At 36.2% G+C, this 225,020-nt stretch overlaps 7 protein-coding genes across 21 annotated transcripts in view; 3 read left to right on the top strand and 4 right to left on the bottom strand.

Annotated features, from left to right (window-relative positions):
* Positions 1-2,280: 2,280 nt before the first annotated feature.
* On the bottom strand, positions 2,281-94,081 carry map4k2 (mitogen-activated protein kinase kinase kinase kinase 2). The gene is given in 33 exon segments (XM_030162712.1): positions 2,281-3,934; positions 5,213-5,268; positions 5,357-5,427; positions 5,525-5,611; positions 7,952-8,020; positions 8,109-8,286; positions 9,652-9,755; positions 12,863-12,921; positions 13,009-13,138; positions 13,234-13,294; positions 15,251-15,330; positions 15,418-15,502; positions 19,520-19,561; positions 19,756-19,817; positions 19,820-19,930; positions 20,479-20,635; positions 24,067-24,100; positions 24,486-24,524; positions 28,240-28,292; positions 28,387-28,445; positions 42,466-42,544; positions 42,636-42,752; positions 45,975-46,056; positions 46,192-46,254; positions 46,447-46,578; positions 48,845-48,917; positions 49,019-49,061; positions 49,144-49,191; positions 53,968-54,023; positions 59,283-59,347; positions 59,607-59,697; positions 62,250-62,307; positions 93,753-94,081. Coding segments are annotated over 33 exon segments (2,625 nt in total). The 5' UTR covers positions 93,846-94,081; the 3' UTR covers positions 2,281-3,846.
* Positions 94,082-96,836: 2,755 nt separating this feature from the next.
* On the bottom strand, positions 96,837-106,974 carry men1 (multiple endocrine neoplasia I). Of its 5 annotated transcripts, none has more exons than XM_030162303.1 (10): positions 106,710-106,974; positions 104,192-104,687; positions 103,805-104,013; positions 103,419-103,547; positions 103,280-103,320; positions 102,919-103,006; positions 102,684-102,820; positions 100,982-101,120; positions 100,562-100,735; positions 96,837-98,908 (listed from the first exon to the last, which is right to left on the bottom strand). In XM_030162303.1, exons 2-10 carry the CDS (start codon positions 104,640-104,642, stop codon positions 98,378-98,380), a joined length of 1,899 nt encoding a protein of 632 aa, XP_030018163.1. In that variant the 5' UTR covers positions 104,643-104,687; positions 106,710-106,974; the 3' UTR covers positions 96,837-98,377. The 5 variants fall into 5 exon arrangements, with proteins under 5 accessions (XP_030018163.1, XP_030018165.1, XP_030018162.1 ...); XM_030162305.1 differs by having other exon boundaries at positions 104,192-104,683; XM_030162302.1 differs by having other exon boundaries at positions 106,835-106,974.
* Positions 106,975-108,889: 1,915 nt separating this feature from the next.
* rtn3 (reticulon 3) lies at positions 108,890-144,946 on the top strand. 4 transcript variants are annotated; one of them, XM_030161692.1, is made up of 10 exons: positions 108,890-109,180; positions 118,259-118,306; positions 122,697-122,954; positions 123,059-125,293; positions 131,659-131,866; positions 134,392-134,530; positions 138,189-138,258; positions 139,396-139,442; positions 140,833-140,891; positions 141,464-142,853. In XM_030161692.1, exons 1-10 carry the CDS (start codon positions 109,090-109,092, stop codon positions 141,510-141,512), a joined length of 3,204 nt encoding a protein of 1,067 aa, XP_030017552.1. In that variant the 5' UTR covers positions 108,890-109,089; the 3' UTR covers positions 141,513-142,853. The 4 variants fall into 4 exon arrangements, 3 of the variants coding, with proteins under 3 accessions (XP_030017552.1, XP_030017553.1, XP_030017551.1); XM_030161693.1 differs by having other exon boundaries at positions 122,697-123,012; positions 123,102-125,293; XR_003938055.1 differs by lacking the exons at positions 122,697-122,954; positions 123,059-125,293 and adding an exon at positions 143,843-144,946 and having other exon boundaries at positions 108,909-109,180; positions 141,464-143,211.
* A 15,443-nt stretch (positions 144,947-160,389) lies between these two features.
* Positions 160,390-173,347, bottom strand: zfta (zinc finger translocation associated). 2 transcript variants are annotated; one of them, XM_030162030.1, is made up of 6 exons: positions 172,849-173,347; positions 172,484-172,669; positions 168,529-169,044; positions 165,592-165,975; positions 162,184-162,639; positions 160,390-161,019 (listed from the first exon to the last, which is right to left on the bottom strand). In XM_030162030.1, the coding sequence occupies exons 2-6, from the start codon at positions 172,605-172,607 to the stop codon at positions 160,541-160,543; spliced, it is 1,959 nt and encodes a 652-aa protein (XP_030017890.1). In that variant the 5' UTR covers positions 172,608-172,669; positions 172,849-173,347; the 3' UTR covers positions 160,390-160,540. The 2 variants fall into 2 exon arrangements, with proteins under 2 accessions (XP_030017890.1, XP_030017891.1); XM_030162031.1 differs by having other exon boundaries at positions 165,592-165,972; positions 172,484-173,347.
* On the top strand, positions 171,634-195,946 carry LOC115438416 (uncharacterized). 4 transcript variants are annotated; one of them, XM_030162029.1, is made up of 8 exons: positions 176,855-176,993; positions 178,983-179,772; positions 179,881-182,159; positions 184,055-184,747; positions 187,543-187,592; positions 189,278-189,348; positions 189,434-189,748; positions 194,989-195,946. In XM_030162029.1, exons 2-8 carry the CDS (start codon positions 179,223-179,225, stop codon positions 195,003-195,005), a joined length of 3,975 nt encoding a protein of 1,324 aa, XP_030017889.1. In that variant the 5' UTR covers positions 176,855-176,993; positions 178,983-179,222; the 3' UTR covers positions 195,006-195,946. The 4 variants fall into 4 exon arrangements, with proteins under 4 accessions (XP_030017887.1, XP_030017889.1, XP_030017888.1 ...); XM_030162027.1 differs by lacking the exon at positions 176,855-176,993 and adding an exon at positions 171,634-171,645 and having other exon boundaries at positions 178,983-182,159; XM_030162028.1 differs by having other exon boundaries at positions 178,983-182,159; positions 189,281-189,348.
* A 10,039-nt stretch (positions 195,947-205,985) lies between these two features.
* ecsit (ECSIT signaling integrator) lies at positions 205,986-216,474 on the bottom strand. 2 transcript variants are annotated; one of them, XM_030162781.1, is made up of 8 exons: positions 216,351-216,460; positions 214,937-215,094; positions 212,911-213,316; positions 211,750-211,973; positions 210,755-210,812; positions 210,009-210,154; positions 208,553-208,658; positions 205,986-206,528 (listed from the first exon to the last, which is right to left on the bottom strand). In XM_030162781.1, the coding sequence occupies exons 2-8, from the start codon at positions 215,072-215,074 to the stop codon at positions 206,251-206,253; spliced, it is 1,356 nt and encodes a 451-aa protein (XP_030018641.1). In that variant the 5' UTR covers positions 215,075-215,094; positions 216,351-216,460; the 3' UTR covers positions 205,986-206,250. The 2 variants fall into 2 exon arrangements, with proteins under 2 accessions (XP_030018641.1, XP_030018640.1); XM_030162780.1 differs by having other exon boundaries at positions 205,987-206,528; positions 216,362-216,474.
* Positions 216,475-219,050: 2,576 nt separating this feature from the next.
* The window catches only part of eml3 (EMAP like 3), a 132,443-nt gene continuing 126,473 nt past the window's right edge, over positions 219,051-225,020 (top strand). The window contains exon 1 of one of the 3 annotated variants that reach the window (XM_030161680.1): positions 219,051-219,205. In XM_030161680.1, coding sequence (XP_030017540.1) covers positions 219,181-219,205 — 25 coding nt within the window. In that variant the 5' untranslated portion in view covers positions 219,051-219,180. Of the gene's footprint in view, positions 219,206-221,576; positions 221,597-225,020 lie in introns of those variants that run through there. The other 2 variants (XM_030161682.1, XM_030161681.1) reach the window with 2 other exon arrangements.

Here is a 225,020-nt window from a genome sequence, read left to right as displayed (position 1 = left end):
CAAGAACCTAAAATCATCATCATCATACGCTGATGTTTTTCAGTTCAGAAATGGAAACTTAAGTTTATTATTTGAAACCACATGTAGAATACTGGACCGTCAGCATCAGTCAGCGAACACAACCATAAACAGGTCTGAGCGTTACAACTTGACTGACATTTCACTAAGCCTCTGTTAAGGCAAGAACAAAACCTGTACAGTCATGATCATGAGACATACCTGTATCTGCTTTAAAGAATATTACAAACTCTGGTTTGTTTCAGATACACACTGAATTGTTATACACACCAAAAGTACAAACAGTAACAAAAACAGCTTAAAAACAAAGATGTCGTATGTATATTATATCTTTCAAGTGTCCGTCAGGGAAAGGAGAGTGTTCATTCATATAGTTCCCTTTCCATAAATTACATAAATAGTAATACATACAAATCTCTAATGTAGTGGAATTTACATTTTAGTCCAAGTATTTGTTTGCATTCAGTTTCTAGGATATAATGCATGTTGCTAATGTTTAGGTTGAATTATTAACAAAAGAACTGTACATAATGTATACAGACCAATATTTTCATATTGACAGGAAGTGACAGCTGGGATTAAGTTACAGTGGAATGACCCTTTAACTTCTGTCAAAAGATGGCACACAATGGAAATGCTTTACGCTAGGACAGTCACAATCATTAGAAACACATTTAAATGTTATGTTTAAATGTTACGGCATGATTTGAGAGTTAAATTTAAATATTACAAACATTTTAGCTACTGTGAAGCCTATGCATCTTTTAGAGCAAGCGTCGACCAGATAACGTTTTCCCCCCAGATAGTTTGTTCTGTCCATACAAAGCTCTAACCTGATAATAGATAAAAAGAAAAAGAGTATGGGCTTCTGTAACAGACGGTAAGAACAGGTCTGTAAGAAGGAGTTTGGAAAATATACACAGAAGGTTGTGCTTATCTTCATACCACAGGATGTTAGCATTGCATTTAGTACATAAATACACCAACATACTCTAGATTTAAGGGTTTTCATACAGCATTTAGAGCAGGGGTGTCAAACTCATTTTCTTCCGGGGGCCACATTCAGCCCAATTTAATCTGAAGTGGGCCGGACCAGTAAAAAAATAGCATGATAGCCGATAAATAATGACAACTCCAAATTGTTTTAGTGCAAAAAATAACAGTCAATCATGCCAATATTTACATTTACAAACTATCCAAACAAAGAGGATGTGAATAACCTGAAAAAAAAAACTGAATTTGTTAAGAAATATAAGTACAATTTTATCAATATTATGCCTCAATTTATCATTTATACATATGCACAAAACATGGCTTAGAGTCTGGTTTCGACCAACTCGATATGTAAAGCATCATGCGAAAACTTTTATGATTTGGCGCTATATAAATAAAATTTGATTTGATTTGATTTAGTAGCAGGCAGAAAATTGTTAAAATTGCACTTTATTTATTATATTATTATTATTAAGTTATTCACATTTTATTGTTACAAGACAGTTTGTTAATGTAAATATTTTCATAATTTAATGTTTTTTTGCACTAAATCAAAGAGAAAAAAAATGGTGTTGTCATTATTTATAGGTTATTATGATATTATTTTTGACTTTGATGCCCTAACTTGCGCTTTGCAAATTCATCCCGCGGGCCGGATTGGAACCTTTGACGGGCTGGTTTTGGCCCCCGGGCCGCATGTTTGACACCCCTGATTTAGAGGGTATTATGTAGGTTTTAATGGAAATGAAGACATCTGAATCCAATACTCTTCATTAACGGTGGAAAGAAATGTAGGTGGGGGTGCGATCCATACATGTCACTTACATGAAAACAAAACTGAAACTTTCCATTCTTTCACCGTTGGCCTTCCGACTTCTATACCTCTTTTATACCGCTGATCTGAGACGAAATTTTAACATGTTCTATCCTATATCAACACTGACAAAGATGAAAACGAAGGGAATTTTATCCATAATTTTTATCCGTTTTAGTTAGTTTTGTAAACACACAATACAGTTTCAGTTGGTTATCGTTTTTTTCTTTTAATTATAGTTTTTATTTATTTCAGTTAACGAAAATGTTTTTACAATTCTAGTTTTTATCATTTCGTTAGTTTTCGTTAACGATAATAACCTTGGTCAGGGGGAGGGCTAAGGGGTGAATTGGGATTGGGCCTATGTATGTCAGGTTTCCTACAAAGAAATTAGTTCTAATTTTCTAATCTCCTCACAATTCACTATTTCTAATTTCTCTTAACTATGTTTTTTGGATTATAGTACATGTCATTTCCTAATAAAGAGCAACACAGTTTATAAAGTGTGCAACAGAGCCCAAAAGGGAGTAACTTTCTTAATATTTTGGTCAACTTGCCAAGCATATTTTCCTTCATTCGTCCTTATCAATTGACCTGTTCACCAGAGTCGAGGACCTCAGACTCTGCAGAACAATGTTTCTGTGAGTCAAAATTATAAAGGGCTCATTTTAGTTACAGTCTAATTAAAGGTGATGACATGGTCGAATGAGAATCTTTACCTGTTAAATACTGTGTTGCTCTTCATCAGAATATGACCAACATTCCCATAAATGTCAATATTTAAGTAAAACTAGAAATAGAAACTGGCGTATCACTGAAGTGAGTGACAGGTCTGAATTTTAACAGGAGATACTTAAAATATAACTTCTAAATAATGCATGTGACTTAAATGGTACTTTTTTTTGTTATCTGAAAAATCGACTGCAATTTCTTAAAAGATTTCCAACAGGAACAAAACCAGTACTTTGGCTGAAATACTTTTGTTGGATTTTTCATGTAGCACTTTGACTCATAGTGCAGTGTTTATTACATTGCCCCTCTGGTGCTTTTCTGAAGTATAGGACGTCAATATTTCTTCACTGCGTGGTCAAATCTGTCCGTTTTGCACAGAATTCAAGAGAATCCTATGAAGCAATGCATGCATCTGAGTTTTAACGGTTAACCCCTACAACTATGAGCGCTTTAATTTTGTGTAAAATTAAAAGGGTTTAACTGGTTTATGACGAAATGGGAGAAATGAACACAGTATGACAGTGAACGATGCTTAAGGATCGATAGACTCGAATGTATGAACCTTATTTTGATGATAGATATTGGTAACTATGACTGTTATTTCTTTTGTTCTTGTTTCTTTACTTAACACATCTGTTTTATTTCTCTAACTCTACAATGGAAATCATAATTTGAAAATGCATCTCTTTGTTAAAATGTGAAAAACCTCAATAAAAATGTGAGCATAAAAAAAAGGGTTTAACTGGCAAAAACAGGTGAATTATTTGACTAACTGTTTCTTTTTTTGTATATGTGACAGATAATAATCAAGCTAACAAAGTAGATGCTAGCTCCAAAAGGTACAGGCTCCACCAAAATTATATAAAAAACACATTTATCGTGTCCTCACTTGTGTTTCTTGTTGGTAAGTATGACAATCCTTTTTCGTTTTTGGGGATAATATGGTTTATTCATGCTGTTAAATCCCAGCAGCCTGTCGAACTCGTCCCTCATCAGACCTGGATCCACTTTCTGACAAAGAGGGTTTCAATGCATCCCTTTAAAACCTGTTGGAAATCTCATCTGGAGTTCGTCTAAAGTATCTTAAGCAGCAGGAACGCAAACTTCCATCTTGGGTGCTTTAGGAAAACGTTAAACATTATTAGATGGTTGTCTTAGCCCATGCAGTTTTAATGGTACTCGGTCTCATTCCACTGGTTCGACGAAACACAGTTTGAGTTTTTCACAGCTGACAGTTGGTGGGGTTTGTTGGCGCTGGTGTCTGAGAAAGGATGGTTTCTTAGAGCGTCTCAGTAGCTGCTTTCATGTCCAGTCAGGATGTAAAGGTTGCTCAGTGCCGACGGTTCGTCTGTCGGTGTGCTTTGAAGGATGATGTCCCTGTATGAAGTTGAAGAAATGATATCTAGTGAATGAAACCCAACCAAAGACATGCACAAGAAATACAGATCTTATGCGTCATTTTTAAATCTTTATCTATGCACTTTACCCTCATAAAAAGACTATAAAGTCAGAGAGAGACTGAAACGAACAAGAGCAGTGTGTGGATGTGAGAAAGGAGTACTTCAGGGAACCCCGAATGACACGACGCTTAAGCAGAACCATGATATTTAGTGTTTTTATACTGGGTTTACCAACAAATAAAGGCACGCCTGAAATCCATTTCCATTTAATAGAGTATTTTTGCCTCTTTGTTTTGCCGTCTGATTTGAAGCCCTCTACACGATCAGTGTGATATTTTTTTTCTTGAAAAACCTGATGTATACAATTAGATACATGCAATACACTGATAATCCACCACGAGGAGGAATTCATTCACCAGAGGCCTTTCCAGTGACACTACAAGACTGTCATTAATGAGGAAGGAGGCAGAACTTTGCCAATTTTGAAAAGGAATTACCAATTTGTTAGACATGTTTGTGTTATATTATGATTTTGTTTGGTCAAAAATAATAATATTTGAGCATTGAGACCTGATATATCAAATATGATACAAAATTGAAACTCTTACATGGAAATTCATATTTGAAAAAATTATTTTGGGTTGTTCAGAAGGACCGATAAATGCTCCAGTTTCAAAGAACTGGAATTTTCCGTCAGTGATTTAATGGTTCAGACTTCACAGGGTTAAACTTATTTCCAAACAAATCCATCGATTTTGAAGCTGGTGTTACTGTGTAACTGTTGTGTTTTCATGTTATTTTGGATTATAATGGACAAAAATATTAACTAATTTAGGAAGTGGTTTTTCAAGCCAAAAGTAAAAACCATCTGTCAGACATTTTGTAAACAAAAATAGTAATTTAAACAACACTAAACAATGCAATGTAATGATATTATTCACAATATAAAACTATATTAAGACATTTGTCATTATTATTTTGTATCCCAGACCCCTGTTAGAAAAAAACCCCACCTGAATTCAATGTATCCCAATACCTTTGTCCATAAAGTGTACATTTTAACCACTGGCGAGGTGAGAAACTCCATTTTAACCAATGTTTTAAAGAATATGGGCAAGGATAATGGTTCAAAAATTATGTAACATTTTTGACAAAAACTCATTTTCACCTCAGATTATCTTCTCTGTGTTGGAAGGTTAAAACAGGTAAATAAAAACACTGGAGAGATTTTGGTCCTACTTCAGAGTTAACGTACCTGTTTGTTCCCAGAACTCTGAATACTCGACTCTCGTCTGTGATCTCTTGTGTTACCTGCACATAAACATTTAACTCAGCTTTTTCTTTTTTTAGGTTTAGAGCAATGATGCAAACACATGACAACAGAGCATGAGTTAGTCACCTCGTCTGAATGAAAACTCTTCCCTTTAAGGCCGTGTTTCCAGAAAGCCAGAACGCTGTCCTGTAAACAAACTGGAAGAAGAGGTGATGTCAGACGGCTGCAGCTGGAACATCCAGTCTTAACTTTCTAAATCTGCTTTGACATGTTTCTGCACATGAATATTCATACCTAATGTTTCGACGGGGAAGTCAAATAACATCTCAGCTGTCAGCTCTTTGGACGGACGCCCCTGCAGGTTCACAATCTTAACGGTTTCTGTTCAATGAGCAACAGAATTGAAATACCGTAAATAAAAAGTTAAACCACTAGCAGCAAAAAGTGCTTGGAAAAAAAAATAAAAAGACACACTTTCAGGCACACAAAATCTAAATAAAACAGAAACAGCAACAGCAAACAGCAAAAAGTACTAAAGTTAAATAGAATTACAGGTCAAATCAGTTTTATTCTGTTTTCCCAAACTCTGAAAAATTGTTTTTGATTGATATGGTACCTTTTTACACAGTTTGTTTATAAATCATGTTTGATGCCAGTTATTTCTGTCCTCTGACCTTTTTCACCTTCTGTAAATCAAGAGGTTTCTCACAATTTCTGAAAAACTAAACAAAACCAAATCTACACTGTACAACAAGATATTCAGCAAAATAAAAACACCTTTTTATTCTAGGATGGAAAATTATGTTCTGGAACTTTTTTTTTTTTTTTAAATTAGAATCCATAAATCTAACTTTATCTTACTAACATATGCCAGCTAATATTAAAATAGATTGAACAAGTAATATGTTGAAACAATAATCTGCATAACAGTACACAAATCATTGATTAATAATTAATGATTAACAAATAATAATAAGCCAAATTTAAGTGTGAGTCAATGTTCACATGTTAAAAACTAGAAAGGCACTCGGAGAGCGCAGACCTCCGCCAAGGCTGATCAGTGGCCCCCCCCGTGGGCCCCCCCACCCCCGATCACCACCAACATTTAATCATTTCTTCCTTATCCCATTTCCAACAAACCCTGAAAATTTCATCCAAATCTGTCCATAACTTTTTGAGTTATGTTGCACACTAACGGACAGACAAACAAACAAACAAACAAACCCTGGCAAAAACATAACCTCCTTGGCGGAGGTAAATATGACCCAAAATTATCATGAGTTTTTAGAATAAAGAGCTCTGAAGCTCTGCAAGGAAAAGCCAGTGTATTGGATGGTAGAGATAAGAACTGAATATAATTGCACAGATTTATGTGACCACTAGAGGGAGTAGTGAGTCACTCTGTCAGTATCTAATGGTGAGGAAAACTAACACCATGGAGCCTTCGACCAAAGCATCAGAAACTGACGAGATAGGATGAGGACCAATAAGAAAAAACTTTTAGAGTCAAAGAAACCCAGATAGCAAATATTTTGGCAGTATTATGGCATACATTTGGCATTTTTGGCTTTCTTTTAGCATTATGAAAACCTTTAGGCTCAACTATGGTATGATTAAGATTATCCATAATAGATATGGAGGCACCAGCAATATATGGCTGAGTTATGGCATATGTCTGGTTAACCAAAAGACTGGGCAAAGAGCAGGATCGAGTATAGGGATGGTATGGCATGTTTATGGCAAACCAGAAGATTGACTAAAGAGCAACAACATCTTATTCCATATTTGGATGTGTTTTGGTTGTGTTTTGGCATATTTCTGTAAAACCAAAACACTTCGCAAAGAGCGTGAATTTCTACCCAGATGAAAAACCCCACTTCATGTTAAAAGTGTGATCACCACAAATTTTGGGTGAATTTTGGCCTCTCTTTGGGTCAGTTTTGGCTACTTTTTGGCTAGATTATAGGGATTTGGGGCTTTTCTGGGACAACTATGGCTATATTTTAGAAGTCCGCAATTACTTTTGGGTGAATTTTGGCTTCCTTCTGGTTTGATTTTGGCTTGCCAATTTTGGGCCATTTAGGGCCCATATATCTGCCCAGAACTTTGCCAAAATGGCATGCCAGTTTTGGGCCAGATTTAAGCCATAATGATTTTGCTATCTGGGAAGTGACAAAGTGAAAAAAGCTACGAACACCGTTGTTGTTTTCACCACTGGACACAGGTCTAAATGAAAAGAATAGAATTTGATGCGTTTCTTTTACACGGGTGAGTTTGATTCTGAGGCTTATGAAGGTATAAAGGTATTATGGGATGGTATTATCTTTGCTAAGTTGTTGTTAATCGATCCCCAGTTCAGACTAAACCGTGACAGTTCTGACCTTGTTTGTGCAATTCCAAACAGATTTTTAGTGTAGACACTGACAACACAAACTGTATAGAAAACTGAGGTGATTTGTGGTTTTACTGCGACTGTTTTCTGCCTAAAAACAGAGGTAAGCTAACAGAGCTATAATGTAAACTATCAGCTGATGCAACACCTGAAGATTACAAAACACAGTGTTATTTTGACCAGCTGTCAAAAATAACAGCGTGTGAGTTTTTGTTTGTACAAAACTTGAAAATGTGTGTAAATACTGAGATTTATACTTGAATCTGAGTCATACAGATAGTTAATCTGTATAAACATCTGCAACGTTTGTTGTGATAGCGTCGACTTACTTTCTAATGCGATGAGAACTGTGTCTCTGTCCAGTTGTGTCACCTGACCCGCGTTGAGTCCTCCACTGTCTGCAGAAAAAAATCAGATGGTGTTGGACTTGAATTTCAAATGTACAGTAGTCTAAATAAACAAGAGAACAGTGCATCCAATTCTTACCTGGTACTGAGACCGGCGTCCCGTTCAGCTCTATAATATCGAACTTGAGTTGTTGCTCAGTCTTGGGTTTCCCGTTACTACAGTGTCTCACTCCCACACACAGCTGAGGAAACTCGTCTGACACCAACACCAGCAGCTCAAATATTGGCAGAGCGTCCGGCAGCTTCACTGCTATGTGCTGCAGGAAAAACGCAAAGCAACAGAAGGAGGAAACACAAGAGTAACAGGTTATTGAAAAGAAAAAAGCAGGAGAGTACTCAGTGATAATATCAGTACATACAAAAAAAAAAGAACATCTGATGTGTCAAAACTGTTCCAAAACAAAAGTGATTTTTTTTCCCAGTAAGATATGTTTTGTCTTCTTCGATAGACTTTTTAGACATCTCGCACCTTAGAACAACTCTTACAACAATTTCTGCATCTATTATGAGTTACTCAAAAGTACCTGTATTTACTAGTATTTACAATAAAACTAGTACATATATATAAAAAATTACAAATCAAACAGGAGAAGGATTACAATTTGATTTCTATAATTCAGGATGCATATTAAAAAAAAAAGACAATAAAAAGTTGGTTTCAAGGATATATGGAAGTATACAATCTTCTAAAAATCATTCTACGATGAAATGGGAGAGGGAGTCAGAAACACAAATATAAGACGAGACCTGGATGGAAATATGTGAGACACAAACGACCACCGCAAACTCTAGATCCTTAAGAAAGTTTGGCAGGAAGAATGTAGTGAGATTTTTTATAACTCCTAAAATAACAGCACTCCAAACAGGCACACAGAGCCGAGGCTTTTGTTGGCGAACATGTGGAAACACTATGGCCAATCACTTCCATGTTTTTTGGGCCTGTCCGAAAATCCAGTCATATCGGAGGGAGGTGGCAACCGAGATAAATAAAATAACAGGGATGGATTTAGATTATTCTTTTGTTACTTTATATCTTGGTAAAATACCAGAAACAATCCTTCAGAAGGATGAATACTTATTGAAGATACTTTTGGCAAGTAGTAGGAAAGTTATAACCCGAAATTGGTTGCAACCCGACCCTCCAACTTCAGACCTCTGGCGTGGGATTATTAAAGAAATTTACTGTATGGAGAGACTTACTTTTGCTTTAAGACTCGAGTTGGAGAAATGTACTGAACGCTGGGGAAAATGGATTGTGTACGCACCTTGATTAATACAACCATAATTGTACAATGATGTATGTGTGCATAATGTAAAAGAACATTTTAAGTTTAATTGTAACACCCATGATGATCTCATGTTCATTGTTTGTTCTTTTGAAAATTAAAAAATAAAAGTAAAAAAAAAAACTAGTACATATATAAATATTGCATGATATACGGTCTTTACGAGGACTAAAAACTTTATTTTCTGCAAGTGGTAAACTGAAGCAAATTGGAGATGATCAGCAGGGTGGATTGACATAGAAGTAAAAAAGTGATGATTTTAATAACATTACCAGTCTTACTGCTTTACATGTAGTGATTTGTGGACAGCTTTTAAAGTGGAATATATGTACAAACCTTTAGATGCATGAATTTCTGCAGAGGTTCATACCACAGCAGTAACACCAGACCTGAAGGAACCGCTGCACACAGAAAAGTACTGTCTGTGTATGGGTTTCTTGCTGAGAGAAAAAAAAACAAACAAACCTCAAGTTAGGAGTTAGTGAGCTCGTTTTGCATGCACACTAAATCTCTGATCATTATCAGTTTATTCAAGTGATCATGTAAATAGCATAATCTGATATGTTTGATCAGATAATCAGTAATCTGATTATGAGAAATCAGATTAACCCACCTGGATTTTTCCTCAATACTCTGATGTCTTCCTGCATGTATACAGGTTAATCTGGTTTATTTTATTCTTTTACGTCCGCACATGTGTAAAAACTATTAAAATCATAGAAAATTTAAATGCTCTGAAGCCCATATGATCACTAATTCTAGTTCATGGAGAGAGTTCAAATGGAAAATTGTCACAAGAATTTTCAGGAAACTGGAGTTAATTTCAAAAATGAACCCTAATACCTGTTGGTGAAACTGTGGGGCTCACTTGGGGAACCATATAAGGCTCTGTGTTATCTGTGTCATGATCATGGATGCTGTCTGTCCATATGTGATGTCTGTTTACGGGTCAAAACACAGTAATGTCCCGTCAGAGAGCGAACTTTAATTGATTGCCATTCCAACATTTATTTCAATATAAAGTAGCTCCTTGTTTTGGATAACCCCTTATGGTCCAACTAAAGCAAAAATTAATTTAAAAGTAAAAATGTGGGTTACTTAGCAACCCTAATCTGTCAAATTGTCTCTAAAATGTCCCATCAGAGAGATTTTGAATCCCATGTTTTGATCCTTACATCCCTGTCTGCGTTTCTGTGCTGATGTATTGTGTGTGATATTGTATGTGCTGCTTTTGTATGTTTGGATTATATGTGCTGTCTCTGTATGATTGTACTGATGCTTCACTGTTCTCTTTTATCTTTTTATTTTTATTCATTTATCTTGTCTCTTAGCTGTCTTAACTCTCTCTTTTTATTAATGTGCTGTAATACATTGTTTTTTTAGGGTGCCTATTGTTATCAGGCCGGGGACTACAGCAGGATACTAGCCATGTTGGCTAAAGCTGCCCCTTTTTACTGTTATTGATACAGTTAATTAATTGGGATTGTCCATGATATAATAAACTAATAAATAAAAAAAATAAAATAAAAAGAACAGACCCACATATTCTGGATGTATCCTAAAATCAAACCTTACTGGGATGATATACCGTAAATTCCGGACTATAAGCCGCTACTTTTTTCCCACACTTTAAACACTGCGGCTTATACTCCGACGCGGCTTATATGATGATTTCACCTTATTGCCTGCCACACCCCAGGGAAGAATCTGTCTATTGTTACCAGGTATGCAGGAATGGATAACATTAACAACTTAACCTTTATAAAGTTAATATTAACACACACAAAAGGGGAACTTTTAAAGAAAAATAGTAAACCTTCAAATGTTAATATTGTTTCACAAATATACAAAACAAAACTCTGAATGAAAACACCCAATAACGCTCTCCAGACACCGTCATAAATTTAAAGCATCTCAGAATTAATGCGCACGTCGTGCGTAATGTTAAATGAAAATGATATTACAACAGACGTAATTACTTGTTTTTAATCTTTATTTTTTAAAAATAAATTAAAAGTCCTACTCTAACGAAAAACAAAAATTTGTTCACTTTCAAGTGTCTTTCAAGTCATTTTAAGTCCGTGAATCCACAGCCGGCACAAAAGCAAGTCAATCCCATATCGGTACGAATCCAAAGGAAACCCCGGTAAGTCCACCGACAAAAAAAAAAGAAAGAGAAAATGTGCTTTTATTACTATCCTTTCATTGCCTTGTTTTTTGTCTTCTGTTTTTTAACCATCATATTAACAACGAATCAACCTATAGATATGACAGCAAGCTCACACATATCAGACCCATTTACATACAGGGAAGAATTTCATTTGAACTCAAAGAAAACTTTTATCCAATTACCATCCAGTTTTGATGCAATGAAAAAAAGGTTCCACTCGGCCCCATTGACTCCCATAGAAGCCAGGCTTCAACAGGGAAATGCACTGACCATAGATCGTATGAGGAAACAGCGCAACGGGAATGTATGAGAAGTGAACAACATCGAGTCTGATGATTTGTGATAAAGCTGATTCTGAATGAACTCGTCTGTGAGATGAACGTGTTTTAACACATGTGTAGTCAATGAAATGTCAACACAACCAAACATATTTAACCATTTAATTTTCGTAATGATAGGGGAAGCCGGGCTTCTCTTGCAGTCTATGAGAAATCGCCACTGGTGGACACCCGCGGTTTATAAACCAGCGCGGCTTATACGTGTACAAAATTGATTTTCTTTCTAAAATTAGGGTCTGTGGCTTATATTCAGGTGCGGCCTATAGTCCGGAATTTACGGTATTCGCCGCTGTAAACACAGTTTTCAACCAAACATTTTTTAAAGAATTAAAGTTTGCTATTTTAGGTGTACTCCCAGAAAGTTTAGAGGGAAATAACTGAAAACTTTACTCATGGCAGCCATTAAATGCAACACTATTAAGTAGATGAAACCTGAACCTCCCACATATAACATTTGGATTGAGAAAGTGACAGAAATCTATCAGATGGAGCAAATTACTTATATACGCAGAATTCAGGGAGTGCTATTTACCAAGAAATGGAGTCCAGTGATTAACCTTTTAATGCAATAAGCCTTCAGAAGTGGTCATCCACATGTATGTTTGTTTTATTTTGTTTTGTTTTTTTCCTGTTTCTTTATACTGTCATTCATGTTTCATTTGTGACTAACTGTAATCAATAACTACTGCAGATATCCATATTTTTTTTCCATGTATGCCATATAGGGATGTTTGATTAGATATGTTAATGTATAAATGACTTGTATATTTTATATGAGCAAAACAGAATAAAAAGTTACGTAACAAAAAAAAAAATCGTAGGAAACTGAAGTTATGTAATCAAACGTGAGCAAAAGACAATAACAGGAAGTTTGATTCTACCTAAGTGTCTAAACCAGGGTTTTCGATTATCGCATTTCTGAAGTGCATGTAAACGCCTCATATCTGATTATTACAATTATCAGATTTTTGTGGTCATGTGAACAGGCTCAGTGACAACATGTGCAGTACGTTTATTAGGTTAATTCAGTATCTCTTACCTACACTACACCTCCTGCAGCCTTTAGTGTCAGGGATCTTCACAGATATGGCAAACTTTCTGTGGATGCAGAGAGAACACACAGTTGAAGCTAACAGGCTAACTTGCAGGAAGGTAGACGGTATCAGCTTCTCGTCCAGCGTGTACCTGGTGCTGATCCTCTCGGTGAAGCGGTTAGTGCTGAGCGACAGAGTACTCGGCTTCTTCTGCAGAGGCTCGTGTCCTTTCTGTTCAAACAGGGCCGTCAGACTGTGGGAATAAAGCTGTGACGACTTCCCTGCAGGATGGATGTGGTTTGAGACAGCGCTTTTAAGGCAGTGGTTAACAGACGACACATTTATACTGAACTTCAACAGTGGCAGCAGCTGTTACCTGATACAGACATGAGCACGTTGTTCATAACATACAGCCACGTACACCGCTGAGGGAGCAGCTGTGGGAGGAAAACAAATCAAACATCAAATATGTTATCAGGGTCCTTTATATGAGAAGATGCCATTATTTCAGGTGGATTCACACTTGTAGATCTACTTTAACACACCATAGAGAGAGTGCAAGAACAGGCTGTTCCACTTGGTCTGCATTATGTAACTTCTAGGGATGTAACGATATGAGAATTTCATATCACGGTTATTGTGACAGAAATTATCATGGTTATCATTATTATCGCGGTATTGTTGAAATATACTCAAAATGTTCAAAAAGTACTTATATGCACAATAAAATAATGTAACCAAGCTGTATTTTGAAAAAACTAATAAAATAACATGCACAATGTACGTTCTGTGGCAGAAACATTCAAATATTAACATGTAAACATCAAACAAACAAATGTGCATTAAAGATGGCACCTTATGGACAGATATATCTGCACTAGGGGTGGGAATTGGTAGGATTTTGTCAATATTAATGCCATTGTCGATTCTGTTTACCAATCCAATTCCTTTTCAATTCTCCTATCGATTCCCGAGTGTTTTTTGAGTGGAAAATAAAGGGAGTTGGACAGGTCATAGTGGAGTTTATTTGACCATTTACATATCAAGTTTTCTAGTTTTCCAAGTGTGGTAATTGAACACGGTTATTATGATAATTAGAATTTAAACGGCAATACTAACCATCGGAAATTTTACTGTGGTTTATCGTTATACCAGTAATCATTACATCCCTAGTAACTTCTAAAGAATTCCTGTGCCAAGATTATTAAAGTAAAAACACTAGGGGCCAATTATATTAACATATTATGTTATCATTACCCCGTCCCCCAAAGGGGAGGCAAGGGGTATTGTTTTTGGTTCGGTTTGTTTGTTAACACTCTAGCAGCAAAACTATTGGTTGAATTCATACCAAATTTGGTTTATAGATTGCCAGTGACTTAGAATAGATCTCATTACATTTTGGGAAAAGTAGGTCAAAGTTCCAGTTTTTATGAATTTTTCAAATCTTTTTTTCCCCATTTACTTATAATGGCTGAAATTTCAAATGTCTATAAAACATCAGTTTTGTTTCAATTTACTTCAAACCTGGCACATATATAGAGACAATTGATATGCTGACATCAGCACATGCATAGAAATGATGACATCAGTCAGATCGATGCCAAAATAAGATGCAATATGCGCGAGGGGCGGGGTTTGTTGTGACTGGAACCACTTGTATTTCATTATATTGTGACCAAAACTGTAGAGCAGCATACACACACAAATGTTGGAGATCTTTAAAAGACAAGGGTAAAAATCTTGAAAAGAGGCCAATGACATAAAATAGTGATCTCAAAAGAGTGGAATCAATCAATCAATCAATCAATCAATTAATCAGTCCATCAGTTGTGAATCTCTATTAACAAAGGGTTTGGGCAGGGTCTAGGAAAAAAATCCATTCATTAAAAAAATGTAAAAAAAAAAAAAAATACAGAAAAGCAAAGCAATTATAAAACACTTAGTTGCATTTAGAAAAAAAGGGGGAAAAAATAAAAATATACTTAACATTTCAGGCGCATCACTTTATGTTTAAATAAGATGTTCATTTTTTCCAGTAAATTTTGCATTTCTTAGTATCGTGTTGTTCCACAATGTAAATTTCTTAGACTATTTCTATGCATTCAGTGTCTTTTGGAGGCTCCTTTTTCCAGTACAAATTCACATCATTTATTAATTGGTAGCAATATTTAAAGTGTCTATAGATTGATTTCTTTACTCTTTAAACACAATGTACAATAATGCAGTAATGCAATTAACAGAATGGAACTTATACATTTATATATAAACTGGAATATGTGATTATTACTGTTTGTCCTTAGTGTTTACACTTGTTTAGCACTACACACTTCCTATAAAAGCTGTGAATTTGGATTGAGTCAGAACAGTGAGGACTTGTTAAAATATGCACTTACTTTTTCTAGTGTATCTTCATGAAGTTCATTAAGGTTAAGTGTGTAGATGCCCTCCTCCGCCCCAAGAATAAGGTACTGATCTACAGAAGAAAAAAGGGTTTGAACACAAACCACTACCATATGTACAGATCCACTGCAGTTTGAGGAGGTTACAGAGCATTCTTTACCTCTGGTCTTGGGGAAAATCCAGGTGACAGCGCAGTGGATAGTAAGAGGACAACCATTGAAGACTTTGGAGAAGCAGGCTCCCATCTACAGAGGCCATCACAGAAACACAATCACAACTGGACGCCTTCACATTAAAACCACACCTTGAATTAACAAAACTGTAAAAACACAGCATTATGTAAGAAGTCAACAAAACATGGTGAATTTTTCATGTCATAGTAATATTTTTTTTTGTTGTTGTAGACAGCCTCAACATAATAAGTAGTATAGTTCCTCATATTATTTTATTTTATTTTAATTATTTCATAGTGCCACTCCAACTGCAGGATTTTTAATGAGGCGGACAGGATTCCCACTCTTTCGCTGAACTTATTTTCCAGGACATTTTCAGCCACTACAGGGACAAGTTATCACGTCATACTCTAATCCACTACCCCTCATTCTTTGGAAGTATTCTTTTCTAAAATTGGAACTTGCATGTACCCCGATTGCTTCTATGTTTATTACTCGGACATTTGATGTGCAGTCTATGACTATAATTTATCTATTTGATTTGATTTATTTATTTATTTAGAACATGCAAAGAAACAAAATAAAACAAAACAAAATAAAACATTTAGATGGACAGAATCTATCTTCAAGCACATACAAGTCAGAATTTTGCATGGTCGAAAAGGAGTAGGAAGAAGTATGAACTTATTTAATCCTGCCCCTCAGTGCTTTTACACCTTTATCACTAACTTAATACAAAAATCAAACAATACTATTTTCCTAATTTTAGCATCAAACCACAACAAATACATAATGCAGTAACTGAATTACACACAACAATACGATCATGGCAGTACAGTCATACAAACAGACTCAACAATTCAACCATTTTCTTCACTAATTACAGCATATTTATCCGTACATCATGAAAAATAATTATAAAATGTAAATAATTAAAAATTTAAAAAATAATTATGACAAATGTATCATAGAATAATGCAAACACATGCACAGATTACACCGTAGCACTTCATAAACCTGACAAACCGGAGTTATAATATTCAAATGGGCAATTCCCAACTCAACTTACACCTCTCTCTTACTTTCTCTTCTGCACTTCCTCTAAAAATATTTGCATATTTTCAATAAATCACTGAAAAACAATTTCCTTTGTTTCATATCAGTTTAGACACACAAGGTCACAATGCAGGGGGAGGATAATTCATTTTCCAGGATAACTTAACCGTTTCCAGGACATTAGATGTTTTTTTTCTCATTTTCCATGTCCTGGAAAATTGGTCAATCATTTTCCAGGTTTTCCAGGATGTATGGGAACCCTGGGTGGGGCTTATTGATGGTGTTTTTGGGAAGACATATTCCACACTGACTAAAAATAACCGAATAAAAGGTTGACTTTTGACATTAAAGGTTCAATTTGCAAAATTTAGGGACATCTAGTGGTGAAGTCAGGTTATAATTAACGGAATCACCATCACCTATGATAACCACACAAACGGTTATCTTTTGTTAGAGCAAAACTTAGATATAGTCGATGACAGTAATGTACCTTAACACTGGATCAAACTTGCTATGAAACAAAAAAAGATTTTTTTCTAATTCTGAGGTTCTGTAGAAACATGAAACTGTAAGAAAAACACAACAATTCTCATTTACTTGTGATATACACTGACAGCTACTTAACTGTCCATTCATTCATTAATTTCATCAATTAAATCCTCATAAGTCCTCCCATATTTTACATACTGGACCTTTAAACTTGTCTGTATTCGTTAAAATGTAATAAATAAAAGCTGCTCTTTGTGCTGTTTTAATGTGGAGACTGATTTAATATTTACAAAGTTTAATTAGGCATGAAATTTTAATGCTTGATGATTTTTTTTTAACAACACTGCAAAAAAAGCATATTGTATTTCAAGTGATCTGAGATGAGACTCCTGCATTTACCCTTTGCCTGTTTCAGGAAGTAGAAAAATCAATAATGTGATGCAGATCTTTTGAGTTACAGGCATTTTCTGATAGATAGGAGGGTTAAATATGTAATTCACATGTATTTATCAATCGCTGATTGTCAGATGCGACTTGTACTTGACAGTTGTGTTCCATGTCTCGATGCAGAATAACACAAAACAACACTTAGTTAATCTATCTAGGTTTATACACTGTTGCTCAAGAAGTTGGAATAAAATATTTTTATCTCTTCTCATGAAATGATTGTGACAATGTGATTTATTCTTAATAGATAAAGTATAAGTGTGACTCAGTATGGAATCATTGCACCAGGTTAGAGGTGATTACTGATGTGTACAAACAGGAATAAAAAGACGAATGTGTCTGAAAACAGAATTATACTGATTTTACAACCAACAGTGTATTTAGTGTTTTGATATGGACTGAGAGGAGGAAGCTGCAGAGGGAAGGTGTGTATTTGCAAACTCTTGAAGACATAAATTTTGGCTATTTCATGATGCATCGTGTTATTACATTTTTAATGTTATAAAAGTGTAACTCATGTTTTCTAATCACTACCACAAATACCTAAGACAATTAATTTCATATTATGTTGAAGCTGTTACATAATGAGGAGAGACTTCATGACATTTTGTTGAGTTTTCACATAATGCAGTGTTACAGACTCATTCTGGCAAAAAACACAGCGTGCCCATTAACTCCAGTAATTGGATTGTGTTGTATAACAGTGCATTAAACTACTCTGCAGATTGGTGACTCGAGACACCATCAAAACAATGAGCCTGTTTACATTCACACCAATACTAAGAATCGTGATCCGATTTCTGGAGTTATCAGATTACTTAACTGACCGTGTAAACAGAATAATCTGATAGGCTTTATCAGATAACAGCAGTAATCTGATTATGGGAAATCAGATTAACACACCTGGATTTTTCCCAATACTCGATGTCTTCCTGCATGTATACAGACTAATCTGATTTTTTTACTTTCTTTTACTTCTATGCATGTGGAAACACAATTAAAATGGTAGAAAATGGAAGTTACGTTGATAAATGTGAGCAAAACAGGAAGTTTGATTCTATCATCACTATGTACATACATACTCCGAAAGAAATCTGATAATGGACTGGAACATCTAAAACAGTGGTTCCCAGCCTTTTTTTGGCTTGTGACCCCATTTTAACATCACAAATTTCTGGCGACCCCAGACATTCAAAACGGAGACATTTTTTTGCTAAAATTAATTTGTTTTTGATCATGTAATAGTTTGCTATAGTATGTTGCGAATAAATGTTAATTTTAGACGACATTTAGGCTATATAATGTATAGAATGCACTGTTTTGGTGTCTGCTTTTCAGTTTCTCTTGGAGATGACTTAGCGGGGGCCAGGTGGGTGAAGAACTCTTTCCATTCTCTGTTTGGTCTGGTTTTCTGACTGCGACAGTGTCTGGGCAGGTTGAAGCGTAGAAACGCACACGGTCACATGATCGGGTCAATCAAGATATGCCCTCTCAGATCAATCAAGGCAATCACCTAGACTGCAAAACAAATCTACCTACGGGTATAAATAAAGTAACCTTGAACCTTGAGATGTTATATCCTGCATTTTATTTGAACTGGATTTTTATTAGGAAAAGTATGTGGTGTTTTAATTATAATGAAATATATATTGAATCATTAAAATATATTTTTTATTAGTAATTTTTTTACATTTTTTTTTATTAGTAATTTTTTTGTAATAAATTACTAGAAATTTAAGGAGACTCCAATTAAATCCTGGACCCAAAGCTGAAAAACACTGATCTAAAGTCTAAATCATGGTTTTTCGATTATTGCATTTCTTAAGTGCATGTAAATGCGTTGGATTTGATTATTACAGTTATCTGACTTTTATGGTCACGTAAACAGGCTCACTGTTATTATCAGACTGCTGTCAGTTAAATGAATTCTGCATATTCTTGATGTGGTATACACGCTCTGTGGCTAATAAGTAATAAATTAATTAATTAATCAATAAGTAATCATGACATGAGACGAGGCTTAACTGGTTAGTCGTCATAGTGTCGCTGTAGGTTAGCATTAAGTGTGGGTCTCATGCTGTTAGATGTCACACTTACATGGACTTGAGGGGTAGGAGGAAGTCCATGACAATCAGCCCTCTAGAAATGTGAAAGGTTACAAATAACAAAACAAGGGGGATGATAAAAACCGTACATCAGTTACTTCACAGATTCCTTTGGCTGTGTGATCTGTCTGTATCTCACACACAGACAGACCCATAAAAACAAACTCATTAGAAAGTTATTCGGTTAGAAGAATCACACTGGTTTGTGGATGTTGGGAGTCAACTCACAGAGTCCTCTGTCTTTTTCCTCAGCGTGCTCCATTCAGGTGAAAGAGGCGTCTCCCTTTTGGAGAGGAAACAGTGGGGGGTTTTCTTTTGTCTGTGGTAACAGCGTCCCCCCGAGGTAAACACGGGTCACTGCAGCGCTGTGTGATGTCCTGTGTGGCCGAACACCGGGCCAAGGCTAAGGAAGCAACAGTAAGAACAGAATAGAAATGTTCATTAGTTTTCATTTTTATTTAGTCCATCATGACTGTGCTTTTATTTACATTTACAAGTGAAGAAGAAGTTCTTTTGTTGAGAATTGAATGGTTTTCATTTAGTTTCAATATGGATGTTTCTATGAAACTGAGTTTATTTTGGTATCTGTCACTTTGCCAACTTTTTAGACGCAATAATAAAAAAGAAATTTAGACATATTTCCTCCCAGGATGTACCTAATAATAACCTCAGACGAATACAAAAAAATTATACTCTTGCTCTGAGCCATCCCAAAATTAATGAATTTTTAATAAAATATGGGGCCAAAATTGGGATAGGAAAAGCTACCTAGGTGTCAGTGCATTTTATCTTGAAAACATCTCTTGAAATGATCTTATATACCGCTATAAATAAAGACATTGTGTTAAATTTGATGTTCTTAGTAGTTTTTCTAATCCAGACATGCAGGTTTTTCATGAATCGGCAGTCTCATTCCAGGTTTGCTACAGCAGTGGGTGTGATGTGTTGTACCTGTAGTGGACGTGGAGTCGGCACCGATAGCGGCATCGGGGCCCAGAGTGCAGCTCGGTCTGAGTGTCAGGTCTTTGTCCTCGGAGTTGGGCGTTAAAGAGCTGAAGGCCGGCAGCGACGCGGTGGACGGGCTGAACAGGCCGCTCTTCCTCCCTCCCTGATGAAACATTTAGTGGATGTATAGGAACGTGTTATTTGATGTGAATGTGTAACAGAATAAAAAACTTCAAATCATAAAAACTGAAAGAAGTGATTTGTAAATATTAGAATCTTCATCATCAACCTTTATTTACACTTTAGAAATCAGTGAGGGGTAAATTTGGATTTGCAGAAACAAGCAAAGAAGCATCACAATGAAAGGTAATAATACAAATTAACAAAAACATTAAATACAACTATATAGTACAATTTCCAGAAGAGGAAGAGGTGTTTAGTATCAAATTCTATAAGGTGATTATTAATTTTAGGAAAGCTGTGTTTTGTTCCATGATCAGGTGCAGAAAATTTAAAAGCAGATTTTTCAAGTTCAGTCCAAATGTGATTTCAAGTAAAAGCAAGTTGTTTGGTTCTGTGCCTTGGACATTTGGAAGAATCAGTGCATAAAGAAGATAGATATCTTGTCAAGATCCTCCTGGTGGCCGGGAAGAAGGCCATAACAAAGAACTGGCTAAAGACTGATGCTCCGTCTTATAAACAGTGGATTTCAATCATAGATGATATACTTGTCATGGAACATCTGACATATAAACTGAAGTTAAAAGAAAATCTCTTTATGAAAAACTGGGGAAAATGGCTGACATTCAGAGACAAATGTATCTATTAAGGGTCCTTAATATTCTGACAGCAACACAGGCTGTTCTTTTCATCTGTTTGTTTTTCTGTTCTTTTGCTCTTTTCCTGCTCCTCAACCTGAGGAGATTGTATTGTACTGTTAAAAACTGAGAAATAAAAATTGTTTAAAAAAATAAATAAAAAAAAAGCAAGTTGTTTGAGTGGGTTTGAGGAAATTCATCATCGCGGTGAATCAGATCTGAATGGTTTAGAGGTAATGTTCATATACAGTCACAGAAAAGATTATTAGACAACCCTTGTTTTCTTCATTTTCTTGTTCATTTTAATGCCTGTTACAACTAAAGGTACATTTGTTTGGACAAATATAATGATAACAACAAAAATAGCTCATAGGAGTTTAATTTCAGAGCTATTATCTATCTATTTAACATGTTTTCTTGATAATAACCAAAATCACTTCAGTTCTTCCATCAATATCTATGACATTGTACTGACAAAAACAGTGCTTTTAGGCATTCCATGTTTTCTTTTGTGTCTGTTTTAGTCACATGACACACACAGGCGTTAGTACTTGATTGCATAACCATTGTTTTTGATGACTTTTGATGGTCTCATATTTTTTTCCGCGACTGTATAGTGAATATATAAAGATGCCTCCTGAGGAGAGAGCCACCTTAATGTTTGTTTTGTCTTTTGACCATTTAATTATAGACTGTATGAAGAAACCGTGTTTCAGCTTTTCTTGCTCAAAAGAGGGCAATTTAGGAAATAATATGGGATGTGAAATTAATTATTAATCATGAGCATGCACTCTAGTTTTTAGTTTAATGACACACATAAGGAGACAGCAAAATGGCCAAAAACGTCATCTACACAGCTACTCAGATAGGCTGACAATGCAAAGAGGAGTGCATTATTTACAGTGTTTACATTTAATACACTAAATTGTCATATGTTGTGGTGTGGGTGGGTATGTATTAGTGTATTAACCCATAAAGACCCAAACATCCACCATCAACCAAAACTATCTCCTGATCTAAACTGTTTAATACCTGTTGATCCACTAATCCTATCAATCCATGTAAATAATTGGTGTAAAATACAGTTTGTCATCTTTTCATGGTCATCAGATATGACCCATTTGGACGTTCAGAGGCTCCGTAGTGAACGTAGAAACACCGACATCTTCCACAATATTGATTCACCATAGAGTTTGATAAATGACAGTGGATGTAGACTTTTGTTTTTATGTTTAGTTAATGATATTCTTGCAGAAAAAGTCACTCTTTGCGCATTTTTTTCTGATTTGATCTAATATCCTTTGAATTTACTCTGAGTGAACATTTACATGATCAGTGAAATAAATATAGGAAAATACATAATTTACACTGAAAAAACTTGAAATAAAGAGAACATTACAATAAATGGTGATAAATCACTTAAAAAAGGTTAAATACATATACAAGCACAATATAATAACAGAATAACCTATAAATAATGACAACTCCAAATTTTTATCTTTGTCTTTGTTTAAGTGTAAAAAAAGAACCCATTAAATTATGAAAATACTTACTTTTATAAACTATCCAAAAAAAAAAAAAAACCCTGAAAAAACTGAAATTTAAATTAAAAAAATGTAAGAAAATTTGGTGCAATTTTAACAATTTTATGCCTCAACTTATCATTTCTACATGTGCATTATGGATCAGATCTACAAAGACATTAAACACTGAGGAACAGGCAGAAAATTGTTAAAATTGTGCTGAATTTTGTTTAGACATTTCAGGTTGTTCGTATTTGTTCAGGTTATTCAGATTTAATTGTTTCAGGATAGTTTGTAAATGTAAATATTTTCATAATTTAAAGTTATTTTTTGCACTAAAACAAAGACAAGAAATTTTAAGTTGTTAATTCTAGATATTTTTTTTGGCTTAATTCAAGCTATTTTTAATTAACTGAAGATTTTTTTTTTTTTTGCTTAATTCAAGTTGTTGTTTTTTTTACTTAATTGAAGATTTTTTTGGCTTAATATTCAAGGTTTTTTTTATTTAATTGAAGATTTTTTTTTGGCTTAATTCAAGATTTTTTACCAAATTTGAGATTTTTTTTTTTGGCTTAGTTGAGGATTTTTTTTTTACCTAATTGAAGATGTTTTTTTTGGCTTAATTGAAGATTTTTTTTGCTTAATTGAAGATTTTTTTTTGGGCTAAATTCAAGATTTTTTCCTTAATTTCCCTAATTTTTTTTTTTTTGCTTAATTTAATTCAAGACTGTGGAATTTTTGCGCTTGGCAAAAACATCCCAGGGGCCCGACTGGAACCTTTGGCCCCCAGGCCACATGTCTGACACCCCTGATATAGACTAAATGTTATCTAAAATTAACATTTATTTGTAACATAGTATAGTAAACTATTACATGATCAAAAACAAATTAATTTTAGTAAAAAAAAAAAGTCTCCATTTTGAATGTCTGGGGGTGCCAGAAATGTGTGATGTTAAAATGGGGTCACGAGCCAAATCTACTGAATTAATACTCATTTTAAAGGTTGACTTCCATAATTCCACACAGTGGTCGTTGTCGTATCTGTCACAGTATCACAGTTTTTTAAGTGTTATTGTTGGTTTTCTTCCAGTGAACTGCTTATGGAAAATGTGTGTTTCATCTCTTCTGTCTAATCCACCTCTTGAAATTTTTTGATATATTTTTCTGATTATTCATATTATACGCACTCAAATCTCAACTCTAACATTTAACTGAAGCACAGTTGCAGTACATGGTCACATATTTCCACTCACGTCAGTAGATGGCACCCTCTTAATGGTTAAACTCCTGAAAGACAAGGAAGCAACGATCAGGCTCAGAGTCAAAGCTTTCATCTAATCTTAATAAACAATGAAGAAAAGATGGACAACATAGGCAGATGCTGCAGATGCCGAGAGGAGGGTAGGAGCAACAAAATCCAAAACGAAACACCACACAATAAAAGCAGACACAAAAAAAGCACAAAAAGCTGAGAACCAGTGGGTTTGTGCTGAACCAGAGGAATCCAGCAGGGCTTTGGTTGGGGATGAGATTAGCAGAGAGATGAACACAAACCCACTGATTGTGTCAAAGATGTTTGGCATAAGCTAATTATATCAATGCGTTTATTTCAGGTGGAACATGTGGGATGGGGCACACTGCTGTTAGGAGAGGCTGGAGTTGATGGACGTACCTCAGCTGCAGAGCTTGTTCCACACATTCCAACAGGCTCCTGCAACAGGAAGACCTGGTGTTTATCTGACTATGGGCCCGGCTGCCCCGCAACAATGGGAGGGAAGGAACCGGGGGCCGTGAGTAAAAGTTTCTTAATTCTTCTGATATTCGGACTAAGGATATCGACTGCAAGGGCTGCTGAGTCCACCCAAATGACAAATACAGTTTCTCACTTCCTGCTATTTTTTTTTTTTTTTTTGCATCTGTTGTTAGGAGCAAAAAGGCTGTTGATACTCTGGATGTTAGGACGGTCACAATAATTTAATAATCGGCTCATTGCAGTTATAATTGGCGGCTGCATCATCTAAATTCTCCTGTGTAAAAATATATGTACCTTCTTTAAATATTGTTAACCTTCTGAAACAAAGATATGAGGTTTGAAATTTTACAGCTTTATAAAAAAAACAAAAAAACAAAACTGAACACAAAAAAGTATCTGAAAAAATTGTCGCAAACTTTAAAGGAATTAAATGTACTGTTGTGATAAAAGCTTGTTGCTGCTTTATATAATGTCTGTAAAGGGGTCTGAGATATGGATATCACAGTATGGTCTATTTGCTTCTTTCTTACTTTTTTCACCTCTCTTTTGTTCCTTTTTTAAAAAATGTTTTACGACTTGCAATTTTTATTTCTTTTTTCAAACATATCACATCATCACACAACAAATACTAACATTACAGCATTGGTAAATTACCCACCCATAACCAGAAGGGGTCTTCATATCGATATGGTGGCTTTTTAACCCGCACACATCAACTTTGAGTATCCATGTATTTAATATATATCAGCTAAAATGTACTTAGGGGGTCAAATGAGTGGCCATTTTTGTCAAAAAAAAAAAAAAAAAAGTTGTAAGAAATGCATAGAACTGTGTTGAAATAATGCTAATACATTTGTGCACAGACTACTGATATTATTTGACAGTGGAAGCTATATTTTCAGAAATATTGGATTTTGAATAGCACGTGTATGTGAAAACTTTTGCTGGTGGACGGACGTGACATTACCCATGATGATCTGGTCAGTACCAGTACTTTATTAGTAATAAACTTATAGACTTATCCTTGCTAATTATCCTCTTATTCATAAATGTTAGTATTGTGGATCTAAAACAATAACAGCTGACACAAAAACACAAAATGTGGCAGTGGACGGATGTGACATGGTTGTTACAGATCCCATCATACTGATGCTCGGCAGCCATGTCACTGTTTACACTAATGATCCCTGTGCAAAAACTAGGATCAGAATTATTTATTGTATAGTTTATCATCATACTAAAGAGTAAATAACAATATAGAATTGTTATTTCTTTATAAAAAGGCTTATTATTAGAAAACTGTTGATTTAAAAAGTGACGTGTGATATTCTTAATGTATGTATTGGCATAATATAAGCAGGACGGATCGGCACAATACTCCATATTGCAAGCTGTAAAAACAGAACATGTGAAATGTAGGATATAATTTTGTAAGAAAAATTGGGGAATCTAAAAGAATAGAATATTTGTTTTTCAGGTAAATTCAGTTCAAATATAACTTGGCCATTTGTGACATGAAAATATAGCATTAATTGTGATGAAATTGGACATTTTTGACCTGAAAACATAGTTCATATGACCATCAACATGTTGCAACAGAACTGAAATCCTGTAAATTTGCATAATTTGCATTTACCAACACAAAGTTCCTTTGGGGATTCACTTATATTGATTTCTTATGCACAAAGACATAAATAAAACCTCTAAGCAAATTTTAGCCGATATGCACATACACCATAAATATCTACACAGAGGTGTCTAATCATTATATACACACATACATACATAAGGTACAGTATGCGATCATTGTCTTTTCAGTGTGAATCCTCTTAGACTTTAGTCTTTATTTAGGTATTTGTTCCATTTCAAAAGATATTTTTCTGTCTTGTCCTGCATCCTATATGACATTCTTTCATATGCCGCTACTTTTTCCACTTTCATCATCCACTCCTGGAACAGAAGCTCACCTTTATTATTCTTTTTTGACAGTTAAGTTCACTTTTATTGTCCCTGTAGAGAAATTCAACCTCTGCATTTAACCTTAACCCCACTCAGGGACCAACTCCAGATCCAAGCTTGTACCTCGGTCAAGGGCATTGACAGGAGAATTAACCTAGCATACATGTTTTTGATAGTGAGGGGAGTCAGAGGATCCAGAAGAAACCTGCATGAGGGAAAACTCCACACAGAAAAGCCACCGAACGTTCATGCTATGATGCAACAGTGCTAACTACAATGATACCATGCTTTGATGTATTTGTGTTTTCTCTGTGTTCTCTAACTGTTATCTTATATCTCAATTTTCCAGAACAAATAAAGGATAAGTAAATAAATTAATTAATTAATAAAAACAGTTGGATGGAAGTAACAAAGATGTCATCTCACGTCCTGTTTCTATCTTTTAGTTCCACAATATTTTTCATCATCTTAACACGTTTCACATTTATTGGTACCCGTGATTATGATCAGTAATTTATTATCAAAGCTATTCACAGCAGATAGAGAAGTTGGATGTTGCCCATATTGATGTTGTGTCGAACTGACCCTCTATTATAGAGAACTTAGGATTCATAGGGTCTACTTTTGCTCTACTTGCATTAATAATTTAAAAAATTCTTCCCTTTTTTTTTGTTTATTTATTGATTTTTCTTCTTTCTTTTTTCCAAATCCACCATACAACACAATTTTAATGGATCTGCTTTATTTTTAAGTGTATTTTGTGTATAATTTCAACAGGCAAACAATGTATGCAATATACAGTATGTGGTTTTATGCAGAATCAAAGCCAATCTGCTAAATGATACAGTGATATTTTTTATAGGGGTAGGGCTCTGTTGGAGCATGGGTGGGGAGTGGGGGGGTGAGGTGACTCATGTCTGTAACATATTTAGCTTGTACAGTTTCTGCACAAATACCAATAAAAAGACTTTGAGCAAAAAAAAAAAGCTATTTACAGCAAAGTTTACAGTGTTTACAAAGTTTGAAAAGCAAACTTTAACTGGTATTTTTATTAGCCATAATCTTCATGAAGTGTACTGTGTATATGTATATTGTTAGGCTTATTTTATATTACCAACATAAGTCAAATATAAACACATTTAAATTGTAATTATTTGTACGACAATTCACTGGAAAATTTCAGCCCTTCATCCTCGTCTTTGTGTGGTTCTTTTTCATACATCTTTCTTAAAAAGTCTTCTTAAGAAGTGCAATGGTGCTTGAAACACAGTGGCTGAAATAAGCTATACTGGTGTTTTACTCCTGTTTCCTCCTTATTCATTGTCTAAGCAAGATTATTCACTACAGGATGTGCATATCGATCCTGACAAGAGTACAGGGCGGAATCAATAATTGTGATAGACAGCGTTTCAATAATAGCATCTCTGGTATAATCAAAAGTGTCGCATTAATGGAGATCTTTCAAAGTTCAGACAAGTAAAACAATAAATTTGTGCAAATAGAAGTACGTAAGAAACATTTGTTGTTTGGGTGAACTGAATATGTACTTGTAATTATAATGTTGTCACTACAGCTAATTAACTGTTATGTTAAGGTTTGGGGTTTCCATTATTGTCCTCAGGTAAACATAATAAGGCCCCCCTCTACAGTCATAACCATCATATTGACAACAGAGAGGGGAAAGAAGATGAAGAAGAGAGAATGAAAGTCTTACGGTGAATTGTCTTCATCCCCAGACAGACTCCAGTCGTCATCGTACGAGCCCTGCTGGAAACAAAACCAACATGTGGTTATATTCATGTATAATGATGAAACGATGCAGCAGTGTATCACAGCATCCAAATGACTTAAAGATCATTACCATATCAGGATAAGGCTCTGTCACTTTCCTCAACGGAGGCCCAAACTTCACCTGATCAACTGTAAAGACACCACAGAGATTCAGTAAACTGTGGTATTTATACAGGACACAGTGTTAGAACAAAGCAGACTGAAACGTTCACAGACAATATCGATCCACATCCACTTAAAAAGGCATCAGTTAGCATTAGCTGTAGCCACAGGATGCAATCTGCAGCCGCACGTCACCAATCGCATCAATGACAAGCTGCACTGTGGCAGAGAGGCTTCACACAGCAGAGGAGAAACAACAAAACATGTCAAAGTTTGAAAGGTTTTGATCAGACATTTAGGTGTGATGACAAAAAATGTGAAAAATCTGAGGTTTTTATATCCTGTGCTAACTAGCTAACCTGGAGTTCCTTTCACGCATACTCTCATACATACACATAATGTATGTATGATGTATAATGTACAATAAAAATGTGTCATTTGGCAACTGAAGGATGCTACAATAAACAAAAGCACATTTTACCAAATAGCATTTGATGTGTTTCCATTATAAAGCTGATTATGTTTCATGATATGTTAGGGCACAGGTGTCAACCATGCGGCCCGGGGGCCAAAACCGGCCCACCAGAGGGTCAAATCTGGCCCGTGGGATGAATTTGTGAAATGCAAAAATTACACTGAAAATATTAACAAACAATGGTGTTAAAATCATTTTAGGTCAATTCAATCTAAAGTGGGTCAGACCAGTAAAACACTATCATAATAACCAATAAATAATGAAAACTGCAAATTTCTCTCTTTGTTTTGGTGTAAAAAAGGTAAAATTACACAAAAATGTTTACATTTACAGACTAGCCTTTTACAAAAAATGTAAATAACCTGAAATGTCTTAAGAGAAGTATATAGAATTGTACCAATATTCTGCCTGTTACTACAGGTTTTGTGTATTTGTAGATCCACTGTGATCTGTAAGCTGTGATGCACATGTATAAATGATAAAGGTGTGATATTGTTAAAATTGCAATTATTTTTCTAAAGAATTTTCGGGTTGTTCATATTTGTTCATGTTATGTTCAAGTACAGTTCGTAGATGTAAACATTTTCATTACAGAATATGACTTTTTTCACTCAAAAACATAAGAGAAAACTTTTGAGTTGACATTATTTATAAGTTCTTATCCTATTATTTATATTATTTTACTGGTCCGGCCCACTTTATAACATATTAGTCTGTATGTGTGAACTATGTTCTGAACCAAAATGAGTTTGACACCCCTGTGTTAGGGTATCCCTTTGGGCAACTTGCCATCAGTGTAATTACATCCCAGTTTTAACACAATCAGATCAAGTTGCCATGGCGACTCTGCCTCGGTCATCGTCTTAACCCTTGTCACATTTGTCCGTCACACAACACACAATATCTGTGTGTTTTTGCACAATAACTTGGATGGTGTCCATAAAAATTCTTCAAATCACAAAAAAAAAATCTGCCTAAATGTGTGAGAGATGATGTTTGGGCTAAATCCTACTGCTATTTGAAGAATGTCAATATGTACTAAATATAGATCACAACACCATAAAACACTCTCTACAATATTTAGATTTCACCGTATATTTATATTAGGCATAGAAAAAAAAAAATTACCCAAACCAAATATTTAAAACCTCTATTTCCTGTGATAATATAATATACTTCAGACATCCTGAGGGCAGTACAGGTAAACATTAATAAAGCAACAGGTGGCAGCAAATCCACTGTTGGAACTACTTATAACTTTTGGCCAATATGGAGAAGGCACTTTTAATGATGACAAGAAAAAAAAACACTATGATAAAGCAAGATGGAATAGGGATAGGATCCTTAAGAATATCAATGGAAGGTCTAAGGATTTTCAGGAGAGACAGAAGAAACCATTGGAAACTCAAGTAGACAGTAACTGTGAGCACTGGGAGAACTGGGACAATTAATCCATGCATCCATGCACAGAATTATTATTATTCCTGCTATTATTTTCATCATTTCATCTTTTAGTTTTTGTTTTTTTAGTGTTGAGCTTCACTCTAGGGCTACATTCAGAATGCAGGCAAATGTGGCCCAAATCCGATTTTTTTTGCCCATATGTGACTTGTATCCGATCTGTTAAAGACAGTTTGAACAGCACAAATCCCAGTTTTTCAAATCCGACCCAGGCCACTGTCATATGTGGTCCTAAATCCGATTCGCATCTGATATTTTGCAATGCAACTTCAGTATGAACAGCCAGGTCGCATTTATCCAACCTTTACATCATTGAAATGCGACAAACGTCACAATTCTGCGTCCCTCCATATTTACTTCCGTAAATTTAGTGTGTACCTGCGTGGTCCCGTATTACATCAGGACCTCTTTTGCGCATGCGGGTCACTTCAGGGTCGCATTCAGTTCATACTCAAAACTGATAGAAGTCGCATTTAATGAATAATATGAACGTGCACACAAAAAAATTGGATTTCACCAAAAAATCCGAATTGTGCATTAAGACCTGCTGTCTGAACATAGCCTAAGTCTATTACATATCATTCTTGTGTAACATAAAACTTTAATTTTCAATAAAGTTAATAAACATCCTGATTTTACGACACTACAGTATGTTCATTTGTAAAGTTTTAATGTCTCCTACTTCTATTCTAAGTCTATTCTCAGTGTATGAACACCAGAGACTTGACATTTGAATATCACACTATGTAAATTGCATATGTAAATCATGCTGCTGCGTACTTTAAACTGAGTTGTAATGTGACCAAAAGGGAAAAATGAATGTAAAACAAGTCAATCTGTGCACAGTGAGAACAGAACAGAGAGGGAATATGAAGAACAGTAATTATGAAATACAGACTAAACCTTCAGAATCAGCTTTAAGACATGTATTCGGTAATAAGTGGAGCATCTGAAACTGCACCTCTGTTCCTATTATTGAGTCCTCTCACTGACAGACAGACAGTTGTCTCAAGTATTTTAGCAGAATAAAGGATAGCTTGAACAAATTTTCCATGTTGACTCCTTCATGCATTGTAGAAAATTAACCCATAAAGACCCAAACATCCACCGACGACCAAAAACCATCTACTGATCTAAACTGTTTAACACCTGTTGATCCACTAATCCTTTCAATACATGAAAATAACTGGTGGAAAATGCAGTTTGTCATCTTTTCATGGTCATCAGATATGACCCATTTGGATGTTCATAGGCTTCGTAGTTACCATGGAAACACTGTCATCTTCAAAACACATGGAGTTGGATCAATGACACTGGATGGACACACTTGTTTTATGTTCAGTTATTGAAATCTTTGCTGAAAAAGTCCGTTTTTCTTCAGTTTTCTCTATTTTTTGGCAATAATTAACCTTCAACTTTAATCTGAGCTTTTAAGAACATCTACATCAGGGGTGTCAAACTTATTTTAGTTCAGGGGCCACATGCAGCTTAATCTGATCTGAAGTGGGCCGGACCAGTAAAATAATATAAAGAATAGGATAAGAAGTGATAAGTAATGTCAACTCCAATGTTTTCTCAATGTTTTTGAGTGAAAAAAGTAAAATTCTGTACTGAAAATGTTTACATCTATGAACTGTACTTAAACATAACATGAACAAATACGAACAACCTGAAAATTCTTACGAAAAATAAGTGCAATGTTGACAATATTACACCTTAATGCATCATTTATTCATGTGCATCACAACTTACAGATCACAGTGGATCTACAAATATACAAAATATTTAAAAACAGGCAGAATATTGGTACAATTCCACAGACTTCAGACATTTTTTGTACAAGGCCAGTCTGTGAATGTAACCATTTTTGTGTAATTTTACTTTTTTTTTTTTTTTTTTTTTTTGTTATACACTAAAACAAAGAGGAATATTTGCAGTTTTCATTATTCATAGGTTATTATGATAGTATTTTACTGGTCTGACCCACTTTAGATTGAATTAACCTAAAATGATTTTAACACCATTGATTGTTAATATTGTCAGTGTATTTTTGCATTTCACAAATTCATCCTGCGGGCCAGATTGGACCCTTTGGTGGGCCAGATTTGGCCCCCGGGCCGCATGTTTGACACCTGTATTTTCATGATTAGTAAATTAGATTAAAAAAAAAACTTGATTTTCACTGAAAATGTGCAAAATACAGAGGATAATCTTACAATAAATGCTGATAAATCACTTAAGAAAGGTGAACTGCCACAAAAGTCACACTGGGTCTTTATGGGTTAAAAGCTACTTTATATTTTTTACAGTGGAAGAGCTGAGAGAAACTTTACTGTGAAGCTTCTCTCACTGCAAAAGTGCATTTGTGTTCTGCTTTAGTTTCTCTGATGACTTGCTTCAGATGCAGGAGGAAGCAGATCCTCATCTAAAAAAACCACAGAGAACCTGAGCTATGGGCTGACAGTCTGACTTTGAAGCAGAACTAGTGAACCAGAAAGCGGAAGCTGCTGCCTCACCTCTGCTCTGTTTGCTCTCACGGTGTTGCAGAATGCACAATTAGTTTAGAAATCTACACTTAAATAAGAGAAGTCGCTACAGTTTGTTTTAATAGGCACGAGGGAGCCTGAGGGCTTTAGAAAATAAAGATTTGTTTTGTCACTGTGATGCATTATTTTACTGTCATGTTAGGTAATAAAAATACCACAGAAAAAAGACACTGCAGATCCTGAGGGCTTTGGAAAACAAATATCTCAAAACCACGTACTGTATGAAAGTCAGCCTGCAGGGACTTGAAACCTGCATGTGATAAATTCCATCACCATGCATCATATCATAGTTTATGACCCACTGCTGTTTAGTGTTAAATTATATGGTGGTGAAGCCAAATGTGAAAGCTCTGCTCTATTAAAGTGTAGTAGAGCAACATCTTTATTTAAGCCCCATTATTTAGAAGTCAAGGTCAAGGTCAAGGTCAAGTTTATTTATATACCACTTTTTTTCTTCTTGTGGGGTTTTTCGTGTGTATTCCTGGTGTTGTGCTGCTTTTGGAACCTCAATTTCCTTAGCGCTTTGCCCAAGGGAGCAATAAAATTCAGTCTAATCTAATATAATATAATATAATATAATATAATCTGACATTTACAACAATGCAAAGTGCCCAAAGTGCTGTACAAAGACATTGGTAAAAATACAAGATATGACAAAACTAGTAAAAAATATATAGATATATAAGATAAGATATACTAAACGTAATAAAAACAGATACACACTAATAGGATAAATACTATACCTAAAATCACAAACAGAAGATAAAACAAATACAAGTCACACACTTGTATTAAGAGTCAGTGCAAATGGAGACAGAGACGCTGAAACTACATGATAAATGAAAGACTACAGGAGTGATGACAAATAGTCCAAATACTTCAGCCCCTAAAATCAACAATTATTTGTGTGAGATTAAATTAATAAATAAATTGTCTTATTATAAATGTCTAAGGCTTGGTCATATGGTTTAAAAAAAAAAAAAGCTTTAATAGCTCCTGATTTTATGCAATTTTTTTTTCTTTTTCCGTGATGACATGTAATGTATGAAGACACAAGAAGACAACATGATTTTCTTGAGGAAAGCAAACCCCTTACAGGTTGAATTTTGCCTTTTTCTGGAGCAATAAATGACTCCTGAGGGAAAAAAAAAAAATCAAGATTTTTGTGATTTGGGCATTTTTCATAATTTTCAGAGCATAAACTCGATTAACTAGATAAATTTGATTATATTGCTCTGCCCTAGGTGTCTTTAAATCTAAACAGTAGTAAAAGACATCAGCGGCTGTGTACGACACACTTCTGTTATTATGTTTCATAATAAAAGCTCTAAACATACAGTATACTCTGTAACTGACCTTCAATCAGCGTTTCACAAGTAGGTTTCAGTTTCACTCACAGTATACTTCAAATATTCTCACTATGTCATTTCACTCTAGTGAAAACCCTGCTGATGTTAACCCTATGATGCCAAACGTATCATATTTGATACATGAGTTTTGAAGCCCTCTACATGATCAGTGTTATATTTTTTGTCTTGAAAAACCTGATGTATACAATTAGATACATGCAATACACAGATAATCCACCAGGAGGGAGGAATTCATTCACCAGAGGCCTTTCCAGTGACACTACAACACAGGTGTCAAACATGTGGCCCGGGGGCCAAATCTGGCCTGCTAAAGGGTCCAATCTGGCCCACGGAATGAATTTGCAAAGTGCAAAAATTACACTGAAGATATTACCAATCAATAGTGTAAAAATCATGTTATTTCAGATTCCATATATACACATATAAACCAATTAGATCTCAATGGGGTCAGACCAGAAAAATACTGTCATAATAACCTATAAATAATGACAGCTGCAGATTTGATCTTTTAGTGTTAAAAAAAAAAAAAAAAGTTAAATTACATGAAATTTTTTATATTAACAAACTATCCTTTTGCAAAAAAATGTGAATAACCTGAAGAAATATGAACGTGAAACGTCTTCAAAAACAGTAAATGCAATTTTATCAATATTATGTGTATTTTTTAAATTGTAATGTAATTTGTAATGCACATGTGTAAATGATAAACTGATAAACTGAGGCAGAATATTGTTAAAACTGCACTTGTTTTTCTTAAGACATTTCAAGTTGTTCACATTATTCAGATTTTTAAGGAAACGATGTAGATGTGTACATTATCATAACGCAATTTGACTTTTTTCACTGGTATTAGTTTACTGGTCCAGCCCACTTGAGATCATATTGGGGTGAATGTGGCCTCTGAACTAAAATGAGTTTGACACCCCCGCACTACAAGATTGTCATTAATGAGGAAGGAGGCAGAATTTTGCCAATTTTGAAAAGGAGTTACCAACTTATTAGACATGTTTGTGTTATATTATGTTTTTGCTTGTTCAAAAAATAATTTTTGAGCAATAAGACCTGATGTATCAAACGTGATACAAAACTCATACATGGAAATTGATATTCGAAAAACATGTATTTGGTTGTTTGGTTGCTCCAACAACATGGAGTTACCATGGAGGACGCAGAGCAGCTGGCACAAGACCGCCAGCGATGGAAAACACTGGTTCACCTGGTCAGCTCAACGCACCGGGACGGGACACCCGCCCCATCGCAGGAGTCCTAGTAGTAGTAGTAGTAGTAGTAGTAGTAGTAGTAGTGGTTGTTCAGAGGGACCAATAAACGCTCCACTTTCAAAGAACTGGGATTTTCTGTCAATGATTTAATGGTTCAGGCTTTACAGGGTTACACACTAATCTTGAGGAAATGGGATATTATATAACTGACAGACCATTAAATGAAAATCTGAACAATATTGGAAATGTTTGTTACAAGTCATTAACCATATAACATAGACACAGTCATTTTTGGACATTTGAATGAAGAAATGCTAAACAGAACGTTTTTCTTACTTCTTCCCCCTCTCCCCACTCCCTCCAAAGTCTCCCCTTTATCACTCATATGCTGAAAAGGCAGTTATTTCAGCAGAGGACATAACTACTGGGAATATTAGATTTGTTTGCTCCATTCTCTTTAAGCAAATGCAGCAGTTTAGAACATTATAGCAAGACACCATTCAATCCAACTGCACCAGCCAGTAAAAGAAGGAAAAGAAGAGTAGTTCTAGCATTCAAGAATGGATGTGAGAGGGATGCGGCAGGCGTCAAAGAGGCTCAGAAGCGTCTCATCGAAGGACAGGAATCTTACCAGTACTTAATGATGAACAGCGTCGGTCAATGTCATGCTTTTTGTAAACTATGCCACACAGATTGTAGTCTAGCAGGAGGAGGGAAAAGTGACATGAGGCAGCATTCACATTTAGTATCAACAGTAGATGGTGTTAAATCAAAGATAAACATGCAATTTTAGTGCAAATGTAAAACTTGAATACAGTGAAGTGTCTTGTTGATGAAATATTGAAGACATGCAGATATTAAATGAAGATCTCTAGCATGTGGTCTGCAGGCAGGTGCATGTTAAAGATACATGTGAGGATTTTTAAAGATTATACCCTCATAAATATTCCATAAATAAAATATAAAGTCCTACAGGTTACGGTAAAGTTTGCTTAGCCTGTCAGCGCTTGCAGTTTTGTGTTATTTTATGTACTGAACTGAAATGCTGTTTGAGTTTGACAAGGAGGATGTGAAAAAAACATCAGCAGCATTTCACTTTCATCCTGGTACAGTACCTGATGACTAACATTCTGTAGTAAGTCACTTAATATAGGAGTTATTTCAACCCAATTCACCTTGTACTGATGTTTTAAAGCGAATGGTTTATTGGTCATTTTAGGATTCATTTGATTGTGCGTCATATATATCAGTTAAATGGACAGTCGCAGAGATGGAGGATGGACAAATGAGCTCCTCTGAGATGTTGAGTCTCTAAAATATTGACAATATGCTATTTTTGTCAGGCATTAACATTTTTTTTCTGTATTCTCATCATCATCAATCATCTAAAATTAGGTTATTATTAATGTATGACTGAGAATGAGTCATCACTAATTCAATTTACTAGAGATATGGGCTTGTATTATATTCATTCCTTTACCATTAACCCTTAAAGGCCCAGAATGATTGTTTGAATGATTTTTTTTCCTCCAGATTTAACCTTTGCAAAGTGATTCATCACCAGTTATTATTTTATTCTTTGCATTTTCAGTGAAAATCAGGTATTTTCTTATATTTAATTTAAGTTGATAAAAGCTCACAGTAATGCTAAAGGTTATTATAAAACAAAGAAAACTGACGCAATGGCGATCTTTTCACCAAAACATACCACTAACTGAATATAATTACAACCAATTCAACCACCGTCATATATAAAACTAATGGGTTTTACTGGTGAATGAATGTCACAGACGATGACAGTGTTTCCATGTTCACTACAGAGCCTCTGAATGTCCAAATGGGTCATATCTGATGACCATGAACTGCATTTTAACTGAATTATTTACATGTATTAATGGGATTAGTGGTTAAAAAAAAAGACTAAATGTTTGAGGGCTCAGAAAAAAACCACAAACTAAAAACTATCTTTTGTTTTACTGCTTATCGTGCTTCACACCTTTGTAAAACATACACCCAAATAGATATTCTGTAAGTAATGAAGTTGACCTCTATTAGCACTGAAATAAACAGTATCCATCTCCATACCTTTTTGATGCTAAATGATACAAAGCATGCAGCAATGACTCCTTTTCTTCAGGTTTAGTATTGTTATTATTCATATAAACTTAATAAATGCTCTACCAGTTGTTTCTGACAACAAAAAGTGACAGTAGTGAGCTTCCCTAAAGCCTTGGTATAGTTTGGTCACTACTTCACATTAAAACACAAGGACTGATTTTTTTTTTTTTTTTAGAAACATCAGGTTTGGAAAGAAAACCCCAAAAAATTGAACTATTCCTTTAATTCACTCAAAGCCACTTGACATGCTCTCATTATAGTCCCCTTTAACAATAATTCAGTTTATTTCTGACATGTGAAACTAAAAGTGCTCTCTGGCCATCCTCTGACTGTACACTCACATGTCTTAATATGAGTGGCCTCATTGTCTACATGATCTCCCACCTCCCCCTGTATTCAGTACTTCATCTCCATAATATGAGCGAGGACAAAAGCCCCTCAGTGAGCCTGCTCTTGTTGTGAAGCTCATCCATACATGTAGGGCGGAGGCTGCGTCACAGGATGGCACTGAACATGCCAGTGGTGTGTAATAGACAGTGGTACTTCTATGCGCTGGCCTGAGTGACTTCACATCACTGAGCTGCCAAAAGGCTTTTTGTGGTGCAACACTCGTGTCTGTAGTGTTTCTGGTGCTATCATCTGGATTCACACTCTACCCAGCAGCACATCACAGATTAATTTGGTGTTGACCTCAGTTTCCTTTAAGTACTGTATGCTATTCACAGACGCACAAGCCACAAACACGTTTAACACCTGCACCTCAGTCTGACCACCAGTACGGCTTTTACTTCTACTAAGGAAACCACTGCTAAAACTAAAACTAATACTGCAACTGGACATGGGTTTGTTATTCAGAGATCTAAAAATGTCTCTATTAAAGACCAAAAACTATCTGTAAAAACTTTAGCATAACATGTGGTGCCTCTGTCGTTATATAACCACACAATTACTGTTTGTGTGATTACATAAAGTTTGTGTTGGAGTCTGTGTTGTAGCTGGCCTTTTTGCTGATGTCAGCCTTTGAGCTACAGTGGTTTGCACAAAAAAAAAAAAAGTCTGCATAGAAATCATGAACACGTTGTTATTACCCCACCCCCAAAGGGGAGGCAACGGTTATTGTTTTTGGTTTGGTTTGTTTGTTTGTTAACACTAGCAGCAAAACTATTGGCTGAATTCATACCAAATTGGGTTTATACAGGGGTTGGACAAAATAATGGAAACACCTTAAAAAAATCAACAAAATATAATTTAATATGGTGTAGGTCCGCCTTTTGCGGCAATTACAGCCTCAATTCTCCGAGGTATTGATTCATACAACTTGTGAATTGTTTCCAAAGGAATTTTAAGCCATTCTTCAGTTAGAATACCCTCCAACTCTTTTAGAGACGTTGGCGGTGGAAATCGACGTCTTACTTGAATCTCTAAAACTGACCATAAATGCTCAATAATGTTGAGGTCTGGGGACTGTGCCGGCCATACGAGATGCTCAACTTCATTAGAATGTTCCTCATGCCATTCTTTAACAATTCTAGCTGTATGGATTGGGGCATTATCATCTTGAGGTGAAGGTGTTTCCATTATTTTGTCCAACCCCTGTAGATTGCCAGTGACCCAGAATAGATCTGATTACATTTTGGGGAAAGTAGGTCAAAGTTCAATTTTTTTTTTTTTACGAATTTTTAAAATCTTTTTTTTCCCATTTACTTATAATGGGTGACATTTCAAATGTCTATAAAAACATCAATTTTGTTTCAATTTACTTTAAACCTGGCACATATATAGAAGCAGTTGATACGCTGACATCAGCACACGCATAGACATGATGACATCAGCTGGATCGATGCCAAAATAAGCTACAATACGTGCGAGGGGTGGGGTTTGTTGTGCCTGGCACTATTTGTTATAGTTGTAAGCAAATGAGAAAGTCATCAGCTCAGAAATGGAGTTAGCTAATGTCAAAAAAACCAGCTCACAGTAGAAACAAGAAAAGTACACGGAGACCGCAGACCTCCACCAAGGCAGACCACCCCCCCGATCACCACCAAAATTGAATCATTTGTTCTTTGTGCCAGTATCAACAACTCCTGAAATTTTCACCCAAATCTGTCCATAACTTTTTGAGTTATCTTGCTAACAAACAAACAAACACACTAAGCAAAGTGATCACAATACCTCCTGGTGGAGGTAATCAGATTTTAACATAAACTGTAGATGAGCACAAAAGCAGGTACCACTTTGGAGACTTATTTTGATAAGTGGAAAATATGCAAATACAGAATTTATCAAACTTAAGGTACTGATAATATGCTCTGTTTCTACTATAATAAATGCCCTGTGGCTAGGAGAAAATATAAAAAACAATTTCAGGAAAAAAAAAAAAACTTGCATTCCAGTCAGCGGCACCTAAATGTTCTATCATGTATTAATTATACATCATTTATCCATATGTTAGTTAATTTAAAAGACTGTAACTGTGTCTCTTCATGGTCAGTTCTAGTCTCTAAAGACGCCTCTGCTGCTTCAACATGACTAGACTTGTAGTAATCGTCACCTCTTCATATTCCTTCACCTCCCTCTCAAAGGTTGGGGTGAAATTTGTCAATTTAATAGTTTTGCATCTGTGACATACACCACATGTGGCGAGAGATGATTTGAACCATTTCACACTCGACTCGATGTTAGTTTACCATCTTTACCACAAACGGCCACTTTCTTGGCTTGTAAAATTATATTTTAAATAGAGCACAACTCAAACAGGATTTAAAAAACATACTTGTCTTTTCCATTGACCACCATTTATTTTAAGATAAATATCCCACTTAACTAATACTGCGCTCTTAACTGAATGTGTAAGAACCTGCTCTACCTCCCAGTACTTTTAATTCAAATGTGCAATAACTTGTTTTTACCTTTCAGTGCTCTTATTATTATTATTACTACTTTTTTCTGATCAGTACTCTATTTTACAAATTTGTATTTGTGTTTGTCTGTGCAATAACTGTTTTTATATGTTTTAGCTGTGTTTATGTTTTGTTTCTGTTTTTATTCATGTCTTTTTTCTAACTCTGTGACCCAGGGAAATGCACAAGAATTCCAATGTACCTATTCTGCGATGTATCTGTACAAATGGCAAATAAAGTCTATTCTATTCTATTCTATTCTATTCTATTCCATGAGGTACAGTGGAAGGGGTGAGACCTTGCCTCTAGATTTAAGGAAAGCTATGATATGTCCAAATAAATGTAAATAGCTGCAGATCCTTTTTTATTAGAGGTTATGGTGCACAGTCTGCTTTCAGTCTGACATCACCCAACATTCTCCAAATGTTTATGACTGGTTTTGTTGTTGTACAGCAGAGCAGGGTTTCTTTAGCCAAGAAGAACAAGGCAGAGGAGATTCCTGACATGTTTACGGAGTTCTGTACTTGTAAGTATAATGTCAGTATTTATGTTTACTGCTCTGCTGACTTGGTTACCTGTGTCAACACATTTAACTGTCATTTAACTCACAAAACAGTCATTGTTTTGGTTTAGGTCTTGTGTCATAATATTTTATTATATATAATAAATATATTTTATTTTGAAATCCTCCTATTTAAGGGCTATTCTGACAGGAAATACTGCATTAATTTAATCTCAGACCTGTTAGAGCTTCTGCTACGTAGAACAAAAAATGGTAAGCATCAATATGGATATATGAATGCATGATTTTACACTTTTTAACTATTATTGGCAAATATCTAAGAGTGGACATGTGTAATGACAATCTAATCTAATCTAATCTAATCCAATCCAATCCTACTCTACACTATTGTACTATAATCTAATCTAATGTAATCTAATGTAATCTAATCTAATAATGAAGAATGTCAGAATTTCAGGATCAGCGCATCCTTAGTAAATTTTAAAGGGGTCATATTTTGCTAAATCCACTTTTATTAGTCTTTGGTTCATTTATTTGTGTATTTGGACCCTAATAGTTCAAAAAGTTTGAATTTGAACCCTCCAGGTGCTGCAAAGCTATCTTTATATTCATTTTTGCAAAAATCCTGTGGATTTCTACAATCTGTTTTAATTCTTGCTTAATTTGTTGCGTCTATAACTAGTTACATCACAACATTTGCACATATAAAGTAAAGATTTCCAACGAACATTTCTGCGAGTACGACATAATTGTTTGTCAGCAGCAGTGGTTGTAGTCCATACTGAAAATATGTCCAAACTTCGAGCCAGTTACCTAAAATGTTCAGTGGTTGGTTATATTAATGAACACAAGCGGCTGAACGGGACAGAGCAGCACAGTCAACAACCTGGAGGGGGTGGGGCCTGAAGTGGCTCATTTACATTTAAAGGGCCAGCGCTCAAAACGACTTTTCTGGTGTTATTACTCAGAAATAAAGTTGAAAATGGATCTGTGGAGTTGAATTAATGAAGAATTCAGACCCAAGTGTAGCATTTACAGTTTATGTAGACCACAGGGAAATGTTTTAAAATGCATAATTCCATGTAAAAAAAAGCAAAATATCACTCCTTTAAAAAAGGTACTTTTTGTTTTTACTGTTATTGCATTTTTTTATTGTAGTATTTTAACAAACATTTTTACTTTCACTTCTTCTTCATAACTGTATTTTTATTAGAGTCACATAAATCTGCTCTCTTTCCACCTCTGGGAGTTTGATGCTATGACTGTGCCTGTAAAAACTTCATTTCCAGTCTTTACTGCACTAAACTTAACCCACCCTGACCTATTTCTCCAGCGGTGCAGACAGATATCGATGTTCTAGTCTGACTCTGGACAACATTTCCTAAAACCTTCAACTGTGTCTGTGTGTGTCTGCAAATGAGGGTGTGTTCTCACATTGTTCTTCAGATAACGTCCTTTCCACAGGCAGGTGTTTCCCCACTGACTGAATCTTGTCAGGAGCCATTTCCCCGACCTGTCGAGAGCACACAGTTAAATGACTCACCGGAGAAAACACACTCAGGCTTTTTCTGTGCGGTACTTTGGTCTCTGCTCCTGATTCTGACCTCCAGTTCGTTGTCGTCCATGCTGTGTGAGTGGCTGTTGTGCAGGTCGGGGTTACTGGCCATGTCCAGCAGCTCAATGACCAGGTTACGGGTCAGCAGCTGCGTCACAAATGGATGCTGAAAAAAGAAATGAACACCAATGACATGAAAATAATAGAAAAAGTGGTGAAGCAATAATGTTCTTTGCTCAAGTATTTAGTTTTCTGACATTTTTCTACATTTCAATCCTTACATTTCCAAAGCAGGCCCGTTACTTCCTATATTTGACTGGATTTATCACTACATCGCTTATTATTATTATGTGTCATTTCGTACTTTCTCAACATCAAGACTCATTGAAAATAATAAAGTGTATCATATCAAGTTAAAACTATGAATCAGATGTACAAAAAACAAAACCAACAGTAAAAGGAGACTGGATTGGAAAGAATAAAGTTATGTCATAATGATTTAACTTCTGTTGCTGACATTGAAAACTGATTTGTACATTGATATAAAGTTAATATGAACATTAACTTCAGTCTATTGGTTTCCAAATTAAAATGTCATGAGGTTCATTTAGCTTTCAATAGAAACACACAGTAGAAACGTCCTTCAAAAGCTGACTTTGTACCTTCTAGGGATGTAACAATTACTGGTATAACGATAAACCGCGGTAAAATTGCAGACGGATAGTGTTACCGTTTAAATCCTAATTATCATGATAATCGTGTTTGATTACCGCACTTTTCCAGAGAAAACGCCTATGTAAATATCTGCTTTTATGTCAAATATTTGAGCATAGTTTTAATTTTTTTATACATTTTATTTTACATTTTATATACATTTTTCAAATCGGATTTTACATATTTTTTTGTATTTTTTGGCCTTTTATGTTTTTATAGTAGGTTAAAGTGAAAAAAATAATAGACAGATGATATAAATGAAGTTTTTCTGAAAAAAAAAAAGATACCAAACATGGGTATAGTAAACATTTGTTTATATAGTATAAAAGGCAAAATCAAAAGTACTGAAAAACGGACGAAATAGGCTCAGACCACTAAGGGTTAATATTTGAATGTTTCTGCCAACAGAAGGTACATTGTGCCTATTATTTATTAGTTTTTGGGTTTTTTTTCAAAATACAACTTGGTTAAATTATTTCAGTGTGTGTATTAGTACTTTTTGAACATTTTGAGCACAATTTCAACAATACTGCGATAATAATGATAATCGTGTTAATTTTGGTCACAATAACCGTGATATGAAATTTTCATATCGTTCCAACCCTACTACCTTCATACTTGGAGTACACTCCAGAGACCACACTTATTTGCTTTAAATGAAGTAAAGAATTTCAATCAGTATTTCACTGAATAAATTGCATGTCCTTCCAGTGTTTTACAGAGTGCTCCATCATGGTTTGTTTTAACCAAAGTGAAAGGGTCACAGCTACAAAATGAAGCCAATATCTCAAAGTTGGAATAGTAGTGATGAACACTTGGCGTGACTCCAAAAAACCCTGACTCCCATTGACTTACACTGGATTTAACCCTCAAAATACTAAGTCAGTGTTATTCCCCATGATTCATTCAGGTCTCATGTGTTTTATTTGGCAGTCCGTCTCTAAATGTTTCCACTGTTAAACAGGTTACTGGCCTGCTGAGTCAGACTTGGGAGTTTCTGTTCATTTCCTGACAGACAGCTTGACTGTAGTTGTGGCTCTACTGTAATATGATATTGTTATGAATTGCTTGATGAAATTTATCATTTTACGGAGTCAGTCAATTATCTCAAATCTGACCCCTTATGTTCCCCTAGTTCCGCCCTTTATTGTCTAAATGTAGTCACTATTTTCCCTGCCACAGTCAGACTGATGGCAAAAGCAAAATGTGAACAGCATGTTTTCTTAAGTGATTTATCACCATTTATTGTAACACTATCTTCTGTATTTCGTGTATTTTTTCAGGGACAATCACTATTTTCCTACATTTAATTTACAGATCATGTTGGTGTTCATATAAGCTAAGAGTAAAGTTGAAAGTTATTACATCAAAAACAGAAAAAAACTGAAGAAAAAGTGACTTTTCGGCAAATTTATCATTAATGAACATAAACCCAGTGTGTTCATCCACTGTCATTGATCCAACTCCATGGGTTTTACTGGTGAATCAATGTTGTAGAAGATGACGGTGTTTCCATGGTAACTACGGAGTCTGTGAACGTCCTAATGGGTCATATCTGATGACCATGAAAAGATGAAAAACTGCATTTTACACCAATTATTTGCATGGATTGATAGGATTAGTGGATCAACAGGTATTAAACAGTTTATATAAGTAGATGGTTTTGGTCGACAGTGGATGTTTGTGTCTTTATGGGTTAATAATAATAATAATACATCGGTTTTATATAGTGCTTTTCTAGGTTCTCAAAGACACTAATAACCCCTCACTACCTCACTCCACCTCTCATGCAATATTATGTGCAATGTTTGGTATATATTTGGTAAGTCCAATATCCCATATAATTGTTCATAATTGTAACTGCATATTTTTTTATTAATGAAATCGTTTTGTTTTTTGGTAATAGCATGTTACTAGTTGCTTGTTATAGTTTTCACACCTCAGTTACAGCCTTCATAAAATATTAGTTATATTTTCCTATTTTATCAATTTTATTATTGTACAGTATTTTTAACTAATTTAAATATTTAAGACAAGGTGTTTTTTCTTTGGTTTTGAACTTTTTTTTTTAACCTTGACTCCAAGAGAGCCCTGCACAACAATACCTATGCACTTGGACTATTTGTGCACAGATGTCGAATAAAAATCTTACATCTCAATCTTGACTTTTGGCTCCAAAAAGTCCACATGGGTACAGCTAAATTACAAATGACTGGCTTTGGAAAAGCAATTTGGAAATTAAAAAGTGTGACATCACAGCCCCTTCATCCACTAAATATATACAGTCTATAATTCTATGTCAATTAACTTGTCAACTGATTCAGACCAACTCTGTAAAAATGTGTGGACACATTAATCTGGCCACCCTTTATCAGTTCCCAGCTCCATTCCATCTAAAGTTTTTGCAGCTCTCACTTATCCACTCTGAGATTACAGCTGTGAGAAAAGGGAGACTACAGCTCAGTCTGAATGAAGTCTGCTATAAGAATGTAAGGCTTCGATTTCCATGCCCTTTAGAAAAAGGGCCTGGCTTTCAACCAACTTTCTAAAAATGGGCTCTTATTGTATTCATGAATGGTGCATGTTGTCTCGTCACTGCTGAAGATGAATGATTACAGATCGATGTCTTGATAACTGGATTCCATTAATAAAAAAATGTAGAGATAAAGCAAACCTGCAGCAGTGTCTCAGCTGAGGGCCTTTTACGAGGATTTTTTATAAGTGCCATCTTCACAAAACTTTGAAAACCTGTCGACCTGCAGAAAAAAAAAGGCAACAGGAAATGTGAGTAAGACATTCATACTGCTAAAGCGAAAGTTGAAATGGAGAAGAAACGGAATCGTAAAAACCAACAGTATCATTTAAAAGAAACAAAAAGGTGACATTCTCACCACTTGGTTTTATCCTTTAGTCTTGGAGGCTGGAAGCTGCTCTTGGACATCAACATCAGTGCTCTGAAACATTGTTTTAAATGTCATCGGTCTGGAGAATGTCTCAACAGTTTACATACAGTAGCCGTGCATGAATAAAATGAAACAGAGCAGCCAAAACATTACATAACACAAGTCTCTGGTGTTTCTGCTTCCACTCAGCACCGTTTGGCCTTCATTACCTCTGTCTGTTCCCATCTGTCTGCGCTGACTCACCTCATTGGGTGGAGGTCAAACATGGGTGGTTGGAGCTCCGCCAACTCGATGGCGGTGATTCCGACAGCCCAGATATCACACAGGTGGTTGTACCCGCCCTTCTTCTCCACTGCTGCTACCTCTGGAGCCATCCTGAACCGACAAACAGAGGGGCTGAGATCAGAGAAGGACGACACCACAATCTAATCCAATCCATTTTTATTTATAAAGCACAAATTTAAACAAGAGGATAAAAGTGTTCAGAGAACGCAAACCTCCGCCAAGCACCCCGAATGATGTGCATGTGTGGATCGACTATTTCTTTTAAATGAAACAGTTTCAAGGTTGTTCCATGCAGCAGAAAAATTGCGTACAAAGCTGTATTTCGTATAAAGTTGAAGCTTGGTACCAGTCATGTGTATGTCAAATTATATTAAATTCCAATCAATATTTGTTGAGTTATACTGAAAAATGTGCCATAAATGGGATTTTCAATGTTAAAATGAAATGTCCACAGAGTCCACATTCCACAGTGGATGTGGACAATTTTGTGCCAGATACAAGATATTGTTGTAAGCTATGGGTGTATCAAATTGGAGGCTAATCAGAGTTGTTTTGAATTTTTTATGAATTTTTGAAAATTGCTCAGTGATGAGAGATTGGAAAATCTGAGATTTTGTGACCTTGTTGTGACCTTGAACTTTGGCCTACTTGACCCAAAATTTAATGGGTTGGTCCCAGAGCCTAGGCCTATCTGTGGGTAAAATTTGGTAAAGATGGTTGGAATAGTTTACCTGTAAAGTTGCTAACAAACAAACAAACAAACACACAAAGCAAAGTGATCACAATACCTCCTGGCAGAGGTAAACACAAAGGTTTCCAAAGTGCTGTACAGTAAAATAAACACAATAAAAACACAATAAGACAATAAAATACTAAGAAAATAAAATAAACAAACAAAAAAAAAAACATGGGTGGTTGGAGCTCCGCCAGCTCGATGGCAGTGATGCGCACAAACCAGCTTCTGGTAACTCGTACCCTGGCCACACACATGATATAACAAGGGCGCTGATTGGCTCTGTGTAATAGACAAATGAGAAAGTAGTCCCACAGTACTGTGGCAACAGCCACTTCATTATTCATACATAATAAATGCTTAAAACTGTGTGTTTTAAAGAAAAAGAAAAAAACTGACTTGAAGTTTTTAGCATATTTATTACCAGAAATAACTGTAAATGTCCATAACAAAACATTTTGAGATTGCAAACATAAACTTTCAACTATTTTACATCTGCTCAAACATGCTTTTTGGTCTTGAACATTCAGTATCCATATTATGGCTTCATAGTTTTTGTTATTTTCAGGCATTTTTTAGCCTATGTGGAAGTCTCTGTTAATTTAAACTTAAAATACAGTCCCACATTGCAGCTGTAAACTGTTATATAGTATCAGAAAGCTCAGGATCTCAGCTTTCTGATGCCATTTCAATTTTGTGGATAGCAAAAACAGTTCAGCAGTTACAGTAATTTGAATACTGTAATGTGCAAAATGCAGTTCCGGAGAGACTGCCGTTGTTTAAGGTTTAACACAACTATTTCATTTTAGTCATGTGAAATTTCAGATCAGTTAAGTAAGTATTTTTAAGTTTCAGATGACCTTTAAAAATATAAGCATCTACATAAATTTTCTTCATGATGCCACCAGTTTGATGAACAAAAACAACCCCACTACATGCCCCACCCCGACCTTCACCGCTGGGATGGTGTTCTCTGACTTTCAAGCCTCACCCTTTTTCCTTCATACAGAATATTAAAGCCAAACACTTGTTTTTTTGTCAAAAGAACATTCCTCCAAAAGCTCAGATTTGTGTCATAGGCCTCATTTGCCACTACTGTTTGTACAGATGGACACAGCACCTTTCAATGGAAAAAAACAGCCATGTATGAGTCAATGTTTTTCCCAGTTCTTGACTGATTCATGTTCATTTTGTCCAGTGATGACAAACAAAAACACTGCCAGTCTGAAGGGAGGTTATGCAATACAGCCACAGGTCTGAAATCATGATGGTAATCTACCGAAATATTCAGGTGCTTAAAGTCGTAGTAGTCGTGTTCTGTATACAAACACTGACCATGTGAGAATATGACAACATAAATAAATATGAAAATTAAATGTTAATCATGAAAATAACAGAATTCACATAGTGGCATCTGTCATTTTCTCACACGCCGTCATGTGTTGTTATCATTTCTTCTCTCACATCTCTTTTCTCAGGGTGACAAAACCATTAAACTTTATATTTCATATCCTCACCAGCAGTATCAGTGTGTAGAAGGCTTTAAAAACACATCACAGAATCATAACATGATACTGTAGACAGAATCTGACAGTTGTGTGTGCAGCTCTGTTCTATTCTCACCAGTATGGAGTTCCTATGAATGACTTCCTTTTAGCGACGGATGCACTGATCTCTGCAGCCACGCCAAAATCAGCTAAAACAGAAGAGACATGGTGTGAAATCCAACATAGATGACCTATTTAAACACACTTGATGAGTCTAATTGACTAAAGAATATTGCAGATGTGTACTGACCCAGTTTCACATCTCCTCGTTCGGTTAAAAGGATGTTGGCTCCCTGTGGAGAGAACACACACCGATGTTCACACACGATAAAACACCCCAAAACCATGTACTTATAATGCAACTAGATGATTTACCTTTATGTCTCGGTGCATTTTGCCAGTTTCATGCAGGTGATACAAACCCTGGAAAGAAAAAAAAAACAAATTGCAAATAACATATATTGAACTAAAATGTCTAAAATGATGAAAAGCTAAGTTTAACTGCATTCAGCCAAGAAATATATAAACTCCAGATTAACTGTATTGTGATTAGACCTGTCCCAACTACATTTCACAGTTAATGGAGCTAACAGCAGGGATTTTGCATCATCATAATTATTTCCATTCACCTGTATAAAAACAGCTGGATGAAACAAAACAAAGCAGAACATTATTTCCACATAATTGTCAATAAAGTCATTTATTTGTGTACTAATTTAATATGCTCATTCGAGTCAAATTTGTCCAGTGCAATTTTTGCTCATGAAGCCTAAAAAGTAAACAAATATACATGTTTAATTCATGTGTTCCCGTGTTAAGTAACTGGTTAGCACATACTGTAAATACAGAATGATTTTCATTTCATTTAGATGGTACCTTAAAGGGGCTATATACAGTTTAATGCTGCGTTCTAGGCAACCTGTAACTCAGTTCTTTTCAACCTTGGGGTCAGGACCCCATGTGGGGTCGCCTGGAATTCAAATGGGGTCACCTGAAATTTCTAGTATTTGATGAATTTTTTTTTTTTAAATTACTAAAAAAAATTTTGGTGTGTTGAGAGAGACAACCCCAATACATAAAAAATATGACAAACTGTGAAGCTGAAACTGAAGCACTGTGGTTCTGTTTATCTTTCAAATGTTCACTGTGGTCAGTTTCAGATGCTGCAGCTCTTTCATAATTCATAGTTTGAGTTCTTGTTCGTTCAGTATTAATTCACAGCCTTGTAAATCCAAGCTGGACTGACTGTACATATCCTGACCAAGGAAAATAAAATTCTCATTTTGTGCAGTAATCTATACCTGGCTTTTCTGCCTCTGCCCATAATAATATACATTATATAGACTAAATGTTATCTAAAATTAATGTTTATTTGCAACACAGTATAGCAAACTGTTACATGATCAAAAACAAATTAATTTTAGAAAAAAACAAAAGTCTCCATTTTGAATGTCTGGGGTCACCAGAAATTTGTGATGTTAAAATGGGGTCATGAGCCAAAAAAGGTTGGGAAACATTGCCATAAATCCTGTTTTTCCAACCTTCTACCAGTGAAAATGCAGTGAAATGTCAGTTAAACCAGTGAATTCCCACCCCTGAACTCATACTAGATTGATGTACTCCCAGTTCCAAGCTCTGACATCATGTAGCCCGTGAAACAACAATGGCGGCCCCCATGGATGCAGTGTTTATGTAAATTGTTTATCAAAACAAAGTATTGCTCTGACATTATTTATCTGCAAATGTTCTGCATAATCAGGAGCTATTCTAGCGCTAGCTAGTTTTCAGTCCACTGAGTGCAAGAATAAATTAATATCAAATACATATTCAAATAGGCAAATAACGTATCATAAAAGGTATGACAGCTTGTCTTGCCTTATATGTTATTTTTTCCTCCTGTTTCGCTCAAATAAGCAAAGAGGAAGCACCTCTGGCAATAGAAATGATTGTAAATGAACATAAGCCCCATACGGTTCACCATGCTGGTTTGGTTACATCTAGCTACCACAATTCCTTGCCCTCGGGCAGTTTGGCGTGACTTGCCTGGAACGTTACAAAGTCATGAGTTGTGGTTTGAAGTTGTGACTTACAGGCTCAAAAACCTGCCTGGGACGCAGCATTACATTTTCAAATATTATAAACATATTTAAAATTATGATTAGATTGTTTAGAATAAAGTGCTCTGAAGTTCTGCCAAAGACAAAAATGTATTTGAATATAGAGAAATGAACTGAATATATTCACAATGATGGTATGTTGGATTCATGTGACCACTAGAGGGAGTAGTGAGTCACTACTTTGACCAAAGCATCCCAAAGTGACCAGATTGGATGAGAACCATTAGGAATCAACTTCTAGAGTCAAAGAAAGTGACAGTGATAATATCTAAAAGTACTATTATTGTTATCACCACTGGACACAGATATAAATGAAAGTAATGGAGTTTGACGATGGAGACACAGCAACTCTTCTTTTATTATGAGGCTGATGAAGGTATAAAGTTATTATGGGATGTTATCTTCTTTCCTAAGTCACTGTTTGTTGATCCACAGTTCAGACTAAACTGTGACAGTTCTAAGATACAGTGTTATTTTGACCAACTGTAAAAATAACCGACTATGAGTTTATGGCCATATCCACACGAAACCACATCTTTTCCTATCTGATCTTTTTCTTTGTCAATTTAAAAAAAAAGTGCTCCATAAACACAGAGTCATTTCAGGAAATATCTGCATCCACATGAAACCACTGACAATGACTGAAAACAATCTAGTACAAATGCCAGGCCTGTATGTGACGTTGTAGTGCTCTCGCAAAAAAACGAAGAAGACGACGTGGAGCATGCGCATAAAGCTTACTTGGTTCTGCTGGGTCTGATCCCATATTTCCTCCTGGTTGCCCTTCTCCACAGTTAATCCAAGAGCATAGAGTGAATATTGTTAGATATGGTTGTTTGTAGCTCTTTGTAATGAAAGAGCAGAAGATTTTGATTCAATATTTCCAATAAGCTCAATAGCTGTTGTAGCACGAGCACTACTCTGTAGTCCACCATTGTTGTTGTTATTGTTGTGAGGTGGCATTTTGCTTCTAGGGTGAAAGGTTAGAGAGGTGGGGCTATAGCACTATCGTTTCAGAAAAGTTGCAGTTTGGTCGTACAGATGAAGATGCAAAACCGGCGTTTTCAAATGTATCCACTCTGGGACCTGGTTTCAAAAAGTTGCAGTTTCAGTGACTGAAAACGTTGGTTTCATGTGGACGAAAGGCCTATCAACAAAACTTTTGCAAATACGACCAAAAACATCTTCGTACAGACAGGGCCTCAATTTGAAGAAGAAAACTTGATGATACCCTAATACAGATGTGTGTAAACAATGATCTTTTTACTTTATTCAGTGAGGTCCTAAGTGTGTTCTGGTAGGTGACTTCCCCTGATGTTGAGAGTTTGGAATATCAATACTACATAGAACACCTTTAATGCACAGACTGTTATAATGATTACTGAGGATGCCTGTGCTTCAATATATGACAGGGGTGTCAAACTCATTTTAGTTCAGGGGCTACATTAAGCCAAATTTGATCTGAAGTGGGCCGGACCAGTAAAATTAATAACATAATAATATATAAACAATGTCAACTCCAAACTTTTCTCTATATTTTAGAGTGAAAAAAGTAAAATTATGCGATCAAAATGTTTACATCTATCAACTATCCTTTAAAATAATGTGAATATCATGAACAAACTGAAATTTCTTAAGAAAACTAAGTGCAATTTTAACGATATTATGCCTCCGTTTATCATTTACACATGTAATTTACAACTTACAGATCACAGTGGATCAACAAATACACAAAACATTTTATAACTGGCAGAATATTGGAAAACTTGCACTTCAGACATTTCAAAATGTTCATATTTGTTCAGGTTATTCACGTTTTTGTGAAATGATAGTTTGTTTTAGTGTAAATATAGTAAAATTACATGAAAATGTTTAAATTTACGAGGACAAAAATTTGGAGTTGTGAGTATTTATACGTTATTCTGATAGTATTTTACGGATCTGACCCACTTGAGATTAGACTGGGAACCTGAACTAAAATGATTAATATCTTCAGTGTAATTTTTGCATTTCACAAATTCATCCCAGGGGCCGGACTGGACCCTTTGGCAGGCTGGATTTTTGGATGTTTGACACCTGTGATATATGACATGGCATGACACAGACTGGCACCCTGACAGTTGCAGTTATAATACTTTAACTAGATTAACTAAATTCAATCTTAATATTAAATTAAACCAGATTTTGATGGAGTCAGTACACTGAATATCAGGTAACAGTAACATCAGTGCTTTGATTGTGACCCAGACGGCTCATTTCTCTCTCTTTGTTCTCCTGTCTGCACTTCCATTTTTCTTTTCTTAACATAACAAAAAGGTTGGTACGGGCCACATAAATAGTACTGTAAAAAGTTTTCCCAGGGAGGTTAAATCTCATAAGCACTCACAGAGTTAAGGACAGAATTTCTTCCAATATGTTTTTTTTTTTTTTTGCCCCTCCATTTTCAATGAGCTATAAAAACCCAATGCACCAAAAAGTGACATTCAAAAATGATGGTGGTTTTAAGACAAAAAACCAGTAGAGTGATCATGCCAAGACCCACATTTCTATGACAAACAAGTATGAAAATACAAAGAAAAAGCAAGACGACAGACTTTAGTTTAACTAAATGTACCCAACACTGCTTGTATATAAAGTTAGACTACAAAGCATCACTTTAAGATGAGTGACCTAGTGAGTCATTTAGCTCATTTAGTATCATCCATCATCTATATTTAGAGAAAGTACAAATGTAACCAAGATGTAGATTAAATAATAAAGCACATATAGTACAATAAAGACAAATACAGCTTTTTTTTCCATTCAGAAACTGTCTGCAATTTCATCCTTGTTTATCAATGCAGATTTGTTTATTTACTACAAATCAGCACAATATGACTAACTATCAAAATGCAGACAGTGTGTTGTGCTGCAGCAGCATTTATCTCTACAGTATATTTAGTGGTCTGGCTGTGTTAAATACTATTTAGCTTTTCTGTGGCCGGGGAAAAAACATGAGTCACTCCATCAGCAGAATATCTTTAGAGCTCGCACAATGAAACAGCAACAACAAGTCATCTACTTTGGACCAAAAAAGCCTTACCTGAAGGGTTTCTCTGCACACGAATGCTATCTGTTTCTCCTTTAATGGGCCCGTCACTGTAAAGAGCAACAAGATTAATAGCACACACACACACACAGGAGCAGGAAAAAGAAGAGCCTGCAGGTACGTTTGTAGAGGAGACAAAACTGGTTCAGCCAAGTTCACAGCGGTGCCAACCTCAGTGTCTTATCAACAGCAATTATACGATTCTAAAACTGAGCTAACATATGGCCAGTGTTTTACCCAGAGAAAAGACAGTCTTTAGCTCTGTCATAACAACTCTAAAGCAGACTTATTCTTCAAAAAGGCGTACAATGCAAGGCATTTCAGCCTAAATATGAACATAAATTATATAAACTGTGCCTCTGTAAATTACTATAAAGCTATAAAACTAAACTATTATAAACACAATTTCAGTTCAATTCATTTAAAAAGAAAGGTTCAGGAATTACACATTAAAACACATAACTAACATTTAAAGGTGCGGGAGACTTTCGTGACCAATTTCGTGACCAAAAACCTCAGTCATAGCCTAAGTATCATGAATCTGTAAGTCTTTCTGTGATTACTCACCTGAATCTCTTGCATCATGGTGAACAATTTCGAAGTGCCATCCACCATAAACAAACCATGTGTTTACAAACAGAGTCGGGAGGTAACTCGGGCATCTTCGGAATTTTGTCGTGACATGTATTGTGGGAAATGCTGGTTCGCTCTGCTGACTGGCAGTGGCAGCTGCTACAGACACGAGACGGAAACGGCAGGAGCTCCCTTCCCTCTATGCATATTCCTCCAGCTGTTTCTGCGTTTCAGCCGTTTCTGCGTCATGTGTTTTTTCATCCATATAATATCATATGGTCGCGCTGCTGCTGCTGCTGTCAGGCGGTGGCACGAGCCTTCGCTTCCCACAATGCACGTTGTGACAAAATTCTGAAGATGCCCGAGTTACCTCCCAACTCTGTTTGTAAACATATGGTCTGTTTACGGTGGAGGCACTTTGAAATTGTTCCCCGTCATGCAACAGATTCAGGTGAGTAATCACAGAAAAACTTACAGATTCATGATACTTAGGCTATGACTGAGGTTTTACACATTTGATGAAAAATTGGTCCCGAAAGTCTCCCGCACCTTTAACATTACCACTTATATCCATTAAACAAGAAACAGAAGTTCAGTCTCATGTGGCCACCATTGTTGCAATACAATCTGTTGGAGCAGTTATATATAAACACAAAAATGTGTTTAACCTTTGACCTTTGACTGCCAAAGTCTATCAGTTCATCCTACAGTTGAATGGTGATATTTGAGCCAATTTAGAAAATAAATGCAAAGTGTTTCTGAGATGAGATATTCACAAGAACAATCATATGAGGTCACAGCACCCTTGATATTTGACATTTGGCCACCAAAGTTTAATAATTATTATCATTGTAACCTTTATTTAACCAGGAGAAAGCTCAATGAGATTAAAAATCTCTTTTTCAAGAGTGTTCTGGCCAAGACAGCAGCAGCAGAAATGACACAAAATAGAAATCACAGCCATACATCCACACTAAAAGTAAACATACAAAAGTATACATATAACATGATAAAAGTCAGTACTAAAACCATACATAAAACACTAAATAAGAACATACATACTGTATAAAACATCAACATTATTTTAAAAGGTACTAAAAGTATAACAACAATGTTCCTTAAAAGCATCTCAAAGCAGAATCCAATTCAATCAATCAGAAAATTATCTCCATCTAGATTTATCCTTTTCCTATTCATTTAAAACGACCTTGAATGTATTAAAAGAGACCAATTCCTTCAGTTTAATGTCCTTGTTCCAGAAAGTGGGAGCAGAAAATTTAAAAACTTTCTTTCCCAGTTCTGTTCTGAGTTTTGGAACTCATAGCGATAACAGATCCTGGGACTGTAATTATTTAAGTCCTTCCAACAGATGTAGACCAGTAAATAATATGATGGAAGCAGACCTAAAGCACATTTATAGATAAAAGAATACCAGTGTTTCAGTCTGTGTGTAAAAAGATCTGTCCATCCAACTCAAGTATATAAAAGACAATAATGAGTGTTAGCTCTGAGGCCAGTGATAAACCTCAGAGCACCGTGATAAACAGTATCAAAAGCATTTAAATACTGAGACGACGCATAATCAGCTAATTGGTTCATTGTTGCCATAGATGTATGGACTAGAAATGTAAGTTTCCAGTGTTCAGGTGTAATTATGTCTGAATGGAGCCCTATGGGACAAATGACTCAGTGTACTGAATAAACAAATATTTAGGGAAAACTGTTGGTTCCAATACAATCAGATGACTTCTGTAGTGATATTTAGTATCTCATCCATCCTGTGTATATCAATGCTCTTATTTCATATATCGGCCAATATATCAGTAATCGGCCAATATATCGGATATCAGCTTCGCCCCCCGTATACCCCCCTTTGCCCCTGGACCCCACCGGGGGCCTTGGCGGCCCCCTTACCCCTGCCATCTGGGAAGAGCCACCTACTTTTAACAAATAACTGTCTACTCTGAAAATTACTGAAACCCCTGAAAAACAATATAATTATTCCAAAACTATCATAAACATAGTAGGTAGACCAGAGGCGTCAAACATGCAGCCCGGGGGCCAAATACGGGGGCCAAAGGGTCCAGTCCGGCCCCTGGGATGAATTCGTAAAATGCAAAAATTGCACTGAAGATATTAATCATTTTAGTTCAGGTATCACATACAGAACAATTTAATCTTCAGTGCGTCAGATCAGTAAAATACTATCATAGTAACCTATAAATACTCACAACTCCACATTTTTCTCTTTATACATTTCATGTAATTTTACTGTATTTACACTAAAACAAACTATCATTTCACAAAAACGCGAAAACCCCAAAACAAATATGACCATTTCGAAATATCTGAAGTGCAAGTTTACCAATTTTCTGCCTATTATTGAATGTTTTGTGTATTTGTAGATCCACTGTGATCTGTAAGTTATAATTCACATGTGTAAATGATGTAACCTGAGACAGAATATTGTTAAAATCGCTCTTAGTTTTCTTAAGAAATTTCAGTTCATGTTCATGTTATTCACATCGTTTTAGAGGATAGTTGGCAGATGTAAACATTTTCATCACATAATTTTACTTTTTCGCTCTAAAACGTAGAGGAAAATTTAGAGTTGACATTGTTTGGATATTATTATGTTATTATTTCACTGGTCCGGCCCACTTCGGATCAAATTTGGCTTAATGTGGCCCCTGAACTAAAATGAGTTTGACACCCCTGAGGTAGACCATCTGACGGTTCAAAATGACACAAATTGGCGACATTATTACCTTTCTAACAGAAGAGTAAGTTACTCTTTGATTGGTTGCTTTAAAAAATTGCAGGAGGGCCACTAGAGTTACAATATCCCTCTCAGATAGCCTCAGAACGTTCCATTTTTATCTAAATTTTTCAAAAGGGAAACCCCCCCTTCCGCACCATCCCCCCTGCTTGGTCATTTTGCTCCCTCACCTACCTGTGCTCCCTCTTACTAATTTTTCTAGAAAAACCCTTGCATTGACTAGATAATATAATATGATGTAACATTAACTAATAACAGCCAGTGCTCATTTACAGTCATTTAGCCAAACCAATGACAAAACACACCCGCATTTTCATGTCTTTCCTTCATTATATCATCAAAACCAAAGGCAAAAATAACCAAACTCACCAAATATGTCACTAATCTCTTCGATCAGAGCTAAAGAATTGCTCTGCTGTACTATGAAACCGACTCTCTTAAACAATAAGAGAATATTTGGAGAACTGGTAGAATTGGCTGACACTGATACACATGATAGAAGCTTAAGCTAGTTAGCTGCAAGTCAGCCATTATGTTTTCATCAACAGTTAAAGTGACCAGACCGGAATCTCTCGTCATCAGTATCTAAAGTATCTTAAATCGTGGCGTCCAAATAAACACCTGAGCCAATTTTCATAACATTCTGTCAGACTGTTCCTTATATATCACGTGTAAATGTTATGAGAGAACAAGGAAAACCCATGGGCTGTGGAAGCATGAAAAACCCTTCACCTATCTTCTACTTGGTGAAAACAATTAGGGGTAAAAATAACATTGCCACTGTCACTACTGTTGACAGCTATAGTGCATTTATAATTAGTGTAACCATTGTAAGTGGACAGCATAGTGAATAGTAAATTGTCAACTTCATATAACTCTTTATGGTTAGTTCACTGTCTCACAGGTGAAAAAATCTTATATTGTGGGTTTTGAGGATTTTCCATCATGTTTGTCTACTAATAAAGACTGTAGGTATTTGATTTGATGCTCATTTTGGTGTGGAGTGTCTGGAAAATTGTGTAGATGATACGAAATTATATTGAATCTGTTTGTTCCTTCTCCGATGTTCATGTGTCAGAAAGATACAAACTGTTTAAAGAGTTTTTGTTTTGATTTTAATAGTTATTGCTGGAAATGAATCTAGGCTTGATGATACCTAATCCATAAATACTCCTGATAAATAGTTTCTGATCCACGTCCTCTCAAAAATAACCTTAACAAGTGGTGCCAGGCACAACAAACCCCACCCCTCCCATGTATTGTATCTTATTTTGGCGTCAATCCAGCTGATGTCATCATGTCTATGTATGTGCTGATGTCGCCATATCAATTGCCTCTATATATGTGCCAAGTTTGAAGTAAATTGAAACAAAATTGATGTTTTTATAGACATTTGAAATGTCACCCATTATAAGTAAATGGGAGAAGAAAAAATATTTTAAAAATTCACAAAAAATGTGAGGTTTGACTTACTTTTCCCAAAATGTAACCATATGTAATCTGGGTCACTGGCAATCTGTAAACTCAATTTGGTATGAATTCAACCAATAGTTTTGCTGCTACATACATTTGAAATTTCGCCCATTATAAGTAAATGGAAAAAAAAAAAAGATTTAAAAAATTCATAAAAAATTTTAACTTTGACCTACTTTTCCCAAAATGTAATCAGATCTATTCTGACTCCCTGGCAATCTATAAACCCAATTTGGTATGAATTCAACCAACAGTTTCGCTGCTAGAGTTATTAACAATCAAACAAACAAACCAAACCAAAACAATACCCCTTGCCTCCCCTTCGGGGGCCGGGGTAATAAAGTTTTTACTAGAGCTCTTTCCTTTTGCTCTGGATTAAAAAGGCGCTACAGTTGGAATAAGTGCACACACTGAACACTGCAAATGCTCAAATACTGAAACTGACATTTGTAAATGAAATGAAAAACTGTATCTGTATCTGTACCGTGGTAAATATCTTGCAGGGACCCTCCACCACAGTACTCCATGCAGATCCACAGCTTTGTGTTCCTATAAAGAGACACATCATAGTTTTTTTAGCAACAAAACTGCAGCAGACAAACAAAAAAACACTCCAATGCAGACACTGAAGTCCAGTGTGTTGTGTTGTGGATACTACAACATCATTCACAGACTGCTGTGCTGACGATGTAAGTGGGTAGAGGAATGCAGGAGCAGAGTGGGACACACAAAAGTCACATTCCACATATTAAAATCCACCAACAACCCCAGAATTCCACGCATGTATGAAGTTGATGACGAATATCACCTGTGGTAGCTGCCGAAATAGGCCACGATGTTCTTGTGTTTGCATTCCTTCATCATGGTGATCTCCTGCTGGATGGACGTGATATCGTCTCCTAGACAGACAAAGTTCAGGGTGTGAATGTCACAGATGGTCAAACCTCATGAAACTGGATGGACTTTTACAGACCAGAAATGGCTAGACTGGAAGGACTGGTACGAAGCTAATGTACAGCATATTCACAGTCAGGTCTGCAGACTGGTTTATTATAAGTGTTAACACAGGGATAAGTAGCATTTCAACAACATTCATTTCCCTGTCTCTGTATTAGATTCACATGCTCTATACAGATCATCAGTGGAACATCAGTGACTTTAAAGCTGCAGTGCTTGAGTTTGTTTAGTGCAAAAATGACATAACTACCTTTAAACATAATGTAATAGAGGGTATGCACATACGTCACTTCCCCCCCTGGGCCACACCCCTCTAAATCAGACTGAGTGGCAAAAACCAACCTGCTCAACATGACGGAGTATAGCAGTAAACACAGCAAGACTGGGAAAATGTGAAATACAAAATTAAATAAAGGACAGTTGGACTGGACATGGATCTGTACGAGCTACCAAAGAACAAGTGGTCCACCAACATTGACATGTGGACAGAAATGGAGTATCCTGACATCCAGGGTAAGTATCAGCGCTATTTTACCTGAAACAAATATACACGGTTTCATCATTACTGACAACCAGGGTCCAAAACTAGGGCCCAGAACCAGCTGATCCACAGTGCATTTACAGTAGACCGTGGACTGACCCCAGTGAATATATGCAGGATCTACTGGGACTGAGGAGATTTACCGAGTCTAGTTCAGATCAAGTACTTTATACAAAAGAGCTTCAACTGCTTTGTACGAGCAGGGTGCGACTTTATTCTTGTAAATTATGATATTTTTCCCACCTGTTTTTAAATTACGACATTATTCTCATAATATTATGGTTTTATTGTTGGAATATGACGACTTTAATCTCATAAATGAATGACATTTTTGTTAAATTATGAGGTTTTTTTAGAACTACGACTTTATTCTCATAACATTGTGATTCTTTTTGTATTCGACTTTATTCTCATAAAATTACAGGTTTTATATCTATATTTTATGACTTTATACTCGTAGTGACAAGTGTTTTTATTTTCTTATATGGTCCTAATACTCTGTCGTAGCTTTATTCTCCAGTTCCCCCGTATTTGAAAAACTAGGTTAGCCTCAGTTTCAGTTAGTTTACTAATCATGTAGGAGCACAAGGTTCATATTCACAAAATAAAGACAAAAACCATGATAGATCTGATCATGAAACCAAGAGCTTTACTAAGAAGTAACATTAGCCAAAACAATACGTAATTTAAGGTATGATTTGACCCAAAAATACAGCATAAATTAATGTTACCTGACACCAAACGGAATCCACAGATCTAGGTTTGGTTTTTCTGTCTTTCGGTGTCTGTAAAACGATAGCTCCGACTGCTTTTCAAACCTGTTCATACAATCAATCTCACAACAGCTCTTCCCCATTTTATATTAAATATTATTCTTAAGTTTAGAAAGTATTGAAGCCAACACTGCCATTCATCTCCCTCTTTCTGCCACCCAGTGGGCGTAACTGCAGTGACTTTCGCTAGCAGTGACGTCACGTGCATACCCTCTATTCAAGAGGTCTGAGAGGACATGAAACTTCCTACTCCACAATGCAAATTTTTGTCCAATCACAAGTGTTTTCAGACAGGCAGGCGGGTTAAATACATGACTGACAGCTGAAATTCCCAATCGCTACTTAGATGCTCAACTATGAGGTTTTCCATGCTTTTCCATCATGTCATGAAACAACATTAGGTTCATCCATATTTATATTTATATCCCCAAAATGGAGTTTCGGGGATATAACAGAACTGTTGTGAAATACGATGCTGAGCAGAAAAACTTTTACACAGTCTCCACTCCACATCTCCAGACCTGATTGCAACACAAAAATCTGTGATTAAGAGCAAAACGTTTGTATTTTTGTACCGAGGTTGGAGATAACTGCATCAGATTGTGAGATTTTTTAAATAGTGTTTTTAGAACAAACAAAAATGTTCACTTTACTCAACCACATACCTATGAATAGTAAAATTAGCGTTGTTTTAATTCCTTCCGTTGACGTTGATGTATTGGGGAAAGTTAGTTTACAAAGTAAGATTAGGATGATGACGTATAGTGACTAATGAAAATGTTTACAGTAACTTTAGCTACAAGACTGAAACTAAGCGGAAACTATTCTTCTGAGTCTTCAGATTTATTTTGCCCATTGGACCACCTGCTTCCATACAGTCTTGTGAAATTATTAATCTTTTACTTTGATAGAATAGAATAGAATAGAATAGAATAGAATAGAATAGAATAGAATAGAATAGAATAGAATAGAATAGATAACTTTAATGTCTGCTCCAAGTAAAAACTGAAATTTCTCTTATGTCACGGCTGTTACATGTGTCATAGTTTACATGTTGGAATCATACCCCCAAGACTCTCTAAACTTTAGAAGCCATTCATTACAGAACCTACTTGTGAAAATGTGACAAATGTGCTGCAAATAAGCAGTTGTTACCAGGTTGAGTGTAATTTTAACGTACCTGGGTCCAGCTTGACAATCTTGATAGCTGCCAGCTCAGACGTCCTGATGTTACGAGCCTGCACAGAAAAAGAATACACACAGTCCATGTCAGACAGAAATATAAATAATGGACATATGGACACACTTAAATATATGTTATTTGCCATAATAATACAGTACAGAGCCATTCTAACATTCATACTACTGAAACTAATTGTCCTTGTTTAATCAGCTCAGTATCAGAAACCAAAAAGGCGATCGTTGTCAAATTTTGTTTCATCCCTAAACATCCGATACAGTATGTTCAGACTTCAATAGGACACATCCATTCATACATATTTAAGAAGGTTCTTGTAGAGTCATGATATCAACTATGATGCTGGCTTCACGACAAATTCAGTCAATATCAGTGCAAATATATTTAATTCCAAATGTGATATTGTATAGTATTCAACCTTTATTCTATTTACTGTATAAAGACAGTCAGTGTCAGGACGTAATGAAGATAGCATATCGTTAAAATAGCATCTGACTACATGATGATAATAAATACACAAATACATACAAAATATTTCTCAGTGAACATTTATTTAAAGTATAGAGTCTCTGCCTTGGTGGATCTTTTCTATTAACTTATAAATTGGGCAGAATACATGATCAATTCTTTGTTTTAACCCTGTAGCACCGCATTATGTAATAAAGGAGCAATATGTAATAATGTAATAATTTTTGACCTCATTATGTAATAATGTTGCATTTTATACTAACATGCCACATTTTGTAAAAAAAATTCTTGAAGGCATTTTGTAATAAACTTTGCCACATTTTGTAATAACTTATTACATATTGCAACAGTTATTACAGAATGTGGGTGTAGGACTTTAAAGGAAATGTAATAATTTGGTGCATTATGTAATAAACCATCAAAATTGATGCCTTGACTGGAAAAACCATCATACCAACAAAACAACAGTAAGCATTTGAGCTTAATTAGAATGCATTAAAAAAAAAAATAGTAGGATGTTTAATTTGTCAAACCTATATCAAATGTATCTGTATTCATTATAATGGATAAGGGTCAAAACACAGTATTCACAGTCTCTCTGACGGGACATTTTAGAAACAATTTGACAGATTAGTGTTGCTAAATGACCCACGTTTTTACTTTTAAATTCATTTTTTCTTTAGTTGGACCAAAAGGGATTATTTAAAACAAGGAGCTACTTCATATTGAAATAAATGTTGGAATGGCAATCAATTAAAGTTTGCTCTCAGATGGGACATTACTGTGTTTTGACCCATAATGTGTTTGCAGGTTAGAAAAAGCTGCACTAATTAAGTATTATTGACAAGAAACTTACTGGTGCACTGAAATGTGGAATACACAATACATATAAGTTATTACAAAATGTGGCAAAGTTTATTACAAAATGCAGTATGTTATTACAAAATGAGATGAAAAATGATCACATTATTACATATTGCATTATTATTACATAATGCGACGCTACAAACCCTAAATGTTCAGTCAGTGTTGAGATTAGTTGCTCTTTTTACGAGATTCACAGTCTGTTTGACATTAGCATTGAATGGAATGGTTCTACTGATGCTTTATTAACACCGTGTAGTTATGTGATTCCTGCCTATCTGTCTGATTGTCTGCAGGTTTAGGTAAAATCTAAAATCAGTTCTTTCATGAAACCTGATGGAAGCACAGAGGATAAACCCCAGAGGCTAGAGTTGTTTTTCAGACGAATTAGACTTTAAAATGAAAAAAGTTGGTTAAATTCACCAGTGGCAGAACTGACAAAAACAAGGAACACATGGGTCATAATTAGTGGTTTGTTTGTGGTTTAACAACATTGTGGAGTGAGGGAGGACTATTGGCATTGGCAGAGATCTGTGCGCTACAAATGCCCTTCTAATGGATCAGGTTTTGGACACCCTTGTGCTCCGAGACATGTGTTTAGAGAATCCAGTCAGCTATGAACAGAACTAAATCCAAAACTCCACAATTTTAGCTCAGGAGAAACAAACAACATATTCTTTAACATGTGGGACTAATTTCATACGCGGTTTTATACCAGTCTACTGAGTTAGAACGAGGGATCTGCATGAATAATCGATTAGTATAAAGATGTGTTTCATATTTTTGCCACTGTTTCTACCCCAGTACTGCATATGTTAAGTCTGAAAAAGTATTTATTGAATGAAATGTTACAACGGTGGTTCACCATCTCCTTGGTTGGTCAGGTTTTTTTTTTTTTTTTTATTATTATTATTATTACTTTGGTTTTTGGTAACAATGATGTCATCACTAATCAACATTAAACTGACTTGATTATGAATGTTAAATTTCAGTTTTCCTTTTATATTAACTCTTTAAGTGCCAGACAGTTAAGGGGCTAATGAGCCTTAAAAGTGCCACAGAATTTGGCCGTTTTTCAGTATTTCGCGTTGTTTTTATAATATTTGAAGAATCCTGCAGGAAACTGCTCGGTAACATCCGACCGATTGCTGATTAGATCCAAAACGCACCGGACGCAGCCGATTCATTATTGATCGTAATTTGCATAATTTATAATAATAATAATAATAATAATAATAATAATAATCTTTATTTATATAGCACTTTTCATACATTAAAAACTGTAGCACAAAGTGCTTTACATATCAGTTTAAAAATCAGTACCGCCCCCCACCCACACCCACCCACTCACCCGCACACACACACACATATACATGCAAACCCACAACCTCACACATACTTAAGAAGACTGACTGAGCACGGGTAGACCAGAACAAAAATGTACAAGTAAAAGTAAAACATCAATTTAGGAGGCGCTGTCTCAGGGAGCCATCCGCACCAGGAGGCAGCCGCCGACCCCGGCGACCAGGCACCAGCAACACAGCCCCGCATCCCAACTAGTGGGAGAGGGCCAACTGGGACCCCCACCCACCAGAAAGGAGCGGACCCCAGTGAGAGAAGGCGCCACAGCCCCCGGAGTCCACAGCCGCCCCCCGGCATGGAGGGCTCCCTCTGATGAAACACCGGAGAATAAGAAACACTAAAAAGATATAAAAATATTATTCGGTCGCGTGACCTCAAATTCCCGTCTGCTTTGTCTCAAAAGGGGGACACAGAAAGAACGTCATCGAAATGTGAGAAAGAAATGGGGGTGGATGGTTTGTTTGTACACAAATATGGCGTGTTCTCCAAAGCCGATCTGATCGGCCCGTGGCACTTTACAGGTTGTTTTCGTAAAGCCGATTTAATCGGCCCATGGCACTGAAAGTGTTAATAGCCTAATCTTAAACAGTTTCTTAATTTACTTAAGAGTAAATAGAAAATTTGACCTACATGCATGAACTATGAAGAACTAAAGCTTTGTGGAAGAGATATGTTGTATGTTTAAACCTTTTTTTAGACTGTTATTTACACTCACCAAAAATATAAACGCACCACTTTTGTTTTTGCTCCCATTTGTCATGAGCTGAACTCAAAGATCTAAAACTTTTTCTGTGTACACACAAGGTTTATTTCTCTCAAATATTGTTCACAAATCTGTCTAAATTTGTGTTAGTGAACACTTCTTCTTTGCTGAGATAATCCATCCACCTCACAGGTGTGGCATATCAAGATGCTGATTAGACAGCAGGATTTTTGCACAGGTGTGCCTTAGGCTGGCCACAATAAAAGGCCACTCCAAAATGTGCGGTTTTATCACACAGCACAATACCACAGATGTCACAAGTTTTGAGGGAATATGCAATTGGCATGCTGACTTCAGGAATCTCCACCAGAGCTTTTGCCTGTGAACTGAATGTTCATTTCTCTACCATAAGCCATCTCCAAAGCTGTTTCAGAGAATTCATGAAGAAGACTGTGTGAGGAAAATGGTGGTCACACCAAATACTGACTGGTTTTCTGACCCCCCTGGACCACCCAATACAGTAAAACTGCACATTTCAGAGTGGCCTTTTATTGTGGCCAGCCTAAGTCACACCTGTGCAATAATCCTGCTGTCTAATCAGCATCTTGATATGCCACACCTGTGAGGTGGATGGATTATCTCAGCAAAGGACAAAGGAGAAGTGCTCACTAACACAGATTTAGACAAATTTATGAACAATATTTGAGAGAAATAGGCCTTTTGTGTACATAGAAAAAGTTTTAGATCTTTGAGTTCAGCTCATGACAAATGGGAGCAAAAACAAAAGTGGTGCGTTTATATTTTTGTTGAGTGTAGATATAATGATTATTTTTATTGTTTTTATTAATCTGCTGACTATCTTCTTATTTAACCGAGTCATTATTTAACCTATAAATGTTACAAAATGGCATAAAAAGCACAAGGTAACATTCTCAAATGTCATCTATGATCCATAAGCAAAAGATATTCAGTTTACTTGTGACAGAGGAGAACAAAACTACAAAATATTAACATTCAAGAGACTGCAATCTGAGAATTTAAGCTATTTTTATCCATAAAAATTACTCCAGTCACTCCAGCAAATTATTACAGTTATACAGTTTAATAGTCGATGAGTCAGTTCATCGATGCAGCTGTAGAGGTAAGTCACACTACAGTGTATTCTCACATCGATTGAGTTCTGGTTATATTAAAAACTTTGGAAGTGGAAGAAAAGAGTGAAAAACATCATCTGTAGAACCACAATATGGTGAGGAGCCGCCTGCCATCGAGGCCTTATCAACTCTTATTATTAAGCAAATATCACTACCATTTTGAAAAACAACTTCCTATGGATTTATAATCTTCTTCTTGAAGCAGGAGATAAGATAAGATAAGATAAGTATACTTCTAGTCTAAACTGTTGACGGTGTTTTACTAATATCAGGATCTTGGAGGACATTTTGGTAGTGGTTTTTATTTTAGTCCCCTCAGTCTCGTGCTTAGTGGCTAAATAGGGAGTTCATTAATTTATTCATTTTCTGAACCACTGGAGGACCTGCAGAGAACCCATGCAGACACGTTCAGGATCATCCTCTCACTCGTCCCTCTTGGACCCACCACCGACATCATTAGTTGACAGTGCCAACCAACGCAATTACATTTGTCCCAATATAAAACTATATTAGGGCGAGGTCAAGGGCATCACAGATGGACAGCCCACTTTTGATTCATAACTTTTGAACCAGACAAGTTTAAGACAAATATTATACAGAATTGGAAAGGTCTAAATACCATCTTAAACATACTGAAAGGGCAAAATTTAGTTTCAAATATTTGTAAATGAAAAATATCAAAAACTACTGCGTCACGGTTGGACAAAAAAATTAACGTCTATCTTTTGCAAGAATTACAAGGTTCTCAAAAGTGAAGTTCCTTTGACATTTTGATCCTAAAATGTATTCAGTGTATAAATTAAACCCTCTATTTTACAACCTAATAATTGATTAGAGGAAAAAAAATTTTTATCATAGCTAAATAGCAAGAGTTTTGACAAATGGCAGCATCAAAGAATGGACAACAAAAGTAAATATGAAATCAAAGATTTTTTATTTCAATTATCAATATCATATACTTTTTTTTTTTTTTTTAACAATATTTGCAACATACAAATAATATTAACATTATATTCAAATGTATTTTGCATAGATATATGCATTTATTCATTTTAAACAGTGTTTAAAATATGACAGAAATAATATAATAGTCAAATATCAATGTATTTGGAATAAATTTTGTTTATGAGAGTTTATGAAATGAACCCAGAATGACGGCAGAAAACTTTATCACCTTCCAAATATTCACACTCATAAAACTCCTCAACTTTCTTTCACAAATTTTTTTCTCATTTCAAAATACATTTTCCTGAAAATATAAGTAACTACCTACCCAAATTTATAAGCTTGGCATAGATTATTACCTCCGCCAAGGAGATTATGTTTTTGTCAGTGTTGGTTTGTCTGTGTGCAAGATAACTCAAAAAGTTATGGATGGATTTGGATGAAAATTTCAGGAAATGTTGATACTGGCACAAGGAACAAATGATTACATTTTGGTGGTGATCGGGGTGGGGGGGCACTGATCTGCCGTGGCGGAGGTCTGCGCTCTACGAGTGCTTTTCTAGAAAAGAGAGTGCAGACCTCTGCCATGGCAGATCAGTACCCCCCACCCCCCACCCCCGATCACCACCAAAATTTAATCATTTGTTACTTGTGCCAGTATCAACATTTCCTGAAATTTTCATCCAAATCCAGGGCATTGATCTGCCTTGGAGGAGGTCTGCGCTCTCTGAGTGCTTCTTGTTGTAATTATATTTTTTTGACCAGATGTTAACCGTCCCTTGACTTCGCCCATTATGACATCTGTCATTGTTTTGTATCCCAGACCCTTGTTAGAAAAGAAACACCTGAATTCAATGTGTCCACATACTTTTGTCCATTTGTGTGTGAGTTGGGTAATTATGCTATGAGGCTAATGGTATAATACATCCATGCACACAAGATTAGAGTTAGAGAACATACAAAACCCTACACAGAAAGGTTCCATAAGTAGGTCATTTAGTATTGTATTTGGTTTCAATCTGGAATCTGAACTTGTATTTTCTGGCTTATTTGGAGTTTCGGTTAATTTGCTTCCTGTTTCGTTCATTACATGGGTTTCTCTGGGTTTTTTGTGACTAAATATAAATAACTGTGTAACTTGAGAGTTTTTATTGTCACATTACATCAGGGGTGTCAAACTCATTCTAGTTCAGGGGCCACATTCAGCTAAATCTGATCTGAAATGGGCCGGACCAGTAAAATAATAACATAATTATATATAAATAATGTCAACTCCAAAATTTTCTCTGTTTTAGAATGAAAAAAGTAAATTTACATTATGAAAAGGTTTACATCTACAAACTATCATTTCAAAAGATGTGAATAACATGAAAAAACTGAAAAAATAAGTGTAATTTTAACAATATTATGCCTCAGTTTATCATTTACACATGTACATTATAATGTACAGATCACAGTAGATCTACAAATACACAAAACATTTAGTAACAGGCAGAATATTGTTAAAATTACACTTATTTCTCTAAAGACATTTCAAATTGTTCACATTTGTTCAGGTTATTTATATTTTGTGCGAAATTATACTTTGTTTCAGTGTAATTACATGAAAATATCTAAATGTACGAACAGAAAAATTTGGATTTGTCATTATTTCTATGTTATTATGATTGTATTTTACTGGTCCTGCCCACTGGAGATTGAATTGGTCTGAATGTGGAACCTGAACTAAAAGGATTGTTAATATCATTAGTGTAATTTTTGCATTTCACAAATTCATCCCAAGGGCCAAACTGGACCCTTTGGCGGGCCAGATTTGGCCCCCGGGCCGCATGTTTGACACCTGTGCATTAGATGGTAGAGCGGGTCGTCCAATAACCGAAGGGTTGGTGGTTCGAACACCGCTCTGTCCCAGTCATGTGCTGTTGTGTCCTTGGGCAAGACACTTCACCCTCCGTGCCTCCAGTGCTGCTACTCACACTGGTGTATGAATGTTCGGTGGTGGTCGGAGGGGCCGTAGGCGCGGATTGGCAGCCACGCCTCCGTCAGTCTGCCCCAGGGCAGCTGTGGATACATATGTAGTTTACCACCACCAGAGGGAGAATGTGAGAGCGAATGAATAATGGATCCATTGTTCACTTTGAGTATGCGTTCATAGAAAAGCGCTACATAAATCTAATCCATTATTATTATTATTACATTATCAGAGTGTTTTGGGTAGGAGTGTAAGAAAATATCGGTTCTGCAACATATCGCGATATTTCATTTCAAAATACTGTATTGATATTAAAAAGTACTGTATCGATATTTTTTAGGTATTTATTCAAATGCAGATATTGTGGAGGTTCATTTTTGTTTTTCTTTTTGTTTATACTTTATTCTCTTCTATTAAATAATGTTAGTTCCTTTGTTGGGGTTGCACTAAAATAATGTTCTGATGTTAGTTCTGAACTAATAGAATATGAACATTTGAACAAGATCTTAAACTGTAATGTCTGTAAAACATCATTTAAGTTTGAACACAGGAACATTTTCTGATATAGCATTAGATCCTGTTGGGATAAATAAAAATGTGTTTAGTATTTGTGGATATTTCTGGTGGAATTCAATTCTTCAAGGAAATAATCATTTAAAAAAAAAAGAAACAAACAAAAAATTGCCTTTTAAACAGTATCGAGATATATCGTATTGTGTTCCTAGTATTGTGATTTGTATCGTATCGCCAGATTCTTGCCAATACACAGCCCTGGTTTTGGGTAAAACATGTAATTTACCTCCCTGTGTTCCTTCAGACAGTGAGTAAGGCTCATTAAAATCACATACGAATCACTCATCATCGGAATTGCGTCATATGCATACCCATGCTAAGGTAAAACACGTTGCTGTGGTTTGGAAACCGAGGCAGCCTCCTTTGTGCCCCAGAGGAGACACAGCAAATCATATCAGCATGTTGGGTTTGTGCAAAACAATCTGCAGTGATGTTTGCAACACCTTTCTGATCTCTCACTGACAAAAATGGAGAAAATATCACACTCACATGATGGATGCAAAACACACAGACTTATAAAGTATCTAAAGATTTATAATAGTAGGAAAACACAAATATTCTTACATAAGGATCTATCTTATTTCATCTGTCGTCCACTGCCTTTTCCTAACATGGTGTCAGAAGTCATTCAGTCCTCTCTGGAGCTCTAACACCGCTCTAGTCCGTTAAGATAACAAAAGCCCGGGCATGTATCCAGCAGCTCAGTGTGCTATCTTGATGATGAAGGACTTATAATTAGTTTTTCCTGCTGTCTTACCTTGCCTGTAACCTTGTATTGATTCTAAACCATGGACAAAGCGTATTGGCAGAGTCAGCTCTGTCCTGTCTGTTCGATAGTAGACACTGAGTCATTTACAACTCGATAAAAATAAGCTTAATGTAAGGGTTAAAAAGGCCTCTAAACATGTCTAGACAAAATGATTTGTTTTGCTTGTATCAATATGTTGTGACTTTAATTAATAATTACAAACTCTGTGATTTAATTAGGGATTATTGCTCTTGTCTATATTGTAGTTTTGATAACATTTAACCCATAAAGACCCAGAGCTACTTTTGTGGCAGTTCCAAAATAGTTTTTTTTCCCCTCTATATTTAACTTTTCTTAAAGGGGTCATATTTTGCAAAACCCACTTTTGGTACATTTATTTGTGTATTTGGACCCTAATAGTTCATAGTTTGAATTTGAACCCTCCAGCTGCTGCAAAGCTATCTTTATATTAATTTTGGCAAAAATCGAGTGGATTTCTACAACCTGTTTTAATTCCTTCTTAATTTGTTACGTCTACAACTAGTTATGTCATGACATTTACACATATAAGGTCAAGACTTCTGATGAACATTTCTCCAAGTACGACATATTTGTTTGTCAGCAGCAGCGGTTTTAGTCCATACTGAAAATATGTCCAAACTTCGAGCCGATTACCTAAAATGTTCAGCTGTTGGTTGAACGGGACAGAGCAGCACAGCCAAAAACCTGGAGGGGGTGGGACCTGAAGTAGCTCATTTGCATTTAAAGGGCCAGCGCTCAAAACAACCTTTCTGGTGTCATTACTCAGAAATAAGGTTGAAGATGGACCTGTGGAGTTGAATTAATGAAGAATTCAGACCCAAGCAGAGCATTTACAGTTTATGTAGACCACAGGGAAATGTTTTAAAATGCATAATTCTATTTAAAAAAAAACCTAATATCACTCCTTTAAGTGATTTATCACCATTTATATATTTATTTATTATAACATTATCCTCTGCATTTTGCTGCTTTTCAGTAAAAATCAGGCTATTTCCGATATTTAATTCACTGATTGTATAGATGTTCATAAAAGCTCAGATTAAAGTTGAGGATTATTATATCAGAAATAGAGAAAACTGAAGAAAAAGTCCCTTTTTCAGCAAATACATCAATAACTGAATGCAAAATCAAGCATCTCCATCCACTGTCATTGATCCAACTCCATGGGTTTTACTGATGAATCAATGTTGTAGAACATGACTGTGTTTCCATGGTAACTACAGAGCCTCTGAATGTCCAAATGGGTCCTATCTGATGAACATGAAAAGATGACAATTTGCATTTTACACCAATTATTTACACACTATTGACAAGATTAGTGGATCAGACGTTATTAAACATTTTAGATCAGTGGATGCTTTTGGTCACTGGTGTTCTTTGGGGTTTTTATGGGTTAAGGTGGAAAAAGTCTGATGAAGGTACTAGATTTTTCAGTGAGATGTGACTGAAAACAAAACTCCCTGTGGTTTCTTTAAAACAGGTAATTGCTTCCTAAGGACCCCAAGTTGTTGTTTTTTTTTTTTTTTTTGCTGGGATTGCTACATGGAGATGTAGTAGAGAAAGAAGACAAATATCTCTTTAAAATTCTTAGAATTGCTTCCCAAAAGGTCATTATAAGGAACTGGCTCAAAACTGATGCATCCCATGAGGATCAGTGTCTGGTTATAATAGAAGAAATCTACTCTACGCAAAGACTGACTTATTATCTATGGATCAAGGAACATATCTTTATAAAGCTCTGGAGAAAATGGCTGGACTATAAACAAAACAAAGCATAATTACAACTGTCTGTCATTTAAATGTTTTGTATTCAACCAGTGACCCCTAGTTTCTGTTTTGTATTGTCTGTCGATAAAACAAATAAAAATAAAATATGTATATAAAAGAAGAGGTAACTGTTAAAGACACGTTGAGGATCACTGTAGTTTTACACGATCTATGACGAATAAATCACACTGTCACAATCATTTCATGAGAAGAAGTAAAAATATGCTGTATGTGTAAAATTACATTGCGAAAACCACAGATGCTGATCTCTATGGCAAATTATCCCAATATAATATTAAATTATACGGTCTTTCATGCTGTGTTTATTGCTCATGTTCTTAACCAGGGGTGTCAAACTCATTTTGGTTCACAGGCCATATTTAGCCCAATGTGATCTCAAGTGGGCCAGACCAGTAAAATAATGACTTAATAACCTATAAATAATGACAAATCCAAGTTTTTCTTTTTGTTTTAGAACAAAAAAAACCCAATTAAATTATGAAAATATTTATATTTTATAAAAAAGATGTGAATAACCTGAAAAAACAGAAATTTCATTAGAAAAATTAGTGCAATTTTAACACTATTATGCCTCGACTTATTATTTATACATGTACATTTACACACAGTGTTACATAAACATTTGGTAACAGGCAGAATATTATTAAAATTTTGGAGTTTGGAAGTAAAATTTGAACAATTTCTACAATATTACATCCCTTATTATTAACACAACTACAGATCACAGTGGATCCATAAATGCACTAAACATTTAGTAACAGGCAGAACGTTGTTAAAATTGCACATTTCAGGTTGTTCATCTTTGTTTTTATTTATGTATTTATTTGCATTTTATTGTGAAAGAATAGTTTCGTAAATGTAAATATTTTCACAGTGTAATCTTATTTTTTTCACTTAAATTTTTTCCACATAATTTTTCACAAAGAAAATTTGTCGTTGTCATTATTTATGGGTTATTGTGTTGTTATTTTTACTGTAGATCACATTGGTCTGTATGTGGAACCTGAACCAAAATGATTTTTGACAATCTTGACTGTTCAGGTTAATTTTTGCACTTTCATCCTGCGGGCTGGAATGGAACCTTTGGCGGGCCAGATTTGGCCCCCGGGCCGCATGTTTGACACCTGTGTTCTTAACGCTTCAGTGAAAATACAACTGAAAGTAAAACTCTAGCCAGGTCACTTATCCAGGTCACCCAATCAGGATAAACCTGTGACCTGACTTTTGTCACAACAGTCAGAAGAGGACGGTGGATGTCGTTACAAAACAGCTCTACTATGTTTTTAGTTCCTCAGTTCTTCCTGGGAACATCACTCATCCATTCATCGACTGCACTGACGTCAGATCGCCCGCCGTTTCACTCTTAACGTCCACAAAAAACCAGGCATCGTCCAATGAGACACGCAGCTCGGCGCAAAACAATCTGCGGCTTGTTACTTGCTACTTCCTGTTTTCTTTCCTGTTCTAACACCGGGCTTCCTGTGACTACAGTGATAGTAACATCTCTGAGCTGGTTTTTACATAGCAGAGCCTGAAATAACAGGGTTACGTATACTTGTGGGGGAGGAAAAGGAAGTTTTACTGCACTTTGATCAGACGCATAATGGCCTCAGAGCCAGAGACACCACAGTCTTTGTGGCAAACTGTAATTTCTTTTTAACTGGACAATCCCCTTCTCCTTGAACAAACAAAGTGTGTGTCTAGTTTTACTCTCATTTCTTTTGTGAATGCAAGATATTAGACATTTAATGAATAAATAAAATAAAATATGCTTCTTTCGATAAATAAAGAATTGAATTCATTAACAATAAAGCACACAGAGCTTAAAAACATGCTCTCAGCTAAGATGTGATGTTGCCATTAGCTCATTTTACTCAAATTTACCTATTTACTCTATCACACTTTTGGGGATTTTTTTTTTTTTTTTTTAAACAGACTGGCTATTTTTTTCCTTCTTTCATTTCTTACAGGATGAGATAAATCACAGCAGGGGTAGACACATGGATACTGCTGCTGAGCACAACAGAGAGAGAAAAAAAAAGGTTAAAAACAAATTGACTGAATTAGGCTGAAGTAAATATAGTGTTGAATACAGTAACAAAGATACAGGGATTTCCCAGAAAGCGCTCTTCAAATATAATGACTTTTTTGGTTAAAAAAAAAAAAAAATTCAGGAATCAGCCAAAAATTTCTACATATTTCCAAAAAAGCAATTTCCTAAGCTGTTGAAAGTACATCCTGTGAACTTAAGCAAAACTCTATCCCACAATTTATCTTTTCTGGTTGCAGAAAGCACCTATACATGGTTATTGATCAAACACGTTGTGGACAAGTAAAGTAGAAGACAAGAAAGTAGAAATGTTTTAGTGTTTTTGTTCTTAAGGTGGAACTTTAAATGGCAAATCTGTCTAAAAATCCACACTTTAAGCATGTTCTAACTCTACAGTAATGGTGATAAGCTACAGTGCTGTCTTGATGACCCAGAGCAACTCAGAGTAAGTGGTGCATTCAAGGACAGGGGTCAAATCCTCAGTCCTGAACTGTTTTACAGCTGGCCACATATCGTCTATATGTGAACCAAACAACAACACAGCAACACAAGTTCTGTCTAAAAATCTCCACTACTGCCTGTATTGTAAACACTAAATAGTGAATTTACTCCCCCACTTTAACCCTTTCATGCATAGTGGTCAGTGGTCTTCTCCAGCTGTTCTCTTGTATATTCATGGGTTTTGTTGTTTTAGTTCCATATCAGCCAACACAGTGTACGCTCATGCACCATCCCATACGCTGACATTCATACCATTACAGTCACTTTGCTGTTCTTGATAAAACTGATCTGCACTAACATGTTTGGTGTAAACCACTTGTTTTTGTTAGACACAAAGGTTTTTTTGTATGTTATCTCCATGAAATGAGTAATAACTAGCATAAGAATATGTTAAAATGTGAGAAAACATCAGATTAGCAGCATTAAAAATGCTTTTATTTCATTGTTTTCATAGCACTTTCTTACGGAAGAGGATTAGGGCCACTGGAAAATAAAAAAAGGTGTAATGTATATTTTTTTATTATTATTCTGAGAAAAAAGTCAGAATTCTGACTTTAAACTCTGAATTTGGACTTTTTTTTCAGAATTCTGACTTTAATCTCAGAATTCTGATTTTTTTCCTCAGAATTCTGACTTTCATCTCAGAATTCTGACTTTAAACTCAGAATTCTGACGTTAATCTCAGAATTATAACTTTTTTCTCCGAATTCTGACTTTTTTCTCTGAAATCTGACTTTAATTTCATAATTCTGACTTTTTTTCTCATAATAATAATAATAAAAAATACATACTGGACCCTAGTTCATTGTATTTTTTTTCCAGTGGCCCTAATTCTCTTCAGTACTTTCTGATATTGGGTTTTAAACACACGTTTCGTTACTTCAAAAATTAAATGTATGGACATTTTTGTAACTCCATGAAAAAAAAAAAAATCAATCACATCGTTTTTTTCATGCCTAAGGGGGAATAAAAACACTCAAGGAAAAAAAAAAAATCTTGCCTAAGGTTCTCATAAGTCATGCATGAAAGGGTTAAATTTAGTATCTAATTTAACCAAGATACAGTAAAGGTGTAATAAACTTTAACCTCTAAACTCCAAGCTGTCAATACTCTGATGGTCTTTTCATTGCAACACCTCAGACAAAACTACTGCTGAGCTGCCGGCGGGAGAAAAATACGTTTTATTCAATCATCTGGAATGTCTGACTCAGCAGCTGACTGTCAATCAAAGCCCACAGCACAGACAAGAACAGACTTATCTGTCAATCACAGTGACTGCTCCATTAGTGATGCATTACTTTTAACCCTCAGGTACTTTAGATAAGTAAGTTACATTAAAAAAAAAACTCACCCTTGTAGCATTGTCATAAGGAGTCACATTAGTTTAAAGTGTTTTGTACGAGACTGTAAACACGTGTTTTTCACCAGAAAAGTTGAGTTTCTGGGAGCCCACCCCCTTTGGTCATTCAAGGAACTGCAATTTTTGATACTTCTGCATTATTACCTCCGCCAGGAGGTATTGTGATCCCTTTGCTTTGTGTGTTTGTTTGTTTGCGTGTTTGTTTGTTTGTTTGTTAGCAACTTTACGGGAAAACTATTCCAACCATCTTTACCAAATTGTACCCACAGATAGGCCTAGGCCCTGGGATGAACCCATTAAATTTTGGGCCAAGTAGGCCAAAGTTCAAGGTCACAGCAAGGTCACAAAATCTACAATTTTCCTATCTCTCATCATTAAGCAATTTTCCAAAATTCTTAAAAAATTCAAAATGACTCCGATTAGCCTCCAATTTGATACACCCATAGCTTATAACAATATCTTGTATCTGACACAAAACTGTCCACACCCACTGTGGAATGTGGACTCTGTGGACATTTCAATTTAACATTGAAAATCCCATTTACCACACATTTTTCATTATAACTCAACAAATATTGATTGGAATTTAATATAATTTGACATACACATGACTGGTACCAAGCTTCAACTTTTTCTGCTGTATGGAACAACCTCGAAACTATTTAATTTAAGAAGAAATAGTCGATCCACACATGCACACTGTTCCGGGTGCCTGGCGGAGGTTTGTGTTCTCTGAACACTTGTTTCCCTTTGCCACTCAGTAATATACAGCACAACCCATTATTGGAATGTTACCAGAAAAAAGTGTAAATGCAGCAGACAGTATTTTTTCATTGCATTGTAAGATTTCTACAAATTCAAAACAACCCAGTGACACATTACTGCTAACTATCTTGTAGGTCTTCTGCAGGGGACATAAAAATACTTAAACCATGAAAATGGTTCCACAGGGACTTCAACGTGCAGTACTGTGCACAAGTCTTAGGCCATCGCTGGGTTTGTTGTTTTTACGAGGTTGAAATGAGCACACGTATTTATTTCTCATTCGTTTTTCTTCAGATACAGCAAGAAAATACAGGAAATATGCAGACAGCCTTAAAACACACACACACACACACACACACACACACACAAATGGACTAAATGAAACCCAATGACAAGAAGCAGCACAAACACTTGGAAATATCTGACACGTGTTGAATGAAACCTGGTATAAAACTAGAAAAGTATTCAGACAGCACAGACCTCCGCCAAGGCAGATCAGTCCCCCCCACCCCACCCCGATCAGCACCAAAATGTAATCATTTGCTCCTTGTGCCAGTATCAACATTTACTGAAAATTTCATGAAAATCCTTCCATAACTTTTTGAGTTATCTTGCTAACAGACAAACAAACAAACAGACAAACCCTGATGAAAACATAACCTCCTTGGCGGCGGTAATTAATGAAATAAATCTCATATTGTCTGAAGAAAAAGGTTAAAGACATGTTAAATGTAAAGGGAGGTGACACTAAATACTAACACAGGTTTATAGAAACTGGTTTTCCCTGAAACCTTCCTTTTTCTTGCTGTACATACTTCACTGATTGGCTCTTAATGCAGAGACTGAGAAATACATATGTGTGGTCATTAGAACTTTACTAAACCAACAAACCTAATGTTGGCCTGGGACTTTAGCACAAAACTGTACATGAATAGAGACTGATTTTGGACACAGTTACTATCTCTTAACTCATAAAGACCCAGTGCTACTTTTGTGGCAGCTCCCAAATAAATTTCTCCTCTATATTTGACCATTTTTAAGTGATTTATCACTATTTATGATAATATTATCCTCTGTATTTTGCATTTTTCATTGTAAATCATGTATTTTCCTATATTTAATTCACTGATCATGTCGGTGTTCATGCAAGTTTAGAGTAAATTCAAAGGTTATTAGATCAGAAACAGACAAAAACTGAGGAAAAAGTGAGTTTTTTAGCAAAGATATCAACATCTGAACATAAATTGGAACTTTACTAAACCAACAAATGTGATGGTGGCCTGGGACTTTAGCATAGAACTGTACATGAATACAGACTGATTTTGGACACTGCTATTATCTTTTAACCCATAAAGACCCAATGCTACTTTTGTGGCAGTTCCCAAATTAACTTTTCCTCTACATTTCATCATTTTTAAGTGATTTATCACCATTTATTGTAATATTATCCTTTGTATTTTGCATTTTTCAGTGTAAATCATGTATTTTCCTATATTTAATTCACTGATCATGTAGGTGTTCATGCAAATTTAGAGTAAATTCAAAGGTTATAAGATGAGAAACAGAAAAAAAAAAAAAAAAAAAACTTAAGAAAAAGTGAGTTTTTCAGCAAAGATATCAACAACTGAACATGAAAACAAGTTTCTCCATTCACTGTCATTGATCCAACTCTATGGGTTTTACTGGTGAATCAATGTTGTAGAAGATGACGCTATGGAGCCTCTGAACATTCAAATGGTTTCTATCTGATTATGATTTAAAGCTGAGAAACTGCATTTTACCCCAATTATTTACATGAATTGATAGGATTAGTGGATTAACAAGTGTTAAACATTTTAGATCAGTAAATGCTTTTGGTCGTTGGTGGCTGTTTGGGTCTTCAAGGGTTAAAAACAAAAGCATCCTATCTTTAAAGCTGCAATACTCAATATTTCTCACAAGTTATTCCAGTAACTTTGCTGGGTGTTAAAGAGGTGTCATCATTAGCTTTAATTATTCGTTGTACTGATCCTCACCCCTCTTCACATATCAGACTCCTTTTATGAAGGGTGAGAGTTACAAACTGGTCCTGGTACTGATGAATATAAAGAGGACTCAAGGAAACTAGGAACAATTTTGAGAAAAAAGAAAAGGATGCTAATCAGAACAAAAGGTTCGTCGGGCATAACACTTAATATTGAGGATTTTGGGATGTTTTTTGCCCCACTGTTTAGAAAACATGCAAGACAACAACAAAAAAAAGGAAATAGAAGCATTATAATAACCTAAACTGAGCAGAATCTTAAGTTTCTCAGTCCTGTAGTGAAAGGCGTTTACTCTGACATCACCAGAGTGACGTGTGCGACTGTACGAGGACAGAAAGCATGACCCGTCTGGACCGGCTTCAGCTGGTCAGAACCACAGATGAAACTAATAAGAGGGTCACACACTGAGGCAAGTTTCTTCTGAATCTGTGGAAGGAGAGTCCATGGAAAACCCACACAGTCACATGATCAGGACTTTCACCCTTGACAGTAACAAACTCACAAGCAGTGGGAGGCCATAATGTGCTATTGTTTGCTCCCTCACAGCAGCAGTAGAAACCTTTAGAGCTTTACTGCAGAAAAAATACAATACAATACAATAGATAGCAAAATGTAGTTTAACCCATAAAGACCCAATGCTGCTTTTGTGGTAGTTACCAAATGAGCTTTCTTAAGTGATTTATCACCATTTACTCTAATATCATTGTCTGTATTTTCCATTTTTAAGTGAAAATCAGGTATTTCCCTATATTTAATGTACTAATTATGTAGCTGTTTATAAAGGCTCAGATTAAAGTTGAGAGTTATTATATCCAAAACAGAGAAAAGTGAAGAAAAATATACATTATTGTGCAAAATCTATCATTAACTGAACATAAAATAAGTGTGTCCATCCACTGTCATTGATCCAACTCCATGGGTTTTACTGGTGAATCAATGTTGTAGAAGATGACAGTGTTTCCACAGTAACTATTAGGGGTGTGTATTGGCAAGAATCTGGCGATACGATACAAATCACAATACTAGGCTCATGATACAATATATCACGATATATCATGATACTGTTAAAAAGGCAATTTTTTGTTTGTTTCTTTTTTTTTTTAAATGACTATTTCCTTGAATAATTGAATTACACCAGAAATCCGCACAAATACTAAACACATTTTTATTTGATCAGAACAGGATCTGATGCTATATCACAAAATTTTCTTGTGTTAAAACTGAAATTATGTTTTACAGACATTACAGATTAAGATCCTGCTCAAATGTTTATATTCTATTAGTTCAGAACCAACATCATAACATTATTTTGTGCTATCCCAATAAAGGAACTAACATTATTTAATAAAAGAGTTAAATAATTATAAATAAAAAGAAACAAAAAAGAAAAACAAAAAAACAAAAATGAATTTCCACAATATGGGCATTTGAACAAATACCTAAAAATATTGATACAGTACTTTTTAAAAATGATACAGTATTGTGACATGAAATGTCGCGATATATTGCAGAACTAATATTTTCTTACAACCCTAGTCACTATGGAGCCTCTGAACGTCCAAATGGGTCATATTTGATGACCATGAAAAGATTAAAAACTGCATTTTACAACAATTATTTACATGTATGATAGGGCTAGCGGTATTGTACCCGTGGCGCCATTGTACGATAGCATGATAAGTAGAACTTGTCTGCCACCACTATCCATTTGTAAACTACCATTTAATCATGCATTGTGCAGGTAATAATTTGAGCCAACATGTGAGGCATGAAGGGAAGAGCATGTATTTGTTTGGCCTGTCAAGCATGATTAAATTCATACAGTGGTAGTGAACTGCAACCTTCACATTGTAGCATCGTCTGCTAGCAGTAGAAATTTCATGAACTGCAGCATAACCACTTCCGAAAATGGAGTATGGTGGCAGGGATGAAGAATTCAAAGTAGAGAGAGGCTAAAATCACCCAGCATACCTCACAACATTTGAATACGGACATAAAATTATGCCTAGTAGATAGTCAGGTAATGTTTCTATTTATTTGGTGAGTTTGATGGCGATCGGGCCAGTGAAGGCTGAGGAAAATCCGTACAAACGCCCTCTTGTGCTGCAACATCAATGGGACACAGAATGTATATTATATAGTAGGATTAGTGGATCAACAGGTGTTTGACGCATTACACCAGTAGATGGTTTTGGTCACCAGTGGTTGTTTGAGTCTTTATGGGTTAAGTATTGACGTACAAGTCCTGGTTTGGTTCCACTGATAAATCTGTATTCACATGATTATTAATAGTGAAGTATCAGCGTTGTCAGAGCATGTTTCACTTGTTTCTGTTGAAGGTAGAACTGAGTTGAACTACTAAATGTCCAGTTTTATGAACAGAGGATAAATGTGAGAGGGACAGTGAATCTATTCACTCAGTCCTTAGATTTATATGCAGGGTTTTCCCGGGTTTCTGAGGGGACATATGCACTGTGATTGTGTGGTCTTGGGGTTTGAGGGTTTTCCTTCAAGAAAACTTAATGTTATTTAATTAAAAAGTGTCTAATTGTTTTCACATAATTAAAGACTCTTGCAGTATCTTTTCTATGTTTGTGGAAGTCCCAGGCAGATGGGTAGGGGGTTTAGGGTTCCTATCACAAAAAAATATATAATTTCATGTAGTTTTGGATCAGTATTATTACCATATGTGCAGAACAATTTGGAAAACACCAGATAAAGAATACACAAAAAGCTTTAAGACCAGTGGGAACCAGCATCAATCACTTGATCTATGAATCGTCATTAATTAGTTTTGATGATCTCCACTTTGACCACACATTAACTGGGCTTAGGTGGTTCCCAAAATGGCTTAAGTGCCTTGTCTAAGCCAAATAGTGGTATGAAACACCCTGATGTGGGACATGATCCAGGGTTCTGTGTTCCCAGTAGGAGAGGACAGTGAACTATGCATAGATCCAACTAGTATAAGTTGGAGTAGATGTCAGACTCTGAACAGGTACAATAATGCCAATCCTGCTAACTTTAGTATGGAAAAAAAAGATGACCTATATTGCATGTAAGGATGTAACGATATTAAAATTTCATATCACGGTTATTGTGACCAAAATTATCACGGTTATCATTATCATCACGGTATTGTTGAAATGCGCTAAAATTTTTAAAAAGTACTTATACACACACTGAAATAATTTAACCAAGTTGTAGTTTTAAAATAAATAAATAAAATAAATAAAATAACAGGCACAATGTACTTGTCACTCTGTCTTCTGTTGGCCGAAACATTCAAATATTTATACGTAAACATCAAACATACAAATGTGCATGAAAGATGACACCTTATGGCCATTGTTTGACCATTTTCCAAATCAAGTTTGAGTTTAAGTTTCTTTTTCAGAGATAGATAGATAGGTCGGAGGTCTCTCTCTCTCTCTCTCTCTCTCTCACTCTCTCTCTGTACCATGAGTTTTCAAAGTGTGGTAATCGAACACAATTATCGTGATAATTCGAATTAAACGGTAATACTAATAGTCAGAAATTTTACCACGGTTTATCATCATGCATTATGCAATCGTTACATCCCTAACTGCATGCATTCCCTTAAAACCACAAATTGCTTGAGCTTTAAAGGTATAAAGATCTCCAGTTGCAGAGTAGACTGACGTATATATTTACAAAACCAACCTACAACCATTATGCACACTTCAAAAGAGAGCGATACGAATAATAAACAATAGAGGATATCTGGAACATACCAATAAACTATTCTTACTCTCACATACACTCAAATTAAAATATCTGGTGGAATATAAAACAGTGCAAATATTATACAAAGTGAGAAATAAATAACTTCTAAGTAACATCAACCATCAGCAAGACTCAACATACCTGATTTCAGATCAGATTATTTTTTTTCTCTAGTAGCAGATTACATTTTTTGCTGTTTTCTTGTGTTGCTGGCTGCCTTCACATACCAAAACAAGTAAAAAAAAATTTACAAATCACATTCTGGTATATTATTGTCAAGTTTCACCACTATTGTTTTGTTGTTTGGTTAGGTGTATCCTAAAATAATACTGCCAAGAGAGGCTCTAACTCAGGGGTCTCAAACTCATTTTCTTTCAGGGGCCACATTCAGCCCAATTTAATCTCAAGTGGACTGGACCAGTAAAATAATAACATAATAACCTATAGATAATGACAACTCCAAATTTTTGTCTTTGATTTAGTGCAAAAAAAAAAACCCATTAAATTATGAAAATACTTACTTTTATAAACTACCCAAACAAAAAAGATGTGAATAACCTGAAAAAAATTGAATTTCTTAGGAAAAATAAATGCAATTTTAACAACATTATGCCTCAACATCTCATTTGTACATGTGTATTATGAATCAGATCTACAAAGACACTAAACACTTAGTAACAGACAGAAATTGTTAAAATTGTGCTTAATTTTCTTTAGATATTTCAGGTTGTTCATATTTGTTCAGGTTAGTCACCTTTTATCATTACAGGATAGTTTGTAAATGTTAATATTTTCTGCAGTAAAACAAAGAAAAAAATTTGAAGTTGTCATTATTTATAGGCATAGTATAATATTATTTTTATCACATCAAACCAAGACGAAAATACAGTCATCATTTTTTGTAGGTTATTATGCCATTATTTTACTTAAGATCAAATTGATCTGTGTGGAACCTGAACTAAAATGAGTTCCGCAGCCTTGACTGTGGAATTTTTGCACATCCCACAGGCCGGATTGGAACCTTTGGCGGGCCGCATTTGGCCCCCAGGCCACATGTTTGAGACCCCTGCTCTAACTCATTACTACGTCACAAATAGATGATAGAATAACATAATTTTTGGATAAGGAGTTAATAGTGTTCAATGCATGAACAAAAGTGGCGTGTAAAACTAGTGCAAAGGGTGGCTGTTACACTGATTGTTTGACACTATAAATAAGGTGCACAGTCTACAGTTGAGTCCAGGCGTTGTATACCACAAAAAAGAAACTGAAAACAATCCACTTCCTATGTAACACAATACTTGTAATAGCGCAAAACAAAACACAAAGGGCTAAAAACTGTGTAGACATTTAACTGTGTGAAAGATTCATCTTAATTAACCCTTAAATACCCAAACATCCACCATCAACCAAAACCATCTACTGATATAAACTGTTTAATACCTGTTGATCCAATAATCCTATCAACACATGTAAATAATAGAGGTCAAATGCAGTTTATCATCTTTTCATGGTCATCAGATATGACCCATTTGGATGTTCAGAAGCTCCGTAGTGAACGTGGAAACACTGTCATCTTCTACAACACTGGTGTCAAACATGCGGCCCGGGGGCCAAAACCAGCCCGCCAAAGGGTCCAATCCGGCCCGCAGGATGAATTTGAAAAGTGCAAGTTAGGGCATCAAACTCAAAAATAATATCATAATTACCTATAAATAATTACACCATCAATTTTTCTCACTGATTTAATGCAAAAAACATTAAATTCTGAAAATGTTTACATAACAAACTATCCTTTAAAATGTGAATCACTTGAACAAATATAAACAACCTGAAATGTCTGAAGAAAATTAAGTGCAATTTTAACAATATTCTGCCTGTTACTAAATGTTTTGTACCTTTGTAGATCTGACCTATAATGCATATGTATAACTGATAAGTCGAGGCATAATATTTGTAAAATTGTACTTATATTTCTTAACAAATTCCTTTTTTTTTTCAGGTCATTCACTTCCTTTTTGTTTGGATAGTTTATAAATGTAAATATTGGCATAACTGAATATTATTTTTTGCAGTAAAACAATTTGGAGTTGTCATTATTTATTGGCTATCATGCTGTTATTGTACTGGTCCGGCCCACTTCAGATTAAATTGGGCTGAATGTGGCCCCCGGAGGAAAATGAGTTTGACACCCCTGTTCTATAACATTGATTCACCAGTAAAACCCATGGAGTTGGATCAGTGACAGTGGATGGACACACTTGGTTTATGTTCATTTATTGATATATTTGCTGATAAAGCCACTTTTTACATCCATCTTTCTCAGTGAGAAATCTGACTGGAATTGCGGGGCTTGAATCCAAATATGAAGGCGGGACTAACAGGTGCAGAGTAAACCAATCACAGATAAGATGGATGTGACGTAATAATGCGACAAGCAGATCCCTAATGTCAACAAACTTCAGCATGTTTCCATCATAGCGTGCGGTGGCGGTGGTTGAGTAGAAACTTCAGTGAATGATTACTGTCGCTTTTGTCAGAGAAATTTGAGAATACAGGGTGTAATCTGTAATTCAGTCCTTATTTTTGAATGTTTTTGAATGAAGTAAACGACCGACAACAGTTGTAAAGAGATTTGCAGATTTGGAACTGACTCTGACTCGCGACAAAGAGAAGTCGCTGTGTATGACGCATTGCAAAACACCCGCCCCCCAACTTGTGATTGGTCGTTATAGAGTAGATAGTGCATATTTCACAGCGACTGGCCCAATTCCAGACTGTTTTCTCAATATTGAATACACTGAGAAAATCAGATGGCTAACATTTTACACCAGTTTTCTCTGTTTCTGATAAAATAACTACCAACTTCAGTGTTAGTTTTTATGAACATCTACCTGATCAGTGCATTAAACATAGAACAAAACCTGATTCTCACTGAAATAAATGGAAAAAACAGAGAATAATATTATAATAAATAGTAATAAATCACTTAAGAATGGTTAAATAGAGAGAAAAATTAATTTAGGAACTGCCACAAAAGTAGCTCTGGGTTTTTATGGGTTAATAGTGACATGTAAGTATGAGACTTTCCCTTGTTTGTGTGAAAATCAGCTTTGATCATTCTTTAAAGTGAAAGTCTCCTTCACAGTAGAAGTTTGACAGTTACAAACTGATTCGCTGTAAAAGCCGCCGGCGTCAGTGAGAAGCTCTAACATTTTCCTCGCAGGTGCAGTTCCTTCTGTTTTCACTATGACTTCATGTGAAATGCCCTCATCTTTTTTTTGTTTCCTTACATTATTTTTCTTAGATGTGACCAAAAATCTGATTCCAGGGTGAACTGATCCAGACGTCATGCACAGAAGAACCATAACATCACATGGTTTCACTGAATACGAAAAGAAAGTTCATAAATGTTTAATATTTCCGGGTTTCTTTTCTGCTGTGTGACAGTAAACTGAATGTTTTTGGATTGTGAGCCAAATAAGACACTTGGTGATAACATTTTTGAAACAATATTTAACCATTTTCCAAACAATTTATCAAGAAAATAAAGATCAGATTAATTTGCAGTGAACACCATCATTAGCTGCTAATTCAATACACAATTCAATACTTTTCTACAGTTTGGTTGTGTTTCATTTATTTATTTATTAAAAATGCTAAATGCAAACTTATGGATTGGATTATGGATCTAAGGATCGGATCTACAAAGGCACAAAACATTTAGTAACGGGCAAAATATTGTTAAAATTGCATTTAATTTTCTTCAAATATTTCAGGTTGTTCATATCTGTTCAGGTTATTCACATTTTATTGTTAAAGGATAGTTTGTTAATGTTATTTTCATTAATTAATGTGTTTTTTTTTTGCATTAAAACAAAGAGAAAATTTGGAGTTGTCATTATTTATAGGCATAATGTAACTTTTTTTTCACATTAAACTAAGAAAATTTAGAGTCATTATTTCTAGGTTATTATGATATTATTTTACTAGAGATCACAATTGGTTTGAATGTGGCCCCTGGACTAAAATGACTTCGACACCCTTGACTGTTAGTATCTTCAGCGTAATTGTTGCAAATTCATCACATGTGCCAGATTGGAACCTTTGGCGGACCAGTTTGATACCCCTGATCTAAGCATTCTAACATGGAATAGCACGCCTATATTGACTTTGACATGTATAGCAATTTTGTGTTTTGTGCCAGAATGTAGGGTAGGTTGAAGGATGGGGGGGTGGGAAATTATAAATTAAACTTCATCCTGCTCCTTTTCGAATGTTGGACTTTCTTTTATATAATCCTTTTGTTGTTTGGTTTTAATGCAAATTCGAAATAAATAAATAAACAACAAACAAACAACTTTATATCGTATCTAATAGCAGTTATTTACCATTGACAGTGCTTAGGGATGTAAAAATGTGCTGCTGAGAAGCCACATGTATAGAGGTCTGCCTGATAGGCTATGTTCAGTTTCCAGAGCATGAGACTGTTACTGTATTTTTGTAGTTTACTGTAGACATGTATACGGGTGCTTCTATGAAACTGGTCCCTAAAAACAGGACAGAGGGGCTAAAAATTCAAACCAGATCTAGACTAATGTTATGAAGTAAGTTTGGGAGCACTTTGGGTCTATTTTAAAAATAAATATTTACTGAGATAAAAGAGAAACTATTTTTTCAGATATAATACATTTTAATGTTTTTTATATATGTATTTTTTTAGATTAAAAATCCGTGTGTAACAGTAAAAAGGACGCGAAAATTCTGTGCTACTATTTATATATATATATATATATATATATATATATATATATCTTTCTATTCTCTCACAGGTACATTTTGGGAATCAAACTAATCATGCAACAAAGAGTGTTTCACAAAAATGACCACCGTTGCAAAATTACTTGCAATTTATATATATTTAACACAAGTGGACACGATGGGTCACACACAAAACTCGGAATGAGACTGAAATTCATGAAAAACCTGCATGTCTGGACTAGAAAAACCAGTAAAATTGACAAATTTAACACAGTGTCTTTATTTATACCGCTATATAAGACCATTTCAAGCCATATTTTCCAGATCAAATGCACTGACACCTAGGTAGTGTTTCATGTCCCAGTTTTGGTCCTAATTTTGGTCCCAATACTTTATCAAAAATTCATTCATTTTAGGATGGCTTAGAGCAAGAGTATATACAAGGTGGGGAAGCAAAATTTACAATATTTTGAGGCAGGAATTGAAAGACAGTGTACGACCAATTAGTTTATTGAAAGTCATGAGAATTTATTTGCCACAAGAAAATTGACATAATAGAAAATGTTTTTATTCTATGTGTCCTCCTTCTTTCTCAATAACTGCCTTCACACGCTTCCTGAAACTTGCGCAAGTGTTCCTCAAATATTCGGGTGACAACTTCTCCCATTCTTCTTTAATAGTATCTTCCAGACTTTCTCGTAATAGTTTTGCTCATAGTCATTCTCTTCTTTCCATTATAAACAGTCTTTATGGACACTCCAACTATTTCTGAAATCTCCTTTGGTGTGACGAGTGCATTCAGCAAATCACACACTCTTTGACGTTTGCTTTCCTGATTACTCATATGGGCAAAAGTTTCTGAAAAGGTATGGATAATAGTGTTAGGTATGATTATGACATCAGTATATGTTTGGTTTCAAAACAATTGACGTAGTGCCTGCTGAGAAAAAACAACTAAATGTTCATTGTAAATTTTGCTTCCCCACCCTGTATATATATATATTTTTTTTGCATTTATCTGAGGTCATCATTAGGTACATCCTGGGGGGAAATAGGTCTACATTTCTCTTTTATTTTTGGGTCTAAAAAGCTGACAAAGTGCCAGATCCCAAAATGAACCCAGTTTCATAGAAGCACCCATATACATGTTGCAGCAAACTGGACAAAATAGTCAAAATAGAGGTCAACAGAAAGTAACAACAACCTACTCACTCTGTCTCTGTTACAAACTGAAGGTGATATAAATTACCACTGTGACATGGTGGTGACATACACACACCTCCATGACTATCATTAGAGACAGGCATCCAAACTAAACACATACTTTGCTCCTACATCAGGTCGGTCTCTACAGGACTGTGCTGGCTGTTTTGGTTGGGGGTTACTGTAGTGCGTTGCAGTGAAATTGTGGGGTTAAGACTGCAGAGCTTGATAATTCCGTAATTACATTTCAGCAAATTGTAATTCAAGGGGTTCGAGGGGACACCAGACTTCTGGATCTACTCTATGCCTGTGTTTTTGGGATATACGTAGAAAATCCACAATGTGCAGATTTTAGCTGATTACAAGGGTTTTCACACAAGTGAAATGTGATTGATAGATGTAGTGCCATAAGATGTGATTCTAGCTGCAAAAGAAACGTTTGTATGTTAAAATTATAGCTTTTTTCTCTTGATTTCCTGCAGCTTTAAGCTAAATTTCTAAAAACACAAAATAGTTGAAAAGAACTTGCTCCAGTGACAAATGCCATGTATTGTAAGCAAAGTACTGTAATGTATAAGTGAGGTGTTTGATTCAACAAAGCTGCAAAATGTGTTTGGACTTCAAGGTGACAGCAAGCATAAAGGACTACAATGCACTCGGAAAGAACAATTCTCACAACATTCCATCTCCAGCAGATGGAATATTGTCTTCCATTGTTTTCTGGATGATAAGGACTGTGTTTACATGCACATCAGTATACTGGTTATTATGGGGAAGACTAAACTGTTACTGGGTTGTTTCAGAAGTAAGATTCTTTCATTCACATTCACATGCTTCCATTGTTTACATAGTATTTCTGTCACGTCACTTGGCATCTGAAAAGTAATCCAAAACTATCAGGAGAAGGAGCATTCAGATTTCTCAAAACCCAGATCGGGTCTAATTTGGGTTTCTGAAATCAGGATGGGATGTCTACATGTACAAACAGACAGGCCACTTCAAAAAAAAAAAAAAAAAACCCCAGATGAACGTGATAAGGAGCCAGATTTTTGGGTTCCATGTATGAAACATCTTCTCCTAAATATGATCAAACCAGGACAAGATTCATAACTGAGATACGAGTGTGAATATAGTCACAACGGTCCAAATGTATAGTCTTGTCAACTCTGAACGAAAACTCTGGACAATTTTTACCAAATCCTACTGTCTGTGACCTTGACCTTATGTGGCTCTAGATCACATGTATTGTACGATTTTATCCTGACCTTGACCTTTGACCTACAGCAGCCAGAAGGTAATCCACTGTAGTCAGTGTCATCGAAGGAAAAAAAAACAGGATGAATCAGGAAGGAGTGAGTTTGGTGATACATAAGGTGTTGGACTACTGTTATTGATGAAACTCATCAACAGTAGTCGCTTTTCCACTGGACATATGGGCAAAACTTTACTGATATTTACTAAATGTTGAAAAAACAGAAGTGCGTAATGTCAGTTTTTCTATTAAATCACAAATGCGATGATTTGTTCATTTATTATTGCGAAATGACACGAGAAGTCATTCCATAAACATGGCAACAAGCGTAAATATCATCTTGATTTACAGATATATTCATTATTATTATATATTACCCCTCTATTCCATACCAAATTAAAAAATGATTTCGTTTCCTGGTGTGTTCACACATACCGCGCCATGTTTCTTGTAAAACTCTTCGTCTTCACTTGTAGCTAACATCTGTCAACTAGGGATGTAACGATATGAAAATTTCATATCACGGTTATTGTGACCAGAATTATCATGGTTATCATTATTATGGTAATATTATTGAATTATATTATTATTGTGCTCAAAATGTTCAAAAAGTACTAATACACACACTGAAATAATTTAACCAAGTTGTATTTTGGGAAAAAAAAAAATAAAATAAAATAATTGGCACAATGTACCTTCTGTTGGCAGAAACATTCAAGTATTAACCCTTTAGTGGTCTGAGCCTATTTTGTCTGTTTTTTAGTACTTTTGATTTTGCCTTTATATACTATATAAACAAATGTTTACTATACCCATGTTTGGGATCTTTTTTTTAGCACAACTTCATCTATATGATCTGTCCATTATTTTTACCTCCGCCAAGGAGGTTATGTTTTTGCCAGGGTTTGTTTGTCTGTCTGTCTGTCTGTCTGTCTGTTTGTTTGTCTGTCCGTTAGTGTGCAACATAACTCAAAAAGTTATGGACAGATTTTGATGAAATTTTCAGGGTTTGTTGGAAATGGGATAAGGAAGAAATGATTAAATTTTGGTGGTGATCGGGGGTGGGGGGGGGCCCACGGGGGGGGCCACTGATCAGCCTTGGCGGAGGTCTGCGCTCTCCAAGTGCTTCTAGTTTTCACTTTAACTGACTATAAAAACATAAAAGGCCAGAAAACACAAAAAAATATATAAAATCCAATTTGAAAAATGTATATACTTTATTGCATAAATAACACACAGATGCTTAATGAACCTTTTCAAAGACCTTAAAAGTGAATATTGGTTCCAAATATTAGGTATATACAATTAAAATTGTAATAAATTAAAACTATACTCAAATATTTAACATAAAAGCAGATTTTTACATAGGGTTTTTTTCCCGTAAAAGTGCAGTAATCAAACACAGTTATCATGATAATTAGAATTTAAATGGTAAAACTAACCGTCTGCAATTTTACTGTGGTTTATCATTATACCAGTAATTGTTACATCCCTTTTGTCAAAATTCTTTTTTTTATTTTATTTACATGACTGTAGTTGTGGAAAAATGTTTTTCCATTGCAGTTTTGTGTGATATACCATTTGCGCTACGGCTGAAAAACCACCTCTTACCAGTGCAAAAACTTTTAACTGAAAATGAGTTTTGGCAAAATTTTCATGTTTCCATTAGGCAAATTTTTATGTGCAAGTTAAATTTGTGCAATTTGCGGGTCAGTGGAAAAGCGAGTAGTGATTGATCCAATTTGCAGAGGTAGCAGTGATTTTATGATGTCAGAGTGATTTGTTGATCATAGTCTTATAATGTATTGATCTGATGTCAACAAGGAACAACATGCACCAGGAGGTGGTGGTGGCACCGGGGGCCCTGGGGTCTGTACATGCCCCGGGGCCCATAAACAGCTGAATACAGCCATGCCATCTCAGATGTTTAAAAAAAGAAACAATGCAAAAAAACAGAAGTACGTAATGTCAGTTTTTCTATTAAATCACAAATGCGATGATTTGTTTATTTATTATCGCGAGATGACACGAGAAGTCATTCCATAAACATGGCGACAAACGTAAATAGCATGTTGATTTACAGATATATTCATTATTATATATTACCCCTCTATCCCATACTAAATTAAAAAGTGATTTTGTTTCCTGGTGTGTCCACACATACCGCGCTACGTTTCTTTTAAAACTCTTCTTCTTCACTTGTAGCTAACATCTGTCAACATCCTTATTTTTAATTCATTTATGTGACTCTAGTTGTGGAAAAAGGTCTTTCCATTGCAGTTTTGTGTAACACTACAATTTGCGCTACGCCTGAAAAACCACCTCTTACCAGTGCAAAAACTTTTAACTGAAAATGAGTTTTGGCAAAATTTTCATGTTTCCATTAGGCAAATTTTTATGCACAAGTTAAATTTGTGCAATTTGAGGGTCAATGGAAAAGCAACTAGTGATTGATCCAATTTGCAGAGGTAGCAGTGATTTTATGAAGTCACAGTGATTTGCTGATCATAGTCTTACAATGTATTGATCTGATGTCAACAAGCAACAACAATACGCACCAGGAGGTGGTGGTGGCACCGGGGGCCCTGGGGTCTGTACATGCCCCAGGGCCCATAAACTGCTGAATACAGCCGTGCCATCTAGGATGTTTAAAAAAAGAAACAATGTAAATTCTTGTGTTGCTTGTGCAGGATGCACAGGGCACCGGGGCGGGTTAACAGCACAGGATGTTTGCATCCTGACACCCAAAGCATCAAGTGAGAAAAGACGACATGCACCAGGTTTGTACATGTTTTACTGATGCAACAGGCTGGTGGTGTGTGTCAACACAGGACAGGGGTTTTCTGGGTTCAAAAAATGATTTTGTTGTAATGACGTGTCTTCATCTCTCCAGGTAATGTACACATCAGTATTCTTTAGTGACATGATCAGTGCTTCCACAGTGTCTCAGCCTTCACACAAGCACCAAACATTGCATTTGTAAGTGGAAGCTTTAACATGGAGGTTATAGTTAAAAAAATAATAATTAAAAAAAGAGAATCAACCATAATTAAGTTTGACATAAATGACAGGAAGTGAAATCCAGGGTGTACAGAGAGAGAATATGTGTTCATGAACTAACACGTCCTGATGGGGCTGGTTTGGTTCCTACCTCTGCCGTGGTGGTGGTGGAAGAAACAGGAGTAAAAACCGTTCCCACTCACCTTGAACACATCTCCATAGGTGCCGCACCCGATGCGGTGGATGAGCTCGTAGTCGTCCAGAGGGTCCAGGAAGGACACCCCTATCCGGTCCATGTTGGAGACACCTCTGGGGCTGCGGAGGAGCCAGGCGGGCTGCTACTCACACATCCCGGCTGTTGTTGTCGGAGGAGGAAGAAGCAGAAGGATGAACACAAACCACCGGGACTGACCGACTGATAATGGCAACTAATTGGAGCTGATTAATTGTATCGACCCGACTGGCAGACACGCGCGCGCCCCACACGGACACACAACTCCACTCCACGGCACTGACACACTACAGACTGGATGTGTGCGCGCGAGTCCGGACAGCCGCTGGGGTCACAGCACGCATGAGCAGAGACTCCCACACTGTAAAAAATGTCACGGCTGCAAAATTAACTCTTGGCAGGTGGAAACTTGAAATGTTTTTTTTTTTTTTAAGTCAACATAAAACCTATGCAAATATTGTATTAAAATTAGGAAAGTGTATTTTTTCATTGGATATCATCATTTTTATTTGGCAATTTTTTTTTTTTTTTTTTTTTTACTTTGCTGTCAAAGGACACCTGTTCGCCAAACGGTCTAATCCGGCCTGTGGGATGAATTTGTCAAATGCAAAAAATATACTGAATATATTAATAATCAAGGATGTCAAAATCATTTCAATTCAGGGGCCAGGTTCAGCCCAATTTGAGCTCAAGAGGGTTTGAACTGTAAAAGAAATAATAATAATAATAATAATAATAATAATAATAATAATAATAATAATAATAATAATAATAATAATAATAATAATAATAATAAATTAAGTAGCTGGGATAGGCTCCAAGCGACCCCGTGACCTTAGTGAGGATAAAGCGGGTTCAGATAATGAATGAATGAATGAATGAATGAATGAATAATAATAATAATAATAATAATAATAACAATAATAATAAATGACCACTCCAAAACTCTCTTTGTTTAGTGTAAAAATCCACAATTACATGAAAATGTTTCCGTTTATAAACTATCTTTTGACAAAAAAAAAATATGAATAATTTGCAAAAAATATGAACAATCTGAAACGTCTTAAGGGAAGTAAATGGAATTTTAACATTTTGTATGCCTATTACTAAATGTTTTGTGTCTTTGTAGATCCACTGTGATCTGTAAATTGTAATGTACGTATGTAAATGAGAAGCCGAGGAATAATATTGGTAAAATTGCACTTTTGGGTTGTTTGTGGTTGTTCATGTTCACGTTTTTTAAAGTATGCAATGTAGATGTAAATATTTTATATCAATAATGTCATTTTACTTTTTTCAGTGTTATTATTTTATTGGTCTGGTCTACTTGAGATCACATAGGGCTGTATGTGGCCCCTGAACCCAAATGAGTTTGACACCCCTGACTTTGACTATCTTAAGTCTAAAAGGACCTAATGCTAACTTTAAAATGAAAATCCTACTTTACTGTTTTTTTCTCCATCTTTACCTTAAAAGAGCCTATCTAAGGCCTGTGAACAAAATACAGTCTTCAGAAAATAGGAGTTCTACCTCAGATTTCAGCATTTCTTAAAAGGTAAACACACTGAACCAGCAAATACACTTGCAGTTACACTGGCATTTGGCATATTTTGCATTTGGCATCTTTAAAAATATAGATTAAAACTCAAAGTATCCAAAGGCAATAGGGAAATGCCTAATTACAGTGTAACCTGTGCATATAGGCTTGTAAAAATGTATATATTGAATACAGATACAGATGAACTTTTAATCAGTTTCTTAATCAGATCAACAAAATAAAAGACAGAATTACTCATTATACTGAGGTGTTGTAGACTCTGATAGTAGTGGACATGAAGGATCCTCTAAACCTCTCAGTCCTGCATCTAAATGAGGTTAGTCGTCCACTGCAGCTGCTCTTCTGATTTGTCACAATGAGATGTAGAGGATGATCTTGATTTTTCAAGATGTCCTCCAGCTTCCTCAGTGTGCATCTCTCCACAACAGTGAGTTCAGCTTCTCTCCGAAAACAGAACCAGCTTTTTTTTATTTACTGATGTAAAAGGTACATATTACCTTTTTTTGTACCTGCATATGTAATGTGTCCACTGTCTTCTCAGGTAGGTAGGTTTGTTTTTAAGTCAGTTATATCAATGACTTTGCACAAATGAGATCTGTTCTTTTCAGCAGCAGATTTGAGGAGTTAAGCTGCAATATGTGCTGTGGATGCACTGTCTTTAGACCATGCAGGTCACATGACCCTGGAAATTTATGTTTATCCTCAGTTTCAGTGAATCCTCGACACTGTCACTATGGAAGCGGTACACAAAATGGAACCTGTTATTTTATTTTGTCTGTGTTACATGCATTGAATATATTTTCCTTTATCTTCCTCCACATATTAACATTTTTTCTGGTCTGTAACTGAATGTGTTCATAATAACCCATATAAAAGAATAAAAATAGAATAAATGCTTATACTGTATGTACAAGACTTTTCAGAGTAAGGTTAGTGACATTTCAAAACACTGCTTGGCTCTATGTTGGTGTCATGTGTTTTCCTTAGTCTATAAACTAACTATATTAGATTGAGTTTGATCACCAGACTTTAGTGTATGCACATCCCACCTGTGAAGGTTTCTGTCACTGTTTAATCTGTGGTTGATCAGTGCCATCGTTGTCCCACAGACGTCACTGTTAAACCTGTTACAGAGCATTAAACACCACAGTGAAGGTCCACTTTGACAGTTCTTCTGTCAGCACATAGACTGTCCCTTGTTCAGTTTGTGGTTCTTCTGGTCCTTATCTTTGAAATGTTTGCACAACTGCCTCTGTGAAACTGCTTCTTCTTTCTACTGTTAATTCTAAATGTTAATGTTTAGTTGTAGACCTTTTACTTTAGGGTTGTTTTCATGTGTTCCCTGGGTAAATTCCTTACTATAGATCCCCAAAATCACAATCGGTAGGTTAAATGTCACACTTGAAAATGACAGGTTTTTTTCTTACAGTGTACAGCCTCTAAAGTGTCACCTGTTGAACATCTTCCTGTCTAATGTACACAAGACCTTAGACCAAACTATTTTTAATCAGGTCTTTATTACTTGCAGATACAAAAACAACAAAAACCACAAGTCATCAAGCAAATACAACATAGCGGGGCCACCTAAAGTGGCTCCCACTCAACAGTGCATGGTCTTTCTGGTCTTCTCTATTCATTAGAAATAGGCCTAGCTCAGCTATAGTCAAAACTAAAGGCCACCTACTTTATAAAAGAACGAAGGCAAAGTAAGGCAACATAGAGCTAGCGAGAAAGAAACTGTCAATAGAACAGAAGTGGACAATGTTACACAGTAACTATCCTAATTCAATCACTTCCAAGGCTTCAGTCGTGAACAGATTCCTTCTGGTACAAGTTGATATTTACACGTCTGACGGGTGTCTTCTGGTCGTCCTCACCACTTTGGCTCCCTTTACTTTAAACACATTTAAATCAACAAGAAGTTAATGAGTGTGCAATTGGCTGCCAATTAAATAAAGTAGTGATGAGTGAATCAAACCAGGCAGTTTAATCTAAAGCATTAAATAAAAACTGCATTAAACCTGATATGTGACGCCAACTCAGGATCACCCATGTGAGTCAGATATTGCTAGAAACTACAAGTATATTGACTGAAAATGGATCTGAATGAAAACACTGGTAAAAGTTTAACAAAGCTTGTTTTTGTTAACACTTCATTTGAGAGGGTCTGTTGTGACTGAGTCTTCCTGACAGCGGTGTCAGTTATGTCATTTTTAATGCACGTCTTTGTCATGACGACTTGACTTAAATCAAGAAAACAAAACCTCATAACCCTGTCAACATTAAAATGATGTGGTTGGTTTTGACATTGGCTGCCGCTCGATCAATATAACTGGTAAAAGATTAAACTACAGAGGACGATTTAGACTTGTCATTAGTGCTTTGCTGTCAAATAATTTTAGAATGGCAAAACATGTAAAACTGTCAAATACAGAATGTTTGTAATGTTAATACAAAAACTTACATATATTGCTTTAAGGATGAAACAGTATCTATTATTACTGATTGAGGGGAACAATAACCTGTACTTGGAACTGACACATATACAAAACCGAATTGAAAATAAAAGTGTGCCTCAGGGCTATAAAATCAAATCAAGTACAATTTGCAATAAGACTTCTACATATTCACATCAAACTGAAAACTACAGATAAAATCTATACATTTATATTACTGAACAAAAAACAAAAAGCTAATACCATTAATGGTAAAAATGTTAATATAAGGTCATCACTCATAACAAATCTCTATATCGCTCACTGATATTCATCTGATACTTTTAGTTAAGACTGCTAGGTCAGGTGTGTAAACGTTGTGTTGTCTTGGCTTATGTCACATTGTCATAATAAAGCCTCATGTCAAAATCTTGCTGTAAACTTTGCAATAAAAATGACATAACTGACTGAAAACAATGTCATAACCTGCACGACTCCTTCATGTCAGTCTCATACAACCCCCTTCAAATAAAGTGGTGTTTTTTGAGTGTGTGTGTTGCTGTTCACAGTATGTTTCATCTCCTCCTCCAACAATCAACCCGTCTATAGAGACTTGCGCTGACGCTTCATGAAAGACATAGAGTAGTCCCCTGCCGGCGTGCTCTTCTGCCTCTTCATCTGGACCTGTGACTGAGCGGTGAGCTGCAGCTTAATGGCGCTGGAGTTGACCTTGGCCGCACACAGCAGTTCCTTCATCCCCTTCATCTTCTCGCTCTGAAAGATGACAACTGGGCCGCTGGAGGGCGAGGGGGGTGCCTGCTGCTGCTGGGATGACAACGAGGGTGCAGAGTCTGGACTGGGGGACTTGGGTTTTCCTTCGACGTCACCGGTTCGCAAGCCCTGGGAGGAGCGGCGCCGACCCTCCCCCACCTTCTTGGGCTGAGCGGTCGTAGCTGCCGTCGCCGCTGACTGGGTGGGAGAGGTAGGAGCTGCAGGAGGAGGAGAGCTCTGCTCCTCCAGCTTTGACTCCCTCCTGGGGCCTCGCCGGCGTCCCTCCCGGGGGTCATCGCTGGACTGATCATCATCTTCCTGAGTCTCGGGCTCTTTGGTGACAATGGACACCTTCTGACGCACCTTTGGATGAATACCAATAAACATGTGTGTAATTTTTGACAACAATATTATAACAATATTAAAAGATGCAGTAGCAGAGGAGGTCATCAAGTAACACAGGATAATGGAAGGTGTTTTCTCCATCACAACACGAGTGGAAATAATGTTTGCAGACAAGGCAATGCATTAAACTTTTATTTAGAGTCCACTTAACGATGTATATTCATTCTCATTTAGTTTTAATGAAAATTTGCTTCAATACTAGTAACAACAGCACAACAGGAAACCACATGAAACAGGCCATTACAAAAAATTTAACTAGATTTCTCTAAATTTCAACGTCGTTGGAAACATTTGCTATAATGCAAATACAATGTCAACAAAACATAGAGTAGGGACAGTCATTTTTAGATTTCAGTCTAGAGATGTTAGATGCTGTAGCTTTAAAGTTCATGTAAAGTATTAATAACAGCAAGACCAAATGCTTCCAGCAGGGTTCCTACAGATTTCTACAAGTTAAATTTAAGACTTTTTAAGACCCTTTTAAGACTACTTAGAACAGGATTTAATGCCCATTTCACAGCCATACTGGCAAGAATTTGTGACTCCAAGAATTTAGAAAAAATTATTTTTTTTACTCAACACCTTGATTCCCACTGTTGAGTCATTTCTCACCGAGGGCTGCAAAGTTAGCGATAATTGGTTCCTAATCTTAATATAAATTGTCGGGTTGGAATTGAGTAGACTAACGTTACTTTCTTTGCAGTTTGGACATTTAACAGACACATTTAAACACAATACAGTGAACAAGTTTATGGCAACAGAACTTAAGACCTACCATATCAAATTTAATACATTTTAAATACTTTTTTAAAGATATTATGTGCAGATTTGTAAATCCAAGCCTTTTACAACTTTTTAAGATCCCCTGGGAGCCCTGTGCTTCTCATACAACAGGTGACAAATAATTCATGGGATAAACTTGTAATAGAAAATATTTCTGTATTCTCCAACATGATGATAATGACAGGCCTGAGACTGGATGAACCCTGGAACTTAATCAAATATCAGATTATACACTCTTGAATTTCAAATGTTAAATTCTTTTCATGTATTTCTTTTCTTTTTTTTTTCTTTTTTACATCTAGTCTTTCTGGTATTAAAGAGTAAGATTTTTTTCAAGTGTGAAACACCTCTACCACATGAAAAGTCGACGCTTTGTCAAAACTGAATTCGATTTCTGAAAGTAACTGGACTGAGCTGGTTAAAAGAATGTAATAAAACCTTACAACAGTGGATGATTAAGTCTGGAAGGAGACAGGAATGCAACTTAAATGATGCCAACTGCTATGAAACAGCAAAGATGAAAGAGATGCTCCATCTAATGTTTAACTGAACTTGTGAGTCCAGCCAGAGGAGACTGACCCACTGAGAATCAACCTCATTCCTGAGTTTGCAACAGACTGTTTTTCCACTTCATGCACGTTATAAATAAATAAAAATTAAAAATAAATATAAATGTCCTACGGGTGAGTGCACATTACCATTTCATTGTCTTTCATTTGTTTTTTGTATTAATCTCTGAATTTCCATCGCACAGACTTTAATTAATTCCATTCCAACACAGTGTGATCATTTTCAGGTTCAAAGACAGAGCTATTCTGGGTTCCTCACCTGTGCATCAAAGCGGCTTAGAGACTGAACCAGGTATGTGGCCCAGCCCACATGAAGGACTGGAGTGGGGCTGCCCTCCTCCCATTTGCAGATACCATCATAGAAACGCAGCAGGTGGGCAAAGCATTCTGGGTCCTGCAGTGCTGACAGGTCTGCAGCATGCTTAGGGTGCTCCTGAAAAACAGGAAAGGAACAGCAGCAAAAAGTTATGATGTGGAGAAGTGAAAAGAGATTAAATATACATTTTGATGTGCAAAAGCAGGAATAAAAGGACACATTGATGGATGGTGTTTTGGTGACTAGCATGGCTATAAACATAACTTTTAAATGACAAAATCTCCAGTTGCCTGTCTGATGTATCAGTATTAGTATTAATAGTTCATCTGCTGTGTTTGTGTCCTGTGGTTGAATGAACCTCACCTTATCAGCTCCTTCTCCTGCCTCTCCTCCCTCTCCAGTGCTCTCTGCAGCAGCCTCCTTCAGCAGGGTGGGGATAACATCATTTGCGATGTCAAAGAACTCTTTATAGATCTCCTCGTCCTCACGGAAATAGTTATACCTGCAGGACAAAGAGCAGAACTGTAACACAAGTTTTAAAATAATAAAGAAAAAAAAAAAAGACCTGAACGTCACTGTTTTGTTTTTTTTAAGCCCAAACAGGATGAAGTGGAGGTCACCGGTTCAAAGGCTCACAGAGGAACGGAAACACAACCTAAATACACGAGGACTCCATTCAACCCCAAGAGTCTGAACTCACTTTCAGACTGATGTGTGCTTTCGCAACAGGCCACACTGTTTCAATGCACCCCCTTCTGGTTAAGTCAGTGACGAAATGATTCATCTGCTGATTTACGGTTAAGTCTACCTGTTGTACCTGGTTTCGAACAACTTTTGAAATTCTTTTATTCCTTTCTATGGTCCTTCACAAGACTACAACCCTGAAATGCTTATGATTTATGAACCAGTAAGCATCAGATCTTCCAATTCCTTTCATTTAGCTGATTGGGACAAATAAACAGGAGAAGGGAGGGGCAACTGATCTGCCTTGACGGAGGTCTGTGCTCTCCAAGCGCTTTTCTAGTTCTGTATAATATTTATTAATATTTTACTGTTTTTGGTACATTTCCTTGTACAACACTTTGACCTGTTTGAGAATTGGTCCATAAATGAAGCTTGACTGATCTAGTAAAACTCAGAGGTAACAGGACTGCCAAGATCCACTTTAACTCTAAGCGTCACTTATTGTTCAGGCATAATACAGAATTACTTGGACTTCAAATTAAACAAAAGGCTTATTCAGCCATTTCAATGGCTTTTTAGTGGAATGTGAACCTAGACACATCGCAGCAGTCCACCATAAAAGGGAAACCTTTGTAGATGCTGCACTGGGGGGGGCTTGGGATGAGGAGGGAATGTGTCTGCTCGTTGGTCATGATATTTTTAGTTACTGCTCATGAACATTGTGTTTAAAGGGGAGGAGAGAGCAGGCAGACTGGAGCGAGAGGATACTGAGCTGGACACTTCCTGAATGAGGCACCACACCCTCGGACATGAACTGGGATGACCGCTCAAATATTCAGACAGAAGATCCACAGAGAGCGATTTCAACCAGAGCTCCAGCTCAGCAGCAACTCCGCTTTCATTTACTTCATGATTCCTGAAATTAAGCACCTTTTTTGTCTTGGTAAAGCCTTTTTTTCAGCAGTCGCATCAAGAAGAGCAGATGGCTGTGCATTCACTGCCATCTGCTGTTAGTCTGTTGAAATGACAACAGAAACAGAGTGGCACAGGCTCATTCTCTTGATAACTAAAATAACCTTGGTATATGAGGACTTCATGAATCAGATTTTTGTCACATCAGAAACTCAGTGGATTCAGAAACTATTCATCACTAAAGAAGCCCCCCCCCCCTCAGAAATGTCTCTTTTTGGCAACTTCAAAAGCATAAGGAAGAACGACTCATTACTTTATACATTAACATAGACTGAGCTCATTGCATTAACCACTGAGGTTGGATTTATCATTACATTTAAACACTGTGAATCACATAATCTTAATTTTGTTACGTTAAGAAAAACCTAAGTGACCCATTATTTAATATTTTTAAACAGTGTGGACTCACTCTTGCATGACCTGCGCAGCCTCAGCCCAGGCCCTCAAAGCCTCCCGTACATTCCTGTGTCTGTAGTGGAATCCAGCCAAGTACATGTAGGGGTAGATATGTTCGTTGCGGTAGTGCTTCTGCGACGAACCCACAGCCTGATGATCACACCAACACCAAGAAAAATGAATGTCTGTTAAACATTGCCTTCACAAAGCGCTGTTTGTCTTTTTAGGAGCTGGTGAGGTAGACTAACCTTGAGGTGGATTTTCAGAGGGTTCTCCTTCCCTGGAATTGGATCCTGGTCTTCAAGGTCTGCCAGAGTGCCCATAGCCATGGGATACCTGGTACAGATTGCATGACAGGTGGAGCATAGGTACTAAGCAAATTAATACACAAGCTATTTAACAAGCAGTGTTTTGTTATTGTGGCCACTCATCCATAGTGTACCAACAGATTCCTCTAGAACTACTTGTACAAATAAAAAATAAACTAAAACAGGACAATTTTTCAAAATAAAAGCTGCAAAACCAATTAAAAATAAAGTGATACAAAAAAAGCAAGCTGTAAACCTAAACAAAAAGCTAATTAATTGTCAAAACAGTAAAAACTCTCACCTATCTAGGTCACCTCGTCCATATAGTAACCAGAGGAGTTTCTGTTGAAAAGAGATTAAAAAAAAAAAAAACCAAGATGAGGAAACGGATAAACACACAGATAAGTTTTGACTCAGTGCATTTGAATGTTGTGAGTCACCTGCTGTAGCCGCAGGAGCTCTGAGCTGTCAGTGTGCAGGTCCAGTGACGGGTTGATGGCACAAACCATGAAGGCCACCTCCATGTTTCTGTCACATTTCATGTAGGAGCCTTTCAGATAAAGCCAACTCTGTGTGATTAAAGTACACAGGGGAGGGTTAATTTCACATTCAGGAAACATGGTTTGAAACAGGTCACATGAATCTCCATTTCAGTGGGAACAATACAGATTTTTCTTCAAAACAGATTTAAAAGTACGATTGAAGTTAATACAACTTTATAAAACTAACAGTAATTTCATAAACCCATCATTCTATCAGTTTTATACCTACAGATCAAATTATTTCACTTTATTCTTACCTTGCTTCACAGTTATCTTAGCCTTACCTTCTCATTTACTCCAGCTGTTACTGTTTGCCCCCTGCGGTCCTCATTACCCTTTCCATGCCATGTGACCTCGGCTGTCTCTTCACCATTTTTGCCAAAGATTACCCATGCGTGGTCTTCCGACAAGGCCAGATGGACATCCTTTAAACCCAACACCTGGCAGGCTGCTACCACTGCAAATGCCACCCCAGAGCTGTCCAGTTTGGTACCTTGTTCAAAAGTAACAGAATTATTTTAGTTAATAACATTCAGTTGAATATACCTTTTGTGAACATATGAGGTCATAAAAAAATTAAAAGCAGAATAAAAATTCATTAAAAACATGAACTCAGTACTGGATTGTGAGGATTTGCACAAGAGTCAGTTAAAACATCACAAAAGTCCTACCAGTGATGAGACTGAAGAGAGACTGAATGTGGGCCCGGTCTTTGAAGTATGAGCGACTTAGACTGTTCCAGATCACATCTGACACTTTTTTCACCAACTCCCTGCTAGATCCTGCAGCAGTTCGACGGTATTGCGACAGATCCACTGCACCCCGGATCTGAGCCGTAAAGCGTTCGTACAACGCAGAAATCATTCCCAGCTCCACTGTTGGGAAGCAGGAGTTGGGACAGTCCGGCTCCAGTGGCTCAAATCGAACTCCGGGTACGTTTATGGGGATGACCCTGTTTACCGCCAAGAAGTGCTCAACGAAACCCAGGACCAAGGAGAGAAGTGCCAAGTCTGGTTCAGACTTACGGAGCTCAGCATCAAACAGCTGGACCACACCGTCGATCCCCCGCAGGGGAAAGTGCTTCTTTTGGGACGAATGCAAACCCATGATGTCTGAGACCATTCACAGCTCAAGAGGTATATATGTTTTCCTCACCTGCACATTTGAAAAGTAACAACAAATCAGAGCAATACAACATGAGTATAATACAAACAGAGTGGCTGAAGAAAAAATAAAAAGATTCAGCCTTGAAAGCCATTAGCATTATGAAATTATTTCTCATATTATCTTATTATATATTTCTTATATTATCTGTAAGTGTTATAATACCTGCTGCTCTTTGAAATTTTGCTTGATAATAGTTCCATGTGCATTTCAGCGGAACTGAAACAGACAAGTTCAACTGATCATATTTAATAGCTGTAGCATTTTCAAAAAGGCCCTGTACTTTTTTGATTTGACCTTTTTTTTTTAACCTGCTTTGTTATGTGTTTGGCTATGCACTTAAGATTTAATATACAGTGTTACATTAGAATGACTAAGGTTTATGACCACAACAGTAATGTACAGTAAATGTCATGCTGATGTCACTGCTGACTGTTCAGTCTTCCTGTATCAAGGAAGCATTTAAAAATACACCACTGCTACTGAAGACAGTTTACTCAAAAGTATTAGCTGCTGCTAAACACCTTATACTCTTACTGCTCATTACTTTATTTACATAAAAATTACTTTAAAAATGTATCGGTAATGCAACAGTGGAATAGTTTTGGAATAAGTACCATACTTTAACATCAATTTGATGTTACCTATATTTCCATTTCATGCATTTTTTTTTTTATTTTTTTTTTTACTTCTACTGCATATCAGAGAGGTAAATATTCTAGTTTTTACTCCACTATATGGCAGATTTACTTACTTTAAAGATTACATTTTCAGCCTTCCAGTCAAGTGAAAATCACACACATGCCCACAATGATATTATGTGATGAACTGATGAATTAAGTGTCTCCTTATGGTTAAAATAAACATAGGGTGAATAAGGGGAGCTAGAGTAAAAAAGAAACCAAATGTGATTGTAGGAATGCAGTTTTACTTAAATATCCTTCTTGATTTACATTCATGTTATAGCTGAAACTAAAGTTGTTGTCAGTGGAGAGTATATTTGAATTTATCACTCTTCTATTTTATTTAATCTATTCATTTATTTACTTTGATGCAGGACATGTTTTAAAGTAATTTCCGACGTCTCAAAAATCTATTTAAAACAAGCTGAAACTTTATCATCTGCAGCCATAAAATACAATTACATCTTATTTCAGGGGTATAGAATCTCCAAAAACATCATTTAAAACTAACGGGACCATTTTATTTTTGATAATTTAAGTCATATAGTTGACTAATAATGCTTATAACTGACGAGGGGTTTTGAATGCAGGACATTGACTTGTGGTGTGGGTATTTCCAGGGGGTTTCTGAACACATCGTCATTGCTGGTCGGTGGAAGAAAAAAAAAACGCCTCCTTTTCCGTGAAACACAACGCATTTGCTCTGCGGTGACTGATAAGGAATAAACCCACACTTTCTATATTGATCCAAGTATGGAGACACGTGGCTTCATTACAAACCAGTAAACCTCAACTTATAATACGATCATTTACTATAAAAATATTCCACGTTTACCAAATGGAAGCGTTAACCCACACTGTGACCCAGACACACAGCTGAGCGGCTTGCGTAATGTTTGTTACATCGATGCCGCTAACACTGGCTATATGGCGCTTTAGTGGGCGGGGCACTCACATTGCTAAGTACGCACACACAATGTAAAGCTACAAATGTGGATTTCTAACGCTTATGATGCAACAAAAATATCATAAATGCTCGATATCTTTCATTAGAAATAAAAATACTAAAGTTCGGTACATTTATTTGCTAAACAATCCGGCATACTAGCTAACTTTACTAACTTAGGTAACCGTTAGCTACCGTTATCTACTTGGGCTTCGTGATGATGCTAATTTGCTGAATGAATACAAAGTTGTTTTAACAAGTTCAATAAAGTGCTGAAACAACCACAGTCCAAAGGTGAAGGGTCTGTAGTAACCAACAGGCTTGGGAGTGGATTGAATGATGGCTGATATCAGGAGCAGCTAACAAGCTAACGAACTGCTAGTTAGCTAAACTCACCTCTTTTGGATGACGCGTATCCATCTAGCGCTTTACCTAAATACACTGCATCAATGTGCCGCACCAGTGAGTCACTCTGAGCCCGTACCGACGCCAATTTTACTAATGTATGAGAGATTACGTACCCGTTTTCTCACAGCCACAGCCACATGTTTTTGTTTGTTTCCCCCCTCTTTTGCCGCGCAGTTCAGTCTGCCCGAGAGTCACTTCAAGCTCGTCACCAGTTTCAGGGTTTGCGTACCAGAACAGATCTCAAAGTATAAGTAGGGGTCGCTACGTAGTGCATTTCAAGGACGGCAGTCCGATCCTACTTAATGTAGATCTAGTGTACTGCGCGCACAGTAGCCACTTGTTCTTCTTCTATGGTTTTACTGGCTTTAAGTCGCAGTACCGCCCTCTTCTGTATTTTAGTTCTACTATACTACGTTATAGTTCATTTTATTCCTAGCACAGAAAATTATTTTAAAAGATATATTTAATATTCTAATTTAATCCTATTTGATGAATCTTGAGGGCAACACAATTATGATACAATAAAGGCGGAGAAAGGACAAGAAGAGATTCAAATTATAAGCAAATGTTGAGAAGTTTGCACAAGTTATGAGTTTTTTTGGTTAGTTTTCATCATGTTTTTTTTTTCTTTCTTTTAATTTAGATGCAGCATTTTTTTGCAGGTACATATTTAGATCATTTAAGAGTGTGACTGCAGGTTGAATGGATTCAGTGTAAAGTGCTTTGAGTATAAATCCAATCCATTATTATCTTTATTATTATTATTATTATTATTATTATTAGTAGTAGTAGTAGTATTGTTGTTGTTGTTGTTGTTGTTGTTGTTGTTGTTGTTATTGTTGTTGTTGTTTTATTATCACCTGCATCCTCTTTTTTTGTTTTTATCTTTTTATTTTTTTTTATTTGAACATTGAATATTGAACAGTATATATACATAATAGTATATAACAAACAAGGATAGAAAGTTTCATAATTCACAGAATATTTTACATTACAAACATATAGAAATACATGTAAGTAAAAACATTAGGAAAAAAAATCAAAAAATAAAATTAAAAAAATAATAAAAATAAAAATTGCTCAAGATATAAATAGAAATTATACAAATTAAATAAGATTATACACTTGACATATTTTTTTTGTTTGTTTTGTTTAATTTGCTTTAGCATTTATGCTCTTTCTCAAATTGTCTACATAACTGGGAAAAAGGGCTTTGAAAACAGTAATGTTTGGACGTTGGTGTGCAAATTCGGAGCAATGAATGTGAAATTTGGCAAAAATAATCAAAAGGTTGATCTTTTTTCTGGAGTTATTTTATCAATTTGTGATAGGCCAAATAAAATGTGTTGAAAGTTCAATTTACATGAAGAGTCAATTTTTGTGTTTATTAAATAATTTCAATCAATCCAAAATATATGTCCGTACACCCGCATCCTCTTTGGTCTTCTTCCTCACCACCTCGCAAGTCCTTTTGGGTAATGTAGTTCACAAGGTATTATTCGTCAACACAACCAACAGAGGGCAGTATGATGCTGCCTTGTGAGACAATTCAAGTAAATGGAACAAAGGTAAATATTACATAATGTAAAAGAGGGTACAGTGAAACTCCAGAATATTCCACACTATAATTGTGAAACCCCCCTCATTACTTAAACACTTCAATTTTATCAATATTGTTTGATTCATTAGTTAGGACATACGTTTATAAAATTAATCCGATTTGCCAATGATCTTTTCTTATATCCTCACATTTTTGCAAGTATGGCGAGTTATATATAACAGTATAAATGCTTATGATGGAAATATAATCCCATCTTTTATTCGATGCAGTTGTAATATGGTGTCCAGTCGATATTCAAGAATATTCCTTTTGTTGCCTTTACGTGCTGTCAAATATATGCAAACCGCGCTTATCAGTTGGCAAAAAAAATTGGTCTAACTTTGCCAGGTGCGTTTTGTTTTAAGCGATTCGGAAGTTACTTAAGATATTGTTGATGAAAGATAGGTGGTAAAGTATGGTATAATTTTAATATTTTAGTGTTACTGTAATTATACGCTTTAGCCGTGTCGTATTAGTGAAATGGGAGTGGAAATGTCAGAGCTCTATCATGACCCGTGAACGCCTCTTACCCGACATGTTTTTTTTCCCCTCCTCCAACAGTCCGCCTTGTTTCCCTCCATCTCCGCTTCTCTCCTTCAGTGCTCGGACGTTGCGTTGAGGTGCGGATCCGAGTCCCACTCTTGGGGAAATTTGAGGAAAGTCAGACGACGTATACATCTTCTCCGGAACAGCATATAAGACTGTTTTAACCCGTGACAACACACGCTTTCACCGCCTTTGTGCAGTTGCTTTGAAAACTCAAGTAAAATGGATCCAATGACTCAATCCGCCCAGATATCATCGTCGCAAGGGTTTGCCGATGGACAAAATTCCGCTGCCAAAGAATCAAAGCTATCCGGTAAGAAGTGTTAGCAAGGTCAAATTAACCATAAAGTCTTATTCCATTCGTGTATTGTCGTCAATGTGATTCAGTAGTTGTTTTTACAGGTTATTTGAGCCCTACTCGCTGTTAACGTCTATTCTTTGTTTTCATGTGTTTTGGCCTGTATGTGTCACTTCACATATTATATGAGAAACACCTGTGGTGATGAACATGCGGCCAGTATAGGAGCACATACTGTCTTATTGTCCAGCTTTGGCCTCCAATAATACACATCCGTGTCTTGTATAACAACGACGCCTCTCTGAACGTCTGTGAAATATTTATTATGGCTCAGTTTATGTCGTATGTTCCATGCGAAGGCACCGTCAGTATTATGGCAGAGCCTGAGGTAAGACATTTAGCTGAGCTGTGTGTTCAGGATGCACTTAAACACACATCTATAAGCTGACATGACTTGTTTACACAGCAGCTTTAAGGACAAAAAAAAAAACAGCCAATGTGTTGTATATAATGAAATAACCAATCGCTGCTTTGGACATTGGCTGTAGCCTGATTGCTTATCACTCAATGGCTGTTAATATAGTCTTAATATGTGTATAAGCTATATATATATGTTTTTGATAAATGCTCTATTTTTATGACAATATTTATATCTATAATGACAAAGCATTATTAGAGCTAAATGTTGCGATGCTCTGCACTGCAGATATACTGTTACCAGGAGGACCTCTTAAAGGCGCATTGCTCCTTTTGTGTCTGTGTTTTGATAATAGTACCCCATCCTTCACCAAAGCTTATGTCTAAAAAGCTTCACTGCTACCATTCATTTCCCTTTAGGATTGTTACCACTTTCAATTTTGTAGTTTGTGTTGTTTTTATTCCAGGTTACATCAGTCTCCACTCATCTGTTGTAACAAAGGGACGGTGCTGTCTCCCAGGGCCTCATTGACAGGTTATTGTGTACAAGGGAGTGGCAACTCCGCCACTAGTGTTAGGGGTGAACTGATGTGTTTTTTTAGGACTGATGCCAAGTATGGCTGTGCAAAATGACAATACGTATTGTGTGATGATAGATAAATGCCTGTGATTTGTATTATGCTCTGTCATTCATTTAGTTGTGTGGCAAATCAGCCTTTACGGCAGTATTTTTCATCGTTCGGACTCCTTTGCGTTCTTCCACATGGCACAAATGAAGGCAGGAAATTTGCATTAAAGCAACGCAGTCGTGGAGGAGAGTGAATGACACAACAGGGTAATTCTGCCCAGCCAAAACAAAATGAGGAGTTGTATTTAATTAATATGTTTCTGTCACATGGACATGGCATACTTGGATATTATTCTTTAAAATGTTTTGGATGTTAATATAGAATTTCACAATTTGGTGGAAGAAAGTCATATTGCAGACAAAATTGCAATTAGAGTGCACTTCCTTCATTGTCAAGAAAAATACAGAGTTAGCAAATACAAGAGTCTTTTATTAGGCAAATTTTTACTTTGTATTTGTTACTGAATCCAAAATATCACTATAGCCATACTGTACCTTTAAATTGAAGGTTTTTGCAGTTATATTTACACAGGCTGTCATAACAGCTCAATTAATACACAGATCTGCTTTTTTAGATACTTAATTTAAAAGGTGAAAATGAAGAAATGGTTCTTAGCTTATGTTTAATCTAAAACTAAGATATGACAAACAATAAGAAAACAATTGTCATAAATTGTCAACATGCAAAGCCTTCTGTATTGTGACGTCCAAACTTTGGTTGTTAGTAATCAATAAGACAACCTTATAATGAGATGCCTTTAAGCTGGCAATTCAGTAATATTTTGACAGTATTTATTGTCAGTTTTCACTCTTTCGTCAATGATTGAAATCATTGATCTGAGGCATAAATTGATGGTTTTTTATATTTTAGTGTTGATAATCTTACTTGTGATGCACAACCACTTGGTGCAGTTGGTGGGATATTACTCAGACCACTCAGCTACAGTCGGCTGTTTTTATATGTGTCTATTTGATCAGATTTAGTAAAAAAAAAAATGCTGATTGTTGTTGACCCCAGTTTAATGTGTCTTTTATACCTGCTTTCCCTCACTTAAACACTACATGTAAACTAAACTATTTGATCCTCTAAAGTCATCTGCATTTAATCACAGGGATTGTAGGCTTTAAAGAATTATGGCACGTGGTCACAGGCGTGAGCTGAATCTGGCAGGGTGTGGTGTTTGATGCTTTACTGAGTTTTCACTTTGAATTTGTTACTGAGGAGACTGCTGTGAAAATCCAGGAACATAGCTAATTGTTAATCTACTGTGACACCCAGGGAAGCACATGGACTTTGACATCAAAGTGCATTTGGGACAGTCATTCTCTCAGTACTTAAAATCATGTGATGTATAATTTAAAAACCTGTGACTAAATTATGACAAACATTAGGGCTAATCCTTTGTGGCTCCTCTTTGTCTCAGAAATTAGCAGCCACAAGTTGGGAGAGGATCACTCCTCTTAAATGAGGGGCGGTTTCTGTAGCTTCTGTTTTACTGAAAACTATTCAGAGAGAATGTCAGAGTTGGACATATGCTGAACTAGATTGTGTCTGGGCTTGTTTTTGTGCCTGTGCTCTTACTGTTAAAGCAGAATCATAAAACATGGCCATAGTCTCACAGAAGGATAATGTTCAGTTTGAGACATCTCTTGATAGATAACAGGCATTGCCCTCCACAGATCTTAGTCATTATGGCAGTGCTGAGTCACCTCAAAACACAGCCTTTGGGCTTAAATACTGCTCACTCATCCTCGGGGAAATGCAATGATCCTATGTGAGCTCCTAACTCTTTTTTTTTTTTTTTTTTTTTTTTTACCATAACATGTCCTATTTTCTAAGTTAAAGATGTAGAGTAGGTATTACTGATTTGTGATACCACAGATTGCATACCAATACTTTAAGGCACTTTAATATGAAGTCTGACTAAAATAACATAAATTAATGAAAGAACTCAACATTTTATTGAATTGGTTTTAATTATCAATAGATATCAAAGTATCAAGACATTGGAGTGCAATGTAAAATATTTAATATGTTTATACCTACCCGTTTCAACCATAGCATGACTCCTTTTTTGTAGATATAGTGTCATTGTCTATCGTGATCAATACTCGGCTATCATTCAATATATGTTTGCCACGGCTACCAGATGGCCTGGCTTGCCTCTCCAGCTTCTGTCTGTAGCTGAGCCCATTTTACTCAACTTGCACACTGATGAGTGACACAAGTCACAAAGGAAGTGGCACACTTCAAAATGAGGACCTCATTTCTCAAACGAATTGCATGAGGTTTTTTGGGGAAATCGGTCATTTCTAAAACCTCCCTAGCAGAAGCAGTTCAAAGTGTCTGACGTGTACCGTTTAGTAATAGGCAAAGGTCTTTAACCATGATCCTGTGCTAAGTGTTTGGTAAGGTGCAGGTTGTTACAGCTGCCTGCTCATATTTCCTTACTGGAATGTTCTAATTTGAGCAGATTAACCTTTATATTACTGGAGGCATCTAACTCCACCCTCAAGGTTGATCCATGAACCTTAATTATTCCCTTTTTTTTTTTTTTTTTTTTTTTGGTCCATCTTTTGTTTCACTGAAGAAAGTGGCTGAATCATGTCCTTTTATATAATGTGCATAATGCAGAGTGTAACTGTGTAAGTGTTTCACTAAAAATAGGTGGGTACAAACTGTAATATGTATTTAGAAACGTGTATATAGGATGTATCACAAAATTGCCGAAGCAAGGTTGATAACAAAACAGCAGTGACAGCACAGTGGCTGCACTGAGCTAATGCTGTTTGTTTGGAAAAATAATCACATGATCCATTGGTCAGTACAAAGGGTTTTCTTCAATGTGCATTGTTTCTGAATCTTCACTCCTTTCTTGTTGTAATCACAGATGAGAAAACAAGTGTGCTGCTCTGCTGTCTTCATTTATCAACACAAAAACACATGGCAGCATTCATCTTCTGTCTCTAAAACAGGTGTACATACACTGCTCAGAACTACAACTGAAACTGAAGCTGTTTAACCCTGTCTCTATAGGAATTAAGTTAACTAAATATTCCTTTTTAGGAACAATATTCTATTATTTCCAAATATTATTCTGAAAACACTTTAGCCACGCAAATAAATCTCATCAAGAAGTACTTGGTGCTGGAACATTTTTTGTTATCACCAAAACATGAAAAGATTAAACAGGCAGTGAGTGTGAGCATATGACCTGTTTACCAAAATTGCTAGACCAGTGACATCTGCGTCTAAATGGAATCAGAAGGCTTATTTGGGTTAAACACCTGAACTGTTTCAGTGTTGAGATGTTCATACAATTTCTACAGTTTAATGTAGAAATCCCAAACCTAGTGACGCGTATCTGCACGTACCAACACACACAATCTGTACATTAAACTGCTTTGGGGTGTGGTTAAAGGTAACGTGGCTGTTCTGGTGTCATTCTAAACAGTGATGATTAATGAACACTATATTAATTAAAATGGCTCTGGTTTATTCATGATACCAGCTCAGTGTAAAGCACACCAGTAAGGCTTCAGAGAACATGGAGTCCTTCCCATCCTCCACTCGTCATGATAATCCAGCCCGTCCTCCCTCCACTCCCCGCCCGAGTGGACGGTATCACTGAGGTCACACAGGCAACAAAAACCCCCGAGGGGCGGACAGTACAGGACCACTGGTGCACCACGGCTTTGATGGAACAGAGTCCTACCTCCAACATCGATTCCACTGAGAAGCCCGAGGCAAAGCTGGCCTGGTCTCAGTCTGCCAGCGACAGATTTAACAGAAAAGAACCGTGCTAATTGGAATGTAGACTGTGACTGATGGAGATGGTGTTATAGACAGGATCTGCCCCCCCCAAACACACACACACTTTTTTCAACAATCTTTTTTTAAATATATATATATATATATATATATATATATATAATTGTAGTTTTTTTATTTAGGAAGATACTTTACAACAGAGTAAAACAAACAAAAAAACAAAACTAAACAGATTTGTATATCATGTCTGAAAAATCAAGAATGTTTTTTCAACACTCTTAATGTTGCAGTAACCAATATTTTATGTTAATAGTCAAATGGCTGTTTTTTGTAGTTATTAAACCACAGCAAACTAGCGTGGAGTTGTTCAGCCTGTTTAATCTTTTTTTTTTTTTTTGTCAGTTCTGGCTTCACTGCCTTTCTTGAACCTTGTTTTTGACTAGGCACCACGTGTATGCCTATTAAGTTTTCAGCAGCGCATAAAGAGGTTTAGGGGCATACATTTTTCCTTTATAGAGGGATATGAAGAGACAGCCATGAGTAGTAGTATTTAATTTAAGTACACAACTTCTTTTTTAATATTAATTCAGCTTTAAATTGTTTTTATCTAATGATCTGGTAACATTAATACTCTATATAACTGCTTTAGGTAGAGGTGGACTGATAGGGCATTTGTTAAGTGAGGTACAGTTTTAATTTTCTGTACTTTTTCTGTGTAGTCTACCACTACAATTGCTGCTAAGTTACTGGTGACACTGCAGATTGGTCTATTTGCTTTTCTAAGTCTAAAAATTGTATGATTTACAAAAATTTTAAAATGTTAAAGAAGTCTGCTGTTACCATTTAGATCACAGGTGTCAAACATGCGGCCCGGGGGCCAAATCTGGCCCGCTAGAGGGTCCAATCCAGCCCCTGGGATGAATTTGTGAAATGCAAAAATTACACTAAAGATATTAACAATCAAAGATGTTAAAATCATTTTAATTCAGATTCTACATACAGACCAATTAGATCTCAATTGGGTCAGACCAGTAAAATACTATCATAATAACTTAGAAATAATGTTAACTGTAGAGTTCATTGTTTTAGTGTAAAAAAGTAAAATTACATGAAATATTTATATTAACAAACTATCCTTTTATGACAAATGTCAGTAACCTGAACAAATATGAACAACCTGAAACTTCTTAAGAGAAGTAGTAAATGCAATTTTACCAATATTCTGCCTGTTATTACATGTTTTGTGAATTTATAATCATAACCTAAGTTGTAATGCACATGTGTAAATGATAAACCGAGGCAGAATATTGTTAAAATTCCACTTGTTTTTCTCAAGATATTTGAAGTTATTCATGTTGTTCAGATTTTTAAGGAATCGTCGTAGATGTAAACATTATCATAATGTCAGTTTTCTTTTTTCACTGTTATTCTTTTACTGGTCCGGTCCACCTGAGATCATAATGGGGTGAATGTGGCCCCTGAACTAAAATGTGTTTGACACCCCTGATTTAGATGCAGACAAAAGCTTTCAGGCATCTTTCAGCTCATTGTTTTGGTTTTTCAGCTGCACGTGAGCTCTTTTTCCACCAATAGCCAGTTGTTTTTAATGAAAATGAAGAAACGGTGCACAAACAAAAGACACCATCTGCTGACTGTAACTGGACTTTTAGATAGAGTGATACACATGAGGATGGGGTGGACTTTAAGGTAAAAATAGGCTGAAACAAAAAGCCCTGAAAACAAACTTGAGTGATCTGTCCATTGAAGTAAATGGACATGCATCACATCACAGTGAGATCAACATTGGCTAATGGTGTGCTGCTCATATTTTGCTTCTGATGGGTACAATGTTGTTGGTTTTTTTGTATGTCACCCACTATGTCATGTTAAGTTACAGGCTATAACGTATGTTCTGTTTATATTCTGAGAAGCTGTGTCACTTTTTGAACAGAAAAACTAAAAAAAAAAAAATACAGTTAACATGTTTAGCATTTCTTGCAGCTGTACAGTTATTAAAAATGACAGGTAGACAACTTTGTCATTGTTTTTTGATATGATTCACATTTTGGTAATAGTCATATTTGTAATTAATTGAATTGCTGTGAGCAGGTCCTGATCCAATATATGCCGGATTCACTGTGGATTTTCTGATTAGAAGCAGTGATTTAAACCAAACTTTTTCATCTTGTCAGCCAGATGTGATTGTAATAGGGCACACCTTAACAACTCTAAGGTCATATTTAAAGGAGAAGTTCTGGCTCACTTGCTACCTCTTCAATAATCAATAAATGCAGCATCAAGTTAAGATATTCTTTAGTACACATGCAAAGTGCCCCTCTCACATCTTGAATGTATTTTTCAACTAAATGCTGCCATTCTCCCATGACAAATGTTTTGTCTCTTTATTTTGCTTGTGTTCATATACTTTTCTGTCATGCTCTTTAGATCTTTCCCTCATTATGTTTGGTTTTAATTTCAGCTTCTTTGCTTCTCTCTTATCCAGACATGCAGTAACACAGTCCTAATACAGTTTGTAGTTTTTGGGGATTTTTTTTTTTTTTTTTTTTTTTTTTTTTTGGGAAACAGTGCAGTTTATGTGCACGTGGCTTAACTCTACCTTCTGTTTGTCTTTTGTGGAACAACTGGTCTGATATAATGCTTACATTGTGGTCAAAACCTAAAGGTGTGGTGTGTTAAAAGGGCAACGGCCACATGAATTTGTAAGAAAGAATGCTGCAGAACCAACCTCAACCTGCCGGGCCTGTATCAGATCCAGTCGAGTCGAGAACTGAAGCCATGACTGAAGACATTTCTGTCTTTCTTTGATCTATGTGAGGGTGAGGAACGTTGAGCTGTGTGGTACCAGACTGATGTGCAGAAGAGGTCTTCATTGGTCTGAAATGCTGGATAGGAAACGGACCTTGGTCCTTGGGCATGAATTACATTTTACTCAGTGGTGGTAGAGCCCAGCCATAGATAACACCATGATAATTCGACATCATGCAGGATGCTTCCAACCTGCACAGAGTAAGAGTTGGTTGTAACATCAGTGATTTCTGTTCAACTGTGGTTTAATCAGATTTAAATTTCAAATTATGTTGCACTAGTCTTAAATTTAAGAAATGTAAACCTCAGTGTAATTAGCTACTCCAACTCAAGATTCTTTAAAATTTTAATAACATGATGCAGCATCAACTCTAAGCTTGTGGGTATTCATCTTCTAAAGTGATTACCTTTTTTAGATGGACTGCATAAAAATCAAGTTCCTCAAAGAAAGTTGGTACAGACTCAGGCCTGTTGATTTTTATAATTCAAGACTGGGCATGGCAGTGAAAAAAAAAACTTCAGCTTGCATAATTCAGTTTACAAACGTCTAACTTGGTTTTCTACATGGAGATTTTCATTTGTTCAACAGAGGTCTTTTGAAACCTAATTTGCTAAATTCTTATTAGTCCCCTAACCTGTATTGTTGCAACCCATTCTGACAGAAAGAAAATACCATTAGCATGAACAGATTGGTCTGCCAAAGATGAAACAGCAGCAGGTTTGGGGTCCGATTTCAGTTCCTCAGAACTGAAAGAACCTGTGAACACTAGTCCAGGAATGCAATAGAGATGGCGTTTATTTTCTGAAGTAGCCTTAGATACACAGGTGCCATTTTTGGTGAAAAGTCAGAATGCCCTTAGAAGTTGTTTTTGTTGTCTGAATGCATTAAAGTTGAAGATTTCCTTTTGCTGTACTAAAGAGGCTCAAAGCAGACCAAAAGTATGTCCACAGCAGTGTTGGACAGGGCTGCCTGCATACTTTTGGCCTTTACATGTACATGAAATTCTTGTGTCCTGCTGGTTTTGAGTGTAGCAACATTGAGAATAGACAAAGCTGAAATGAAAGCTCAAAGTGTTTTTGGCTTTTTAATTTGTTGGAAGCACTTCTGTTTGCTTGTAGCAACAACTAAAGCAATGGGTGAAGTGCTTTTCTTTGATGCTTCATAGGCGTGAAGATGAATTATATTTGTCTCAGTCCTGCCTGCGTAGCAAATATAAGTGCATGTGTTAAAAGTAATGGAGGATTACACGGACAGCATGAAGCATCTGGTGTAAACATGAGTATTTCTGGTCTTCATTTGAAGTAATTTTGGATAGCATGTAGAGTTGTTAAGGCTGCATATGATAACCGTTCTCTCTTTATTTTACTGCCTTAATGAGTATAGTGGGTAGGAGTTCTTTTCTTTCTTCTTCTAGGATGATCATTCTTCTGTCCTTTTTTATTTTTTCAGATTCCTTTCTTTCCTCTTCGCCTGTATCTCTCATTCAGTCTCCTCAAGGCAAGTGTATGGTTCTCTTACGCTGCTCGCCTGCTGTCTCCTTCTCTCTCACTCTCGCTGGCCTGCTGCTCTTCATCCTTCTTTCTAGTGCCCCTCTCCTGCTCGTTAGAGTCCAATAAAGTACGACAAACCTGCAAAGAAACCAACAACATAATGAACTCCAGTCCTAACTCCTGCTTCTCCTCAGCTCGGCAGCTCTTAACCCGCCCCTCCTCCTTCAAACCTCATGTTCTCCCATCTGTTCCGAATGCTACTGACCCTCAGTTACCACGCTAATTGTAGGTTTACTGTGCAACACTGCTCCTCCTGTCTTCAATGACATATGGCATTAGTAATTTTGATTGCTAGCCCCTTCCTTGGCCTCAACTGGAGATAAAACCTTTCCTGCTCATGCCTTAGGTAGTCATCTTGACCTATTGACTCATTTTACAGTAAGTGTGAGCTGCAGAAAAAGTAATTTGGCACAGTCAGCCTGACTAAACCTGCAATTTGCACAAATATTTCTACACATGGTATACTTGCCATAGAAGAATAATGTGCGCCAATCCTTGGGGAGGGGGGTTAGATACCTTTAACTCACTGGCACAAATCCAGTCTGTGCATTTCAGATCTTGCTGCTGCTTGCTCTTTCTTATCCACAAAAATCTTTACAGACACCATAAATTAGAGCTGTAAAACCTAGCCTCTGCAGCTGCTAGTAGCCTGATCCATTTCAGTCTTTACCGCCTGCTAGCGAGCATTATTTAGGTCAGCAGCACTCAACTGTAGGTTCAAGATAATCCCAAGATTGCCACCTTATTTTAAGAAAGCAGAGAAGTTCAAGTTCACATCATGCGCACAAGAGCAGAAACCTAAAAATGGATTAGGTTGGTGTCCCAAAGGGGTGGTTCTACCTTCTTCCTGCCCTAGTATCCAAGTCTCCCCCTCCCCAACCCCAGTAGCAATGGGCTCTGGAGGATGAGTGGCACTGGAGATATCATCCACCGCCTAGTGGTCTGGGCCTGACATCACCTATGGCTGCTCACTTGCCCTCCACCCCACTATTTGCTTATGGCTTTGTAGGCTTTGTGCATGTTTCACATCTTTGCTTAAGTGTTAAAAAGTAGGTTTTCTTTGACAAGTTTTGCTTCTCTGTTAAGATTCTTTTTGAAATGTGATTTTCTTCAATGTTAGAAGTAGTTTTAGTAAACTGTAGTCAGTATTGTTGAAATAATGTCTTTAAATACACGTACAGATTAAAATGAATGATCACAACAACATTCTTAGTCACATTATTGCTATACAATTACTCTGTTACAAACCTTGTATTCATTCTTACTGTAAGATAATTTACTGCACTCTTTTAATCTCTTAATGACTCATCAGCCTGTCAGCAAATATACATTTTAATATAAGCCAGGTTTAGCCAAAAACCTGAGATTTCATTGCAAAATCCTTTTATATGTTTTCATTACCCACCCACCTCTCAAGTGTTGAGAGAAAGGTGACAGACTCATTATTTTAGTGAATAGAAGAGTATGTGGAGCAGCAGAAATTTACATTTTAGGTCTTTGTTCATTTTTCTCTATTATGTTCTCAGTCAGGTCTGAGGCCAAAGACCATCTTCAGATTTTAACAGCAGAGATGTTGAGTTCCTCCATTGTATGACTTCTTCTTTTGACACATGTTGGTTTCACTAAAGACTACACAAGTTCATGTGGGTTCTTTTTTAAAAATCCCAAATCCAACAGTCAGATTTTTTTTAGGTCTTAAAAAGTTTGAAATAAAACTTTGATCGCTCCTAAAAATGATTTGATCATAAAGTTAGGGTTAGTTTTATAGAGTTTCATTGACTTAGTGGTCCCTGATGCTGAGAAGTAAACCATCAAGTATGGTCAGGACATAATATGCACTGGCAGATTGCATTGGAAGGCCCTTAACACCCTCTTTCATCAAGAAAGAATTGAGACGGTTTAAGTCTGAAATATAACAGTTCTACATCAAACAAGGAAGGCCAAATCATTGGAGATTAAATGCATCTTAAATAGCAGTCACAATGTCCTCAAGCTATTGGAATGTGCAGAAACCCTGGGAAAAATTACCAAGAAACTGGACCTTGAGTGGAGTTTAAAGGTCTTTTTTCATTGTGGTAGAGGTCTCCTCTCTAACAGAGTCCTTTTGATACACATAATTGCATAACTTGAGTCAGTACAGACAATAGATTACATAAATCAGCTGGGGAAGGCGACTGGGGCTCATTTGGCAGATGGAACATGACTAGTGGCACATCACAAAGTAGAGCTGTTGAAAGTTTTATTTGAAGAATGCCCTACTGCTTATAGTCTTATTTGTAGTTTGTCTTAGACAGTTAAGTAGAAGTCATGTTCTGATAAAGTAGCCCTGAGTCTTGACACCCACAGCCATATTTTGCAGAGCAGTAGCTGTTTTGGAATTTGTTTACAAGTGCAGAGTTGAACGACCACAACACTGTTGGCTAAATGGAAAGTCCATTCATGTGGCCTGGTTTGAACAAGGCATTGTATTGTGGCTCAGGGGAGGTGGCAGTGCAGTCCAACACAAAGTGGACCAGTCTGTTTGGCAGCAGTGCAAAAAATCTGTGTTGCCTGTACAGTGGCTGTGAAGGGAGCAGAGTTATACTGCAGACCCAGGAAACATCCCCAGGTTCACTTGAAGAAAATCATATTCAGTTATAGAGACTTCAACAGAAAAAGGAGAATCAGAACCCAAAAAAAGTTATAATTTTTTTTAAAAAGCCTACCCTAAAAACCCACGGTATACAATGATCAACACCAAAATCACTTCTGAGGTACAAACATGTTTGAATGAATTTTCACATATTATGAAAAGCAGGTTTCTATTATGTAAAGAAAGTGGAGGTTTTAACAGGTGAATCTGAGCAGCTGATGTACATCTCTAAATACAGCAGGCCTGTCAGGATGGCTTAATATGGGAGATCATTGGTGTTGAAGGGATCATGTGATTACTTAGAACATCTTGGGAACTCTGCGGCCTCCCAGTTAACCAGGGGCCGCATGACCTAGTAGGGTGACTCTGCTTTCTTATATCCAGTGTGGGTGAAGATATGAGTTTAAGTTACCTAATCAAGTGCGGTATTGTCTAGTAATCTGATTAAGTATTAATATGTTGTCATGCAGCATAATGTCATTGATCACAAATTGAATACAAGTGTTGTTTAGCTTACTTTGGTCAGTTGCTTTCTGCTGTATTAGTTTTGTTGTTGTTTTTTCATAAGTTAAGTTTTACTTATTTAATTCCTCCTCACAAAGCACAGAGTTGTGTCAGTCCCTTCTATAAATACTATCTCTGGTTCACTTTGTATAGACTTACAGACTTTTAATAACATTATTTATTATTACTGTGTTGCTACATTTTTCTTACTTCTTTCTTTTTTTTTAAATACCTGTCAGTTTTGTTAGTTTTTTACTGACAGTCTTGTTAAAGACACAGCTTGGGAGGGTCACGGTATGCTTTACAGTTGTAAAATGTTTAAATGGATGGAATTTCATTAGTAAATAAACTGATTTATCGGTTACCCTCCTCAGATGGTGAGTGTTTCTGCTCAGTATGTGCAGTGTATGTGTTTTGATTTGACTTGATGTGGTACCGTCTAAATTGGACCAGGTTATTATGTTTTTATTGCACTTGACATGACCAAGTGCTCATGATGTTCAGGAAAAATTAATTATTGTTTTCTACCCCATTGTTGTTTGAAAATCACACATTAAATTGTATCTGCCATTATTGTACTTTGAGTGATGCTCCAGAGTGCAGGATTAATCATCAAATTTCCTTTTACAGTTTTTTTAGAAATGGCTCTAAACTTTACAATATTATTCAGAATACCTACAGCCCAAGGTTTTGTCATATGGTCAGATATTAGTGAATAGATTACATGACATAACCAAGACATAAAGAAAACATTTATTCATTTAATCTGATTCCATGAGGTAATTTTGTTAGCATAATCTAATAAACACTCTCAAAAAGAATGTTTGTTTGTTTTTTCGCCATGGACCTGTATAGCAAGTCATATAACCTTGCTATATAAATCACATCTGACATTCAATAATCATAGCAACATATGGTTGCTTTCTAGTTTCAGTAAAGTTGTCTTTCCTTTGCTGCTTCATTTGACCATTTAGATTACGTTGCCTGCATAATGGCAACTTTATTTAGTGATTAAGAGCAGCATGCAAACAGTGAATATCCCATCCATATGAATCGTCATTATTTTTTTCTTCATGGCGCAGTGCATGAATGCTTGGGCTGCAAAAACAAGGCCTCGCTGAATAATAAAATGCATGGAGTACAGTGTCTGTGATGTATATGACTTCCCTCCTTTTTCTTCTTCGCTGCCTTGATGATGCAGACAAAAGGGTAGTCCTGGGCTCCGAGAAGCCCTGTGAGGGTGTAGCAACATCCCTTCGCTTTCCTTCTCAACCTGGCTCTTTCTCACCTGGAAATTATGGAAGTCAAGCAGGACCATCAGATGACCAACCAGACTCACCCATAAAGACGTCTCCTGTCTCAGAACGAATCAAGGCATTGGAAGCTCTTGCAGCAAAAAAAAAGGAGCCTGACTTCCGAAGCGATGGAGGTTTTTCTCACTATAGAGATCGACATCATGAGAAATTTTCCTCTGAGACCCCAAAAATTTCCAATGAAACTCACAAGATTTCACTGAGATCCAGAAATCGCCGACCGAGACCCAAAAAACTCACATTGAGACACAAAAAAGTCCCTTTGAGACCCCAAAAGCTCCCCCTGAGAAAACTGTTGAGAAAAGAGGGGGCTCTACCGATCTTGACTCCCCTGAATCTCCCTTTGAGGTTCTTGGAGATTTAAGACAAGTGAATGAATTTGAAGAAACAGAGGAGTGGATGAAGACCCATTTACCTCCAGTTCCAGACTTCGATCCTGTACATTTAATCAAAGGATCCTCAGTTTCAGCAAGTGTTCCCTCAAAAGAAGCAAAGGAGGCTGATATTATTATCCCTGATGCTCCAGAGGCTTTTGCTGGTGTCCCTGATGCTTTCATGGACTCTCCTGCTGCAGCACAAAAACTGAAGGATGACTTAATTGATCCACAGAATCAGCCAAGTGCTGAGGAGGATTTTGACCTTAGTTTTTTGCCAACAGCCTACGTGTGGGATCAGCAGGATAAATCTGGTCAGCATCCAACCAATCCTGATCAAATAGTTCCTGCTTCACCTGCTCCTCCTGCAGGCTTTGGATCCCCATCTCCTCCTGCTTCCCCACTTGTGGACAAGGAGTCGAAACAGAATTTGGATGACCAGAAGAGCATTTTGACTGGAGATCTAGAGCCTCCAGAAGCAAGTGAGGTTGACAGCTCAGGGGAGTCAGATGATACTGTTATTGAAGATGGTGTCACGGTTTCTGCCTCAGTTCCTTCTCCACCTTCTGATGCAGTAGTTTCGAATGATCACACCACCACGTCAGCCTCCTCTGCTTCAAATCCTCCCACAGAAGTAAAGGAAGCATCATCAGCAAAGTCTGAGAGGAAGCTAATGCAGGTTCCAACAATCAATGTTATTGAGACTGATGAGCCAAATTACAGTGATGAGGAGATGGAAATGGAGCTTGAACCAGAAGAAGATGATGATTACGAGGTTGTAAAGGACCCATCTAAAAAGACTGCAGACACAGCAGAACCAGTACCAGATGATGGAAAAGCCGAACCACCCAAGACACGGCCCTTAGAAACAGAATTCATGGAAGGATACTCGCCTCCCTCCTCACCTGTGGACTCTGATGTAGAATATTCTCCAAAACACAAGATGCCAAGATCTCAACCTGAAGCAGACCTGGAGTCGACTTCGAAACTAGAATCTCAATCCAGTCCAACTGTTTCACATGACTCAACAAATGAATTTTTCAGAACACAAACTGAGGAACTTCCAAATACTGTCACAAAAATGAAAGAGCCTTCATCCATTCCTGTCAACGAAGATGTGGACTTTCCAGACAATGATGATGAATGGTCAGATGAGGCACAAGATATTTTGGTTAAACCCTCCAACCCCATCCCAAATCCATACAACCTGTCCAACATGGATGAAAAGATTACTACACCTGGGAAAGAAGCATGTACTGAGGCTGTTAAAACTAGCTTTATGCAAGATGATATATATGACAGACAATCATTTGATTATGATTATGATGGAGTCTCTTCCTTGGATGACATTGATGAAAGAGAGTCATATAACCCAAAGGACCAGCTTCCTCCAGATCCTTATCAAATCCACAATGAAGCAAGCAGCAGACAACAAAATCTGGACAAATTCACTTCACAGAACGATGACGGGGTTGATCAACCTGTTTCAAAAGTATATCCGCAAGACCCATATTCCTCATTCCGAAGTGAGCCATTGAGCAACATCAAGGAGACGAAGGAGAAGAAAACTGACATTGACAAAAATAGTAACTCCATTCTAACACAAGAAATTAAGTCACAGGTCCAGAAGAACACACAATTATCTGACCTCATGTGTGACACAACCACCAACCAAGAAACCATTGAGTCTCTGTCTGGACCAACAGACAGCTTTGTGGAGTTCATGCGAGAGTGTCTGAAATCACGGCAGGATGAAGACGCTGAGAACATGGAGCATGATATTTCTCAAAAGAGTGACTTCTCAAAAACCACTGTCCAGTCCCCTCCAACCATGGTGATGGATCTTGAGCAGGAACAGCTCACAATCAGTGCTCTCAAAGAGTTGGGTAGCAGTCAAGAGGAGGAGGAGGAGGAGGCAGACAAAGCAGGCCCCGATGCTGGATCCATACAGCAGTCTTCCAGTACCTCAGTTCCTAACCCTCCATGCACCCAGAGCAATGTTACATTCGACAACACATATTCCAGAGAGGTAGAAGTCATCGATGAATTGGTGGCAGAAGCGTATCATCTTGCTGAGCATGTCTTGACAGCAATACTAACCCACTTATCAGGTAACCTCTTTTTTCCAGGCAGTAGGCCTACTAATCACATGTAGTCACCTCAACATTTTTTGTCTTTGTTGAAGTTGCTTGTGTTTGCTTTTCCAAAAATACTTACTTTGTCTCTGAAAAGTTTGGAAAGTATAGGCTATCTTAGCCCAAGAAGCCATTTCAATCTTAAAAGCTCTTCTGCAAAGCGTATTGCATTTGAATGAAGACAGAAAAGTAGTCTTCTTTATCTTCTGTACAAGCACATGACACTGTCAGACCTAAGCTAAAAATACAAAAACATTTCCCCCCAGATGGTCAGCTCCTTGACAAATGATAATGATGCCATTTCCAAATTTTTTATTTATTTTTTTTTAGGTACACTGTTACACTTGGTGAACTACCATATATTGCATAGCTAGGTTCCTATTTTTACTTGACATTAAGAAATTGTACTGGATGAGAATGAAGGCATTTTATGAACTACGCTCTACAACCTGTTTCCCACCACTTCTTTTGACGGCACTTGAAGGAAGATTAAAGTCTGTTATTCACATCATTCTCAAATAATTTTGTCTTTTAGCTGTCTGATGCTTCTGGAATGATGACGTATCCAAGTAGGGATAGTAGGGCATAACCTGCTTTCATCCTAGTCTCAGAGTTGACCTCTGGCGGACATATAGATACTCTTGTGGGTTCAGATGATCATAAATGCACAACTTTAACTCGTATACCTGCAAATTATCACAGCATGACCACAATTGTGCAACCTCAAATGTCAGAAAAACAGTTGAGTAATTGGAGTAGGTGTAGTAGTGTCACAATGTTCAGATGCGTGATACACTAATAAATACCACAGATAGCTTCGCGTGGGGAGGCACACAGTAATTTTTTTTTTTTAATGTAAACAAAGGACTCGAATTACAAAGATATTAAGCAATACTTGTGTAAAAATACAAGAAAAAAGTAATTAAAGTAACAAAAATTAAAGATTGATGATGCATTTCTTTATGTACCTCATGCATCTATAGATTTATGTACAGGACGTGATATTATTATTTGCAAGTAGCTGTACCGACTGCTGGTGTCACATTGATTGTACAGGCCCATTTGATCTGGTCATCCTTGTCTTTTAGATTTTGTCCCATTCCTGCCCTCTGTCCTTTAGACCTCTGCAGTATTCCTTTGACAGTGGATGGGGGTAGGGATTTAAATATGGCGCCCTAGTATTCCCTTTCAAGAACCTTGAAAGTCACGCGCTACAGTCAGTCTAAAGTGTCAGGTTTCTGTCTTGATGCAGCTTTGCACAGCACACTTGAGGTAAACCATGACTTGATTATAAGGCATGTGTATAACCAAAGTGTTCAGAAAAAAAAATGCATCTATAAAAGCAGCCTCAAGTATTTTCCTGTATATTAACGGTCTCTTGATTGACTGATTGACTGATGGGTGGATAGAAGGATGGATAGATTGTTTACTTACTTACTCAATGAACTTTAATTCCAGAGTATTTAAGGCTTTTATTAGCATATCCATACACAAATACAAATAATTACAATGAATGAAAATAGTAGTAATTAACTAAATAACACAGAGGACTAACTAAATTAAAATGAAGAATGCTCAACACTAGAACAAACACAAAAATAACTTAATAAGGAATTATAATAATGGGAGTTAATTGCACAAATACATTCAGAGTTGAAGACCTCCATAGTCTGACTCTGTTCCGTCTTGAATTGGCAAGCTTCAACAAACCAGCCTGTTCTCCTGCATCATAGCTTCAAGCAATCATTTCTATGCTGTCGTCCTGAAAAGTTGTCCAGAGCAAGCGCGAAGTTGTGAAAGGTGTTGTATTTCAGGAGCTACAGCAGCCTGTTCTGCAGAACCCACCCCCTGTTCCTGCTCTGTGCAAACATGATCTCCATTCCACACACACACACACACACACACACAGAGGCTGGTATGCAGACAGTAATCCTGACACATTCAATGGTACGTCTACATGTGTTGCATACTTTAACTTGGAGCTGGCCTGCAACCGAACTGGTTGTGGGTGCTGCAGCAACCAGAGACTGAGACTGTGCAGAAGGGGCATAAAGGGGGCACAGTAATTGTTTTGTCCAGCTTGATTTAAAGCACACAATGTTCTTTTTTCAGATTCTTACATTAATAACATAATCATGTTGAAGAAGGAGCTGTTGTGTGTCCTGTTCTACAGAAAAGTCATGTTTTTCCTTCCTCCCCCTCAAGCCATGAGCTTGTGCTATTTTTGTGCTTCTCTGCAGTGCTGCTCCACAACTCAGTAGGTTATTAGGCGGGGTACACTTTGTTAGGTGACTTCATTTCAGTGGGTGTGCCTGTTGTCATGCTGGCTATGCCTGATCTTTGCTGCATTGGCCGTGCCACTCTTTAAGTCAAATAACCCCCTCCCCCTTTGAAGAAACCACTGCTACTATCTGTCAGTGAAAATCACAGCATTTCTCTGTTTGCTGCCTATAAAGTTCAGACTTGTCAGGCGTTGAGGTTCAGAGATTGACTTAAATCAAACAGTCCATTTGTTTCCAGCTTTATGCTAATCCTTTGTCAAGATTGGAGGAATTAAGGTAAAGGTCATGTGACTCAAACTAAGTCAGTGTGTGTGAGCTTGGTATTTAACTTTCCATTAAACTGAATGAGTCACATAGAAATAGAGCAAAGTTTGAATATGCAGGCTTGTTCAATCAATTTTCACACACCTCATAATATGACTCCTAACTGAATGTGGTTGTTGGTATTCTGTATCGTGTCCTTCCGATAATTAGGTTTGGGTCATCTGGTAGATGTTTAGTGTCTAATTAAAACTAATTACTAATGGCCACATTGTCATTTATATTCCCTTTAATAAGGGCACATGTTAAATGAGGAAAGTTGGTGCGTCTAAGAACAGAGGCAGTTTTTAGACGATGTAGAGAGACCCATTCAAACATTTTGAGGAGTGGTGATACTAATACCTTAGCTTTGATACTGGTTCCTAAAATATTCTTTTTAACAAAGAGAAAAGAATGTAAACCTGTTCTCTATAGTGTGGTTAACTTCAGTTGACAGTTTCAACTCAATAGTTTTGTTTCACTTAAGCAATTTCACACTCAAAGCAGTTAATGAACATAAAAAGTTGACTTGACTTTAAGTTGTCTGGTAATGTGATATAAAAATATATAAAACAGTAAAAATGTACTGAATGGGTGCATGTGTGCTGCATTGTGATGAACTGGCATCATGTACAGGCTACCCATAGTTAGCGGGGTTAGGCCCCTGGCACCCATGTAACCCACACAAGGACTAAGTAGTTCAGAAAATGAATGGATGGAAGGGTTTACTGCATTGAGATTTACTCCTTAGGTATTGAAATTTTTAAATTTTTGAATGTCAAAGTTAGAACCCAGCCCTGAAAAAAAGTGTACACCAGCTTCTCTGCAGAATTCGGTAGATCATTTATGGAGATGATATCAGAGGTCTAAAGGAGTGTGGTGACTTAACCTGGATGAGGTATTTTATGCTGCTGATTCAGTCACTTTAATAATGCACTTCAAAGGAAGACTAGACACAAGATGGCAAATGGATTTTACCTTTCTATTGAGCTGTCACTTCAGTTGTTAGCAGAGCAATGTTTAAAACTCTTCCTATTCAGGCCTGACTGTGTAGCTTTAAGAGCAGCCCAACGAAAGCAGGCCACTGCGCCTCAGCACCACTGTGACCTCCACACAGTAGAGCCAGGCCGAGACACAAAGATGCAGAGAGAAAGGGAGGGATAATGAACGAGAGTCGTCAAACTCCGGCTGCCTCCCTGTGGGTACCAGCAGCAAAGCATGCTGGGAAACACACACAAACCCCTGCAGTGCAGGGTAAGGAAACCCCTCTTGTTGTTGCTTTTGGATGAAAACATCTCATCTTTATTTTCACCAATTTACTGTTCTAAAATCAGGCTTCAAACAGCTTCATCGGTTGATTCCTCAGAGTCATACTGTTTTAACAGTTTTTTGTAATGGTAAAAACAATAGAGCTCTGAACACCACAGCTGTTCCACCTCGGCCCCTCTTTGCAGTGCCGTGGGGCCTTTTGCTATCAGCTGTGGACTATTTTAACCATGACAAAATATCTCATATCCAATGAAGATTGACCTTTTAATTGTAAATACGGTTTTGACAGGTCCTAAACATGTTTATATTTAGTACTTAAAGTCTGTTTAAAATAAGCCTGAAACCTGAAAATGCTTTAAGTAGCATTTGGTAGTGTTTAGTTGAAACACTTTAGAGTCACATGGCAAGAAAAAACATAAAATAGCTATAAAAACCCACCAGCAAACACATACCATTATAGAATAGTGTTCTATATTTGCATCAGGTGCATCACTAAACCCTGGTCCCAGTGCAATTGTCTTAAATCACAATAATCCTAATGGTCTTAAGACTTAAGTCGTCTGAAGTCTTAAACGTAATGTTTTGTTACCTTCAACAACTCGACATCAGTTAGAATTTGCAATCTGTTTTATTCACAAATGTACCATATTTACTGTAACCAATCCACTCAACTCTAATTTGCTTGGAATCATAAAAATATTCAATTTTCTCCTTGGTTTGTTCTATGAGGAACTGTCAATTAGTTTTTCACCTACTCATCCACACATTCAGTCTTTTGTTTTCAAAATATCATGCACAAACTCCAGAGGTGATTTAATAAGGATTAGCCGTACTCAGACATGTATTTTACTGACTCTAATCCTGCTAAAGTATGGGCTGCTGCAGTTTGCATACAGTGGAATAGTGGATCCTCCAGCACAGTTAATAAGCTACAAAAGCCTCCTCTCATGTTCTGTTCATTCAGGGTCAGTTCTGTGAAAGACAGATTGCTACTGGTCAAAGTTCACCAAAGTTTAACAAAAAGAGCCATAGTTTTCTTTTCCATTGCAATGGAAACAGCTGATGGTGGAAATTCCATTAAAATGACTGATTCACTCCTCATATTTGGAGACACACAGACTAGTCTGTACCTACAGGCTGATCACAGCCCAAATGTAAATGCTCAATGTTTTTGCAAACTCTCTCTACTTTCTTAGCTTTTTAACTCCTCAATAATTAGGCTGTGTGGTGATGTAACCAACATGAGTGTATGAACCAGTGTTTTAGCACCATCTAGAGAGCCTGAATAATTTTTTAAGGTGTTTTTATGCTACAGTTGTCAGTGTATGCTGTAATGATGGAATCAATCAGTGTTTACTAGCTCTACTAGCAGTGTTTAAATTTACTAGCTACCACTGAAAATCTAGATGGAATCGTGGAGAATATTTGCACATTACAGATTTCTGTGTAGGAAAGCAAAAACTGAACTGTCCGTTTCAGAGGAGTGTGTGTGCATATGTGTTAAGGTCATAACATGTGTTCCTATTAAACATGGCAGAGCACTGAGGCCTGAACTGTCCCCTAGGCATCACCCCACGTGCTTCCTCCACCACTTACATGAGGCTTTCTTAAAAACCCTTCATTTTCCACGCACATGGAAGGAGTGGCACTTCTAGAGTGTAGCCCATTCTAGTATTACATAACCCACTTGTATAGAGGCTATCACTTCTGCATGCACGACTCCTCACAGGACATGCATACAGACATGCAAAGGTAATGACAGCAGTGTGTCTTATATTGGCTGCAGAGCCACAGTAAATGCATGATTCATTTCAAGTTTTATTGAGTTGTGACTAAGCCTGAATAATTTCTTTCTCTAAAAATAATTAAAAAAAAAAACTTCTACTCTGACAGCATTTATAGTCATTTACTAATTACTCCCAGTTGCTTCCCCTGTGGTTGCTGTTAAATTATTAATGGAGAAACTTAATACTTATGTAAAGGTTTCACATTTATAAGTTCTATTCACAGTACTCAAAAGGGCTGGATAATATATCCAGTTAATTTGATTATTTTTCTTTTCGTGCTCAACAAAACATTCAGTTACACCTAAAATTCACTGTACGTGTACTTCAGTGTACAGTGGAATTTTTATTTTTCAATATCCTTCCATGTGTTGCATTTTTGTTTTAGTTTGTTGATACTGAGCATTTACTACACACCATTTTCTTTATGGTGGTTCATATAGATCAGTCAAAATTGATCAAAACTGTCATTATCATCCATAATAATGAGAAACAAAACTAAATGGGCAGTTATTTAACCCTTTTTGCACTGATCGCAAATATTTTGCATAAATCATCACATGAAGAGGAAAAAAAAAATCACTTGATTCGATACACCGTCTGGCCTCGGCTAGATCTACTCTAATTATGTTAATGTTAAGTTAATATAGAGAGATTTTATTTTGTCCTCTGGTTGGCCTAACTATCTTCCTCTTTTTCTCTGCAGTCAAGGACCTGATCCACTGGCGGGACCCCAAGAAGTCGGGCGTGGTGTTCGGTCTGACGATGCTGTTGCTGCTGTCGCTGGCAGCCTTCAGCGTCATCAGCGTGGTGTCCTACCTGCTGCTGGCCCTGCTTTGCGTCACCATCACCTTCCGCATCTACAAGTCTGTCGTCCAGGCCGTGCAGAAGTCCAGTGAGGGACATCCCTTCAAGTAAGAGCAGTTTGTCTTTGGGAAGTTGAAACAAAAGCGTGAAAGTGAATACAGTGTGTCCTCACTCTCTACAACAAAACAGCCTCTTTAGGTTCTTGGTGTAAATATGAAGAAGGCCTGCAGCTTACCATCATTTCTATTCATTCATTCAACCTTTCATTTAAATGTTAAAGAATCAGTCAGGACATACAATTAGATTCACTTATAATGGAGTAAATACACATTTATGAAATGAGTTTAAAGAAAATAAACAGCGATGAAACAGGGGTAAATAACCCTCTACTGAAGGAGATTACATAAAACTATGATGTTTATTGTGAAGTGATCTTAGTGTTTAAAGCACAAAAAACTAAAATGCAGCCACCTGAGCCTTCCAGATAAGTTGGAGACCAGATAATAAGACGGTAATATATTAGGACATGTGGCTTAAAGGGCAGTGTAATGAAATAAAATTTATTTTGTTTATTACTTGACTATTTCTCTATCTGAACTGCTTTGTCAATAAAATGCCAAAACCATCCCCTGAGCACATCCCCCCTGAATGTAATGCATTTAAATTGATTTGCTATTTAACTAGCAGTGAAAAAATTCAAAGATCAGCAAAATTGAAAAGCTGCAACCAGCAATTTAAAATCAGTTTACTGTTTTCACTTGAAATATTGATGAAACAACTAATCAGCTCTCAGATGAGTTTGAGATTCTTTTCGAAATAATCATAAATCTAGACTTGACATGTACAGAACAGATACCGTCAAACTTGTAAAGCCAGCTGTGTTGCTAAATGCTACATGTGCACTTTCACATACTTTATACTGCAGAGTCTGCAGAACAAAACATTTGCTAATGAAGAAAGATTGAATGTGTTATGTTGGGAATGATGCAAGAGGCAGAAATGATTGGTTATTTATTTCACTGTAGTGCCACATGTTTTAAACAGCTTTATATCTGACACTAAAGTTCAGGCAGCTGCAAAGATGAGTATGTTTCAGATGGTTAGAAGTCAGGCATGGCATTGCCTGGCGTAACCTTTGCCTCGTCTGCTTTTATTTTTAGAACACGTTTTATGTTGAAACCAGAGCCAGCAGAAAGTTAAAATAACATCCCCACTTAAAGTCCCCTCAAAGCTCATCTGAGAGCGTTTTCACACCTACCACTCTTTGGTCCTGATTTTTGGACTTACCGCTTTAATTCAGACCAAATTTGTACATGTTTCATTTATGTGTCCTCCCTCAGACTGAAGAGCCTGTCCCTTTGGCTCTGGACACACAGATGATGACAGCAGGACATGTTAGACTCCTACAAAAGTTAAAGCAAAAGTAACTGGACAAAATGTGGACGTAGGCATACTTTCAGGTTTGTAGATACCCTGAGCTTTTAAAACACAGGTGTCAACATGCAGCCTGGGGGCCAAAACCGGCCCGCCAAAGGTTCCAATCTGGCCCGCGAGATGGATTTACAAAGTGCAAAATGCAAAAATTACCCTGAAGATATTAACAGTCAAGGGCATCAAACTCAAAAATAATAGCGTAATAACCTAGAAATAATGACTCCAAATGTTCTTCTTGGTTTAATGTGAGAAAAATAATAAGACATTATGCCTGTAAATAATGGCAACACCAATTTTTTCTCTTTGATTTACAGCAAAGAACATTAAATTCTGATATCCTTTAACAATAAAATGTCAATAACCTGAACAAATTTGAACAACCTTGAATGCCTAAAGAAAAATAAGTGCAATTTTAACAATATTTTGCCTATTTTGTGCCTTGGTAGATCTGATCTGTAATGCACATGTATAAATCATGAGTTGAGGCAGAATATTGATAAAATTGTACTTATTTTTCTTCAGAAATTTCAGTTTTTTCCAGTTATTCACATCTTTTTTTTTTTTTTTTTTTTTTTTGTTTGGATAGAAATAGTTTCATCATTTAATGTTATTTTTTGCACTAAAAAATTTGGAGTTGTCATTATTTATAGGCTATTATGCTATTATTTTACTGGTTCTGGCCCACTGGAGATCAAATTGGGCTGAATATGGCCCCAGAAAGAAAATGAGTTTGACACCCCTGCTCTAAAAAGATGACGTAGGTGGAATACTGTGAATGAAAATGTCAGGTCTGCCACTGAATAATAGCCATCATCATTGTAACAGATTTTATTTGAATAGTAGTGCTATTAAAAACTGTTAGAAAGTGTGTTACAATAAAAGATAAACTACAGCATCCGATTAATATAGAAATATCAAAAGCACAAATAAGAATAGAATAATGAAACATGCAATTGAATAAAATGGAGAAAATGGGGGTAAAAGGACCAACTACTCCTCTACCTAGCCTTTCTATAATAGTTTGTTTTTAATAAAATATCACATTTAGTTGTAGATCCTCGACCAGAAGTCAAATCAACACAAACCCACAAGCTAAAACACTGATGTTTTGTCCAGCTCTCTGCAGTACAGTCCTATTGTGAATGCTTCCTGCAGTATTTAGCCTCCTTCCCATCCTGCTCCTCTTCTCCCTCTGCAGAGCGCTGATAGATAAGGATGTCAGCATCCCACCAGAGACTTTCCGCAAGCACGTGGACGCCAGTCTGACCTACATCAACCGAGCACTGAAGCAGATGAGCCGCCTCTTCCTGGTCGAGGACCTCGTGGACTCCCTAAAGGTGAGCAGCTCTCTGCCGTCGTCCACTACCATGATGCATTCGGATCATTTAGCTTTTAATGGAAAACCACTCCCCTCTGTTCCATTAACTCCTGTCTCAGGAGACGAGCCTATTAAAGCTCTGATTGGTACATTAATAACTCCATCTACTAAATTAAGCCCCAGCGGTTGTTTTAACCTTTTTATATTTTACGAAGAGCTCAGCTTACAACCTGAAGATTATTTTATTAGTTTATTTCATTTAGTTTAGCTTTTAACATTAAAAGACACATAAGCAGAAGACATAAATATCAATAACGTTGGAATACAACATTAAAAATAGGATCAAACTAAAAAATGAACAATAAGAATCAAAATAAACATGAAAACTGAGGAATGCAATGACTGCAGAGGTGAAAGTTTACTTACGATTATTCCCATGGTCCAGCCATCAAAAATCTGTGTAAACATGGTACATTTGTTGTGCTAATTGAGGTCACCATCAAATCATAGGGGACATGCCAGAATTTGATAGGGCTGGCCCAAATGCTATTTTTAGCCTCTGAGCTTTGCCAGTATTCAGCAGCAATATATAATGAATCAAAAATATTACAGTGGATTCAACTTAGTCTTAACAGAAATGATGAAACAACTCGTATCCCTCTCAACACAGCTTTTAGTTTCTACTTATGGGCTCATTTCCAGCTCAACACAGCAGCATTATGGCTTCACTAATCTAACATAAGGGTAAATGGCACAAAGTATCACAAACTGATTGGATAAAAATGATAAAAACCAAACATAGCACAATTTAACATGTCAAAATGTGTATAATAGCTTTACTAATGCTCATAACTTAATGATAAATGAACTGGAATGATTCTGACCCTGCACTTCTGGATGCAGATTGAAGACATGGTCAAATATGATCTGAGCTAATATTAAGTCCACCATGATAGCTTAACAGCGGCTGCTAAACTAAACAAAGTTACGCAGGTTAAAGTGAGTTAACTGAACACTTAAAGGAGTGATATTTTGCTTTTTTAAATAGAATTATGCATTTTAAAACATTTCCCTGTGGTCTCCATAAACTGTAAATGCTATGCTTGGGTCTGTATTCTTCATTAAGGTAATCGGCTCGAAGTTTGGACATATTTTCAGTTTTTACTACAACCGCTGCTGCTGACAAACAATTATGGCATACTCGGAGAAATGTTCGTCGGAAGTCTTGACCTTATATGTGCAAATGTCATGACGTAAATAGTTATAAAACATGACAAATTAAGCAGGAATTGAAACGGGTTGTAGAAATCCACTTGATTTTTGCCAAAATGAATATCAAGATAGCTTTTCAGCACCTGGAGGGTTCAAATTCAAACTTTTTGAACTGTTAGCTTCCCCCAATACACAAATAAATGTACCAAAGACTAATAAAAATGGATTTAGCAAAATATGACCCCTTTAAATAAGGAATGAACATTGACAGACTTAAATAAATTCACAGTAATGCTCCTTTTGATCTTCAGTCATGGGATAAATTCTCTACAAATTGTAAACAGATTCAAGATAAGTGAAAGGCTTGTTTCCTGTCAAGACTTGAATCATTAAATGCTGACTGATTTTTATGGAGTTTTTTCCCAATGACATTATTTATCAGAATATTTTCAGAAAGGTCAACCACCAACATACCACAGCTGGTTTTCCACGCCTTGTTTTCATTATTATTTTGATCATTTTCATGAGCAGTTCTGACTTTGCCCACAGTGTATTGTGACTGGTTCCTCTTGAGGGCTTGGTAAACCCACGCATTGTTGATGATTCAGCTCATTTTGAAGCTGATCCACAGACCCGCATCTTATCAAACAACCGTTAATCTGTACGCCGACCCACCCTGAACAGGTGAAGCAGTACGAACAGGTGAGTCAGGGAGGTGTCTGTACACACCCTGAGGAGAGCTCTGATCAGGGAGTGACAGTGTCTGTGGGAGAGTATCATGGGTGTGTGGAAGTGTAGGTGGTTTTCACTTGAAGTCATTGAAATAGTTCACATAATTATCTGGCATGACTAAAGCTGCTTAGCTGTCACACACTTTCAACAGGAAACGCAAAAGGTACAAGCAGTTAAAGTGTTAAAATAACTACGACAGAAATAGATGCTCTAAATAAGTGTAGAGGCATAGAATAGGGTCATAAAAGTCTAAATAAATGTGCATGTTCACAAGTATATAAGTTGTAGAAGTTCAGGGGATTTGTGAGCATTGTTGTGAAGGAAAGGTGTGGCAGTTTACATAAACCATCTGATAGGACCTGTTCCAGGGCCAAAGGAAGCAATTTGGGCTTATTTTGTTCTTGTGAGAGATTTTTTTATCAGCTCACAGTTCCACAGACCTGCACTCTCAGCACTACTGCATGCAGTAAAACCATATAAGTGATGTAATCATATCTTAAGCCATGGAGGGGGAAAATGGACATACACACGATCATATTATTTCAAGTTACTACGAAACTAGTAAGATTTTTTAGAGGGGTCATATTTTGCTGAACCCACTTTTATTAGTCTTAGGTTCATTTATTTGTGTATTTGGACCCTAATAATTAATAAAGTTTGAATTTGAACCCTCCAGGTGCTGCAAAGCTATCTTTATATTCATTTTGACAAAAATTGCGTGGATTTCTACAACCCGTTTTAATTCCTGCTTAATTTGTTACATCACGACATTTGCACATATAAGGTCAAGATTTCTGAGGAACATTTCCCCAAGTACGACATAATTGTCAGCAGCAGTGGTTGTAGTAAAAACTGAAAATATGTCCGAACTTCAGGCCAATTACCTAAAATGTTCAGTTGTTGGTTGAACGGGACAGAGCAGCACAACCAACAACCTGGAAGGGGGTGGGGTGTGGAGTGGCAAAATGACCTTTCTAGTGTCATTACTCAGAAATAGGGTTGAAGATGGACCTGTGGAGTTAAGTTAATGAAGCATTCAGACCCAAGCATAGCATTTACAGTTTATGTAGACCGCAGGGAAATGTTTTAAAATGCATAATTCCATTTAAAAAAGCAAAATATCACTCATTTAAAGGTTCAGCTTGAATCAAAGAAATTAAGTGAATGCACTTTTTTCGGGTTGATTAAAATGTTTTTTTGTGTAAGTTTTTACATATATTCAACACTTGCTACTCCACACTTCCACACTAAAGAGCCTTATAGCCATTCTATAGCTCTTGTTTCAAACAGGTACTATATGAATAATAATGTACTTACTCTGTATAGGGAGGGTTAAGCTCACTAAATAAAGATTTATGAAATAAGTGTATTACATGTAAGTACATTACTGCCTCATTGCAGATGAAGTACGTTGGTAAACTGGTTAAATCATAGGCTTTACTGAACAAATGATAAAGAAATGAAAGGGGAAAGACTTTGATACACAAGAAAATAAAAAATTAAGAAAGTAAAAGCAAGTTGTTGACTGTAACCTACAGCTGTGTTCTTCACATGGCCGTTAACTGTGAATACGGATGTCTGTCTGTATAATGTGAGATGTGACAGTTATGTGACATCTCAAAGTTTTTAATAGCATTTGCAGTGGGTTGGTTTTAGACGTCAGGTCAAACGGACTAAGCTGTTCTATAAAGGCCTCACCTCTGGGCCTCTGGGCCTCTCTGTTCTCTCTGCAGCTGGCTGTGGTCATGTGGCTTCTGACCTACGTAGGAGCCGTCTTCAATGGAATCACCATCCTCATCCTCGGTAAGCACAGAGCATCTGAATGTCACCGGGGACACGTATGACTACACCATATGACTTTACAATGAACTATAAATATGAAACCCGCTGCACAAGGGCGGACTGATGACTCACAGCCTGCTCTTAAAGACCAGTATGCATTAAAGTCGCATTCTTCATGAGACCATTGTGGCCCTCGGCTGTGGATTGAGGCCACCATGCACATTTAGCGTTGTGGTCCCAGTGATGTGCACTGGGCCGACAAGATGGCTCAGACGCTGTAAGGTTGTATAAGGAGTGGGGAGCAGTTAAGCAGTCCTCACAGCCCCTCATTAAGACTCCACTGTGTCACGGTCTGCCGCTCTGCTCCGTGGACAACATGTGAAACCACTGAAAGGCTTAGTGGGTCTCTGCCCCACTGAAACCACCATCAAGCAGCTAAGATGCTCCAAGTTATATTACAGTGTGACGTCTTAATATGAAATCTAAATATGTGTGACTTTGATTTTTTAGACAACACATGCTTTAAGTTAAATAGTTGTGGAAGTGTCTACAAATCCAAAGTTCCATGGTTTTGTTTACTTTTGTTTGTGTGTTAGAAGGTGATCAAATTAGAAAAAAAAAGATGGGAAATACTAAGGGTCTTAATGAAGGCAGATTCATTTCATAGACTTCCCCTAAATTAACTGAGTAAATAAACAGCGACATGGAAGAAGGAACTGCATGATGATGATGATTCTGTCTCTGTTTCACAAGTTGGTCTGTCCTCGTAGTGAAGAAACTGTGACTAAGATAATAATCTACACAAACCCCATAAATGAAAATGACATGTGTAAATGAGTCATAATAAAAGCAGACAGAATGAGTAATTTATTACATGTTTAACTGCAGGGCTTCTTCTCAGGCAGCTTTTAGTTCAGACAAAACTGCACCCTTTAGAAGTAAAGTCAGTGTCTGTACGGCCTGAGAGGTGAAACCCAGGGCAAAATAAAGCAAAGGATAATAACAGAATAATGATATGACACATCAGTATCTTCTCTAACCTCTTGATCGTTACGTAAACTGTGGGTTTATTCTTTTAAAAGCTGGATCCTTTATTATAATCTGTAATGCTAATGATCTGTACCACATTTATCCTCTCCTTTTTCTCTCCATTTTCAGCTGACATCCTCCTCTTTGCTGTGCCTCCCATCTACGAGAAGAACAAGGTGAGTTGAGCCCATAACAAACCTGTCAAATAACCGAACGGCCCGAGTCTCAAAGCAGCAATGACTTCATTACCCATCAGCAGTGAGCTCAGCGATGACCGCAGTCTTCATCACACACTGAAGGCTTTCTGTTTCCCAGCTGCTGGGAACATGAAGTCATCAGACAAAGATGGCCGCCAGCGTCACGTCGATGCAGAATGAGAATAAGGCGGCATGCTTTTCAGGGCCAGTAGGTGTAGAGATGAGACTGTGACAAGATAAATGTGAAGAATTATGAAAAAAAAAAGCACACATCTGGTTTTTCAGTGCATGTGGGAGGAGAGATCATGATTGGGTAACATTAATACCAAACACTGATAATATGATCAAACCTCAGGGAAGTATTGTTGTAAGACTACATGTTTTTAATGCTGACATCTTAAGTGATTCAGACACTAAGTGCAATACTGAGTTGAGGTGGAATAAAAAATAACTATATAAAACTGTGTATTTTAGGCTTTTTTTTGCTAATAATTTTCAGCCCATATCCTGGGAAGTTGTAATGATGGAACTGATCAACCCAACTGTTTTACCTTCACAGATGTAGAACTAGAAAAGCACTCGGAGAGCACAGACCTCCACCAAGGCAGATCAGTGCCCCGATTTCCACCAAAATTTAATCATTTGTTCCTTGTGCCAGTATCAACATTTCCTGAAATTTTCATCCAAATCCGTCCATAACTTTTTGAGTTAACTTGAACATGGACAGACAGACAGACGCCGGCAAAAACATATCCTCCTTGGCGGAGGTAATAACCACCAAAAATTTGTTATGATTACACATCTTTATAGTTATTTTATCATTTTTCACTCAAACATTTTGCAACAGCGAAAATAACCTTGCGCTGAATTTAAAGGAATGCTTTCTAAGGGTTTTCAAGAACAGCCTTCTGTGAACTGTAAAATATTTTACATTTCAAAATAATATGAGAATCTCAAGAGAATGTTCTCCACTGGAGCTTTTATGAAGAAAACCTTCTACCTGAAAACTCTGCTTTAAGGTTGAAAAGCAAATCAAATAAATGTTTGGAAAGTTTGCAAGGATTTTACTGACAGTATGATGTAAACATGCTCGATAATTCTTTACATAATTCTTCATGTGTCATTTCATAGTTGTGTTGTCCTCGGTTTTAATGGTATAAACAAAGAATAATATCAGAATGAGAAGGGCAGTGTTTTAACTGGTATCATCAGCAAAAACAAAGATGATTGTACTTCACACTGATTAAAGTATCTTGTAGGTTTCAGTTATCATAAAAAAAGAATGTAGAAGCTGAAACAGACCTTCAGTATGAATGTTCTCTAGCTGATGTTAACCTCCCTTTCTTTCTTTCTTTTTTTTTCTTTACAGACCCAGATTGATCAGTATATTGATCTGGTGCGTACTCAAGTCAACACCACAATTGCAAAGTGAGTGAATATATTTATTATTGAAATCCAGTATCTGAATTTTCAGCCTTATTGTGATATAGTGTAACATAAATGTCTTAAGTATGTTTTTGACATTTCATTTCATTTCATTTATTAAGATCCCCATTAGCAACTGATGATTCAGTTGCTATTCTTCCTGGGGTCTCTTCTACATTACATTGCAATTTTAATTATTTTACATTAATCTTACACCATTCACACACACACACACACACACACACACACAAACAGGACATATACAACAGCCCAATGCAATTAAAATAAGTAAACAAACAACATAAGTACTGTACATTTGTACTCCCTCACCAACCAATAGCTGTCTGATACAAATCATAACACATCTTTCAATATTAGCAATACTCATTCCATTTCATGCCTGCTGACATGTCTTAAAATTGATTGGATAGTGATGTTGATGTTTATTGCTACTGGGCATATGCAGCTCTTAAAATGCATTCACCGTAATCTTAAGTCTTAAACTGTAGAAACTCTTTGTGCATCAGTCCAGTCCACAGACTTTTGTATTAACACATCTTTTTTTTTTCCTTCAGGTTGCAAGAGAAACTTCCTGGAGCTGTGAAGCGCAGCAAAGCTGAATGATCCACCGCCTCGCATTAGAAACCTCCTCATCACCATCATCCTCATTTACATCACCATCTTAAGCCCCTTTACCTCCCCCTCTCTCTATTAAACCCCGCCCCCAGTCTAACTCCTCCCCTACTCCATCATCCAACAAACATCATCCTATTACACTGAACCTTGCTAGGTAGAAAATCTGAGCTACTCTATTCAAAACTACTGCGCAGCTTAACTTGCAAGCATTAGAAAAGAACTGTGCCTGTGCAGACAGGAAGCGCGTCGCTAGCGAGGAAGTGATGTAACGCCGCGGCTGACCCCGCCTGTCTGTGGGCGCCCCACGGGGGAATGGAGGCAGGGTCGAGTGAACTAGACTGAATCTATGACCTGGTTTCATCTGCGAGCAGGGGGTGGATGATGGCTGTTTGTCACACAAAAGCAAATGTCTGTACTTAAAAACACACGTTTCCTGAAGGTAGACAGATAACTTAAGCTGGAAAGAAAAGGAAAAATGTTTAAAAAGAAAAAAAAAAAAGAATAAACCAACCTTTTGGGTGTTTTGTGGCTAAGCTTATCCTGCTCTCTTGCTCTACAGCTGTTGGTTAAATCTAGGTTAATGTTGGAAGCCGGGAATGGGCTGTTACTGATTGGCCTGTTTGTTGAGTTTGTTTTCATTCACCTTTACAGGCACTTGTATATGTAAGTTTCTGCAATGCACTGAACTTTTGTTTTTTTAAACCCATGAGCAGGTTGAAATAAAAGGATTGGAACTCTGAGCCAGCTGTGATAATTTGGTCTAGTTCACCCTCTTTTGATCAGATGCATTTTTTGACCAGTTTTCTGTATGTAAATACACCTTCTAACAGGCTCTCTCTGCTGTGTGGAACACATTAGCCTCGCTTTTTATATGGAAGGACAGTTCCCTCCCGTACAGCAGTCCTGACTCCTTCTGTCGCACCTGTTCAAGCCACACAGTGTTGATGTGTCACATTCACCTGTACATTTTGATTCTACTTCTCACTACTTATTACTATTATTAATATTAATTATAGGACAGCTGCTTTGACTCCCTACTAGCTTGGCATCGTTAGCGTCACTGAGCTTCATAATGTAAATCTGGAGGGTTTTTTTACACTCCTCCTGGGAATTAAAGTCCTGTTTGTTTGTGATAAGTTAAGAGACGCACTCCCTGATGTGTTTTCACACCCCTAAATCTAAAACATCCACATCTGATCCTCTGGAGATCATCTACAAACGGCTCCAGTGTCTGATTGTAATAAATCACTAAATAACTATCAGACTTGAGCCACATTTGACTTATTTTCTGCCTTGAAATTAGTTGACTTTTTAAATGGAATCACAAATGACTAAGTTGTTTTCTTGATTTAAAACAAAAAAAAATTCTACATACATGTCTTAATTGTGTTTGTGTATGATCAGGACAGTTTGCAATGTGCTGTAACCAGAGATGGGCCACAAATACATGAAAAAGTATCCTCATGAAATCAACTATTAAACAAAATATACATACATGAAGGGTTTAAGGAAACTTTACCGTCATTCTGTACTAAACAAATAAAATGTATTCAGATCTCAGTAGAGAAAAATACATTCAGGCAAATATTTTATTGGTTAAATGTATTTCAGCAACAAAAATAGGTTTATCAAAACAAACAATTAAGCCTAGAGGAGTTTTCTACAGTAACCAGGGGAGTAGGGCTGTGTATTGGCAAGAATCTGGTGATACAATACAAGTCACAATACTAGGATCACGATACGATATATCACAATATGTCATGATACTGTTAAAAAAGCAATTTTTTGTTTGTTTCTTTTTTAAAAATGATTATTTCCTGTAAGAATTTAATTACACCAGAAATATGCACAAATACTTAACACTTTTTTTTTAATCACAGCAGGATCTAATGTTATATCCCAAAATGTTCCTGTGTTCAAACTTAAATTTTGTTTACAATTACAGTTTAAGATCCTGTTTAAATGTTCATATTCTATTAGTTCAGAACTAACATCAGAACATTTATTTTGTCCCAACAAAGGAACTAAGATCTGCTTCTCAGACAGTAAAAAGTGCTTTTAGGATGCTTCAAATAACCATTGTTTAATAAAACAGTGCTAAATAATAATAAGATATAAACAGTAAAGAAAACCAAAAAACAAAAATGAAACTCCGTCATATCTGCATTTGAATAAATACCTGAAAATATTGATACAGTACTTTTTAATATCGATACAGTATTGTGAAATGAAATATCGCGATATATTGCAGAACCAATATTTTCTAACACCCCTACAGGGGAGTAAAATGTCATATTTGAGAAGAAAATGACATTAAGTAACATTTAATACACAATAATTCATCTTACTTTGTGTCCAGCAAATGACAAAACACTGCAAAATTAAACAAATACACATTTTCCGTACAGTTAATTGAAATCTTGCCCATCTCAGACAGGACACAACTTATCATGAGTCGTCGCATCATTTAATCAGACGATTTGATTGGTTGAATGTTTTCGAATATCGATACAGGTGCGTGATTGGCTTCTTCATCGCGGTTCAGATCGTCTTTTATCGTGTATGATCAGAATTGTGACAGACTAACACAATACCAGTGCATAAATCGTTTGTGATTCCAGTTTAAAAAACACAAATCCGTTCATTTCCTCCCATCGAACACCTGTTGTGTGCGTTTAGGGGCCGCTGTAACGACATTGGGGAGTGAGCTGTGAATAAAGAGCGTAGCTGAGGAACATTTTTCGGGGTGGTTTACTATAGAGGTCTGTTTGTCACTTTGTTTTTTTGTGTTTTTTTTTTTTTTTTTTTCTTTGACTGCCATTAAGACGCATGTCATAGTTTAGGCTGGAGGCAGATTCTCACCCTTTATATAGGCTGTGTATCATACTCTTGACCCTGACTTTTTGTTTTAATATGATTACTTGTGATCGTTTCGGTGGTGTTTTTTGAGTATAAAAACCATAGTCACGTTAGCACTACTGCTACATCTCCATATAGTTTTTTTTTTGTTGTTTTTTTTTAAAGGGATGAATATATAGAATGGAGTAAAAATGACAGATATGTTAGTGTTGCTGTCCATTTCATCGTCCCCTTAAGTACGTAGATGTCTCCTGAAAACTGAGGGGCCATCAGTGGAAGACCCTCCTTTTCATGGCTTTCTTGATGCAGTATCTGTTCATCCAATGTCTGACGGATTGCTGAATGTTTTCTCTGGTGGAACATTCCTCCATATGCATGCCCTTCACTCTTGAACTTAAAGTCAAAATATGCAACGTTTCTAATCGGAGGCGCTGGTCGTTGGTGTCTTAAACCACTTCAGTTGGTTGGGATGCATCCACAGCGTTCAGTCTCACTCTTGTTATGCATCTTGTTTTTATTTATTTATTTTAATGTGAAGAAGTTGCATATTTTAGCTTTAAAAAGATAACGTTTTCAAATAAAACCTCAAAAATCCATGCAAAATGTTGGATAATGTAGTAAGTTTACATGCAGTAATTTAAGGTCATTGAAAGGGTCACTCATCCAGATTTCAACTTATTTTAATGTTGGTTTTTCAGCAGGATTACCCAAAAAAACTACTTTTAATTGAACACATCACATCTCCCTGACGTGGAAATCCAGTGGTTTTCTTTCTACATGTAAATTTCCACGTAATTAACCCTTTCATGTATGAATTATGACAACCTTAATCAACATTTTTTTCCTGAGTGTTTTTATTCCTCTTTAGGCATGAAAAAACACTGCGATTGAATTTTTTTTATGAACCGATTTTTCATGGAAATGCAAAAATGTCCACTTAGCTGGACACAATGAGTTCAATTTTTGAAGCAAAGAAACATGCATTTACATTTATGCATTTGGCAGACGCTTTTTTCCAAAGCGACTTACAGGGGAAAACCAATCCAATCAATCAATCAAATTTTATTTATATAGTGCCAGATCACAACAAAAGTTATCTCATGACACTTTATATATAGAGTTGGTCAAAACCAGACTCTAAGCCAATTTACAGAAACCCATTTACTAATATTTTGTGTGAAACTATGAAATAATTTTTTTAATGCTACTAATCTGATGTTTTGTCACATTTTAACATACTCTAATATTAGTTATTACTCACTTTATGGGGATAATATGCAAAAACTAAACCCAAAACTTTTTGTTCAGTTATGTTTTTTTTTTTTTTAAACAAAAGTTGTTTGTTTTTTTGCATATTATCTCCATGCAGGTATGTTAAAATGTGAGGAAAACATCAGATTAGCAGCATTAAAAATGTTTTTATTTCATAGTTTTCACGTAGTATATCAGTAAATACATGTTTCTTTGCCTTTAAAATTAAACGCATGGTGTCCAGCTGAGTGGACATTTTTGTAACTCCATTAAAAATAGGTTCATAAAAAAAATCCATCGCATTATTATTATTTTTTTTTCCATGCCAAAAGAGGAATAAAAACACTCCGGAAAAAAAAAATCTTGATTAAGGTTGTCATAATTCATGCATGAAAGGGTTAAAAAAAAAAAAAAAGTTAATTACAGTCTAATAACAATAACAAGAAATTGACTTAAACTCAAACATGTTACGGCAGATCAGGTTTATTAAGAACAGCAAAGTTACAGCACTGGTACGTCCGCTTTATTGGCTGATATGGAACTAAAACAATAAAATCCATGAATATATAAGATAACAGCTTCGAATAGCTGTCCACTGTAGTGACCACTACGCATGAAAGGGTTAAAGTCAAATGAAATAATCTTATTCTCCTAGTTATACACCAAAACCTCCTGTTTTGCAGTGTTGGAATAAAAAAGCGATTAGGAAACAAAAATTCCAATGCATCAGTTCATACTGAATTTTTTTTTGCATGATCCTGCTGACAAATCGGAGCTGGCATGAAGAAATAAAAACCAAATTCAGCAGCAAGACTTTTGTGGATCCAGTTGTTATTGAGGTTTTTGAAGGAAAAAGTAAAATTCCAAGGAGAAAATCTAAATTCACTGTAGCTCCGAAACAAATGAGGAGTCGATTACTTGTATGGATCCACAAAAGTTTGGTGTAAATTCAAATTTTTTGGTTGAATTTTGATTGAATTGACCCTTTAATGTTCAGCCTGTTGTGTGTGGCCCCTGTAGAGCATGAACAGCAGGGGCCACATTACCTTTTCTTACCACGATGACTACTGTCTGGGACTCGTAGTAGTTTTATTTCTCTACAATAATGTAATATGTAATCTGAATAAATTCCCGTCTGGCGCTGTCCCCTCACAGCATGTTGCTTTTCTCTTCCTGTTTGTCCCTGTGTGTTTTCATCAGGCATGGGAGTGTGTGAAAGGAGTGTTTTTTTTTTTGTTTTCTTTCTTTATTTTCCTTTTTTTTTGTCTGATGAGTCTTATTTTGCTTTTTTGACTCTTACTGGTATCTTAGATGTTGTTCACTAACATCGGCTCTGTTTTGTATTAGCTATGACTTTGGTTCAACTTTTAAAGCTTTGGGAAAAGATGTTGCAGGAAACAAAAAATGACAGAAAATAATAATAAAAAAAAAAAAGTATGTGGTCTCTGTACTGATGTCAAAGTGAAATTAATAAAAACACATCAATGGACAGTGTTTGGGTGGATCTGTTCACGCCGCACAAAGGGCACAACAAATATTTTCCCATCATGCCGCAGTGTGGGAAGACAGCAGATTAAAAAAAAAAAAACATCACGATGACATGTCTAAAATAAGAAGATTTGTTCATTCTGGTGTTTGGGTGGAGAGAGGATTAATGCTTTCTACTTTTAGACCACACTAGTATCTAAATCCAGCGAGGGTTAATGGTCACATGAGGACTTTTCCGCCCATTTGAAGCCTGTGTGACTTATATAAGAAGAAACACAGTAAATATTGAAAAGAAAATTTTTGGCTTTGTTTTAGTGTAAAAAAAAAACCCATTAAATTATGAAAATACTTTTATAAAGTATCCTAAAAAAAAACCCAAAAAAAAACTGAAATTTAAATTAAAAAACGTAAGAAAATTTAGTGTAATTTTAACAATATTCTGCCTCAACTTATCATTTCTACATGTGCATTATGGATTAGATCTACAAAGACACTAAACACTGAGAAACAGGCAGAAAAATTGTTAAAATTGTGCTTAATTTTGTTTAGACATTTCAGGTTGTTCATATTTGTTCAGGTTATTCACATTTAATTGTTACAAGATAGTTTGTAAATGTAAATATTTTCATAATTTAATATTATTTTTTGCACTAAAACAAAGAAAAAAATTTGAGTTGTTTATTCTAGATTTTTTTTTTTTACTTAATTGAAGTTTTTGTTGTTGTTTTTTTTTGCTTAATTCAAGATTTTTTTTTTACTTAATTGAAGATTTTTTTTGGCTTAATTCAAGATTTTTTTTTTTTTTTTTACTTAATTGAAGATTTTTTTTTTTTGCTTAATTCAAGATTTTTTTTTTTTACTTAATGAAGATTTTTTTTTGGCTTAATTGAAGATTTTTTGCTAAATTTGAGATTTTTTTTTTTTGGCTTAATTGAAGATTTTTTTTACTTAATTGAAAATTTTTTTTTGGCTTAATTCAAGATTTTTTTCCTTAATTCAAGCTTTTTTTTTTTTTGGCTTAATTCAAGATTTTTTCCTTAATTCAGGCTAAATGTTTTTTTGCTTAATTCAATTCAAGACTGTGGAATTTTTGGACTTGGCAAAAACATCCCAGGGGCCGAACTGGACCCTTTGGCGGGCCACATTTGGCCCCTGGGCCGCATGTTTGACACCCCTGATCTAAATCCAGTGAGGGTTAATGGTCACAAGGACTTTTCCGCCAATTTGAAGCCTGTGTGACTTATATAATACAAGAAGAAACACACAGATGTAAATATTGAATGAAACTTCGGTTTCTGCATCAGCAATGAACGCACTTTATGCCTCATGCAGTGTTGGGATTAAGAATTCAACACATGTCATAGTGTTACATAATTACAAAATTAAATGGAATCTGACGCGTGATAAACACATTAAGTACATCTTTCTTTCTTTCTTTTTTTTTTTTTTAATTGTTACATTAACCCAGAGGTCTCAAACTCATTTCTTCCAGGGGCCACTTTCAGCCCGATTTCATCTGCAGTGAGCCGGACCAGAAAAATAATAACATAATAACTTATAAATAAATTACGACAACTCCAAATTTTTGTCTTTGTTTTAGTGTAAAGAAAAAAAAAAACATTTAATTTTGAAAATTCTTACTTTTATGAACTATCCAAACAAAAAGATGCAAATAACCTGAAAAAACTGAAATTTCTTAAGAAAAATCAGTGCAATTTTAACAATATTCTGCCTCAACTTCTCATTTCTACATGTGCATTATGGATCAGATCTACAAAGACACTAAACACTGAGGAACAGGCAGAAAATAGTTCAAATTGTGCTGAATTTTCTTTAGACATTTCAGGTTGTTCATATTTGTTCAGGTTATTCATGCTTTATTGTTACAGGATAGTTTGTAAATGTAAATATTGTCATAATTTAATGCTATTTTTTACACTAAAAGAAAAAAAAGTTGTTAATTCAAGATTTTTTTGCTTAATTCAAGATTTTTTGCTAAATTTAAGATTTTTTTTTTTACTTAATTGAAGATTTTTTTTTTTTTTTTGCTTAATTCAACATTTTTTCCTTAATTCAAGCTGTTTTTTTTTTTTTTTTTTTTTTTTTTTTGCTTAATTCAATTCAAGACTGTGGAAATTGGATTGGATTAGAACCTTTGGCGGGCCACATTTGGCCCCCGGGCCACATGTTTGAGACCCCTGCATTAACCCTTTAGCAGTGTTGTTCAACCTTGGGGTTGCGGCACCATATGGGGTCGCCTGAAATTTTTGGTAATTGATAAAAATAAAAACAAAATTACTAACAATTTTTTTTAATGATTCAATATGTATTTCATTATAATTAAAACACAACACATTTTTCTTATAAAAATCCAGTTCAAATAAAACGCAGGATATCATATCTGAGAGGGCATATCTTGATTGATCCGATCATGTGACCACATTACTGCACATTACGGACACAGTCGCAGTCAGAAAACTGGACCGAACAGAGAATGGAAAGGTTTCTTCGCTCGCCTGACTCCACTAAGACATCTCCAAGAAAAATGTCTCCGTTTTGAATGTCTGGGGTCGCAAGGAATTTGTGATGTTCAAATGGGGTCACGAGCCAAAAAGATTGGGAACCACTGCCCTTTAGGCACCAAAGTTTTGTTTTTTTAACCCATAAAGACCCAAACATCCCCCCTTAACTAAAACCATCTTCGGATCTACACTATTTAATACCTACTGATCCACTAATCCTATCAATACACGTAAATATTTGGTGTAAAATAGTTTGTAATTTTTTCATGGTCATCAGATATGACTCATTTGGACGTTCAGAGTTACCATGGAAACGCCATCATCTTCTACAACATTGATTCACCAGTAAAACCCATGGAGTTGGATCAATGACAGCGGATGGAAATATTTGTTTTATATTCAGTTGATGATATATTTTACTGAAAAGTCACTTTTTCTCAAGTTTTCTGTTTTTAATGCAATAACCCTTAACTTTAATCTAAGTTTTTATGAACATCTGCATGATCAATACATTAAATACTGGAAAATATTTGATTTTCACTGGAAAAATGCAAAATATGGAGGATTTTTAAATATATATATATATATAAATAGTGTTAAATCACTTAGGAAATGTTAAATATAGATAAAGAAACTACCACAAAAGTAGCACTGGGTCTTTATGGGTTAATATTCAGTTTTGATCTCAAGATTCCAAAAAACTGTTTCACTCTTTTATGTTGCTTGACACAATATTGCAAGTTTGGCACTTAAAGGGTTCATATATGGGTACATGAACAGAAGACACATCATGTTCCAAAAATACTGTTTTTATACTAAAACTATGCCTGTTTGGCTTTTTGCTGAAGAGAAAAGTCTCCAGAGGAATAATCTTCAATTTTGGGCACAATGTAAGTAAAACCTCAGTTAACTCTTAAAGACCCAAACATCCACCACTGAGCAAAACCATCTACTGATCTAAAATGTTTAATACCTGATGATCCACTAATCCTATCAATACATGTAAATAATTGGTGTAAAATGTTGTTTGTCATCTTTTCGTGGTCATCAGATATGACCCATTTGGACATTCAAAGGCTCCATAGTTACTATGGAAACACCATCATCTTCTGCAGCCTTAATTCACCAGTAAAACCCATGGAGTTGGATCAATGACAGTGGATGGAGACGTTTGTTTTCCATTCAGTTTATGATAGATTTTACTGAAAAAGTCACTTTTTCTTAAGTTTTCTGTTTTTGATGCAATAACCCTTAACTTTAATCTAAGTTTTTATGAACATCTTCATGATTAGTACATTAAATATTGGAAAATGCCAGATTTTCACTGGAAAAATGCAAAATACAGTGGATTTTTAAATAAATAGTGTTAAATCACTGAGGAAATGTTAAACATAGATAAAGAAACTACCACAAAAGTAGCACCTTTTTGTTTTTTTGCTGAAGAGAAAAGTTTCCAGAGGAATAATCTTCAATTTTGCAATTTGGCATTTTTCACAATGTAAATAAAACCTCAGCTAACCCATAAAGACCCGAACATCCACCACTGAACAAAATTAACAACTGATCAAAAATGTTTAATACCTGATGATCTACTAATCCTATCAATACATGTAAATAATTGGTGTAAAATACAGTTGTTAATCTTTTCATGGTCATCAGATACGACCCATTTCAGAGGCTCCGTAGTTACCATGGAAACACCGTCATCTTCTACAGCACTGATTCACCAGTCAAACCCATGGAGTTGGATCAGTGACAGTGGATGGACACACTTGTTTTTATATTAAATAATGAATAAAATTAACAAAAATAAATTCAAATTTACAAAATAACAAACAGTGTGGAACAATGATCCACACTGTCTCCAACACTCAGGAGGACCATTTTTGTAACATATAAACATTTTCATTGTGTAATTTTACTGTTTTTGACTCTAAAACAGAAACATTTGGAGATTACATTATGTATATAGATTATTATCTTATTCTTTTACTGGTCTGGACCACTTCAGACTATATTGGACTGATTGTTGAACATTGAACACTCTACAACACAGGTGTCCTACATGCGGCCCGGGGGCCAAATCCGGCCCGCTAGAGGGTCCAGTCCAGCCCCTGGATGAATTTATGAAATGCAAAAATTACACTGAAGATATTAACAATCAAAGATGTTAAAATTATTTTAATTCAGGATTTCAGATCAGTAAAATGCTATCATAATAACTGTTAAATAATGACAACTGCAGAGTTCATTTTTGTTTTAGTGTAAAAATGTAAAATATATGAAAATGTTTATATTAACAAACTATCCTTTTACAAAAAATGTGAAAAACCTGAACAAATATGAACAACCTGAAATGTCTTAAAAGAAGTAAATGCAATTTTACCATTTTTCTGCCTGTTACTAAATGTTTTGTGTATTTTTTTAAATCGTAATATAAGTTGTAAAGCATGTGTAAATGAGAAACTGATGCAGAATATTGTTAAAATTCCACTTGTTTTTTTTAAGACATTTGAAGTTATTCATGTTGTTCAGATTTTTAAGGAAACGTTGTAGATGTAAACATTATCATAATATCATTTTTCTTTCTTCACTGTTATTATTTTACTGGTCCTGGCCCACCAGAGATCATAATGGGATGAATGTGGCCCCTGAACTAAAATGAGTTTGACACCCCTGCTCTGCACTTTATGAGCCATCCAGTGTCAGTATCCCCCTGACTCTAATTCACCCACTCACAAACTTATATTTTGCACTCTGTATAAAAACTCTGACTAATTTGCACGATGTAAAATGCCAATACATAAACATATATTGTTAATAGACCGGATCCCTGTACATATCCACTCACTGTATAAAAACTTCAATTTGCACTTTCTCAACATATTACAACACAGGTGTCAAACATGCAGCCTGGGGGCCAAATCAGGCCCGCCAAAGGGTCCAGTCCGGCCCCTGAGATGAATTTGTGAAATGCAAAAATTACACTAAGATGTTAAGAATCATTTTAGTTCAGGTTCCACATTCAGACCAATTCAATCTCAAGTGGGTCAGACCAGTAAAATACTATCATAATAACATATAAATAATGACAACTCCAAATTTTTCTCTTTGTAAATGTAAATGTTTTCATATATTTACACTAAAACAAAGTATAATTTTGCAAAAATATCTGAATTACCTGAACAAATATGAACAACCTAAAATATCTTAAGAGAAGTAAGTGCAATTTTAACAATATTCTGCCTTATCCTAAATATTTTATGTGTTTGTAGATCCACTGTGATCTGTGCGTTATAATGTACATGTGTAAATGATAAACAGGCAGAATATTGTTAAAATTACAATTTTTTTCAGTTTGTTCATATTATTCACATTGTTTGAAAACATAGTTTGTAGGTGCAAACATTTTCATAATGTAATTTTACTTTTTTCACTCTAAAACATAGAGAAAAGTTTAGAGTTGACATTATTTATATATTATTATATTATTATTTTACTGGTTCGGCCCACTGCAGATCAAATTTAGCTGAATGTGGCCCCTGAACTAAAATGAGTTTGACACCCCTGTATTACAATATAAAACCAACTGTAAATAACATATACAAAAACCTATATTCTAATCAACCGGATCCCTGTTCACATCCACTCACTGTATAAAACTCCACTTTGCACTCTGTACATTTTACAGTATAAATCCATTGTAAATCTCATCCCATTGTTGTCCTTGTCTCTAGTCAAATGTTTGTCTATATTAGGTCTATGTTCAGGTGTGATTGGGTTCATGTTGAAATATGTATGCAAAGAAAAACCAAAGCCAAATTCCTTGTATCGGCTAAAATTTGCTTAGAGGTCTTATTTCTGTCTTTGTGCATAAGAAATCAATATAAGTGAATCCCCAAAGGAACTTTGTGTTGGTAAATGCAAGTCATGCAAATTTACAGGATTTCAGTTCTGTTGCAACATGTTTATGGTCATATGAACTATGTTTTCAGGTCAAAAATGTCCAATTTCATCACAATTAATGCTATATTTTCATGTCACAAATGCCCAAGTTATATTTGAACTGAATTTACCTGAAAAACCAATATTCTATTCTTTTAGATTCCCTAATTTTTCTTACAAGATTCTATACTACATATCACATGTTTTATTTTTACAGGTTGTAATATGGAGTATGGTGCTGATCCATCCTGCTTATGTTACACCAATACATACACTGTAAAAAAAAATCCTGTTGTTTTTACAGAAAAAAACTGGCAGCTGTGGTTTTCAGATCAATACTGTAAAAAAAACATCCAACTGTAAACATATTTAAGGAGTAACATGTAGATTTAACATTTTAAACATGTAGATTTAACACTGGATTTAACTGGTAAATGGACTGCGCTTATTTAGCACATTTTCTCCACCTTCATGGTGTCCAAACCACTTTCCAAATCCACCAGGTCCAACTGGGAGCAATTTAAGGTTCAGTGTCTTCCATGGACACTTAGACATATGGACAGTCAGAGCCAGGATTCAAACCACCAACCCTTTGGTTATTGGACAAGCCACTCTACCAACTCTACCAACCCATTAATTTACAAATTTAAAATGTTACATTGTTAAATGTTTACTTTTTTATAACTTTTTTATATACACATAAAAAAGCAAATATGCCGTTATTTCAACATTATGGTCTTTGCAATTTAAATGGCATCACATTCTTTTTCAATTTACAGTTTTATTTTCTAAAAACAATAGAAATACATCATTTCTACATACCAATCTGGTTTTGTTCACATACTCTTCCTATAAGAACTACAGCTATATTTGATTTAATCGTTAACACAAAAATCTTTTCAAATAAACAACTTTACATTGTATTGTCACTTACAGTTTTTTTATGTTGCAATTTTACAACTTTCTGGTGTTAATTCTACAGTCATTTTTTGCAGTGGACATTAAGAATGTCACACGTCACTTTTTAAATCAACAGTTTTCTAATAATAAGCTTTTTTTTTATATATAAAGAAATAACAATTCTATAATGTTATTTACTCTTTAGTATGATGATAAACTATACAATAAATAATTCTGATTCTAGTTTTTGCACAGGGATCATTTGTGGAAACGGTGACATGGCTGCCGAGCATCAGTATGATGGGATCTGTAACAACCATGTCACATCCGTCCACTGCCACATTTTGTGTTTTTGTGTCAGCTGTTATTGTTTTAGATCCACAATACTAACATTTATGAATAAGAGGAGAGTTAGCAATAGTAAGTATATAAGTTTATTCCTAATAAAGTACTGGTACTGACCAGAGCATCATGGGTAATGTCACGTCCGTCCACCAGCAAAAGTTTTGCTATTCAAAATCCAATATTTCTGAAAATATAGCTTCCACTGTCAAATAATATCAGTAGTCTGTGCACAAATGTATTAGCATTATTACAACACAGTTCTATGCATTTCTTACAACTTTTTTTTTTTGATAAAAATGGCCACTCATTTGACCCCCTGAGTAAATTTTAGCTGTATGTGTTCACGTACTTGGCCAAAAAAGCTGATTCTGGTTCTGATTCTGATGTGGCCCCTGAACTAACATGAGTTTAACATCTCTAGTTTAGCAGCTAACAGGTTTTCTGCAGCAGTGGAAGTAAATGAAAAGTCTCAAATGTCGATGCAAACTCTTCTTTCATCCGTTAATGAATTACAAACCTTTTCTCTGGATTAAAGTAAAGTGAGAACAGACTGTTAACTACACTCTGAATCATTATCTGGACTTTACTGCACTGCAAGAGGTAGTGTATTGAAATCCTAATGCAAGATAAAGTCAGTATTCCTTTACTGCAGATATTATAAACAGGTGTAAAAACGTGTGTGTGTTTCGTGCAGGTGCATCACCTCCAGGGTTTTGTTTAGTGCATGAAGTTTCAGTGCTGTGACTTTCTGGGACACTTAAATGGAACAGATTAATCTTTAATGTTCTTAGGATCACCTGTGTTTTTCCAGCTGAGACGAGCCAAAATGCATGCTGTGGAAAAATATTCATCATGAAGGAAATTAACAAAAATATAATTGTCTGAAAACGGAGGTGATGTTGAGTGTGTGTGACATAAAAAACGATCCAGAAGCTGCAAAGTCACTGTGGTGAATATTTATTCAAAGGATCATTGAGGAGCGTATCTCACATGTCGGCCATGTACAGATGAAAGGCGGAGGTGAAAGAAAAAAAAAAAAAATCAGGATCTCTGTGACTCAAACCATCACACACACACACTCACACTATATTAACAAAAGTCATTCATTTCACTGGAACTTCCTTCACTTTAAATAATTAAGTGCCATGTCGAAACTCTTCTAGACTGAGGGCCTGTTTTAAGATGAAGTAGTAAACATTTCCTTCATAAGTTTCTTTTTTAACTCTTCTTTTTGATTATTTCTGCTCGTTCATTTTAATTCAAATACCAATTGTGTTTATGTTTCAAATGTTTAAAGTCAGATTAAGTGGAATAAAAGCTTTGGGTGGTAAAAGTCACAAGATGTCAAGATAAAGTTGCCATTTTATGGTAATATTTCAACAATACAGAATTAAGAATGAAGTAGTTGTGTTTCATGTTAAAGGTGCTAAACTTTACATGCTTTTTTCCTCTGAGTTAACACTTTATTTTGACTTCTATTCCTCACATTTTCCTCAGTGACCCTTAAACTATGACACCTCCATCCATAGCTGACCGTCCAAATCGGTACTAAAAGATCACGGCTGAAATGTTTTGATGAAAACAGAATCCCTGAGTTATATTTTCCAGGTGAAGAAGTGACATTTATGGCAGATTCTTCTTTTGTGACACCTCTATGCAATTCTGGCTTCTTTTTTTTTTGCATAAACTTACTGTACAGTGAATGAAAAAAAAAACAAACAAAAAAAAACAAACAAAACAAAACCAGAAGCAGTACCGACGCTGGAGGAAACGAGCTGTTCTCCAGGTTTTCAGAAATGTTCAAAGTAGAAAAGCTGGACATACTGTAATTACAAACACAATTTGTAGAAACCAGGGTGCATAAAAGTGCTTATACAAAGGAAAAATAATAGTCAATTTGCACATATTTACAGATTGTTTGCGTGTCGCTCTGAGCTGTGATGTGTTGTAAATGCAGGCCGGTGAACGGAGCAGAGAAATGGAGAGATAACATATCTCAGTATAATGGTGACAAAGAGGAGGAGGCCCTTCTCCTCTGCTGTAAACAAAGATTTAAATAGACTCGACACATGTGAAGTCACTCACTGCACGGTGGCATTCATTGTCTTCAGCAATAATAACATCAGTCTCATTCAGTTGGCTGTACACAAGGAAAGCTGGGGGGATACTACATTTTTGGGGACAAAGTGCTGCGTTGTTTTCAGACAAATTATCGTTCGACTTATTCGCCTCGGCCCCGTCGAACGCTCCTCCTCTAACTTCCTGAGAGCACAAGACTCTGGACCCAGATCAGAAAAGAACCCTGGATTCAGTCTGGACTGAGAGCACCACAGTGAACGTACTGAACCACAACAGCCTCAGAGGCCAGTTCACCTTAACGTCCCAACTAACTAACAGTTATTATCAGCTGATCAGTATTTCATTCATTACCTCCGCCAGGAAGTATTGTGATCGCTTTGCTTTGTGTGTTTGCATGTTTGTTTGTTTGTTAGCAAGAGAACTCAAAAAGTTATGGATGGATTTTCATGAAATTTTCAGGAAATGTTGATACTGGCACAAGGAAGAAATGATTAAATTTTGGTGGTGATCGGGGGTGGGGGTGGGTGGGCATGGGGGCCCACTGATCTGCCTTGGTGGAGGTCTGCGCTCTCCAGTGCTTTTCTTGTTTGTTTACATGTTTGTTTGTTAGCAACTTTACAGGAAAACTACTACAACCAGTCTTTAACAAATTTTACCCACACATAGGCCTAGGCCCTGGGATGAACCCATTAAATTTTGGGCCAAGTAGGCCAAAGTTCAAGGTCACAGCAAGGTCACAAAATCTCACATTTTCCTATCTCTTATCATTGAGCAATTTTTGAAAATTCATAAAAAATTCAAAATGACTCCGATTAGCCTCCAATTTCACACACCTATAGATTATAACAATATCTTGTATCTGGCACAAAATTGTCCACATCCACTGTGGAATGTGGACACTGTGGACATTTCAGTTTAACACTGAAAATCCCATTTATGACACATTTTCCATTATAACTCAACACATATTGATTGTAATTTAATCTAATTTGACATACACGACTGGTACCAAGCTTCAACTTTTTCTGCTGTATGGAACAACCTTGAAACTGTTTAACTTAAAAAGAAATAGTTGATCCACACATGCACATGTTTCAGGGTGCTTGACGGAGGTTTGCGTTCTCTGAACACTTGTTTTCATAATTAATTCATCTTTATTTATACAGTTACTGCAAGAGGATGTGAAAAACTCCTGTCAAAAACTTGATCTTAAATGTAAAAGTTATAGCTGTGGGATACATTTTTCTCCAGCACATAAAGGAGTGAATTTCAGGTACTGAATGGTGCAGATGTTTTTGTAGAGTACACTGACCTGGATTTGTGTTAATTTTCATGTGAATCAGACTCACAGTGTTGGGGGGCGTGGCCTATCCAAAACGTGTTTTTGGGTCTGAATGAATGCACCACCATCGGACCATCTGGGTTAATAACTCTAAGGCTACGCTCAGACTACAGGTAAATGTGGCCCAAATCTGATTTTTTTGCCCATATGTGACCTGTATCCAATCTGTTAAAGACAGTTTGAATAGCACAAATCCGACCCAGGCCACTTTCATATGTGGTCCTAAGTCCGATACGTATCTGATATTTTACAATGGGACTTCAGTCTGAACAGCCAGGTCACATTTATCTGACCTTTACGTCATTGCAATGCGTCAAACGCCACAATTCTGCGTCCCAGGAGGAGAAGCAGCGGGAAAAACATGCTTCTGTAAACACAGTGCGTACCTGTGTGGTCACGTGTTATGTCAGGACCTCTTTTGCGTATGCGGGTCACTTCAGGGTCGCATTCAGTTCACAGTCAAAACTGATAGAAGTCATATTTAATGTGTAATATGAACGAGCACACAAAAAAATCCAAATTGTGCATTAAGACCTGCTGTCTGAACGTAGCTATAGACGGCATTTGTGCACAATTTACGATTATTTAGCCAAGTTTCAGGTCATTATTTGCTATTAGCTCAGAACAATTTGAGCTACATCATAATACGAATAATAAACAGGTCCTGATCTGGTTGTGTTGACACTGAAATGACTAAATTCTTCTCGGTACATGTTGAGAGTAACAGTAATAAGTGCCATTTCCTTTTTAATCTATTCGTCATTTTCTGTAAAACAACATTTTACTGTCATGTGTGAATCTGTATCTCAGTACAGAGCTCATGTACCGCTTTCGTACCTGTGGACTGCTTTACCTTTGTTTTTTTTTTTAATTGAACCAGATAAAATCCAATTGAGGTCGAGATCTGTTTTACAAGGGTGATCTGGCCAAGAGGTCAAGCAGCACACATCATACCAAAAGGAAAAACAGGTGAAAAGATGGGTGATAACAATAAATACATTTTAAAAAAGAGCTTTATAAGATCAAACTGCAGCGAGATTGACTGAAAGTGCGTTCGGTAAATTTTCTTCTGCTCCTGAGTGACCAATGACATTTTGAGCTTGTGACATTTCCACTGTGGGGCTGTGACCTGTGTTTCAGCCTCAGCGATGCTCTCAGATCCAGAATTAAAGGGAAATGCCAATAATTGTCAAAAGAGGTCTTAAAGGTCTACAAGTCCATTTAAGCCAAAAGTCTGTTCTAGGCAGAGGAATGGAACCTACAGGTCAACGAACTATGAGCAAAATTCTACTTCATTCTATTTTTATGGATATTACATCCATCCATAACTAGTAGTGACAACCCAGTCTCACAGAAATTACATTGGAATGAAACTAAACTGCAAATCCAACTACATTTTTAACTGAAGTGAAAATGTATCTATTTAAGAAAAGCCTATAATTGATGTTTTGATATTTTTCAAATCTGTCCTTTTCTGCTGTAGCACTCTGGGATTCTCTGAATGAAATGTGCGTTTTAAATCAAATCTACTATTATCATTATCATTATCATTATTATTATTATTATTATTATTATTATTATTATTATTATTACATTCTGTTATAAATACAATGTTATTCAGATAAAGTTTTTTTTTTTTACAAACATAATAATAATGCTTTGGTTGTGACAAAGCATCATTTTTAACCTTTTTAAGTAGAAGTAGAAGGTGATCAGTAAGAATACAAGCACTTTGGTTAGAATTTGGAAGATTGAGGTTTAGTTTTAATATTAATGCATACATTGCTGAATTATCACATCTTTGCAAATATTTTCTGTTTTAAACAAAGGCCTGTTTTGTTTCTCTGACTAACCATGTGTTAAACTAACCTTAAAACTCAGAAGCTGCAGATTTTGGAACAAATAAAAAATGTTCTTAATGAACAGTTTGTAATCATCAGTGTTTTTGCTGCTTATAAATTTCATTATTTGGGAATAAAACATAAAGTGAGCAAACAAATTATATTAGCAGTTTCTTATACAGATTTCCTTTTCTTATTTGTAAGACAGATGGAAAATTTCCATCTGTCTGACAAATAAGAAAAGGAAATCTGTATAAGTTGTAGTAGACAGTATGAACATAATTGGAGTATTAGTAGTTGCGGTTTAGTTCCATATGAAAATAATTTCTGAGAGATGGGTTTGGTAGTGAGGACAGAAATATGTTTTTAAGACCCTTTTTCCTAAATAGTGGACTCTCCCTTGAGGCTGTTGTTCTGACCAGGGGTCGACAGATGAAGCCCTTTCTAAGTGCCAAAGTGTGCTGGGGTGGGCGCCAGCTCGGTGTGTCCGTGGTCCTGGGAGAAGCAGTCGTCGGAGTGGATAAAGTGCAGGGCGGTCTGGTTGTAGCTCAGCAGGGCCTCCTGTTTCTCTTCGCCGCTGTAGTACAGCGAGCGCGGGTGCACCTGCTGGATGTGCCTCTTGATGGTGCTGACCTTCAGCGTGGCCAACGTGGCTCCACACACCATGCAGATGAGCCCGTGTCTGCGGCAGTCGTAATCCATCAGGAACTCCGTCCGCCAGCGCGTCTGGTAGTTCCTGCGCTGGTCTTTACCGGGGTAGTGGCCGTGACGGGAGGACGTGGCCGCGCTGGATTTCCCCTTCCCCCCACTCCCACCCTCCTCCTCCTTCTTCACCGTCTTACTGCACATCTGAACGTCAGGGGAGGTGTCCTCGTTCGGCCCCTCTGTGGTATTCAGGACGTCAGCTTTGCCCAGGTTGATTTCTGTTGAAACAAAAGCAGAGTGAGGGGGGAGGAGGCTCGACTTCTAATAAATCATACTGCCTTACTTTCACATTCTTCTCTACTCGTTGTGCCAGGAACTACGCATGAACATGGCTGCCCTCCTTTCATCAAACCCCATCTCCTACCAACTAACACTGCAGAGTTTAGGGCTGCAACTTGAATGTGAATGTGACATTTACACACATTTTACAAACAAACATCATAAACCTGTCCATGATGTTTCAGTGACTGATTATATAATTTCAATGAAAATCCACAACCTTTCAGAACATGAACCTGAACAGACTTAATAAATATGAATAATGTCGATTATTGTGTGAAAACTAAACACCAGCCTTTTTCATACTCTAATTGTTGATTATTTTAACATTAATTTTAAATACTTGGATATATCTTATAAGCTATTCTGTAACAGATTAAATCATACAGATCCAAAATTCTGGAAAATGCATTGTTTATATCCTAATAATAACCCCTAAAAGCACATAATTCCATCAGTAACACTGTTTTGTCAGTTGCCCTAAATCTGTCGGGTTTGCTCTCATTTTGTGAACTTCATTAAGATAAAATTCAGGGATTTAAAGTTAACGGAGGTGAAAAAGCAGACAAACTAAAAATTTAAGCACATGACTTTCCTAAAACTTTCAATAATTTTACTTTTAGTCTTTCACTTACATGGTTCCTACAGGTTTCTACAAGTTAAATTTAAGACTTTTTAAGACTACTTAGAACAGAATTTAATGCCTATTTCATGGCCAACCTAGAATTTAGAAAAATGTATTCATTTACTCCAACACCTTGGTTCCTACCGTTCTGAATCATTTCTCACTGGAGGCTGCAAACTTAGCAATAATTGGTTCCTAATTTCAAAATAAATTCTCAGGTTGGAACGAGTGGAACTGAGTCGACTAATGTTACTGTCTTTGCAGTTTGGACATTGAACAGACACATTAAAACACAATACAGTGAACAAGTTTATGTCAGTTTGACTTAAGACCTACCATATCGAATTTAATCCATTTTACAGACTTTTTTTAGGTATTAAATTCAGATTTGTAAATTCAAGACTTTTTAAGACCCCGTGGGAACCCTGTAAATACCTGATCCATAGCTCATGTGAACAGACCTGTATTTGCGTCTCACCTTCTTGACTCTGCGTGCCCTCGCTGGAGTAATCTTTGGTCCAGGCAGCAGCCATGGCTTCTCTCTCTTGTCTGCTCAGGGTGGTGGTCTCCGGGTGACTTTCCTGGATGTGGCGGCGGAAGCTGCTGACCTTGGTATCGTGCAGGACCTGAGAACACACCATGCAGTAGGTGCCCCGACCCTGAGGCCCGTAGGCCACCAGGTAGTCGAGGCGCAGCCGCCACGGGTCGCCACCGCGCAGACGCCTCTTCCTGGGTTGGCGGAGGGGCTGGGGTCCCTGTTGAGGAGCTCCGACACTTCCGTCCTCTCCAATGAGACAAGTGTCCTGAGTTAAAGTGCCATCACCTTCTGGGTATAAGTCTGAGTTGATCTGGATGGCCTCCACATCCTGAGCAAAAAGGTCCGCCCCGCTGTCTTTGGTGTCGGGCTCTGATTTGATTGAGTTTTGTGCCTCTTCTGTTGTGATGAGGAGAGAGAAGAAACACCATGAACACCTGAAACATCTTCAAGAAAACTTTAACGTACTTACTGTAAAATTTACACTGGTAACATAACTCTTCATTCTGTTTGCATTACATGTGGTCATTTGTACTTTATTTTTTGCAAGTGTTACATTTTTTAACAAACAGATAATAAAACAAAAAGTAAAGACATACAAAACAAGAGATGTCAACAAGCACAGACAGGGTAGTATCAAAAATTAAAGTACAACGATAAATATGTGGGTCAATGAGTCACAGTATTATCCCATCATAATAAGAAGGTTGAAATAGTTTGGGTATTGTCCTGTTTCAGTCCAAGTCAGATAATTCAGATATATTCTCATATTGCATCCAATCATGTCCCGTAAACCTGCTGACATAGTTACATCCATCATTTTTCATAAACATTTGTGTACATTTTCCTGAAATGCATATTTACACATGTTAATAATAAAACACACAGATGTTGACATATATGTGTATTTCTTATGAGAAAAACAAGGTGCTGTCCTATTGGGGCGTCACATCTTCTGGGATAGATGTCCATTTTAGCCAATAATTAGTAAATTTGTCCAAATTGTGGTTCAAGGAGAAAGTTAGTTTTTCCATATTATATATTTCTTTAATAATTCCAATCCATTCCTTCTTTGTTGGGGTTTCTTCGCTCAGCCATTTTCTTGTTATGGCTTTTTTACAGGCTGCCAGCATTATATTAATCAGGTATTTATCTCTAGAATTACATGTGGTCATTTGTATCTGAATAATTGGTGTCCTCAAGCATCTGTTAGTTATTTCACTATGTAAATAAGCACTGAATATGGTGACATATACATAATTTATTTATTATTTACTAATTTATGTCATAATTTATGTTATATGTGTAAATGTGTTCTGAAATAGGTTTGTATTTCTGTGTATGATGACATGTTGTGTTCTCTCCAGTCCTGTAGGGGTGCTGTGTTTTCCTTCCTTTTTTCCTTTTCATCAGGTGAAGCTGCTGATTGGTGGAGCCAGATTAACCTGGTTTTAAAAATGGCCCTGTATGCAGCAGCTCGGTCTCTTTTTGTGTCTCTGCCCAACTCCCAACGGAGATCCTGTGTGTTCTTGGTGGCCAGCAATCGTGTTATACATTAGTGTCTATAGTAGTTTTGTGTTGTAAATAGTATTTTTGAATCAGCCTTAACTTCTGGTAGGGGAGGGTGGCTCTATTGTTTTAACATTTTTCTCTTGTTTTTTGGTTATGGGAGTTAAGGTTAGTTTATTGTATTTTTATTTCTTGAATTTATTTTGGACTAGGAAATTTAGTTTGACTTTGAAGATGACTTTTGTTTGTTGCTTCAGCTGAGCTCTCCTTAAACCCTTTTGACTTATTTTAAAAGAAATACATTTGGACTGTAGTTTTATGGTCTTGGCTTTGTGCTTGAGAGTTGGAAGAGGACAAAGGGAGCACATTATGTGGCCCTGGTTAACCCCTAGGCCGGGATGTAACAGTGTTTAGTATTTATTTTTTCCTAGTAATGATTCTATTCTCTGCTTATCTTGTATTTTGCACTAAATGACTCAGAGAAATACTCTTTACTCTTTACGTGTTTACATAAATAATGGACAAAAAGACCCCAAAATGTTTGATTTGATTTGAGAGTCATTCATTTATTGTTCTTAAAATAATGCAATTTTACCAACCATTTAGTCCCAGAGCCTAACATACCACATTAATCGATCTAGATTTGGATAATCAGCTGTGTTTGTCATGGGCTGTAAACGTGGACATCAACTGACTAACATCAATGCAGCCATTTTATCTTCACTGTGCTGTTTATTCTACTGTGGGCATTTCCTTGTACTGTTGTGCATTTATAAACAGTAACTGCATTTTTTTTAAAATCATGTTTTGATCAAACCTCACCAGGGACACAGGCTGAGAATTAGAAACAGCCAGAAACTATTTTTGCAAAGTGCCAATTTTTCTGCTTTTCTTTGAAATATCTTGACAATATAGTTCTAAATAAACAAATAAATAAAACAAACAAGATAATGCCGGAAAACTAGACTGTTATGGAACAACTGAACTCTGTAAAAATTGTTTATTACAGTGTGTTATGTATGAATGAAATTCTAAAAAACGCAACACTAATTTGGTGCAGTCTGAGCTTCCTGTTTGCACTGAACTGGTTTCTAATCTAGTTTCATCATACATCACTTACGTTCACTCCTTTGTGCCTCCTTTGAGCTTTAGTCACTTAATTGCAAACTTTTTTAACTCTTTAAGACCTCGAACTATAAAGACCTCGAACTATCTTTTGGTGACAGAATAATTTAAAACAGTTTATTATAATATTATCCTCTGCACTGCGCATTGTTCAGTGAAAATCCGGTATTTCCCTATATTTAATTTACTGATGTAGATGTTCATCAAAGCTCAAAGGTCATATCATAACAGAGAAAACTTCACAAAAATAGGCTTTTTCAGTATCAATATATTATAAACTGAACATAAAAACAAGTGTCTCCGTCCACTGTCATTTATCAAACTCCCTGGGTTTACTGGTGAATCAGTGTTGTAGAAGATGACAGTGTTTCCATGTTCACTACGGAGCCTCTCATTGTACACATAGGTCATATCTGATGGGACTGAAAAGCTGAAAAACTGTATTTTACCTGAATTATTTACATGTATTGATAGGATTAGTGGTTAAAAAGTTAATAAACATTTTAGGTCAGTCGATGCTTTTGGTCTCTGGCCGCTGTTTAGGTTTTTGAGGGATAAACTAATGTGACTGTGTCCGTCAGTTTGAGTACTGAAAGTCTGTAAAATAACAAAACCTGTCTTTAAATACTATAGTTGTGGCATTGAAAGTACAGCCCCTCCCTCCTGATACAGGTCTGCAGTTGGACCTCTCATGAACAAAAAGTGCTGTGTTCTCACCGTGAGTCTGAGCCCAGGCCTGCAGGATGCAGTGTTTCTCCTCGGAGCTGTAGACCAAGGAGTTTGGGTGGGTGTCGAGCACGTGCCTCTTGATGTGGTCCAGGTGGAGGGAGGGCAGTTCTCCTCCACACACCATGCACAGCAGTCGGCCGGCTTCTGCTTCGTACTCCATCAGGAACTCCTGGCGGAACCAGGCGTGCAGCGAGTCGTTCAGGTAGCGCTCCAGGGTCCGGGCGGATGGACCGGCGACATCTTGGTCTTGGTCCTGGTCCTGGTCTTGGTCCTGGTCCTGGGGCTGGGGGGCTTCACCCTCCTCAGAGTGTGGAGACAGACTGAGGGACTGTTGTGACTGTTCCTGAGGCGTCACTGGGTCAGGCTGCTCTACTGAGAATAAAGAGCATGAGGAACATTTAGCATCAGAGTGAAACAGTCATACTAATAGAACAACTGCACAATGGCATATCAGTCAATTAATAATTAACCCATAAAGACCCAGTGCTACTTTTGTGGTAGTTCCCAAAGGATTTTTTTCTCTCTATTTAACATGTCTTAAGTGATTTGTCACTAATTATTGTGAAATAATCCTCTGTATTTTGCATTTTTCCAGTGAAAATCAAATAATTTCCATTATTTAATGTAGCAATCATGTGGATGTTCATAAAATCTCAGATTAAAGTTGAAGGTTACTATACCAAAAACAGAGAAAACCAAAAAAAAAGTGTCTTTTTCAGCAAAATCTATCATTAACTGAACATAAACCCAGTGTCTCCATCCACTGTCACTGATCCAACTCTATGGGTTTTACTGGTGAATCAACGTTGTAGAAGATCACAGTATTTCCATGGAAACTACAGAGCCTCTGAACGTCCAAATGGGTCATATCTGATGACCATGAAAAGATGACAAACTGTATTTTACACCAGTTTTTTACATGTATTGATAGGATTAGTGGATCAACAGGTATTAAACAGTTTAGATCAGTAGATGTTTGGGTCTTTATGGGTTAAAAAAATGTCATAATACGCTTTTTACTGGTAAGATTATATTTAAATTGTCAATATTTTTAGTAACTATAATTTAAGTATATATTATTTCTCAGTAACTACAACAGATCACAAATAGTTCATTAACATCTTCAAGCACATAACACTCATAAACCTGATATAAGTGCAAGAAAATCTTCCAAAATGAACGTTCAATTATGTTTAAATGATACACAATGATGTTAATGTGCACAATACACTGCTGCTTCATGATGTTTTTGAATATGTGTCATTTTATTGCATCCTAACTGTCTAAGTGGCGACTAAATCCTGATTATTCCCATGGTCACCACTAAGCGTTTGGAGCAAATCCATGCAAAGCAGCAGGGAACATGGAAAACATAAGGAAAGCAGCAGCGTTTCAAGTTACTGCCTGTGAGGTTTATTGTTGTCTAAATATGATCTATACTGTACCTATTCGGTATTTTCCTGTAAAATGTACAATTCCAGTTCAGACTAGGGTATACACAATAAACATTAAAACAGAAAAGACTTGTTTTTCATTACAGACAGTCCATTAGTGCTTCTGGTCACAGTTAACAAAAGGCTGCAGTAAAGTTTGAACTGACTTTGGATTGTGAATATGTAACTTGACCAAGGTTTACCACAGTGATCCTCTCAGTTAAATCAATGATGGCTCTTGAGGTTCATTCTACTAAAACTGAACATTAAACATCCAAATTCCTTTCAGTCTTTGTAGAAAGAGCATAGAACCTGTGTTTTTAAAATGATTTTCTTCAGCTCGTCTTTGCTTCTGAATCACCAGGACTTTCCTGGATGATGTTTTTGTTCCAAATCATGACAACAAACACCTGTATTACATATCCAAAGTTTAAGTATGGATTATCTTAAATGTTCTGCTTTTTTTCCTTTTTTTTTTTGAGCTATTTGGTGCTATTTTATTTTGTTATAACATATTTTGTACATAGCGTGATACGTCAAACATGTCTTATTTTGGATTTACATGTTTTTCTTTTTAATTATCTTTTTATTAGGACACATTTTCAGTATACAAATCCTCTAAGCACAGGTATAAACATGTCCAATTTTCCAGTTTTACAAAAAACAAAACAGAACAAAATAAAAAAAAACAACTAACGACAAACAAAAACTTAAACTAAAAAAAACAAAAAAGGAGAAAAGTAGTACCCCCCCAATCCCCACCTACATTGGTCCACACTCACTTAATTCCGAGTGTTATAGCTATTCTATTCTGTTATGTTTTCTATAGATGTTTTATCAAAGTAAGAGAGGAAAGGCTTCCATAAATGCTCTGCTTTTAATTGTGTTTGCATTGTTTTACTTGTGTATAATGTTTTTTTTTGTTTGTTTTTACTTCCTGTCTTGCAGCACTTTGAGATCTGTCTATCGCAGATATAAAGTATATTACAAATAAGTAATAATAATAATAATAATAATAATAATAATAATACATTTTCTTCCCTCATTCCTCCTTCCTAAATGGCCCCATTCCAACTTTGACTGGTTATTATTTACACATACTGTGATGATGATATGACTTTTGTATTTTGTGGGAATGATTATTTTCACAGATACAAGTGTATAAAATGTATAATGCCATATTTTTTGCTGAGGTCTATGCTAAAATAAGCATGTCATGTCAGGAGTCGAAATGTATTTACAAATCAAATGAAGATGAAATAAAATGCTGCAGTCTGCTTTTATATTTCATACAGCATAGACATCTTCTGTTTGAGGTTTATATAAAATGATGCTTTATCTACATTAAAACAGTCATGTCCAGACACAGTCCCTCTCTCTGATCTCTAACCCATCTACTGAAACATTACATCATCCACCTCTCCTGCCAACATATAAACTTATACTGCCACCAAGTGTGAGATGTAGAGAAGCCACGCTGAGTCCAACCCACCGGCTGCATGTTGGCCTGAGTCCACCAGCTCATCTTCTCCCTGGGTCAAAGGAGCCACAGTGGAGCTGTATGACCTTTGACCGCCTCCCAGGCTCAGGTGGCTCTCCCACCCGGATCGGATCACCTCCTTGTCGGCCGTGCTCCATAACAGGGAGTCCGGGTGCTTCTGCCTGATGTGCCTCTTGATGGTGCTGAGCTTCAGGGTGGCCAGCGAGCTGCCGCACACCATGCAGATCATCCCGTGACGCTGGGGGTCGAAGTCCATCAGGTACTCGCTGCGCCAGTACTCATGGTAGTAACGTCGGTGGTCGCGGCCCGGAATCCGACTGAGACCTGGACGTGAGGCCCGCTGGACCCTGGGTTTCCGTCCAGAAGGTCCTGGGGCCGGGGAGAGGAGGAGAGGGTGGTCTGGACCCTCTGTGATGCTCCAGTAACTGGTCCCTGGAGACCGGACCGGGGTGACCAAACCAGCCTCTGATTCCTCCTCAACATGGCCGTTAGCGAGACCGTCCTCTTCTGAGATGGAAAGAGAAAACAGATTTCAGTGTTCATGTCAGTGTGGATGTGTTTATTGAAACTCAACATCCTGAAATCACTACAGACCTTGTCAATAAAACAACAACAGGCCGTAGAAAAATGTGCAAAACTTAGTTTAGAAACATTGTCACTAATTTCTATAAAAATGTCTTTCTTTAGAGAATATAAATAATCTTATGGGTGACAGATAGGATGTTCTTACCTATTTTTATCTATTTTTTTTCCCATTGTTGTCTATTTTTTAAACTGTTCATTCATGTTGCACATTGAGAACTGGAAAACTGTTTCGTTCTGATCATATATCTGTGATCGAATGACAACAAAGTTTGAGTCTAAGTCTGAGTCTGGGATGAGACTAAGGATGTATCACTTAGAAAATTCTGGGCCAGTATTTTTCTTTTCTTGCTTTTTTTTTTGTTTCTAATGTTTATTTTCAGCTTTGTTCATGGGAAAAATGTAATTAGATTAACCATATTAATCGTTCAATTATCCTGTAGCTCAAAACAAAATAAAATAACTGAAATGTTCAGAATAATTTGTTCATTATCTAAAGAAGTAATCATAAGATGAGACATAGTAGTAGCACAAATAAGTTTAAACAGCTGTCTAAAAAACAAAAACAAAATCTGAACAAATAACTGACCTAATTTTATTTAATTCAGTTGTTAATTTATAAGTCTTTGTCGCACTGTTTTTGAATAAGGTAAACTCATAAAAATTAACCTCAGAATCTAACTGCATCTGTTGACGGTAGTTCATAAGGCCCATAGTAGTTCATACTGATGTATGAGTGCAGGACTTAAATCAATTTCATTTGGATTTTAACATTCAAAGACATGAGACAAATAACAGTAAAATGACAGATGTGTTATAGTGCTTTCCATCTCTGGCATCAAAGCAGAAAATGAGGAAATATCATTCAAATAATCATGCACCACGTGGGTGTGTAAGAAAATACTGACAGATTTTCTTAAACATAAATACTTTACAATTCATTAACGCCTGTTTCATGATATATATGGTCAGATTTCTTTAAATAAACAGCCCTTGTTTCATACTGTTTCATCATTCCAGTGGAGTTAATAGACTTGCAGATTCAAAGCTGAGCATCGTGGACCTACACCTAAGATATATCATGTTAGTTTTTCTTTTACTTTGTCATCCATCTGTATCTATTCAGGGACTGATGAAGACAAAACAGAACCAACCTACTGGGAAACACACCACTATCAGCTTGTGTTGTCCTTACAGTTATCGGTCCATCAGGAAAGATGATAGTCAGTGTTATGTGTTAAAGATACTTAGATGAATTTGTGTAGTTGAATTGGTGCTAATTCAAAGACAGTGTGAGGAAAGCCTAAGAAAAAACTAAACTAAATAAATAAAATCAGTATCAGCAATGGGTTTCTGATCAATTGTTACTGTAAATATCAGCCCAGAGGCTCACAATTGGTGCATGTCTACCGTATTCCTCTTTTTTTGTTACCTTGTGGTATGTGACAACATTAATGTGGAACTGAAGTCTATTGTGTTCTTGTTACATACAGTATTTCTCAAACTCAAACTCATTTTAGCTCAGGGGTCACATACAGGCCAATATAATCTCAAATGTGCCAGTAACATAATAGCATAATAACCTGTAAATAATGACAACTCCAAACTTGTCTCTTTGTTTCAGAGCAAAAAAAGCAAAATTGGATTATGAAAATATTTATGTCTACAAACCATCCTTTTAAAGAAACTGAATAACATAAGCAACCATAGAAAAACCAGAAATTTCTGAAGAAAAATGAATATAATTTTAACAATTTTATGCTTCAGTTTATCATTTACACAGTAGAACTTTTACATTACAACAGATTGCTGTGGATCTACAAAGGCACACAACATTTACTAACAGGCATATTACTACAACTGCACTTATTTTTCTTAATACATTTAAAGTACATAGTTTTTCATGTTATTCCCTTTTTTTGTGAAAGGATAGTTTGTACATGTAAACATTTTCATGTCATTTTACACTAAAACAAAGAGAAACATTTGGATTTGTCATTATTTGCAGGTTATATCATTATTTTACTGGTCCAACCCAACAGAGGTCGAACTGGGTTGTATGTGACCCCTGAACCGAAATGATTCCTTGAATCATCCTTGGTGGTTAATATTTTTAATGTCATTTTAGTCCAGGTTAAAGACTCACCTGTTAAGACTGGCTTTTAACCCTTAGCACTGAGACACTATTAGGTTTTAATCTGTGGTCTCTTTTATCAATGTGTGTTGTGTCCTGTTGTTTTATGCATGTTTATGGTACCTGATTAACCTGTTTTTTATCTTATAATTTAACCCTTTCATGCATACTGGTCACTACAGTGGACAGTTATTCTCCAGCTGTTCTCTTCTATATTCATGGGTTTTGTTGTTTTAGTTCCATATCACCCAACACAGTGGACACTTATGCATCATCCCATACGATGCAATTCATACCATTACTGTAACTTTGCTGTTCTTGATAAACCTGATCTGCACTAACAAGTTTTAGTGTAAATCAATTGCTGATTGTTATTAGACTGTAAGTAAAAGGTTTTTTTTTTTTTTCTAACAAAAAGTTTTGGGTTTTTTTGCATATTATCTTCATGAAGTGAAAAATAACTAGTATTAGGGTATGATAAAATGTGAGAAAACATCTGCAGCATTAAAAATGTTTTTATTGCATAATTTTCCATATCACTTTCTGATATTAGTTTTTAATACATGTTTCTTTGCTTCAAATATTTAATGCATAGTGTCTAGCTGAGTGGACATTTTTATAACTCCTTAAAAAAAAACAAAAAAACAACAACAACTCGATTGTATTTTTTTTTCATGCCTATAAAAGAATAAAAACACTCACGAAAAATACCTTGGCTAAGGTTCTCATAATTCATGCATGACAGGGTTAATCATGCTTTTAGATGTAAAGCACTTTGGGCTTCACTATGTTGTTGTAAAGTGGTATATAAATAAACCTTAATTTTGACTTGATTTTGACATTTCACAAATTCATCCCACGGGCTGGACTGGACCCTTTGGCCCACGGACCGTATGTGTGACAGCCCAGCCTCTTCCTCCAGTGTCATGAATGTACTCTGCTGCTGTATGATTTGGGTCATTTATCCAATAACCTATATTATTATGGTGGCCTGGCTGCTGTGAGGCATCGTGTCCACCAGGTGGCGGCCGTGGCTCGCGGTGGTCCGCCTGCCTGCGTGCTGTTGAGCCTTTGTTTATAGGAGCCACAGAGACGGAGGGGCCATGCCGCTCCATGGCATTGTCCCTGACACGGATTAACTGGCTGGCTGACAATGGCCGTGGCTTTGACAGCCACGCAGACTCACTCTGCGGTGGGAAACACCAAGAATAATAACAGTTTTTTCTTTACCTCCCAAGTCACTCTCCTCTTGCGTCGCTTCCTCCTCTCCGCTTATTATTAATGAGAGCAGCTCAGCCTGCTCGGTACACCGGAGGTCCACGGGCTGGCTTCCCCCCGTGTCTTTCTCTTCCATTACTGCCTGGCTGCTGCTTTAATAGTGGCCGCTGTCCCTCCTTCCTTCACTGTATCGTAACGCTGAAGCGGGACATGTCACAGTGTAACATGTTAGAACGCTCGGCACGGTTCGACACGCATCTGGCACGAGCTCTATAACGAGCCCATCGCAGAGGAGCCCGTGCGCTACGATGTCCCCCCACGCGCCCCGCACGGGAGCCAAGTTAACTTTTCATATAATCAGACAATCCTGAACCCACCGGAGAACCGAGCCGCTCCTCCGTCCAGCCCCGTGAGAAGCGCCTCAGCGCAGGCCTCCTCTCATGTATTTTAAGGCTCTTGCTTGTCTTCAGGGTGGGGAGCCGGACTAGGGGCCCCTGGGGCTCCTTAAGGGGCTCCTGGGTAAATTTAAAGAGACAGTAGCAGCGTCGACAGTGCACACCCACCCCGGGGGGGCACACCGAGCAGCAGGCGCTAATACCGATAAGCTGCTCATACTAAAGCCGCCCGCACAGCACAGGCAGGCGACGACGCGGCCGCTTTGGTTTCGGTAAGGCACCGGTTAAAGCACGAGGCGGGTCCGGCACAAATCAGGGCCCCGTGAGTTCCAGCTGATGGTAATATGAGAGCGGGACCCCGCGCCCGAAGTCCGCTGTTCGGTGCGTCAGTTCCAGACAATAAACCCGCGGTATCACAGGACGCAGGGCCGCATCGATTTATCTGACGGATAGGGTCTCCCATAGGCCCCACTGCAACAACAGCACACACACACACACACACACACACACACACACACACACACACACACACACACACACACACACACACCACAGATACACAGCTGTGAAATAGCATTAAATATATGATCATCAGCTTTTACTGGAGCTCTTATTACTAACCACTTTTACTGCAAAAAATAATAGGCCTACATTAATAATACTTTGTACATATAAATATGCCAGATAAATTGCCTATTAGGCCACATGTAGCCAAACAGAGGCTATAAATTTATAAATAGGTTTTTACTACTGTTTGTTAGGTTTTTTTTTTTTTTTTTTTTTTTAAGTTTGTGGATACTGCTGGAACCTAAATTTCCCTATGGGATGAATCAAGTATCTATCTATCTATCTATCTATCTATCTATCTATCTATCTATCTATCTATCTATCTATCTATCTATCTATCTATCTATCTATCTATCTATCTATCTATCTATCTAAATCACAGGTGTCAAACATGCGGCCCGGGGGCCAAAACTGGCCCACAAAAGGTTCCAATCCGGCCCGCAGGATGAATTTGCAAAGTGCAAGTTAGGGCATCAAACTCAAAAATAATGTCATAATAACCTATAAATAATAACACCACCAATTTTTTCTCTTTGATTTAGTGCAAAAAACATTAAATTCTGAAAATGTTTACATTAAAAAACTATCCTTTAACAATAAAATGTGAATAACCTTAACAAATATGAACAATCTGAAATGTCTAAAGAAAATTAAGTGGAATTTTAACAATTTTCTGCCTGTTACTAAATGTTTTGTGCCTTTGTAGATCTGATCTGTGATGCATATGTATAAATGATAAGTCAAGGCATAATCTTGATAAAACTGTACGTGTATTTCTTAACAAATTCCTTTTTTTTTCAAGTTTCACATCCTTTTTGTTTGGATAGTTTGTAAATGTAAATATTGGCATAACTGAATGTTATTTTTTGCACTAAAACAATTTGGAGTTGTCATTATTTATTGGCTATCATGCTATTATTTTACTGGTCCAGTTCACTTCAGATTAAATTGGGCTGAATGTGGCCCCCGGAAGAAAATGAGTTTGACACCCCTGATCTAACTGATGGCTAAAATCATCTGAATTCCAGCTCTATAATAGACATTTTTTTCTATTTGCCTGTTTTTAATAAATTTAAAACACTGAATTATAAATTGGTGACAGTAAATCAGTTTGTTTTGTTACTTCTGTATGCGATGACATGTCAGACTAAGAAGGAATAACCTTCATTTGTCCCAGGTGATTTGTCTAAATGTCTTGATTTGTCCATGATTCTCTAAAAGTTGAGTGATATTAATTATTGTCAAAGAGAATATCGCTACAGAAAACCACTTTAACAACTGGTACACTGGATCAAAGAAATTATAAATAAGTATACAGTTATAACAGTTTAGACCATTAGGTTTAACCGTTTAACATTAATCTTGTAGTTCTTTTTTTATATAGCCTATATAGATATAAATATGAACACACTATAATAACATATTGGGTTAAATATCTATTAACTCCACTTGGCCCAGTCCCATAAGTAACCTACTGGCATACTGCACTACTAGCTACAACTACTGTTAGCATACTAGCTCACTGGTACTACTGCTACCGCTAATACTAATACTAATACTAATACTAATACTAATACTAATACGAATGATAATAATAATAACAACAATAGTAATAATTAGAACTGAATCTTTGTAAAGGCCAGTGGCTGATTCTTCTTGTTCCACAATATTATAAAATAAAACAAACAAAAGTAACAAAACAAACAAACTTATGACCTATTTTCCATCTTTTAGTCTAGTTTACTTTAAAACAGTGTATGACTTTCATCACTAATTTTTCTTCAAATTTGTAAAACCCAAGTGATAACCTCCTTATCACTAATCCATTAGTCTCTCCATGCTAACGCACATGAATCACTTCCTTCATGGTGTAAACTTCAAAGTGTACTCCATCACAAGCAGTCTGTTGCCATAAAGATGGAAAAATCTTATTTTCAGTCACATTCCTCTTTTTATTCCTATTCATAGTGGTCCTAGTCCTAAACCAGCATGGATAAGCACTCCATGTTTTAAAACTATGAAAATAATTAGATTTAAAAAAACAACAACAAAAGTCACTCTATGATGTTAAAGAACTTGGAAATAAATGAATGAATGAATGAATGAATGAATGAATGAATAAGTAAATGGGCTTTTACTGGTAATAGGTATCTTAGTAGTATGGATAATCACTTTAGGATGCTTAAAAACAGGAAAATAAATAACTAAAAGATTTAACTGACTGCTACTTTGGTCTTATTCCTTGCTAGCTACAGAAATAAATAAATAAATTAATTAATTAATAAATGTGTAACTGACTGTTACTATGGTAACAGCGGCCTTAGTCCTGAGATACTATGGATAATCACTCTGTGATGTTAAAAAAACTTGAAAACAAATAAATAAATAAATAAATAAATAAATAAATAAGTTAAATGAGCTAACCCCCTACTTTTATAGATCTGCTATCACAACATTTAACAGGACATATAAATGTGTGAATACATTTAAAACATTAAAAAAAAAAAAAAAAAAAAAACCCAAACAAACATTAAAATAAATAACTAAAAGATTCAACTGACTGGTACTGTGGTCTTATTCCTAGCTAGCTGTGTAAATAAATAAGTAAATAAATAAATAAATGTGTAACTGACTGTTGCTATGGTAACAACAGCCTCAATCCTTAGATAGTATGGATAATTGCTCTGTGATGTTAAAAAAAACTTGACAATGTAATAAATAAATAAATAAATAAATAAATAAATAAATAAATGCTGTTACTATGGTAACAGCAGTGTTAATCCTGAGATAGTATGGATACTCGCTCTGTGATGTTAAAAAACTTGAAAATGTAATAAATAAATAAATAAATACATACATACATAAATACATAAAATGATCTAACCTCCTACTTTTATAGATCTGCTATGAAAAACGTTTAACAGGACAAATAAATGTGTGAATACATTTAAATAAACTTAAACAGCAGTCCCTGAGGCTAACGAACAGACCCTCACAAATTTAGGTCATCTGTAAAAAAAAAAAAAAAAAAAAAAAAGGAAAAAAACCAAACCAAACCAAACCAAAACACCACCCCACTAAATCAATAGACCTTTGACCAGCTCCTCCAAGCTGGAAACAGTATGAGACAGTAGGATGTCACAGCAGCACTGTAATCCAAACAAAAGCTGATCAGATAATAATAATAATCATTTGTTTATGACAGATGATTTTTGGCCTGTTTAGCTTCCAGTCAGTTTAATATTGTGAGTCATGGGTGTATTCACTGCTAATATTTCCATGCATAATAGGCTGAGATGAATAGAATGAGGAGGGGGCGTGTTACTATACTGTCTTGAGTCCACACTATAACACACACACTACACACATATACACACACTACAACACACACACACTAACTGAGCACGCGTTGAGGTCCCACATCCTGGTACTTTTCATCGTTGTCAAGGCAGCCTCAGAGCACGGCTGGCTGACGGAAAGTAGCTGCAGTGTCCTGGCACAAATATCTGTCCACAAACGTTCACAAAAACTGTCCCGGAAAGTTAGGTGTAACTAAAAAGGTAACGGATATGCATGTTTTTCTACCACGCGTTTGAGAGGGACGGGAAAGGTCGTGTTTGGTGGGTTGTTTTAGACAGGCAGCAGACACAGACAGGCGCCAGTCCGTGTGGACAACAGGGGGAGGATGTTGTCCATTGTGCCGCTGCGAGAGACAACGGCTTTTACCAACGATTTACGTCCGAAAACGCCAATTTCTACACTGAGTTTCCGTGTGTTTTCTCTAAAATGGCTCTCTCCGCTACGTTTATCATCAAAAAGACACAGAATAAAGAATAAAAATGGCTCTCGACAGATATAATTTGTGATAGAAAGGGACAGGTTTAAAGGGACAGTGTCACTTTGCCTCTTCCTGGTTCCTGTGTCTGACTATGTTGTAGCTACTCGTTGCGGTTATATCACCAGGGACGTAATGAAATAGCATTTTTTTTTTTTTTTTTTTTACCTTAAACGCCTCATTTAACTATTAAGACGACCTTAAATGTGTTACAGTCTCACGTGGGAATCACCCACAGTGTGCAGTGTTGTACTGGAGCAGATGGGCGTTTAGCTGCATTGCATTGTCTTATCATTTGCATTTAAATAAGCACCAATGGGAAATGAAACACTTGCTAATTCTAAGTATATATGTTTTGTGAATAATTTTCTGAAGCCCATTTTTTTATGAAATATTGCCAAACCACACGTGCTGAAATGCAAATGTATGATCTCTGAAATCTGATTCACACCACAGATAGCAAATATTTTGGCAGTATTATGGCATACATTTGGCATTCTTGGCTTTCTTTTGGCATTATTAAAACCTTTAGGCTCAACTATGGTATGATTAAGATTATCCATAATAGATATGGAGGCACCAGCAATATATGGCTGAGTTATGGCATATGTCTGGTTAACCAAAACACTGGGCAAAGAGCGGGATCAAGTATAAGGATGGTATGGCATGTTTATGGCAAACCAGAAGATTGACTAAAGAGCAGCAATGTCTTATTCCATATATGGATGTGTTCTGGTTGTGTTTTAGCATATTTCTGTAAAGCCAAAACACTGCGCAAAGAGCGTGAATTTCTACCCAGAAGAAAACCCACTTCATTTTAAAAGCATGATCAACACAAATTTTGGGTGAATTTTGGCCTCTCTTTGGGTCAGTTTTGGCTACTTTTTGGCTGGGTTATGGGGATTTGGGGCTTTTCTGGGACAATTATGGCTATATTTTGGAAGTCCACAATTACTTTTGGGTGAATTTTGGCTTCCTTCTGGTTTGATTTTGGCTTGCCAATTTTGGGCCATTTAGGGCCCATACATCCGCCCAGAACTTTGCCAAAATGGCATGCCAGTTTTGGGCCAGATTTAAGCCATAATGATTCTGCTATCTGGGACAGGATTGAACTCATCTTTAACATTGTAGGGTCACATTTAGCTTATGAATATGTGATGATTGTGACTATAGTGCACATTCCTCACATCAGCTGTGTCTGCAACATCGTTTTACATGCAAAACTTCTAAAAGGTTAAACAAAAACTAAATTACTGATGTTTCTTGTGGGTAGAAATCACATCACCACATAAATAAGATTATATTTGTTATATCATAGTGCTCATATGTTGTCTTAAATTGACACTGGTAAAGTAATGTCCTTTTAAGTAGCCAAAGAAAACTAGAAGAAATGAACTTTAATTTACTTAAAACTGCAAGGATGAAGCTTTTTATTTTCAAAAAAAAAAAGTGTTTTTACCTTATCTTTTTCTTAACTAAGTTGCAAAAATATCAAATTAACAAAAAAATAAAAACAAACCACAATGATAATATGAATACAAATTGAAATAAATAAAATTCACATGAATATGAAAATGTCTTCAGTTTTCTGTTAGAATGTGACCAAACAGGTTCTGGGAACACCCCAGACTGCTTTCTGACACTTTTTTATACTTTTATTTGATAACAGCACATGTATTTATTCAAACTGAAGATGCCATTTCTTTGTCCTTAGGGTACCTGCATACTGATGCGATGACTGAGAGATTTGGCAGTGGCTCAGCGGAGCAAAAACACCCGGCACGTTGTCATCATATTGGAGGACACCATGGGAGTTAATGGCACTTTGTCGTGTGAGAAAAGACTCTGGATTACAGGGATGAATTAAACCAGCTGGACAGGAGACGAGCTGACCACTACTAGCTGACCACTACTTTGAGATTAGAACTGATGGGTTGTTCAAGCTGCGGAAAGTATGCCAAGTGTAAAGGGTAAAGGGGGTTCAACAGCCCATCGCTACAGGCCCGCCTCGGAGTACGACGACACCACCCTCGCTCAAAAGAGAGAATACTGGAGGAATAAAAAGCGGGAGCAGAGGGCCCGACTAACAGAACGGACAGGAAAGGTAATACAGGACAGACGAGGGGTGTCCAAGGCCCGGCATCTTACTGCCCCTGCTGCTTCCTCTTCTCCTTTTCAGAATGATTTGGATAAAAAAGTTAATGTCTCTGGAAGCAAAGTGGGAGATGGTTCACTTCAAGCCACGGAAAAGGAGAAATGGCTCCAGACGATGGAACTCAACAAAGTCTCACCTCAGTTTCTAGGGTCATGCCGTTCCAGAGCTAGTGTAAATAGCCAAACAGCGAGGGTGAACAGCACCATGACCTCAGACAGTGGAGCCCAGATAAACACCAGCTCCTCAGTGCCTCCAGTTAGAGTGTCCGGATTTACCAATAGCACCTCCGCTATTTCAACACCTCAGCCATGTGTGTCTATGCAGAGCGCCTCGGCCCCCAATCTCCAACGTAAGGCTCAAGTCCCAGTATGTATTCAGCCCAAACTCCCACCCACCAATGTAACCACTAATATGATTCTTGTGTCTTCTCCATGTGGCCCTGTTTCTGTTAAAACAGAAGAACCTCAAATTGGAACAAACAGTGCCTTGGTCACCAACCAGAGGGCTAAAGGCGTTTCATTGGAGTCTGAGGAGGAGAGAGCAGCCAAACGAAGGGAGCAGTGGAGGATCAAAAAGCGGGAGCAGAGAGCGAAGCTTGCAGCTCGAATAGCTAAAGCCAGAGAGAGAGCACAGGGCATGGAGGTGTCAACGCAAACAGCACAAAGATCACAACACTCAGAGGGCATGGCTTCTCATCTTCTTCCACATCCGTCATTTACTAAAAGAGGGGGAACCAACTTTGCTACACTTAACCAACAATTTAATGTGAGAGTACAGAATCAGCATGGGTTCAAGACTGCATACACAGCCATCAAACCTAACACTATAAACGAGAGAAAACCCGTGGAACCATTGAGAAGGTTTTCAAGTCACCTTTCTAGTGTTACCCGAGGGATAACACGATGTAAAACTCCACGACAGAGGTTAATTGAAGCCCAGAAGAATTTCATGAATCAAAGAAACATAAGAGTGAAATCTCCATCACTTGCTTTCATCTACAGTAGCAGAAACATCCCCAGAATCGACCCAAATGACACTCCAGAGCAGATAATTGCCAAACGGCGAGAGTATTGGCGGCTCAAAAAGCGCGAGCAGCGAGCTAAGCTGTCAACAGAGATGAAGGCTCGGTTGAAGGAGAAGGACTCTATGATGCGAAGAGTGAAACGTTACCAGAAAATTCTGGAAGAGATGAGGAGGGCCAGAGCGATGATGCAGTCTGGAGCAAGCACACTCAGCCACGCATCAGAGACAATTGGAGGGTTCATCAAAGAGGACGGAACGGTAACCAGTAACATTCCATTAGATCATAATAGAAGGGAAGAGGAAGTACATGGAGTTTCTAATAATACCCCCATCGATCACCCTGATATCAAACACAGAGGTGATGTAGCCATAAGAGTAAACCCACCACCTCCTCCATTTCACCCAGCTCAGGTGAAAGTCTCTCTTCCACTCACTGGACAGTCAGCCCACAAACCCCCAAGACTTGTGTCAATCAAACCAAGAACTCAAGTTGAAACCGCTAGTAATTCACATTCCTTGTCCATTAGAACGGTCGGATCACACCTCACACTTACACATCCCCAAAAACCACAAAACCCTGGCTCCAGGGATCCAGCGATGGGGTCAAACCTTGGAGGCTGTGTCATGAAAATGGCCGTTTCTAGCCGCACCCTGTCGCTGTCGACGGCCTGTATGGATCCAGGGTTAACAGAGGAGGAGAGGATGGCCAAGAAGAGGGAGTACTGGAGGGTGAAGAAGCGGGAGCAGAGGGCGGCTCGAGCTGCTCGGCTGAAGCAGGGGATCTTACAGGCGAGAGCTAACGCCGTCTTGCAGAGAAGGAAGGTGCACAGACTTGCAAGTGCTGCTGCTGTACCACCGAGCAGGAGGTCTGTAAACCACACAGGAAACGCTCAGAGTCTCCCTGACAGCAGAGAGCCTGATCTGCCACATGCAAATGAGATAAAACAAGAGAGTGAGTCTATGCCAGCAGTTGACCTAAATTCTCAACCAGACCAAGCCATCTGTCCAGATATCAAACCCCCAATCTCCCAAACACCACCTCCAGCGCCTCAGCCAGAGCCTGACCCAGCTCTGAATCCAGACAGCCAAGCCACAACACTACTCGCTGTGGCCTCTATGAAGAAGCTGTTAGAGGAATCACTCAGTACCGTGACCGGGTGTCAAACTGAGCAGACTGAGTTTAAAATAGAAACGAGTGAGGAGCATGACACGGGCCCAGATGTACCTCAGATCTGTTATGAGAAGCACGATGCAGATTTGACACTACAGATAAAAAGCTGGCAGGAACAGACACTGGTACAAGAAAGTCCACCAAGCTTGCATCTCAAAGACTCACCCCTAACAGAGACACCACCTCCTCTTCCTACCCCTGATACAGTCACCCCACTGCCCACCTCAGATAACCCACCCCAAACACCATCCCCCCCGTCTTCACCTCACAGAACCCACAGGCTTCGCTCTAGAAAACAAGGCTATCAGAACCATCAGAACTGCAGTGCACCGGAGCCACCAAAGCTACATCATCTTCCCACCGAAGCACACCAGCATCCGTGTGAAGCAGGAGGACAGTACAGAGTGGTAATGGAACATAGTGGGATGAACAGCCTGCAGAAGAAAAGGGAGTACTGGAAGCTGATGAAGAGGCAGCAGAGGGCCAGGTTAAAGGCCCGGCAGAAGAACCGACTGGAGGGGAACCTCAGAGGGAACGTCCAGGTGCAGTATCACATGACAATCACTTTGAATTTGATCCATTCAGGGTCATTATAGTCCATAAAAACCTAGTTGCGAAAACTAAAACTAGAACAATAAATCATCAACTAAAAAAAATATCTTTTATTTTTTTAATGAATGTTTGGATATTTTAACGCATGATGCACATGAGTATTTTTTATGCAAATATGACCTTGCAAGTTGCATTTCAGAATTTCCAAAACAGTGAGCATTTATACAAAAAACAAATAAACATCATGTTAGCTATAGAACTACTAAAGATAATGAAACGCCATGACACATTTTATATTTGTGTTTTTTTTTAACATGATCTCTCAATCAAAGTTATGATCATCACATAACAAATGACAGAAGAGAAGGCGTGGAGAAAACCCCCCAGAAACATTTATCTGAAATGAAAAATGAAAATGAAGAAAAAGGTATCAAGTGGTAGTAAAATAACCTAAATAAACTAAAATTATGTAGAGATAGTTTAAGACTAAACACCTATATTGCTAATGTGTGTATGTCTTTTATCATAATAGTGAAAGTCAGATAACAATAGTTCCATTTGGGAGTTTTTTGAATATCACCCCGTATTTTTTCTGACCTTTTTGCCACTGGCAAATACTGCACATTACAAAAAACGTAACTTAAACAACCCATTATCAAAAACATCTTCACGAACCTTAGGTCAACAAACCGACATACTTTAAAAATGAACTGTGCCTAAGAGGAAATTAAAATGAAAATATCAAAATGAATAAATACAAATGTCACTCTTGCACTGGCACTGTGTTTCTAGTAAAACAGAAACACAGACATTATTATTATTATTATTATGTTTGTTTTATTGTTAATACTAGTCGGTACTGGTAATAAATGTTCAGATTTAGCTGTGTGGGTAAACCCAGTGTCCACAGGAGCTGGATCATGACACAGTGAACTTCTTTCTGGTATTTGACACTTGAACAGCAAAACTAGAGGGAAGTGTGACTATATGGGGTCCACTTAGAGCTCAACAGGAACATGCAGTATATTTTAAAAGGGTCACTGTTTATCAGGGTCAATGCAGTTAATAAAAAAATAAGGCAAACTGAAATGGAGTAAAGTTGCACGTTAAAATCTGTCTCATTTTCATTGTTAATGGTTCAGGACATACCAGAAAAATAGCTGAAACACACTGGCCTAAGGCAGATGCGGGATTTTTTTCGTATTAGAGTGCCACAGGCCTTTTCTGCTATTTTCTATATTTTATGTTTGTTTGCCTTTTTTAGTTCCATTTCATGCAGGCCCATTCTTGATGAGAAACAGATTTTTGACTGTTACTTTATGTATTTTTTTTTTAAATTCTTTTTGCTTTTTAACCTCATGTGTCACACACTATTAATAGTTTTCCTACAATAATAGAATTGATTTGCACAGTTTAATAGATAATACTCTTGGAAATCATGTTTAATGTGATATATTAATTCATTCTGCTTTTGTCATGTTCTGTAAATCAAAGGTTTTTCCTCATAATACCTGAAAATCTAAAACTACAGTTTTGGCCAAAAGTTTTGGAAGCAACATAAATCAAGTCCTTCCATTCACTGTTATTATTTTCCAATAAAAATCTTTGAAACTTAAAAAAAATATATATATAATTGTTCCTCAGTGAATCCAGGAAATACGTGGAAAAAAGTCTAAAAAAGACTATGGACCATTACTGTAAATAAAAATTAAACTAAAATTAGTCAACAACACATACTAGAAATAAAACTAAAAGTACCTCTGCACTTGTAAAACAATCGAAGACCAAAACAAAAGGCTAAATTATAATAAAACCTGACATTTTTAAGACTATTGTAACTCTGATCACCACATTTCATTGTCAATCAAAGGTGTTTGTCTCTCAGTCTGCAGGGTTTGGTCTCAGCAACTCTCCCAAAGGTGCGAGTCCTGCGGTAAAACCAGCCCTCCTGCCCAAACCTTCCATCTCCTCTGTGACTGCAGTGACCAGTATCCCCTCCATCCTGGTCGTCAGCACCACCACCTCCACCGCCCAGCAGCCCGACATGCTGCAGGTCAAACTCCCCGTCCCCAGCAGAGAGCAGAACGTCAGCTTCGGACCTTCGCAAACTGATCCTGTGGAATCTCCTGAAATTCAAACAAACTGGAGGGTTGACCAAATGCTGCTAGTAAACAACCAACAAGACACCATGCCAGTGTCGCAAAACATAGACTTAGCCCCCTCCCTCCCTATGCTGAAGCCCCCGGAAAACCCGCTGTCCAGCATCAACCTGCAGCCCATCGAGCCTCCTTGTCAAACGTCCACCCTCAGTCCCATAAAAATCCCTTGTGTTCAAACTCAGAACGCTACACAAACGCTGCCGTCTCCCACCAAGCATGTACCCGTAAGCACCATGGTTCCTCCAAAGCCCATCCCAGGGGAGTCTGAGGAGGACTTTCTGAAGAGGAAGAGGGAATACTGGAGGATAAAGAAGAAGGAGCAGAGAGCGAGGAAGGCCATCCAGGTGAAGGGCTTCACCTCGAAGAGAACGTCCGACAGCTGGAGGCCCATCCTGCCTTCACAGGAAGAACCAGCACAGGTACAGAAAAAAACAGAGTGAAAGACTGATTACACAGCAACTCATAACTCATGAATGAATGAATCATCACGATTTAACATCCTCATGAAATCAAATTTGATGTGTACATGGTTTTTTTTAAAATTTATTTATTTAACCTTTATTTTACCAGGTAGGTTAATATAGAAGCAGCATAGTAGGCGGATAAAACAGAAAAAACCCCAAAATAAAACAAAGAAACAAGTTATAAAGTCACATAACAAGTCGTAATAGCACTAAAAGAGTTTATTATTTACAGTATTTATAGCGATATATTTTTAAAAGGAGTAGTTATTGGCAGTGAGAATATAATAACAGATAATGCAGTTTTAGATGTCATACAGTACTAAAAGAAACAGATACACTATATAGGGGGACATGCATTAAAAAAACGAAAGAATAAAAGCAAACGTAATGATCCTGTAGTAATGGTTGTATAGTTTTTGAAGGAGGAAGGTGGAATGAAAGAGCTCAGCTGTAAAGTCTGAAAACTGAAAAGAGAAGGAGGTGCAGGCTTTGGGTTTGAGGAGACTGATGAAGCTTCTAGAACACAGAGAACAATTTATATTGTGAATATTAAGCAGTGACTGTAGATATGACAGAGTTTTTCCCATTAGAGTTTAGACGATGTCTTTCACTACATCTGTACACCTGTATGAGTTATGTTGAAGTTATTCCTTGTGGTGATTTAGAGTTTCCTGGAATATGCAAATTTTATGTCCAACGAATCACTTATGAAATATTTATGTTTCTTGGAAGTCCTGTCTCTCCGTGGGACTTTGTTTGGGGAAAAATATGCACAGTAGTAAATGGTGGGAGACAAATCATTTTTAGATGCAGTCCCATAACAAAAAAATAATGCAACATTTGGTGCGAATAGTCACTTGGTCATAAATCTAGATTTCATGTATAATTGATGATATACTTGATCCTGTTGGAAATATGCCATCAGTTACTCATGTTTCAATCTTTTGTTTCACATGATGCATGTCACCAACAGCAAAAGGACATTATCTCAGCATGTGTCGCATCATTTTTTTTTAACAATGACTGAAAAAGTATCAAAAGAGTGACTGCAAGTCTGGTCATGTTGGATGGACTTCAGTGTGTAGTCATGACCACTGTGTGTTAAATCACAACACCCAAAGCATTTTCATTTATGTTCACTGATCATAGTCCTCGACCAAGAAATAGGCAGAGTAAACGTGCAGACAAAACAAAAACTATTAGATGTTGATTAACACAGTGCTGATTCTCACATGACCTCTGTCTTTGTTGAGGTCATTCGCTTAAATTACAAGCATGGCCAATTCATGGAGACGTCCTCCACTGTTGTTCTAACTGATCAGAGGTCCATAGATGGTAGTAGACCCCCCTGAGTGGGGTTTTTAAGAGAAGGTCTTCTTGACTTGCAAAATTGTCTTTCAGATGAACAGACATCACATCTGTAATTCACAACCCTCGCTTAAATGGGATCAAGAAATGATTTGCGCCTTGCTGCTGACTATGATACATATTTCTTCAGATCAGTCCCATGGAACGCTGTTGTGTAATGTGTTTTCAGAGTAGTTTACCATTTTCAAACAAGCCTTTTAGTTCTAGAATATTTAGTGATTGCATGTGAATCTCTGATGAATTTCACTTTAGTCTTTATCATATGGACTCATTTCTATTTCACCGTAGAGTCCAATCGAGCTGTAACACGTGGACACATTTAGTGTTCAGTAGTCTCTGTCATGTAATCAGAGTAACTTCTATGCATGTGTTATACATATTTGAGTAGGTATTTGTAAGGACTTTAACATTATGTGTAACGGAATTTTGGGAGTTAAATTTTTTAGGCGAAAAATGTCAAATTACTGCTCAGTAACACGTGGACTTGAAACAGACATAATTTTTGTAAGCTTTACACAAACATTCAAAACATGCAATTCTCGACAGAAATTGATATCAAGTAGGACAAAACCTTGTAGATATTATGTTCAACTATGCTGAAAATAAATTTTGGAGTAAAATATTGAAAAGTCTAAGTTTTATTGACATGAAAATGTGGAAATACGTGGACAGGCTGCCACAGTAACACATGGATGACTCTACCATTGTGTGCATCACCCAAAATGTATCATAAGATCATTACTTTCTGATAGTTTGACTCAAATATCTGAATTATAAGTAATTTGAAAATGGTAACATGTGGACAGGGCCTTTTAAGCAACTCTCAAATATTCAAACTCATAATTATCAATAATATTCACCAAATAATGAAAATCTAATTCTTGAAACTCAACAATTATCTATATAATCCACAGACTGGATACATTTTCAAAATTTTTAGATATGATTTTTAGCCTCAAATTTGAGCTATGGCTATGGTGTAAAAAGTACAATTGATAAACTTGGTTGTAACTTTTTTTCTACAAGTGTTATTTTAAAAAGGATAGAAGTTCCATAAAATACAGATCTTTAGCTAAAAAATGAGCCTACTTGATAAAAAATGATGTGTACAAATTTACTTTTTCATGTTGATGTTCACTTTCGCTTGATCGGACCCTGTAGTTTAGTTGTAGCTACATAGAAGACACTCACCATGTTGAATAAAATGAGCAATAATTATTTGCTCCTGTTTTCCATATTTTAGTCTGCGCTTAGCAAATGTTCTTAGCTGTGTTTAATTTTTAGCATTACATTTTATTTGGGTAAAGAAGTGTACCCCAATTTAAGTTCAGTATACAATTAAAACACTTTTAACTCTTTTCTATTTCTCTCTTTGTCTGTAGGAAACAAGTCAGTGGTCGAACTCTCCTGAGGAGTCAGAGAACTTAATTAAGTAAGTATCATACTCTTATTACCTCACCCCTGAAGGAGAAGTAAGGGGTATTGTTTTTGGTTCAGTTTGTTTCTTTGTTTCTTTGTTTGTTTACACTCTAGCAGCAAAACTATTGGTTGAATTCATACCAAACTGGGTTTATAGATTGCCAGTGACCCAGAATAGATCTCATTACCTTTTGGGAAAAGTAGGTCAAAGTTACAATTTTTAAATGAATTTTTTAAAATAGTTTTTCCCTCATATACTGGGTGAAATTTCAAATGTCTGTAGCAGCAAAATTATTGGGTGAATTCATACCACATTTGGTTTATAGATTACCAGTGACCCAGAATACATGTCATTACACTCAGATTTACATCTCACTGACAGCAGGTGAACATGGGCCTGTGGACTCACTCTGTGACTGCCTCCATCAGATCACTGTGTGGATGCAAAACAACTTTCTCCAGCTAAATTCAGACAAGACTGAAGTCATTGTCTTTGGTGCACAAAAACCCAGAGAAAGTGTCTGAAGTCATCTGGAATCTGTTACTCTAAAAGCTAAAAACTAGGTTAGAAATCTAGGGGTAATAATGGACTCAGACCTAAACTTTAACAGCCACATTAAATCAATTATATCATCAGCCTTTTACCATCTCAAAAACATTGCCAGAATCAAAGGTTTACTGTCTAAACCAGACTTAGACAGACTTATCCACGCATTTATCTCTAGCAGGTTAGGCTACTGTAACGGCCTTCTCACTGAACTCTCTAAACCAGCTGTAAGACAGCTGCAGTACATCCAGAACGCTGCTGCTCGAGTCCAGACTAGAACCAGGAAGTACGACCATATTAGTCCTGTGCTCAGATCTCTGCACTGGCTTCCTGTGGCTCAGAGAATAGACTTAAAAGCAGCTCTCCTTGTTTATAAGTCTCTCCATGGTCAAGCACCAAAGTACATCTGTGACATGTTGGTTCCATATGAACCATCTTGGACCCTGAGAACCTCAGGGACTGGTCTTTTGCTGGTGCCCAGAGTCAGGACTAAACACGGTGAAGCTGCGTTTCAGTTCCATGCAGCTAAACTCTGGAACAGTCTTCCTGATGACGTGAGACAGGCCTCTACTGTGACAATGTTTAAGTCCAGACTGAAAACAGCTCTGTTCAACTGGGCATAGAACAACTGAAAGGGTTCTATCTGCACTCTCCTCTTTTACTTTGTTTTAATTGATTATTATTTATGTTTTATTATGTTTTAATTGTAATTGTGTGTTTTTAACCTGTCTCTTTTCCATTTTTGTAAAGCACTGTGAATTGCCCTGTGTATGAATTGTGCTATACAAATAAATCTGCCTTGCCTTGGGAAAAATAGGTCAAAGTTTACATTTTTTCTATGAATTCTTTTATTCTTTTTTTTCCAATTTAATTATAATGGGTGAAATTTTATGTCTGTAGCAGAAAAACTATCGGTTGAATTCATACTAAATTGATTTTATAGATTACCAGTGACCCAGAATAGATCTCATTACATTTTGGGAACAGTAGGTCAAAGTTAAAATTTTTAGGAATTTTGAAAATCTTCCCATTTACTTATAATGGATGAAATATGTGCGAGGGGTAGGGTTTGTTTTGCCTGGCACCACTTGTTTGGAGTTGATATTGTCATTTTAGTATATCATAGTAATAAATGTGTCTCTCTTTTACAGTAGTAGCTCAGCAGATACAGATACAGAGACAGGATCCTGTTCCTACCCAAATTACGCAGCACCATTAGAAGGTAATGAAACTTTACACTTTAATCACGCAATGATCCGAATAGGAACGTTCAAAGAGGATTGAATGGGCTTTTGCCGTCTCCACAGATGAGTCCGATCTCGTGTTTGAGTACGAGAGTCATAACGGCGAGGAAGGTCCCGCCACGGACGACGTGTGGAGGAACCACTACCTCATGGACTACGATCCACTGAACCAACTTCTGGTGTGCATGGTGTGTGGGGAGCTGCAGTACCAACACAGCCTGGAGGGGGTGAAGGTGCACATCGAGGACGCCCACCCGGACACTCTGACCCTGGAGCCTGGAGAGAGGCAACGGATCCTGGAGGCCTGGGACGAGCAGGTGTCCCAGCGCGAACGTTTTTTCACCAGCCAGCTCCAGCAGCACAGCGAGGCCCTGACAGGTCAGTATCAATGACAGACGAACGAAACTGTCATCCAAGGTTCTCTGTAGATACCGAGTGGTTGTTCGACAGGTGACAGTATTTACTTTAGCCAAGGCAAGGTTATGTAAAATAAGGTAAGATAAGCCTCTCTCAGCTCCACAACAGGGGAATTTACAACTTTAAGCAACAAAAAGCAAGAAGTAATTACTGTAATAAAAGAAAAAGGTAAAGAGCAATATGTAGTATAAAAATAACAGCAGTATAATAAAATACAGCATTATAATAGAAAAAGATAAAGAGCAATATGTAGTATAAAAATAACAGCAGTATAATAGAAATACAGCATACACTCATGGGCCAAAGGTTTTAGGAATGACACAAATGGATTCTCTGGTAAAAATGTATTTGTCATGTCTTTGAAACCTATATAATACTTCTAAATGGTCTTCAATGTACCACACATGTGGAAATAAAAAAAAAAAATTAAAAGAATAAGGCACCAAATTTTCCAAAAACAAAACTTTTGGGCATGAGTATACTGTATAATAAATACTGAAAAAAACAAAATATCATGCATTTCATACACAAACGTAATTCAGTGCTTGTTTACACAAAAAATAAACATTTTCATGAAACAAAAGCAAAGTACTTGGACCATAAAAGACAGAAATATTGAAACTTTGAAAAAAAGAATCTAAATAAAATAGAAATAAGAGATTAATATAATAATCACAGATTCCAGATCATTAAGAGAACTGTAGGATTTAAATTTTAGAGCTTTCAAGCAGGATGTAAAAATTTACATTTACACTCTGTTTCCACTGGGTTCCACTGATTTGACCTGTTTACTCCAGACAGTGTAAAGACTTTAGAACTAGGGATGGGTACCTTTCACATTTAAACCGATACTCGGTTCCTTGGAACCGGTACTGATATACAATGGTACCTGTTTTTGGTACTTTTTGTGTGTATGTGTGGTGATTAAAGTCATTTTGTCATTAAAAAAATGTATTTATGTAAATATTTATTTCTCAACATCACAAATGAAATAATATAACATAAAACTTGAGAAAACTTGAGAAAAGTGTATGTGGGTGAGGGCAAATAACTTATATAACATTTTTCAAACTAAAGCAGTGTTTTTCAACTGTGGGGTCGCCTGGAATTCAAATGGAAATTTCCAGTAATTGATTAAAAAACAAAACAAAACAAAAAAAAAAACATACTAATAAAAAATATATGGTGAGTTGACAGAGACAATCACAATATATAAGAGACATGACAAATTGAAGCTGAAACTGAAGCACTGTGTTACTGTTTATCTGTCAAATGTTCATTGTGGTCGGTTTCAGATGCTGCAGCTCTTTCATAATTCATAGTTTGAGTTCTTGTTTGTTCAGTTTTAATTGTCAGCCTTGTAAATCCAAGCTGGACTGACTGTACATATCCTGTCCAAGGAAAATTACATTTTCACTTTGTGCAGTAATCTACACCTGGCTTTTCTGCCTCCGTCCATAATAATATACATTATATAGACTAAATGTCATCTAAAATTAACGTTATTTGCAACATAGTATAGCAAACTATTACATGATCAAAAACAAATTAATTTTAGCAAAACAATGTCTCCATTTTGAATGTCTGGGGTCACCAGAAATTTGTGATGTTAAACTGGAGTCACGAGACAAAAAAGGTTGGGAACCACTGAACTCAAGCATTACAAACTAAAACAAACCACTCCCTCTAGCATGAACTGCACATGTTCAGCAGTTGTTTTTCAGGAACACCAACATACCTACTTTTTCTGCCAAGAGCTCAGCCGGCTCCACATTGACTTTTTTTTTTTTTGACGCCACTTCTTCTCCCCTGATGCTGACTGTAGGTGAGAACCTAGTGATGGTGCCTGGTGTGGGAGTCACAGCCTGTGCTCCTTTGGGCCTCTCTAATATGGTCCATTCCCTCAGCCTTCAGGTGTAGATTATGTTTGACTAAGTGTTTCTTCAGGTTTGAGGTGTTGCCGTGGCTGACTTAACATTTTAGCCTTACAGATATTGTAGTCATCACCTCGTCGGTTTTTTTAATTTAATTATTTAGACAGGGACAATGCACTATATACATTAACCTTAAAACGGAGAGATGTATTGTACCGGGTTGTAGCACTAGTGCTAATTTCCACCTGTAGTCCCTGGTCAGGCTGATGTTATCATAAAAAAAACAGACATTAATAAAAACTAAAACATTAAAAAACAGTTAAAAATGCATTTCTATGACTCCATCTATATAAAATATTCAGAAGCAGGTAGACACTCTTCCACTCTCCCCCCGATACATGCAATGCGAGGATGCATTCAAGTGCTGAAATGTGGTACTGTTTGACTTGACGTGAATCAATACTCGGTTGTATCAATGGAATTCGGTCGATACCAATAAAAGTACCAAATTCAGTACCCATCTCTATTTAGAACTGGAGTATGTTGTGGTTAAAACTCTAACAGCAGTGTTCTGTAATTTTAGTTGAGTATTTTAATTTTTTCCTACATTTCTCTGACAGCTTTTGTGCTGCATTTTTATTGTCTTTCCATCCAGGGAAACACACATACTTCCACATGTGTTGGTTTTTCTGATAAACTGAAGGATTAAAGCTCCTGAAGGCAATCCTTCTTCCATCACTGAACAAAAGTTTAATAATTACCTTTCCGCTTAAGTGATCTGACTGGAAATGAGACTTCTCTACATCCATATTGGTGCCAATGGAAGCATGATGTTTGCCTTCACTTTTCCACATCATCAGTCTATTCCTGCAGGAGGTTCTGATTTCTATCTATTGAAGCTTTAAAGGTTCCTTTATGAGTTGAGAAAATCAGCCTCTTTTTTTTCCACTGAAACGCTTTTGGTTTCACAAGATAATACATCATCACAAGGCTGAAAAGTGGCCTGTTCTGTTTCTGAGCTCATGAAAAGTTCTTAGAGATATGTAGTTCTCACAGGACAGTAATGCTCCAAACAAATAAATATGATGCATTGCTGTTGATTAAAGTAGTGAAAATGAGCTCAACCATGAAGAGCAGGAGTAAAATGTTAAAATACACATAAATCCAGCAGTCAAATGGATCCAAAACCAATATATTTACAAGTAAAACACTGGGAAAAAGAACCAGTATTTATAACATGTTGATAGTGTGGTTCTTTTAATACTTAAATGTGGAATGTAGTATTTGTACTTTTACTGTGTAGTATTAGTACTTAAATAAAAGATCTCAACACATCCTCCATCCCTGGTCTCAGGTTCAATGTAGAAAAACAATAAATCTGAAAAAACACGTAGTGAATTTTATTAAGAATGTTCATGTTAACCACAGAATAGACATTAATTCTTATTTTTACATCATATTTTCGTTCGTATACAGCTGTTCTTTTGCATGACCATCAATGGATGTTTAGATTATTGGATTATTATCATGAGATTTAGATTACTATTTTGAGATTATTAGTTTTCTAAATCAGAGATGGCTTGACTGTGGCATGAATGAATAATGGATTCAGTGGTACTTCGAAAAGCATCGCATTATTATTGTTACATTTCAGTCACAACTGTAAATGTTTTGTATATTGTGAACAAAAATCTTATATTTATGTAGCTGCATATTTCATGTCTTTACCCATTAATAATCAGGCCTGCAGCACCTTTTAAATGTCTGCTCTCATTACGGCTGTGAATATGACATCACATACAATGGTGTTAAGAGTTACATCATGATTCGGCTAAAATTTGCTTAGAGGTCTTATTTCTGTCTTTGTGCATAAGAAATCAATATAAGTGAATCCCCAAAGGAACTTTGTGTTGGTAAATGCAAGTTATCCAAATTTACAGGATTTCAGTTCTGTTGCAACATGTTGATGGTCATATGAACTATGTTTTCAGGTCAAGAATGTCCAATTTCATCACAATTAATGCTATATTTTCATGTCACAAATGGCCAAGTTATATTTGAACTGAATTTACCTGAAAAACAAATATTCTATTCTTTTAGATTCCCCAATTTTTCTTACATTATCTACTACATATCACATGTTTTATTTTTACAGGTTGCAATATGGAGTATGGTGCTGATCCATCCTGCTTATGTTACGTCAATACATACATTAAGAATGTCACATGTCACTTTTTAAATCAACAGTTTTCTAATAATTAGCATTTTTATAAAGAAATAACTATTCTATATTGTTATTTACTCTTTAGTATGATGATAAACTATACAATAAATAATTATGATCCTAGTTTTTGCACAGGGATCATTTATGGAAACAGTGACATGGCTGCCGAGCATCAGTATGATGGGATCTGTAACAACCATGTCACATCCGTCCACTGCCACATTTTGTGTTTTTGTGTCAGCTGTTATTGTTTTAGATCCACAATACTAACATTTATGAATAAGAGGAGAATTAGCAATAGTAAGTATATAAGTTTATTCCTAATAAAGTACTGGTACTGACCAGAGCATCATGGGTAATGTCACGTCTGTCCACCAGCAAAAGTTTTCACATACACGTGCTATTCAAAATGAATATGAATTATGAAAGAGCTGCAGCATCTGAAACCGACAACAATGAACATTTGACAGATAAACAGAACCACAGTGCTTCAGTTTCAGCTTCACAGTTTGTCATGTCTCTTATGGATTGTGATTGTCTCTCTCAACTCACCATATATTTTTTATTAGGAAGTTATTTTAATTATTTTTATCAATTACTAGAAATTTCAGGTGATCCCGTTTGAATTTCAGGTGACCCCATGTGGGGTCCCAACCTCAAGGTTGAAAAACACAGTTATAGTGCAAGTCAGATGTTTGTGGATAGTGTTGTTTGATGCTGTGCGGCTGCTACATTTTATTTCTTCATTCATGTGCAGAGTTACAAAATGATCTAACTCAGTTGTACAAGCCATGGTCTGTCCCAAGATTAGTTCTGTATGGTTTACATCTAAAATGTGGTCTCACTGGTGATCGAGCCTTTATGTTATGTTTAGTAACATATGGATTTATGCTATTTCTTTTCTTTTCTTTTTTTTTTTATTGTGTATGTTCTTATCTAATCCTATGGACCTAGTTTTTGTGTCCTTAATAAAGCCTGAATGAATGAATGAATGAATGATTCAGATTTTGAGCCCATTTTAGGATCTACTCATCTGATCTGTTATTATCAGTGTGTTGTTTGATAATGTTGTAGATATTTACCAAATCTCTTGTGTTTTGCAGAAGCACAAAAGGACTGAACAGCTGAGAAGATGACAGCAGGAAAAAAAAAAAACTTCAGTCCACAGGCCAGGAGAGAAAACACTCTGTTTTGTCTTATTTATTTATTATGTTATTGTTCTTTTAAAGTCTTCTTTTAGGTAAATGCTGTAAAGTGAACATTCACCCAAACAAGAAGCTTTACCTCATCTCCCACTGGGGACGTCTTATTAAACTTATTAAACCAGCTCAAATGTTTGTCTTGAAAATCTTTTTAAAGTGTAAAAATCCTGAAATGACGGTTATGGCTGCTAAGATAAAAGTTCTCACTTTTAAGTCCAAGTTGGATTTTTAAGTCCAACATTTGAACTGGTTTAAACAAATCCTGAATTGACTGACCTTCTTTTTAGTTGAATTTACTACTCCTGTTCACATAATGTTAATTGCTGCTTTAAACTTGGCAATCGTAAACATTGGTTAGCATGTCTCCTTGTAATTTTTTTATTCCAATGTGGTGAGAAAACACCTAAAACAGCCTTTTGATCATCACAGAACAATAAAACCCCGACCACTATGGCCATAAGGGATAATTACAGGTAAAGAGCACACAGAATTTAATTTCACGTATTAGTTAATTTTTAGAGAAACTGTAGATTTATCAAAGCGGGGGTTAAATTTCAGTGCTCTGTCATAACCCAGGTGATAAATAAAAATGATGTTTTTCTTCAAACAGGAAATTTGTTTTATATATTTGTACAATATGGATCAGTGGACATTTCGTGACAGATCTTGTGGCGGGTATTTTACTTGTATCTCCTGAACCTTGGTACCATAGATGTCAACTGTTTAGGTGATGGTGAATTTGGTGACATTATGAGGAAGATTTCACCGTAGGGAATGAAATATTAAAGATATAAAGAACGAAACAACAGCTGATGCAGTAGGATTCACTCAGATTACAATGCGGTGCGATTCAACACAACATTTTTTTTTTACCTGTTGTGTTTCTAATGTCACTTGTGCAAAAAAACACCAAACCAAAACATGGCAGTGGGGTTAAGAATTATTCAGACAACATCAGATACGCTAGAAAAAAAGAACAAGCTGCTGTTGGAAATTGAATTACAGGCCACAAATTATTATTTTTCAGTCAATATGCAGAGATTAAATTATATATAAGTAAATCAGAAATTACTGAACAAACACAAACATTTCAGACACAATACATCTTCATTTCATCCCAAGATGTATCCGATGCACACTTTACAAGTCCTATCTTTAAGTTTGACAGTCACACATCAATAGGAATCTTATTAATAATCAAATCACAGCATCTAATGTCGTATCTGTTGAATGAATGGTCTGTTGGGCTTATAGAGCAGTCACATGACAGGCATGAAACTGCGGTGGCCCAGAGGTGCAACAGCTCAAAAAATTATCCACTATAAGAAAAAAAAGAGAACAGCCCAAAAAATTATCCATATAAGAAAAAAAAGAGAACAGTCCCAAAAATTATCCATATCAGAAATAAAAAGAGAACAGCCCAAAAAATTATCCACTATAAAAAAAAACAAAACAGAACAGCCCAAAAAATTATCCACTGTAACAAAAAAAACCCAACATCATCCAACTTTCAAATAAGGGGCGCTGTTTAGCTGAAAGGTCTCTTGCTTTAAAATTAAAGCCACCACAAAAAATAAAAGCATAGGCTGAAAATTTTTCAGGCCTTCAGCTAATGTGGCTAATGCTAATGAAGTGACCCACCAGAAGTGGAGTTCGGTGCGCTAAAAATAAAGTTATTCTAAAAATATATAGGGGATAATTTTTTGGGCTTTTGTCTTTTTTTTTCTTATAGTTTATAATTTTTTAGGCTGTTCTCTTTTTTTTTCTTACAGTGGATAATTTTTTGGGCTGTTGTCTTTTTTTTTTCTTATAGTTTATAATTTTTTAGGCTGTTCTCTTTTTTTTTTCTTACAGTGGATAATTTTTTGGGCTGTTGTCTTTTTTTTTTTCTTACAGTGGATGATTTTTTTAGGCTGTTCTCTTTTTTTTCTTACAGTGGATAATTTTTTGGGCTGTTTTTTTTTTTCTTATAGTGGATAATTTTTTGGGCTGTTGTCTTTTTTTTCTTATAGTGGATGATTTTTTTAGGCTGTTCTCTTTTTTTCTTACAGTGGATAATTTTTTGGGCTGTTGTCTTTTTTTCTTATAGTGGATCATTTTTTTGGACTGTTGTCTTTTTTTTCTTATAGTGGATAATTTTTTAGGCTGTTCTCTTTTTTTTCTTATAGTGGATCATTTTTTGGACTGTTGTCTTTTTTTCTTATAGTGGATAATTTTTTTGGACTGTTGTCTTTTTTTTTTATATAGTGGATAATTTTTTAGGCTGTTCTCTGTTTTTTTCCTACAGTGGATAATTTTTTAGGCTTTTCTTTTTTTCTTACAGTGGATAATTTTTTGGCCTGTTGTCTTTTTTTTCCTTATAGTGGATAATTTTTTTGGACTGTTGTCTTTTTTTTCTTAGAGTGGATAATTTTTTGGGCTGTTGCACCTCTGTGCCACCGTATGAAACAGATATGATGTTATTATGTCTAGCCTAGCTCCTTAGATTACATCACTGGTTTCACAAATTAATCCGCTGGCCGATTATGTTTTCATAAAAAAAAAAAAAAAAAAAAGACCGCAGTGAAGTTATCATAGACTGGCCTTCTTTTCTGTGTGGAGACAAAATGTAGAATAGATTTACTGAAGCCAATGGAGACAAATAAATGTTCAGCTATTGTGTATTTTATCAGATGCAAAAAAACCAGGATATTGGTGTTAGCTATGGGTCATCCGTCTAAATTCCCAGTATCAGCCAATGAAAATGTCATATTGGTCCAACACAAAACATTATATTATAAAACCTGTTTCTCAGACACTGTTTTTTGCTTCTTATGATTGTCCAGGAACTCTACCTGAACAGTTTATAATGCTATAATGGTCATAGGGTAGAAGATAAAGTAAAATGGCCGCAACAATTACAAGTAAAAATAAAAGTATGTGCAAAGTCTGGTTTTGTAGGTTTGTTTTTCTATTCTCAAAAAATGCTGAACAACGGTCCATTTTCCCCTTAACTTTAGATTTTAAACCCCAGTATTAGCCAGATAAGAGGAAATAACCTGGTAACACCTTACACATACACAGCACAATAGTTAGAAGAGTTTGTACTGTTGTTTATTTGTAAGCGTGGACGGTCGCTCTCGGTTTTGTACAGAGTTTTTACTGCATTTCCTGCAGGCTTCAGGTCCGAACTGTTCTCGACTATTAGTTAGCAGTTAGTTGCATGGACGAACTGTTTCTCGTTTTTGTATCTGGTACTGCACCGCGCTTTTGTTCAAAGCTTGAACATTAAATATTCTTTTTGTATCAGATAAGTTTTTTATGGAAATTTTCTCAACTTGTAAAAAAAACCAAACAAAAAAAAAAACCCTCTGTCAGTTCATATCAGTTTGGCCATGTGACATAAAGAACACTTACTGTAAATACTAATAGTGGCTATAAGATGCCAAATTTTTGCTTTTTTTTGTTTTTTTTTTTTGTTTTTTTGGAAGCGACTATTTATTTATTGAATTTCCTCTTATATAACTGAAAATTGTGATGCATTTTACATATCATTAGATAGTTCCATGTTAGAAGAGTATTTCATTTGTGAGTATTGAGGATCCAAAGGCTTTCTCCTGCATGAGTAGTAAATGGATGAACAGAAATGAACTCTCACATGCATTCCCAGTTTGTTTGTTTTTTTTAAATTGTATTTATTTATTTTTTATCAGAAGTAAAATGCTGAAATAATCTGTTTGGATACAAAGCTGTGGAGATTAGTCATGCTTGCAAAAAAAAAAAAAAGAAAAAAAAAAATCCTGCACAGCCATCATAGAGACTGAATAGCTGGATATAACCGAGCTATTTATCTTGTAAGAATGTAATTCTGAATTTAGTGACTTTAAAGGGAATGTTGAAATGCCTTTTTCTGAAATAAACCTTTTCTACCTTTGAGCTCATGCTTGGACATTTTCCTCCTGTACTGGTTTCATCACAGTCTCGGTTTTTACCCATTTTTCAGGCCTGAGGGGACACGAATTTTCATTTTAAGAGTAAAAAAAAAGCCTATAGCAGTATGGAAGTAAATCTTTGTCATCAGATTTTGAATTATAAAAGCCACTGAATTTCTAGCACTGAATTTTTTTGCACTGAAATTAAGTATCTGACTTTTTTTTTTTCACTGAAATTAAGTATCTGATTTTTTTTTTTTTGCACTGAAATTAAGTATCTGATTTTTTTTTTTGCACTGAAATTAAGTATCTGATTTTTTTTGCACTGAAATTAAGTATCTGATTTGTTTTTGCACTGAAATTAAGTATCTGAATTCTTTTTTTTTTTTTGCATTGAAATTAAGTATCTGAATTTTTTTGCACTGAAATTATGTATCAGATTTTTTTTGCACTGAAATTAAGTATCAGATTTTTTTTTTTGCACTGAAATTAAGTATCTGATTTTTTTTGCATTGAAATGAAGTATCTGAATTTTTTTGCACTGAAATGAAGTATCTGATTTCTTTCTCTTTTTTTTTTGGAATTGAAATTAAGTATCTGATTTTTTTTGCACTGAAATTAAGTGTCTGATTTTTTTTTGCACTGAAATTAAGTATCAGATTTTTTTTTTGCACTGAAATTAAGTATCTGATTTTTATTTTTTTTTCACTGAAATTAAGTATCTGAATTTTTTTGTACTGAAATTAAGTATCTGAATTTTTTTGTACTGAAATTAAGTATCTGAATTGTTTGTCTCTGAATTCAACTATGTTCATAAATTTAGAATTAAAAAAAATTCAGATGCAAAAAATTCAGATACTTAAATTCAGCGCAAAAAAAAATCAGTGCTAGAAATTCAGTGGCTTTTATAATTCAAAATCTGAGGACACACATTTACTTCCATACAGCAGCAGCCTATTTTGATCAGACCTGTTAAATAATAAGTAGAGAGAAATTAACTGCAAAACATGTCATTCCTTCCCAGTTCACAGAATTTAGTGGCTTTTCTAAATAAGATCCTTATCATTACTCTCTTTATGAGTGTTTTTCCGTGGATTTAGTTGAAATTTGTACTGAACATCCAAGAAACCATCCAAATACTTTACAACATAGATGTCAAACATGTGGCCGGGGGGCCAAATCCGGCCCGCCAAAGGGTCCTGTCCGGCCCTTGGGATGAATTTGTGAAATGCAAAAATTACACTGAAGATATTAACAATCCTTTTAGTTCAGGTTCCACATTCAGATCAATTCAATCTCAAGTGGGCAGGACCAGTAAAATACTATCATAATAACTTAAAAATAATGACAACTCTAAACTTTTCCCTTTATAAATGTAAATATTTTCATGTATTTACACTAAAACAAAGTCTAATTTCACAAAAAATGTAAATAACCTGAACAAATATGAACAACCTGAAATGTCTTAAGAGAAGTAAATGCAATTTTAACAAGATTCTGCCTGTTGCTAAATGTTTTGTGTGTTTGTAGATCCACTGTGATCTGTAAGTTATAATGTACATGTGTAAATGATAAACTGAGGCAGAATATTGTTAAAATTACACTTATTTTTTCAGTTTGTTCATGTTATTCACATCTTTTGAAAAGATAGTTTGCAGATGTAAACCTTTTCATAATGTAAATCAACTTTTTTTGCTCTAAAACACAGGTGTCAAACATGTGGCTCGGGGGCCAAATCTGGCCCGCCAAAGGGTCCAATCCGGCCTGTAGGATGAATTTGTGAAATGCAAAAATTACACTGAATTCAAGTCGTACATACAGACCAAATACAGGGTGGGGAAGCAAAATTTACAATATTTTGAGCCAGGGATTGAAAGACAGTGTATGACCAATTAGTTTATTGAAAGTCATGAGAATTTATTTGCCACAAGAAAATGTACATAATAGAAAATGTTTTTATTCTATGTGTCCTCCTTTTTTCTCAATAACTGCCTTCACACGCTTCCTGAAACTTGCGCAAGTGTTCCTCAAATATTCGGGTGACAACTTCTCCCATTCTTCTTTAATAGTATCTTCCAGACTTTCTCGTAATAGTTTTGCTCATAGTCATTCTCTTCTTTCCATTATAAACAGTCTTTATGGACACTCCAACTATTTTTGAAATCTCCTTTGGTGTGACGAGTGCATTCAGCAAATCACACACTCTTTGACGTTTGCTTTCCTGATTACTCATATGGGCAAAAGTTTGTGAAAAGGTATGGATAATAGTGTTAGGTATGATTATGACATCAATATATGTTTGGTTTCAAAACAATTGAGTTAGTGCCTGCTGAGAAAAAACAACTAAATGTTCATTGTAAATTTTGCTTCCCCACCCTGTAGATCTCAACTGGGCCAGACCAGTAAAATAGTATCATAATAACCTATAAATAATGACAACTGCAGATTTTTATCTTTGTTTTAGTGTAAAAAAGTAAAATTACATGAAAATGTGTTTAATAACAAACTATCCTTTACAAAAAACATGAATAACCTGTACAAATATGAACAACCTGAAATGTTTTAAGAGAAGTAAATGCAATTTTACCAATATTCTGCCTGTTACTAAATGTTTTGTGTATTTGTAGTTGTAATATAAGTTGTAATGCACATGTGTAAATGCAAAACCGATAAACCGAGGCAGAATATTGTTTTTGATAAATTGCTTTTTTTTTTCTTAAGACATTTCAAGTTCATGTTATTCATTTTTAGGGAAACGTTGTAGATGTAAATATTATCATAATGTAATTTTACTTTGTCCACTGTTATTATTTTACTGGTCCAGCCCACTTGAGGTCATATTGGGGTGAATGTTGCCCCTGAACTAAAATGAGTTTGACACCCCTGCTTTACAACATATGTTCATGCAAGTACTTGTTGCTGAAAACAAATGAATGGAAATCATCTCCAAACACCTTCTGAAAAGCAGTACTGTAATACTGGTATTATTTAGAACTTTTTAATAATATATACAGCTCTGGAAAAAATAAGACTGCTGCAAAATGATCACTTTCTCTGATTTTATCAGTTATAGGTATGTGTTTGAGTAAAATTAACATTTTTGTTTTGTTCTCTAAACTACCGACAACATTTCCCCCAAATTCCAAATAAAAATATTATTTAGAGCATGTATTTGCAGAACACATGTGGTCAAAAGAACAAACAGATGCAGTGTTTTCAGACCTCAAATAATAAAAAAAAAAAAAAAAAAAAAAGTTCATATTCATTTCGAAACAACACAATACTAATGTCGTAACTTGGGAAAAGTTCAGACATCAGTATTTGGTGGAGTAACCCTGATTTTCAATGACAGCTTTCACGTGTCTTGGCTCTGCACCGTTACTGTTGGATGACTTTATGCAGCTCCTGGCACAGAAATTCAAGAAGCTCAGCAGTGTTCCATGGCTTATGACCATCCATGTTCCTCCAGAAGTTTTCAAACTGGGTTCAGGTCTGAAGCAAGGTTATAATAGTTTTGGATTTTTCATTATAGTTTAGTTTTATTTAGTTTTGGCGTTTTTTTTTTTCTCGAATTCAGTTAGTTTTAATTAGTTTTTAGAGCAGGTTTGCTAGTTTTTGTTATTTTCTAAATGCTTAGTTTTAGTTTAGTTTTAGATTTTTTTTAATATCTTTTCTCTTCTTCGCCGTCGTATTCAAATAAATGCCAGACAGGACTCTGCTGCTTTCTCCAAACTTTAGTCTCCATGTTTCCAGGTAGAGTGGGGACCAGAAGACGACTCTAAACCACAAGTGACAAGAAGTGACGGACCGTTAAATATCATATGGTGCCAGCAGCTAAAATTGCTCGAGGGAAATAAATCAATTTCATATCAATCCGACATTGACAAAAACGAAAACGAAGGGAATTTTATCCATAATTTTTATATGTTTTAGTTAGTTTTGTAAGCACACAATACAGTTTCAGTTATCGTTTTTTCTTTTAAGTATAGTTTTTATTTATTTCAGTTTACAAAAATGTTTTTTCAATTCTAGTTTTCATCATTTTGTTAGTTTTCGTTAACGATAATAACCTTGGTCTGAAGATTGGGCTGGTCATGACAGGGTCTTCATCTGGTGGTCTATCATCCACACCTTTGTTGACCTAGCTGAGGCCAGCAGCATTGTCCTGATAGAAAAACCAGTCCTGAGTTTGGGAACATTGTCCGAGCAGAAGTCCAGTAGTTTTCAATAGCTATTTTTGGATTCCAGTTACTTTTGTGGTACTAATAGCACTGTTTTTGCCTATTGTAAGAAGATAGTGATGGACACAGTAGTGGTTTTTATACTTCTCCTTCTTAAATAAGACATGGATCAGGTGTTTATTCCGTAGAATAAGTTGTGTGTTTGTATCGGAATTCAACAGACACAGGAATGGAATGGCTGTCATCCATGCACACATGCTGATTTCACAGGAAATAGCAGTGGTCTTTGAATTTTTTTCCAGAGCTGTAGTTTGTCTTAAACAACAACACTGGGTTACAAAAAAATGTTTTTTGCAAGTTGTCTAGGTTTTTTCAACTGAATTAGGACCATTTTGCACCGCTAAATCAAAAAATGACATGTTTTTCTCAATCAGGTCAGGTTTTTTTTGGTAATTTGACTTTGAAAAATTTGATCTTCTCACGAAATATAATAATTAATACCAAAATAAGATTGGTAACCACACTTTAGGAAACTTGTGACTTAATTCCTGTTAGGTACAATGGTGTATTCACCGCAGTTGTAGCAGAATACGTCAGGCTTATTTTTGCAAGATCTTCTAATCGAAGCCATTTCATTCACCTGTAATATTAAAAAAACATTAATCATAAATTGGCAAAAGTAAAATCTTCAGAACTCATTTATTGCAAGAAATATGAAAGAATTTTGTATCATATGATGTGAAAATGCCCATAAATGTAAGCAAAAATGTTAAAAAGCCAATATGTAGCATAGTTCAGAAAGTTGACCTGATTGAGCAAAATTAATGTGATTTTTGGATTCAGCACACCAAGATTATCCTAAATCAGCTCAAAAAACTTTAACAATAAATTTGTTGTTGACCAGTGTAATGTGTCCTTATTGCTGACAGATTGATAGGGAAGGTGGAAGAGAAAAGGGATAAAATGAAACCATCCGTTTAAACTTCTTAAGAATACCTGAGTTAAAACCCATCTTTCCATAAGACCATGTAAGTCACATTCATTTCCATCATTTTTTGGACATAATGTTGCTGAACCTAGACCTGATCAACTAAAGCAAACCCAGATCATAACACTGCCCCCACAGGTTTGTACTGTAGGCACTATGCATGATGGGTAATCGCTTCATCCACCTCTTTTCATCACTCTGGGACAGGATCAGTCTGGACTCACCAGACCACATGATCTTTTTCCATTAAACCAGGGGTGTCAAACTCGTCTTAGTTCAGGGGCCACATACAGCCCAATATGACCTGCAGTGGGCCGGATCATTAAAATAATAACATAATAATACATAAATAATATCAATTCCAGAATTTGTATGTATAATTTCTATGTTTTAGAGTGAAAAAAGTAAAATTTCTACATCTACAAACTGTCTTTTTTAAAAAAATATGGAAAAACATGAACCATGACCAAAATGAAATTTATTAAGAAAAAAAAGTGCAGTTTTAACAATTTATGCTATTATTTGGCCTCAGCTTCTCATTTTTAGATGTTCATTACATCACACAGATCACAGTGGATCTACAAATGCATAAAACATTTATTAACAGAATATTGGTAAAATTACTCTTAAATCTCTTAAGACATTTCAGGTTTTTCACATTTTTTGTAAAAGGCTAGTCTGTAAACGTTAACATTTTGTGTAATTTTTTTTTTTACACTAAAAGAGAAAAATATGTGGTTTTCGTTATTTATACTTTATTATGATTGTATTTTACTGGTCTGACCCACTTTAGATGGAACTGAACAAAATTTATTTTGACTTCCTTGATTGTTAATATCTTCAGTGTAATTTTTGTATTTCACTAATTCATCCTGTGGGCCGGATTAGACCGTTTGGCAGGCTGGTTTTGGCCCCCGGGCCGCATGTTTGACACCCCTGCATTAAACAGTCCCGTCTTTATGATCTATAACAAACTGACAGTTGTTTAAGGGATGAGAAACTACTCACTACATCAGTTAAAATACTTTGGAGATGAAACATTAAATTACTACAGTAATTATCCAATGGAAGGATATGAACTATTAGCTTAGTTAAATCCAGGTGGGGACTTTTTTGATCCAGCACTGATGATTAAACAATATAAGAATTAAATTAAAAACAGTGTGAACTGTTTGCAGCAAACACAACAGCAATCAAGTGGTAACAGGCACAACAAACCCCGCCCCTCGCACATATTGTAGCTTATTTTGGCATCAGTCCAGCTGATATGATGTCTATGCGTGTGCTGATGTCAGAATATCAATTGCCTCTATATATGTGCTAAGTTTGAAGTAAATTGAAACAAAAAAATACACAGAAAAAAAGTGTGTTAAAGCAAAGGAAGCAGATTTAATTATTAGTTTGTAAAAAGGGGTGGGAGTCAATAAATTGTACTTCTTCCCACTTCTTTTCGAGCACAGAAAAATTTTGTTCGACCATGTTGTATGGTTTTTTGTTATCTGATGATTCTATGTGTTCGAAATAAAACTACACTTCAACTACATTTGAAATTTTGCCCATTACAGGTAAATGGAAAAAAAAAAAAAGATTTAAAAAAATCATAAAAATTTTAATTTTGTCCTACTTTTCCCAAAATGTAATCAGATCTATTCTGGGTCACTGGCAATCTATAAACACAATTTGGTATGAATTCAACCAATAGTTTTGTTGCCAGTGTTAAATAAAGAAACAAAAAACAAACTGAAGCTAAAATACCCTTTGCTTAGTGCAAATCTCTATTCCAATGTAGGGAACTGCAGCAAAATAAAACACAGTAGCAGTGAAGATAAAGATATACCATTTATTTGATTCCTTTTCCTTTCAGTGATCAGTCTGCTGTGTGGGTTTTGGACATTACATAGTTACATTATTCACAGCACAAAGCAGATCAACAGATATAACATTTGGAAGTGGAACTATTTTTGTTCTGGTTTGATTTATTAACATCCTAAACCTCAGTTCTTGCTGCGTCTGCTCCTAAAATGAGCTCATATGGAGTACAGTATGTTATGATCCTGTATGTTCGGTCCTGTTATGACTAATCTCACTGCTTCATCCCCTGGGTCCTCCGTGGTTCTTCAGCTTCTTCGTCTTGTACTTCTTCTCTGCTCTGGTTGTGGGTCTCTGTGTCAGTCTGGTGTCGTGGACCAGATTCGGTTTCAGCTGGTCCCTGAAGATCCCGGGGCCCGGAGTCCAGACGGAAAAGTGTAGGGACCTGACCCAGAATGGGATTGGTCTGCTGGAGACCAGAGATCCACTGGTTGAGTGTGGCCTGGTCTCCCTGTCCGGACATACACATGGCGTAGACCGGACCCTCGTCCACTGGACACCAACACAACAACAACCCCAACTGTTATTATCCTTGACATCAAACCAACACTCACACGGCAAAAATCTAAATCTTCCCTGTTGAGCCACATTATGTAATAAATTCCCATTATGTAATAAAAGTTCAAAATGTAATAAGAATGTCACGTCATCTTGTAATAAAGCCGCATTATGTAATAAACTGACGCATTTTGTAATAAACTACGTCAACGCATTATGTAGTACGTTTTTTCACATTACGTAATAAGTTACTACAATTTGAGACATTTATTACAAAATGCACTTGACACATTTTTATTCAAAAACTGTAATAACATACAATCCAAATTAATATAATTTCAGAGCAATTTAGAAGAAATTAGTCACAGGAGCTACAGGTAATGTAATCAGAACTTTAACCACACACTTTAAACATTAATTTAGCACATTACATTTTCCTGAAAATAAAAATGTGTCAAGTGCATTTTGTAATAAACTTCTCAAATTGTAATAACTTACTACAAAAATGTACTACATAATGTATTGTGGTAGTTTATTACAAAATGCGTCAGTTTATTACATAATGCGGCTTTATTACAAGATGACGTGACATTCTTATTACATTTTGAACTTTTACTACATAATGGGAATTTATTACATAATGCGGCTCAACATTCCCAAGTGTATTTTTTTTTTCATTTCTAGTCCAAATATCTCATCACACTTAAAATAACACATAATCACCCAAACAGTAACTTTTCAGTGAGATATAAGAACTTATTTTTTGACAATAGATCTTGAAAATCTTATTCCAAGAAATCTTACCAAGACCATTTTCACTTGTTCCATTGGCAGATTTTTTTGCTTGAATTAAACAAAAAAATCTTGAATTGAGCAAAAAAATAAATCTGCCAATGGAACAAGTGAAAATGATCTTGGTAAGATTTCTTGAAATGAGATTTTCAAGATCTATTGTTTAAAAATAAGTTCTTATATCTCACTGAAAAGTTACTTTTTAGGTCAGGGGGGTCCAATCCTGGTCCTCGAGGGCTGGTATCCTGCATGCTTTAGATAACAGGTGTCAAACATGTGGCCCGGGGGCCAAAACCGGCCTGCTGAAGGTTCCGATCCGGCCCGCGGGATAAATTTGCAAAGTGTAGAAGATATTAACAATCAAGGGCGTCGAACTCGAAAATAATAGCATAATAACCTAGAAATAGTGACTCCAAATTTTCTTCTTGGTTTAATATGAAAAAATAATCTAACATTATGCCTATAAATAATGGCAACACCAATTTTTTTCTCTTTGATTTATTGCAAAGACCATTAAATTCTGATATCCTTTAATAATAAAATGTCAATAACCTGAACAAATATGAACAACCTGAAATGTCTAAAGAAAAATACGTGCAATTTTAACAATATTTGGCCTGTTTTGCGTCTTAGCAGATCTGATCTGTAATGCACATGTAGACATCATAAGTTGAGGCAGAATATTGATCAGATTTTTTTTTTTTATTATTTCTTTTTATTTTTCTGCAGAAATTTCAGTTTTTCACAGGTTATTCACATCCTTTTTTGTTTGGATAGTTTGTAAAATGTAAATGTTTTTCATAATTTAATGTTATTTTTAGCATTAAAAAATTTGCAATTGTCATTATTTATAGGTTATTATGTTATTATTTTACTGGAGATCAAATTTGGCTGAATGTCGCCCCTGAAAGAAAATGAGATTTTTTTTTTTTTTTTTTTTTTTTTTTTAGATATTTCCCTCTTCCAGCACACCTGACGTTCATTATCAGGCTTCTGCAGAGTTTGATGATAGGCTGATCATTTGAATCAGGTGTGATGAAGAGGGATACATCCAAAACATGCAGGATACCGGCCCTGGAAGACCAGGATTGGACACCCCTGCTTTAGGTGATTATGTCTTAATTTTAAGTGTGATGAGATATTTGGACTAGAAATGAAAAAAATACACTTGGTAAGATTAAGATTGTTGCAGTGCACACATTAGGATTATATTCAAGATTCCTTACAATCCTCCACGTCAAACTCCTCATCATCCCCAAGGTCTCGCTCTAAATCTATGTCCAGCTGTAGGGGGTAGTCAAAACAGCGCTCTGGATCATAGGGTTCCTCTTTCTGTGGAAAAAAAAGTCACAAATGCACCTGTGTAAGGTTCAGAGTCTTAGTTGGTAACTGATAAAAAGTCACTGGAAATCAATGGAGTTGTTTTTTCCCTTTAGCATTGAAAAAAACCATCTTTAAATTGTTTACATCCCAGACCTGTTAATGGTTATGAAGATAATGCTGTTAAATATTTATTATCAAATGTCAACACTTGCACTCAAAACACTCTAGTATCTGTTTGGTTCAATAATGTCATGTTCCAGTTTCATTATTTATTCAACTTCAAACCATTTTGTCACTTTCAAGGTACCTACATGTTTCCCACTTAAATTCCAGACTTCTGTGTGGTGTTTTTAAGGCAATATTCAACACCTAGATATATAAATAGTCAAAATACATGGGGAAAATCAGGATTTAGGTGCAGGGGATGCTGGGATAAGGTCCAGAACTTTTAATATTTGAATGTTATGGCTTTTATTTTGAATGTTATGCAAAGTGTTGGCATCTGTCTATACATTTGTCCTTAGAAAGGTTGTATTTAGCAATTGTGGCAGTTCAGTTTACACTTTTCAGCAAGAAAGATACATGATTTTTGATTTTTTTATAGTAACTATTATAGGCAATTATTCTATTAAAATCTAAATAATTTTATACTATGGTAATAGTATCACATGAGGCATAGACAGATTATAGAGCATAGTGAAAACAGTGAAAACAGTATTAGTAAATCTCCACTGGTGGACATACTATATCTCTGTTGTCATATTGAGCCTATTTACATGTACGCCAATGCTCCGATCATTATCTGATTTCTGCAGTAATTTCAGAATATTCAAGTGACCGCGTAAACAGGATAATCTGATATTTTTTAATCAGATAACAGCAGTAATCAGATTATGAGAAATCGGATTAACCCAGCTGGACTTCTCCTCAATACTCCGATGTCTTCCTGCATGTATACAGGTTAATCTGATATATTATGTTCTTTTACATCTGTACATGTGTAAAAATTAAAATAGTGAAAACAGAAGTTACATAGTCAAACATGAGCAGAAGACAAAAACAGGAAGATTAAGTCTGCCATCACTACTTGCGTACATACTCTGACAGAAATCCAATAATGGACCGGTGCGTCTAAACCAGGGTTTTCAATTATTGCATTTCTTAAGTGCACGTAAATGCGTTAAATCTGATTATTACAATTATCTGATTACTCCCAGTTATCGGACTTATATGGTGTGTGTAAACAGGCTCATTGAGCAGCAGCCCTGTACAGAACCACTGCTCTTTCCCACAGTGGGGATCATTTTGGCTGGTGTTTGCTTCCAGTACCATCCGATCCTCCTCACAGGTTCTTCATACCTTCTCCTCAGGCGTGGGGTCGGCCCTCAGGACGTAGTAATAGACACAGGTGTTTCTCAGCCACAGAGGGAATGGGCCCTCTACGAACACAGGTCTGCTGGGGTTATGCTGAGCCAACAGCTCCATCTGACTGGGACTCTGAATACCTGCAAATGTTTAGAGTTAGTTCTCTGCTTTCCAGTCCAGCCAGTCTTCAATCATATATCAAGATGCTTATCCAAATAAAAATACTTAAAACTTTTTCAAAAATGCTATTTTTTTTTACTCCTAAGACCTTGACTTTTTGTACTTTTATACTAGTTTGTACCTGTTGTGTGTAGTTGAAAAGTTCATTTTAATAAATATATGAATGAATGAACGCATAATGTGCAGAAAATTATGTTTTACTGAGAGAAAAATTTTCAAAACGTATGAAAATCACAAAAGTGCATGGATATATACACAATTTAAACACAATTAAGTTTCACTAGAATCCTTCCAGTACCGACCCGTTAGTGAAATCAGATCAAGTTTTTCATATGTTTTCCACATATATTTCTTATCTGCCTTTGAGCAAACTCTAAAATTTGACAATGAGAGAAACTTTCTTCCATAATTTATTAGTCTTTCACACAAAATTCCAGACTTTTCAAGGTCTGGAAAACAGTACTTCAAAATTCCATACTTTTTAAGACTTTCAAGACCTGTGTGCAGGTACCCTGTAACGAAATCATTTGTTAAATTCATCAAATCTATCGTTTCCATACCTACTATATGTGGACATGTGATATCCTCTCCACTCTCGCTCACATCTGTAAATGGCACCTAGTGTATGAAGACAAGCACATAGGATTTTATGCTACTAACACACACACACACACACACACACACACAATTTGTTCTTATTCTTCAAAAGTAGGAAAAACATCCTTGACGAGTTTCAAGTATCATACATTAAAATGGAACTTATGGATTCTGGTCCACAAAACTCTAAACCTGTTGTTCCCAAACTTGGTATCAGAACCCAAAATGGGTCACATAGCTGATTTTACTGGGTTGTCAACTGTTACAGTAAAATACATAATACAAATATGATATGTGAATTCATATTCCTAAGAAGAAGAGTTTCTAAATGTTGACTTCAGAAAAGCCATGTAAAATGTAAACAAGGTGAAAAAAAAAGACATCAAATATGTAACATGACAAGTACTACATCAATATGAAACAAGATGACAGTAACAGTATGAAAATGATATTAAAAAATAGAGTTTTAGAAATGTATCTATAGCTAACTATACTAATTATTAGCTATACTAATTATTTGTTAGAAGCACTTGTTGGCGTCATCTTTCTACTAGAGCTGTAACAGTTTGACATTGCAGCAACTTTTATTTATTCATCATTGTTTTGATGATGGTGGAGTCTATAAAACTGTAGTCAATGTGGCAATTCATGATGGAATTTTGTAAACCTTTATCTTTTGGGTTTGGAGCTGAAATAGTTTGGGTATCACTGCTCTAAACTAAACCATGCAACTGATGTTTGGACTCCAGACACATCCGACTGTTGTCTTACCTCTGCAGTTCTACAATCTTGGGTGTTTTACAATTTTAATTTTTTTTGCAACAGTAAGTTTTTTATTTATTAACATCTGTTGTTTTTATTGTTTATTTAAAGCATTTTTTGATCCATTTGAGTTCCGCTGCTCTCTGAAACACACCATCCTCATCAATAGTACTAATGAGCTCGGCCGCAGGTCTACCTGGTAGACGGTGACTTTAGCATCAAGGTCATTAGCGATGCGGGTCAGACTGAAGCGAGCCAGATCCACTGGGTCTTCAGGCAGCTGCCGGGGGACTGGGAACGGGTTTGTATGCTTGAATCTGGGAAACCAGTACATGATGCGCTGGTATTTCTTCATGGGGTGGCTCCTATCACCGAAGATCTGGACCAGCAGGACCTTGGTCTCCACATTGGGCGTAATACCTAAAACGAAAATCATTTCAAAACTGAAAACTGTCATAAGTTACTCTTTAATCCAAGATGGGCTCTTGTTATTATACACAAAATCTGTCTTATTAGTTTCCTCAATGCTGTGTTGTTTTTGATACAGTTCCCAATAGTGCGTTAACACTTTTATCAACTGCTCCCGAAACAAAACACACCATCATGCCATCTGCGAGCGAAGCACCATTTAGTGACTCAGAGAAACTGTCACATCATTATCCTCGATTTCAAGAATAACAGTTTTGAAAATATTTACTGAAAATGGTCTTAGTTGTAACCAAGAAAATACGTATTCACTGAGAAGATAAAGAAAGTCTCTTTTGAAATTATTCATAATTGTTGCCTGTACATCATAAAAATTGATAGTAGTTTATTTGTGTGTATTCTGAAAAAGTCATGATATAACTCTGAACCTCTACATCTCTCTTGGAGCTGCATCTATGTAAGACTGATATGACCACCTTTTCCCTAAAGGACAAATCTGGAATATTTTATATGTAGAAGAACAATCTTCGAAAAAAAAAAGAATATACTATAAATTGTTAATTAGTTTAAAATTTATGGCAAATATCATATGTCACCATTTTTCATAGATGACCTGAAACTTAAAAGTTTAAATTACTTACCTATCAAAATTATTTCTGTGCTTGAAGAGTTCTGAAATGTAACCCTAAAGCATCACTTTAACCTTAATATATACCCTTAATTGCCTGGTTAATTTAAACCATTTACATCATTGGATTTGGAGTATATTTTCAGTACATTTCAATAAATATTTCTATGTCAGTTTTTCATTGAATCAAGTATTTCACAACAAAAAAACAACAAAAACAGAGTAGAACAAAATAGTAATACTGGGTAATCATGTCTGAAACAGTGCCATAACCACCACACTGAATCCAGTAAGGACACCTACCATAGTTCTCCATCTGCTCCAGGACTTGCACCCCACATTCCTGCTGTCGCGGGTAGTGGTTGAACATTCTCTGGATGAAGTTTCTGGGAACAAAAACCTCTTTGGGAAACACGTCCAGCAGCTTGTTGTACACAGTAATGTCTCTCTCCACTCCAAACTCGGGCATCTTCTTCAGGGCAGCATAAATAAACTCCACGTGACCCCGCCGCCTCACGTCTCTCTTGGTGAACACTTCCACCACCTTGTTAAACGTGGCCTTGGTTTTAATGTCTTTCGCCACCTCTTCAAACAGGTCTTTTTGGACGACCAGAGACTTGTCCTTTTTCCCGTCTTGGTCTTTAAGGAAATCGGTAGGAACGGGCCGACTTTTGCTGCATGCTGAACTGCTGTGGAAAGACCTCGACACCTGGGAGACATATTAGTTTCATTACAAGGAGCTTTACTCTTCATGTTTCTGGTTTTGCAAAGTTTCACATACAGAAGAAAATTCAGCTGGAGCTCCTAAAGTTCTAAACTAAGACAACATCTGTTAGTATATTCAAGGTATTTTTATTTCATCTACCCCTCTCTTTGACAAAAATGTAATTTCCAAAAGTGTTAAACCCACTTTTTCCACCTCTAGATACCTTAGTTGAAGTTGAGGCCGTAAATTCGGGAATAATTTGACACAAAAAATAAATCTTGCTCCTTGATTTAAAACTGTACTTACATCCCAGTTCTTTTCTTTAACTTTATTATTATTAAAATTAATATTTACGTGAACAAACTCTTTTCGCTTGTCTGAATTTTACTTGTTCCAAATGCAGTGCTGCTTGTCTTCAACCAGTCTATGCTCCTCTTTATGTCAGTTTTCCTGATCTCTTTATACAACAATTTGATCAGCATTTGTTGTCTTTAAATATGCTTTATAAATAAACTAACCTGACATGATGGGACATTTTTTTCCCAAAGGGATAATTTGAGGATACGAAACTAATGTTATTTTGTTTCCTCACAACTCTGCAATTCTACTAAAACTGTAGTACTTACAGTATTAATTCTAGTTTTATGTCATATTTGTTGGTGTCAAAATCAATTGTAATTCAAAAATTTCAATAGTATTTGGAAAATCAATACATCTAAAGCACAGGTGTCAAACATGCATCCCGGGGGCCAAATCCCGCCCACCAAAGGGTTCAATCCAGTCCCTGGAATGAATTTGTGAAATGCAAAAATCACACTGAAGATATTAACAATCAGGGATGTTAAAAGCATTTTAGGTCAGTTCAATCTAGAAATGATCAGACCAGTAACATACTACCATAATAACCTATAAATAATGAAAACTGTAAATTTTTCTCTATTGTGCAAAAAAAGTAAAATTACACAAATGTCTACTTTTAGAGACTAGCCTTTTATAAAAAAAAAATGTGAATAACCTGAAATCTCTTAAGAGAAGTATGTGGAATTTTAGTAATATTCTGTCTGTTATTCAATGTTTTGTGTATTTTTACATCCACTGTGATCTCCAAGTTGTGATGCATATGGATGAATAATAAACTACAGTTTAATATTCTTAACATTGCACTTATTTTCCTTAAGAATGTTCAGGTTGTTCATATTTGTTCATGTTTTGTTTGAGTACAATTTGTAGATGTAAACATTTTCACCACGGAATTTTACTTTCTTCACTCAAAAATTATTATCCTATTATTTGTATTATTTTACGGTCCGGCCCACTTTATACCATATTAGGCTGAATGTGACCCCTGATCTGAAGAATCAAGACTACACTTAATTCAGTTATAAACAACATTACAGCTAAATTACAACGTTCATTTTCACATATTTACAGTAACCATTATTTCCATGTGTTTTTTGTGCACCACTGTTAAATGAATATTGAGGCAGATTTCAACTCTTCTCTTCAGTAATATGCTGTTTGGGCTCAGAGGTTTTATAAGTACTCAAGTTCTCAGTATTAATTAATCATATGATATAGACTTCTAGGTGTAAAACACTGGTGTTAAATGATGTTAAAGCTTACCTGCTGCTGGGTGCTGTGTGGCAGGCCAGGCTGACTGGAGGCTGACGGGAGCAGAGAGCTGTACTGTGCAGAACACCTGGTTGACTGACCCAGCAGTCGGAGGCTCTGCAGCTGGAGCAGGCAGCGGACACACTTCATGATACACTCATCACACTGACCTGTAGTAAAAAGGGTGACATTATTAGAGGAACATTAGTCAGAATGTCTACTCCTGAATCAGGCAGTTTTATGCAGCAGTTGAGGTGAACAACAGAGAGTCAGGAAGGACATGAAAATATGTAATCTGAAAAAGTAACTGAAGCTGTTAGAGCAGGCGTCTCAAACATGCAGCCTGGGGGCCAAATGCGGCCTTCCAAAGGTTCCAATCCGGCCCGTGTGATGAATCTGCAAAGTGCAAAAATTCCACAATCAAGGCTGTCGAATTTATTTTAGTTCAGGTTCCACATACAGACCAATATGATCTACAGTAAAATAATAACATAATAACCTACAAAAAAGAATGACTCCAGATTTTCTTCTTGGTTTGATGTGGAAAAAAAAAAAATCTTGCATTATTCCTATAAATAATGACAACTTCAAATTTTTGTCTTTGTTTTAGTGCAAAAAATAACATTAAGTTATGAAAATATTTACATTTACAAACTATCCTGAAACAATAAAATGTGAATAACCTGAACAAATATGAACTACCTGAAATGTCTAAAGAAAATTAAGCACAATTTTAACAATTTTCTGCCTGTTACTAAGTGTTTAGTGTCTTTGTAGATCCGATCCATAGTGCACATGTAGAAATGATAAGTTGAGGCAGAATATTGTTAAAATTGCACTTATTTTTCTTAAGAAATTTCAGTTTTTCTCAGATTATTCACATTTTTTTTTGTTTGGATAGTTTTTAAAGTAAGTATTTTTTATAATTTAATGGTGTTTTTTTCCCTCACTAAAACAAAGACAAAAATTTGGAGTTGTCATTATTTATAGGTTATTATGTTATTATTTTACTGGTCCGGCTCACTGGAGATCAAATTGTGCTGAATGTGGCACCTGAAAGAAAATGAGTTTGAGACCCCTGTGTTAGACACAAAAGAAGTGGAGTTCTTTTCTTATAAAGTACAAGCAAAATCACCTAAAACATTCCCCTGCTAAACTTCTCATACTGTTGTAAAGATTAAAATACAGTGCGTTTACGATATGACGTAACTGGAGTCAAACATTTTTGTTTACTTCTACAGTTAAAACATGTTACGTACTTGTTTGTAATGATGAAAACTGACATTTCTGTACGGATTCTGACATTTAACACACAAAATGGGGTCTAAGTGTCAGGAAAATGACTACCGCACACAGACATTATAAGAAGCAGAATCATTTAAATATCTATATATTAGCTGAACATATATAGCTTTACATTTCTTACTCGCTACACACCGTTAAAGATGAGACTGTGTGCAGAATTTAGTCTCCTTCACAAATCACTCTCCACGGACGCGGCCATGTTGAAAAGCCGGTAACACATCCTGGTTCTACACTTATTAGCTTCCCCAAGCAACAGGAAACGGTATGAGCGATGGTTCCGCTACTGCTGTCAGCGTGAAATGAGGTAAGTCAGAAAACATGCGTTCACATAACTATACATTCTGTGTCAATACTAGCAAGTTTAAAATAAATGTTAGTTCGAGTTAGAGTTAATGAGATAGATTTAACACCAATTATCATCAGTCCCAACAGGCGAGACCCTGATGTAGCTAGCGTTGCTTTTTAACAGCCTTAAAAAGTAAATAACTACTTAACCCTTTCATGCATGAATTATAAGAAACATAATCAATATATTTTTCTTTCCTGAGTGTTTTATTCCTCTTTAGGCATGAAAAAAAGTGATTGAAAATTTTTTTTTTAAGTAACTTATTTTTCATGGAGTTACAAAAATGTCCACTTAGCTGGACATCATGCATTTAATTTTAGAAGCAAAGAAACACTAACTTATTGATATACTGTGTGAGAACTATGAAATAAAAACATTTTTAATGCTGCTAATATGATGTTTTCTCATATTTTAACATACTCTAATACTGGATATTACTCACTTCATGGAGATGATATGTGAAAAACAAAACAAAACAAAACAAACAAACAAAACCCAAAACAAACAAACAAACAAACAAACAAACAAAAAACTCCTGCTAATTACAGTCTAATATCAATAAGCAATTTTTTTTTTTTTTTTTTTTTTTTTTTACACTCAAACATGCTACTGCAGATCAGGTTTATCTACAACAGCAAAGTTACAGTAATTGTATGAATTGCAGTGTATGGGATGATGCATAAGTGTCCACTGTGTTGGCTGATATGGAACTAAAACAATAAAATCCATGAAAATACAAGAGAACAGCTGTAGAATAACTGTCCACTGTAGTGACCAGTATGCATGAAAGGGTTAAATAACTTGTAACGTAAATGACTAGCCAACTAAGCTAGCTTAGTGCCCTGCCATATATGATAAAATTCAGTTTCATAAATAATGTTAGTTTTATAATGCATAAATACACACTGCAAACATAACAAACACTTATTACTTAGATAATTAGTAATACTTTTTTTACTGAAACTAAAAATATAATTTGTATAGATACTTGGGAAGCGTAGTGAGCTAGCATTATGCTACTAGCGTTGGCTGTTTAAATGAGCTTAAAATTGTTTTCACGCTGTTTATTTATTCCGATATTTATTTACTCATTTTAACCCTTTCATGCATAGGTCACTACAGTGGACAGTTATTCTCCAGCTGTTCTCTTGTATATTACTGGGTTTTGTTGTTTTAGTTTCATATCAGCCAACACAGTGGACACATGCATCATCCCATACGCTGCAATACATACAATTACTGTAACTGTGCTGTTCTTGATAAACCTGATCTGCAGTGACATATTTGAATGTAAATCAATTGTTATTTGTTAGACAAAAAGTTTTTTTTTTTTTTTTTTTTTTTTGCATATTATCTCCGTGAAGTGAGTAATTACTAGCATTAGAATATGTTAAAATGTTAGAAGACATCAGATTAGCAGCGTTAAAAATGTTTTTATTACATTTTTAATAATAATATTACATTGTTTATGTACACATGTTTCTTTACTTCAAAAATTAAATGCATGGATATTTTTGTAACTCCGTAGAAAAACAAAAACTCGATCACATTGTTTTTGTCATGGCTAAGGAGGAATAAAAACACTCAAAAAATAAATCTTGACTCAGGTTCTCACAATTCATGCATGAAAGGGTTAAACACATCATGTTTAAGATTGACTAATACATTTAAATTTTACTTGTAGAATATCAAATTACTCCAAAAATTACATCAAGGCACTTTACACAAGTATATTATCACAATCTGTTGATTTTTAATGTTTCATTGAGTTAATTTTGTCTCGTATAATTGAACCTCTGGTTTCTTCTGTGTAAAATGGCTGCTGTTAGGCTTTAATTTCCTCCTGAGATTAATAAAGAACTCTAAGTATTTTTTATTACCATGAACATTCACAATGAGTTCAGTTTAATTGCAGGCTGTAAAGTATTTATGTAATACCTAACAACGTCGCAAGATGGCGACAAAGTACTTTTAAAAGTGTTTTATTAAGCAGCTGCATAAAGTGTAGTCTTTCTATGCCGTGTTTTCTTCAACAGTATACGTGAAGAAACCAGGATTTTAAGGTATTTTTAAGCGTTAATACACTCACTTTGACATTATATATTGGTACAAGTTTGCATGGTGAAATTTGTAAAGTTAGTCATTATGGAGTACAGCACTTCCGGAAGCCACTTGAATATTTTTAGTCGTCAGTAAGGTTTGTTTTCTTCTTTAGTTGTTTTCATTAATGCATATAAAGTTGCAGTTACTATTATTTGCATCAAAACTACATTCATTAGGAAAAGGAAAAAAAACCGAAATGATATCAGAGTAAATAAATCCAGTGGTAAACAATACAAGGAAGTAATATCAAATAGAACATATTCACATGTAATATCAATAGTTTTTTTTAAAGTTTAAAGTTGCTTTATCCTGTTTTCCAGTAAAGTTAAACTCATGTTATTCATGGTGCTTTTACTGACAGGAAAAAAAAGAGCAACTTCCCTGAGAAATTGTTGTTAAACTTGGCAACTTGACGCAGTCTTCAGTGTGTGACTTGTGACACTCCTCTCAGCATGGAAAACACACCTCAGTACAAACTTTTCATCTAGACTCACATCGGATTATGGATTCTTCTACAAACAGTCTGGGTGAGTAAAGCACGGTTATGTTCAGTTATTATTATTTCATGAGGACTTTTAATGAGTGTTGCGTTCACTGTGTGATGTAAAAACTACTTAATAGAGCGATAATTAGTTGTTTGGTTTTCGCCAGACGCTCACATGGTGATCAAAATGACTTTCAACATGGTATGAAACTTTAAAACTATTAATCCGTTCATGTGTGCAGGTTTTAAGTCAAATTTACACACGCTTTGAAGTTGCATAGTTGTTTAGCAGAACTGGCTGCCACATTCAAATCTATATTTTGGTGGAAGGAGACAGTGGGGAAACACAGATCTCCAAAATATTGACATTTTGAGGGATTTTAGAGGTGCTTTGTGTCTCTCCTGAATATTTTGGATTGACAAGCAAAGCGTCACATGCATCACTTATTTATATTTTTCCAACAGTGAGAGAGGCATCGTTGCAAATGACAGCAGCTGTGGAGGTGCAGGGGAGGAAGTACACAAATCAAATTTACATGAGCAGAAGCAGCAATACCAAGAGTAAAAGTACTCCCTTACAAGTTAACTATTTGCATCAAAAGTGAAAGTACACACTGATCCATTTCAGAATGATAAACAGTGTATTTCTAGATTGTAGTTGTGGTTATTTTTATTGTTGCAGCTGTTATTAGATCATTGTGATTACTATTGTACAGATTAACTATAATAATATATAATAATTTAATAACAAATTTGTGCGTCTTGTAATATCAATCTGCAAAGTATCTAAAGCTGTTTGATAAATGTAATGGTCAAACAGTACAATAATTTCCTCTGAGATGTAGAGGAGCAGAAGTATATGAAGTAGAAGAATATGCATCAGCTCAACGGAGTATTCGAGTAAGTGTACTTAGTTCCGTTCCAAGACTGTGTAGGTGTAAGTAACATGCCGCATATCCTCAAGTGTTGGTAAACAGTTGCTGCAGGTAAAATTTCTACAACTTTCATTTTCACCACCTGAAGATTTAGCTGTTTTATTTCCAAACAGCTGAGTTTACGAAAGCACGGCTGTAAATCAGTTGTGTTTCTTCATCTGTGTCACTTTGATTTGACATGCTTAGTGAGCAGAGTAAGCTGAAACTTCAGTCTTTATTAAAAAAAAAAAAAAAAAAAACCTCCCTCTTTGTTAATGAGATCCTTCGTTGCTGCAAAAGTTCATGAGGCCCTGGCTGTGCTTTAGTGGAATTCAGTCAACAGCAGCAGTAGGGCTGTCAGAAGATCAAATAAAACACTGCTGCCTGCAAAGATGCATAAAAAGAGCAAGTTACATGCTTAAAAACTGCTCTAGTGTTTGCACCAACAATCTGTATTACTAAAAGAAATGCAGCTACATTATGTTTTGCAAGCGTGCAACAAAGCGGTATGTTTCAAAAGCTCCACCCGCTCCGCCCCCACAATGCTGGCTGTTTTACAGGAGCTACAACCGTGTTGCACAATGTTGCTTTTGTTGCGTATCTGCAGGCCCTGCTGTCCCACCTTATGCGCTGATGTTGTGTTTACTTGTCTTGTAAAATGGTGGAGCGGCAGGGCACTGGGGAACAGTAAATATCACATGGGGATGCTCGCCAGCATCTGTGGGCAAGGCTGTACCTCAGTGTTGGAAGAATGTATGCTCTAACTGTAACCTGATGGTGCTGAGTGTGAAAAACCAATGCAGGGAAGTTAATGTTGTGAACTAATCAGGGCTAAACATCATGAAAGTCAGTTTTAAAAGTCTTTGTTTGACCTCCGTGTGTCCATGTTTCACTGTCAGATGACTGTGTTGCACCATATCACGGGTCAGATGATGTGAACAGCTCACTGCAGTGGTTCATGATGCACTTGCAACAAGTTGATCATGTTCTCCACCCAGACTCCCATTCATAGTGCTAGGAAGTTTGTTTCTGAGTAGGGGTGTAAGAAAATATGGGTTCTGCCATATATCGCGATATTTCATTTCACAATACTGTATCGATATTAAAAAGTACTGTGTCGATATTTTTAGGTATTTATTCAAATAAAGATATTGTGGAGGTTCATTGTTGTTTTTCTTTTTTGTTTCTATTTTATTTATTATGTTATGGAAAAATAATACTCTACTAATTCGTCTTCAATAAAGAAGGGTCAGTTCAAGCGTTCAGTGTCAAGAGTAATCACTTTATTGGAGCTCCAAGAAAGAGATACACCTCAGGCAAAGGCTGAAGCTGTCTGAACCCAAAAATACAAGTCACAATGTAGTCTTCTGTCTCCCGTAAGATAAAGATGAGAAAATTATGGTGTGTCGAAAGTGTTTTGTTCAGTGCTAGGAACTTAGAGATAAGACCCTTGTGAGAAATCATCTCTATCCTACTCAGGTGTCGGTCTGGCCTTCTACTCTGGACACAACACAGAAGAGGTAAAAAAAAAAACTGCTCCATAATACACAGTGACATGAAAATATCTGAAATAGAGTTAGAAGCTGATATGATATATAAAATCCATGCAAATATATATGGATATACATGGATATAAGTAATTTAGTCATTACAATTATTATTTAACACTCTTTTATTAAATAATGTTAGTACCTTTGTTGGGATTGAACTAAAATAATGTTCTGATGTTAGTTCTGAACTAACAGAATATGAACATTTGAACAGGATCTTAAACTGTAATGTCTGTAAAACATCATTTCAGTTTGAACACAGGAACGTTTTGTGATATAACATTAGATCCTGTTCTGATCAAATAAAAATGTGTTTAGTGTTTGTGCAGATTTCTGGTGTAATTCAATTCTTCACGTAAATAATCATTAAAAAAAGAAACAAACAAAAAATTGCCTTTTTAACAGTATCATGATATATCGTGATACATTGTATCGTGATCCTAGTATTGTGATTTGTATCGTATCGCCAGATTCTTGCCAATACACAGCCCTACTTCTGAGATTAGCACGTATCTTCTTGAAAATGCAATACAGGGTTCCCATGGGGTCTTAACCCTTTCATGCACAGTGGTCACTACAGTGGACAGCTATTCTCCAGCTGTTCTCTTGTATATTCATGGGTTTTATTGTTTTAGTTCCATATCAGCCAACACAGTGGACACTTATGCATCATCCCATACAGTGCATTTCATACTGTTACTGTAACTATGCTGTTCTTGATAAACCTGATCTGCAGTAACATGTTTTAGTGTAAATCAACAAACAAAACAGTTTTTTTTTTTGCATATTATCTCCATGAAATGAATAATAACTAGTATTAGAGTATGTTAAAATGTGGGAAAACATGTGATTAGCAGCATTAAAAATGTTCTTATTGCATACTTTTCCATATCACTTTCTGATATTAGGTTTTAAATACATGTTTCTTTGCTTGAAAAATTAAATGCATGGGGTCCGGCTGAGTGGACAGTTTTGTAACTCCTTAAAAAAAAACAAAACTAAATCACATGTTTTTTTCATGCCTAAAGAGCAATAAAAACACACAAATATTGTGACCAAGGTTCTCATAATTGCATGAAAGGGTTAAAATGTCTTTAAAGTCTTGAATTTACAAATCTGCATTTAATACCTTAAAAAAAGTCTTTAAGGGTGACACGGTGGTGCAGTAGATAGCGCTCGTGTCTCACAGCACGAAGGTCTTTGGTTTGATTCCAGTACCAGTTGATGGGGGTTAGACCTTTCTGTGTGGAGTTTGCATGTGAGTTCTCTCCAGGTACTCCGGCTTCCCCCCACCATCCAAAGACATGCACTGATAGGTTAATCGGTTAATCTAAATTGCCCATAGGTGTGAATGTGAGTGATTGGTTGTTTGTCTTTGTGATGAACTGGTGATTCGTCTCCCCTGCCTTCACCCATAAGTAGCTGGGATAGACTCCAGCGACCCCCGTGACCCTTAGTGAGGATAAAGCAGGTTCAGATGATGAATGAATCAAGTCTTTAAAGGGTATTAAATTTGGTACGGTAGGTCTTAAGTTACGTTGCCAGGAACCTGTTGGCTGTATTGTGTTTATATGTGTCTGTCAAATGTCCAAACTGCAAAGACAGTAACATTAGTCTACTCCAGGGGTGTCCAATCCTGGTCCTCGAGGGCTGCTATCCTGCATGTTTTAGATGTTTCCCTCTTCCAGCACACCTGACAGTCATTATCAGGCTTCTGCAGAGCTTGATGGTAGGCTCATCATTTGAATCAGGTGTGTTGGAAGAAGGATACGTCTAAAACACAGGTGTCAAACTCCGGTCCTCAAGGGCCGGTATCCTGCATGTTTTAGATGTTTCCCTCTTCCAGCCACACCTGGTTCAATTAATGATCAGCTCATCATCATGCTCTGCAGAAGCCTGATAATGATGTAATGGCTTCCAGGTGTGATGGAAAAGGGAAACATCTAAAACATGCAGGATACCGGCCCTTGAGGACCGGATCTGGATACCCCTGGTCTGCTCAGTTCCACCCGTTCCAACCCAACAATTTATATATATATATATATATATATATATATATATATATATATATATATATATATATATATATATATATATATATATATATACACCTTTAAATCCCTTTTAAAAACTCACTTATTTAAGATTGCTTTTAATGTTTAATCCTAATGTTGAACTGTTTTAGATTCGTATGCCTGCCTTTGCACCTGCTTTTAATCTGTTTTTAATGTGCCTGGTTTCTGTTTTTATCTGCTGCATGTAAAGTGTCTTTGAGTTCTACGAAAAGCGCTATACAAATAAAATGTATTATTATTATTATTATTATTATTATTATTATATTGAAATTCAGAACCAATTATCACTAATTTTGCAGAATATTCAGCCCAACACAAGTGCAGCTGTTAATTGTGGACGTCGCTCAAGAAAGTTGACTTTAGGAAATTTAAGGGACGGCTCAGAAACAAAAAGTAAGAATGGTACTAATTTAATAATGCCTGGTTGGAGAAAAGATCATTCTGGACCTGGTTGACATGAGTGGAGGGGAAAAGCTGCGAAATGGGCATTAAATTCTGTTAAAAGTAGTCTTAAAAAGGTCTTAAAAAGCCTTAAATTTAACTTGTAGGAACCTGTAGGAACCCTGGTAATAAGTAATGTGAATAGTTTTATAAGTTCAAAGTAATTGAACTTAAAACTAATTTGCAGGTCATGTACTTGTTAGGCTTAAAATAAAACTGCAGCCTAACACAGAGTTAGACAGGCAGGTATTCTCCTTAAAATGTTCTGTTAAGTTTGACTGTAAAACCACTGCCAGTCCAAGTGGAAGTAACTGACTGAGTTGCATTGTCAAATATTTTCATTCACTATTTCCTACTGAAAGAGGTCAGTCCATTTTTTGACCTCATGATTTTGCTGTGATTCAGTCTCCATCTTTTAGACCCTCCATTCTACATTGCAGTATCTGAATCTAAACAGCAGCAGCATGAGAAGAAAGCACATCTCAGCGTGGGAACTAGCTGAATGTTTGATCTGTCTGCGTTTGGAATAAGTGACAGTAAAGGTGTCAGGAGGTTTCAAGCTCTTTGTTGACGTGCATGACTTTCGAAAAGTGTAAATCTGGTGGTGTCACTCAGTTTCACAGCGATCGAGTCAGTGTGCCGCTGTATGAATGTATGCCCGTGACCTTCTTAAGCTTGAATGACTATGTCAGCAGGCTTTGCACCTCCTCTAACTATGGCCTGTTCAGACTAGACAGAAACACTTTTGCCTTAAGACAAATTAGGCCATGTATCTCTGTATACTCTTGATTTGACGTCCTTTCAGTTCTTTGATTCTGTCAGGGTTATTTCAGTTGCAGTGGTAATTTTTTTTGGGATGTGAAAGAGAATCTCATGCA

Source organism: Sphaeramia orbicularis, chromosome 18 (assembly GCF_902148855.1).
Source record: "Sphaeramia orbicularis chromosome 18, fSphaOr1.1, whole genome shotgun sequence".
In the NCBI taxonomy this organism is placed as follows: Eukaryota; Metazoa; Chordata; class Actinopteri; order Kurtiformes; family Apogonidae; genus Sphaeramia; species Sphaeramia orbicularis.
The sequence above is the reverse complement of the archived record's forward strand: the minus strand, read 5'-3'. Positions and strand labels throughout refer to the sequence as shown.

Bases quoted from the DNA above. Each gene is read 5' to 3' on its own strand.
- men1 (XM_030162303.1), bottom strand. From the start codon at position 104,642: ATGGTCTCAGACATCATGGGTTTGCATTCGTCCCAAAAGAAGCACTTT. The intron at 104,014-104,191 runs GTAGGACTTTTG...CTTTTGAACAAG, and splicing joins TCTCTTCAGTCTCATCACTG to GTACCAAACTGGACAGCTCT. The intron at 100,736-100,981 runs GTGAGGTTCATT...CCTGTTTTTCAG, and splicing joins CAGGAGAAGGAGCTGATAAG to GAGCACCCTAAGCATGCTGC.
- rtn3 (XM_030161693.1), top strand. From the start codon at position 109,090: ATGGATCCAATGACTCAATCCGCCCAGATATCATCGTCGCAAGGGTTT. The intron at 118,307-122,696 runs GCAAGTGTATGG...TTGATGATGCAG, and splicing joins TCTCATTCAGTCTCCTCAAG to ACAAAAGGGTAGTCCTGGGC. The intron at 138,259-139,395 runs GTAAGCACAGAG...CTCCATTTTCAG, and splicing joins AATCACCATCCTCATCCTCG to CTGACATCCTCCTCTTTGCT.
- zfta (XM_030162030.1), bottom strand. From the start codon at position 172,607: ATGGAAGAGAAAGACACGGGGGGAAGCCAGCCCGTGGACCTCCGGTGT. The intron at 165,976-168,528 runs GTGGGTTGGACT...CTTTATTCTCAG, and splicing joins CTCAGGCCAACATGCAGCCG to TAGAGCAGCCTGACCCAGTG. The intron at 161,020-162,183 runs GTGAGACGCAAA...TTGTTTCAACAG, and splicing joins GGGCACGCAGAGTCAAGAAG to AAATCAACCTGGGCAAAGCT.
- LOC115438416 (XM_030162027.1), top strand. From the start codon at position 179,223: ATGCCAAGTGTAAAGGGTAAAGGGGGTTCAACAGCCCATCGCTACAGG. The intron at 182,160-184,054 runs GTGCAGTATCAC...TTTGTCTCTCAG, and splicing joins ACCTCAGAGGGAACGTCCAG to TCTGCAGGGTTTGGTCTCAG. The intron at 187,593-189,277 runs GTAAGTATCATA...TCTCTTTTACAG, and splicing joins GAGTCAGAGAACTTAATTAA to TAGTAGCTCAGCAGATACAG.
- ecsit (XM_030162780.1), bottom strand. From the start codon at position 215,074: ATGAAGTGTGTCCGCTGCCTGCTCCAGCTGCAGAGCCTCCGACTGCTG. The intron at 213,317-214,936 runs GTAAGCTTTAAC...TATGTCTCCCAG, and splicing joins CACACAGCACCCAGCAGCAG to GTGTCGAGGTCTTTCCACAG. The intron at 208,659-210,008 runs GTATGAAGAACC...TTTTTTCCACAG, and splicing joins ACCCCACGCCTGAGGAGAAG to AAAGAGGAACCCTATGATCC.